The sequence below is a fragment of the Rhinolophus hipposideros genome (genome assembly GCF_964194185.1).
Source record: "Rhinolophus hipposideros genome assembly, chromosome: 16".
Taxonomy (NCBI): domain Eukaryota; kingdom Metazoa; phylum Chordata; class Mammalia; order Chiroptera; family Rhinolophidae; genus Rhinolophus; species Rhinolophus hipposideros.
In genome coordinates, this window is record NC_138062.1 from 28,334,931 (window position 1) to 28,611,614 (window position 276,684).

Genomic DNA, 276,684 nt, shown 5'->3' on the forward strand with positions numbered 1-276,684 from the left:
GAGCCATATCTCATGTATTATCTTTACTGGTCCCTGTATCATATCCTGTACAATGTTCAGAGTTTCTCTTGCCATTTCCTTGTGCTTTCCTCCTTTCTGTTTCTAACTGGATACATTTTGCTATTTCATATTTATGGTTTCCTTCTTCAACTCCCATAAAGGCAATGTGGTTTTCTCCTTGGAGTCCCCTCCTATAAATTTTTGTGTTCTAACACAACAGACCTTCTGATAGTTAAAGCTAAAATAACAATACAACAAAATAGCCCCATTTTCTAAATAGGCCCTCCGTGCGCCTTTCCCACGCCCTTGTTTGCCCTTCACTTCCTTTGCCTAATTTAGATTTGTAAGCTCAACGCATAGGCACATTGTCTTTGTTTGTGTACATAATGGTGCCTAGCACTAGTCTTGGATTTAACAAATATTAAATAATCATGATTTCAGAATGACTATTCGTCTGGGCATAAAAAAAAATCACAGCTGGCCAAGAATACTGCTCTTTTTGCTCAGATGATCTTGTCCGATTTTGATATTCCTATAGTAGACAGCTGTATTATAGCTCACTTGCATTTGCCCTTGAATACCAGTGATGGCAATAGTTGTAGCTGCTCTTCTTTTTTGGAACACATTTACAAATTCTGTACTGCATACTGGTTTGCTTGTGGATGTAATTTCAATTGTGTGTAATCAATCACCTTAACATAACTGGAGGAAGCCAGATACTATTTTATACAATGTTCCATTATGACAGAATTATCTCACTGGGTTAACTTCTCATGTTTGAAATGGAAGGCTTTTTTCTCTTTTAATTATTAACTTGAACATTCATGATATCCTGTATGGGCTTTCAAATCTATCCATTAAGTACTCCTTGACTGTGTAATGGCATTTACATTGTTAAGTTTTAAAGTGAAGTCCTTAATTTTACCTCTTTTCAGGTTTACAAAAAACTAAATCTGTGTATCGTACTTAAACCCCTTTAAATCAGTAGACTGATTTTGGACTACAATTCCATAAAGCAATTCATAAAAATAAGTGCCAAACACTAGGCAACAATAGAAGGAATTGCTGGTGGATCAAAAGTTTAACAATGCATTTCCTTTTAGAAATTTCAGCATCAGCTTTCTCACAATAAGGAAAGAAAGATGGCTGTTCTCTCCCACCGGTCCAACACTTCAGATGCAAACAAATCAGTGAAAGAAAGTAGTCAGTTATGTCATTGTAGGGGATATAAAAAATAGTGTAACTAGATAGAACAGTTTTGTTAGCTTACATGTTTTTTGACTTATATATTTATTTATGTCCAAGGCAGAACCAAGGTAGCAAGATTGATAAATTAGAGGGAAAGATGGGTCTTGTCTTAGAATCATTCTAAACTACCTAAGTATTTATATGACATCTACATTAGTATCCTTACTCACGTGGCAGCACCCTCCAAACTGAATTTATTATGATTCCTGTAAAATCAAACCTAAAATTCTAACTGTGCTTTTGATACCCTTCATCTAACTAGTCTATGAGCTCGAGCCTATGAACACGAGGGATGTCTGTAACTGTACTTGCCACCAGGGACTCCCTGGAATGCTATTTGCAGGTGAATACAATATTTCCTAGTGGAGTGTACTCACTGAGAATAATAGTGTCTAAACTACAACTTTCCACTCTCCTGCGATTCTTACTGACATGGCTACAAGGGTAGAGCTTACTGCAAAGCAATGGGGAAAAAATGTTTTTGAGGGGAGGGGGAAATATGTTAGGAATGTCTTTAATAGAATTCAACCTCTTTCTGCTCTAACCTTGCCTTCAGAGGGTTGTAACAACCTGAGAAAACGGTCACCAGAGGAAGCTCGTGTCTTAGCAGAGCAGGGCGGCTGTCTGGATCATTTCTATCACCCTTGCCATTCTCCTAGATGAGGCGAGTGAATTAAGCAAATGCCTGGCAGATGGCACAAGCTTCCACAGGCCAGGGAAGTGACCATATTTGTCTTATTCACCATTGGTATTCCAAGCATTAAGATCAGGACCTAAATATTTATTTGATTGATTGAATGGTAGACACTCAATGTGTGTGTGTGTTAACAAAATGGCTCTGTCTCTCTCTAGATAGATAGATAGATAGACATAGGTATAAATATAGATGGAGCTATATCAGCTCCTAACTTATGTCATAGTTGGACTCATAGGAATTAAAAATATGTTTTTAACTCATTTTTAAAGATGATTTTAAACACCTAACTTACACAATATAATGAGGGATGTATTAGATTTTACAGCTGGAAACATCAAGGCTTTTTAAGTCGCAAGTAGAATGGTATTAAGGCCAGAACTTAAAATGTATTTCTAGACTTAAAATCCTGAGCTCTGTCTATCTATCCTCTAATGATTTTTTAGATGATATAATGGTTGTAGAGACAGAACAAAGAAACTCTCGTGTTTTGAACTTGCCTTTCTGATATAGCCTAAGAGATGGCTTACTTTGATTATGGTTGGTCGATACAGTTTGGTTTAGACTCACTGGTAAATTGGCAGATCTGGGTCCAATTCTGTTTTCCATGTTATACCTAGCACACTACTGGTGCTCAGATATTAATAAAACAGCAAAGCATCCCAAGTGTCAGATGTCCTAGATGTTAACTGGTGATTAGCATCATTGGCTATGTAGATAAGTAGATTATAAACAGTGTCAAAATTAGTTTTAATTGAGGTTAAATGATAGCTTAGAAGTGAGATAGTCATTTTGTTGGTGGATAAGACGTACTATTATGCCTTACCTGAGGTCATTGGTGCGGTTCAGTATCACAGTAGAGCATTCAGAATAAAAGATCTGGATTTGCATATGGAATTCACAACTTTCTGGCTGTGAGATCTGGGTGAGGGGTTCCTGCCTACTGCCCATGCTTTGAAGGGCCCCGCTCTAGCTTCACTCCTCCCCACTGGACAAGGAGTTCCGTACTCTCGGAGTATCTGGGGCCCTGGAACTCACTATCCTGCCACTTCCAAGCCTGCTCTTCCAAAGCTGGACCATGGCTGGAGGAATCGCCAAGGGTTGGCTTTTGGGAAGGGTATGATGTAGTTTTGATGTGCAGGCTGGCGTGTACTCACTTGTAGGAGACTTTTTGTGGTCTGGGATGTAGCAGATGAGAGGAAAATGGGGTTCAAGTTTCAGGCCAGAAGCCAGTACTCCCTGCAGTACCATGTTCCGGTTAATTCATAACTTTAAGTATCTATGATAGGGTAGATGGGTCTCCATTCGTTAGCTTATCGTAGGCTCTTCCAAAGTTAAAGGCAGGCCTGGAACTAGGGCAAGTCAGGTAGCCTATTTTAGTCTTAGTTTCCTCATCTGTAAACAGGATAATAACTGTTCCACTAACCTCAAAAGCCTGGGATGATGAGATTCATCTTTAAAATAACTATATTTGTTAAGTACATACAATGCTGAAATACTATGCAAGGCACTTGCATTCATTATGTTGGATTCTTGCAAATCTTCAGAGCATGCAGTTTTTTATCCTCTTTTTATAGAACAGGAAACAGGCTCAGCCCCTCCCCTCCCCCATCAATGACATTAGTGAGATTATGTATGTAACAATCTCATACATATATAAGGTAACATTATAGTTACTAATTCATTTACATTGTGTCAAGGGAAATAGTGAACAAAAGGAACAAAAATCATTGACTTCAGAAGCATACATTATAGTGGAGGGAGACAAAAAATAAAAAGTAACATATATAGTATGTTAGATGGTGATAAGGAAGGAAGAGAACTAGGGCATGTGAAGTTACAGGGAAAATGACATTTGAATAAAGATACATATGGAAGAGGTGAGGGAACAATATTCTTGGTTTGGTTTTGTTTTGTTTTTGTTGGGCTGGGGGAATGGGGAGATCGGTGGCAGAGGGAAGAGCAAATGGAAAGGCCGTGAGATTGGAGCTTACTCATTATGTTCCAGAAACAGCATGGAAGCCAACAGGGCTGGGAAAATGAGTAAGGGATAGAGTAGTAGGAGATGAGATCAAAGAGATAAGGAGGAGTAGGGGGTACCAGGTCCATAGATCATACCAAGACCAGGTCCATGGTAAGGACTTTGGCTTTTACCTTAAATGAAATGGGGAGTTAATGGATTTTTATTTATTTATTAGCAGAGGGGTGACTTGAGCTGGAGTGAAAAAGACTCAAAGTACATTGCTGGAGGCAAGGGCAGAAAGAGGGATACCAGGTAGGGGGTTATTTGCGAAGCACAGGAAAAGAGGATGCTGGCTTGGACCAGCTTCGTGGCAGTAGAGGTGGTAGATAGGGGTTAGATTCCAGATTGAAGTTTGAGCTGACAGGTTGATTGACCCTACTGGAGTATAAGAGAAAGGAAGGTGTCAAGAAAGACTCCAAGGTTTTTCACCTGGGCATTTGGAAAGGTATCAACGGCATTAACTGGAATGGGGAAGGCTGTGGGTGGGGCACATTTGGGGCAGGAGAACTGGAGCCTGGTTTTCACGTGTTAATTCGGAGATGTCCACTAGACACCAGATGGAGATGTCAGGCATATTTTTTCACTTCATTGGATTTGACTTTTTTCCTTCTTTTCTCTTTATAGTGCTGTAATGGCACTTATTCATGTTCCTTGCTTTTAAGTTGGTGGTCTGTGGCATAGAGAACTTGATGCTGGTGCTCAGCTAACGGGTGAAAGAGAAATATGGGGAAGCATTTTCAGCAATAGTAACATAGAGGGTTTAGAGATACAATTTATAACTCAGATCCAGTTTCACAAGGTTGCGCAGTCCCTTCTCTAAGAAGCCATGAAATCTGTTTTATGTCACACAAGTGACTTAAGGACCCCAAAATGTTTGCTCACAAACCATTCCAAGTGTTTAAAATAAGGTAGATATTTAAAAGTCTGTTTGAAAATTTGAAAAAATTCAGTATACTAGGACATAAAAGTAACAATACTTCGCTAAGTATAGCCTCCACAGAGACATCAAAACATGAACTTGTTGGGAATGAGGAGGGTGGGGGTAGGGAAGGCAGATAAAAATAAAAGCCGCGGATGAGAACAGCAGAGCTGCTCCTGGTGCTTGGCTGACCTTACACACCTTGACCTGGCTCTGGATGGGAGAGGGAGGAAAGACACAAAGCAGCGGGAATGGTAACCTCTTAAAGGGCTATGTTTTAGTGTTCTCTGCACCAAGAGAGACTTGGAAGAGTATGTGGTCTGGATAAGAACGTTTGCTCTGCCTAACACAAAGCCAGATCTGTCAATGTCTCGGATTATGTCATAAAACGCCTCGTCTGGTCTCACTAACGACTGGTCACCTTTGAAATCTGGCTTGTTTTCACGTCTGGGGTGGTATTGGAGCTAATGTTGAAACTAGCACGCGTCCATCTCCTTAAATTCGCGGTCAATTTTGTGTCTGATGGTGCCAGAGGGATCAGGAAAGGAAGTAGAGGAACACGTTCCCTGCAGCAAGTTACACAGGAGCATAATCAATTCCTAGAGGATTTATCGCCTCCGAAGCAGCTAGGGGCCAACCCTTGGGTTCAAAATGATTTCCCAGGACGGAGCCGAGACACCTGGACTCGCGCCGCCTCCGCGGGCCAGGGGAGGCGGGGCTCTGGACAGCGCATCCAAGGGCGCCGCCACCCCCTCGCAGCCCGAGCCCCGGGCTCACCTGGCGACCACGAAAGGGGCGGCTCCCGCGCTAGGGCGCGGCCCACCGGCCAGCGCAGGGAGCGCCAGGGGGCGGGGCCCGCCGCCCGGGCCGCCCCGCCCCCCGATGACGCGGCGCCCGCCGACTCGCCCCCGCCCTGTCACTCACTCCTCACCATGGTTGCAGCACAAAGCAACAAGCCCCGGAGGCCGCTTCCTCCCTGAGGAGCGGCTGGGGCTGCGGGAGAAGGCGCAGGCGGAGGAAGAGGCGGAGGAAGAGGAGGGGAATCGCCGCTTCCCAAACACGCTCTCGGAGGGCGCTGTGCGCGGCGCGCGGCTCTCGGCCCTCGGACGCCCGCCGCCGGGAGCGCGGACCCGGGCCGCCCGAGGCCCCTTCCCCGTCCCCGCCCCACACAGACCTGGAACAAAGTTGCCGACAGCGACTGGGCCGGAGGTCTGCAGCCCCGGCCGGGAAAGCTCCGCTGCGGGCGCGCTGATGGGGGCAGGCAACGGCGGCGGAGCCCGCGGCGGCGACCGGAGCCACAGAGGCGGCGGCGGCGGCGGCGGGGCGGCCCGAGGGCATGCAGCAGCAGTCGGGGGGCACGGCCGAGCCCAGTAGGCGATCGGGAGCGGCGGGCACGGCGGCCGAGGCGATCGGGCTCCGCAGCGCCCGGACCTGAGCCCGGCTTGCCCGCGGCGCCCGGTGCCGGAGGACTGGGGACGCGCGAGCCCCGAGTGCTCCGGGCAGAGCCCCAGGCGGCGGCGCGAGCCCCCGCGCGGCGGGGAGAGGAGGCCCCGCCCGCCCGCAGCCCTCCCCCTCCTCACGGTCGCTCCGACCTCCCTAAAAATAACTCAGGCCGGCGGGGGCCAGGAGGAGCCGCCACTGTCCCCCGAGTGGAGCCGGAGGAGGCGTGCCGAGCCGGGGCCCGGAGGGAGCCGGGCGCGCCAGGAAGCCTCGTCCGGGCCGGCGGCGAGGAAGAGGAGGAGGAGGAGGAAGGGCTGTTCCCGGCCGCGGGTCTCGGAGCTGCGCGCCGCGGGCGCCCCTCGAGCGGCCTCGATCTCCCACCCGGTGTCCCGCGCGCCCGTCCTGCGCCCCGGGCCCCCGGGCCCAGCCGAGCCGCCCCCACCCCCCCGCGGGCGCCGCCGCCGCGGCGGTTTGGCTTATTAGCCTCGGGCGGGCGGGCGGGCGGAGCGCTCGGGGCAGAGGCGGCGGCTGCGCTGGGCCCGGAGGAGGCCGACGAGGGTGCGGAGCGGCCCCGGCCCGGCCGGCGGGGGGAGATGGCGTCCTACGTGGATAACAGCTTCCGCCAAGCGGTGATGAAGAACCCGGCGGAGAGGACCTCCCAGGTGAGACCCGTCGGGACGTGGCCCGGTTTGTGCCTCACAGGCTGTGCCCTCCCTTGTAGCCCCCTCCCAGCCCCTTCCTGATACAGTTCGCCCCTAGCACCCCACTTCTCCCATTAGGACCCCCAACTTGCAATGGCATCCCATCTCCGAGTCTTTCCCCCTGGCCATCCTGAGTTTATGTTTTCCTCTCCTGGACATTCGCCTTTTCGCTGCCCTTCCCGTTACTGACCTTCCCCCTGTGTTTGCTCAGCAGAGGAGTGAATTCTCTAATTAGCAACTCTTCTCCCTAGCCGCACCTCGAACCCTCTGAATCTCCGGGGGAGGTGTCACCTCCCCTCGGTCAGTGACTTTTGCCATCCTGGCTCCAGGCGCCGTTCCTCCCCAAGCCTGTGGCCCCTTCTACCTTTAGAGTTCGGTAGTGTTTGAAAAGGTATTGGAGGAAACTTGTATGGCTCTGGGAAAGACACTGGCCTCCTAAAGGAAAACGTCAAGATGTTTGTATGTTTACTATTTTGCACTTGTGAAAAACGATGCAGCTTTGCAATAAAAAGGGGGAAAGTTGAATAGCTAGGTTAGAGCTTTCAGTTCAAATTGCAGACGTAAGTGAAGAGCAGGCATATTCACATACATAACACCCCCGGAAAGGGTATCCTGCGGATTCCTGTGGTATTGCACAACCGTCTCAAAATTAGATAACTTTGGTAACCTTAATACATTCGTTTACCTTCAGGCTTATTTTTCTCTTACTTTAACTGGAGGAATTGCTGCTGGGCTTGGATTTGGTCATCCAAGTTGGACTAGAGAGGGGGAATTTTATAAAAGTGGTGGTTTGATTTTTTTGCTGTTAGTTGCTGATTGGATAATGACACATATTCCTAAGTGTTGGGATGGTGACTACAGGAGATCTTGCTGCCAACTCTCTTAAGACAAATAAGCCCTCCTGCTCCTTTGGACCATCAGACATTTAGGATCTAATGCTTGAAAGAGTTGCTGCACTTGTTAGGTGTTGGATGCCATCTGTTCAAATCCGAATGCTCTCGTCCGCCGCTGATGATTATTACTCAAGGTGGGGAGAACAGAATAAAATAGAATCTTCCACTGGCTGCCTTTGGACAAGGCCCAAGAATGGCACCTGGTACCGTTTTTTTATTTTTCATTTTTCTTGATGGAGCCGTCACATCTGGGGCATTATAGACAGACTGCACATATTTACTAAACGTGTGGAAGATGGGTGATAATTTTACAAGAAATTCATTTCACAGTGTCTCCAGAAAGTTCCTATTCTAAAGGATTAAGTTATCAAAAACAAGGAATGTCTTGCTTTGATTTTGTCCTTGGGCGTCATTGCTCTGCTTTTGTTGTGCCTTCCTTATATAGTGTTTGTTTTAAAATTGTGGGTGGAATCAGTCTTCTGCATCTGAAAATGCATGTTCCCAGTCCCAGTGTGATGGAAAAGCAAATTTCAGTGAAGTGTTTCAATGTTTGAAGTGTCCAGTGAAATCACACATGCTGAGAATATTCGAACCTAGTAAGGCGGGTCAGAAAATGATGTCAGAGGCCTTTAGTGGAAATTAGAGGGAGGCGAAGTGGTTGCTGCCTTTGGTTGATTAATTAGAATAGCAATGACGAGAAACATGATGGGGGAGGAGTTCACCAAACAGGACTGCTAGAGACAAAACCTTCACTGTGACAGCGTGTGGATTGTGCCAAATAAATGAACTGTTAAACTTTCCTGTTCCCGTGCCAGTTGTGTAGAATAAAAACTGACCCAGCATAGAACTTGGCCTTAGTCAGAAGTGGACCAGTTACTACTAACACCACATGATGAAAGTTTCATTGATGGTCTGAAAACAGCACATTTTCCCCCCACCAAACCGTCATAGAAAAAGTAAACAGAGAGAAAGCTACCAAACATTTTGTACATTCTTAAGTGTCAGCCTGATTAACTTTGATCTTCACTTGGCTATTACTAATGCAAAACCTCGTATTTATTTATTATTGTTTAAAGAGAAAGTAAGTTTAAATGTGAATGTTTTCCATCTTCACCTGGCTTGTCAAACACAATCTTCTGAAAGTTTGAAATTTACTTAAGTAAAACTAAAAAATATTTTGGCAGAAGGTGCTTTTTATATAAGAATGCATTGGTAACATAAGGGCTGGAAGTTGTTCTGTACTGTATTTTTCACGAATGCTTGAGAGTTAGAATTTTGTAATAGAAGAAAGCAAACATTCAATAAGCGTGATATCATGAACAGAAGGATATGAACATGGAAAGTTTTGCTGTCATGCTTCCTTCTGTTTCTCAGGATAGACACGGTAGAGGAATTTGTATGATTCTTATTGCAGGAAGACGCTTTAAAAAAAAATACTGGAAAATAGAGAAATACGTATTTTTTTAAAATTCAGTTTCTTTTTTTTTTCTTTTCTTTTCTTTTTAACTCCACCAGCCCAGTTTCTCTCCCAAACTCAGTGAAGACATAATTTTGTATTTAGGTCAATCATTTGCCTAGAAGTAATTGTGATGTTGCAAGTGTAACCTAAGACGTTAGCTAGAAGAGAATCTGGGTGTGGGGAGAACCCCAATGTAAACACAGGGACTTTGAAAAATAGGGAGTTTTCCATGCCCACCTGGAAAATGGGAACCCACTTTATTTAGGCATGTCATTAGAGAGGAGGAAAATAAGGCGAAATAAATTGTCACCTGAATTTTTAGCCAAATCCGCATATTCAGGTTTAAGGGGCTGTCGCTATTTCACCTGATATTCTGAGAGGAGGAAAACAGCCGTCTTTAATCCAATGTGTGTCCAGTATTAAGTGTCTGGAAACCTGGCTAACTTCTAGTCAATGGAGCACTGTGTTCTAAATAACAAACCCTCTTGAAAATAATGAACACTAAATGTTCTATTGATATTTTTCATTGTACCTCTGTTGAAAAACTGGACTCCTAAGTAATTGCTTTATTAAACTATTTGGGTTTATGTCTTTAATCACTTCAATGGGAAGCTTGGTCACCAAAGCAATTTTGTAGAGTAAAACACGTAAATAAATTACAAACAGCTTTATCCCCTAAGGCTTTAAACAATAAAATGCTTTTTCTAAACCGTTTTATTAACTTGTTGAGTTCAGACCCACTGAAATTGCTTCTGTAGAGTGTTTAAATGCATGTTTTTAGTTTTTCAGGTGGAACATCTATTGCAGAATTGTTTCCTCTCCTTTAAAGATCTCATTTAATGTGGTTTTAACTACTTATGAAAAGTTACTTTTTAAAATGTTAAGTGTAAAACGGCCCCACCATGTCCCCTTCTAGTTAATAACATTATGTTGTCCTTACCTGTTTTGGGGGGCCTATTGCACCTTTTGATTTAGTTGCACACTCATGAATTTGTCAGCTAAGAGTTCATAACAGTACAAGACTAAATTCTTTGCAAAGTCACTCAATAGAATGCATCTTGAGTCGTAATGAGAGGGCTGAAAAATACCTTTAGCCCAGAACACTTTAAATTATGAGAATCGGCCCAAAAGAGTATCTATGGTAAATATTTAACTTTCAAATCTAGTGGAAGAATTGTGTCTATTATAGTTAAATTTTCCATTTGAGTTTCTTTTTATCACTGTTTATGAGCAGTCTCATATTTTCATTTGACAACTTATACTTTGATTATATTTTAGCTCATTTTTGGGATCTAGTCATAAATATTTGCTTCTTAAGTAGTTTTTATTCATAAAATACAACTAAATGATCTGTGTGCAATTTTGAAAAGCGTGTCTCACAAAGTAATGCCTCTTTGGCCACAAGTATTTAGCTTTTATAAGAGTGATATTTGAATTTGTAGGTTAAAAAAACACACTTAAAACTGAAATAATAATTTCAAACTGTATTAGCATGTGACTTTGAACAAGTGAGGACTTAAATTTATGGTAAAAGAAATTAACATTCTTTTGCAATGTTGGTGGAAACTTAGTTGCCTTCAAATAACCTTTGAAACATTTAGTAATTAAGTTCCATAATTAGCTTTGCATATCTTGGCTGAGGTTCAAAATAAATCTCTCCAACTGCTGTGCTGTATGTAGAGATTGGATTAACATAGTGCTTCCCAGACCTTGGGCTTTCACAGAACAGTTAAAAAATAAAACAAAGAGAAAGAAGGGGATTACCTACTTGCCAATTTTTCCTCTCAAGGAAGGACATAAAAAAATAAGGAAATACACCAGCTGTGATCGCCGATCACTATCATTTTATTAATGATCTTGTCATTTAATAAGAAGAGTAGGGTTCACTATCACTTCAAAGCTCAGTTCCTCAAATCAGATTTTCTTTGCTTCCTAAGAAAACTCACCGACTTTTTCTTTTCAAAAAAAAAATTTTGCTGTTGGCCTGAGGAAAACTTTATTTGGATGGATTTTGTTGGGGGGAGTTTAGTGATTATAATAAGATCTGCTTTGGGTGATATTTGAAGTGTAAGTCACATAAAGTAATATTACATAAAGTAATAGTGATATATTTCTCAAATCTAAATTAAATCTGAAATAAAGATACAATAACCTTTTAAAAACAGGAAAACTGTGCTTCTTCTTGTTTCACTTGAAAACTTACTTTTATTGTAGTTTTGTTACTTATTTTATAAGTTTGATAGGCAATGAAAAGAAATTGTAATTACGTACCTGAAGTAACTAAGACTAAAGAGAGATGAAAATGTGGACACTGGTGATAGTTCCTTGATAACTGTATTTTATGGGCCATTCCTTCTTCTCACCCCATTTTTGGTAGCAATTTCCTCATCTGTGAAATAAGGATAATAGCTTCCTGAGGTTGTTTTGTGGATAAAGGGAAAGAAAGTACATTTGCTATTTAGTGCGATGTCTAATCATAGTTCCTATTGCAGCCCATCTTATTGAAATACCTATTATTTCCCAAGCCTTGGGAATTCCAAGATGAAATGAAACACAAGTCCCTCAAGGAATTCACTGATCCCTTGCTTCCTGTAAGTAGGATGTGGTTCTTTAGTGCCTTCACAGCTGTCCTCTGCCAACACTCAACTTCCTAGGTGAGTGTGTATGGGGTCTGGGGGAAGTAGGAGTTCACCCGCCCGTAGACTAGGAGACATGAAGGAAATTCCGGACCCACCCGCTGTCGTATAAGCAGCACACACGATTGTAAGAAAATATATGTGGACCTTTGTTCAGTGTGCTGGGAGCCAAGGGAGTGAGTCGGGGATCGGGAGCGACTCCACTGGAGTGTAGAAGCTTGTGGTTTGGAAGAGAGTGAGATGAGCTCGAGTTCTTTTAAAGGCTGATGTCTGTTTTTCAGGCTTGAGCTGGTTGGGAGCCTGAGTTACTCAATGGAAGTGGACTGGAAATATGAAGAAGTAGACTGCTGGGCCGGCAGGCTGAGTCTGTGCACTTTTATGTCAGCTACTCGTTGCACCAAAGTATGCTCACGTTATACCAATAGAGGTGAAGCATGGCAGGTGGCAGTGATGGACATTTCCTAGTTCGTAGGGGAAAAGCCCAAGTTGTTGAATAATAATTTTCTTGATTTTAAGATTTTTTTTACTTATACTATTCACCTACACTATTTTTTTTTATTTAGATTAATTAATGTTGTTAAATGAGAAAGGAGAAGCAATTTATGGTCCATATAATCGGTCTTTTGTAGCTTTGCCAGAGCTCGAATATATACAGTTCATAAAAATATGTTCAGTGGTTATAATGTCAGCCTTTTTGGAGAGAAAAATAAGCTGCTTGCTGTATTACTTTGGTTTAGGATTTTTATCTTTTCAGGAAAGAAAAACTGTTCTTACATGCTAATTGACCACTACTTACTAAACTACATGATTATGTGTTTCTTGCTATATTCAGGTGTTTTCCTTTTCTTCTTCAGTCTGTGAAAAGATGTATCTTTGGTGGTGGTAGTGGTGGTGGGTTTAGTTTTTGTGGAGTGGAAAGTTGAGTCGTTGCATTTTAAATTCTCTCTTGGCTCCACCATTTCTGTACTTTCGTATTCTTTAATCATAAAAAGTGTTTCGGAGAAGTTGACTGATGTCAGCGACTTGAAGGGGAACTTTGGTCATTGGAACGAACTAAATAAATTGAAATAAAAGTTTACATTTTGATCCTGTTAACTGTTGGTAGTTTAGTTGACAAACCAACACTCCCTGTAATATCTGGCCCTTAGCACCTTTCTGGCTTCCTCCAGCTCATCGTGTCTATTCCTACCCAACATAAAAGCTTGTAAGAAGAGAAGAGACCCTGAAGAAGAATTCTGATGAGGCCCAATAGTAATTTTCCTAGAAGCTAACCTGGCCATTAGTGGATTGGGGCACTGGGGTGTTCATCTGATTTCCCCTGGGTATTCACTCCAGAGTTAATATTCATTATCTTTTTAAAATAAACTCTTAGGTTGAGATACTTGTAGATTCAGATGAGGTTGTGAGAAAGAATGCAGAGAAATCCTGTGCACCCTTTACCCAGTTTTCCCATGACGAATATCTTACACCAGGATATTGACATTGATAGTCAAGACACATAACCATTCTACCTCCTCAGCAAGTCCTCTTGTTGCCCGTTTATGGCCACAGTCACTCCCCACCCCACCGCTGGCAACAGTTAATCTGTTCTTCGCTGCTATAATTTTGTCATCTCAAGAATGTCATATAAATGGAATCACACAGTGTTTGACCTTTAAGGATTAGCTTTTTGCACTCAGCATAAGTAAGGCTCATCACCTTTTGGCTAAAATGAATTTCTGCTGTTGTCACCGAGTGGTTTGGGCTTATGTTCCTGAAATGCTGGTGATATCTGGGGTTTGTGTGTGTGTGTGCACACGTGTGCGCTTTTGGAGGAGTGTGAGATGGATTTAGATAGTGACAATGATGAGAACATTCTATAATAATAATGTGTGTAAAATAAAGACCAAAGATCGTAAAGTCTTGGATAAACAAGAGGTATACTAGTGTAGTACATTTGGTATATTTCTATGTCCTATTTTTATGTACTGAAATGGGTGCTGGAAGATTGAATTAAAAAATATGGGACCTAATATTTGAGATAACTACAAATACACTATAAGCTGGGAAGTATTTGCTATTTTCCATTATAAAGATATAAACTGTTTTCTATATTTTAAGAAAAATTTTTTTTCTGTTTGATGTCTTCAGTAACAAATTGCATTTGAGGAAACAAGCGAAAAAGAAAAGAACTGGCCAGGCTTTGAAATAACTGAAATTTTATAAAATAAAAAAGTGTAGACTAAACCTATTTAGTATTTATTTGGTTCTATGTATAAGTAACTGTTTGAATTCTTCAAGACAATAAGTTTCTGAATTCTTCCTATGCATAACCCTTATATTATGCAGTCTTGAAAACTCCATTTTCTTTTAAGCACACTCAAATTTATTAGAAAATGCTTTGTCAAATTGTTAGAAATATTAGGCTAAGTTACATTTTTTAGCTGTTAAGAAACTGCTTGATCAAACATACATTTCCAAACAACTAGGGATGAGTTTTAAAAATTCATGAGTTTAAAAAATTGAAATGCAGTAGCATAAAATGCCAGGAATTGAGGGAAGGAAGAATTTGCCTGCGTTTCACTTTTGTTTCTAATCTTTATTCATGTATGATCCCCCTACTTTTGTAGAGCTGGCAGAAACAGAGGAGCAAGTTCTAGTGGCAGAACGTTATCTGCTCACCTGCTCTGCTCCTTGGATGTGGGATACCACGAACTTCTTATAGACACAGTGTATGCAGAGACCCAAAATTTCTGTATTCCCAAGTGTGAACCTTCAAACCTGATCACCTGAGACTTCAATTGGAATGGGTGGGAATTCCTGCCTTGATTCCCCTTTCTCTGGTATGGTTTAAATCTATATCACACAGGGAAAGTTCTGTGGGAGGCAATGTGGTGAAATCATTTTACTTTACAACTCCTTGTTCCCACTCTATATGTTCCTGGGATGGTGGTTTTCCTTTGTAGTCATACATTTATGTCTTTAATTGTATTCACAGAGTAGTTGTTTTGAGTTTATTTGGTGTATCCTTCATGTAACCTAAAGATCTTGGGCTTTGCTGTCAAACTGCTTTGTGGTCCTGGGCAGGTTCCTTAACGTTAGTGGGCCTCTGGCTTTTGGAGTTCGTGAACTGTTAAAATTTCATAAAACACTGGGCACAGATACTGATTTGTCACCAATTTGTTTCGCCAGGAAAGCATGTTGAAGTGAATGTAAACTTGCTGTCCACCCTTCTCATTTCATAAGAGAAAGGACATTTTAATATCATAAAAATGGAAAGGTCGTGATCTCAATAAATAAATTTAACTTTGTTTTTTTACCATATTAGTCTGTTTTTGTCAAGGATTGATGAAAATTTTAACACTGGTGGGTACGGTAACATTAATCAACCTCATGTGGCGATGATTAAATACGTTCATGTATATTCAAGTTCGTTAACAGTCTATTAAACATGGAATGTTTAATAAATATTTATTATTATTATGTTTTATATAGTATGTTCCTACTATCATTTGTTGTTAGCATTGCTGTTACTGTTAGTAGCTGCTATTCATTTGCTCTCTGATCTTTTTCCCTTAGGTATTTTTTCATCATTAGTATATCTTACGACTAATTCACCGAAGTTATCTCTGACATCGTTTGATTTGATAGACTTGATTCAGAGCATACATAGGATCAGGGTTGCATTCGTCTGCAGGTTACCAAAAGCTGCACACACCCAGGCTTAAACTGTGGGCTTACTTTTCTTGCCCAGTAAGACATTTAAAGGGAGACAGTGCAGGGTTGGGGTTAGATGCTCAAGGATGTCATTAAGGAAACTGGCTCAGTTTCCTTCTTAGCAAGTGATTTTAATTTTCAAAGTCACAAGATGGTGGCTGCACCACCCACCAGGACAGAAGGATGTTGAACATCCTTTTCTTGGTAAGAGCTTGATTTTATTTTGAAGGAAAGCCCTCCTTGGGTACCTGTCATTGGTCAGAGCTGTGTCACATAGTCGCAAAGGAGGCTGGGGATTTGAGTATTTTGCTTTTAAGCCTCTTTATTACAGAAAAGCAGGCAAGAATGGGATTAAGATTAATGAGCACTGTTAGCTGATAGTATTTGTCCAATTTACTTTGCATAGAAAATTGATGATTGTAATAAGTTTATGCCATGATTCTCAGGAGACCTCTTTGAAAGTCTTACTGGATTACAGCGCTATATTACTGTAGCTACAGTTATAGATATATTCAACTTCTTGGTTGAATATATACACTTATTAGGTGTATGATTATTGATTTTCTGAATTGCATTCTCTTATTTGAAAATAGAGATGAAAATACCAGTGGGTGAGCATTACATATAAATATAAATGAAACACTGAATTTAACTTTTACATATAATTATTTCTAAATGGTAACAATTGAAATATTGATTTAAAATAAAGTATAGGCTTATATTTTCTAAATTAATTCCTTTTGTTTCAAATTTACTCTTTTTTAAAATTCCAGAAATTTTATTTCATTATTTTAGTGTGTTCCATTTGTTTGTTCTCATATTTCTACTTGTGGGAATACTTTGTCATTTTTCTGGGATTTTTAAGTTCCAATTTGTCATTCCTCCCCAAAGCTGAATCATTACTTTTCATAAGTAAACATGCGTTTGTATATAAAATATTTATAAAAGTGTTTAAAATATTTAAAAACTGTTTAAATACAGTTTTCTGTAATTTGTTGAATTACTACTTATATCATAAACTTATGTCTTTAAGAAAAATGGTTTCATATTGAATATTATACAAGACTAGCTTTGATACTAAAACTTTCAGTATGTACTGTGTACTGCCTTAGAGCAATTGTGTTTAGTTATGGGCTTTTTATGATAGTATTCAAGATTTATATATACAAACTGCTCTTAATGTGTAGTGGGATCAGTTAAATAATTTGCTATCAGAAGCTAATGGCTAGAAATGTTATTGGAAAAAGTTACGGGTATTTGTCATTAAAAAAAAAATTTAGGTTTTCATAAGTTATTTGTTTTGGTTGGGAGGTAGTATAATATATGCCCGGGTTTGGAGTCTAAGTTAGGATACCCTTTAGCACAGAATCGGAGCTAAAAATACTGTTTAATGACTTGATCTTTCTTTCTTGGGAGTTTGAGATACAGAGAAAAAAGTAATTATATCCTTCTATATTAAGAGCAAATTGAATAAAAGCTGAAAAGGAGCAGTCATTTTTGGTTCAGTTTCTGTAGCACATAAGTCCTCCTGTATAAAAACATGTAACTTTATGGAACAAAGATTTTTATTGTGTATCACCCAGTTGTCACCTGTAAGTTTAATCACTTGGTGCTTACATTTTGAATGGTCATTTCCATGATGTTTTCACTGGCATTTAACAGAGTGTATAAATTCTTCCTCTGGGCTGCTGTGACACTTTTATTCTGTTATGCAGATTTTTTATTACTTTGAAATTTTTGGCTATCTGCAGGAACATCATTTAAATTAAACTAAATTATAAAATTAAATTCAATTCTAGAGTCGAGAACTAATTTGCTGATGAACTGTTACTAAGTAGAGGTCCTAGCCTTGACCCACTTTAATAGCTATGACTTTTTTAATTGTAAAATGATTTACATGCAAATATGTTAACTTTTTAAGGGGTCGCGTCAGAAATAGATTAAATATGCTCCATCGTAGTCTTACTTAACTGATTGATTACATATATTATTTAGAAAAAAGTGAGCTGTAATAAAACGTATTCAAGGTAACAATTTTTAACAGATTTTTAGGTTAATACATCTTAATTAAATACATATGTAAAGTAGCATGTAACTTTCACTTCCTTGTCCTCTACTTTTCACCGTTTAAAATTTTTTTACATTTTGACATATAACTGCTCTTCATGGAAAGGAGATAGTGTGTTTTCTGGAGTATCTGAAAGGCCCGAATCCACAGAATGTTTTCCTCACCTTCTGATGATGCCTGACGTGACACTGAGGAAAGCGGATGTGGCAGTATTGTTTCTTGGTATTGAGTGGAACCTTTGAGTTCAGCTGGCCAGTGGTTTTCATTGTCTCACAGGCCTGTCGTTGACCTGGGAGGCTTCTCAGCGGCCTTTCGGGACGCCTGGACGTCTAGCTTGGCCTCTACACTTTAGATAAAGGAGATCTACCACTGAAAAATGTTGAAAATCCCTGATGTAGTTTGGATTCATGAGTAGAGGAAATAAGTACCAAGAGTAGTTAAGTGAATTTCTCCATTTCACAGAGACAGAATCAGCAAACTGTGGAATGTTTAATCCCCTACCTAGGTAGAGGTGAGCATACCAAATTTGGCCCCCAGCCTGTTTTGGTATATAAGGTTTTATTGGAAGACAGCCAAGCTCATTCTTTACATATTGTCTGTGGCTGTTTTCACACTACAGAGGCTGAGTTGAGTATTGACAGAGAGACATGGCCCGCAAAGCCTAAAACATTTACTGTCTGGCTCTTTATTGAAAACGTTTGTTCTTTCCTCGGACTCTCATTTCTGTAAAAATGCAAATACCTTTGGAAGAGTATCAGGATGGGGAGATTATTTAGTTCTGTTATCAGTTACATCTCATAGAAGCGGTGAGTTCCTTTCTAATATTTGATAGGGTGTGGAGTGACCCAACTTTGCTGTGAAAGCATATTTTATAAATTTGAGGGGCTGGGTCTAGTAATAATATAGCAATATCATGAGCAAAAATTTCTCTTTATTTCTAATGATATTCCTTAAATTTAAGTGTGTGTGCTTTCTCAGTAATATAACTGCAGAGCCATTTTGGAACTGTTTTTAAAATAGTTCTGAAGAGATTTGATTAAATAGTTACCTTTCTTGAATGGTTTCCTCTATGGGTTAGAAAACTTCTAAGAAGATGGGGTGGGAACTGAATATCAAATTGATCAGAACATTAAATCACCTGACCATTATTTTTCTTTCTCACTTAGTATTATTCCAGCTCAGGTTTTATATGTGTATAAAGTCATTTTTAGTGAATGTCAGAAGTTGCTTGAACTCTTTGAGAGATTACAATTAGGAATGTTATAGCTGCTATTCCATAGTCTATTAGTAGAAAATTTACAAATGAAAACTTTTGGAGCTTTTTGGGGAAGAATCCCCCCTATTGTAAATTAATTTTTTTGGCACATGTAACCTGTTTTTAATCCTTGTTTATTTTGAGGCCAGATAACTTGATGGAAGTTTTGTTTTTTTGGTTCCACAGGAAACAGATTCATTACCTAAGAAATAAACTGCATTGTTAGTGAATTAAGTTGATGTATTCAGTAATATAGGAAATGAAAACACCAGTTTTCAGTTCTATTAATCCATGAACTTTGTGTTCTACTTCTTAAATACCTTTGTAAATAAATAAATAAATAAATAAATAGATAAATAAATAAATAATTCTAATCCTTAATTTTGCCAATCATAACATTAAAAGCTTGGGAAACTTTTCAAAATATTCAAAGTGAATATTTAGAAAAGTTACTTGATGGGGTAAATTTACTCACTGATCTTAGCAAGACAGTTTCAGCTTTTCTGATGGAATGTTTAACTAGGTATTTCTCTTCTATTAGACCGAAAGTGTGAATTCCTTCATATGTTGCGTATGTTCTATAAGAAATATATTGCTGAATGCCCCAGTGATGACACAACTGTGTGTTTCACTGCCTTATAGTTGGCGTACAAGCTTGAAAAGTTTAATCACACCAGGTTAAGAATTTCTAGTTTATTTGATGTGCAGTGGGGGCTTTTGAATCGAGGCAGTGAAAGTCAGGATAGTGCTTGAAGAGAAATAAGTGAGTAGTAGTATTAGGATCAATGGGCAGGTTCTGAAGGCTTTTGGAATGCTTGAGCCCTATCCTTCCATTAGGCTGGGTACAGTGGACTACCCGTCCCACAGAGACAGGTGGCGAAACAGATGTGCATCAGATGGATTTGAAACAGACAAACTTGGGAGGAAGAGGGACCAGCAATGGCTCAGTACTATACCTGAAATTAATGACTTTGTAGTATTTTCTTTTTTGAGACTATTTTGAGTACTCAGTTATGGTGTGAGAACAGGGTACGTGACCATTTTTGTATTTTATATTAGGAGAATTATGTTAAGAATGTCTTACAGTAAGTTTCCACTGGCTCTAGACTGGGAGGATAAAATAAATGAGGAAACTTGCTTTGTTAGGAAAACTGAAGGGGAGTTTGAAAGCGGATCCAGGATATGTGTTCTTATGATTTTACTCTCTTTTTTGGGAGGCATTAAACACAAAGTCTTCTTTTCTGGTTGTCTCTTGGGCTCTCTCAATGAGAACTTTCAACTGATTTTAGGGCTCAAAGATCTAATAAGTTTTCTGTAATTGCAAGCCTGTAGTGTTTTTGCTGAAGAGGTATCTTTAGGCAAAAGGAATGAACAGGAGGGGACTCACCCCTGCCTAGTCTCTCTGTTACTTAAAAAGAGCAAAACCAAAGCGCTTTTGTCAGTCTCAATTGTTTTTCTTCCTAGATATAGGCAAACAAGGACTGCTAATTAATCATTCTAATATAGTATCTCTTGGTGATCTTTACAAATACACTCTGAAAGGAGAAAATAAATTTTACTCTACACTAGCATTATTAACATAAATGTTTATAAAACATCTGAAAGGCACTGGGTATAATGTGTGTTACTTATCATGGTTGATGTGTTAATGTTCATATAATATGGTTTTTCTAAGTCATACAGTTTTGGTCCTAGGAAGGACTTTTTTTTTTTTTTTAAATCTAGGTTATTGTTTTCAATGTTCTAGTCTGACTTTCTTGAAACAGTTTCTGTGGTCTTTTTTGCATTTTCAAGAAATGTAGAGTTAGATGAGAAGTTTTAATAAATTTTTCTTCCTGAATTAGGCTTTCATTGTTACAAAACAAAACAAAACTATGAGTCTCTAAGCCTATCAGATATACTAAGCCCAATACCTGGCATGTTGCTGGGTGCTCTGCTCAATCAATCAGCCTGTGTTGTACTAAAAAACCCTCAATTTCCATTTAGTTTGCGATCAAGAATTGTTTACTGTCATTTGATGTGAAATGATTGTAGGCATATTATCTACACCTTGAAACTGGATTCAGAGATAAAACTGTTCACTTTTTAATTAGGTTATTTACCTTTCTCTGTCTTCCATCCAAACAGAAACTTGCAGGAGTTTATCTTTTCTCTTTTTAGTGTGTTATGGAATTGTCTTCAGTAGCTGTTACTTCCTGGCAACCACAAAGATAATTTAAATGATTACTTAACATATTGGAACTTGTACATCTATGGTAATTAATTATATCAATGTGTGTAAAGAAAACAGACTATTCCAATGGGATTTCGGGGGGTAGAAGTGAAATAACTTAAATGAGACCATTTGCCCTCACAGAGGTTTATTTTCTTTTTTAATTTTTTTTCTTTTTTAAGTTTAATGTATTTTAATAGCAAACTTTCAGGAACAGCACAGAAGACAAACAACATTAAAAACATCTACTTGCATGTAGGACAACTGAGTTAGAAAAGTATAGCGAATGGATGGAATCTACTGGATGATAAAAATGCTACAAACACCATTTAGTTGCTATCAATGAGAAATTTACTTGTTTTTTAAAAAAAATCCAAATTCTGGCATCGTCCAGAAAAATTTAACGGGTTTATTTATAATTGTTATAAAGTTGATCTGCTGAAACTTGTTCACTGAAACTTTTGACTTGCATTAATGCTTTGTCCCCGCATTTATATTAAAAATTCACACACAAATGAAAACGGAAAAACTGCCAATATCTGATTTCTGTCCCCTATTTTTCCACTTGTAATCATGTACTTAGGTACCTTTTAACCCCATAGAAAAAAAAATTAACATTCAGAACTATCAATAACAGGAACAAGATATATATATATTTTTAAGAATGAATTGTTTCCTATCATAGTGGATTCTTAAGCACGTTCTCACGTATGCGACGTGCTAGCTGTATGCCTTTTGGCATAATTGTTACACGTGTGGCATGGGTTGCCCATAGTTGGTATCTTCAAAAAGCCCAACCAGATAGGCCTCATTTGCCTCCTACAAAGCACCAATAGCTGCACTCTGGAAGCACAGATGTTTCGAAGTCCTGAGCAATTTCTCGCACCAGACTCTGGAAGGGAGGTTTGTGAATCAGAAGTTCAGTGGACTTTTGTTAACGTCTGATTTCGTAGAATGCCACGGTACCAGGCCTGTAACGATGAGGTTTCTTCACCCCTCCAGTAGAGGGTGCACTCTTGCGAGCGGCTTTTGCAGCCAGTTGCTTCCCGGGTTCTTTACCACCGGTAGATTTGCAGGCAGTCGCTTTGTAGGAGCCATGGTATAGAGACCTCCTTACTTATCCCTCTTTTCCTTTGGCTGGAGTTCAGCGAGCTAGAGGCTAGAGGCGGTGCTGAGCGATGGCAGCCCCTAATAGAGGTTTAGGAGAGAGACACTAATCACTCCAAATTTGCAACAGTGTCAAGTGAAACTTTGTAGAAAATGCTAATGAAGACCTTGTTACAATGTATGTAGTATCAGAACGCCTCACTCTCAAATAGAAATTTTTCGTGTTTACTCTCCTTCAGGTACTTATCTTTAGCAGATAATCAATTTTTATACTTTCAGATGTCATGTCAGTTATTTATGAATATAGTTAATAATGTAGTCTCCTGGAAATGGTCAAAAACTAATTTAAAACCTCAAGCATATTATACAGTATTTTGTACATTTCTGTTGTGATTCTTAAAATTTTTTTCAAGGAAGGGAGTAGATGTTAAACACTGAATCAATTTCTAGGAAAACAATATTTACCTTCAAATTGGTTGAAACAAAATAGCATGTAGGAAAGAAAGAAAAAACTACCATCTCCCATAAATCTATCAAAGTCTGGTGGAAAGCAATCCGTAATTGTCATCAAACTGGGTGAAAATTTTTTTTAAGGAGAAATAGGAAACATCTCACTCATAACTTAAAATATGGCCTTTTATATCTTAACAGGTTTTTAAAAAAAATATATTGAATAGGTTAAATGACCTTTACTGTAAAATGTCATTTACTCTCTCTCTTGTACACGGCTTAAAAATAAAAAAGCCTAATTCTTCTCTGTCATATCTTTCAGAAGATTATAAGAAATTCTCAGAATTTTCTTCTTAAAGTATTGGATAAACACTCCCCTCTGCTGATTATGAAAATGACTACATTAAAATGTTTACAGGAACCCATGCTTATCCTTACCCTCTGCTTTTAGGCTAGGTCCTAATTTCCATTTCCCTTCATTTTTACTTTTCTCAGTTGGTTATAAGACCAAAGGTACAAGAAGAGAAATACTGTTGTGGACCTTTTGCTTAGGATGGTATTTTAGAGGGAAAAAACCCAAGGCCTCATTCCTCATTGTCTAGTAGACCCCATTCTTTTGGATGATGATTGTCAAGAATGATACTTGTAACCACAAAGAACAATAATCTTGCATTATCTTCCTGGTACACTGCTCTTGTGTTTGAATTGATTTTTTTCAAAAGGCTAACTAACCTTGGAGTTCAGGAAAGAAAACAGTTCATTTTTCTTCTTAGTTCTTTCCATTCTAACTGAAGTCATTCTCAGGTCTTTATCAATGTCCCATAAATGAAGCTTTTGATGTCCTCCTGTTTACCCATGTTAGTAGTTCTTCATTTCATGCTGGCCTCTCTCCCTCATACCTATCTATCCTGGTCAGTTTCTAAGGACTAACTTAAATGGTTCCTCCTTCATGAAGCTTTTTCTGGTCACTTGGGCCAGAGGTCGAATATTTCTTTATGTGATTTTTGCTGTTTTTTTAGCTTGCGTATCTCTTTCAGGCATTTGTCCTTTGGCAGTTATTTCATAATTATTAGGTGTATACATCTTATCTCCTATTTTAAACTGCAGGAGTCGTTGAAGGTGAAACTATCTTATTGATATTTGTGTTGACAGTCCCCAAATGTCTTAATGTATGAAGTGTGTGTCAGGCATTTTCATAGTGATTCAATAAACAATACTGATGGAGTACAGCTGACTCTGGTACAGTTTTAAAATTTAACTCATCTTTAAAATTTTTATTTGAGTGTAACATAATTTAGCCTTGTGATTATTTTGAGACTGAGCCCAAACTGATTCTTGGAATTGCCTAGTTAGGCGATGCTGATTCAAATTTTACTTAGTCACCATGACTTGTGTCATTCACAGATGCAAGTTAAAAGTAAAAACCTGAATTCTAGGCAGGGCATTATAAATTCCTAAACAGTGGATTTCAGTTGGTTGCCTTGGATTATATTTGGGTATGTATACATTTGCTTTCACTGAATTCTGAACTTTGTGTTTTGTACATCTACCTTGTAACCTTTCTTAACATTTTCGCTTGAATGATATTTTCAAGCTGCTGACTGCGGCATTCAACTTCACCCCACGAGCTCAGTGTTCCAGAAAGGAAGTTTAGGAGAGCACATGTACATTTTTCTGTATTTTTGTGTTTTTCAAGAATAAGTAACAATAGGAAATTTTCATACTTTAATCATTTATTTCAATGAAACGTAGCACCTTAACTGTATTTACTTAGAAATATAAATACTGTAATTCTTTTCTGTGGATTTTTGACACATTTTGGAGGACCAACTTGAAATGAGTTACTGCAGTGAAAAGGTCAAGTTAGAGCAACGATATTTTAAACTCTATGTTCAATCTCTTGTACAGCCTAGTGAGGAAAAGTACCTGGAGGAGAGGGACTTGTGTTACAGCCGTTCCTGTCTCTCAGTGTGACCTTGGCACTTTTTTGGGCCTTATTGTTCTGGTCTGTAAAATAGGACACACTGCCTGCCTTACCTGTTTTTCAGAGTGGTTGTAAGGCTAAAATGAGCATAATATATGAGACAGTACTTCACAAATGGAAAACTCGACGCTAATATAAGGCATAGACTATCATTGACAAATCTAAAGTGTCTGTGCCAGTAGAAATTGTGAGTCATTTACAAAGATAATAAGTAGATTAACCTACTTTTAATATTTGGCTAGTAGCACTTACAGAAGTTTGTCTCCTTTTGGTGTGTGTAAGGCAGTAAAACCATGTTTTCAAATTAGTCCTTTATTTGGTTGTCCACGTTAATACTTATTTGTATCATTTTAGAAGCATAGGCTTCATGTTGAGTTTTGTAGAGCTTTTCCTCGTTAAAGCATTTTTAGACTTCAGAGAACCATTGTGTAAAAACTCATCTACACCAGTATATCTTAAATAGTTTTGATCACTTTAGTTTAAATAAAAAAGCCGAACCCCAAATTCTTCACTTTCAAAAGTGCTCAAAAGTGGCAGTCTTTCCATATGTGTCACATATATATATAATATATATGTGTATATATATACATATATATGTTCTATTCTGTTTATCTGAATCTGTGTTTTTAGAATAAAAACTTTGTAATTATACGCTATAGATGGATAGCCTTCTTTTTTTGATTATCAAAGTCTGTCATTATTCTGTATTTAATTTGGATGCTGGTGAACTTAGACATATAGCCAGAAACTTTCACAAGAGTGTTAATAGGAATAAGAATGTGGAATAGAACTCTCATAACTGTTTTTGAAGAATTTGAATTTCATGATAATGTTCCCCATTGCAAAGGGCAACAGTAAATGAATCTTTATTTTATGCCTCTAGTTATCCTTAAATAAGAGTTAACTTTTATTACGCAACCCTTTTGAAAGTGCCACATTAGCTGTTTTAGGTTGCCTGCCAGTAAAACATATAATGCCCCGAGTTGTGTTGTTTGTACATTTTATATTCAGGGAGAACATAACTCAGAAAGAACAGCTGAGGAAAGATACGAAAAAGTAATGAACCTTTATTGTGTCTATTATGTGCCAGAAAGTCAACTAGCTGTTTTCTCATTTTCTTTTTTTTTTTTTTTTAGTTTTTCCATCAGCCCAATTAAGCAGGAGGTTCTGTCTTCAATTCACATGTCATGAAACTGAGATACAGAGAAATTAAGTAATTTGCGTAAGGACACATAACTGTTTGTTTTAAAGTCCATATTTTTTCCCACTCTGCTGTACTCCCTGTACAATAAGATAGGCTATAAATAGATATCTGTGTTGTTAATGAGGACTTTTACAAAATGAAGTTCTGATTTGCTTGGGATGTTTTTCTTCATTCAAAATGTCTCACACTTTAGAGATAAGCTTCAGGTCTAAAGTCTAATTTTATTTAAAAATTGAAAACAATTAGAGTGAGTAGAGTGGGGCTGAGAGGTCTACTTTTAGATCCAGGTGCTTATTAAATAGATCACTGTCAATAAATGTTAGTTATTGTTATTTGAATTATACCTTTTATAATAGCCTGTCTTAATCTCCAGGTTTATCTGAAAGTAATGTAGAGTATCACATTATGGTTTTAATGGCATCTAATATTTATTAATTGCTAATTTTGTCACCATGCAGTGTGTTAAGGATGTAAATGTATTATCTTGGTATCTTCTGATATCTTCTGATTAGCTGCTATGGTTTTTGGTTCTTTGTTTTGTTTTGTGTTTTTTTGTTGGTTTTTGTTTTTTTTAATAATCAACTACACTAGTACAGATTTTTTGTCATTTGAGGAAGAACATAAGTGATAAGTTCAGTTAGAGTTTGTTTTTTTGGAGTGGGCTCGCTTTAAGCTTCATGCCTTTCAAGCTGTTTTGTTTTGGGGAAAGTAACCATTTTTTCTCAGTCGTAGCACGACCAGGCAGGCATCTGCCGGTTTGTCGGGAACACAAAATTGTCATACCTTTTATTTCCATTGCTTATGAAGCTTCAACATGGAGTTAGTTTAATACTTAGCCTTTCTGTGTAGGAACATAGCAGAGAACCTTCGTTTTCAATACTGACTGAAAAAGCCAGGGGAAAAGCTTGGGCGATTGCTACCAGGGACCAGATTTGAATGGGTTCTAGTCTTTGAAATGAGCAGGTTGGAGGGTAAAATATTCCTGACAACTCTGCTTTTGTAACTGTTGCCGTGATGATGTCTTAGTTTGTAAGTGAATTTTGTTGTTTGGCCACACTGTTCAGAAAGGGGCTATTTGGACTAGACTTTGACCAGAATTCAGAAACATTTATTCAGATATGCTAAGAGTTCAAATATGCCTATATCTTGCACAGAAATACTATTTAAGTTATCTGAACTTATCTAGCTCTGACACCATTTTATGATTGTATTTCATAGTCTCAATTACAGAATAAAAAGCAGATTGCTAGATTTTGGAACGTGAGATCTTAAGGAGTCTAAAGTACTTCTGAAATTCTAAAATAATGCATTCAGCTGCTCTGGTTGTGCCGAGTATATATCTGTGTTTAAATGATGTCTCTGAGTTGTTCAGTTGCAGAGGACTTATATCACTTTGTGTGTGTGACAAGAAGCCCTATTTATTTCTCTTGGCCCTTATAAGACATAGAAAATACTATCCTCACTTTAGTGACAGAAGAGCACAGCTCTCCAGGACAGAAAGATAGAGGTTTTTAAAGGTGTAGCAAGTTCTTGGCTTTTTTTTTTAATCTGAGCTTTCTCATTTATGCCTTATTTAAAAAAATTATACCTTTCCTTCCAAAACATTCTTTGTTTTCTATCTCTTATACTCCTTATTTTCTTCTATTTTTGTGGGGTACTGAGGTCAGAGAGAAAGGTTAAGTACATAGTCTCCTACGTGGATTGCTCATTTTCTTCTGGTAATTGAAAGTTAACTTGCATTGTAAGTACATAATAATGTTTTCTGTCTCTGGACTGTTTTCAGTGTTCCAAAAATGTTCATAATTTGTACTTAAACTCTATATTTTTTAAATTAGTGTTTTAAATATTATTTACTTAGTTTTTCTTTTTTGCATGGTTCACATATCAAAAAGTATAAAAAAGTATACAGTGGAGAGTCTTACTTGTTTGAATTCTGTTCCACATTTGCCTAATTCCCAATTCCCTAATGATAATGGGTGATTTTAGTTGCTTGTTTAGTCTTCCAAAAATTTTTTAGAAATCCATACATAGACCCATAGAAAATATCTCCACCCTCAAAATTATATCTATATACCTTCCCTTAACATAAAATATAATTTGGAGGTCTTTCTAGTAGATGAAGAGTTCCCTTGTGTGTGTGTGTGTGTGTGTGAGTGTGTGTGTGTGTGCGCGCGCGCGTGTTTAACCATGACAGGATATTCGTAGTGCTACAATGGCTATCCCTTACATATGTGATCTGGTAAATTTCTTTTGGGCTAAAGGGTGCTTGAATTTCTAAATTTAATAATTATTGTAGTAGAAGTCTGCACAACTACCAGTACTGTGTTAGGAATTACAGAAAAAATCCAATTGCAATTAAGATGGATGCAACTTATTCAGAAGTCATGTGTAATGTATGTATTGTAAGCTTTAACATTTTTAAGTGTAAAAATCTATGAGTTTTAACACACATACAGCCATGTAACCACTACCACAATCAAAATAAAGACATTTTCATCACTCTGGCAAGTTCCCTTGTCCCTTTTTGTAGTCAGTCCCCTCCTGTTAGCCCTGCCTCTGGCAACCATTGATATAATTTCTATTCCCATCATTTTGCCTTTTCCAGAATGTCATATACATAGAGTCATATAGTGCCCAATTTTTCTGTATACCTATCACTTACAGAACCATGGCAAATTTGTCAAAACTAAGAAATTAATATTGGAATAATACTGTTTACGAAACTAGAGGTTTTATTTTCATCTTACCAGTTATTCCACTAATGTGTTTTGTTCTTGTTTTTTGTTTTTTCTGTTCAAGACAGTATACAGGCTACCACATTGCATTCAGCATTTTGAAAAATTAGGTGTTTTTTCCTTGGGTACTGAGAGCTGTTTATATATTCTGGATACAAGTCCTTTATCAGATTGAATGCCACTTTGTCACTTGCAAAGTTCTACACAACATTTTTATTTGTAACAGAATCATAACTAATTCTAATATTTTGGCTAAATGCAAACATGTATATTTTTAATGCTGATTGAATTTACGTAACCTTAGAGATGTGTATTTTCCCGACATATAACAAATGGAGATGTTTGAAAAAATGTGGAAAAATTATATTTTCCCCAGATTCCACTATAATTTTGTCAGTACGTCCTCAGAAAAATATTTTGGTATTGCTGAAATATTCCCTGTGTGATACGAGTAATTTTTTTGGACAAACATAGGGAAAGGCCCATTGCAAACCTGAGAATGTGACTGCACAGAAAGGCTGTAAGGAGTAGGGGGGGGCTGGCCTAGGAACCTTTTGCATTGAAGCAGATGGTTTTTTATTTTTCTTTTTTCTTTTACAGTGAACTTCATTGCAGAAATTTTTGTACTTTAGCAGATATCAGTAAACATTCTCTTATAATAGAAATTAATTAATTCAACAAATGTTTACAAGGGTCTCCTGTGTGCCATTCACAATTTTAGGCATTGAGGATACAGCTGCAAACAATAAAGCCCTGGCTTACTGTAGTGCATCGAGTTTCCATTCTAGTGAGGGGAGGCACGCAAACATAGAGCGTGTTACATGTTGATGACTATTACAGAAACATGTTAAGTTGAGTAAGGCCACATTTGGAAGGCTTCACTGATAACGAAGTGGTATTTGAAGAAGGACAGAACGAAGCGATGGAGCAAGCTTTGTGGTGAACAGAGGAGAAAACATCACAGACATTCTAGGCAAATCTTGTCTTGGCATGGTGAGTAATGGAAGCTTCAGGGTTGGAGCAGTTACTAGGCAGTGGCAGATGGAAGGTGTTGACATGAGAGGGTTAGCAGGGGAGGTCTAATTAGGCAGGGACTTTGACATTTATTCTGAGTGTGCTGGGGAACCACTGGAAGGAACTGAGTAGAAGTGTGGTAAGATCACTATGAATGCGGTGTTGAGAATAGTTAGTAGAAGGGAGAGGGTAGAAACAGGGAGACCATCGTGGGGGCTAATGCGAAATCCGCTCATTGTGATAGCAGGTGGTGGAAGGGAAAATGGTCACATGTTGGATATATTATAAAAGTGGGACAGACAAGACAGATTTCAGTATGAAAGAAAGAGGACTCAAGGATGACATCAGGGTTTCTGAAGGATGGGGATGATATTTATTGGAGAAGAGGACTTTGGGAAGATCACAGTCCATTAGAGACGGATGGGATGGCGGTGCTGGTGGTGAGAGTGTTCAGTAGTTCAGTGTTAGAACAAGTCGAAGTTGGGATGCCTATTTGTCATCCAAAGAAGTCATCAAGTAAGTAGTTTGGAGTTCACGGGGATAGAGATTTAAGGCTATGGTGCTTATTATTATTAATTCACATCTGACATGTCTTTATCGTTAGGAATCTTTATTTATTTTTTAAAGAGGGCGCAGCTCACAGTGTCCCACGAGGGGATCAAACCGGCAACTTTGGTATTATTAGCACCACACTGACCAACTGAGCTAACCTGCCACCCATCTTCATCATTGCTTAGTGACTGGAGTGTGTAGTACAGTGCTTGACATGTGGGAGATGTTTAATATTTATTGAATGCACTTGAAGTGGAAATCTCAATATTGTTTTCTATAATGACATATTTTGCTCTGGTAGTTTCTGGTATTTGAAGTGTATGTGATTTTCTTTTAAATGAACTTTAGTAAAACATAACTTTATGACGTAGTAATGAGAAAGTTTTATCACCCTTCTTAAGCAACAATTTCGGGAAGTATGTAGACATTAAAAAGTAGAGTGTGCAGCTGAGGTGGAGCTTTTCACACTGTCCCCTCATAATCTCTGTTCCTGACCATCTTCAAAACTATCCTCGATCCTAGGCTTCTTGTCCTTGCTGGTCATTGACTTCTAATGCTTAGACGGTGGAAGAAGTTACATTTATGTGCATGTTAGGTTATTTTTAGTCAGAATAAGTGAGGGTGTTGGTAGTAACTGTATTTGGCTCTGTTCTGTGGGCCTAGAGTTCCATTTGAGTGTATTATTTAATGTGCTTTTGGAACTTACTTTGGCTTAACTTTCCTGGGGTTAAGTAAGAAACTTACTGTATTAGTCTGCTTGAGCTGCCATAACAAGGTAACAAAGATTGAATGGCTTAAATGATAGGAGTTTATTTTCTTAGAGTTCTGGAGGCTAGAAGTTCAAGATCAAGGTTTTGACTGATTCGGTTTCTGGTGAGGGCTATCTTCTTGGCTTGCCAAAGGCCACTTCTTGTTGTGTTGTCACATGGACTTTCCTGTGTACGAATGCAGAGAGAGAGGGAGAGAGCTCTGGTATCTCATCCTTATTTATAAGGACATCCTCATTTATAAGGACACCCCATTGGACCAAGGCCCCACCCTCATGACCTGATGTAACCCCAATTGCCTCCTAAAGGGCCCATCTTCAAATATCACAATGAGAGTTAGGGCTTCACCATATTCACACTTTCCCTGGCAGCATCTTTAAGTGCTACGGTTATTTTTCATTTCCATTGAGTGTGAATAAAATAAAGAACACATCTTTTTAGGTATTTATACCTGAGGAATCGTTCTAGGAAATGAGAGTGAGTTTGTGAAAAACAAATGGCAACAATTATACAGTGATTTAAGTTTACAGGGAAGGTAGTTTAAATTTCTGCAATGCTTACTTTGTAGAACATTTAAATACATATTACTCACTACCTATAAGCACAAAGAATAACAATAATACTTAAAAAATATTTCTTTATCCTGATGGAATTGATTCACTGAATTAAGAAATTATTCGTTTGTAATTAGCATTTAAATAATGAGCTAGGGTTCTTAAATTCTTTTCTTAAGTAGAATGAATGTGCCCACATACAGATTTAATTGCATTATTAATTTGCTTAGCATTTTCATGCTAAGCAATCAATCGACTTTTGTACAGACTGAATTACTACTTAGTGGATCTTTAATGAATATGCTTTAATTTTACCATATAATGTGGCCTGAAACATCATTTATAAGCTTTCCCTAGGGAGGCATTGGAATAAGAGGTATCTCCATAGAGATTTTACCTTAGTATCTGTTTCATCCTACTATGACACTGCTGAAAAGACCTGTGATTCAGGATAGATGGAGACGCACACACACACGAACACATAGAATGGGTCTATATACACAAAACATCTAAAAGGAATAGGTGTTTTGTGTAATAATATATACACCCATTTTCCTTCCTTTTTCATAAAAAAAGTAGGAAAGACTAGAGTTCATATTTTTGTGTCTGCTTGTTACCCAGCTGAAATTACAAAGACTATACAAATTGTTTATAGTTCTCACTGCCATATTGAGTACAATTTTATCTCTTTTCAGCTTTGGACATTTAGGCAGGTATGGGTAGATATAAGAGTTACGTGCAAACCTTAGGATGTAGGCCAGACATTGTCAAAATTTCACTTTGTTCAAAAAAATTAAGCTTCAGCACGCCAATGAGAGTAAAGTGGTCCTTCTTGTGGTGAGTTAACTTTATATTTGGGAAGTAGAAAGACTCATATGAAGGAATAGAATTTCTGTGTTGGGGGAATTTCACACACCCCTTCTGCCCCCAGCTTTATTGTTTTTCATGTGATGAAGACAAGCGAATTTTGAATTTATATTTTGAATCTGTCTGATTGAGAGGATCGGAAAATGCAGTGTAATAATTTTATACTATATCTTTGTTTGCTGCTTCACTATTTGGAACATAAAACTGATCTCTGAGACCATTTGAACACCGCCCCCCCCCCCACACACCCAAAAACAACCAGGGTTTCAATCATGTAGTCCTAGATTAGAGTTAGTCCATATGCACCAAGATGCCCCCCAATGTCACTACCACCTGAAGGGGATTTCCAGCTAGGAATGAATTGAAATAGGGCAGAAGAAGGAAATCTTCCATGAAAAAGAGCCTCAAGCAATTTGATGTACCTGGCTAAGTATTATTGTCAGTGAATGGGTGGATGCAGCATAAGCCATAACTGTAAAGTTCTAGGAGGTACACACTTGCACAGTGGAGGCACTCTGCACATGGCAAATACTTCTGAACACACCTACTCTGCGTGTGGCACTGTGCTGCTAGGTGCGTGGGATACACAGAAGAGTGAGGCACAGTGCAGGGGATTCACAGTCCGGCTGGGGCAATACTCACATAAGAAGAATTCATTCAATAGTATGGAAGTGTAGTGTTGAGGTGGTATGGAAAAGAGTGAAAGGAGCTTCAATGTGCAGGTATCAAATGATAGACTCCATTACTGTTTCTATGGAAAAGATTGTCGGTTCCCAGCAGCCTTTTCTATATACTTTCTTCAGTCTTATTTCAGATTATGATTCTGTAACACTTAGGGCTTTGAAAAAAGCATCCTACACAGGATAAAGCACACATTTAGAGCAGAGCATAACAAAAGGTTCTCAGGCATTTTAAGCAGTTTCCTGTACTGTTATATATACCCAAAATATACAGAACCCTTTTCATTTTTTTTCTTAAAGGCTATTTTGGTAATTTTAAATCTTGCAGACAATTATTGGAGGGATATGGACTTCAAAATTATTCTAAAGTTATCCTTTGTTAAATGAGATTTGTTAAAAGATTTCCCTTTGTTCGATATTAGCAAGTGGACAGTAAACAAAGCAGACAGATTTTTTTTTTTTTTTTTTGGTCAGGCACACACAACTTTGCATCCTGTTGATTAAATAGAAAATGCCTAAGTAAATGTCTTGCTAAAAATAGATTCCTTCAGGTTTTTTGGTTTTGTCACACCAGGGGTGGAGTCATTAAACAGGAAGAATGAAACCCAGTCAACAGGAATTGCGTGCCGAAAGACAGATATTTTGAAAGGGAAACGGAGATGCATGCTCTAAGACTGTCAGTGGAATATTTCACCATGGCAGTTACCTTTTTTAAGAAGGTTGGAATTGATGGAGTGCCAGGTGGTCTTTTCTGTCATCACTATATGGATGATCAGTGATCTTTGGCTTGCATGTCGTGATTAAAGGTTCGAAAGTCAATTCAGTTGAATTTTCACAAATTAATCCATTGTGTTTAGCCTCAATATTTTCAATGTTTTACACTGTAAGGATATTTTTTTCATTTTAGGAGGATAGTTTTAGTATAATTTAGAATATTTTAGCATAAGCCACATGTTTTTACATATATATTATATATGTAATACGTATATTATTTATATACATATTACACTATATATGTATATAATGTTATATATATATATAATATACATATGTATATATATTCAAGGAATTTGGGAAACTACCAGGCATTATATTTTTTAAATTTTTTAATGAATTTTTTAGTTATAGTTGACATACAATATTTTATTAGATTCAGGCATACAACATAGTGTTTGGCATTTATTCAGGTGTCATATTTTAAAAGCACAACCCCTCCTCTGGAAATCCAGCAGGTAAATAGGAAACAAACCTGAACTTACTTTTCTCTTTTAAAGCAGTTTTTTTTTCTTTGAAGCTATATATTAATTCTAGTGATATGATTATCTCTTAAAATATTTTTGGAATGTTTCTTTTGTAATTGCCAAATGTTAGGTTGTGCAATGACAGCTTTAAGTGTTAAAAATATCAGAGAATTCTGGATTTTCTGTGGGCTGAGAAATGGAGGACTGAAAAACCAAGATAGTGTTATCTAAGACCCTTCTAATTATGGGGTGATCTATGTGAGGGAAGAGCCTTGGTGGTAATTCTTTACAACACAAAGAAGTAGAAAACAAAATCAAGTCCAGAAAATTATTAAGTAGATGGGGGGCCTAGGAGGAGAGAATTTAATGCTGATAATACCAATTTAATGTCTAACGGAAAATCTTGCAAGCAGTGATGTTGAATCTGTTTTGTATTTCAATTTTCTTCTAAAAGTACATATTTTTTATTAAAAAATACAAACACTTGAACCGAACCTAAAACAATATAAGTAAAAGAAAGTCTCCCTCCTTGATACCACTATTCCAAAGCCTCTAATAAGTGTTTATATACTTGGAGAAAAAGTTTTCTGATCTTACCAGAATATTTAGATTTTTAAAAATTAATTTAAGCAAGTGTAGTTATTCCCTACACACAATTTTTTCCTTTTCTTTTAAATACTCTGTGAGCTGATCCAGAGGTCAGCCTCACTCTGGCAGAGAATGCACAGTATTCCCCTGGATGCGTCATCATTTATCTCAATTGTCCCCGAAGGGTGGACCTTTATGGTATTTTTGGATTCCATGTCCCCTTACAAATAGTGCTGTGGTGAATATCATTAAATATGTGTGTATATGTGTTTTTGGATGCTTTTTGGAACTAGATACATAGGTTAAATTACTGGTAGTGGAATTACCAAATCTAAGTGTGTGTGTGTTTGTGTGTGTGTGTGTGTGTGTGTGTTTAACATTTTAACAGATAATGCCAAATGGCTCATTGGAAAAGCTGTACCAATTTATATTTCCACCAACAGCGTATAAAAATCCATGCCAGTGATGGATTTCCGTTAAACTTTTATAATTTGCAAATCCAAGAAGTGAAAAATTATATCACAATGTTTAGATAACATTGCTTTGATTTTGAGTGAGGTTGAATGTATTTTCAGGTTTACTGGTTAGTATTGAAGGCAATTTTAACCAGTTTTACCTATATATCAGTAAGATGCTTAATATTAAGTGAAAACAGACCCAACAAACAGGATCCTGAAAGCCTAGCACCTTTATCACGTAAGTACTTATCTCATTGTATCAGTGTTGATTTGGACACGTGTACAGGACGGAAGACATAAAGAATTCCCTGTACCTTCTGAGTCTGTATGACTAAATATCCTTCCATATTGTGTACATCTAAGATTATAGGAATAGCAACTTTATTCTTTTATAGCAAAGAATATTAATCTAGAAAAATTTTGAAAAAGACTTAATTTGGATATTTAGTTTTCTTTTTTGACTTTGAAAGTCAAAAAGAGATTATCTTCCTTAGTGCCACTCACAACATTAAAACTCATGGTAATATCTTGTTTTATTTTTTCCTTTATTATAATCACAAGTTAATGGATTTATAGCTTTCATAAAATGAGGAACATTTTTCTCATCTATAATAAATCCAGATTGATTTCTGACAGAACCAATAAGGAATTTATTTGCAGTATTTGAAAATAAATTATAGGATGGAAAAATTCTGCTGGTACATTGGCAAGTGGTTGGGGACCAGATGATCAAATATTTCATCTCTATGTCTACATTTCATGAGTCAGTTTCACACAACAGCTGCTGTGGGGGAAGGGTTAATTTGCCAGAATACTTCATGGTTTATTAAAAAAAAAACCACACAAACATAGGAAATAATATGAAAGGCATTGAGATATGAAAGGGTAAACCAAATAAGTTTATTATTGCTAAAGAAAAAAGATCACTTCAAACATAGAGTCTAAAAAGAGCCTCTTTTTCGTGTTTCAGTGTCATAAATTATAGAAAGGAATGGTTAATTTAAAAAAAAAAGTCTTCTGGCTTGTAAGTACTAACAACTAATACCAAACATTTATTGACTATTTCCTGCGTAAAATACTTCACAAGAGGCTCTAGAAGTGCAGTGACGTGGTAGGCTGATACCGGAATCCAGGGACTGTGGCTCTAGAACTTGTACTCTTATGCGCTGTGATCCAAGTAATCAAGCGGAACAAATATATTATTTGTTCCTGTGTTATTAAAATAAATACATGTTTATTTTAAAATGTTAAAAATAATCCTCCCTGAGTACTTTTCCAGGATTAAGCAGAAATTGTTTCTTACTACAATAAATACCCATTTCTTCTAATTGTGTTGATGGAAAATATTGTATTTGTGCTGCTCTTGGTTCAGATCTTAATCATCCATTGTTTGAGTCTCAAACTTTGTGAGCATTCTCACACTCGGTGGAAAACCATAAAAGTTGGGAGACATGTGAAAATATATGTTTAGAATGTCGATTTTCTCCATCTTATGGTATTTTCACAGAATATATACTTTCTGGAACAAAATATTCCTCTGGGCCCATAACTAGTTGATTAATAAAACGAAGATTTGTAAAAACCATATGATATAATAGTTCATTTTGACTGAGGGCTTGAATTAAATTTTATAATTTTTTTTACAGCTGCAGGGATAGATATGCATATAATGCTCTGAGGAAGAGCTTTTATGAAATGTTGCATGGTTGCTTTAAAGTTGATTATTTGATGGACAGTGAGTTGTATGGAGTAGGTGTTTCTGGACTTTTAGATGGGCAGGGTGCTTTTTGGGAAAGTGTTTTTTTCTCTGACTGAACAAATACCTCTCTTTTCGACAGACCATGTTGTCACGGAGACCTTTAGATTCTGTAAATGTAGCCTCCAGTAATAGACAAGAATATGCCACTGGGTTGTGTGCGCGTGGGTGTGTGTGGGGGGAGTGGCACTGTGAGAGCAAAGTCTAGATGTGTGTAGTTAATTTGTTCATAGAAGTTATAATAGCCAGAAGGCCATTGGTCTTTTTGCAATCTCCTTTTTTTCATATTCCTTTTTTCCGTTGTATGCGTGTGTGTCTGACATAGAAACAATGGAATAGTGTAGGGAAAGACCCGTTTTCCCTCTTCTAGTCTCATACTCCTTTCTCTCACCTCCTGGAACCAGCCACTGTTGAGATTTGGTGGATGTCCTTGTAATCTTTTTTTATTCTTATATTGCACATGTCTCCATAAACCATAATTTTGTGTTTTTAAAGTTCATCCAAATACTATCATGTTTCTTATGTCGTCCCACAACTTGCCTTTTTCTCAGCCATGTGTTTTGAGCTTTCTTCATGTTGATGTACTTTGGATTCATTTATTTTAGCACGTATATAGTATTTCATAGTGTCACAGTTAATCTAGTCCCTTAGTAATGGATATTTAGAATATTCTCCCATGGTATTTCTGTGTAACTGCTCAATTCCATTTGTTCCCATCCTTTCCATGTTGTTGAGTATAAGAAATCAATAAATACAGGCTTGATTTAATTTTGATTTGGCTAAAGCTCAGTCATAAGTTATCATTACTCGGTTTTCCCGTTCTTTCCAATAGTCGCAGTTCATTTTACTACTAATAATAAGATTTTAGGTCTCCTTTAGTCATTCCTTCTCTTTACATATTTAATCTAATGAATTTGAACCGTGATACATATTATTACCCGGGTACTTGTAGCCTAGCCAGGTTCTAGGATGTTTTTGATTATCTTTCCAATTTATTCACATTTCAGATGATTATAAGTAACAATATTACTATTGCAAGAAACTGCTTGCAACATCTTCTAGGATTTATACAGAAAGCAAAGCTTATAATCTTTTAGATACTTTTTGATCAAGTTCCACTGATGGAACTTGCTTTCATATTTTTTATTATTACCATGATACTATTTAGCAAGTACTGCTGAAGACTCAGTATTTGCCCAATACAATTGTCAAAATATAGGCTGTATATAGATCAGCAGAATTTGTTTCTTACTACAAATAGATCAGTGCTGTCTGATAGAAATATAATGTGAACAAAATATATAATTTTAAATTTTCTATTAATATTAAGAAATGTAAAATGAAACATGCAATAAGTTTTATTTAACCAGTATATCGCACATATTTTCATTTCAACATATAAGCTATGTAAAAACCTATTGAGATATTTTATGTTCTTTTCATACCAAGTCTTCAAAATTCAGTGTGTTTTACACTTACAGCATATCTCCACTAGGACTAGCTACATTTCACACATTCTATACCCACATGTGGTTAGTGGCTACCATATTGGATAGTGCAGGTATAGAAAATACAAGTTTCAGAAGTATCAGTCACCAAAGAAGATATACAGGTGGCAGATAAGCATATGAAAAGATAATACTCCATATTAAATATTATCAAGGTCATAAAAAATTAAAACAACAGTAAGATACCACCACACACTTACTGGAATGGCCAAAATCCAGAATACTGACAACACCAAATGCTGGCGAGGATGTGGAACAGGAAGTCTCATTCATTACTGGTGGGAATGAAAATGGCACAGCCACTTTGGAAGACAGTGTGACGGTTTCTTAATTACAAAACTAAACATACTCACCATACAACCCAGCAATTACACTCCTTGGTATTTACCTTTTAAAGGAGTTGAAAAAATGCACATGGATGTTTATAGCAGCTTCTTCAAAACCTGATAAAACGATTCCAAACTAAAGTTTTTTAAAAAAACAGACTCACCATTTACAACATTAGTCTAAAAATTCTTTTTTCATTTTCTACATTACTCTGAATTAAATTTTTTTAAAAAAGTTAACAATGCTTAATTTACTTTTAGGTTAAAGAGAGAAAAACCAGAATAGATGCTAGATGAGCTCAATATCGTAAATTGTTATATTGCTTACTGAATTAGAAAGGTTAGAGAACCACTCATTTGATGTTGAAAAACAGCCTTTCAACCACATTTACATTTAATAGTATTTATAAAGATAGTGGATAGTATTGAATCTTAGAGCTAATTCTTTATCTTTAATATAGATTAGGTAAAGTTCAATAAAGAAAGAATAGATGTTGAAAATTATAAATGCCAGTTCTTTATGTTAATTTTGAGAAAAGTTTTTATTCCGAATCAGGAAGTGTTGTGTCCCCATAATAAAGAGAAAGTCAAAGTATCAGATAATTTACTAATTTGGAAGGTTGCATATAACACTGTTTCAATTATTTTTCCTGTTTTATTTCAGTTTGCCTCTAAATACTTTGCAGCATCAATAACACATATGGTGGTCCATGTTTAATAACTACCTACTGAATGCCTACTCTTTCCATTTAAAATGGAATTTGACTGCGATTTTTCATGGTTTTCTTGTAAACCACTGTTAGGTTTGATTGTACTTAGCCACTGGGTGCAGGAGTGAATCTGGATTTCATGTTATATTTTCTCAGTAGTAGAATGTACATGTTTCTGTTTATTGGTTGCATTCTGGTCAAGAGCAGATCAAGAAGAAACAAAAGTAAACCTAATTCTTAAGAACCCATTGTTTTATTTTATGCAAGTTCTTTATAGTCTATTTGTCAAATGTTGATATTTTACAAAATGTTAGTTACTGTATTTCTTGAAAAGAGAGTGTTGTGATCAAATTATTTTTTGGATCCAAATTAAACTTGGATTAAACAAATTTACTTACTAGAGCATTTTTTTGTTTTTGGAGCTCTTGATTTTCAAATCTACATCATGCCTGAAATAGCTACCCTCTGAATAAGAAGTAAAGTTGGCTATTGAACTGTCTTGTGGACACTAAAAAATAGCAAATTTAGTTAAAATTTCAGTCTTAATTTGTCTTCCTTCCTCCTCCTGCTCCTATCCATCCCTCCATTTTCTTTTTCAAAAATAAGAGACTATTTTATGTAAACGATGAAAAAGAACTAGAGAATTATTCTGAGTGTTTATTTCCTTAAATAAATAATTTATATGTGTATTGGTAATATGAGTGGTCAAAAATTAAGTATTGTGTTAGACTGTCTAGTTTTGTGTAAGCACCTCATAAAATAGAATTGTTTAGGATTAGTAGGTTTATTCTTTGTTCATGTTAGAACAGTAATAATCGGAAGTTCATAGGAGACAGATTGTTATCACAAATATGTGACTTGGAATATAATTTTAAAACTTTATCAAAATGTTGTGGGTTTCATTCTGAAAAGCAGCTGGGCACAGGTAGAGGTTGGATCTAGAAAATTACCACTGTAATTTTAGTTCTTTTTCTTAGAATATTTTGGGTGTTTTTTTTTTTTTTTTTTATTTGGCCATGGAATTTGCAAATCCTTAAGAAAAATTTCATCAAGTAGTATTAATTTATGTGGTTATTAAGTTATATTGTTACTGTTGTGAGTAGTATTAATTTATTTCATTATTCATGATATTTATATTCTGTGAAGTTGCGAGAACACTGAATTGCAAATAATGAGCCATTGCTCCTACGGGAAGTACAAGGTTAGCCTCCTGCGAACCTGTGGTCATCACCCTTTTCTACTGATGAATATATAACCTATAACCTTGTTTTATGTTAAAGACACTTTATTTAATGTTTATCGTTGCTCTGTTAACATTGAACTCACAGACAGCAACACTAGAACCCATACCCAATGGGAGCTTGTCTAACACCTGTATTTTCTCCCTGAGACACACTGCAGCTTTCTTGTGCTCAGGACCACGCTTCAGCATTGTGCTCAGGGACCACTGAAAGCATCAACAGGAGATACAAAAATGCAAAAAATGTGACACAAAATACACCTTGGAAAGGACTGTGGTTTACAGTAGGAGAGTGGAAACAAGAAGGCAGGGCATGCAGTGGGTACTGTGTACATAGGATAACACATTTTTTTACCACCCTGTGCACGTTCCTGAATGACCACAAAAGTGTCTGGAGTATCCAGTAGGCAAGCACACAAATGTGGAATCCACGTGTAATGAGGGTCAGCTGTATATGGATTGGTTTGGAATCAGGTGTTGACTCAGGAGCTCAGGTTTCAGGTAACTCAGGCTCCTCTTTAGTTGAGTGACTCTTGCTTTTTTCTTTTCCTTTGGTTACTGTGGTTTTTGGTCTAGTTTCAGTGTGAAGTATGTGTAGGTTGCTGCTGATCTAGATTGCAAGAAAAAGAAGATGTGACAAAGTAATGAAATCTGAGGGACGAGAACAAGGGCTTGGCCCTAGAGATTTTGCTCCTGATTTTGCCCCAAACTGTTGGATGAACCAGAGGTCTCTGTGGTTCTTGTGCTTTTCTACTCCCTGTACTTTGGGTGATAGTGTACTTTATGATGGAGATCATAAATGTTGGCTTCAAAGGGAGACCATAGCAGAGCCACACAAGTCTGTAACATACAGACTGTACTTTTTAAAAGTACTTTCAGTTCTACCATCCCGTTGAATTTCCCCCTCCCGCCTCCCCCCTGGGGTCTCACAGTGTCTCACAGCTGCAGTGAAAGAGAATGGCTTATCTAAGGAGTCTAGTTCAGTTTGGCCCTGATCATCTGAATGGATGCGAAATTTAAAAGATGACTTAAATGCTGTTAAATGACCAATTTTGAGCAGAGCTTGTTAACTGATTATTAAGGACAGTTTTATTGTTTTTCGATTTTTCAAATTGATTTTACGTGGAAACTTAGTTTTAAAGAAAATTCAAAGACATGTATTAAACACCGGTTATGCATAAAGGACAGTTTTATTGTTTTTCGATTTTCAAATTGATTTTATGTGGAAACTTAGTTTTTAAAAAAATTCAAACACATGTATTAAACACTGGTTATGCATAAAGTCCTGTGCTAGTCTGTGGAGAATGGCTCTGAATAAATAAGATGTGCTGTTCCCTGTCTTAGGAGCTCGCAATATAATACAGGATGAAAAATACTAAGAACAAAGAGTCTAAAAGCAGAAGTATTGTGGGCTTTTGGAAACAAATTGTTTTGGTTAGAGAATAGAGAAGAGATAGGTAAAGGCCAATTACTACTTTGTGGCTTTTAGTGTGTGTGTGTGTGTGTGTGTGTGTGTGTGTGTGTGTGTGTGTGTTGCCATCAAAGGTTTTTAAGTTTTGCATTTCAGAAATATAACAGTTGTGTGAAATTGAGAGGGTGGGGAAAGTCTGATGGTAGGGAGACAAATTACTGCCTCTACATGGATGAAAGCCCTAGCGTAGACGCTGGACAGTGGCAGTGGAAAGACAGCGTTGAGGAGAAAGAATCAGTAGGCTCTTGATCACAGGATATGGTTAAGAAGGAGAAAGTAGGTGGTGTAAGCTTTCAGTCCTTTGAAATGATGAATGTGCCTTCTCTCCAGTCGGTAAATCATTCCCAAGCTTGAACCCCAAATCAAAGCTTCAGAGGCAGCGATCTCATGGGCCGAACCTATAGAGTTCTTTTGAGTTGTTAGAGTTTTTAGCTGTGACACAAATTGTGTTTTTAGATTCATCTATCCGCATGCCTATAGCTTTTTCAAAAATAAAATGTTTATTCTGGAATAATTTTAGATTCCGAAAGAGCTGCAAAGGTAGTATACACACGCCAGGAACACCAGGTAGCACTTGGATGTCCTCCCCTGGGTTCTCCTGTTGTTAGCATCTTGGGGTCCCATGAGTCACTTGTGAAAACTAGGAAACCAACATCAGTACATGACTGTTAACTGAACGCTGGATTTTATTCATATTTTACTAGTTTTTCCACGAATACATTGTTCTGTTCCAGAATTTCATCCAGGATATCAAATTGCATTCAATCATTGGGTCTCCTCAGTCTCTTCTGACCTGTTTCCCAATCTTTCCTCGTTGTTTTCTTTTTTTATAACTTTGATAGTTTTGAGGACTAATGGTCAGTTACTTTGTAGACTGTCCCCCAGTTGGGTATTGTCTGATGTTTTTCTGATGATTAGATGGTGGGTATGAGGTCTGGGAGGAAGACCACAAAATGCTATTTTCATCACATAATATCAAGGGTACATAGATAGCATTAACATGATGATGTTGACCTTGAACACATGACTGAAGTAGTGTTTGTTAGGTTTTCCTATATCACCCCCATGCTCCCCTTCCGTGCTCTGTTCTTTGAAAGCATGTCTTTGAATCCAGTCCACACACAAGGGATGGGATGGGGGTATTTAAGCCACACCTCCTACATAAATTATTTGGAATTCTTCTCTAAGGAACGTTACCTATTCTCCCTCATTTATTTATTTAATCAATTATTTCTATCAATATGGATTCAGTTATATTTATTATTATTTTTTAAACTTAAAAAAATTTATTTTAAGTGTATTTTTCCAGGACCCATCAGCTCCAAGTCAAGTAGTTGTTTCAATCTAGTTGTGGAGGGCACAGCTCACAGTGGCCCATGTGGGGATCGAACCAGCAACCTTGTCGTTAAAAGCACTGCGCTCTAACCAACTGGGATAACTGGTCACCCCAGTTATATTTATTTTATACTTTGGCTTATGGTGCATTATTTTATTGCTCAGATTTTTCCATCTTTGGGCATTGGTGCTCTTTCAGCTTTGCTCCTGTATCCATTTGACATGCCCCATCTTTTTTGAGCACTTTCTTACTTTCTGGTACTATTAAATGCTACAGGGTCATCTTGTGTTTTCCCCACCCCAGTCCTAGAGTTAGCCATTTCTCTAAGGATCCCTTTTATTGGAGAATATTAGAAACCAAGATCTTGGTGTGGATGTGCTTATTATTACTGGAGTAGTATGTCTTGTAGGTCCTCTCACTGGACAGAGCTAGGATATAAGTGTATATATACACATACACATATATATTATATACAATATATATAGTATTACACACACACACTCACACACACAAAGATACACACATACATTACCAACACACATAGGTATAGTGTTGTGTTATAGCAAGGGATTTATTAATAAGAAAAAGTTAGGTAAACTGAGAAATTACAAGGTGGACTCATGTATTTATAGTTAAGTTTGTAAGTGTTACGTAGCTTTAATGTGTCCTTGGTGCAAATTGTCTTTTAGCCTTCTATTGTTAAGGTTTTTCTATGTTATATCTAGTTGGTCAGTGAATATTTGAATGTTTGCTACATGCCACTCTGATTATTCACAGTTTTATATTTGTGAATTACTATATCCTTTCAATAATCTGTCTTTAACAATTACATTGCTAGTCTTTATTAACATTAAAATTACCTGGTTCAGTGGACAAGACTTAACTTAGATGAGAATTTTGGAAATAGATTGGTCCTAGAGATCGTCTGGTTTAATGGGATTTTTTGACTGTACATTGGAAACATCTGGGCAGATTTAAAAAATACTCATGCTGAGTCGCCCCCCCCCCCCCAAGAGATTCTGATTTAATTGATTTGGAGTGTGGCCTGGGCACCAGACTTTTAAAATTTCCCCAGCTTATTCTATAGGGCAGTCAAATTTGAAAACCCCTGTTACAGTTTCGCATGCTGTGGATAAGATAAAATGAGACCCAACTTACCACGTAATTTTTGTTTTGAGGATCCAAAATCATTAGTAAAATTCGTAAATTCAGCCTGACTCTTAAAATGGTAGATAGATTCTTAAAGGCATACTGCTGGTTTTAATCATTTAGAAGCGTAACTAAAGATGGAAGTCTTTTTTTCTTCTTTCATCTCAACTCTCAATAGTTTTCTCAGGTGAGAACATTGAACATCAGCACAGCAGTGGCCAGTTTTTCCCTGGCATGTGTAGCATTTCCTTCTCTGCCTCTCGCACCCTTCCCCACCTTTTAAAACAACTTCCTGTAATTGGATCTTTGCTGTTTCTTTGAGAGAATGTTTACTCCTTGGAAGGTGTTTATATAATTCTTGTGGGCCATTTAAGGAAAGCAAATTTGTGAGTAATGGATTTGTGAGTTAAAATTATGAATCAGCTACCCATACATTAGAAGGAAGGACACCAATCTCAGTGCTTGGCGTGGCGTACGGCAGATGCTCAATTCATATTGGAGTGGGTAAATTAAAGGAGTATGTTTTAATTTTTAAACATGTTTCCACCTCTCAGTCCGTGAACACTGTAGCAAGCAAGGATCTTTGTGTCAATTAACTGACTGGTTAGATAAGGTATCTGACCTTGTTTAAATCGATTCATTTCTTTAGGCTCTAGTTTGCTTATCAAATGAAGATTTGGATAGATGCTTTCTAAGGACTTTTCTAGTGTAGCATTTTATGATTCTATAAACGTAAATAGGGCAGTATAATTTTAAGTAAATGATACTTTACCTCCTAGAAGTCCAGAAGAGAGGATGTTCTTAGCGGGCGAATTAGGAGGTTATTGATCTAGAGTTAGAACTAGACATGCAGGTGAGATTCAGTATGTTAGTGAGATGGCAAGGAAACTTACTAGGTAGATAGGATTTGGAAAGGACAGTAACAAAGGTGCCAACACAAGTTTTGAGTACTTCTAAGAAGTAAAGGAGACACATTATGTTATTGTCCAACTATTACTTTCTTATGTGTGTTTTTATCTTTTGAAATCCTTTCACTCATCAAGTTGTCTTTGTACATTGAAGAATGCGTACTTGTAGTATCGCTGAACTCAGATTACAATCACGTTCTTATGTAATCTCTCATTCCACTCATGTTACCTTTGTTTCTTGTTTTGTTTTGTTTTTAAATTCAGATTGCCTTAGAGATGGTCACTGCATTTAGTATTTAAGAAAGATCAAGTAATTAGTGATTCATGTTTGGCTATGCTAATGTACTTGAAGATTTGTATAATACACTGTTTCTGGAGATAGGAGGCCAAGTTAGTGATTGACTAAGGGGATTTTAGAATTTAGAGACCCTTGATTTAATAATTTTTAGAAAACATATTTGGAATCGAAGTCCCAGAAGCAATCAAGTGATTTGCCTAGAATCTTAGGATTTGATTCCAGATCTTAGATTCCTTTCCATGTCCCTTTCACTCCTTTGTAAGAATTCTACACTAGACGGAGTGGGTGAAGAAAGATGTTCTGTTTTGAAATTGGTATGAGGATAATCCATGTGTCATAGGTACGGTTCTATTTGCCTAGGAAGCCAATCATTTGTGTAACTGATTATAAGTATATAGTACTCATTGCTTTTTAATAGCTTGCATATTTATTTGAAGCAGTAATTTTCAGGGGTGAAACATGGGTATTATAAAAAAATTGATATTTGTAATTCAGAAAGTCCTATAACTTACATAACATAAACCACAGAAGTTAACAAGGGGAAATAGTTGGTGTGGCTACAGTGATTCTCAAATTGGTCATAGGGGACAACATCAAACTATGGTGGGAAGCAATGAGATTTTGAAGTTTCCCCAAAGTGTAGATGGGTGGGAAGAAGTTGAAAAACTTAGCACTTAAAACCAATATATGGAATGCCAGTTGAGCAGTTTTAATTTTCCATTTTGATAGTTTCTTGCACATTTCTTTTTATTTCCACTTCCTTGTTTTGACAAGATCTAAGAGGTTTAGAAAATGGAACATTTAGGCATTTCTTCTTCCCTTTGGCCTTGAGCAAAGGTGGGAGTGTTCAATAATATAATTCTATCTTGAGGAGAAACATATTTAATGGAAAGGAGATAATGGGCTTCTTTGTGAGAAAAGTTTCCATGTAGTAGAACTTACGTGATGTTATCTTTTCTCTAGTAGGGCCATTACTAGACATTATTTTATTGTTCTCCACCTGCATTGACTCTATTTAGAACAGGAGAAACTCCTAGAATTAGTCTGAGTAATCTGGTGGAAAATGTAACAATTCTCAAGTGTGTCTTTTGATTCCTTATCAAGGAATAACACAGCATTCTTTTGTCTCTTGGTGGACTGATGCCATTTAATTAGTAAATCCATACTTATGCTTCAAGGTGGACTCATTTTTAAAAGAGTAATATGATTGATTTGAAAAACAGTGTATTTCACTTGTCATGCATATTGTTGCAGTGTAGACAAGCTAAATAATTACTTCGAAAATGGTCACTTTCTATATCCTTGCTTTGAAATTTTTGAGAAAAGTATACTTAATTAAAATATAAAGAAAGGTTCATTGCCATTTGCGGCAACATGGATGGATCTTGAGAGTATTATTCTAAGTGAAATAAGTCAGAGAGGAAAGGACAAGAACCATAGGATTTCACTCGTGTGAGGACTATAAAATAAAAATAACAAACTAACAAAACAAGCAAAAACAAACTCATAGATACAGACAACAGAATGGTGGTTATCAGAGGGGAAGTGGGTTGGTAAAGGGTGAATTGGGTAAAGGGGGTCAAATACATGGTAAAGGAAGAAACTAAGCTGTGGATGGAGAGCACAAACTTTGGATGGAGAGTACACAGATGTCATATTATAATGTTGTATATCAGAAATTTATGTAATGTTATTAACCAATGTTATTGCAATAAATATAATTTTTAAAATTCAGATTTTTTAGTCAATCAAAAATTTATCTCACCAAGTTGACTTATTGTTTATAATTTCTCCTTTCCAGCTCTTGTCAACTTTTCTCAAGATTCTAGCCTAAAATGAAGCCATCATTCAAATTCAATGATTGGATTCTATGTCAAACTCATAAAAAGCACCTGCTTGAAATTGTTGTCTTCTAAAGCACTATAAAAATGCAAAAGTTGACAGAACAATTATACTTACTCTCTTTGTATAATGCTAGTGGAGTAGTAAGTCCAGCTGAAGTGGTGATTGTATATATCGTAAATATAAATTGCAATTATTAACAGTAAAGGGTAGGTAACAGCATTCTAAACCTGAAATTTGGGCTTACATAGAATTTAAAAAAAAAATGTACATTGGCAAGAAGCACCAGGATATCCTTGACCAACCAGATGGGGTGGATAAACTATTTAAAGAGACAATTCCATTTAATGTGCTGAGCAAGGAGTGCGTGCACACATAACTGGAAGCGTGAGATCTGTTTTTATCACCCAGGATCCTGAATTACTAGAGATCGGGAGCATAGGACTAAAATTTATTCTGGGTGTTGTATTCTGGAGGAATTTAGTTTGTCATAGTAGGTTAAGAATCCTAGATTATTGCTTTCATTTACAAGCTGTGTGAACTTGGTCAAGTTATTTAACCTGTCTGAACTTCCTCATCTATAAAATAGGGGATAATCAAGAACCTAAATCAAGACTTCCAAGGACTGAATTGATCCTTTTCAAATAGGTTGCTTTTATGAGTTTTACACTGACTCCAATAATTGAATTTAGACAATGGCTGCATTTTAGGTTAGAATCTTGGGAAGAGTTGGGTAGAGCTGGGAAGGAGAAATTATAAACAAAAAATAATTCAACTTAATATAAATTTTTGATATAAAAGAATAGAATAGCTTAGAATATTAGTCTAAGTATAAGGTAAGTGCTCAATTTTGTTAGTCTTTTTTATTATTTATTAACAGTATACCTATTCCTTATTTAATTGTAATGGTAAAACTATAAAATCATTATTACCCCTTTTTCTAAATGACACTCAGAAGCTTGGTAATTTGCTTCTTTGAAGGAAAACTGAAATTGAAATCCAGGCTTTCAAATTCCCAAGTCAGGCTACTGCTACCATGCCCCAATATGCCATGTGTCTATTTTCCTAAATGGACTAACAAAACACGTATATACACTTATTACAAAATTTTTAGGAGGAGCTTGTTGTAATCATTAAGATGTCTTCTGTTAACATTTTCAGTTTAACTGGTTTATGGCACCCTTCATTAGTTATGTTGCTATATGATAGCTACAAAGCTAACTTACCTGTAAACCATGATTTTTATACCCTACCTGTAAAATCAAAATTCTGGTATCACAATGTCATTTAACACCATAAGTACACTTGGTGTCTGTAATCTATTTGTTAAAAGGAATTCTTCACCAAGTCAGAGCTTTATGATGAAGGGAAATTTTAAGAGGTAACAACTTTAATTTTTGTATCGCAGTGGGTTTCCTTGTCCATTAAAATGTCAGTTTTCCCATTAGGAATTTTAAAAAGACTCCTAACATAGATCTACGGCTAAAGTTTCATTCTGTAAGAAAGGAATCACCTTTCTCCTTTGACAATCCTTGAAGTTATTGAAGCCATTCCCCTCTTTTCTCCTTTCCTCTGTGTCAATGGCAGTGGCGAGAAAGTTGAGGTAGAGACCAGGGGTTTGGAGAAGCTGGGGTATGAAATGATGTAGGTGGCAGTGACCACAAGGCATGATAAAGTATCTGTAGTACTACCAGCAAATAGTACCTGTGGCCGTACCATTAAAAAGGTTGATTTTCCCAATTGTTTGTTCCCCAATTTGTTTATCCAACATTTCAGAGTTATACTGAAAGTTGATAATATTTTCTTTTTAGAGGAGATAAATATGAACTGGAGTGTTTTAATAATTTTTATGTGTAAGTGTGTGCATTGCATTTATGCCAAAAGTGAGAAAAGGGGCAAGTTTCTGCAAATTTATCTCCCCTCCCCCCCAAATCAGTTCTAGGAATTACAGTTCAGTGGTCTAAAAGATAAAATCGTTCATTTTTCTTTTTCTCTGGGAAAACATTATTACTTAGGTGTAAATATAAATGCAAACATAGACTATATTTGACCAAAAACCAAAGGAAGGCGGTGTAACTGTCCTTTGGTTCTCTTTCTTGTTTCCTGGGTCTGGAAGGACTTTAAGTAATCACATTCATCTCCAGTCTTTCACGTGGGATAGTATCTAAACCATCTTTATTGAAATCACTTAAAAGATTATCAGAGGTCATTCAACAATTTCTTACGTAAATCTCTCTACTTTTAAGTTGCAGACACTTATCATTTACAGAGTGCTTTGTTGAACATTTTGTGCAAATGTTGTCTTCTTTGTGGGGAGAGGAAAGTAAGTAATTACCAGTGGCAACACTTGGTGGTTGGCAAGAAAAAAAAAGTAGAGTTTGCTAGTCATTCAGCAGAGCATCCAAAGTATCTTCAAAAGCACACAAACTCTTTTCAGTTTGCTCATTTTGTACAATTTAATTCAATCTTATCAAGAAGGATGAAATTTCACGAGCAATATGTGCTCAATTAGACCTGGAACTTAAAGGAACCAGAAATTGCCACTGACCTCCTTGCTGGAATCCCTTCCTCAGGTCTCAGTCTTACCTGGCGTTGTGGAATCTGGCTAATTCTCTTTTCCCTTACATTTGAAACCATAGCAATGATTATATACTAGCCAGTGTGTAAGTGTTGTACATACCTTATCTTACTTGGTCTTCACATTAACATTGTCAAGTATAGTAGGTATTGTCCTCGATTTATATGGTGAAATTTAAGCTTCGAGATGTTAAATGAGTCTCCCTCCCAGTGTTTCCCAGCAATAAATAGCAAAATCAGGATTACAGCTAGGTTCTGATGCCAAAATACTTCCTCTTAATTGTTATCCTCTGCCATCTCTGCCATTTGCAGTCACTATTTGCAGTATTTCTTGCAACCTTTGTCATTCGGGGTCAAGCCCCTGTTTATATTTTGCACCATCCTCCTTCCATTTTACAAACAAGAATGTATAAATTCTAATTCTGCTGTCAAAAATGGCAGGACATCATTATTATTCTCAGGAAAGATGCGTTGCCTGGATCTGTGTGGTCAAAATTATTTATTTGATTCTAGGACTCTTGATGGGGGTCAAACTATGGATTTTTCCAAGAAAACCGAACATAGTGCACTTGTTGTCCAGGATGTCAATTAAAAAAATGATTCAGAGTCAAGTCTTGGCCACTTCAAAATTATGTACGAGTATGTTATGGCAAATTAAATTTGAGGCATTCATTATATTTTCTAGTTTTCAAAATTTCAATATCTGTTATTTGAAAAGGTTTCGCACGTTGGCTAGGCTGTGGTGGAGCCACCTATTTATTTAGCAACCCATTTATCACTTTCTGTGGTTTATTTTGCTCCATTTTTTGTAGGTACTTTCTCATGACTTAAGCAAGTTTGCTCCTTTAAAAAAAGAATAGCAGAATATAAAAATTCTACAACCTGAACTCTTCATTAGAAGTGTGGAAGTAATTTTAATTGAGGGTGTGAACAATAACCTTCTCAGCTTGTGTAGCAGCACACTTTTTCTTAACGTAGGAGAAACGGACTCTGTTTTCCGATCCTCAGGGGAATGTTCCTGAGGGAAAATGCTTATAACATAGGTATTACTGACCTTCCTCTAACCAAGCTTTTATTAATCCGAAGGGAAGGAGAAGCCATTTTAATTAACTCTAATACCTAAGTATGAAATGTGGCATTGGATTCATATTAATTGGACACTTACATTATTTTTTAGTTTAACCGGATTTTTTTCATCAACAAACTGTCTTTGTTTAGCATTGTATTAGTATTCTAGTTGTGCAAAGACATTTAAAGTATCTTTTGTAAATGTCAAGTATACCACAGATGGACACATGTCTATCCTTATTTTAAAATGTTATTTATTTTATGAAATGTATCCTTCACCTACAGATACGTCTGTAATTTCCTGATGGTGGTCCTTCTGTATGAAATGTTAACAATAGCTAATATCTAGGCAAGTTTAATCCTCTCTCAAACCCAATGAAGGACATACTTTTATCCTCATTTTCCCGAAAAGGAAAGTTGAGGAGTTTGCCCAAAGTCGCATAGCTAGCAAAAGGTAAAACTAAGCCTCAAACCCATCGTTTTCTGATTTTAAAGCCCCACTCATAACACAAGAGTATCCTTGGTAGTGTTGGGACTATGGCTAGTAGGTATTTTTTCATTTATTTCAATAGCACACATGGAAGGAAGGTCTACTTCAAAGCTGACTGCATTGCGGCCCACACAGCTTAGACTAGAGTCAGATGTATAACCTTCATATGCTATGTAATTTATCTTTTTCTATATGTAAAAAGCTATATGGACGAACATCTGGTGCTTTGTGCTTTAAAGTAATGACTCCAAAAAAAGTGGACTTGATTTAAATGAATTTGTAATGCATTCTCTGTCTGTGTAACCCTGTAAATCATCATCCTTTTCTCTTTTGCAATGAAAGTTTTTGAACACAAAGCACGAATTCATATTTAAATGGTGTTTACTTATCCATGTTGAGTATTAAAAGGTAAAAATCCTGCAACAGTTTCTTCTATCATTTGCTGTATGCCACATTTATAGTCCTCTGCTAATTCCTTGGGTTCACATATTTGGAACCAATTAGAAAGTAAAGTTCTTTAAAGTTTTAGGTTTTGAATACATAATTGCTTTTGATCAAAAGATAAGTAATCACATTGGGGAAAAAAGAATAGCAACTTGAAAGGGCATTCTTTCATGTGTGTAGTTAAAACCTGGATATAATCATAAAAAAGTGGATTACTGGGGTGGCCAGTTAGCTCAGTTGGTTAGAGCGTGGTGCTGATAACACCAAGGTTGCTGGTTTGATCCCTGCATGGGCCACTGTGAGCTGCGCCCTCCTTATAAAAAAAAAAAAAAGTGGATTGCTGCGTAGCATTCTAAATATTTTGAGATAGATGTGTTCATTTGTTTTCAGGAATTGATTACTCAATATGAATTAAAAATTCTGTTAGTAAAATTGAGTTTTGTAATGAATTTCTTCTGTGATATTATGTTCAGAAAGCAGGTCATTAGAAGGAATCTGAACTGTATTTGGAGGTAGTTTTAAAATAGTTAAATTATATTTTCAGGAGTTTGCATCATATGTAATTTGTAGTTCACCCATAGTTTTTCTTTCTGTGAAAGTATTCTTTGAATTAAATAATTTAGATTGTGATGGCAATTGTGATAGTTTGTTGATCATAGCCATACATAGTTGCTTATCTTCATACATATTAAATTTGATCCCTGGTGTGTGGTCAGGTTTGATGAATAAATCAAGAATGGTGATACCTTTCAGGAATCTAATGATTGCTTAATCGGGGCAGTTAAGACTTGTTTTCTGAAAGCTATAGTAATTTAGATTATCTCCCAGATATGTTCTAAACTTTATAATCTTTTAAAGCATGCATTATAAAATTCTGGAGAGAAAAATCATCAGACCACAGCCAGCAAACAACAGTAAACCTTCCATACTGCTCATTTATATGCTATGTTTAACAAATTTTCAAGTGTTTATTAAAAATCGGGGAGGGGCGGCCAGATGTCTCAGTTGGTTGGAGCGTGAGCTCTCAACAAGGTTGCTGGTTCAATTCCCACATGGGATGGTGGGCTGCGCCCCCTGCAACTAAGATTGAAAATGGCTATTGGACTTGGAGCTGAGCTGCACCCTCCACAACTAGATTGAAGGACAACGACTTGGAGCTGATGGGCCTGGAGAAACACACTGTTCTCCAATATTCCCCAGTAAAACTAAAACAAACAAACAGACAAAAAAAAAATCGGGGAATCTTTATGTACATTGAAAAAAATTCATTTATAATTGTCATTAGAAAATAACTTTCAACCTGCAGGGAAGCATACTCTTAAATCTTCGCACTAAATATTCAGGTTTATTGTATACATTTATGACCTGTGTTAGAGAATTTACCTGTTCCACCCGCATCTGCCTTCCACCTATCAAAACAGCACCGAAGGGTTTTGCTGACATTACTCATTTAATCCTCACAACAATCTTATGGGCTGAGCGTTAGTTTTCTCACCTTTTGGCAAATGGAACTGATTCTCAGGTTAAGTAACTTTGTCCACAGTTAGAAATACACATGTGGCAGAGCTGTGGATTTTAACTCAGCGTGGCGGCAGAGCTCAGTCTCTTACCCACTGTGCTACCTGCAGGCTATGTTAAAATACACACTTCAAAACAAAAAAAATACACACTTCAGTAGTCTCTTCTGTTTTTCCTTGAATTATTATTTTCCCTTAAGATTACTCACGGAGGGAAGAAATAGGTGAAATGTCAGAGTGTAGGCAGTGGACTTATAACTATAATCTTTTTTTACCTGCTATCTTCTGACACCAAAACACCCAAATACCTCTTCAAATTACTAGATATTTGTCCTTACTAGAAGATGGGAGTGCTTGAAGTACAGTAAGTCCTCACTTAATGTCGTTGATAGGTTCTTAGAACTGTGGCAAAATGACGTATACTGAAACCGGTTTTACCATAGGCTAACTGACGTAAATAAGAGTTAAGCTCCTGTGGTAACCTGTCAATGTTATAACGAAACCACATTGAACAAAACGTTATTCAAGGACCTGCTGTAAATGGTATTTATAGTGAAAATGTGTTTTTCCTACTCAGATAATTTTGTGTATTATCATTGTACCTATTTTACAGATTTATAAAATTGTGGTGGGAATTTTTTCCCAAAAGGCCCCAAATAACATTCTGTTAATCCTTCATATAATGCGAATTAATCATGGAGACATTATCTTTTTGTGAGGTGTAAACATTTGCATGTTGAATAAGCACTCTCTCTCGATGGTGAATTAGCTGTGGTTACTTTATTTGGGGGGAGTAAAATTTGTTGTTTATATTGATAGAATGAAGCAAAGAAGAACGGTTGTGGAAATTCAGTGAAAATGCTGTGGAGTGTTCAAAATATAAGTCCATATATGTTGTTCGTTTGTTTCCAGATTTTTTTATTAAAAAAAATTGTTTTCCAGCTTTATGGAGGCACAATGGATGTATACAATCGTAAGATTTAAAATGTACACTGTGGTGATCTGATATACATGTACATTTTGGAAGGATCCCCCTTTGAGTTCATTAACACATCCATCCCTCACTTATCTCTTTTTGTCGTTGTTTAAAACATTTAAGTTCTTCTTTCTTAACACATTTCAAGTATGCAACAAACTGGTATCAAGTATAGTCACCTTGTTACACTCGTATATTAGATGCTGAGACCTTATGTGTCTTGCACGGTCTTACACGGTAACTGAAAATAACTGAAAGTTCTCCCTGTCCCACCGCTACAGCCCTCAGCCCCTAGCAATCACTTTTCTGCTCTCTGTTTCTATGTTTGAGGTTTTTGGTTTTTTTTTAAATGAGATTCCACATACAAGTGATATCACACCATGCAGTATTTATCTATCTCTTCTGGCTCATTTCGCTTAGCATAATGCCTTCCAGGTTTATCATATTGTTACAAGTGACAAGATTTCCTTCATTTTAAAGGCTGAATATTCCATCATATAAATATACCACATTTTCTTGATCCATTCAGCAATCCATGGACACTTAGGTTGTTTCCATACCTTAGTTGTTGCAAATAATGTTGCCTATGTCCATATTTCTTTCTACATTGCAGAAAAGCATTTGGTCTCACATGCAAAAATAAAGGATTGATTAAAAAATGATGTTCACGTTTCTTAAAAGGCATAAGTTAACTCAATCCAGTGGAACTGTCTAAGGCAACCCAAGAAAATTTGGCATTAAAAGTAATCTACTTAAATAGTTTGGTGGGCATAAAAATGGGAAGTACCTTTTTCAGTGCATTGGAAAAATATTCTATTTATGGACTCCACACATTTTAATTGAGGGCATACTAGAGGCTAGATGCTGTATAGTTTTAAAAGCAGCCAAGGATAAATATACTGAAAAGTCAAAGAGGATCAGAAAAACAAGTAGACATATCACAATGGTGGACATCACGCCACGTATCCAGATAATTGTGAAGAAACGCTAGTGCACAGATAAGATGACCCAAGGCAGACTCTTAGGCTCTGAATATTGCCAGCTGCTTTTAGTATGATTTATATTACATTGGTTTGTATCTAGATATATAGTAATTTATAAATCACTTTTTAAGTGATAGGTTCTGATTGGACTTATTTTGCACTTCTAAATTGCTGCTAATGAGCATGCACTTAATTTTAGCTTTCTGGACTATAATAGGTAGTTGTTATTTTTTATAAATAAGTTACCCTTCATATAACATAGGTAGTACCATATAGTAAAGTGGTTTACATGTCTTAAAATGAGGTTTGAAACCAGTATTTTTGTTTGATAGTTCGTATTACTAAGCTGTTGAGACATGACATCTTTACAAAAACAATAACTAGAGCCCAATATCAAAACAGTGAACTGAGTGAAAGATCATAAAAACACAGGTGTCCATTGTATTTTGTGACTTAGTTTAATCCAGTTTGCTATTTTTGTGTTAATCTTAAGGAAACAAAGCTCCAAGGTTCTGAAATATTGCAAGCACACAAACAACAACAACAACAAAAAACTTAAATATACTCTGATGAAAGTCTTTAATATTATGTACTCCTGCTGAAAATCTTTTATATTGAAATATATAGTCTGCCAACTTAAAAAAAAATCTAACACAAAGAGTCTTTTATGTTTCTTAAAGGAATTTTTTTTCCCGGGGAGGGAAGAGGGGAAAAGGTCTATGGAATGAGTTTATTTAATATGACATCAGTTGAATGAAGCCAGCTGCCAGTAATTATATTGGATATTTGATTTCCAGCTGTTTTGTTGAACTGTTATTGGCTTTCAGGGTATTTGGATATTAATTAAATGATGACTTATTATAAAGGAGTCTTGTTTAAAGTAATGTTGCCTCAAATAAGACATTTAAAATGGGCCACTTGGTACAAAATTTTAATTCTTTCTAGGGCAATTGTTATTTTAAAATCAGTACATTTTTAACTTAGAGGAAAACATGCAGTTCAGATATGTTTCGGCAATGTTTTCTCTATGTTACATTTGTACACACGAATAAATTAAATATACCCTTTCTTTGACTAAAGGTTTTCGAAGTCAAGTTATTATTAGTGAAGAATTCGTAGCAGATTGAGTACAGAAGCAGGTATTTTTATTTTACCACATTGGACATTGAACAGATTGTGTACACAATGGATATTGTGGAAGATTTGAAAAAAAAATCACAGAGGATAAAATAAATTTTTAAAAAAGAGGATTGAAGGAAGAAAAATAAGAAATTAGAAAGTAGGAACTAGCCAAATGTAGATTAGTGCTCTAATGATGTAAGGAAAAGAGCAGAGGCACAAATGAAAATCAAACAAGCTGTTTGGAGCTCTGGCAAGGAGGCTGGGTGTAGGTGGAGGAGGAGGGCTGCTCGGTGAGAGGGGCAAGTGCTTCTAGAGGAAAGATGTGCTTATTTTGCAGATACTAAATACTGACGGGACACGCACTTTCACTTAACTCGGCACTGGGATCTCAGCACCATCCCTCGCTTAACCTCTCTGGGCCTCAGGACCAGTCAGATGACATAGAGCTACTTGCTTTAGAGCCCTCTGCCACTCAAATCCACAAGTTCAGCAATTCTAGACATTTCCTATGATCAAGGGGGATAAAACGAAGTACAAAATGTGGTCCTCTCACGGAGCACATGGTCTGTATTGAGTCTTGCCTTTATCGACTTGTTCCCACAGATGTTTCACACATACATTAAAAATACCAACAATGAAAACAAACATATAATAAGTTCCTTATGAGTGATGCACTAATACGTGTTTAGGAGGTTAGGGAAGGGAAAGCATGGTAGAGTGGTCTGAAAAGACATTTCAGAGGGTGTGAGTTGAGATGCCCTTCAGGATGGATTGTGCGAGGCAGGAGGAAGCAGCTGGGAGCAGGCTGGGGGGGTACCTGGGGCAGGATGGAGAGAGCCTTGAAGGCTTGTGTGATGCACTTGAAATTTGGTGATTGATGGAAGTTTTTCACGTGCAGAGGGGGACAGCCTGAATAACTGTTTGGGGTCCCTGATTTTGTTTATGTTGTTTATGCATGACAGGATAGGAGAAAACCCTGAAACTGTCCAGGCCACTGAAAACAGAATGAGCACAAGAGTATGACAGGAGACTGAACAGGATTTTTTAAAAAATGAATTAAATGTGTGAGAAAGCGACGAGACCTGCTCTAAGCAGCTACAAGTTGAAGATAAGTCACAGGGTTTTTGTTTTTTTTTTTCTCACTGGAATAGCTGGGGAACCCATACCAGCAGCAGGAGAGAAATTGAAAGGTATACTTAGTCTTTGGGGGGAAATTTAGTGTGAATATTAGTTACTGTTTTAAGCGATGCTCTAGCAGCTTCAAATGGTAATTAAAGAGCTGGTGATTGATTGAGGGAGTTTGTAAGAAAAGTCAGGGTCTAGGTATCACTTGTAAGGACAGGCTGAGAGTAGGTGTTATTTCTTAGTGAAAGGGTCCTTACAAAGAAGCGTTCAAAGTGCAGCCTGGGGCTTCTCCCCTTGGAGAGACCTGGTGTAGCCTGCAGAGCCCTCAGAAGGGGCCTGAGGCCCCAGGGGAGGGACTGGCCAGCACTGGCCAGCTTTCTGGACATTTCATACTCTCCTTCCCTTATATTATTTTTTTTGCTTATCCCTATCTAACATTTTTTTTATACTTATTCAATCTCTCTGTTCCACTAGATGCATCATCCACTAGACTCTAATATCCAAAGGACAGGGATTTTTGTCTATTTTGTCCACTAGTGTGTCCTTAGTGTCAAGAATTAGTGCTTGGCACAGGGGAAGAGGCAATATTAATTTGTTTTAAAAAGATCCTCAGTGATTTTAGAGAAGGGGATTTCAGTAAATTTAAGGACAAAGATCAGATTCCAAAAGGTTGTACAATAACTGGATAGTTCAGAAAATGGACGAAAGGTGTGCACTTCTCTTTCCAAAATCTTGGCCAAGAAATAGAGCTGTTGCGATAGAGGATTTAGGAAGGAAGGGTCAGATGAACATTTTCCGAGGCAGGAAACTTGTTCAGTTCTAAGAAGAGAATTGAAAGTGATACAGAGAACACAATGTTAATAGTTTAAAAATCTGGGTGTGTGCTATTATTTCATGTGTAATTCTGTGTGCTTTGAATGACTTGCTAATTTCAGAAAAGATATGCAAAAAGGTGACAAAAAAGAAAAGGTACTCGTTCTGTTTTTTTCTGTTTTTTTTTTTTTTTTTTAAATTTGTAAACATCTTATCTTTGCTCAGGGTAATAAAACTCAAGGTAAAATCAACATGAATGCTGTGTTTTTTTTAATGGGGGAGGGGTGGAGGTGAGGAGTTTACTGGTCCACTAGGCTTTCTTCTGCATTTCAGACTTTTGCACTGAGTTTTCTACTCACAGGTTAATTGGTTCCTCTGGGCAATACCTGTATTATATTTGGTTGAATCCTCAGTGGCATGATGAAGCAAGGGTTTGTAAAAGTTGCATGTAGAACATTTCAGTGGCATCTAATATTTACTTTCATTAAATAAAAGCCTTGGTTCCAGAAGAATAGGAGGTTTAACAGGTAGTATTCGTCTGCCATATATTTGAGGGTTAAATGACACTCAGGCACAAGTAGTGTTGATGTAGTAGTAGATTTAGTTCCATAATTACCTATTGTTTCATTTTGACTTACTAACATTTTTCTACTAAAATTGAGGATGAGCTACAATGAAGTGAAGTTTAAAATGAGGCAGGGCTTATGTATATATCAAAGTATTATCCTTAAAATTTCTCACGTTTCCAAGTAATCCAGTTTTTATAAAAACTCTAGTACTGTTGCTCAAAGCACATTTTTACACTTTATTGTGTGAAAAATAATTATTTTGGTGTTATCAGAGTTGCTTAGTGAATATCGCGAGCAAGTTACCTCTTCATATAACTATATGTTATTTTTGAACCTCCTGGAGCTTAAATAACCAACTTGTTCACTAGGTTCAGTTCTAGTTCTGGGTGAAGGTTGGATGTCTGCAAAAGCCAAACCTCCCAGAATTACTACCGATGATAACATTCAAACGAATGTACTTTCGGATATTCTTACAGCACACAGAGCTCATGTGTGCATTCATGTGATGTGGGAACATGACTCTGAATAACGGTGAGCTGTCTGTGAATGCAGAGGAAGCGATATGTCCACTGCCTTCCCTTTTCCTTCCTCCTTTTTTTTCCCCCAGTTCACTGCAGAGATGGCTTTTGGTGTTGACAGCAGACTGTCTGCAAGGCGGCAGAAGGCCAGGCCCCACACATGTTCAGTGTAGCCAGTGGTTCTGCTAAGCTGGGTTTCATCCCCACAAGCATACCGTTTATTTGTACTTATTGTCAGAAGCCACTGCTGTATGTTTGAGTTGTAATACATTTAAATAACTCGATAAAAACACACCTTGGAAATGACAGCCCTTCTCTCATGGTAAAAAAGACCTGATGCTAAAGGTAGAATCCAATCACCTATCCTTATGCATGGTAGACACTGAGTAACAGTTTGTCATATGAACAAATGAGGTTATAAATACTTATTTCTGCTATAATTAATTTGCTTAAGATGTCGTTTGAGGGTCAGGGGCCTAGGGGAGAAGAATATATGTGATATGAGACAGAAGTTCTGATATAATCTGGCAGTGGTGGGGGAATGGCAGGAAGCATGTGTTGAATTTGGGAGTTAGAAGCCTTGTCCTCGAACACCCGTGACTTATCATTGAATTTCTGTCTTGTGAGGAGGTTTTCTCTCTTATCACAGACTAAGTTTCTTTGAGGACATGAGTCGTGTTGTATCAACATCCGTATCTCCCAGACAACATCCCAGCGCTGGGCTTTGCGCAGAGCTGGTATTCAGTACCTGGGCTTGACCTGTGAACTGTGCGTGCAGGGCAGGGGTGACCGCTGAGGAGATCCTGCACCCTCCTCCACCCAGCCTCTGCTGAATGAAACTAGGGGCTAAGTACAAGCCTTCGTTTGTATTAGGAAAAACATAGGGTGTATTTATGATTCTTTCAAATCCTGCCATTCTCTGCTTCTTACGCTACCTACGGTTAGAGCATTGCAGCACTGTATTTCACTTTAACACCAGAAATTAGTAAGAAGCAAAACCCAAAAGACTAAACTGCTGTTCCGAATATGTTTCCAGGAGGTCTCTGCTGCCTGGCACCTTTTGGCCAGGGAATAACTGAGGTCTCTTGCACCCTGCAGCACCCTGAGACTTTCATAATTGTCATTAAAAGTTGAGGAACATAACAGTAGCTGGTGCTCAAAAAAAAAAAAAAGTTCCTACTGTGTGCGAAGTTATTCTAAGAACTTTGGAAATCTGAACTTAGACACTATTACTATCTTCATTGTACAGGTGAACAAACAGCTGCAGAGAGGGTGAGTGGCTTGTTCAAGGCCGCAGAGCTAGTAAATGGCAGTCAGATTTTGGACTCCAGCAGTGTGGTTCATACGACTCCTGCTCTAAGCCCAGTGGCCTGGCAAACAGAATACAAGGGAGCGTTGCCTGGCGGGGCTCACACTCATTGTCTCCTGCCCAAAACGTCTTGCCACATGTTCTGCAAATTTTCCATTCTGTTCCAAGGCCCAGACTTCCACAAGAAGTTTCTAATGTTAGAGATTTCTTTAATAAAAAATAATTGAAAAAATCTCTTTTGGGGAGGGTCAAAATATCTAGAATGCTTTTCTCTGGAACGTTTTGAGGATAGAGCTGGAAGTAGAGGTGAAACTTTTGGAAACTTACAACCCCCGCCCCCCGTCCACTGCATTAGCAGGATTGCCTAAGTGGGTATCCCAAGTTTTGGGTTTCATCACGTAAGACCATCGATCAACATTCAGAAAGTATCAACCATCATAACATGGGCAGGTAGAAAATTTCTTCTGATCTGAGATAAAACCGTGAACTACTGTCATCTATCAATATAATTTCAAAGAATGCATTATAAAAGAAAAAAAATGGTTATATTCCCCAAATAAAGGAGAGCTCTTTAAATCGAATACACTAAGCCGATCAAGAGTCTCACCACGCTGCCCTTGTTTTTTCATTTGGCCGTACACTAGTGAACATTTTCCTCTGGATCTATATTCGGAACCCCTTCACTAAGTCTTCTTTGAAATTTGTCCTTTACGTGGAAAAGGAAATTTCACAACTTTCCTTTCCTTCTTCCTATGTGGCTCCTCTAGCTCTAGGATGCAGTAGCTGTGCACAAACCCATCTACCTACCCTTTATAACACTGGCTCTGAAAGTAACCCACGCTGTAAGTCATGCACACGTATCTTAGGAAGTGGCGGTGGGAATCATCTTCCCACTATTCCTCCTCGTCTCCCTTCCTGGTTGTGGAGGCTTCTCTGCGGCAGCTGGCTTCATAGGATGATCACGGTCGCGACATCAAGGGCCCTTTGCAGCCTTCTGATTTCTGGGGAGTCTTGGTAATGATGCTCCGAGGGCTTTGGGGTGTGTGTGTGTGTGTGTGTGTGTGTGTGTGTGTGTGAGAGAGAGAGAGAGAGAGAGAGAGAGAGAGAGAGAGACAGAGACAGAGACAGAGACAGAGAAAGAGAGAGATCAGACTATTGCTGTTACGAAGGGCAAAGGTCTTTATTTACGAATGTAATAGAGTCCCGCATATATTAGGTTGGTGCAAAAGTAATTGCGGTTTTTGCAATTATTTTCAGCCTTTTAAACCGCAGTTACTTTTGCACCAACCTAATAAATCTAATGTGTACATGCACAGATTTAAGCTGTCAAGCACACATGGTGCATCCTGTACACTTGGGGGAGGAAAAACAGTTATAGAAGGGTAAATAAAGATGTTTGATTTTATATATAAAGTCCCTAATTCTCCACAATCTAATGCACTTCTTCTTCTTTTTTTTTTTTACAACTGCCTCTCCCTTCCCCAAGTGTTTATCTGGTTGGGTGACTCAACTTCCTTCCTTGTCTTCCACCCCACCTTTTATGGACAGATGAGCAGTACCTAAAGTTTCTTTAGCATTCAGTTCATTTCTCACTAACAAAGTTGGAAGGCTTTAATTACATATGTAGAATAGTCTCTTTTGCTCCTCCTGTCCTCTGGAGAAATAGAAAAGTTTGAGAATGATACTTTTAGTGGTTGACTCCTCAGTAAAGCATTCAAGATGGGAAAAACAGATGTCACATTATTTTTGTCTTTTGTCCTAGAAAAATGGCACTAACGAAGTGTTCTATATTTAAAACCTACTTCTATTCAGAAGCGCTTCCTTTCTACTAAGAGGCAGTAAAGAACCTGTGTCCTCAGCGACCTGTTCTGCTTTGCTTTTATTCTGTGAGGACTGTCTAAACTCTACCACTGTGGGAATATTGACATTTGTACAGTGAATGGTTCTAAGTAAGTACTGTTAATTGAGCCTCTGGAATTAGGTCGGTATTTGAAACTTGAGGCATCCTGAGGGTGATTTTTGTAGATTCCGGGGCCCCTTATTACAGACATTTAGTTCAGTTGAGTGGTGTGTTGCAGCTCCCCTCTGCTCACCCCAACTGAGCAAGGTTCCTACGGCGTTTCAGCAGAGCCAGACTGGCTATGGGAAATGAGTTGAACACCAAGTCAAATATTTTAACCATTGTTAAAGGAGAATTGGGGAGAGGGACTTTGCTTGATATATGTATTTTTTGTTGAAATGGAAGATAGTCAAAGAATCATTTTATTAGAGTGGTGTGTGTGTGTGTGTGTCCGTCTGTGTGTGTGTGTCCCATGCACATGCACACATTTAGTCACGTGTTTAAGTGTTAACTTAGAATGTAGTCATTTACTGACCGCTAGCTTAATCTTGGAGAGCAAAAACAAGGCTAGTGTTAAATTTACTGCAAATAGTTTTCTAGTGTGTTAATCTGTACATGTGAAATTAAAATTTGACTACAGATTTTCCAATCTGAGAGATTACAATAAGTTAATTACTTTAAAACGAAGACATGTTTTGATAAGTTTGTGCTGCTTGCTGCTACGCGATGTGAATTCTGGGAAGCCATCCGTAGGCTTGGCGATAGTGCATTGTTCTGAAGGGGAAATACTTATACTGACTCTGGAAAACAGGAATTATGGATTGATTTAGGCGCTTGATGTTTTTCTTATTTGTGTACAAGATGAGTTTTTAGTCACAACTGAGTAGTTGGTTCTTCCAATGAGAAATTTTAATCTTCACCAATGAAGCTTCCTTTCTTAGATGGTTGTTTTCCCCAGGATATGGCAGTGAACACTGTGCATAGGGCAGAAGATGTATTCTCAGTTGCTGAACACAGCACTGCTCATTCAGGAATCATAAAAACTACCTTGTGATGTCTTTGTTGCTGTATCATTTAACTCTTGTATTTTCTTCAATAAGAGATGAAGTCTGAGAATGAGGATAGAATGTGACACTTCATCTGTCCTTTAGAATTATGTACTTTTCTAGTTTCATCAGCTCATCTCCCCTGAAACATGACAGCTCTCGATGCACTCTGACTCCAACTTGAAGTAAAAGAGGCATGGGCCAAGTGTGTGCTCTTGTAATTTTCATGTCCACTTGTGATTTTCATAGTTAATTCAAGAGATAATTACTTTGTAATTACTTTTGTCTCAAGTTTAGGAACTGTTCAGAACTTTTTAAAAAAAATAAATATGTAAAGAATGCCTTTTTCAGTGGAAACACCCAAGGAAATTTTAGACAAACAGCATAGCTGGAATCTCTACCTTTTACTTCTGGAATGCCTTATCCATGTGTCTTATAGAGATGCAATGCTTAGGAACCCGAGGCTGAAGAAATATATCCAGGCTGTGTCATAGATGACGAGTAATATAATCATCAGGATTTCCTGGGTTTGACGTGTGAATTTGAATGAAATCACAACTTTGGAGGCTTGTTTTCTTTTTGGTGTAAATTAGTAAGCTCAGAAACAGCCTTCATAATTAGGGTTGAGATCACATATTTAAGAATTTTACTGAAAATCATATACTGCACCATGGATGTTTTATATTTTCCTGAAGTATGCGATGATGTAATTCTCTGGGGCATGAGGGACCAGGATGACACAAAACATCTCAGCAGTGTAGTGATTTCACCTTTTTGTTTTAAATGCTCTGGTGCTTTACAAAGACATGTGGAGTGTGGAGGCTGGTTTACAGTAAGATTTTTCCCTACTGGGAATGATAGAAAGTCAGCTATTTTAATAGGAGTGCTGATGGACTTGTTTCCCCTCTCATTAGGGGCATGAGAAGAAAGGACTCATTTATATTCCCTGAGATGATCTTAAGGAATACTTGTAAAGATTCAAATCTCTTAAGTGTGTGTAATGGAATCCAACCACTGAGTTTTCTAGTCCCAGGAAAGGACTGTTGGTCTGGTCTGCCACCTTGTGGTCACTTACAGAATTGTCTCAGTCTCTAAAGGTAAGAGTTTCCCACAGCTCTGAACAACCAAGATTGAAAACACATTTCCTCCCTTCTTTCACTGTTATTCTCAGGAGCATTCCCTTTAACGTTGTGCATACCACCAGCCCTGCAGGAATGTTCCCATCTCTCGTTCTTTGCTTTCAGTACATCCACAGTCTGTTGCTAGACGGCAAAGATCAGAAAGGGGTGCAAAAGAAAAGAGTGACTTTCTTTGTTCAAGGTGTTTATTCTCTGACGGGATAAATTGTCAGCTCTTGAAGGTCAAGTGACCGCACAGAGCACATATGAAGGGCCAAATGTGAGTGGTCCAGGTGGGAAGAACTTCAGTGGCTTAGAAAGGAAGCTTTCACTACCAGTGGGAATTTGGAGGAGTATCTTTCTCCTGTGAGAGGAAGGGAAGTGTGTTCTGAGGGACTCCGTGTTAGCCTGGGTCCAAAGATTGCCAGTCATTTGTCTGAAAAGTGGGCAAGAGATTGCTGGTGTTTGGGCTTTATTTGGAAGCCAGCCCGAGAGCTTTGGGAGCAGGTGGTTTGATGTGATATGCTTGAAATGGTGCCCTGGAGGCAGTAGGCACACTCTGCCCACCAAGCCGGATATGAAAATCAGGATTTATAAAGAAGACAATATAGGGGCCCTTTCTATGTCCTATATAAATAATTCATTAACTTTCTTTTTTTTTTGGATAGAGATACTCACATATGAAAAGGAATATGTAAACATTCTGAAGTACATGAATTTCAGGAATATTTTTAATTTTATATTCTTGGCGTTCCTGGGTGCTTGTATTCAGATCTCATATGTAATAAGATCAGCTACCATCTATGTGTGCCTTGTGTTGCTGTGAAACGACATATCTTTTTAGCCACGCAGCCTAGGCAAGTGTATTATTCACCTTGATTTGCAAATATATCTCTGTAACACAGCCAGGATCACACGTCTCAGCAGTGATGGGGGGTGAGGATGTGAGCTCTGCTGCATTGGACACCAAAGCCCACATTCTTTCCATTATCCTTTTGAGGATAGTTGTTTTATGTGTCTTGGTGTGGAAAAAAATTGGATCTCCCAAATAAAACTTGTAAGTTTCACCACCATGTCTGTAGACACAGTGAAACATGCAGATTTCCCACCTTTGTGCCTCATTTTGTTGTAGGTGTGCATTTGCGCCGTGGCTACTCTAGCTTTTAATCTCCTTGTTAGTAACGTTGGAGACATCACTCTCTTAATTGCTTGCTAGTGATCTTTGGCCAAGAAACATAAATTGTTTTTTCGTCTTTGCAGAGGAGCCTAAGTTGGCCTCAGCACAGTTCCTCTCCTCAGACTGCTGTTACTTAAGGCAATCCTTTCTCTTCCTCTTTGTGTGTAAATCTATACGCATTTACCCCTTAGGGCTCCACAGACATGCTCTAACCATTGTAGCACATTCATGGCCTTACTGTCTTTGATGATTGAAATACAATCTTTTTAAAGAAATTGACTTTACTCTTTTTTAAAAAAACATTTCTCTTGTAACTGGAACTTTGTGCACTTTGACCACCTTACTTCTGATGATAATTTAAATACATAGCTTCATATACAAAACAAAACTCATTTGAAAGGAAAATGGTGTGTGTGTGTGTGTATTCTCTCTCTCTCTCACAGTCCAGTGCAAAAGACTCTTGTTTACAAAGAGTCTACAGAGGAAGGGAGAGGGTCATACACCAAGACTAGTTGTGGGAAAGGAGGCCGAGGATACTTACCTCCCCTCAGTTCTCCAAAGATCACATTAAAATATACTGTGTGTTGTTAGCGAATCCCTGGCGCTGTTAACAAGTGAAATTAAAAGCTAGTTTTAAATGAATTATAAGTTTGCTATGAGGCCGATTACATTCTGAATGAGTCTCTGAGGAGACATTAGAGAAAGAGCCCAAAATGCAGAGAACTTTCCCTTTGACTTCTTTCCAATTTTACATGTGTTGCATTTACAGACTCTGAGCAAGAGGGTTTGGCTAGGCTGTGTCAGTCACTCTCCTAAATAACATAGAGGACGTTTTTGGATTTTCATACATGGTTTACATTTGGGACAAAAAGACAAGTCTTTTTCATGGAAAACTGCATTCCAGTTGGCCTGTCCATATCTTTGTCCACTGGGCTACCGGTGATTTTATAACTTTAATCTGCTTTCAGATAGCATCTATTTTTGAAAAGAGGATGTCCTTCCTAGGGTGAAAGGAAAGGCTTATTGTTGTCAAAAAATGCTTCCTGGTTAGAGCAATGGGTTCCTGTTTGTATTCAAGACTGCAGAATATTTTTGGGAAAAATAGCTTATATTTTTAAAGGCTCTTTTAAATAGTAATAGCCATGTGTATTTTATTTGTTTTGGGAGGTGCCGTTGGGGAGGTAGAAAGTTCTCAGTTTGCATATCAGTTTCTTGACAGAAGTGGAAATTGGTCTTTCTGTACTATTTAATGGCTGCCAAGTAACACATATTATCTAAAATAGAATGTCAACTTTAGAATTATTCTAAAGGGCATTTTCATAAAAGTGTTAAAGAAAACTTCACATTGATTGGGATATTTTTAGAATTATTCTAAAGGGCATTTTCATAAAAGTGTTAAAAGAAAACTTCAAATTGATTGGGATATTTTTATCCCTAGATGCAAATAGAATATTATGATTGGTGTCTGATTGCTTTCAAAGAAGAGGTTATTAGCTTTAGGAATGCACACAGTTACTTTAGGTGGTGGTGAAGGTTTTTTTTTGTTTTTTTTTTTTGTTTTGTTTTTTCTTTTTACCCCTTCAGCTTGCTTATTTGTACTGAATTTATAGTGTCCAGTCTTAGGTTTCAATCTTTAAATAACTTTTGAAAGACTTGTGGGAAATAGCGAAGAGTACAGATGAATAAAATTAAAGACCATCCATCAGTTTATTTGAAAATTGACCACCAGAGGGAGACACTTTAAATGTTCAATATTGACAAATTTTAAATTCGGACAATTTAGAATTATAAATGAGGTATTCCTCCCCCCCCCACTAACACATCTTAATATTGTTTTAAGGACTACAAATATATTTTAGGTTGAAAACTCTATTAGTATCCTCTTAAAAAGTTTTTTAATTCCTTACCTAGTTAATCTATGATTCATTGTCCCTTACCCATGCCCTCAATATATGGAATTTAATTATACATATAGTTTGAATTGTTCTGAAAGGTATTCCAAAGACTACAGACATTTTTCTTAATTAAAAGAGAAGATTAAGTTGAACCAAAGTAGTATAAGGCTTGTGCACTGAAAAGTACAAAACATGGTTGGAAGAAATTAAAGAAGACCTAAATAATGGGGGAAAAAATCCCATGTCATGGATGGGGAGACTTAATATTGTTAAGATGACAGCACTACCTTAGTTGATACACAGATTGAATGCAATCCTTATTAAAATCACAGCTGGCTTTTTTGCAGTGATTGACAACCTTGATTTTAAAATTCATATGAAATTCAAGGCACTCAAAAGAGTCAAAACAATCTTAAAAAAGTAAAGATCAATTCGTATTCTTGATGTCACAAACTGTAATCCTAGTTATTAACTGGAGGTTTAAAATACCAATTCCTTGATGGCTTGTCATGTAAATGTATAAACAGGATTTTGAATTTTTACTGGTTCTGATCTTTCATTAATAACTTGGAATCTTTTTTCTATGTGTTACAATATGATCTAGAAAAACAAAGCATGTCTCTCTTTATTGCATGTGTCTTTTTAAAAAAAGAAAAAACTTTAAACTTAAATATTTCGATATATAAGAAATGTCATTGTAGTAAGAATTGAAAACAATTGAATTAATGCTCATTTTTAAGGGTAGTCATGAAATAACATGCATTAATTTTATATTGACTAAGAAATAAAATTATTTAATTGAATCATGGTATTGGCAAATATCTACACTTTAAAATATCATACTTTTAAAACTTTACTTTTGTTATTTTGATGTAAAAGGGAGAAAAATAGATGATAAACAGAGAACAACTTATGAGGAATTTATTTTCATATGTTTGAGCCCATTTATTTTACATTTTAATGGTTTTTGTATATATCCTAAAGGCAGTTGTAATGGATGACATTTGTGAATCCAGCTTGTTTCTTAATAATGCTTATTTTTAATGTCTAAGAAAACTTGAACTAATAAAAAAAGAATTTTGTTAGCTGGTTGTTAAGAAAAAAAGAAAACTTGCATTAAAGAAAAGCTATCTTTAATTTGGTCTGTAAATATAGTGACTTATTTTAGAAGTCTCTTTTGTTGACATGTCTAATATTTTCTGTTCCCTTTTTTAAAACAGGATCTGGAAATAGTGTATTCCTATTTACATGGTATGGAAGCCTTATCAAACCTGAGGGAACATCAACTTAGGTAAGTCATTTTAATAATAATAGGATGCTACAATTTTATGTGATCATTTATTATAGTTAAGAAGTAGAATAAAGATAAGTTACTTATGAAAATTCTGCCTCAGCGTGACTGGTTAGCTCAGTTAGTTAGAGCATGGTGCTGATAACACCAAGGATGTCAGTTTGATCCCCGCATGGGCCACTGTGAGCTGTGCCCTTTTTAAAATGAGAGGAGAGGAGGGAAGGGGATGGGAGGGGAATTCTGCCTCATTGAGCCCCTATTCTTGGCTTTATAAGTTTTACAAAATTGAATTAAATTTATGGATATAATAATTTTTTGACATTTCTGCTACAGTGATATCCTCTCCCTGCATAACCCCCCCACCCCCGCCACTTAAAGTAATAAACACCACTTGGGTGAATATACCAAAAGGAGCATTATTTACCATCCTGGCAAATAAAAATCTACTTCTTAGTACTCAGAAACATAAGAAACCAGAGTGTTTTTAACTATTCAAAGAATGATTAGGTCCATTGTTTTATATTTTTGAAGTCTTCATACTATATTTATTGTATTAGATTGACATGCCCCTTTCTAGGAAACATAATTTATACCAGAGCTGTGTTTGTGTGGTTCACTCATACAAAAATCTTATCACTTCTGTTGTACAGTGATACAGTAGTAACCTGATTTATGGTTATCTGACTTCATAATAAAAGATTAAACATGTACTCCACTGCATTTACTTAACTGGAACAGAAAAAAAAGGGCTTTGGCAAGCTAAATTACATACACACACCAACTAGGATGTACTGGAAAGGTTTTCTTTCCGCCAACTCCAGTTAGTTGTGAAACCAGCAGGTTTTAATTATGAAAGGAACACTTTTTCTATATATTTCCCCTTTAATCTTTAAACACTAATTAATTTGTGAGCATGTCAATTTCATATTTAGCTGTTAATTGAAAAAAGTGTCAAGAGGATTGGGTACTTCTAAAATTAAATTTTTAATGAAAATCATTTAAATTAAAGTAGATTGCAGGTTAAGTGTTTAAAAATTCAGTCAAGTTTTATTAGAAAGGGCAAAACCATGGGGAATTGAGAAGATGGCTCAAATTAAAGCAAGAATAATTTTTAAAATGTGTAACTTTGATTTTTATGTTTTTAATAACAGTTATCCTAAGGAAAATATTTAGCATCAATTGGCTATTTAATCAAATGCAGTTAATACTCACATGCAAATTAATATGCAAATACACATTTGTTTTCATTTGTATATGAAACCACACATATGGATAATATTTGGATACATTGATTGTATAATGTATTATGGTATATATAGTTATAAATTTATTTCGGTAATAGGAATTCTATGCAATAGAAAAAGAAAAATTGTATTACTTCTTATGGAAATTTTCAAAATTATTAGAGATAATAACAATGAAGTTACATACACTTATTAACCAACTTTACAAGACCAGTGCTCTAACCCCTGAGCTATAGGGTCCCAGTTATTAACCAACTTTAGAACTATCCATTTCCTCCCATTTCTAAGACAAATTTTGATTAGAAATAACTGATTAATTCAAGGGTATGGTTTAGTCTATTCATACATTAGAAAGTCTGTTTTGGTGACTATACAGTTTTGTTTGTTGGCATGAATTCACAAGGAGGGGCCTTTAAGATGTTTATCTTATTCTTGTGTTAAAGTCATTTATTTCTCATATTTAAGGAAAACATCGGCTGAAACTAACTTAAGTCCATTTTTTAGAACAAGAGCAGAATACCCAAATGAGTAATAAAAAAAGAGGTACATATAAACTTGACGATTTGGATAAACAGCTTTATGATACTGGCATTTCTGGGTAAAATATATCGTATTTAGATAAGTTGTTTTCTTTGACTTTTATAAATAAAAGTTTTACGGTAGGATTAATAGAGAACAGTTAAGATTTCTACATAATACTGTTTTCCAATTTTAGAAAAAGATTGCAGCTCTTAATGAAGATTTTTCAGTCTGTTTATTTGGTAATGGGCAACACTAGTATTCTGCTGTGAGGGAGGGGAGAGACTTTCATCTATTTGAAAGCTTCAGCTTTGTGCATTATTCATTGTGGCCCATTCCTTTGTAAGCAATATATTGATTCTGAGCAGTTAATTGGTTGTGTTGCTGTAAGATCACACACTCTATGTGAAGGTTTTCGGGTCTTTAGTTTTCTAATGTTTACTCCCTTCATCCATATGGATTAGAAGCATCATGTAGTGCAAACGGGAAGAGAATGCTAGAGTTAGGAACGGAGGCCAAAAATTATGAAAAGCAGAGTAACTCTCTGGGGCCATTCAGTGTTGGAAAAGAGAGCCTGCTCAACTATATGTGTATATTCTTCAGCACTGTACGGCTCCTTTTAGATAATCAAAAAACAACTTAAATTGTGGGTAGTATATTCTTTAGGAATTCAGTCAAGATCAATGTGCATTTGATAAAACATTCCCTAACAATGTTTAAGAATAAAAAAAACCCAAATTGTTACTTTTTTCATTCACTTAGAGCATTGTCATATAGAAGATTTTGCCATGATTTTTTAATAGCAGTGGTTAAATTTATTTTTCCAGTAAGCAGTTGTTGTGTGCCTACGACATTGATGTAGGCCGTGCAGATACAGCCTTAAAGTAGACCTAACCGGTGCCATCACGGAGCTTATGTTCCTAGTTGGGCAGACGAGAGTTAGGTAACGAGTTAGTGGTGTTCTGTTCAGATGTGAGTGTGTTGGGCCTGATAAGAATGGGTGCTGCTGGGCTGCTTTGACTTTGTAGTCAAAGGAGGTAACATTTGAGTAGGGCGGCTGTGCCAAGATCTCTGCAGTGTAGATGGGTCCCAGATGCTGTCATGGGAACAGGTTTGGTGAATGAGAAGGCACATGGCATAGTAAGGTAGAGTAAGTAAGTATACTAAATAGTGTAGGACTTCGTATTCAAGGGTAAGGAGTTTGTATTTTCTTCTAAATGTCGTGGAGATTAAGAGCAGAGGTATGAGGAGGTCTGATTTCACGTTTTGCAAAGATCAGTCTGGAAGCTGTGTGGAAAAGGCATGCAAAAGTAGAAGCAGAAGTTTACATGTGTAGTTCTGGTAAGAGATAATACTGGGATAATGGTAGCTCACAGCAGGTTTGCACAGGGGAAAGGGTGAACTCGGTCAGGTTGGGAGGATATATTTTGGAAACAGGTGCTGGCAGAAAGATGGGATGTGAAGAAAAGAGAGGAGTCAAGGATGAGGACTCAAAGGTTCTTGGCCTAAACAATTGGGTACCAGCTGAGAAAACAGATTTGGGGGAAAGAGATTCAAGATCTGTTTTGGACATTTTGAACGTGAAATGGTCATTACATAGCCAGTGGCTACATTGAGCAGGCATTTAGATGAGTCTATATCATGGTAAGAGATTAGGTCTGGGGCATTGCTGTGGAAATCATCAGAGTATGGATTAAAATTAATCACAGACTGGATGAGAGGAGAAGAATGCTGAAGGGCCCCTGGAGATGACAGATAGCCGTTAGAAGTCAGGTAGAGGCATGGAATGGGGGTAGAATCCAAAGGAGACAGAAAAAGTGACTAATACGTTACAAGGAAAACCTGGAGGCGGAGGACAGGAAGCCTAGAGAAAATAATGCTATGAGGAAAAAGGAGTCATCGGTTGCTGCTGAGAAGTGGAATTAAGATAAGGGCAGAAAGGACTTAGATAAACATAGAAGATGCTGATAACTTTTAGAGCCTTTTCTTTGGAGTTCAGGACCAAATGATGGGAGTGAGAAGAGGTTGAGAAAATGGAGATAGAGTATATAGACAACTCTAAAAAGAGAATTTCTGTCATGGGAAAAGCAAAATGTGGATCATAGCTGGAGGAAGATATGGGATTAGGAGAGGTGTCCCCCCCTCAAACAAAGTAGGTGATGCTAAGTAGTTTTTATATATTAAAGGAGAGAAGGAGAATTAGATGGAGGATGACGTAGGAGAAGGAGGTAAGCTTGCAGGAAGGCAGGGTCTTCATGTAGGAGAAGGAATGAAATCCATTGAAGAGGTTAGGGCAAGACCTCTTCTTTCATTCTAACAGGGAATAAGGTCTGTTACTTAATTTAAGACTGGGTATTTTTAGACCCATCACTGGGACTATTACCCATTTCTATAAAGAATAGATGTGATTCAATTTATGGAAGAAAACTATATGTTAATGATGTGTATTCAAGATTTGATACTACCTCTTGGAGTTAAGTGACATTCAGGATGAAAGTTTGGATTAAAGGACTGAGAGAATAATAAGGACCTTTGAAACAGGGCGGTGGTGGCACAAAAAAAAAAACAAGAAAAAAGTGTACCGAAGAGAGTTGTTTTCGAGGGAAAAATCAAGAGCATACAGTGTTTATTAGATTTAGCAAACAGGAAAGATGGGTGTGGATTGATCCCAGTGTTTCATAGACTGGAGACCAAAAGGGAGGGACTCTTGGAATATTCACTTCTGTAGCCAATTTTTTCTATGTCCCAGTTCCTTCATAAGAAGACACAGTCATTCCATTTTCTGTTTTGCATTTCTGTTTCTTTGGGCTTAATATAATTGTATGGTTCTTGAAAATGCTGTTCTTGAAGCAATTTTGAATATTTAGACATTTATTCATGTTCTCCATAATTTACATAATTTCTTCCTCAGGGATGAATCAGCTGAAACAACAATTCTTCAAGGTTGTAAAGCCTCCATTTGGTCATTAGTCATAAAAATACTGAATTAATAAAAGCCTACTTTTTGTCTAAAATTCCATACGGTTAAGTAACATTAATGTTGAGCTGTGAATGACGTTATCACTTTTTAAATTAATAGGTTTTTCTTTCTAAGGTGCCTTCTCATTTTCTGTTTACGTTGGAGAACACTAATTTGTCCCCGTATCACTTACAAAGTTTAAAAAAACACATACAGTTTTGTTGCCTATAAAATAAATGTGGTAAAATTGACAGTTAACAAAATGGTTTTTTTCCCTAGCATCTCTTCACCAGATTTTATGTTGTTAACCTAGGCACCTGTTTGATGAGCTATATAAAGTAATCTTAACTTTCTAGACTACATGGCTCATTTAACTTTTTGAACTATTAGTATGTTTTTTCATGACAAATGTTGAACTCATGTTTTTTATTTCTTCTACAGGTTAATGTGTGAAACTGTGAGATATGAGAGACATGAAGCAAATGAAGTTTTATACTAGTAGGTATTTCCTTTCTCTTTGCTCAATGTATAATGCAGCGACTAAATAATTTCCTTAAAGAATCAAAGAAGTATTAGTAATAGCTTGCTGAGTCAACGTTACCTTATTTTGGTGTTAAGTTATATTTTATAATTTAGAAATGTGAAACATTTCAGCTATTTCCTGTCATAAAGTAAACGTTTACAGTTTTTTGCTAAGTTCACATCTGTAGCTGTATATCTCTCGTGTGATTCAGAGATATTATTTCACATTATGGAGTATTTTGACATTTGTATCAGGAAATAAGACATGGTGTATATATAGCATTTCCAACAGAACCAAATATATATTCCCACAATCCCACAAGACGAGATGTAAATATAGAATAAATATCTTATATTAACTTCTAATTCTTTCAGAAACAGAAAAATAAGCTGCCCACCTCTCTTTAGGCATAGTTTCTTTTTAAAATAATATTGATATTCCTTTCAAGATGTGTAATATATTCCTTGAGAAAACGAGGACTGATTCTTTAAAAGAATGTGATATACATGCAGTGGATAAATACTGGAGTATTAGGATATGTAAACTATGATTTACTAGACGTATTATTTCATTAATAATGTTTGCCCTGACTGACGGTTGTTCTGTTGACTTTCCTTCCTGTTTTTCAAAGCACTTATTAAGTAACTACTACTTTCCGTGCATATTATAGTGAATATTTATTGAAATAAATAAATCACAGCTTCTACCCTTAAGGAGGCTATAATCTCTTGAGGGAGGTAGAAGTAGACTAAAAGGAAATCAACAACAATTAAAACTAATTAAGCAAAATAACTGAGACTATAGACATGTTCTAAGGGCAGAAGAAGTGCAAGGGAAAGCTTGAGGGAAATGGGGAGAGTCTCAGGGAAGGGGCCTTTTGAACTAGGTCCAAAAAGTGTGTCCAGTGGTCTATAGAGACTTCGTTGGCAGAAGAATCAGTACGCGCAGGGACATGGAGGTGAAGGGGCCTGACACGATGCTTTGACCACTGTGGCAAGTTTTGCCTGAGTGGCATGGGGTGTGGGTCAGGATGATGAGTCAAGAAAAGAGGCAGGCCAGTCCTTCCTACTTGCTTGTGAATGTGTTGTTAAAAAAAAAAAAAAATCAGTCTCAATTCTTTGGCAACAGGAAATGAGTTTTTTCCCCCTCCTAAATATATTTTATCTTGGAAAACTACAACTATTCACAATATTAGAGACAATAGTTTAATGGACCCTATAAACTCATCATCCAACATTGTCAGTTGATGGCCAATTTGTGTCATCACTTGCTCCCCCTCTCCCACCTCCAACTGGACTATTTTGAAGTAAATCCGGAAATATTAATTCATTCATAATTATTTTGATATGTATCTTTATCTTTAAAAGATAAAAACTTTAAAAAATTTAACCACAATAAACAAAAGTTTATCATTAAAACTTAAAAAATAATTCTTTATATCATGAAAATATTCAAATTTATTTGTCTCAAAAAATTGTTTTTACGGTTTATTTATTTGAATCAGATCTGAATAAGGTCCATCCATTGCGATATTTCTAAATTATCTTTTAATCTGTAGCTTGGTGACCAATTTTAAAGAAGCAAAATGACGTGACCAAATGGCTTCCAACTCTACTCATCCCCTCAAAGATAATATCTGTGCCTGTATGAAAAGGCAAAAGTTGGATGAGCTTGAGTGGATGGGCAGGGAGGTCCATATGGAGACAATTTCAGTAATCTGAGGCCACAAAGTTTGAACTGAGGCAAAGACAGAAAGAATGAGGAAGTCAGGGGTAGATTTTACAAGAAGATACAGGTGGCTGTGATCTAGGATGATTCCTGGATTGTAATTTATTAAACTTGAACATCTAGGGGCTGCTTTGCAGGAACTTGTAAATATCCATCTGGGGCTTAAAAGAACATATACCAAATATAGAAGAATGATAAATAACCAATTGATAATGAGATAACACTAGGGGCCGTTGCTTTTCACATATTTATTCTTAAAGAAATTAAGCTGTAAATAATTTAGAATATTTGTTTCCTTGAGGAACAATTAAAAGCTACCAATGGAATGGGAATACAAATGTCGGAGTTGGAAATCTCCGATGAATGTTACTGAAATTTTTTGAAGCAGCCTAGTGGTAGTGTCACCTTTCTATTATTTTGTCCTTCTATAAACAGTGCTGGTAGTATTGATGATGAGGTATAACACACATTTAACAAGGACTTCCTGTTTCCTACATACTCTAAGAAGTGCTGTATGTGCATTAATTTACTTACTCATTATAGCTGTCTTGTGAGTAGGTATTACCATCATCCCAGTTTTACACATGAAGGAACTGAGGCTTTGCGAGGATGAAGAACTTGCCCAAGGTCTCACTGCTCAAAGTGGGACCTGAATTTGAGCCCAGACATTGGGATTCTGTAGCCTTCCCCCACTCAACCAGTATTTCCCAGCTTTTTTCATACCACCATAAAAAATGGCACCATAAAAAGCATGATAATGCTTGTATACATGTTGGGATAAGCACATCATCTTTCCATGATGCTGGCTTCCCCAGGGGTGATGGTGGGAACTGAAACCCACTGGCAGTTCTGCCTACATTACCCTGACTCCCTAACAGTTTTTATTCATTATTCATTTAAATTGAAGGCAGATTACAGTGTCTTTAAATATACCTAGAGATTTTTGGGGGGGTCAATTTAGACAGTGAGTGAGCTATGCTGATAATGCAAAGCCATGTTTGAGATAATCCTAAATTGAATTCACTTAGGCTGGAGTTTGTAACAAGAGTTGATTTATAGCAATTGATCATTTTTGACTAGTTAGAATTAGGTGACATGTTAGTAAGCAGTGGAAAGCCTGTGGATAGTCAGTAGATCATGAATTCGTAAGATCAAAAATTCACACAGAGACTAGCTGTAGATTCCTAGTATTTGGCCAATCTTGTGATGGAGGGTAATAAAAGCATTTTCTTCTGTGGTCCTTGAACAAACATGTTTTTGCTTTTACCAGTTTGTGTAGGTGCAGTTTTGAAAATTAAAGAACCCTTGTATTTGTGGTATATATAAATCTGTGATAACTTTGTAATGCCACCCCTCTTGGGGACCTGTTGTTACTACTTCATGGAGGAAATGACCTGTCTGTTCGTGTTCTCCCTTGAGCTTAAGGAACAGAGGATAGTTAGAATATCAAAGACTTTCAGACTTTGGTTTTATGACCAAGAGATGAGCATCCACATTCCTTATTATGGCGACTTCTAGTCTATGGTTTTAATAATTTTACTAGCTAAATATAATACTCTTTTGATCCACCTCTGTACCTCATTTTTCTCATCTATAAATGGAAACAATGATAATACCATGTTTCCCCAAAAATAAGACCTAGCCGGACCATCAGCTCTAATGCGTCTTTTGGAGCAAAAATTAACATAAGACCTGGTCTTATGACATAAGACCGTGTATAATATAATATAATATAATGCCGGGCCTTATATTAATTTTTGCTCCAAAAGACGCATTAGAGCTCAGGGTCTGGCTAGGTCTTATTTTCGGGGAAACACGGTAGTTAGTACCTACTTTTTAGTCTTTGTGTGGATAAATGCAATACTACCTATGAAGTACTTAGAGCAGTTCATACATAGTAAGTGTACAAAAATGTTAGCTGCTAGCCTGTTCTGATAATTTACATTTTGGTCTTTCAATTTTTTAGCTGCTTTAAACTTTTGTTAGGAAGGAATTCTAGTAGTGATGCTGTAAATTTCACAGTGTTATAGTTTTAACATAAACCAACTAGATGGCAAAAGTGCCATTTTAAGTTGTGTTGAGATTTGGAGAGAGTTGCGAATCTGATAAAATTGATTTTTTAAAAAGTTAGAACTGCCCATTTCAAATCTAGTTGTATTTGCGCTAGAAAGTTAGATAAAATTAGTGGAACTTTACACAGTGGACAAGAATATCAGGTAATTTCTGTCTTCCTTTCATTTGTTATCTACTATATGCTAGCTATTTTTCTGGATCGGGAATACTAAGGTGGCAGTATAAATTCCTTACCTGAGAGCTTTAATTTAGAGATATCTTTCTTTAAGAATTTAATGTGAAGTGAGAAAAACAAGTGTGTCCTTTTAGCTTGAGTTTTTCTCCCTATTTCAGTCTAATATATGGTTACATTTAAAGTGCTAAAAACTTTTGGATCAGAAATTGACCCATTAAAAAAGTATTTTAAGTGCACACACAAACACACATACCCACACTACAAATATAGGTAACTCTCTACCTCAATGCCCATTTTCTACATACATGTCTGACTGAATGGTTTTGGATTTTAAAGAGTTTTCATAGCAGTTTGTTAAGGGATTTATCTTTCTTTATTGCAGGAGAGGAAATTGTTCCTCCATAAAAAGCTGCGTGGAAGCCTATTGAGTCTTTTAAAGCATTTTCATTTAAATCTGTAAATGTGCAATTTAGAACTTCAGGCCTCAGCTGCAACGTCATTGCTTTAGCAGTCTTTTCACTTGCTGGCTTGGTTTCCGGTTTTCACAGCAGCTTTTCCAAATCACTTCTCTGCAAGGCCACCCACCCACTGTTCTCCCGCTCCCCCTCCAGCTGACTCTGTCCCAAGCTTTACTTTCTGTTCACAATCCCTAATTTATCTGCAGCTGCCTTTGCTGCATGTCTCTCTGGTCCCTCCAGGAGGAAGATGTCCTTTGTCCTGCACGGTGTGGTTATTGCTGTTCTCACCTGTATTGTCACCCTCTTCTCCTACTCTCTTTCCTATAGGCTGTAAGTGTGCCAGTGTCTTCTATCCTAAGGAAGTTCTCCTTTAAGTCTTTGACCCACATCCAGTTATTGCCCTGCTCCATCCGTCCTGATGTGACTGAGCTTTTTTTTTCTTTTACGTGCAGTCTTATTTTTAAGTGATTGCAAACACACATTTGCTTTAGGGTTTGTTGTTGTTGTTGTTTTTAAGAAACAAAATACTTCAAATCTCCTTTCTCCTTTCTTCCCCAGCAAGATGCATCCATTTTTTTGAAGTATCCTTCTTGTCCATGTTTCCATAATAATTTTACTATACTTGCTATGTGTGTGTAAAGAAAATGGTGAAACCATTGTGTGCCATTGGTCTTACAAAAACAAATAATACATGTTTTGTCTTTGAGCTTATCACGGAGAGCCCCAGCAGAGAAGGAAAACAATTATTAAACGTTCTGATACATCTAGTCACAGAAGTAATGCATTTGTGAAAAAGATGAAAACTGTTCTGTGACTGAAAAGCCATCTGCAAACTGGAAGGTGGCCATCGCTAGAATTTCCTTTTCTAAGCGGTGGAACACGTCGTCCATAGGAAATCCTATTCGACTCAGTCGACTCAGTTGCAGTTGCTGTTAAGGTGAAAGGAGGGTGGGATAGCGGGACATCCGAGAGGGCTCAAGAAGTGCATATTAAAACCTCTGATCTGAACTAATGGCTGGACTCCATGAAAGGACAGAAGATAATTTGTTGTAAATAAGTCACGTTATTTTCACTTTGGTTTTAGGCATAACCATATATTTGAGAGCACAAGTTTAAGCCCATCCAGAGAGTATAACATGTTTTAATAACAGTATAGGTGAGCAGAAACGAGGCCCTGAACTTCAGCGGAGGCTTCAGTTAAGAGAGGCTTCAGGAGAACGAGCAGAAGTGATGGTAGATTGTGGAGAGGGAGAAACTTAGGAAGACTTTTCTGTCCTCTGTTTTATTCTTTGATTAGATAACATTACTGTAACTGGATGCAAGACAAGAAACAGGTATTTTTCTAGTTTTGTCACTGGCTGGCTCTCTGGAAGTCCTTGAGAGTTGTCTCTACTTAGTTTTGGGAACTTTTGTTAGTCTTCATTTTATTTCTTTTCTGGTTTTTTAGCTCAAGATGTGAGACCAGTAGCCCTAGAGTGATAAGAATTCTGTCTCTATTTCTCCCAGAAGCCAACAGCTTTGCTTTGAATATGGCATAACATCCTGGGTAGCATAATGCACCTTTTCTTTCTAAAATATCCCAAAGGTCAGTGTTTGATGTTACATGTGGTCTCAGTGGTACATAACCCACCTGTGACTGCGGCATCACCCCCTCTATCTAAATGGTCTTTGTAACCACTATTTCTGGACATTTCACGGGTGCTCTTATCACTGGTTCTTATTTACCATGGGACGGCCATCTTTTTGCATCTCTGTGTGTATGTTGTGAATGTTGCCCACAGAAAGCATCATAAAGGTGCTTCTTCACTCTTCTGAGCCCCTTCTGGCTTGTGCTCATGCCACATTGCACTTGGTCTGCTGAAGTGGGAGGAATCCCTTGTACTCCCAATGCCCTCCTTATGCCAGGGCAAAGTTTTGTCAGGACAGCCTCGGAAAGCACTAACTTCTGGTCCCCAATTGTTTGGATTTTGCACACGCATGTTTCTTTTAGTTTCTATGTGTTGTCTTCCCCCGCCCGCACCCCCAACACACACAAAGATGTAGATGTCCCTGCTTGTGGTGGGCAGGAGGCCCATTTTGAGCGAATGTCATGCAGGCTCAGTATGCTTTGCCCACAGCCACCCACCCCCACCACTCCTGACTCTCCCATTTTGTTGCAAGTCCTTTCTTCATAGTCCCCCTTGCCTTCATCTGCATAAACAACCTTTTTGGCTGATTGGACTCTGCTTAAGTTATCTCATTGTATTAATAGCTGAATAAAGTAGCTTTTTCACATTACTTGTTTGTCCTCCCATAATTGTCTTTGCTGATTTAATCAGTTTTCTTTTGATTTAGTAGCTTATTCTTTCAACCCCCTTGTCAACTTCAACTTGATCACTTTTATTAGCTTCCGGCGTTATAAATACTGACTATGGAGCAGCACACACAGCATTTTTATGTGGCAACATCGCCACCTTGTGGACTTGTAGGATATGGCTGTGGAAGGTTAAGCCTGGCTTCTTTTTTCCAGTTATTGGTAAATGGAAACTCACAATTTTGACTTTCAGGCTCTTGAATACCATATCTGGGTTGGCGTCTATTCAGTTACTAATTCATCCATTAAGAAAATACCTAAGTACCAATCAGGCGTTATATAGTGTATATATTGGGGCTACTGATGAGTTAAAGGAGTTTAGAAGCTAATGGGGAAAACTCTAAAAGTAATTTTGAGACTCTGGCAACTGCTGCCTGTGAGCACGTCCCAAGTGCTCTGAGAACCCAGGAGGAAGGTGACTCACTTTATTTGGAAGATACCAAAACACTTCTCAGAGGAAGTGGTAGTTAACCTGGGATTCAAAGGATGAGTAATAAGTGTACTACACAAAAGGTACTATTTAGAAGCTGGAACAGCAGGTTTATTTAAAGGCCCTGAGGCATAGGTGGGGAAGAAAAGTGTAGCCTAGCTGAACAGGACGAAGTTTGCAGCGTAGAATATGTGGAAGATTGGAGCAGAAAGGGAAGTTGTGGGTTGGCCCTTTCAGGGATGGTCGTTAGAGAGGAAAGGAGATGAGAACTAGTATTTTGTAAGTACCTGTTATGCAAGGTACTCCATGTATATACTGCCTCATTAAATCAGGGTAACGTTGTGAAGAAGGTACTGATATCCCCATTTCATGGTTGAGGCGCTAGAATCTCAGAATTTAACTTCACCAGGATCACATGGCTAGTATAAAAGAATATATGTTCTAAAACCTTTGCTCTTTGAGTGGCAACATGTTGCTTCCCTCATATGCTAAACAAAGGTGTTTGAACTTTCTCCTGTTCAGGATCCAGGGGTAACAGCAGAGGCATGTCATGATCTGATTTACCTGAGCAAATGCTAACTGAAATAGTGTCGGGTTTTTACCAGGTGCAGCACACAGTTCCTGCCTAAAAGGAGGTTGTAAAATAGAATGAAATTAGATGTGGTAAGTATTTTGGAGTTTGGAAAACAGTAAGTGAGAAGACTTTATAAAAGAAGTAGGGCTTGAGCCGTTCCCGTAAGGTGCGGTGTGATTTAGAAGGTGGAGGGAGACAACACACCTTGGGCAGATAGGCAGTGTGGGAAAGCAACAACCAGTCGGCAGTGGGGGTGTGCGTTGAGGAATAGAAGGAAATAAGGTGGGAAAAGAGTGGGAGGAGATTATATATTTGCCTGCTCCCCATTATTCCAAGTCTAAACTTGCCATTCCATTTTGGACTTGGAATAATGGGCAGTAGGAGCCATTCCTTGCTGACTGCTTCGGAGTCCTTCTATCTGGTTATACTGGAAGGTGAATGGATCATTTTGTGATGGTCTGTTTATGGTTTCGTCTGCTGTTTTGGTTTTGTTTGACTTTATTCATTTCCTCCCTGTTGATGAAAACTAAAAACAAAACAAAACAAAAACAGGAGCCTTTCAGAGTGCCTTGCCATAACATCTAGGCTTTTGTGGCTTTCATTTATGTCACTTATAGGATGGCATGTATAGGAATTAAATCAATCGTCCATTATAGTCCTTAGCTCAGTCTAAAAATTGTCCATTTGGCTGAACAGAGAGACTTACAAAATATTACTTTGCTATATGTACTTCTTTAATTTTTAGGTTTCTCTTTTCTACCTGTTAATTGGTGGTTTAAGACTAAGGTTATTTGGAAATGCTCAGTCAGGTTTATTCCAGGATTCAGCTTTTACCATTTTAACAACCCTTAAAGGGATTCCTTAGTTCATAATTTTAAAACAATAAAACAATTATTTGAGAAAAATTAAAGTAACACTGGTAAATAAAACATATGCAACTAATTGCATAGATAGTAATAGAATTGTAGGTTTTTTTTCTCCCCTTGTCATTTGTTTTTGTTGGTGCTTGATATTGAAACAGTTTTTCTCAAGGTTTTTCAAACTTTGTAAAAGCCCATGCGTAAGAATCGCCTGGGATATGTGTTTAAAAGGTATTGTGATGGATCTCCCACCTAATGATCAGAAATTAGGGGACAGGGTGAGATGGGTAGATCCTGGGAACATGCATTTTTAATTAGCGCCCCAGGTAATTCACATGCGCACGAAAGCTTGAGAACCACTGGACAGAGTAAAATCTCAGTATTAGTCCTAGATGATGGTGATGATGATGATGACGATGATGTCAACCTTTCATTAGCCAATCCATTGCCAGCGTGCCCGTCTGCAAGCAAGATCTCAGATGAATTTTGCTTACCCTTTAAGTCTAGAAAAGTTTGATGCTGCTGCTGCTAAGCACTGTTCTTAGAAACACTTTTTCATCTTTTCTTAAAAAAAGAATAATCATCATCACTTCGCACATATAAAAGTGCTATAAAACCCATCAGGTAACAGCCGCACTGTGGGAAGGGAGTTTTTGTGGACCTGGAAGGAATGGTAGTTGTACCCCATGCTGAAACACTGCCTGCCTGAGGCATAATTGAAAGGGAAGAAAGTGAGCATGGTTGGTAGAGTGATTTCTAATAAAGCTGGCAGAATTTTCTGGACGATTAAGACCAAATAAAACAGTTTTTTCTGGTGGCATCTCACAGCAAGGGATGTTCAGAACAGGAACCAAACCTGAGTTCTATGGGGGTTGGGTGGGAAGAGAGGAGGAAAGAAGCAGAATTTTTCTAGTTTACAGCTATTTCCAGAACATCTTTAAAAAAAGATTCATTGCTTTTGTATTCTTAGTTCTAATTAGCTTACTTTTGTAAAACTTGAATCTTTAAAAGAGATGACTCAATAGTATAGAAATTACAATGATCTTACTTGGCTTGGCATGTAGGAAATGCAATAAATGCAATAAATTTTTGTTGATTGATCATTTTCCGTGTAAGCAATGCCTGTGTAAGCAGGTATAACTCTTTGTAAGTGAACATTTGAATTTTTTGGAAAAGATAGAGAAATAGTCATCTATCAGGCAAACAAAATTATAATAAATGGGAAATGTTGAGAGGACCGGGATCTTATCTTTACTTCCATTAATCTTTCCCAAGATTTTCCTGATACGAAGAGCCAACACTAACGATAGGGTAATCAACAAGTATTCAGGGTGCCAGAATATTCGCTGTCACAGTATTTTATCCATTGTAGACACTGGCTGCCTTTTACTTCATGGGTATTTTATGGTCAGTGCCAGGAAAGCTGAGTGTACGACCCTTGCGTTTATAATGTCCATAGTAATTTTGCCTTCAAAATGGACAGACATGGAATAACTAAAAAGCCAGTGAATGTTTGTTATATGCTCTGTCACAGTTAATCAGGCCAGAGTGACATTTATTGTACTTTTTCACATGATGCAAAAGCTATAGAATAATTATTTGCATTTAGTGAGCATTGTTCATTTAATTCTTGCTACAGTTGTAGTAACTTGCCCAAGGCCACATAGTAAGTGATAATCTGCCTTAGTTTCCTAGTTCTCTAGATTTCATTTCCCTTGACCAACCTTTGGTGATAGAGGGACCATTGTAAGAACAGATTAAAACAAGTTTACAAAATAATTCCTTTTTTCTTTCTTTATATTTCAGTGTTTTCTTGTTTGTTATATTTGAAAATTTAAAGTATTCTTGCATCTGGCAGAACACCTTTTTACTTGACATAAAACAGAATTAATAATAATGTTTTCACCTTATGTTAAGAAAGTTTTGTTTTTTTGTTTTCCCCCCCCCCACCCAAACTAGGTAAATGGTTGTTGTTTGCAAAAGCTAATGATTAAAAACTGGGGAGAAAAGAGTATAAATTATTTTTTTGAAGTACTTCGCATTTTCACTTGAGAAATCATTTTACTTTTCTGGTTTTGTTGGAACTAAACTCTATTTGACAATATTTTCCTTTATGTTTTATGTCTGTGTTGCTATGGAGGACTAAGTAATTGTGAAATTGGTTAGGAATGGATTTGGGAAGAGCAGAGATCAACTGATGATTTGTTTTAGAAGCAAACAGTGAAATGAAAATGATTAGGTGATAGTGATTGGTGTTTTAAATAAATAATGTAGTTATTTAGTATTGTAAATAGAATTTAGTGTTCTTTAAAAAAAAAAGAGCTGGCAGAGATCGTTGAAGACTCCTTTGAAGCACTTGCATGTGATTGAGTCCCTGGGATCTGAGGGGTGTGTAGTGTGCCACCTCCTGTTGTCCTCTTAAAAGCAGCTGGCTTGCTCTCTACTTCCTTCCCACCCCTCCCACTAGCTAGAAAGTATGGCGGTGAAGTTTGGAGCGGCCACCTTATGCTATGAGATGTGAGCCACATGTTGAGGGCGACAGCCACACAATGGGCCTGAGTCTCCATACCCTGTGGACACCTTATCAGCCCTGGGATCCATGTGCTCAGGCTGTTTCGTGTGTGAGAGAGAAATGAACTTCCTCCTTGGTTAAGCCGTTGCTCTGTTTAGCTTTTTGTTGTGTTTTGTTTTAATAGTAACTGAGCTTATATCCTAATAAATTTGCTAAACTTGAGTCTATAAAATAAACAACTTACATATGGCAAAAAGCACCATTAACAAAGTCAAAGCATAAGCAACAAATGGGGTGAAAAGATACTCACTGCTCAGGTTTCAAAAGGCTCATTTTTATTAAGTGCCTCTAGATAAGAAAATAAAATCCCCCAACTTAGAAAATCAGCAAAAACTTTTATGAATTGATTTCACAGAAAAATACATAGATATGACTCATGTAAATAAGAAAAAAAAGATGCTCTTATAACAATAAGAAAAAGAAATGAAAAAGAAAACGACACCAAGCAGATTGGTAAAAACCCGGAAGGTTGATTAAAAGCCCCAGTAACAGAAAGCCTTGTCTCCCCAGTGGCTTGTCCCTCCCCGCTCTACTTCAGAATTGTTTTCTGCCACACCACGCTGGCCTTGTTGGGTAGTGTCAGCCTGTGGCCTTTGCATGCACACTTGAGATCCTCCCTGCCCTTTGCCTGGGACACTGGTCCCTTCAGGATCCACTTGGCCAACTCATTTTGCTCAGCTGTGCTCTTCTCAGTGAGACTTGTCTTGGGCACCCATTTAAACCTGTAACACCCCACCCTTGTTTTCCTTACCCTACGCTATTTTTTTTTCTTTAGAGTTCTGATTTATAATTTTCCAATTTAGTATTTTTGTTGTTTATTATCTGTATTGTCTCACCAGAATATAAGCTCCATGAGGACAGGGACATTTTTATTGTTGTTATTGTTCTCTGAAGTATTCTAAGCACCTAGAACAGCCCCCACCATCGATTGTTAGTTAAATGTTTGTTCAATAAATGTAACAAACTGTAGTAGTAAGGATGTGTTGAAGCAGGTAGACAGATAAGTTGCTAACCACCTGGGGAGGACAATTTGACAGTATTTATCAGAAAGAACAGTGTATGTACCCTTTGGTCCTCTTGTTACTGGTGACAGTTACTATTGTATATGCAAAATTAATCACTGCAGTTTTCATTTACTTTTTTAAATAATTGCCTACAATTAAAAACAAGTGAAATGACTTGTTGCTTAAGTTAAATATAGCACATCCACAAGATACCGATCAGATGAAAAGATCTCTAGAATTTAGCACAAAGGTGGAACACTGTAGAGTGTACTGTCTTTTCTGTAAAAAAAAGAAAAGAAAAAAAGAAGATGGTGGAGGAAATAAGAATATGTGTCCATAATTTGTGTGAATATAAGTAAAGAAATTCTGAAAGAATATCTGACAAGTGTGATAGAAAAATGTGGGAGCTTGGTAGACATGGGGAAGGGTTGGGACGACTGTTTCACTGTTTTCCTCCATATTGTTTGTTTTATGAAGCAATGGAGAGTATTCTGAGTTCAAAAAATTAAACTAAAAAAGTGAAACTTGGAATGGTAGGTGATTTACACCTAAGGAACATTTAAAATATTTAAATATACTGACAAATATTTTTAGCTTATTTGGGAGATAAAAAATAATTTAAAGAAATTATTCCAAGAGTCAAGTAATGGCATTTTTATGAACATGCTTTATGCTATTTCATTGTTCTTCATGATTCTGAAAGTAACATGGGCAACACTTTGTATTGTATGTATTTTGATTTTGTTGTTGTTTTTGTTATAACCATCTGATTCTATTTTCTTTTCAGTCCTGATGATATTGGGACCTGCTGGTATATCCTCCTGTCTGGTTCCGTGTTCATTAAGGAGTCCATGTTTCTTCCAAGAAGCAGGTATCTTATAGACATTCTGTAATAGATTATCTGTGAAGCTGGAAATCCTTTTGCAGAATTGAGTTCTTTTGCAGAATTGTTTTCTCTTCCTATTTCCTCTTTCATGACACAAAGCAGGGCAGTAGCTTGGGGTGTTAACACGTAAATCTTTAAGAAAGGACTGTTTTATGTTGTAAACACTGTTGCAAGCTCTTTAACAAAGGGCAAGAACAAAAGACATGCTGGTGACATGTCCATTTGTTACATGAACATGTCAGGCTAATTTAGTACACATTTGTTCATCGGGAATAAAATATGCCTCTGTAACAGGCAATCTCATAAACATCTAACGAGAGGAAAAGAAAGTTCATTGAGACCACATGGGACTAGAAATGGAAAGCCAGGAACTGTCGTTGACTTTCCTGACTCTCAGGACCATATGTTCTCTCATTTTTGCATCTGTCTGTGGACTGGCTTCCCGCTCTCCAAGGCTATTAATGTCTCTTTTCCTGTGACTTTGGCTTGTATGTGCCAACTGTTGATTTATGACCTTGTGTCCCTAATGTTTACAACAGTTGACTGTAGTGCCTGTGTCTTTTCTTTGGATTCTTTAGGCTCCAGTCTGATTGGCTGGGCTTGGGGCTGGTGTGTACCTAGTTCCAATCAGCTATAGCCAAAGAGGGTTGGGACCCATCTGTTATACATGTGGCTGCATGTGTGCAGGTTCCCTGACTGAGGGTATCTTAGTTGTTTTTCCCCCAATTGTGTATTTTTCACAAATATTTTTATTTTGACTAAAGATTTTGAAAACTTTTTTTGAAAACCGATTAAATATCTGTATTTAAATTTACTAAATAAATATTTAAATTGACTAAATTTATTAAAGAGCAGTGCTCTCCCTTCCCCACTTCTCACCTTCTGTAACTTAACGCTCTTATGAACATATTAAAATATATTCTTGATAAATCATTCTGAATGGGTCAGGGCATGTTAAGAATCTATTGTAAAGATGTGAACACATTTTTATGAAAAGTCAGAGTCAGTGAGACAGGGAGAAGCAATTTATATCATTATGTCAAATGGCAGGTACTAGAAGGCACTGAGATGGGCCTTTAGCGGCCAGAATGGTAGTGAAAGAGTGCCAGGGGCACGTGACATCTCATGAAAAACAACCTCTGGTGCAATTGCCATGCCTGTTTGCCCTTCTACTTCTCCGAGTTCAGTTTGGCAGACATTATTCTCTTTGGAAAAAGGTCCCATGAGGGAGGGAAGATCTATTGCCTATTTGTTTATTGTTCTTATAGTAGCAATAGTCACGGTAATAGTGGTGGTGTTGGTGGTGGCAGTAGTAGTAATAGAACTAGTAATAGTTGTAATAATAAAATGATGAGGGAAAAATAGCTAAGTCTTTGACAGTGCTTTCTGTTTGCCAGGCACCATTTTAAAAGCTTTACATATATTGAATCATTTAATTTCACACTATCCTTTGAGGTAGGTGCCATTGTTACCTATATTTTATGACTGAGGGAACTCCGGCAATTTCGGATGGTGGGGGGATGTGCTTCCTAGAATTCTGCCTAGGAAGCTGGGAGTGACCCTGACACCTAGCTCCTGTAATTCTAGAATCCTGTTTCCCCGAGGGATGGAGAATTGAGTAACAACACTCTTCTGCTCCTTCAAACACAGGACTTACTATTTGGTTCCTTTTTTGGAGACTCTATCGAACTCTATTTCTGAACTTAGAAGAAGGTGTAGGCAAAAACATTCAAGCACTGGCATATTTAAAAAATTACATATAATTTTAATGTAAAAAGTAATAATAATTACTACATAAATTATCACAGATAAAGAAGGAAAAACATCACAACTCTCATCCAAGATAATTATTCTTTAATATTTCAGTGTTTTTCCATCTAGTCTTACATGTATGTGTTCCACATACTTAAGAGCGTACTTTATAAACAATTTAATATCTTATTTCAATGAAAGAATCTGTATATGTATACGCATTGCCTCATAATATTAAAAACTATAAAGGATTACTCTTTATACATCTTAATGTCTGTTTAATGTTCAGTTATTTGAACTTCCACAATTTAGTTAACGATTGTAAAGAGTAAATTTTCAATACTTTTTATTGTAAATAATGCTGTGATGAATGCGATTTGGAATTTACACACGTTAAAGAGAACCGAGGTTAGTGACGTCATCATCTTGCTGCAAGGTCTGTTGTACCAACTCAGTCCATAGACTGCGCTCCTACAGCTCTGAAGGAGCCTGTGAGGTCCGTCTTGACTACCGGCCATCAACAACTAGTCAAGTAACAGCTTGTTCTCACTTGTGGAAAGGGAACCTAACATTAAGAAAACACTGCTGTTCTAGAAGAAAGAGGACTTGCAGTTCAGCCCTATTTCATGAACACATTGGACTCTATGTCTAATTATTTTAAAAGATGACATAAGTTCCTTTTTCTCTGGCTGGATGGCAAATGCTCTCATGTCAGTACTTTAATGGGATGAAGGAAGGAGTGGTATTCAGACTGAATGACGAGCTAGTCCTATATATAGGTTATTCCTTCACGTTGCACCCGGTGACATTTGCTCTGTCCAAGTTGTTTGTTTCCTTTGGAGATGTTGCCTTAGGAATAGTACTGAGATTGTTTTAACATGAGAGAGGCTCTACTGGTACTACACTAGAGGTTGGCATGAGTGAGTCATATGTATTGACCTCTCCAGAAAATATTGAGGTTTGATTAAAGAATAATACAGCTTAGGTATTAATAATAGTCTTCTGGATTTATAGAATAGCCAGTTCAAAGACGATTTTCCACGTTGACCATGTTTTTATCATATTAGCCTAGAAATTGGTTATCAGTATAGATGAGAAGTCACTTGATTATGCTCTTGAAATTTTCCACTCCTGTTGACAGGTAGATTAGTTAGTTTTGAATCAAAGTACTTTGAATAACAGTTCATATTTTAAACTAATTCTCATGTAATTGCTTTGACACTTGATATCAAGTGAGAAGGGTGATATACATTGCAGAAAATCTGTCATTTGCTTCCAGATTTCATTAGCTTTACTGAATTCCTCAGTTGACATTTAGGTCAGCATTTTGTGTTTTTATTATTTTTTTAAAATTTTTGTTTTCTTTTTAGACAGATAAAAGTTGTTTTGGTTGCATATCTTTACTTTGGTTATTCAAACATGAATATTGTTCCTTGATAAGATTTATAACATTTATGCAGCCTATGAATTCCTTTGTGACTTTCAGTGCCAGCTTACTCACTCTTCCCACTGTGAGCAATTTCAGTGATAGAAATGTGGTTTTTATGAGTTTTATTGTAAATCTATTAGATTTATCAAATTTTGAAACATTGGTAGTTGGACAAGTGGCTGAAATCTCACTTACAATGTTTTTGCATATAATATTGCCCTAAGATAGAGCTAAACTCTTATTTGGAGTACAGTTTGTATTCTTGAAGCAATGTATGATTTATAGTTATGTTTTTCTTAAAGCCTTATTTAAAATACAGTTTTTTGGATGATCAGAAAGATGGTGAGCAAAGTATTTTAGGAATGTAGCAAAGGTTATTCTCACTATCATTTAGGAAAATGCCAATGGGGACATTGGCCAGAGATGAATATAGAAATGGCAGAAACTGTATGTGTTTTTCCAAACCTACGGGCAAAGCAGTTGTGGTCACCAAGTTATGCAGTTGTGTGTTTCACAACTAACTCTGTGACACACTATTTAAATCCATAGTCATGGTAGGTTGATCTTTTAAGACAGTGACAGGCAGAGTATAGTGAAGTATCGTGAAAAAGTCTTCTCCCTCCCCCCACCACTAGTTTTTTCAAAAGCATCATTTGCAACAGCAGTGGGACTGGAAAGCACTAAATGAAAATTATCTTAAATAAAGTTGCAGGTGTAGAAATGCCTTTCTTCATGTATTTTTGTGTTTTTTTTCTATATAAGGACAGGGAAATGCTGATAACGTGTATTGCCCTACTGTGCTCTAAATTGGTGTATTTAATGAACTAATAGAAATTGTTATAGACTTTAAATTTTCTCACTTCCAGAATTGCCCGATTCTATAAATGCTGAAGCCTATTTTATCGGAAAGTCACAGTATAATGACTGGGATTAATGTTCGTTTTTGGCGGCTGGCTTCTTTGAAAGGTTGAGAATTCTAATTTAGATACTAAAGATATGCTTAGACTGTGTTTCTAACTTTCAACTTGCTGTTTGGATTGTTTGTTGGAGAAGGAAATAGTTTACCTAGGTTGTATGTTAACTTTTAAAGTTGGAATTTTTTCTACTATTGACAATATATCAATCATTTTTACATCTATTTGTAAAAAAAATACGGTATACTAGATATTTAAGACATGAAGCATTATTATTATACAGGCTCTTCTTTGAATTTACCTTGGTCACAATCCTGGGAAATAATCACTCCTATTAAAACATTGAATCTGGTTTCCTCAATGGAATTAATTTTATCATAGAGGCCTATAAGGAAGTGTCTTTTAATAGAAATGATCACACAGACCATATTTAATCATAAATACTATCTTTATTGCTCTGATAATAAAAAACATTTTATTTTTTTTTTACAAACAGAGCAAATGATAAACAATCTTTTCACCTCATATCAATGTGGTGGCAAGGTAGGGGCTGTAAGGTTGGAGGAAAAGATAATCCCAGGCTGTCCATAACTCTAGGAAGTTGGAAGATGCCAAGACAAGGGTTGTGATTAAACCTGGAAGCCAGAGGGGTTAAGGACAAAGACCTGTACAGAGGGATGGGGTTTCCAATGAATTAAGGTCTAAGACGATACGGTCTAGCTACCAGGGTATTTTAGGCGGCAGACCTAGTAAGCAAACTCGTCTGTACACTACAAGTGTCATAAAAAATTCTGCCTGTAACTGGCAAAGCACGGTTACTGGAAACTGCTGAAATGCCATCAAAAGTTAGAATTGGTTCATGGGTCCTTTTCATATTTATGGGTTATTCTTTCTCATTCTAAAATAGATTTAGTAGAATTCAAGTTTTGAGGCCTATTTCCATGTTATCTGCAATGTTAATTGAAACTTATATTACGTCCTATTGAATGGTTGCTGGAGTATAGAAAGGAAGCAAGATGCTCTACTCCTTGCTGTCATGTAACTTAATATCTGGTTGGGGAGATGAGGCCGTCATATGTGAAACATGAAAAAAATTGCCTAAGTGTCATGTAACAGTATAGTTTAAATAGATACAGCAAAGAGCACACAGAATGCAAAAAATCCCTTTAAAGACAGGAGTATTTTAATGTATGTGGATGGTAATCAAGGCTGGCTCTTAAGGAAGTGGATTTTCAATGGGATTTGTGAGTGAGATTCTCGGGCAGTGGTTGGAAAGGAAATCCAGACATAGTGAAGAGAATGAGTGATGGCGCAGATACAGGATTAAGGGAGGGCAGTCCAAGCATAAGTAATAGCTTGAGTAAAGGTGTAAGAATAGCATCAAGTTATCCAGAATAGAAGTGCAGTTTAGGGCATCCAATGGTAGGGAAAGCACTGGTGATGGTGGCATTCATGAGAGAGAGGTCTGGTTTGCAAAGCTGCATAACTTGGTCGGACTGTTGGTAAATTAGGTCTCAGGTATCATTGGCTGGAGGTAGGGAGAAAGGCACACATTATTTATTTGTACCACATTGGCTTTGTCCATTTACGATTCGTGCTTCTCCTTCATTGATACCAAATATATCCACAATTTGAAAATTAAAATTATGCTGTGTTACTCTCAATAATCACATTTTAAATTAGAGCTGGCAGCTTTAATGAGGATAAGTGGGGAACAAGGCATTTAACTAATCAGTTCTGAGAGGCTGAAATACTATTCTCCTTATGGTTCACATGACAAACAATGAGCTACTTAAGTTTAAAAAGCACAGGCCTACTTTATGTTTTTCAGTGCTACATGATAAGTTAATTGATAGCCCTGAGAACTTGGTAGTTTTCACAGAATGAAAGAGGGTGAAACAATGGAAGAATGGAAGAATGATTCTGTATGTAATAGAGACTGAGACATTTAAATATTCCTTATTTCATGTAAAGAGCTGCATACGATTAGAAAATCATACTCTTGAAAGAGTATAAATTAGTTACAAGTTATGTGATAACTTATTGGAGAAGGGAGTATGGCATTTTAAAAATAATTCACTAATGAATTATGTTATGGAAGGGTGGGTAACTTGATTAGACATTAAATTTATCCAAAAGGTATAAAGAGAAATGAGGGTCAGAGTTCTAGAAATTGTACATTACAGGTAAGATTTACCTTCAGGTATTGACAAAATCACAATAGGAGCGCAGATTAAGCATGGAAGGGAAAGAGTAGTTATTGAAGAAGGAATGGGGCGGGGGGGTGAAGAAAAACTATACTTAAATCTGTCCTCATTGAGTTCTAAAAATAATATGGTGTTCAAACATACCTTCCTTCCCACCATGGGAAAATACAGGAATAAATAAGTGATACATAAGCTTTTCAGAAGTTGTCTTTATTAGCCAGCATGATTAGAAGTTGTTTGTTTATTTAAAAGATAAAATTGATTTAAAAAATAAAATCCCTCCCTCCCTCCTTCCTTTCAAGATAAAACGTAAGACTTCGTTTAATCCACATTCGGAATGATCTAAAGTTAGTGGACGATGGCAGAATTTGTAAGCGCTGATAAGTTGCATAAGAACTACTTATCTCAGGCATAGTCTTATACTCCTCGTGGTCACTTTGTTTTCCAGAAGCGTGTGTTTGGGGCCTGTAGTTGCTCAGCTAATGAAAATAGGTTAGGTAGGGATTCATAGAAACGTGCGTCTATTTTAATTTAAAAATGTTCTATTTGCTCTATACATGTAAGCGTACATGTATAACTGAATATATAACTAGATTATAATATACACATATATGCATAAATGTGTGTGTGTGTGTGTGTGTCAATCAGTCCTCTTGGACTTTACTGTTTTCTTCCCAGTCTTTACAGTTATTTCCCCCCACACCTAATCCAGCAGCAGTTTTACAAAACTGACACATCCGTATCGAGATTGCCCAAACATTCTATTTCATAGGTTATGTAATTATTAAGTCAAATGGATAGTTATCAAGAATGAATGATTAATGTATTGTTTTCTGAAAATATTAATGTGTACAAAACCTAATCACTACAAGGGATTAGGTCCTAAAAAACTCCGTATCTTAGGAGAATCATTTACCAAAAGGATTATCAAAAATCAAAAAAATCAAAAATCAAAAATAACGACCAAAATGGCCACAACTGATTTCTAGTCAAACATTACCCTAGGCTATTAGTTGTATCTTTTCAAGAGAGTCCTCAACTTGATGCTTAATTAGTATTAATGAATACTTCTATCTTGACCTCTCTTCTAAATTGCTCACCTGTAAATCATTGTATGCGTATCCTTCTTACTCATTCATCTGACAGATGTTTTTGAGTGCCTCTTATGTGCCTGCCTAGAATGTGCTGCTGAAACATACAAAGATCCTGCTTGTGTGACAGATATCAAAGCCAAGAAATTACAAAGTCATTCTGTGCAGGAGTGCAGAAAGTGGGAAAAGGAAAATGATATAGTGTTGGTTATTGTTTTGCTTACTGTATTCATAACAATTAGTTTTGGTTGCATAAAACAATTGTATAAACACAGCAGGAGCTAATTCCCCCCCCCCCCACCATGTATAAAAACCCTGAAAGCAGATGGTCCAGGATGGTGTGGGGGCTCCACAGTGTGAAAAGGTGACTCTCAGCCATCTTTTTTTTCTGCTTTTACTAGCACATAGCTTCCATTTTCAGGGTTGTCAGTTCATAGTGCGGAGTGGTTTCCGAACTCCAGCTATCAAGTCTGCTGTGGAAGTGAGAAGCAGGAGGAAAGGCAGAAGAGCAGAAAAGTTAACTTCCATCCAAATCAGATTCCTTGAAACAACATTTCTTTTTATATCTAATTGTCCAGAATGTAGTCATATGGCCCCTTCAGGCCACCCAGGAGCCTGAGACATGTAGTGTTTCATTGTGAGATGCAATGTGCCCCCACTAAAAATAGTAATATAAAAATATCCTTCTAAGGAGAAAGAGGAGAATGGGTGTTGCAGTAGGCAGCCAGCAGCCTCTGTTTATGCTTGCTCTTTAGTTTTCCCTCACATTCTCAGTTTGTTAATGATCTTTCTTCGCTAGATCATTCTTCTCCTCAGCCCTGGGCTCACACGCTTCATCAGCTTAGCCATACTCCTTCAGGTCTTACATCATCTGTAATTCCTACTTGTCCTACCTAACGTTGACTCAAGTCCAGGTATTCCCATGACATATATGAGGTAAAGGTGTATATTAAAGACTTTAAAGAAATGCTGGGAAAGAGTTCTAAATGAAGGCAAATAAAATTATGAAAGGGATGTGAGTTTGAGTTGACTAGAGTTGATGTATTGAAGGGAAAGTTAAGTTGCGCTTGATGTAAATATATCCTATGTTAAATTTGAGAAAAGATAAGCGTCTAAATGAAAGGAGTAGAGTAAAATATGTAAATGATACAATAGCATCTACTACAACGTTCCCCCTCGGGGATTGGTTGTACCTCTGCTTCAATATGAAACCTCTTCATCCTGGAAAGCGAACATGATTTTTAGCATTTTTTAGATCACCCCCTGCCCCTTTTAAATCATATTCTGATGTGATGCCTGATGCACAGAGCAAAGCTGTTCTCTGGAGAGGGAGTTCAATTGCTGGATCAAGTTGGGAATTTGGTTGCTATAACTACAACTTTACAGATGTGCTGTACATATAAACGCAAGCTTTCGTTGTCCTTGGCATCCTGGCTTTGGTAGTGTCTTAGCAAAGTAAGTAGCCTTACTGAGAAGTACTCTGATATTTGTGTGTGTGTGGTTGATGTGATTTCACAGGTCATCTGATGTTTGAGGTCTTCAGTCAGGGAATTTGTCATTTATGATCCTTGGTATAAATGAGTGTGTGAGAGTTCACCCTAGAGGTCCTTATTTGCAGTGATGTTTGGGTTTCTCTTGCAGAAGTAAATATTATTATACTTCATAAAGGTTTTAAAGTCTGACATGTGTGTGTCAATGAAATACAGTATTGTTTTTCTCTGTTAAATGTTTGAATTGTTTAATCTCCCGCTAGGTGTAAAGGAATTCACTACCCTTGTTTATGCCACAGTTATATTTGCGGGGTTGGGGTTGGTTCATACCTTATGAATTCAAAGTCTCTTAAAATACATAGCAGCTAAATTTGTTTTTGTTTGAAGAACGATACTTTCAGCATTGGGAACACTAACAAAATAACAAGAGTAAGGATATTAAGAGAGCAATTGATGTATGAAGCAAAATATACATGGTGAGATCAGAATGTCTCAGAGATCAGAATTTATTAAACTGAAATTTCCTGCTCATGGTTCAGGGACCCTCTATTTTATTTTTACCATGAATTAAATTACATATGCATATATAATATAAACATATATAATTAAATATATATTAAAGCCAACAGAATATATATTTGAATGTTAAAGAAAATGACTTTATTCTATATTATGTATCCAACTTTATTGTACGTACTGAAAATTGTTTAAAAGTACTTTAAGAATTAAGAAATAGTTGAACTGTATAAAGTGAAGGTATAGTTTAGACATGTATATCAATGTCTTTTTTGTGTTAGAATTTAAATATAATGTAGATTTTAAAACTATCTGTTTAATGTTTATTACTGATTAGAAAATGAACTATAAGTTCAAAATATTAAAAATTATTGGTTTCCTTAGATACTTCTTACTTTTGCCATACATTTATGGCTTCATAGGGGTTATATGTTTTTGCAATTAAATATATATGATTTCTGGTATGTAATATTCATGTATTTTAGATCTACGTAAGCATTAAGTAACTATATGTTTTCTTAGCCATACCTTTGTCTAAAGTTTTGAGTCAGATATTTTTTACTTTATCATTTATTGATATGGTTTGCTTTATGTTTTATAGCTATAAACTGCTTAGTGTATTAATGTCATTAAGATACCTTTGCCATTTCTTCATTAAACATTTTTGTATAATTTAAAAAATTAGGGCAATGGACAAAATCTGTCAGTTTCTTGTTTTATAAAAAAATATTTGGGGTTCATTAAGGTGAATTTAAAAAACCATTATTAAGTATTCATACTTAATTCGGTTTTACAAGTAGGAAAACTTTAAATTGAGAGTTTTCCGTTTCATTAGTCTAAATCATATAGCTCCCAGGACAGAGGTCTTCTGCTGCCAGATGGATTAAGTAGTTTAAAATAATAATTAGTTAATTGTTATTAAGAATCTTGAGACTATTTCAGTTTATGAGTCTGTCACTTGATCTTGAATTTTAACTTATTATATAATTTTGGAAGCGTAGAAAGAGGAGTCTCTGTGAATATGGTCTTCCAGGCTTTGTAATCATTCTCCCATTTAAGTGAACTTTAAAAAAACCTTTATATAATTTGTGTTTAGAAACGTCATTGTGGCTAAAGAGGAGATTCTTTTCATTGATTATGAAAACACTATGACATTTACAGTATATCAGTGTATAATGTAATTATAGTCCTTCAAATACCATAGAGAAGAGCTGCCTGATAACTATTCAAGCCCAAGAAGTATGAGTTTTAATTTCTCTAAGAATGTGCTTATGGAACAATAAGTATTAGGTTAGTGCAAAAGTAATTGCAGTTTAAAGGTTAAAAATAATTGCAAAAACCGCCATTACTTTTGTACCAACCCAATAGATAACAAGACATTGAATTAGAGTCCTAGTGTTTGGCAATAATTGTAGTTAGAAGATAACGTGGGGTTAGTCTATGAAAGGTAATTAACCAAGGCAAAGTTTTCCAAACCGAGCTAGTTACTAGAGTCATCTGGCCTTAGGATGGGGAAAATTAGTATTGAGTCCCTGGCTATAGAGATTTAATTTCTGTTCGCTATAGTCTGGGTTGCACCTCACAGTCTCAGTTTCAAAGCTTAAAAACAGGTGATCATTTAGATTTGAACCAAGAGGTTGGGCTGATGCCTGTGAAACCAGTGCGTAACCAGTGAAGTTTTAAGATCAGTAGAATGAGGAGATCCTGAACGATTTGGTGAAGCTGAGACCAGAAACAGGAACCCTATGACAGTGGCCTTGCTGTGTCAAGGCGAAGGGTTTGACTAGTATTTTCACAGAAAGAGAAGTTGATGGGTTACCTGGGAGGGTAATTTTGAAGAGCTGGTTTATGGAAGTTCTAGACAAAGGAGAAGATAGGAGTGAAAGGTGGTTCCAATGCTTTAAACCTGGATGTCTGGCTGAGTGGTGACTTTGGCAGCTATCACCAAAACCTGTAGAAGATCAGGTGGGTGGATATCTGAACTGAAACGAATATATTTGATTTTAGGCATGTTGTGGCACATGCTTTGACAGATGGGGAGAACTACAGGGGGTATGAAGAGCTAATGTGGGCATTGGGTCACCTGAAGAATGTTGGAGATAGGGTAGGGTAAGGTAGGTTAGACAAGTAGGTAAATAGGGGGAATGCAGAAGCAAAAAAGAGATACTTATAGGGACAAATTTTGACAAAACTAAAATTTTACTTCACTGACCATCCCCATGCAGAATTATCTCATGACCTATTTTAAGCAAGCGATGCAATATGTTGCCAATTCTTATATATAAAATAAGGTGACAGATTTCATAAGTTCTATTAAATTTTGTAAGTGAGGTAGTTATTAGTCTTTTACAAAAAAAAAGATTAATTTGAAAATGATGGCTTGCGTTGGCTTCCAATTTTTGGATTCTGTGATCATTCATGAAAATCTATCTGTGTGGATTCATGTTTTCGTTACTTCTGAATAAATACCTAGGAGTGGCATTGCTAGGTTATGTGGTAAATGTATGTTTAACTTTATCAGGAACGGTCACACTGATGTCCACAGTGGCTATAACATTTTGCATTCTCACTAGTAGTCTCTGAGAATTCTGATATTGCTCCACATCTTCTCCAGTACTTGGTATTGTCACCTTTTCAATTTTCGTCATTCTAGTGGATATGTGGCAGTAATCTCACTGTGGTTTTATTACATATTTCTCTGAAAACCAATGTTGTGGGAATTTTTTTATGTGCTTATTGGCCATGCATTTATCTTCTTTTGGTGAAATGTTAGTTCACTCATTTAAAACAACTATTTAAAAAAATTGGATTATGACCATTAAGAAAATTTGGATGGACTGTTTATTTTTGAGTTGCAAGTGTTCTTTATGTATTCTGGATACACTTTCTTTGCTGTATATATTTTGCACAAATTTTCCGCCAGTCTGTGGCTTGCCTTTTTCTTAACTATATCTTTAAGAGAAAACTTTCAATCTTAATGAAGTCTGTTATGTAAATGTTTTATTTTATGTGAGATGTGATCAACAAATACGGTGAATATTTAAATACAAAATTTATTACAATAAAAGACACATTGCTGTTAATCCCCCTCAGAATACTCCCCCTCACTTGGAACACCATTCCCATCATTCTTGCCACTTTCTGAAGCAGTACTGGAAGTCTTCTTTCATGAGTGTCTTTACTTCATCCTCCATCATGACAACGCTTCATGTCACACATTGCTTCTGGTACAGAAATTTCTGTCAATAATATTCTGGTGTGTCCTCATCCACCGTATTCACCAGATCTAGCACTGTGTGATTTCTGGTTCTTCTCCAAAGTCAAAATGATTCCATACATTGAGGCAGCCACAACAGCGCAACTAAAGACATTCACGAAAGAGGACTTCCAGAACCGCTTCAGAAAGTGGCAAGAATGATGGGATAAGTGTGTTTGAAGCGAGGGGGAGTTTTTTGAGGGGGATTAATGCAATGTGTCTTTTAGTGTAATAAATTTTTTAAAATTTAAACATTCACTATATCTTTTGATCACACTTCATAGTTTGTATGTTTAGTGTCCTGTTTAAGAAATCTTTTCTTAATCTGTTGTCATAAAGTTTTTCTCATATTTTTCTTCCAGAAACTTAATAGTTTTAGCTCATCCATTTAGATATGAGATCCATTTTCATTTAATTTTTGTGTATGGTATAAGTTAAGGGTTCAGATTTATATTTTTCCACACAGATATTCAGTTGTTCTAGGGCCATTTATTGAAAAGAATATTTTTTTAATCCATTAAAGTGCCTTGGCACATTGGTTAAAGGTCAATTGACCATATTTGTTCAGGCCTATTTCTAGACTCTCTCTTCTGTTCTAAATTGATCTACATGTCATACCAATACCACATTGTCTTCACTTGTGTAGTTTTATAGTAACTTTGGAAATTATGTAGTTAAATCCCCATCTTTGTACTTTATCAAAATTGTTTTAGCTTTTCTATGTTTTTGCCTTTTCATATAAATTCTAAAATCAGCTTGTCAGTGTCAATGCTTGTTAGGATTTGATTGGAATTGCATTGAATCTGTAGATCAATTTGGGAAGGTTTACTATCTTAAAAATATTGAGCCTTACAAACCATGAACATGGTATACCTCATATATTTCATTTGCAAGGTTAGTACTCATTTGTAGTTTTTAGTGTACAAGTCATGCACATCCTTTATTTAATTTATTCCTAAGTATTTTATTTTTGATGATATGTAGTAGGTTTTTACCACCTCAGTCTATATATAAGGAAAGATCTGAAACAGAGGTTAAACAGTATTGCTAGTGTTACTTATTGGTAGAATTAGAAGGTATTACCTATTAAACACCCACAAAACAAGATAAAACAAGATAAGTATGGCTTATGAGAAATGTCCATATTTCATTCAGTTGCATTAAATAAATTGATATTTTATTAATATCTTTGTAAGAAATTACATATATGTGTGAATTTATGCTTTTCCTTTTTTGGAAATGTGTTTTTTTTAACTTTCAAAAATTATGACTGCAGTATTATTCAAGTGTCCTGTATTACTGTTCAGGTTCTTTCTTACAAAGACATGCCCCTTATTTCAACTTCTTTTAAAGCCTGTACCAGATTTTGGGAGGTTTGTCCCATTCATATAAGACTAAAGAATATCAGATATTTGGTTGCCATTCTAGAGATCTTGTTTGATTCTTGAGATCAGTTCACCATCTTTTCCTGTTCAGGGCCATTGTCAACCATTCATTTGAATTCATCTACCATTTTTCTCATCAACAAGCTACATAGATATGTTTGGGAATTTCTTAATGTCATTGTTTATTTTAGCTCTTTAATAATTTGATAAAATTAGGTCATTTTTAGGTATGATATTAGAGCTATACTTCCTTGTCTCTTCAACTCATGCGTGGTGAGCTGTACATGATGAAATGGTGAACACATAACAAAGGCATTTTAGACAAGGCATGTGTCTACATGCTGAAGCGGAAAGCTGTTACGTGGATCATAACTTTTATACAAACTGATCAGCCTCCATCTGTGTACAAAGCACGGTGATCAGCAGAGACCTGTTTGTGCCACTGTGTAGACCGATAGCAGCGGATGCGTTCAGCTGAGCTGTTCTCTGGCAATTTGGTCACAAGGACATAGACACTAACTACCCCAGTGTAGTCCTCATCACACCACTGTCCTTTGCTGGTGTAGATTGTGGCAAGAGGGAAAAACTGCTTGCTCTCTTCACCCCAGTACTGCTGAGGTAAGATCCACCTTTTTTCTCTTGAAGGGAAAACAAGAGCAGACACAGCCTCTTTCAACTTTTCACATGTTGTTTCGATTTAAATTTATGCTAGTCTTTTCCATGGTAATCCCTCAAGCCAGGTATACAATTCAGCATTCCTTTGGTGGAGAGCAACGTGTATAATACAGCTTGGGTCAATTTTAATAACAAAATTGCATTGCTGAGCACATGTAAGCATTTGACCTTGAGGACTCACAGGAGAGCAGACATTGCAGATTTTCCTACTTGCCCTTGACTTACAAGAGAGTAGATAATGAATTAATAGAAATTGATAAAGAGAGTCTGTCAGGCAGCCGGTGAGGTCATGAGGCTGGTATGCGGAAACAGTGCCCATACAACATGCGTAACACAGAACTGCAGCCAGGAGGGGTGGGTGGGTCATCCAAGCAGGAAATTAGCCGTCAGAAGGAATGTTGGCTCTGCACGAGCTGAAGCCGCATGGACTCCCTGAGAGAAAGCACACAGGGAAATGGGGAGTGCAGACTGCTGCAGAGAAAAGAGCTCCTATAGGAAGAAGGTGGCAGCTCTATTGCTGTTACTGGTGCTTCAAAGATACTATTGAAGACAGTGCAGGTTAGATTTTTTTTTTAAGGAATTAAAACGTTGATAGCATAAATCTCAACTATTTAGTACTTCTCCTGTAGTAGACAACAGGCTACTGAAAAAGGAACAGAGCGAAAGACACAGCCATGAGGCCCTTGCTTGAATTTTTTTTTCTTGTGCTCTGTTTTTATAAGCAAAGGTTAAATGTTGAGATTCACTGTGTAGAGCAACAAACTTCTATTAATTTGTGCATGGTAATGATTGTTAAAATATTTCTTCTAAATGAGCCTTGAAAGAAATTTAGAGATGCTTCATTGTATGTTTGATTTTCCCAAGTAGTTACTTCTGAAATACGAGCCTTTTAAAGGTCATGCTTTATATAAACAGTTTGTAATTTGCACACATGTGCAATTTATATGTGTGCTTGATGTGTGTATGTTTTTGTTTTAAATAGCTGTTACTTTTTGGGTTATTGTTACACTTATGAGTGAGGACAGATATTTAAAAAGATTAAGTGCATTTTTATGGTAAATCTTTCCTCTTACACTTCTATTAAAACGTGTGATTCCTGTATATCCTACTGATTTTGGGGAATGGAATTGATGGCATCAGCAGTTTCTTGTTAGATTATTTTTTCTTAAAGCGATTTGCTATCCTGCTATCGAAAGACGATATCACGTGAATATGTTTTTTTGTAAGTCCTAAATAAATACATTGATTTTGGTTTAAGAGCATCGTTCCAGTCATTTAATTAGATTTTAAAGGAGGAAAGTAAAATTTAGTAACTGCTTATCCTTTTCTAGAAATGAAGGTATAAAAAAATTGGTATCTTGGAGTATAACATTTTTAATCATTTTGTCAAATTAGAATTACCTATCAGTCTCATCTCGGTTTGACTGCGTGTATTTCCTCACAGGGTATAGCCCGACATGAGTAAGTTTACATTCCAGTACGGAGGCACTGCATTCCACAGGGCATTTCTGACGTACCACAAGAATGTAGAGGCCCATACAAAGGGCGAGCTTAGGGACCCTGAGAGTAGAGGCGTCTGTGCTCAGTGACTGCCTTTCGTGGAAATTCACACTAGCAGAAAGTGCTCTCTTGAGTCAACTTTGGTGGGGAAGATGTGGCCACAGACACTTAGTAGAGGATGGCCTTACCAGAGTAAGAGCCTGCCACACCCTGTCCAGTATAGCGTTACCGATGGGTATTTATGAAAACTAGGTAAGACTTGATATTCTCAAGCACTTGTGCTTTCTTCTTGTGAGTCTTGAACTTGAAACAAATTGTATCAGGCTATTAATTTTTTTCTCTATTTTACATTATGTACAAGAGTACTTACTTTTAGTACTTTTGGTCTGTACATTGTGGGTACTATAAAGTCATTCGATTTTGTATCTGTAAACATTTTGAACTTAGTTTATTTCAATTTTAGGAATAGTTTGTAATTCTTAATTTTCTGTACAAAACGTTTAGCAAACATTTAATTTAATGGGAATGAAAATCTGGATTGTTAAACTATTTCTGGAGCAACCATCCCTAAATGAATTGTACTAAGGGAGTATGAGCATTTAAGAATAATCTGCTTGTTGTGCTGCAAGTGGTCTTTTCATAATCATTTGTTCTGAGTTTAATTTTTGTTGTTTTTTTAAAAATATCTCAGAAAACCAATAGACTGACTTAAAGGGAACTTGCATCGCTTAGTTGTCATCTTTGGTTGTTAAATGCAACATTATAAGGACATTCTGAAATACATTGAGGTCAAATGGTTGAAAGCCAGGCTGTATAGTGTATTTACACAGAACAATTTAGAAGGATTTAAAATGGACCATAATAATTAAATTTTCATACTATGTAGAACCAGAAGGCTATCAGCATTCTTAAAGCAAATACTTTCTCTGTTTCTCCCTATGTCTTTCTCTGTGACTTTATAGCCACTGATGAAAGGCTGCTATCTGGTATAGAAAGAGCTAACAGGTTTTCAAATATTCAGGCCAAGTCTCATTAATAACTCTTCTTGTTTTTGAAAGGCAATTATTCATATATTTATGTCTTAACACACACATACGAGTATAGGCATATACACATACAGAGGCTGAAACTACTGGAGACTATGATTAATTTTTTTTAATTTAAAGTTAAAAATACGCTATATCACTTTAAAAATCAAGGAGTTTAAACTTGAAAAACATCTCTGTTTATCTCAGTATGTGATATTATGAGTGCCATTTCAAAGAAGCAGATGTTCTACTTGTTGAAGTTCTGGCAGCAGCTGCCTGAAGAGACTAGGTTTTTATGGATTTGACATTCAAATCTTTGACTGTTTCAGGATAACCCTCAGGCTCTTCTTGATGGTCATGTGTAATTTTGCTGAATTTGAATTGACTTCGGAATTACAAAACTTGATTTGTACTTTTCACTCAACTAGCTAGTGAGTGAGCCTATCCAACCTAGGGAACAAGTTCTGTTCCCGACTTGTCATTGGCTTGGTGCTTTTTCTGGGTAAATGCGACGTACTGTAGCAACATCCCTGAGGAGTCCTGGGAATGATTCCTCATAGACGTCAAGCTTACCAAACACCAGAGTTCATGTTATTGAATGTGGAAAGGGCTACAGAAGAAAGCAAGAGAAGGGTAAGGTCAGTGGAGTACAACAGGACCCTGCAGTACAGAGACAGGTTTGTCATTCCCGGCATCTCCTTTAACCGACCTTTAGGTAACAGCGTAATTTCTCCAGTTGTGAAATGAGAATTGAACTGGAAAGGCACTTCTCATGGGGAGAGTGGGATGGCACGGTTACCCATATTATAATCACTTGGAGGCCTTTTTGTAAACCCAGATGTTTGGGGACTTTTGATGTCACACGTTGGATATGGCACACTTTCAGATGTGAAACTAAAAGGGGAAAAAGGCCAAGATATCCATTATTGTGTAATTTTTAAAGTTTTTTTCTCAACTCTGAAATTCTGGAGATTCATTTTGGTTTATGCAATTGTCGGAGAAAAATATGACATTTTTATTAAACTCATGCTGTTCACTGTTCTGCTTGTTGTCACAGCTTCTTGTGTACTCATCTTCCACAGAACACAAACTACTTAGGAATAGAGGCTATATTTAGTGAGTTTCTTGTAAGATCTGTAATGATTACACAATTTATATTGATTATAATATGTGTCCAATGATTATTTGGAAGAGGAAGAGGAAGCAGAATTCTCTCTCTCCCACATATATGTGGAGATACAGTGGTGGGGGGTGGCCCCTAATTTATGGCCAGGCATAAAATAAAAATGGGATTAATGCTGGATGAAAGAAAACGGTAGGTATAATTGACTGTCTTCAGAACTCTAAAATATTTCAGTAATATTTGTTTCCTTTTTCTCATCTCATCCTAGTTTTCCTTTCACCCACAACTTCTACCACTTCATTGTTAAATTAATATAGAAAAGAGATTGGTTTCAGGTTTATCAATAGTACAGTTCAGCCATCAAACTTAGCTCTTCCTCTTTCCCTAAGATTTGTTGTTGTTTGGTCAAAGTAGAGTTCCTACTTTTTCTTGTTCAGGTCCTGAAATTTTGTTAAGAAACTCAAAGCTATTAAAGTAAACAAATCCTCTTGATAGATTTATTTTATAAGACTTTTTAAACTTGTGGATATATACATATGTATATGTAAATTTGTGTACATACATATGTGATGTGTGTGTATCATACATATACAACAAAATACGCCGTTTTAACTATTTTAAGTGTATGATTCAACGAATTAATTACAATCACACTGTTCTACAACCATCACAACTACCCGTTTTCAGAACTTATGTTTCATAACTCCAAACAGAAACTATGCAATCATTAGGCATTCTCCCAATCTCTGGTAACCTCTAACCTGCCGTCTTTATGAATTCACATATTGGAGATTTTTTTTATACAATATTTGTCCTTTTGTGACTGGTGTATCGCACTTAGCATGATGCTTCCAAGGCTTATCCATGTTGTAGAACTTATCCATGGGTCAGAATTTCAGTCCTGTGTATGGCTGAATAATATTCCATTGTAGGTATACATCACACTTTGTTCATACATTCGTCTGTTAATGGTCCATTGCGTTATTTCCACCTTTTTACTATTTTAAATAATGTTGCAGTGAAATTGGTGTACAAATACCTGTTTGATTTTCTCTTTTCGGTATTTTGAGTATTTATCTGGCAGTGGAATTGCTGGGTTATAGGATCATATGGTAATTCTGTTTAACTTTTAGAGAAAGTGCCAAACTTTTTTCCACAGTTACTGCACCATTTTATGGTCCCACCAGCAAAGTACAAGGGTTCCAAGTTCTCTATATTCTCTTCAACACTTGTTATTATTTTTTAAATTATAGCCACCCTACTATCTCATTCACATCTAGTATCAGCTAATGACTAAGGATGTTGAACAACTTTTCATGTTTTTATTGGCTAGTTATATATCGTCTGTGGAGAAAGATCTAAGTCGTTTGCACATTTTTTAACTGGGTTGTTTGTCTTTTTGTTGTTGAGTTCCAGGAATTCTTATATATCCTGGACATTAAAGCCTGATCAGATACATGATTTGCAAATATTCTCTCACATTCTGTAGATTGTCTTTTCAGTTTCTTGATAATATTCTTTAATGCACAGAAGTTTTTAATTTTGATAAAGTACAATTTATCTACTTTTCCTTTCGCTGCTTGTGCTTTGAATCCATTTCCAAATCCAAGGTTATAAGGATTTATCTCCCCACCCACCCTTTTTTTGTAATGGTTTTATAGTTTTGGCCCTTTTGTTTTGATCAGTGATCCATTTTGAGTTGATGTTTGTATATGGTGAAAGGTAGGAGTTCATTCTTTTTCATGTGTGATTACAGTTGTCCCACTCATTTCTTGAAGAAACTTTTCTTTCCCCGTTGAATGAACTTGACACCGTATCAAAATTCAATTGGCCATAGATATATGGGTTTATTTGTAGATTTTCAATTTCATTTCAGTATGTCTGTACTGAACCACACTTATACTTATACTAGTACCACACTGTTTTGATTACCGCAGCTTTGTAGTAAGCTTCCAAATCAAGAAGTATGAGTCCTTTGACTTTGTTCTTTTTCAAAATTGTTTGGCTAATTAGGACCTCTTGGAATTCCATGTTAATTTAAAGATCAGTTTTTTTATTCTGCAAAAAAAGGCTGTTGGGATTTTAATAGGCATTGCATTGAATCATTACTCATGAAAAAATAATTTTACTTATAGAGTCATTAGGGGTCCTTTAGACTATTTTATTTGAAATTTTTGTGTACTTTCATTGTTTGTCTTTTTGCAAATAAAAAGAATTATAATTTATTTTATTTATTCTGTTAAGTCAAAATTGAAAAGAACCCAGAAGTTTCACTCCTAGGTTTTCATCCAAAAGAAATTAAAAATATATATATAATTTTTATTCCTTCCTAATATATCCATCATTTTGAAATATGTCTTTGTTTATTATTTGTTGTTTATTAAGTTAGCAGCTTACTGTACTAATGCCTTTAAAGACTTCTAGTTTTTATTTCTTTTAACTAAAACATAGAACCATTATTTTTTAATATTTTAATATGTTAAATGCTGTGTGCATTTCATCACTTTTTATATAGAATATTGGATCACATTATATAGAATATAGTACATTGGATCTATAATACAACTTTGTTAAATGTCTTGACCTTTTTATTAGTGGCTTTATTTTGTGCTTTACTATCTAAAAGTCTGTGTGTCATTTGAAAACCTAAAGATTTCTCTCCATTTCTTTCTACTAAATCATCTAGAATATTTAAAACAATTGATCTTAAGATCATCTGTTGGGGAAATCTTACTTTCTATACGCTTCCATCCGGTTGCCTTTTTTTCAATATCTGTACTTATTTTCCAGAATTGAATATTTGAGAGTTTATTTGTATAGAACCTGGTCAAGGATTTTGAAAACTTATTAACTAGTGATATTTACTTTTGCTTACATATTTTTTGTTTCAAAGAAAAAGGTAGTACAAGCAAAAGTATTTGGTGAACTTACTTTCTTGCTGACATGTTTCATCACTCTCCCTATCCTTCCTACCTTACAGTGTCTGGTTTGTAAGCTAAGAGTCAGTCATCCCTGCAAAGACCAAGAGGCCTTGTCACCACTGAGCAGGCCTACTGTGTGCATTCGTAACCGGTGCTTTGGCTCTTTTGAGGCCACTCTTTCCTGTGGGTTCTTGGCTGTGTTTGAAAAATAGACTTTTGAATAAATCATTTATTCTGTCTTGCTACAACGTGTTCTATGTGCATTTGCCTTCTCCGCTCAGCATATTCAAGAAATTAATCTGATGGAGGTTCTACTATTTATCTTATTGTTCGCATCTTTGTAATGGTCAGTAGAACTTGAGTCTTTTGTGGCTTCAGAACAGTTTTGTCAGATTCTAGTGACGCTCACTTTCTAGAAGACTTTCATGAAGATATTTTTTATCGCACATTTTAGGGGGTGGAAACTTCTCATTCCTAAAGCAATAGTGTTAATGTAAATAAAAATGTGAATATCTACCGAGCCACAAAGTCCTGTTGAACTGGTGGCTAATTGTTCAGAGGATTTACAGCCTTAATTCTGAGGTAATGAGTTGTTGGTGCAAGAATTAGGCATAAAATAAATAAATGGAATTTATTTGTGTGTACATTACCCCTTTTGTTGCTAAAATTTGTAAAGCAACTCAATTTTAGCGTGTTATTTTTTATTAAGTGTTGCATGAACATTTTATGCATTATAAACACATAATTTTTTTACTATATAATATTTTAAACAAGGAAAGACCATTTGATCATTGTTTATAAAAAGCTTGTCCACTTCTATAATTTAATAAAATAAAACTTAGAATCACAGTCATGATTTTCTTTAGATTTTAATGTTAGCTTATTACTAATAAACCTTAAGCATACACTGTATATTTTTATCTAGTCAAATAGCAGGATTAAATGGACAGTGATGGTATGAAACCTACCACATATTTTACTAATGTATTGAGATTATTCCTTAATTTCTAGTGTGTAATTAAATTATAAGCTTTACTAAAAATTAAATTGACTGGTAATTTCAGACACCAGAAACCAATTTTTGTGTGTACTGAAGATTTTATGTAATTTTAGTGGTATTTAGTTGTAAACCAAAAAAATGAAATTGAAAAGTTCAGATCATTTTAATTGCATGTACAATAAGTAGCATGACAAAGAAAATGGGTTTATTATATATTTCTTCGCATTTTTTAACTTTTAAATGCACTGTAATGTGTATGTTTGTGTGAGTATGTATGTATTAATGTATATATATGAATATTTTAAAAATAATTTTTCACATGAGCAAAGTATGATTCTGTTTTTGATTTTCATAGAAACAACTTTGGAGCAAGAAAGGATTTAAGTAATGGCCTAGGCTAATCTGATAATTTTACAAATGAGTAAAATTTAGATTATGAGAATGGTCAAGTTGGTTTGCTAGAGATCACAATGATAGTGAAATGTTGACTTTCCTGTTCTCTTTGTCTTACATGACTTTCACTATAGTTTGATTCGTGTGCACTGCCATCTATAAAGAGGATTATACATGGAACAAGAATTTTCATAGACATTCACTCAAAATGTCTAATTAACCTGGAAAAAATGCTTGATAACAGTTCTTTGAAAGAATTTTTTCTCATTTTTCTCAAAGATAGGTTATTAAAAATGGTTACTAAAAATTGACTGGAGGGAAGGGAAGATTTTTGGAGTAGTGAATGGGCAGGGACAGACGAACATTACTAGAGCAAGTCAGGATTATCTAGCTTGGCCAGGATTTTCTCTTCATGGTTCTAGTTGGCATGTAGCTCTATGTCAGAGGGAATAAATCTGCTCTAGTGTTAAGATGGGAGTTCTCACAGACAGGGCAAAGTTGCTATATCTGGGTTCTTTAGTGCAAAGTTTTCAAGAGGAAGAGACTTTTAGTATGTATATCCACTTAAATCATTTTATAGCTAAAGACAAAGTCTTAAGTTAAATACCCATTTCTTAAAAATTTTAGTATAAGTTGATTTGAAAATTTAGAAAAATGTACTTTGTAGGTGAAAGAAATGTTTAATCTAAGTGGCTTAAGTTATAGAAGAGAACCACATACACTTTCTACTTTCTTTTGATATTTTTGTAGTTTGCCATTAATTCAGTTCCCATCCTTATTTAGAATACTCTAAATCTTCATCTAACTGGGAATGATTTAAAACAACCTAATGCAAAACATATTCATATTGATTCTCCTTTGCTTACATTATTCATTTGAAAACATTGTGTTGGGATTTTCTAGAAAACCATGTCTGAAATTTAACAATTTGAATAATTCCTTGTTGTTCTGTGTGAATAATGATTAAAGATAGTTTCTCTTCCTCCAGAGTGTATTTCTTGTAATTGTTTTTCATTTTTATTTATCTTGAGTGTTGGCTTAAATTCACAATTTCTGTTTCTTAAATCTCTTTTTTTTTTCTTTTCTAGTTTTGGCAAGCGTTCTGCAGGAAGTTTTAGGCGTGGCTGTGAATGCATTGTTTTAGAGCCTTCGGAAATGATCGTGGTAAGAATACCCCTCTGAGACTTTTTTCCCCAAAAGAAAGTTATGAAATAAAAGCACTTTCACAAACTACTTATAAAGTGTATTATATAACTTTGGACATATTTATTTTACAGCTTTTTATTAGAATTTGACTTCATAATCATATTGTAATTACTTACAGGATTCAATTAAATGTAAAAGAAAGTTTAAAAGGAACAAGTACATAAATGTTTGATGCTTGAATTTCCTAAATCAGTCTGTGATAATACCATTTAATTGAAATTTGAGGAAAATCTTTGAATTGCAGGATATTTGCTCTCCAAATATCAATTGGAATGAATGAGATACTTAAAATGAGTCACTGTGATACGTATTCAGGCAACAATTAGCATAAGTAAATCACTTCAGTTCTTTTAATTAATGAAAAAAATTGGGAAACTAGTTTGCTGGTTAAATACTGTTGATATTTTCATCTGTTTTTAATTGAATTGTGTGATTTAAAAACTATTGTCATAAGACATATAAATAAAGCATAATGTCAAAATAGATAAGAGCACCATTTTTTTATGCATTAAAAAAGACCTTCACATTCTTTCTTATTATAAAAAAGTGATTTTAAGATAGGATAACATGTACCCTTTTTTAAAATTCAGCAACAAAAATAAGATGAGATGTAAGGAATTCCAGCATAGACATTCAGTTCATATTGATATTCATATTATTCCCCATCCAGCATCCTATCTGAGAAGGAAAACCTTGTAAAATAAATGATGGCTTAACATAGATGATGATGGAAACTTTTACTACACATTTAATAGTATTTGGTTGGCTACAAGTCTATTTTTAGAGAAGATACAGGTTTTCCCCCTATGGTGTCAGAAAGAAATTTCATCAGAAAAGAGAACATCATCCCTGTCAAAACCAGTGAAAACTTTTGGTAAAATTTCATAAAATTTACTCTTAAGTGAGAAAGTGGCATGGTGGTGAGTAAAGATTTAGGACTGGAAAAATGTAGGCAGATACATAAGACTTTGTTGCAATAGGTCTTGAAATGATTTTAGATATTTCCTTGAGATTTTGGCCTCCTTTAGTGCTATTTTTGGGTTTCTTTAGAAGCCTTTTGATCTTCAGCATTCCATGAGAATGTTATACTTGCCAGTATTGTACAAACTACCAGGTTTGCTGGTGTGAGAATAGTTGTAATATCTAATGCCTCTATTGTGAGCAATCGCATTTTTATTATATAAATATGATGAGGATTAACCTAATGTAACTTTTATTCTCTGTTAGTCCATTCATCAGTTTCTAAAATGTTTAAAATGAGGAATTTTTTTTTAAACCATACTATTTATAAAAAAAAGAAACAATCCACAGAATGAAAATAGGAAGAGAAATCCTTAGGTAATCTACCAAAGCCCTTCTGCTAGCAGTCTTGTTTAAGTCTTTTGGGGTTTGGGGATTTTCACAGATTTAGTCATATACATTGGAGTTTTTTGCTTTAGTAACAATAGGATAGTTGCTTTCATAATGTGTAGTAATGTATCCTGTGAGTTCTTTCACTAATAAATGAGTACAAAGACTACTGAAAATATCCTTCCCAATGAAACTGCAAGAAATACAAGAGTTACTCATATTGTCCTAAGTGGAACTGAAAATGCTTCTTCATGAAAGAAAAGTTACTCTAAACCAGTTAGTTCCAGAGAATTCCAAAAACAGTTAGAGACTGTTGAGTTTGTCTACAAATGTCTTTGCAAAATGAATGAATATGGACTATCAGTAAGTTTTATTCTGCAGCTGATCTTAATTTTGTAATGTTGTGTTTGAAGAAATGAAATTTTGGGGGGATTTTATTTCAGGTGGACTATATGGATGAAAATGAAGAATATTTTCAGCGTCAAGCCTCTCATCGACAGTCTCGAAGGAGATTTAGAAAAATCAACCAGAAAGGTGAAAGACAAACAATTATTGACACTGTGGATCCTTATCCTGTGGGCAAACCACCTTTGCCTAGAGGCTATCATACGGTGAGTTACAAAAGAATATTTTTATATATCTTCAGTTTTTTGTTGAGAGTTTTGTGAAAAGATTTAAATTTTCTATTTTTGATGAATAATTCCTTTCTATGATATACTTACCCAAAGTACAGGTTTTACTGCAAACACATACTATGGATAGTTTTAAAGAACTGAAATAAAATGTCAAAATACGTTGTTTAGCCTGTACAGTTGTAACTGGGATACTTTAAGTTCTTACCTTAATCTACAATTTTAGCCTACCCCCACCCCAATGATTGGTATCATACCTGTTTTTTAATTCAAAAAGCATATATATATATATATATATATATATATGTATATATATATATAATTTTTATAGTTTTTTCATACCATTCTGATAATGTAATATGAGAATTTTTTTTGTTTTTAATCTGATGAAGTGAGATAAGTATAGTTTGAAATGATGCTTTTATTAAAGTTCCAGTATAAAGATGATCTGAAGTATTTCTAATATGTTCAAAGGTCGTCTTAATGCTATCGCCTGCTTAATTGTCATTTGAATTTATGAATTTTTATTCATAAATATTTGATAAGTAAACTGTTTTTTGTTTGAGGAAACCAAGGCACAGATGAGTAGTGATTTGTACAAGACCCCAATATAAGCAGCTTTAGAGCCTTATTTTTCTTATGTTTTCTTTCTGCTTAGTTGCACTGTGCATATTTCCCGTGATGGCCAATCCCAAATAGTTGCAAATATACTTGAGGATATCTATTTTCAAAAAGGAAGTCGCTTGAATTCTTACACGTGTCATAATAAAGCGAAAGATGTTTTATCTATACATATGATACCATTAAATGAGGACTCATTAGATGTGAAATTGATTTTAAAACAAAAATAAGAAAAAATAAAAATAATTGACAACTACTTTACATTTCTCATTTGTTTCTCTTACCTGTTTCTCTCTTTCTTCTTACACATAAGTATACATGCAAAAGGCATGGGAAAATATATATAGATTTAAAATTATGTACTCAAATTTTAGTAACTTTAAGTGATATATTTTATACCCACACTTCATATGTTCTATGTGTGAGAGCTTTTTGTATTTGAATATTTAAGCAGTTTTGACCACCAGTTACCCGCCTACTCCTCTCACTCTACCCATGCAGTATTTTAATTGAACATGAATTTCATAGTTGAATCCTTTCATTGAGCTCACTTTGGAAGGATTGCTTTATGCTCATCATAAAGGCAGCTTTGTCGGTCTGTTGGAGAGGCTTGGTATTTAAAAAAAAAAAATCTATGAAAGGTTTTTTTGTTACCATTGTCTATAAAAGAAGGTAGTATTTTTAGTGTTGATGTAGCATCATGGAAGAAGGAAATAGAGATTTAAAATAGTTGTACATCTTAATAGTACAACATATTATAATATTTTATCCCAATACTAAATTGTTAATATTCTTTCTGCTTTAGAATTATTTCTCCAAATCAGATTCCATACTAAAATAGTTAGCAGGAGTGTCAATTACTTAAAATTTAGTGTTAAAGTTGACTTGTTTAATTTTATATAGTCATATTTGTCACACTTAATTTTTGGGGGGAGGTCATTTTTAACTGTTTATCTCTCCCATCCCTATGTTTTCCAATCCTTTATGGAATATGTCCCTCATCATCCCTATATCACTCTCTTTTCATCTAATTTTTAAACAATGTGTATCGTGTTTCTCTGAAAATAAGACCTAGCCAGACCATCAACTCTAATGCGCCTTTTGGAGCAAAAATTAATGTAAGACCTGGTCTTATTTTAATATAATATAAGACTGGGTCTTTAATATAATATATATAATATAGTATAATATAATACCGATATAATATAATACCATTATAATATAATTATAATATAACATAATGTAATGTAATGTAATGTAATATAATACCAGGTCTTACATAATATAATATAAGACCGGGTCTTATGTTAATTTTTGCTCCAAAAGATGCCGTTAGAGCTGATGGTCTGAGTAGGTCTTATTTTTGGGGAAACACGGTAGTTTTTTGTTTTTGTTTTTTAATTACAAGCTTACTGTTTTTAAAAGTGGTTTTTAAAAAATGTCTTACCTGGTCAACAGGTACTTTTGTTAGGGAAAATTCAGTACTAGGATGAAAAATTTAACTTGACTGTTAGCGGATCATGTGCTAGTTTACTAATTTGTGACATGTTGGTATTAATTTTACTAAATGAGTTCAGATTGGCAACAACATGGTTTTAATTGAAAATATTGGATTCTGTTTTTTTGTGCAAATTATGTTTTAATTACATTTACATAATACTGTTTTATTTAAATATATGATTTTAACTTTGGTAAACAATTTTGTATATATGATACCACAGAATAAAACTGATTAAATAAAAATTATTATTTTTCTTTAGCTCTAAATCATACTTATTCTTAACAGAAATATTTCACTTTCGTTTGAAAGAACCCTACTGGCGTGAGGCTGAGGGTAAAACGTTTATTTGAAAGATGCATGATCATATTTCACAGGTGATTTTTAAATAATTGCAAGTGCATGGCTAGAGACATAGAGAACATTATACATATAGCCAATCCTATATGGTCATTCTTAACCTAATTTTAACATTATCTTCATTTTGGCAGATGTACTATAGCATGTCTGATAATGTTCATCTTTTCCTTTCCTCCTTTATGGCACTCATTTCATTTTGGCTCAAAGGAATGCACTAAATCTCAGGTATTGTAATTTGTGTGTGGTCTCCTAATACTAACCTAAGGTTATTTGTGAATTTGCATTGTAACTAATGAGTTTACAATATTGATGTGTTTTGCTTGTTCTTGTTCTTTTGTATTCTCTCAGTGGCTTAGGTGTGGCACAGGTGGCTTTATTTGTGCAGATATAGGGATGAATTGCCCACCTTTGAAGAAAGAATAAAAGTGCTACCTACTTATTTTTAAGAATGAGTGAAGCACTGTTCTTCACTAATCTGATTTACAGACAAAGAAATGAAGAGAGAAAGGCAGACAGATAGACCTAATGGAAGTTTAATTGCTTTTTGTGTGAAAAATTACTGGAAATCCATTAGAAATTTAGATTTTTAAATGCTATAGGTTAAAACTTTAAATTTCAGAAATCCCAATGTGAGAGCATTTTGGGAGACCACTGGTAAAATTACAGTAAGATAGAATAAAGGCTTAGTCAAAAAGGAAACAAGAATTTTAAATCGCTTTTTCTTATTTGTGCTTTATTTTTAACCAGATTTCATACTTTTCATTCTATATTTTAATCGAGACCTATAATAATATCTTTCCTCATTTCTTTCATACCAATATGTGACTAATTTATGATTTTCAGTGATATTCTTTTGAAATTGTGGTTCAAAATTTGGGTTATCAGGGAATTTGGAGTCACACAATTAAAAATGATTTATCTCTGGAAAGTAATTGGTTAACTAATTAGTAAAATTTTGTGGTTGTGTTTTTTTTATTGCACATGAATAATTTAATTCACATTAGAAGTCTATAATCAATATAGTATCTTTGGCTATTATAATAGCTCTTGCCTGAAAGCATGAAATATTTGTATAATTTTTCAAATTAAAATGAGGCAGTTACTTTATCATAAGAGAGAATACATATTAAAATGCCACAGGTAGCATGAAGGCTATATTGTATTTTAGAAGCACTGCTAATTTTTAAATGATGCTGTAAATCTAAAAATGTTTTATACAATTAAATTTGATAAAATTTATCAAAACATTTTTATTTGCACCAACGTTTTGAGCTTTTACCTGCTAAAGATATACTTTAAAAATATGTAACTTAATATTTTAAAAGCTACATCCATGTGTAATTAATCCTCTTCTTTTTTAATGTGGAAAATTAGCAGTCTGTCTAATTACCATTTAGAACTAGGAATTATACTTAAAATGGGCAATGAGTTATGATGTATACCTTACGTACGCTTTTAAAAATTAGGTGTATTACATTAGTTTAAAACAAATTATAATAACATTCTTCAGAAGCATAAATACTCATAGTCCATGTAGTGTGTTCTTAGAACATTTTTTAAGGCAAGTTTGTGAGGCTTGCAGAGAGAATAAGCATTTTAAAATGCTGTGAGAAGGGAAGATTGGAGATGGCTTTCATTAGCATTTTCTTACATTTTGATTACATTCTTAACCTAATTTTGGCAACAACATGGTCATAATTGAAAATATTGACCATCATAATTTGAAAATATTGAAAATATCTTCAAAAAATCCTGTTTTTTTGAAGATGTGCTTGAGCCAGAAAATAGGATGTGGCATGAATTTTTAGCCTGTGGTGGGTAAAGATTATAGCGGCAGATAGTAGGTAGGTTCCTGGAAGATTGGGAGACAGGCTTGGACTTTGGACAGGTGTACCTTGTTTCCAGGTTCAGAATAAGGTTGTGGGATGAGGGGAGTTTGTTTATTTTACCCATAATTACACGTCCTCTCTGCATCTGTGGGTAATGTATTCTAGAAGTCTTTGTGGGTAGGGAAATCTGAATTCCATAATAAAAATGGAGAGGAGAAGTAGTAGGGCTTAAGGGAAGAAAGAAACTTTTTAAGTTGTACTTGACTGGAGTGGTGGGGAAAGTGTTCTGTCATCTTTTTAAGTTTGTCTTTAGTTTTAATGCAAAACAAAACAAAACAAAACAAAACAAAAACAGCTCTGTTACCTTCCCATTTTCGGAAGAGCAAAGATTGTATGGAGACATTAGGCTAAAGGCTGAAGAAACCTTGTCCTGGTTATGCCATGGAGGTTATGTGTACCAATGGATATTTCAAAAATTTTCCAGCCTTTCTAGGCTGGTCACATAATTAAAATGTTCTTTACACTTTGAAAATTCTGATTGTCTTTCCACTACCACTCCTACTTGCCCGAAAAAGTATGGCTCTGAATTAAGAGGATTTGAACACAGTATAACATAAAACATATTCATAAAGTTTCAATCAGTACAATATTTTTGAAATAATGAGAACCCATTAGTTGGTCATATAAAAAGGTATCTCCCACACATTTCATTAGTAGTGCTTTCCTACAAGTGGGTATATACTTCAGAGCACAGTTTAATAATTATGTATTGAATTTTTCAGTAGATTAGGCTTAGTTTAAAGTTCTTGGTACAGATGTATAAAATAATAAATTATTGCATAAAATTAAGTTAATATAATGTAAGTCAAATTAACTAATATTACATTTTGGGAATGATTTTTTTAATTACAGTCAGTGATGATACAATGTCTATAAAATGTGGCACCCATGTAATAAGATTGAGTCATGTTAGGAGGCTTATGAAACTAAGTCCCATTTTTTTATAAGATTATCCTTTATAATAATACAAGACAAGTCCTGTTTCTTATAATGGTTATATAATCATTCCTAGGTTATGTCTCTGAAATAGGGTTTTTTAAATTAGAGATAGATTTGATTTAAGTTGGTTTTATCTTTAGTTGAGGACTCCTTGATAGATTTGGTTGTTTCAAAAATTTAGATATTGAAACAAATGAAAAAAATTACAGTGTTTGTGTAATTATACACTTTTATTTGACGTTAGACTTTTTGACTTGAGCCATTCTTAAGTTAGAAATAGGTAATATTTTTATTCATGTCATGGTTTTGCTTTGTCACTTATTATTTATTTCTTTTTCTGAGGTCTTAGTTTAATATTTGCTACTTAACAGAAGGAGAATGCGTTTTGAGTACTATATCAATGACTTGTGTATCTACTAAATTTCTTGAATATTAAGGTCATAAGATTTTAACTTAAAACAATCCGTTCATATCGTATCCCACCTGATTGTAATTTATTCATGATATTTTAAAATCTGTTTATATGCCTATCCAGAATTATTCAAGTATAGGGAAAAATTTCTTAATTTTTAGTATTTTCATTCCTTAATGTAAATTAATCAAGCATTTGTTTGCTTAATTGAACCTAAAGCCTTTGTCTTAAATATTGTCATTGATGCCTATTTGTGAATTATAGTAGGATGGCGATAAATAAAATCTGTATATTCTATTTCTTGTATTGTAGCAAGGAAATTTCAATATTTTCATTTATATATTTTTATTCATTTAACAAATATTTATTGAGTACCCATCTTGTTTCAGATCTGTGCCAGACTCTAGGGCTATAGAGATCTTTGGAACAGAGTCTTGCTCTCAGTGACCTTACAGTTTCACAGGGAAAACAGATAAATAAATGGGGAACTAAAATAGAGAAATTTCCAGGCGCTAAGGAGGCAGAGCACCTTGAGAAATCAGGCATGGATTCCTGAATGGCTTTAATATCTTGGCTCAAAGAAAAGTATTCTTAAATCCAGGAAAGCCCAACAGAAATGTGAAAACTGAATTGGGGAATAAAGACTAGAAAAGGGGGAGTGTGCAGAGAGTGTTTGGAGAGGAGTGATATATACCAAAATACCCCACAAATTTTGCTAGGTACTGTTTATTGTCTTTATGCCTGGTGTTTTATATTTGCACCAGAGAGTCTTAAAGAGAAGTGTGAAGTATCCTTTGCTTTTTCACGCTCATTATCAGCAGGTTTACTGGTTCCTCTTCACCTAGAGTATGTTGCATTTTAAAATCCTGCAGAAAGCTCCCTGTGGAAAGGTCTTTGAACAATAGGTGGACATAACAATACTGTGCCACATGTGCTGCATTTTCTGGCAAAATGCAGCATGCTGAAACTGCTGCGGTTGTCTCAATCTCCTTGCTTTAGGGACTGTTTCTCTTTGTTGCAGTTATAACCAGGTATTTATGTTGATTTAATTTATACAGATTGGGAAATAACAATATAGAAGATGTATAGAGATTGAAATTGTACCTCAGGAAATAGTTTAAAACATAAAATGATTTCTCTCGTGCTATTAACAGCATGCATTGCAAATTAATGCAAGGCAGTTGAGAATAGTATGCAGTGTGCTGTTTACCCAAGTTTCAGCTTCTGTTAGAGGATGTCTATTTTTATATATTACATCATCTCTGCTGCAGAACTACCGTGTCCACTGGGATTTACTGTTCTTTCATTCCATTTTGAAAGAAAGCTTGTATTGATGTCATAATTGGACCCATCTTTTGGTTGCACTTGGAAATGGAAAGTAATAAGGGTGTTGTGTAGCAAGTCATGCAATATTTCAAGCAATTTATTTGTCAAAAAAGACCACCACCACTTTGTCCTGCCTCTAATTGTGAACACTGGTGGCTCTCTGTGCCTGTACATGTTTTAAATATACTTGGCTAAAATTTAGCTTTTAGTCTCAACAGCAAAGATCCTTTTCATCTTTGACTGTTTCATTTCTTATCCTGTGATTTTTTTTTCTTTTTTTCGGTCATGAGATTTTGCAGTGCTACATGCTGATTTGAAAAATGTCTCTTTTCTTTGGAAAAATCTTTTGATATTTAGACCTACTTTCTACCAGTGCTGAATTAATTTTTTTACAATTATCAGTCGTAAGTTGTTTATAGTCACTATTTGAAATATTGGGTGACTAGAAATGTTCTTTGATTTTGAATCCAGTGTGAAAACATTAACGCGCAATGCCTTTCTGTTAGCTAGAAGATATTGTTGACCTCTGGAAGAAACTCAGCATTTTATTCTGTGTATAGGACTTAGGTTTAAATCACTTGTGAAAAGAAATATTTTAATTATTTTTATTAAAATAATTTCAAAATGTCTACTACGTTATACAGATTTATGTATATAAATTTCCCCCTTATTATCACAAAAAATTAGTCATTATCCATATCTCAATAGTAAACCTTTTCCTTTTTTAAAAAAAATTGATTAGTGGAAAACCTACACTTCAAAAAAACAACAGCTTTGTTGAGTTCTAATTCACATACCATATAATTCAGCTATTTAAAGTGCATAACTCAATTATTTTTCATTTTTTGGAAAAAACATATAACATTAAATTTACCATCTTAACCATTTTTAAGTGTACAGTTTAGTGTTGTTAAAAATATCAGTAGGAATCTTATGACTGACTTGAATACAACCAATTCACAGACGTACCTAGCATATTTTGTGATTGTTTTAAGTTACACATAGGCTGAAAAATAACTTTAAGATATTTTTTTTTAATTGTAGAATATATTGGAAAAAAGAAGGCTTACTGCATAATTGTTTGTATTAGAGGAATTTCTTATGGACTTAGTTTGGGATCAGGTGGCTTTTTTTTTTTTTTTGAAGTATTCCTTTTTTTTCTTTCTAGTGGACCATAGGACGAGGTGTATATAATATGGAATTTGGAATTGCTAGTCTAGAGGAGAAATGATGTGACAGCAGAATAGGCCAAATATGAAATATGAATTACTGATTGGGATAAATAGTGGAGTAAGTCAAAAGGGGAAAATTTGAGGAGGAAAAAGAAAATGTTCAGGTTGTCTTAATTTTTACTCAGATGTCTATGAGGATAGCAATGCTATTTGGTCACCTGTCGTTTTGGTATAATCTAGAAGGCATTTGGGAGTGTTAATTAGCAAATAAAGTTTAAAATCTCAAAATAAGTTGTAACATTTTCCTTTCACTAACTATTAGCATACTTTTACTTCAGATCTGTTTCTTTATACCTGTTTTTAAACGGAGCCGAAACAATGCTGTTTGAATCATCAGGAATTTTGGAATACTCAGGAAAGATTTTAGGACAAAGATCATTTTGCCGTTTGTTAATTTGTGAAATAAGTATATCCTCATCCAACTGGAATGTAGAGACTTCCTGGGCATCGTTGATATTCTTGACAATATTAATGCCTTGACAATGGGCATTGTTGATGAGTACTTGATAGCTTCAGTTTTATTCTCCTCAGTACAAACGTTTGCCTGACTTTTTAGTTAAACTGGAAGAGTAAAACAGCTAACCGCTCTGCAAGTGGATTAAGTTGTTAGACACTTCAGCTGAAGTAGTATTTTACGTACACACAGGGTTTTGTCTTAATGGACTCTAAAGACAATTGATAGCTATGGATTCTTTAAAAGAGCTAAGAGGCTGATTATTTTCTAGTTCATCTCTTAGAGCAGCTGTTGTCAAACTTTTTCATCTCAGAACTCCTTAAAACTTTTTGAGAAACTCCAACAAGCTTCTGTTTATGTGAATTATCTATAGCACTATTTGCCGTATTAGAAATTGGACCTGAGAAGCTTAAAAAAATTATTCATTAACTACTTGAAAAATAATAAACCCATTACACATTAATATAAGGATTTTTGAGTGAAAAATTACTGTATTTTACGAAACAAAACATTTATAAGAAGAGTGGTATTGTTTTATACTTTTGTAAATATTTTTAATATTTGGCTTAATAGAGGACAGCTGGAGTCTCATATCGACTTCTGTATTCAGTCTGTCGCAACGTATTCTTCCGGTTGAAGTATATAAAGTATATGAAGAGAATCTGGCCTCACACAGATAGGTAGTTAGAAATGGGAGGGGTATTTTAACAGCTTTTTCAAATAATTTTATTGACATACTACTGCAGAACTTGAAAAGTGGTAGTTTCTTAAAAGTCTCCTTGCAATGAAGAATATAAAACTATGTCAATGAACTTTTCTTATTCTCTTTTATTAAAACCCATTGGTCTTACTTACGCATTGAATGAATGGATCTTTTTACTTATGTATGATTTAGAAAGATCATGCATCGGTCATGAGTAAAGCAGTCTTCCAAATTTTGGCACATTATACAATATTTAAAAAAATCACATTTGTTAAATCGTTACCAGTCTCATTTAAAGAGGCCTCAATTATTGGGAAGCTGTCAAGCTTATGATGCTGGATATAGATTTTCCAGAAGTCTGAGTTTTACTTGAAAGCTGAAATTGTATCACGGACAGAGTACTATCAGCTGTTTATCTTGAAGTGACACGCTCAGTTTGTTCATTTTCAAGAAAATATCTGCCAAATACCCAAAACTGAATGACCATAGTTTGTCCATTATTTGTTTTGTTTCAAATAAAAGTATTTCATGAAAAAACCAAGTGCAGGGGCCCTGAGCACACAGCCCTGCGTGCTGCATATGAAGAGTTCTCAGGCTATGAAGCTGACTCTGACCTTGTTTCCTGTTTGGCATTTCTCCTTACTCCCTTTTCCTTCTTGCTGCTTAATTCCTTTATGGATAACTAGAAGGAAGTGGAAAGATCCCACGCGAACTTTGGATGGAATGGAAAGAATTTTTAAATGCTTTCCATTCAATAACTGTGTTTTACATGTATGAGTTGCATTGGGTGGTTACAGCAATATTTTTTTGTAGTAGTTACTGTAGTGATCTTTAAAGATTAGATATTTTTACTTAATTTATTTAGCATTTGTCATTGAGAGCATTTTTCTCTTCAGGAATTTTATTTTTGAAGTCCCTACCCCCAGCAAAGTTCTCTGACTCCCCTTCCCTATTAAGATAATGATGAGCTATTATATGTAATTATAAAATATTTAAACATTTTAAGGCAAAAGTTTGTGTGGTATGAAAGTGTGATATAAAGTATCTTTAAAAATTGGTTTTGGTCTTATGCCAATACAAGTAAGACTAGTTTTAGGTCCCTTCTCACTATACCCTCTAAAAAGATTATCACCGTGGGTAAATTTAACAATATCCTGTGGGTGGTTAATAGTTAATGTTCACGGTAATCTAATCTATTACAGATTGTTTCAGTTTGCTAGTGTATAAACAAACAAACAACCTAGCAATGTGTTTACAACTTCTTTATTCTCAAAACTTAACTGTTTTCCTAGAATTCTTTTCTATGTTTATGCTCCTCAAGTTTGAGTATGTATTTTCACTTTTACTGGCTCCTTTATTTTGTGTCCAAAAAAAAGATACTGCTTTCAATCTTTTCCATCCACTTCTGCTTAATTTTAAGACATTAGTGGCTAGTTTCCTTTGCCATAACAAAGTGGATTTACTGCTCATGTCGTGCTCTGAGGAGTTCACTGTGATTCAACAATCAACTACTAAAGCAAAATAATCTGAAAAGATAAAGCACCCTTTGGAAAGTGACTGGAAATATTGTCCCCACTCCTCAAATTTGAAATGGTGGGTTTCTCTTGGTGAAAGCTGAAAGGTCCACACGAATAATCTGCGGGGTTAGCGATCATTATAGCTTCATGCATTATTTCTCACTGAGAGAAATTTCTCCCTTAAATCATTGTCTCATTTTCTTCCCTAGTATATTTTACCTTTGTTATAAACACCATGCTTTGTAGTAGTTTGAGTATAATATTAATGTCTTATTAATTTTGGTTTTTGTTTTAAATCTTGAAATCTGCTGGATTGAGTAACATGTTTTTAAATTTTGGTCCCACAGATTTGTATTTCGCTTTATGGCCTTCAAAAAAATTATTTCTTACAAAATGCAAGCCTTCAAGAAAAATAAGTTTTGATGCAGATTTGCACTAAGGCAATCTTTTAGTAATCATTTTATGATGAACAATATATTTTGCTTAATGTCTATCACATTGTGGAACTCACCAGGATGATTTCTGAAGTTCATTCCTGCTTTCCTGTTTCCTGTCCTATTGCACCTAGTCTTGGGGGTCAAGTGTGGAATGAATGAGTGAATGTCTTATTCTGTTTAGTGTTTCATTATAGATTTATGGTTGTGTGTTAATCCTGTGAATGACTACTTTATGGCACAACCAGGAGATATAATCTTCCATAATCTGACCCACCTGGCCAGTTGTGAGCAATTGTAACAACTGTAATTGTCTGGTATATAAAATTAATATTCTAGTATTATACTCTTAAAATAGCATGTAGTAATTAAAAATTTCACATTGCAAATAAAATATGAATAGGTAAAATATTCTGCCTTTTGGAGCTTTTACAGAGAGGGAGAGATTATATGTGTGGTTTGGGTTTTGTTTACTCATTTATTTATGAGGAAAAAAATTGGATGTTGTCATTGTAAGCTCATGGTCATTTCAGTAGGCTGACTTCTTTTGCAAGAGAACATTTAAAGAATTTCTATGGCATCTGAAATATTTTCTATATTGAGACAATCTTCTATTTCCAGGCAAATTTACTTGGAAGCATTTCCTGTCTGGAAAATATTTAATTACACCAGGGGGGCAGTCACAATTCTATTTCTGGTAGTGAAGTCCATCGATTAATGCTTCCATTTATAAATACTGTCATTTTGTTTAAGAATGAGCATTATCAAACCATTATGAAAACTTATGTTTTTATATTTATTTGAAGACATTAGGTTTAAAAATGAAAATATGTTTGTTAAAAATTAAATTCCTAGAGTCAGTAGAGTCTTTGAAAGCAGGTAGCATCTTGCATGCGAATGTGTATACCTTTTGCACAGCATATAATAGGTGCTCAGAAGTATCTTGGTTATGTGTTGATATCTTTGAATCAAACTCCCAGAATTAGCATTAGTCAATATTTCTAGGAGTAACATTATAGATCCACCTGCGTTAGCAATTCTAGACAAGAAAATCTACCCAATCCGAGCCACCTATCCAACATTAATGGGTTGCCCAAATCTTGAGTGCAACTGACTTTTTTGAATATCTTGCAGGAATATCGAATACTTCTAATGTATACCAGTCAGCTGGGTTTTTCATACGTTTTGCCTATTAAACCTCCCTGTAGTTCTAATTTTAGGTTTTGGTGTCTCTATTGTTAGGAGATAAGCATGTTAAGGTCAACGAGGTTAACTAACATGTTCAGTGATCATGGGTCACTCAGATGAGTCAAACGTAGACATAGGTCTTTTCCATTCTCAATACATAAAATTATTTATTTTTAAAAGGGAATTTAACATATATTACTTTTGTGTCACTTAAACTTTTAATTTGATCTAAATATATGCATATATATCAAATAATTCAAGTACTTTAGGTGTTTACCCTTTAAGAACCTTTAAAAGAAATAGACTACTAAATACAATGTCCCATGTGAAGAATAATTACTGAGTTATACTTGAAATGATGATAGGCTTTGTTTGATTCATCAGTCTTTTTTGTTGCAATTGAGTGTTTTCTCTTTTCAAACCACATTTCTCTCATCAACAAAATACAGCATTTTGTTTTCTCTTTAACCTTTCTAGTTTTAGTCCAATACAGAAATGGGTTTTCCCTGGTACGTAGTACCATTTCATAACAATGGATGACTATATAATTAATTAGTGTATTTTAAAAGTTAGATCTACTAATGTTATAAATAACGAAAGCCAAATCTTGCTGAAAGATCTTTTGTAAGTCTGACTTCTTAATGAACCCAAACAACTTGCTATTATCGAAAAGTAGTCATAGTTTTTAGAAGCGAGAAACCACCGTCATAAGATTGCTTGCTTCTGCATCAGAAAATATTGGAAGTGTTTTTGGTAATATTTAAGAATATTAAAAACATATATTAAGTAATTTCAAGGGATTTTTTAAAACCTTCTATAAAACTGATTATCTAATTGTGTATAATTTTGAATAATTCAAATTATTGCTAACATTAAAAAAATTACTTTTTACTTACCTTAAGTTTGGCAATTTTTAATTTAGAAAGTAAGGATGTTAAAAAGAAAACCTCTAAACTATTGTCTAATTATCGCTGTCATTTTTAAAAAGCAAGAACATTTTAATATTCCTTCTCCTATGTAGGGAGACAGAAATCTCAAAATAAAGTAATCACCGGGAAATCTTATCCCAAGATAGATTAATTTCCATTCATGTGGTCTGCCTTTTTCTATCATTCTGTATCATGTTACCCCATCTACCCCTATTTTGCTACCCACTAATGTTCGGTAACAGCCATGTTAGATAATATAACCTTAGGAACTTGAAAGGACTTTAGGACTTTAGGAATCTCCCAGCCAAGCTGTTTAATACAATTTATTTTTTCCTATATAATCACTGACTTCAGCTTCTGCTTTAAGATTTTAAATTACACTTGGCACTGATATTTGTGAAACAGTCCTTACATAATGTGTGTCAAAATTGTATCCTACTGCCTGGTACAAAGTAAGGATTTAGTAAATCTTAGTTATTATTTTTTTGTAGAAAAGGGCTAATTATTAAGAAACTTTTCCTTATGGTTAGCTGAAATCTGCCTCCCTGTGATTTTAGTTCATGGTTCTCGTATCTTCTAAAGCAACGCAAATGAAGGTTCATATTCCATTTCATATAACTGTGTTTCAGATATTTAAAGAGAATCCTACTCCATTAAGCCTTTTCTCTGTGTTAAACATTCCTAACTTCTTGTAGCTTTCCTAACTACCTTATCATTTTCTGCTGTTAGAACACTACGGTTACCTTCTCTCCCCTAAGTCTTGATGTCTAGAACTGGCTGCTACAACTTCTGTAAGGCCTTGTAATATCCGACAGTACAGATTATAGCAAGACTTCCTATCTTCCTTGCTCTGAATAGTATATGTCTGATAATGTGACCTGAGATTATATTAGGCTCATATGTGCATTGGCTCATATGAAACTTTTGACTGCTCAAATTTACGGATAACCTTCCCACACGCCCTCCCGCCATGACTGTCCCTCTAGCCTGAGCTCCCCTATCCTGTGCTTTTACAAGTGACATTTTGATGGTACTCATGTAGGTCTTTATATTTATCCCTCTTCAATTTAAATATGCTGGTTTTAGTCTACTTTTTTCACCTGTCAAGTTATTTAAAATAAATACATTGGACATCTTTTATGGTTGCACAACTGTCCTGTCTGTTTTCTCATCTTGAAGCTGGTATAATAATACTTCACAGGTTAGTTTTGAAAAAGTGTAAGTGGAATCACTTACGCATTCATTCTTTGACCAATTACTGTGTTTTAAGTACAGAGATACACCATAATTTATCGTTGATAGTTTCAGCTCAATAAAATGTTGACTAATCCCTGCCTTTACCTGACTTACATTCCACTTTATGATCAATATTCCTCTTTTTGTTAAATAAAAATAGAGGGATAATTAACAATTCATTGTGTTTGTGCAAACGTCTTAATCATAAGGGAATATGTTACATGCCAAATTAGTAATAAAGATAATTGCTGTTTGCATTTGGAGTGTTGCTTTGTGAAATACTATAGTTGCAAGCTCACTTTGAGGCCTTCACCCCCAGAAAAATCAGTAAAATGATTTGCAACCAGTGTACAAGGACTATTCACCCCTGTAACCTTGAGCATTTCAAGATGAAATCTGATCTTTTCTTAAAATAGGTTGTAGGAAATGAAGTAAGCTTTGTTAAATCAGCTTTTAAAGTTTGTTCATTTTTCAAATAAGTGTATTTTTAAAAGCCCTATTTTTTATGTTGGAATTTCTCACCGCCTTACAGCCTTTTTTATTTTGTTAGTTTTTCTGCATTTCTCCATCACATACCTTTTTAAAATTTTCCTCTATGTTTAATATGTTATATGTAAATATTAGTATATTTATCATGGATAGGTTACTACCTTATTTTTTCCATTATGAATCAGATGCAATATAAACAGTTTGTTAGAAACTTTTTTATTAAAGAAAGAAATAGCTTAAAGAATACTTTGGAACATATCTTTGGAGTATATCTGGGTGATCTTTTTTGGACTCTCAATTAGATTTTTCTGTTACTAAGTGCTGATTCAAGTAACAGGTTCTCTGTATTTCTAAAGTCTGTATTCAAATTCAGCTCAGGTATTTATTCAACAGTTATTATGGATCAGGCATTGTGTTGGTATCTCTCATTTTATTTCATAATTAAATTATTTTTAATGATGAAACTGAAGTGTCATTTTATTTGGTCAAAGTAGAAAAAAATAAAATTTTAGCACAGATTTCTTCTATAATTGCTTCGAGAAGGTCTGTGTGGAAGACCTATCTGAGGTATACACAAGGATGGAATAGATTATGTGAAATAATAGGATTGAATTACAGTTATAAAGAATTTTTCAGATAATCAGCTTTTCTTTTGGAAAAAAAAAGTAGTACTAATGTTGGGGGATGTACTGGGAAAAGAAAAATAAACCTTCTGACCATACCTAGTACAATAATTGTATTTTGCTTTTGCTTAGTATCTAATTGGTTTGGTGTATTCATACAGAAAAGAGCATTTTTAAGTGTCATTTCTTTGGTGAACAGTAAAACATTAGGAATCAAGTTTGTAAAATTTCTTGTTTCTAGATCAAAGAATAAATTTTTCTGGCCTCTCCCACAGATTTTCTCCAACCTCTGTAATTTTTTCTCTGGGGTATGGGGAAGAGGGAAGAAATCAATATATAGTGGATAAGTGAAGTAAATTATATTAGCAACCTGGAGCTCTATTTTGTATTCTTCCAAACTGCTAACTCTATAATTTTACACACTTTATTTCTCTAGGAAAGAACTATTAGGCTGGTGCAAAAGTAATTGCGGTATAAAAAGTTAAAAATAAACGCAAAAACCGCAATTACTTTTGCACCAACCTAATACATTATTTTATTGCTTCCCTTGGGTTTTGACCAAGTGTAATTAAATGTTTGTAAAGTACACTGAAATCTATGGATGAACACTACAGGTATTATAAATGAATGAACACATTAATCCTAAAGGTGATTAATAATTACTGAGAACAGACCATTTTTCTCAACTTCACAGTAACTAAAAAGCATATATTTTAGGTGTGAAAATATAAGTGAATATAATGCTTATCAAATTTAGCATGGAAAGGCTTTACAAATAGTTTCCATACAAACTATGGATGTAACCTCTATCTTATGGATCATTGTGGCTGACAATTAGAAGTCATTAGATGTTTTTGACACAGGGCAGAAATTAGTCACAATGTCCTATTTCTGGCTGGATATATTTAAAGCTACTTGTTGAATCTAGATTAAGGAATGGGGTAAATATAACCCAGATTAAGGCTTCTTTAAGGTAACTGTGATTTACTATTTTTTGTGTGTAAAATCCATAATGAGGGCTTCTCTTCAATCTTCAGTTTATATTTTTTTTCTTAAGCAGTGTTTCAATGTGCAAGGTAATATGGATAGTAAAACTTCTGTATTACAATCATGAGTTTTAAGATATGTAGGTTGTAGGCATGGTGCCAGGTTGTAAGAGAAATCACACCTAGTATCTGCAGAAAAGCATCAGTGCCTGAGGATGTGTGATTTTCTGATTTCATCAGGTTCTCCAATTGGGTTAGTTTCCTTCTTGAGAGAAGTGATACATTTTTCTAGAGAAAGGCAAACAATGAGAAACCTTCACATACAAGATCAGGCACCATCAGCACCGGGCTAATTTGACTAAAACTTGGAGAAGAGTTTTTGTCACATGGATGTGTGGGACATGGATGAAAATTATAGAACTTGATTATTCTTGAGTTGCCATTTACTGTGTGTGTGTGTGTGTAACATTTAGATTTATCATTTTAACCATTTTTAAGTGTACAGTTCAGTGGCATTAAGTACATTCACATTATCATGCAACTGTTACCATCCATCTTCAGAAATTTTTTCATCCTCCCAAACTGAAACCGCATACCTTAAATAATGACTCCTCATTACTCTCTGCCCCCAACCCCTGGCAACCGCCATTCTACTTTCTGTGTATGAATCTGACGACACTAGATACTTCACTTAAGTGGATTCATACAATATTTGACTTGACTGTTTCCCTTAGCATAGTGTCTTCAAGGCTGATCCTTGTTGTAGCTTGTAACAGAACTTGACTACTTTTTAAGACTGAGTAATATCCCATTGTATGTCTAAACCACATTTTGTTTGTACATTCATTCATAGATGGACATTTGGGTTGCTTCTACTTTTTGACACCATGTACTTTATTTTTAAAAGACGTTATTTTTTAGAACAGCTTTATGTTTACAACAAAATTGAGAGAAAGATACCGAGATTTCCCATGCCTCTTCCCCCCTACACATGTATTGCCTCCTCTGTTACCAACGTCATTCACCAGAATGGTACTTTTTTTTTTTTTAAACCAAGGATGCACCTCCTTGGACACATCATAATCACCCAAAGTCCCTAGTTTAGAGCTCCTCTTGGTGTTGTACATTCTATGGGTTTGGACAAATGTATAATGGCCCATATCGATCATTATAATATCATATACAGTATTTTCTCTTTCCTAAAAATCTTTTGTGTTCCACCTATATTTCTCCCTTTACCTCTAGCAACTACTGATCTTTTTATTGTCTCCGTAATATTGCCTCTTCCAGAATGTCATATAGTTGGACTCATACAGTATGTAACCTTTTCAGATTGGCTTCTTTCCCTTAGAATTATGAAATTAAGTTTCCTCCATGTCTTTTCATGGCTTGATAGGTTTTTATTTTTAGCACTGAATAATATTCCATCGTCATGGTGGACCATAATTTATCCATTCACCTACTGAAAGACGTCTTGGTAGCCCCCAAGTTTTGGCAGTTATGAATAAAGTTTATGAAATTATGAATGTAAAATGAATTATGAATATAAATCACAGATATAAAATTATAAATATAAATATCCATGTGCAGGTTTTGTGTGGATGTAAGTTTTTAACTCCTTTGACCAAATACCAAGGAGTGTAATTGCTGGATTGTATGATGAGTATGTTTAGTTTTGTAAGAAACCATCACACTGTCTTCCAGGGTGGTTGTGCCATTTTTGTCCCCACCAGTAATGAATGAGAGTTCCTGTTGTTCCACATCCTCACCAGCATTTGGTGTTGCCAGTGTTTTGGATTTGGACTATTCTGATGGGCATGTAGTGGTAGCTCATTGTTGTTTCAGTTTGCATTTCCATGATGACGTATGATGTGGAGCATCTTTTCATATGCTCAATTGCCATCTGTATATCTTCTTTGGTGATGTGTTTATTAAGGTCTTTGGACCATTTTTTAAATGAAGTTTTATCTTATTGTTGAGTTTTAAGCATTCTTTGTATATTTTGGGTGAGTCCTTTATCAGACGTATCTTCTACAAATATTTTCTATCAGTCTGTGGCTTGTCTTCTAATTCTCTTCATACTTTCTTTCACAGAGTAGAATTCTTTAATTTTAGTGAGATCCAGCGTATCAGTTATTTTTTTGATGGATTGTGTCTTTGGTGTTGTATTTAGAAGTGTATCACCTTACTCAAGTTCATCTAGGTTTTCTGTGTTATCCTGTTATTTGTAGGACTTTGATAGCTTTGCATTTTACATTTAGGTCTGTAATCCATTTTGAGTTAATTTTTTTGAAGGGGATAAGGTCTGTGTCTAGATTCTTTTGTTTTGCTGTGTTTTGTCTTGTCTTGTTTTGTGTACCATTTGTTGAAGAGACTATCTTTGCTCTGTCTCATTGCCTTTTTTCCTTTGTCAAAGATCGGTGCTATTTACTTTTATTTTATTTTTTTTATTTTTATTTTTTATTTTTTATTATTTTTTTAAATTTTATTTTATTTTATTTTTACATCCCTCACACCGTGAACCCCCCTCCCCCCATCCACCACTACCCCGACCTCACACCGAGCCATCACATTATACACATAAAATTATAGTCGGCATTCATTAATGTCACTCACTTGTCTATTAAAGAAAAGTGTTCGGAATTTTGATAGGATACAAGATCAGATATGGTCATGCTAGTGTCCATTTCCAGTCAGTGGAGATTTCATTCATTCAAAAAAATGTGCGTGCCTACGATATATCCCATGCTACGGGCTGCAAGTACTGTGGCTCATAAACACGGTGCCACCCATCATAGCAATTAGAGTGTAGCGGGAGAAGCAAAGACTAACCGCTTACATGATTTCACGATTAAATGTAAAATCACAACTGTAATAAGTGCTACAGGGAAGTGATACATGGTATCATGGTAATTTTGAGGCCATTTCACCAATATGTTTTTGGGGGTAGAGTGGTAGTCATTCAGGAAATGGGGGGGGTGAAGGAGAGTTCCAGGCAGATGATTTAACAGGTGAAAAGGCCCTCTTGCTCATTCAAGGAGGCAAGAACAGCCTAGGTGACCTGGAGGGCATGAGTGTGACATAAGTCTTGAAAACATACAGATCTTGCAGACTTATTATAATAAGAGTTTTAGTCTATATTCTGTGAGCAATGGGAAGCCATTGATATATTTTAATTTAAAAAATGGGGCTCAACGAATTAAGGTGAAATTACCAGATTTGGGTTTTTAAAAGATCCCAGGAGGTAGTATATTAAATGGGTTAGGTGGATGGGATTATATTTGAATCCAGACAGTTCAATAAGGAGACTTTTGCAATTTTCAAGGCAAAAAATAATGATTAGAGTGGGATGATGGCAAAGATGAAGAGAAATCTTCACCTTTTGAGAAAAATGAATTTGAGAAAAAGTTAAATGTAATTAATAGATATTGTGATGGATTGGACAAGGAGAAAGGTGGTAAGGATAACGTGTAGATATGTAAATGGTATAACAGGACCATGATGCGGAGTGCATGGGGTGAAGGAATGGTAGAAGTCAAAGTAGGTAATTCTTGAGAGGTTTGGTTGTGAAACGGGGAAGAAGTTAGGCGGTAGCCATATGAGAGTGGGAAGGTTTCTGGATTTTGTTTCATTTTGAGTTGAGAGAGACCTGAACATATTTAAAAGCCAGAGCGGAGAATCTCCAGTTGTGGGGGAAAGGTTGAATATACGTGGAGAAAAAGGATAACGGATAGTATTAAAAGTCTTTGAAAAGGGTATGTTGTGGATAGGTTGGGGGAAGGATCCAAAATAGTGATGTAGAGGGAATGGTTGCCTATAGATAGGAGGGGAAATATGCAGAAACTAGAATGCATTCAGTGTTAGATAGACAGACAAGAAATACAAATTAGTAAGCACTGACAACTCCAAAATCAATTATTAGACTTGCTGGATTCTATTTTCTGTAATGTATACCACATACAGATTTTTTTCTTTAAATTAAAGTTTATTGGGGCGACAATTGTTAGTAAAGTTATATAGATTTCAGGTGTACAATTCTGTAATACGTTATCTATATCTCACATTGTGTGTTCACCACCGAGTCAGTTCTCTTTCCATCACCATATATTGGACCCCATTTACCTTCTTCTAGAGCCCCAGTCCCGCTTCCCCCCTTACCCTCTGATAACCACTGAACTATTGTCTGTGTCTATGAGTTTTTGTTCTTTCAGTTGTTTGTCTTGTTCTTTTGTTGTTTTTGGTTTATATACCACGTATCAGTGAAATCATATGGTTCTCTACTTTTTCTGTCTGACTTATTTCGCTTAGAATTATAATCTCAAGATCCATCCATGTTTCACAAATGGTCCTATTTCATCTTTTCTTACCACTGAATAGTATTCCCCACATATAGATTTGACTATGAGAAACTGACCAGTGCTTCAGAGTTAAAATGTCCTTGTCAACTATAATGTCTTTCAAATAACCAACCTAGGTGAAATTAAAAGTTTATGGTAGAATAACATATACTCATTAAATTTCACTCTACTTTTGAAAGAAGTTTGATTTTTCTTTTTTCAATGGAGTGGGTTTATTTTGATATTATTTGCAAGGTGCTGTGTGTATGTGTGTGTATGGATGTTTGTGAAAATCACATCTTCTAAATTTATACAAGCCTTGTTGAATGTGCATTTTGTAAATTTTTGATAGATGCTTGTTTCTTATAGCACAATGATATCTGAGGGTGGGGAAGAGGTCACATTCATTCCTTTATTCATTCCTTGGTGAAAAATCATGTTTTAGTTCAAAGCTGTTGAAGTAAGTCCTTGCTCCGTTTTCCCACCCTGTCTTCAGTGATATTATTTGGAGTCAGCAATCAATGGATTCCATCCCTCTGAGACTTGCTTAACCTACAGCTGCTGATATAATACAGGCAAGAGCTTGTTACTTTATCTGAATTGTCCATCGCTACCTTAATGAGTGAAATGGTTAAGTAGAGGAGGGGGTGAGCCTTAAGGAATGTGTGTACCATTTGAGCTGAATATTTCAGTGTATATAGGGAGAGGGAGGGTGAGAGAGAAATCCACTTACATCACTAGAACTGCATTGAGTGTGAGCCTTGCAGGTTAAGAGACAGACTACAGTGTCTTGCTTTCTGCAGGAAGCAGCAATGCCGTTTGTTTCCTAAGAGGAATTTTTTTATTTAGAAAAGGAAGCTTTCTCTCTACCCAGGAAATGGCTTTCCTTGTGCGTTGCTATGCCAACTGCCTGCAGCCATGGTCCTCCAAAGTAAGCACAATAATGTAATTATATTGGTGTATTGCATTCAGACTCATGATTCTCGAGATTGTGTGTGCATGTGCTGTGTCTCGGTTAGTGACTCTTGCTAGCAGTCATGCTTGTGTCGAGTGTGAGGGACAGACATCATTAAATTAAATGTCCATCAGTGTCATGCTGCTAAGATTAATTGTGCAAACTTGGTTAGTGGAGTGGGACAGAGATCACTGGTCACCACTCTGTCAGCATCATTAGCAGCTAGGGAGGAGGTCCCGATTCACACGCTCTGCCCTGATTTTTCTTTCTTTTTCTTTTTTTTCTTGGTTGAAGGGGTTTGTATGTGTGCTTGCAAATGAAACAAGAGTATTAACAATGCTTGGCTGAATGCTAGAGACTGGTTCTCATACCACCCTGACTAATATAATTCTGTATTAAGCCTTTTTGAGGGGAGTCTGTGTGCAGTCAGCCATTTTAGTTTTTTTTTTTTTTTTTTTTTTTTCCTCCTTTTCTTTTGCCTCTTGTTCTTCGGTCTCCGAAATGATCTTGTTCTCTTGGAGGACTGAGAGCTGTCTAAGGTTTCCTCAGTCTTGTCATAGCCTAAGATGGTTAGAGTTTCAATGTTATAAAAATGGAGACGGACACTGTTCGGATTCCTTTTCTGGGCTTACAAGTGTGAGGGTTTTTTTAAGCTTGGCAGTAGTGACACTTTAAGCTGCAGCATGGTTTCCTCCTCCCTCTTTTTTTTTTTTCTTTTTTCTTTTAATTTAATGCTGTAGAGGGTGACTTGACATCCATGAGAGATTGGTACATGATGTGTAAATTCAGTTCAGCATATGTTTCTTCATTATGAAACCACTAGCAATCCCAGCTAACCATGGAGTTATGGGCCAGCAGGAGAAACATTCAGTAAGTATCTCAAATGCTGCTTGTGCTTCGATAGCACGTCATAGAGAACTGCTTTAAAATGGGCATTATTGCTATTGCTCTTCAGGCAAAAGAGGGTTTTTAGAGGATATAATAGTCTGTTTGGAGGAGGGAGGGTAGGTTACAACTGACTTGTTCTTCCAATTTTGTTGTGATTTTTTAAAAAAAATATTTAAACAAAACCGACTGTTTAAAGCAAAATCACAAACATTGAGAAATATTGGATAGCTGATTTTTATAATCAGATATTAAAGCTTGACAATTCATCCTTAACTTAATACTCGAATAATATTTTTTAAATGTCTTTATAGTTGAATTTAATGAGAGAGCATGAGAATGGTTATTGGGAACCGGCATCTATAGTAAGGAATTCACACGGAGGTTTGAAGTGAAGGAGGGAGCTTTGATTATGGATTTGGCAATAAAATAATTGGTGGGACTCATCTGACTGCTTAACATGTATTAATAGGAGATGAAAACACAGAATATTTTTTGAATGCCACAAGTATTACTTCTTTATAATTGATCCCATGAGTCAGCTATGCATTTGTCATGCTGAAATCCCACAGGCAGCTACTGCTGTTTGCGAGAAACACTTTTCTATGGCGAACATTAAGTCTGAGCCTCCTGTTACAGGAATGTGAGTTCTCACAGTGCTACTTTTATATCACCATGTTGGAAGTTTCTGCCATCGCACTAATTGATATGATATGATATGATATGACATGACATGACATGATATATATATATATATGTATATATATATGGTTTTTTTAAAATCCCCAAAATGAAAATACATAAATTTAGGCAGCTTATATAGTGATCTAAGTATTTTTGAAATGTCTGTTTTTACATCCTAGCATCTAGGAGGTATTATGTTAGGGTATAGGAATTATCTTTTATGTATTCTAAAAAGGATGAGATGTTAAACTTCCAAAAATGGAGCTATATCGCCGAGGCTTTGAAAATTTATAGACAGAAGGCCATGAGTTTAGAATGTGAGATACTTAGGTTTATGGCTATAATTTGGTTTTGTTCATCATTGCGAACAAAATTATAAACTAAATCCAAGAGATTTTCTCTGATGAAGTGACTCTGAAGGTATCATTTCACTCTTCCAATGAACCACAGATGTCCTTAAGGCCGTGGCCGTGTTAGAAGCGTGTTCCGATGCTGTGCTTAGAGCCCAGCCCCCTCATAAGGAGATTCTCGTAGAATCTCACTAATTAAATCTCTTCGAATCAGATCCAAAAAAAAGATCAGCCTGATACTTCATTTCACTAATAGGAAAGGTTGTTGCAGAGAAGTTCCACTGTAGTTCTGTTTTATTAATGTTTTATTAACGGGGCTTTGAAGTGAAGCTCCTCTGTAGTCATGATTTTTCCAGGTAAAAGTGAGAGAGCATTAGTTAAACTATACTTGAGGAACCATAGAAGCAAAGTTTAAACCACAGTTTCCTTGTTTACCTTTTTCATGTATCCTTTCTCAAAATGGAGAGAGGAGGGGGTATTTACATTAATAATACCATTTTCATGAAGAAAAGGAATTGTTAAAACTATTTACTAGTGGGGGAAGAAAAAGTATTAGTAGAGTAGTTGGGACAAGGATACTAACTGCTATGTAAACTTGAGTGCCTAGTGTCCTATTTTGTAAGCATATTTGTTTCCCGAGGGGTGCTTTGTATTTTACTGAAATTTAGGGTAATGCTGTGACTAAAGTGATACTAGCCATAAAATAGCTTTGAATCAAGCAATTTCTAGAACACATATGAGTGGTGTTTCCCATGATACTTTTATTGCAACTTGAAGTACTGTAATAGAATTTGCCATCCCAGACCATCATATGTGGCAGAGCTGGCAGCTAATGAAATCAGGATCTTGATATATACTTGTTGATGAGTCCTTTGGTTCTCTAGACTTTGCTGTTTCATGAGCAGATCTTTAAGATTTTAATTATGTGAAAGGAGCTGAATAGGAGAATAATTACTCTGAGTCTCACAGAATAGGTGACTCAGAAAACAGTTGTAGAGCAAAAATCAGTGAGAACGCCCCTCTTTTGACTGATGAGGGTTTATGAGTATAATGTCACAGCTAATTTTAAATGACTAAAATTTAGTAAATTCACAAGTACTTCCATTTTTGCTTCTTCAAAAAGTTTGTGGCTTTTTAAGTGGCTTTGTTTCTTTGTAGAAGAGAGTGAGATGCAAAAAAAGCAAAAATGGGGGCTTTTAAAGCTATAATTGAGCACAAATAGTAAACTCAGTTTTTCTATTTTGTCAGAATCCTTAGAGCTTATGGGATTTTATTTATTCATTTTCTGTGTAGCTCAATGCATAGCTCAATTGCTAGCACATGACCAATGTATAATAAGTACTGTTGAATTTCTCATTTAATTGAATTTTTGGATTCATGAAGTCTCATTTAATTCTTTAGACTAGTAAGTTTTATATATTTTTATCCTATCTTCTCCCCCTCCTCATTCCATCTGGTGAGTTGATAACACTGAGATAAATACCTGGGTGTCACCCAGAATGCGTCCCGAACGGGGCCATGTTCTTACAGTCACCTAGTGCTTTCACCTTGTGATTTTGTGAATGTTGAAAATAAAAACAGGTTATTACCATTTAAAAAATGTATTATAAAACTGCATTTCCCAAAAGACTACTGTGGAACATTAGTTGTACAGGCTATTCATAGATGTTACGTGAAAAAAGGTTTACAGGCTCAGTAACTTGGGGAAAATCTTGGGATAACATTAAAGACGCCATTCCTCTGTTTACCAACTGTTTTGCTTTTTACCCCCCTCTCCTCTTTTTTGCCCGCCTCACGTTATCTAATGGGAATAGTATTCCTGAAGCATGCTTTTGAAAATTCTGCAATAGAGGATGACTTTGAAACTTTTGTAAATTTTTAAAATGAATCACTTGAAATAAATCAACTTGATACTATCAAACTGATAACCTAGTTGTACGTTTTAATAGATATCAGAGCTATATGTAGTGTGCTGTATGTATAATAAATAAAACCTCAGTGATGATTAAAGACTTTAAAACAGTGGTGTATATAATAAAATGCCTTCCTTAAATGTAGGGCATAAATAGCAACAGCTGTCACTTATTGAGCCATTATTGTATAACAGGTAGTATATTGTATGTTCTCTGACTGAATTATTAAAATGACCCTCTAAAAAAAGATGTTTTGTCACCTTTTTAGAGATGATGAAACTGAGGCTTAGCAAGATTAAAACATACTTTTTTCCAAGGACTAGTAAATGGTGGAGCCATTATCATTGGAATCCAGGTTTGTCTGATTTCACAGCCCTTCTTTTACCACAGACCTGTACCACCACCTCTCCTTATGTGGCCAGAGTTCGTCTAAATTAGGTGTGTAGATTGTAGTGTTCTAAGAGCTGATGTTAACTGGTGGAATACATGGCTTGCAAAAAATACTTGCTTTTCTCCCACTACTCTGTTTTTTTCTGATATGTGTGACGTTCTAAGCACCGTGTGACTACAAAAGAGCAGCAATGTCATCATCCAAATTATGTTATCAATCTTTATAAATCTTTATAAATAGTTTTATCAAGCTACTTTTTGACAATGCAGTCTATCCGTTTTGATATTATCTTGAGATTTGAGTTGAGATGATGATCAGGAATAGATGTCATTCAGACCAGTTCTTTCCTCCTCCCGCTTTTCTGTGTTTGGCCCTATCTTGTACCTTCTCATTTTTACTTCTTAACTCTTTAAACATACATTTGATGTCTCAGCTTTCTCTGTTCCCGTTGTTACTTCTGACAGCCTGACCTTGGCCAGTGCAATGCTGTTTGAAGCATGGAGTCGTGCTATTTTGTCTCCCCTGTTTCTGCATCTTGGTGAAGTCAGCGTCTACCATGGAGCCCATCTTCAATTCATGTACACCTCTCTGAAGTTCATGCTGGCCGTGGCTCATTTGTAGCCATAAATATCGATTTTGTCATTTCAATCTCTCATCCAAGAGGGACGTGCTATAACTTAACCATATGTCAAAATTCCTGTTGATTGCAAAGGCCTTCGATAATCTACATTTTCTCCCTTAGGAACATATGTCCCCCCCAACTTTGCTTTTTCAATTTAGGACAAGATGATCTAATTATAAACACTTCAGGCTCATTTCCTTTTCTTATTTTCCAGCTTGCAGTACTCTTTGCTTTTGCTTGTTCCTTGTCTCTTCTTGTTAATCTCTGCTTTCTCTGAATTATGATTTAATGGCACTTAATACATGATGCTCAATTTTATTAATTCTTCTCATTGGTGCTTGTAAGTTGGTTTATCTTTACAATTAAATGAGAAAGCATATTTTGAGGGAATTCCCCCACACACACACATTCCTCGTATCATGTATTAAAGATATGGTTGGAATTCAAAACTATTTGTCAGCTGTTAAGAATACAAACTATACAAGGCATTTCTAGAATGGAAGAATAATATGTGAGGGTCCACGGCAGGACGGTGTAGGACGTGAGGAATCAGAAGGTTATGCGGAAAAATAATGAGATCCTTACTATTGGAATGAATTATGTTAGAGAGAGTAGGTCAATGCAGGTGATGGAGATGAAGGTTATTAGGATACCTGACAAATGAATAATTATAATTTGAGGATCCAGCAAGAGTGTAACCTCCTCTTCTCTCCACCCCCTTACTTTCTCCTCTTTCTATCTTTAACTAGGACAGATTTAAGAAAACTCAGTTTTTAAAAAAATGCTTTTATCTTACTGTGACAATTTGACCTTGGCTGTAAACATTGGGTGTAGTACTTCTTTAATATAATTTGATTGATTCATTTTCCTTAGCGATGTAGAAAATAGCACCAAGATTAATTATAGATGTTGGGCTATTCCTCTTTTGGGTTAAGGCTTTACCTTTTTTTAAATCTGATCTTTATATTGTTTATAATGACAAATACATTTCCTGAGATGAAATAAACATATCTCTTGGGGAGGTTTTCCACCGTGCCAGCTAGCAGAGAGGCCAGAGAGGATGCAATATCCTATTGTTTTATTCAAGGACAAGGTCATCTTGCCTTGGCTTTGGGCCAAGAAGCCCTGGCAAAAAATAATAGATTTTCTTACCCTGTTAGAAGTAAAGAAATATGCTTTAGAAACTTTCTAGTGCATTGTGTACATTATTTATATGTACAAGATTGCGAAAAGCTCTGTCTCAACGTAGGACATATTGAAGAAATATTTTTTAGTCAAAAGAAGAAGTATGCTTCCCATTTTTTAAAATATTATTTAGTAATAATTATGTTAAAATAGAACTATATAAAAATAAAATCAATTTAGATTAGTGGAAAAAGAATGATCAACTTTAAAGAAAGAAGAGTGCTCAAAATACCTCAGTAGAAGCTCAATTATTTCTTCTCCTTTAGCTATTTAACCATAGTAAGAACACTAATCATAGTTTTTCTCTCATTTAAAATATAATATTTTGTATGTTTGAAATACTGACATTTACTTTGCACCAAAATACGTGCTCTGTAAAGTTGGTCATATAGATATAATTATCCCTGAAATATAACCTGAAACAACGTTAAGTTTCTTTAGTCCTTTTGCTTGGTTTTAGTACTGAACACACTCTTAAATATTTTCTTTCTTTTTTTAAAAAATTTTTATTGGGGAATATTGGGGAACAGTGTATTTATCCAGGACCCATCAGCTCCAAGTCATTGTCTTTCAGTCTAGTTGTGGAGGGCGCAGCTCAGCGCCAAGTCCAGTTGCCGGTCCTAATCTTTTTTTGCTGGGAGCAGAGCCCACCCTCCCATGCAGGAATTGAACCGGCAACCTTGTGGTTAAGAGCTTGCGCTCTAACCAACAGAACCATCCGCTGCCGCTCCTGAAGCTCAGCAGCAGCTGGTTGTCTTCAATCTAGTTGTGGAGGGTGATGCATCTCACTGGCCCATATGAGAACTGAACAGGCAACCGTGTTGTTCAGGGCTCTAACCGATTGAGCCATCTGGCTGCCCCTTAAATATTTTTTGTAGGTACTCTGTTTTACAGTCCTTCCAGAGTGATGGTCATTTCTCTTTATTTTTCTGTGCCTAATAATAATCATGTAACAATTATTTTTATTTAAATCCTTAATGAAGTACTTTTTATACATTACTTTATACGCTTAGTTTGCAAAAGGAATAACTTATTACTGTCATGTCTGTAGCACTCTCTTGTAAATTTTTGAAAGCTTTTCCTATTTGGATCAAATAACCATTTTATCATTATCCATATATTGTATTTGTGTTATGATTTATTTATGAGCTTTTAAAAAAAGATTTTAAAAACAGAAGAAAAACGAGTGTCTGGATGTGCGTAGAGATATACTCATGGGGAGAGAGAGAGAGAGAAATTCAAAATGTAAGTTTGTAAATGTGTCCCCAAGGTCTTATTTTCTTCATCATTAAGAAGTAGTCTTTATTTCTGAAGACCTGACACATGCTTGTGATTACTGCCATTTACAGAATCAAGATGCCAGTGCTATTAGGACTGCCTTAGGTGTTATGCAGAATGGACTAAATAGAATAGTGCCTATTTTTTTGGAACATCGATAAGGGGCTTGCACAAATTATAAGAGAACATAAATACACATTTACACTCTAAAGCACATTAAGGAATGATACATGTATAACAGAGCACACTCAAAAAGCAACAGATCCCTTTACTGGTATATAGTGCATTACACAGATGGTCCTCATAAACTCTTGGTCTCTCCTCTGCCTTTCCTGTTGGTATATACTCTGGGTGGTGAATGCACAATGTGATATATAGATGAAGTATTACAGAATTGTACTCCTGAAACCTATCTAATTATGCTAACTATTGTCACCCCAATAAACTTTAATTAGAAAAGAAACATCCTTGCCACATAGAACTAACTAGTCAGTTGTCAACCTCAGCCATTTTCTTATTAATTGAACCTCCAACATAGGCCTTGTATGTTAGTTAGATTGTATTCTCTCTCACATACAAAGGGTGCCAAAAAAATGTATACACAGTTTAAGAAAGGAAAAAATGTGTTGATTGTAATACTCAATACATACCAATAACAAAAGATGAATACAAGTCACATTTGACTTATGCAATTACAAGAGGTGCTCAAAGTGGTTACCATCAGCATCCAGACACTCCTGATTACGGTGAACTACTACTTTAACATTTATAACAGCTCTTAAAATGTGTATGCATTTTTTTTGGCATCCCCAGTATATGTATATATGTACAGACATATACATGTATAGTCTGTATATAATATGTAATGATCTTATTTAATTGCTCAATCTGTGATATATGATATCTGCATAATTTATCAGTCAACACCTAATTTGGGTTTTTTTGTGTACATTAAGTCACTATATAAATATTCCCAATATCCTTCAATTCTCCATTCCTTATCCATACACCAGATTTCCTTTTATGATATATCGCATGTTCATTATAAAGGCTGTTCTTAGAGACATCTTAGACATGGATTAACCTTACATTTGTTGGTTGATAAAGTGACAGTCTGAAAAACACCTTTAAATTATTAAGATACATATTCTTCTTAAGTGAATTCTAGAGAAATACATTATTGGTTTATAATATTGACTTAGCTTGATTATAAAATGAAACATACTTCTCTCTCCCCCCATGTATGCATGTGGTTTGTGCATATTGTGTGTGTTTGTGTAAATATTATTAATCTATAATATTTCTAATGTAGGACAAGCTAGAACTTAACATTCTGCCTAGCTTACTTTATTGGTAAAGGCTGATTTTCAGGAATAAATACCCAATCTTTTGTGATAAATTGTGTTTTATTTTCTTACTGCTCTTTATTAGAGATATTAAAAATACAGATTATAATGGGGGCACCTCATTATGAGTTATTTCCAAAAGGTCAACATTTCACTAATTTTAAGTGCTACTACGTAATTTCACACCTTTCATAATAAAAGAAAACAATGAAACCTGGCTGTAAAAAGAATGTAGAACTGTAATCTTTTGATTGCCTCCATTCTCCGAGAACAAAAGAATGGGTTCAACCAGACATTTTTGCTCTTTGGAGTATTTGAAAGTACTTTTAAAAAAATTTGTTTTCTCAGTAATCAAGAAATGTATTGCGGCGTATAGTTTTTCTGGGTTTTGTGGAACTGAGAAGTTTATAGTACCTTTAATATTAATGAAAAAGAAGATTGCTTAAAGTTGTCAATAAGGATTTAGGATTCTTTACTCACTGGGCCTGTAATGGCTGGGTTGACTGGGGGGAAAGTTGGCAGAAGTTGAGTGATGAGAGCAACTTACACCCCAGAATTCTAATGATTGAGAATATGAAGGATGAAATTAACTTTTTCTTTATGGCTAATTCATCTTACAGTTATTTGTTTCCTATTAAAAGTATACTTTTCTTCACTTTACGTAGCAATTAGAAATATGAATGTGTTTTATAATACATTTATATTATATTAATGTATGAGGCTTCCTAGTTCTTGTTGAAATTAATTCCATTTGCAGAAACAGTAGAATGTCAAAAACAGACTTCTTTAAGGATAACGTTTACCTAAATATAAAAATAATTTAAGACTATTTTATTTAGGAGAGATACTTTTTGAATAGTTAAACTAATTTTCAATGCTTGCTTTGTTTTGAGTTATAGTTATTCAGGTGGCAGTTTGGTCTGTGGCTTGTTGGTGTTACTAGTTTTGTGCACAGTTTATTATTTAAAAATGCTTAATTGTATGTTCATTGAACAAAAAAATAGAAAAACAGATGAAGACAAGGACAGAAAAAGAATCATAATTTTACCACCTCGATAAAACTGTTGGTACATGGCTTTTTACTGTATAAATTTGCTTATATCTTAGTGTAAAATCTGGTAATGATATTTGTTCTAGATTTTGCTCCCCAAAATAAATGTAGATGATACATTTAAGAACACTGGCTTGAGACACATTGTAGCTATTATGAAGCTTCTATCATAAGCTGCTTACTTTATATTAATAAAGTATGCCATATATTATAATATATATTAATATATAACAACATATATAATGTTTTACATTTTTAGACAAAAGTTATTTACTTAAGAGCTTCTTCAGCTAGTGTTGGAATTCCATCCTCAATGTGGGAGAGTAAAAATGAAGCGTGATTTTAGTAATAAAGCTTGCAGTAGTCATACCTTTGTGCTTTTCTTGAAGTTGATGCAAATCTGCGAAGTCACCATTAACGTGGCAAAAGAACAAGAGGTGAACTTTCAAATAGCTTAGCTCAAGAAAATATAAACACCTGTGACAACATTCTTATCCTCTTGCCTTTCTATCATATATCATATATTTTATCACTGAAATCTTTTAATTATGTTCCTTTTAGTTCGGCTTATTCCCAGATTTCTTTACCCTTCATCATCCTATTTTCTTATTGCCCCCCTGAAAAAAATTAACAACCTGATAGAAATAAGATTTAAAGAATGTCTGTTGATGAACAAGCATCACAAAAACTGACACAGTAATGATATTAAATGAAAAAGTTCAGTTTGCATTAGAAAAAGAGATATGGATAACTCAAATGTCTCAGTTTTTTTTCTCAGAGCAAGCCTACTTAAGTTGTATTTTAGAATAGAAGAGACTATAGACTGTCGTTCTTATTTAATAAAAGTGGATTCATAAGGGGGCAGGTGAGGGGATTAGAAAACAGTCGGTAACCACAAGATAGCCACGGGGTTTTGAAAATTAATTTGGGGAACGTAATCAATAATGTTGTAAAGATTTTGTAGGGTATTCGATGGACACTCGTCCCATTTGGGAGACCACCTCAGGGATGATGTAGATTCCTGATCACTGCACTGTACACCTGAAGCTGAATAATAATGAATGCCAACTATAATTTTACATATATATGTATGTATATATATATATATATATATGTATGCATATACTACAAGAAGCGGAGTACAGCATTAGGAATAGAGACAGTGGAAATGTAATGGTTCTGTGCGATGTCAGAGGGATAGTGGATGGGGGGAGAGGGAGTTCACACAGTGTGAGGGATATAAATGATAAACATCTAAGTATTACTTTGTCTTGTGCACCTGAAACTAATAAAAAAATTTTAAAAAAGTGGATTCAGTGTTAACTGAATAAAATATGAAAATAAATTGAGTACTTATTAAATTTGTGGCTAGTTAGAAAAGAAGTGAATCTATATTGATATTGAAAGCATACTGATTAAAAGTACATTTTTACATAAGAACACTATTGACGAATGCAGCAGTGTTCTCAAATCATTGTAAAAAAAGAACCATACATGGGGATTAAAAAAATACAAAACGTTATTTACGTAACTGTTGTGTTTTTTCATCTGAGAAGTTACATTTTATTTTGTTTTGAAATTTTGTGTTCTGCTTGTTTGCCTTCTGAGAAGAGAAAATTAATAATGAAACACTATATCCTGAATGTTTTCTTGTGGGTTTTATTCAGATTTCTATAAAAGAGATTTTAAAATATGGTTTGAAAATATTGCATCTGGTTGGAGTAGCATATATCTACATGCTAGGTGAACAGTATGGAAAAAAAATACATTGGTATACATAGGCAGGAATGTCATTTGTAGTTTGAGTAGTTCACAAAGAAGGAAATAAGATTTGAACTGTGCCACAAATAAGGGTAAGAGATAAGTAAGATGTGAAGAAAAAAGGAAATGGGAGCAAGTTTCACAGAACAGAATGAGCTAAAGCATTGAATCAAAAGTGTTCATGTAAATCAAGGAATCATGAGTAGATCAGCTGGGGAGAGGTGGAGAGGCAGCTGGAGGAATGCAGGTTGATGAGAGAGAAGCCTTTGAATGTCAGGTCAAAGAGTTTTGGCCTAATGCTGTGGATTTGTATAATAATTAGGAAGTTATTAATGGTAGACTATAGTGAAAAAGAAGTGTGATTGGCCAGGTTACTACTGTGGGATTATAATGTTCATGAGTTAGATTTCTGAAGTACAGGCTCCATTTTAGGTCTTCATTGAGGGTGGCTAAAAGTCACACCATCTCTATTGATCTGGACATAGCTGACTGAATCACTTCTCACTGCTAAGTTTATTATGTGAGCAGGTAGGAAGGATCAAGAATTCTCTGGGGTTATTTTCCTTAACATTTTGATTGTATGGATTTTAATGAAAATGTCAGTGCGGCTTCAGGCTGAGGGCTGCCCTGACACCACCAACATGGAGACTTTGTACCAAGTCCCATTCTTGGTATTTGACTGCTCCAACCTCATGCTGAAGAAGCCACCCTGGGTGCACACGCCCTCGGCTGTGATGGTGTATGCTCTCCTGGTGGTGTCTTACTTCCTCATCACCGGAGGAATAATTTATGATGTCATTGGTGAACCTCTAAGTGTTGGTGCTATGACTGATGAACATGGGCTTCCTTTGCCTACAGAGTAAATGGACAGTATATTATGGAAGGACTCGCATCCAGCTTCCTGTTTACAATGGGAGGTTCAGGTTTCATAATCCTAGACCGATTCCATGCACCAAGCATTCCAAAACTCAATCAATTTCTTCTTCTATTCATTGGATTCATCTGTGTGCTATTAAATTTTTTCATGGCTAGAGTATTCATGAGAGTGAAACTGTTGGGCTGGCTCTCTGATGGGTTAGACTGCCTTTTGAGAAGAAATCCATGGATGCTGGATTTGTTCCTGTTGGCTGTACCAACCCTCTGATATGAAATACGGAATACAATGAAAAGCAGCAGAAATAAGCATCGAGTAGAAAACATGGGAAACATATTCAAGCTCAGCTAGAATATCTTCTTGGTATCAAAGAGACAAGTTTATCACAGTATGTTTTCCTGCTGACCTACACGGACGTACCATTGATGATAAGGGGCATTTTCTTCTCCATTTTTCATTTCTTAAAGAAAATATACTCCATTTCTACAACAATAATATCAAATAGAATGATTCGTGGTTTTACAACCCCCTGAACGTTTTGGGGAGATGACATTTCAGACTTTCAGAAATGAATGTAAAATCAGGAAGCAAGACCCCATCAGCTGAGAACTCTGGACAACTGATCAGCTTTACCTACAGTGCTCTACCCTCAACAGTGTGTGATGGTATTGTTTCTTGAACAATAAGGTGTAAGGAGCAAAAATAAATAATTTTCTAATTTAAAATATACCATGTTTTCACTGAATCTAAGACACGATTGATTGATTCATCTTACTTTAAATGATCCCGTATTTTCTGTTTTCATTGATTGTAAGATGGATCCTAATTTCAAAAATGTTAAAATAAAAAAGAAATTGTGGATCTTAGAAGCAATGAAATGTCGTATTAGCCACATTAGTGTAATTGTGTGTTTAATACAACAACATTTGTATATTACAATAATAGTAGTGTGCAAATAGTTATGGAAGTAGATACACTATTAATCTTGCCAGTTTTCCTTAGCACAGAATCACTTGTTTGAGGAAAATGTGTTTTGTATTTGATCTTGGTTATTTGAATGTGAATGAGACTGTACCTCTGTCTTAGAGTTGCTCACAGAACAGTAGCAGGAGAGAGACATGCTCACAGGTACACTAAGTGTTACATGTGGGCCTAATAGAGGAATGTTCAAAGGGCAGGTGGGGCCCACCAGATGGATATGGGTGACATAGAAAATAAGGGCATTTCAGAGATGGATTTGGGAGGTTTTAAACAACATATCGAAGTCATCCTGAAGAACTAGAAGACAGGGTTTGAAAATGCCCGGGGTTGAATAGGGTTGAAGATGTCCTGCTCCCATATTGGTTTCAATACTGTACTGCTGTAATTTATGTGATGCTATTTTCCTACCCCCAAAGGAACTGCAAACTGAAACACATTGAAATAACTACCTAGGTATCCACAGAAACTCTTAGAACTTAAAAGTGTGGGGAGGGCGGTGGAGGAGGGGGGTAGAGCTCACTAGGAAACTACTCCTAGTAACCTATCTGTAAAAATAAGCCGATTTAGACAGCTGTCAACCCTAGACTCTGCCACGGCAATTCCTGTGCCAATGTTTCTCTTTCCAAATAAACTAACTTCTAAAAAAAAAAAAAAAGATAATAATAATAACCTGATTTAAGGAAATAGTTTATACATGTGATAATAAAAACTAATCTGACCAGGTGTAACCTTTTTGAAGAAAGTTACTTAAATAGAAGGGATTAGTAAAAGTGATAGCCTAGTGGTCAGAGCATGGAGGGCTCCAGAACAGGAACTTGGATTTGTACACTGCCTTCCTATGTTGTAGGCACTGTTCTAAACTCTTTTCAGATATTATCTCATTTAATTCTCACAATATAAATATGTTGTCCTCTTTTTATACATAAAGAAATCAAGACAGAGAGAAGTAAAGTAACTTTCCCAAAGTCACACAACTAATACATGGTAGAGCCAGGGGCAGTCTTTTTGTGTACATGCAAACACACACACATGCACACATGCACATCTGTTTTTGCTCCTAGTACATCTGTTTTTGCTCCTAGTACATTGTTGCAAGAATGGACAAATTCCTTGTTTTCTATGTGTCCCGTGGATTGTAATTCTCATCAGAAAGACTGAGAACAGGTCATTCCTCCTCCTACATTCAGAAGTGATTTTCTTTAGTATAAGTTTCAAAGGGATTTCATATGTGTGATATAGCAACTGCCATCTCTATCCTAAAATGTAGAGCATCTTTACCTTGATCTTGAATGAAATAAAAATAATATATTTTATTGCCTTTTAAGCTCAACCAGAATTGCAAGAATACAATTTTGTATTGCATAATTACTCCCTAGACAGTGGCCGGTTAGCTCAGTTGGTTGGTTAGAGTGCAGTGCTCTTAACAACAAGCTTGCAGGTTCGATACCCACATGGGCCACTGTGAGCTGCACCCTTCACCACTGGATCCAAACAACTACTTGACTTGGAGCTGATAGGTCTTGGCAAAACACACTTAAATAAAAGTGTTTTTTAAAAAAAAAATAGTCTTTAATCCTTTGCATGAAAGTTTTCTCTTGTTAACCTTTTATGGGAAAGTTGCTGTGTTTATCTGAGCTTTCCCATCTGTGTGGTTCTCCAGAGGTCTTTCACGTTACCCTGTTTTTAGACTTGACTATAGAAAAGAATCTTGTTTTTGACTTATTGTTTGGGTGCTATGATTGCTCTCTTAATTTGTTTCCAGTCAGATAACTAATTTAGAAGGAGTTAATTTTAGCATATAGCCAGATGAAAGAGTTTTCTCAGCCCAGCAGACTTAGCAACGTTGTCTTAGCCATTTAAATACAGCAAAATGAATAATAATTAGGCCCATCTTACTTACAGTGTCTTTAACTTTCATTGTTATAATACATATTCTTGGGACTGTGGAATATAATTATACCTTTTAGAAAGCTGTGTTAAAATATACTTTAACCTGAACACAACAGAGTGACCTGAAATTCAGTGATTATGGTCCCCTTTGCATTAAGAACAAGCTTTTCTTGGCAGTGCTAACGGCCCTAGGTTCTGTCTCTGTTCTCTGGAAGGAGGATGATTGGCAAGGCCTTGTAGTAGAGAGGATTAGAGAACATCCGTCAAGGCATGTGTATCAAGTACTGGCTTTGTTAGCCGTGGGAGTATACATTACTTCTTTTCTCTATTTTGTTTCCTCCTTTAAGTGTTAGCCACAGATGCTGTGGTAAAAGATATTGCTTTCCATTGGTTGTAATCAAGTTCATGAGTGGCTTTGAAGTGTTACCCTGAGCCTGAGAGCAAACGGAATGCGTACTGAAATGTCATGGTGTAGCAAAACTCACTTATTAACAGTGCTCATTGCATATCGTCTTCAGGCGTGCTAATAGGGCTACTTAAAGCAAAATCTTCTTTATTTCATCTGTGAACCTTTCCCCACAGTAATAAAAGGAACTATTCCAACTAGGTTTTTTGTAGAGTAAACCATGAAACACTTCATGTACAAAGACCTTGCTTTGAATCCTCGTTCTGATGTTGACTAGCTGTGCAACTGTTAGGCGAGTCATTTAACTTCTTGACGTTTCTGTTTTTTCACTTCAAGATGGAGATTATGATTACAATATTGATCTCCCTCACAACATTCTTTTGATCATTATTAGTGATTACAGTAATAGTTACAATTATTTTAAGTGCTATCAGTCTGTCTATCTGCCATGTTTCCCTGAAAATAAGCCCTAGCCGGACAATCAGTCTCATCTTTTGGAGCAAAAATTAATATAAGACCTGGTCTTATTTTAATATAAGACTGGGTATAACATAATATAATACAATACAATACAATACTGGGTATAATATAATACCGGATCTTATGTTAATTTTTGCTCCAAAAGATGCATGAGAGCTGATGGTCTGGCTAGGTCTTATTTTTGGGGATACGCGGTATCTATCATCTATCATCTACCTATCTATCATCTATCTATTATCTATCTTTCTATCATCTATCTTTTTATGTATCACCTATCTATCTCTCTATCTCTATCTATCATCTATCTATCTATCTATCTATCTATCTATCTATCTATCTATCTATCGATCTAATTTTCTTTAATCATCAAAGCAGCACTAAGAGTGAAGTGAGATTCTCCCAGCTTTACAGATTAAAAACTTAAGGTTTAAATAAGGAAAATATAAAAAGAGTTAATGTTTTCAGAATCTTTTTGCAAGCTCTAAAGCCTATGAGAATGTCAGTCATCAATGTTAGATTATAGTGCTCTAGAGTCTCTATGTGCGGATTGGAATCCTAGATCTTCTTTCTAGCCATGTGACATTAAGCATATTACTTAAATATTCATTTTTCCTAGTCTATACACTGCTGTACACAATGCATGCTTCATAGGTTGTTCGTAAGGATTACATACGTGACACATTGCCTGGTACACTGTGGCATCCATGATTTCGGTTTCCACTTTTCCAGCTAGAAAAACTTCTCTTTTCTTGGTTTTTAAATAGACTATTGACAATGGCTCAGAGATTTATTTTTCTGTACCTAATTTTGAGTTCATAGAACATGATTCTCTGTTGGACATCTTAGGTCAATTATGATTTTCTTTAAGATCCTTCATTAAGAACTTTTTACAAATTGGTACTGGTTTCCAAAATAGCTCATAAAAAATCATTTTGCTATGAGAAATCCTGTTAAATTTTCCCTAAGTAATTTAAAAATTTCCCCCAATTATTAAGTGATTTTATGCAAGTAGAGCTGCTTAGTAAGACCTGTCTTTGTAGTCATTTCGTGTGTGTGTGTGTGTGTGTGTGTGTGTGTGTGTCTGTGTGTTTGCAAGGAGGTATTTTTAGATAGTTTAGCTGAACAGCAATCTGACGTCTTTAGAGGAGACATCAGTTCATTATGTGGATACAAATTCTATGCTTTCAGCTTTTATACACCAAGTCTTAATTTAAATCTGTTCTTCTTGCCTTTTCTAACGAAAGAGACTATCATGGTATGTATTCTATTTTTTCCTAAGGCTGGCCTTTCTGGTTAACCTTTGCTTTGAGAAATGATCAAGGTAGAATGCCTTTATTTGCTCACAACTTTAAATATAGATTATAGAAGCATGGAATTTTGGGTCATATTTAAATATGCCATTATGCATTATGCTACACAGTGTTTTTCTATTGCAGTGTGATTCAGGGGATTTAAAATAGTCATGGGGTTCATAAATGCTGCTTTCTTTTAGGTAGAACAATTTAAAGGCCAGGATGTAGGAGCTCTATAGCTTTTAACTGTACATATTGCTTTATCGGTCAAAAAATGCCTTTTGCTTTGTGAAAGGTAATGTAATGCTGAGCGTGTAAGAGGGACATGGTTACTTGCTTTCCTGTTGCTTGAAACACGGTGCTGTATACTAAGTTACAATAATATTTTCATTTATCTGGTTTTTTTTTACCTCTTAAAAATCTGGGGAAAGAAGCTCTTACAGCTTAAGCAAATTAATGTTAGTTGTTTGTGACACTTGTTCTCACAAAAGGGTGCCTTTGGTTAATAATAAACAGACCATATATGTGTTGTTCTAATTTCACTAGAGCTCATTTTGGGAAACTATATAGAAGTTCAAATGATTTTAAAATTTAATTTCAAACATTTGTTCTTTATTCATTTTCTAGAATTCAAAATATCTACTTCATATCAAAATGTCAAAGTTTGAGTGAAAACTTTTGTTATTCATTCACATGTGTTATAATATCTGCATGGGTGCAGCATCCAGGATTTAAAGCTTGGTTTTTAATTTTTAATTCAGTTATTTGATAATATGTGAACCAGTGGGATTTTAGTCATATTTTAATTATTGCAGTGGAAATCCTCATATGTTACCTTATTTTGTAAACATAGGACATTATCATAGAGAGATGAGTTACTTAACCTAAAGAAGAGTCAGATTAATGATAGGCATCTCTCTGAAGATACGGAGATCTTTCATTCTTCGAAAAAAAAAGCAATCAGTAGTGTGTGTGTGTGTGTGTGTGTGTGTGTGTGTGTGTGTAAGGGTGAGACAAAACATTTTGTAGCGTGAAAAACAAAGAAGAAATCCTAAAGGTTTGTTTAAAAAAAACCCTTTCTTGTTCTTAAAAATTAGCGGTGTTATGTAACCATTTAAGAATTTAGCTAAAGCCTGATATTAAGTGACTCAGATTCCTAGCTTCTTAATGATGCTTCTTTACAGTGAAATTCAAGCAGTTGCCAGATTCTTAAGCCATGAATTCATTCTCTCCCTGCAAAATTTGCATGCAATAAAAATTGAGAATCTGTGCCAAAAGAGGTGTTAGCACTGAAATTCTTATATGCTAAGTGTAACATATTTTATGTTAGGCTGTTCCTCAGTGAAATCATCTATAGTTCTTTTGAAGAAAAGTGACCAACTTCAGGCTGAAGTTTCTTTACCAAAAAGTGGCATAAGTGCTCCTCAGTCTGGCTTTCTTAGCGGCTCCTTACCTCCTATAGTGCCTCCACCTGAATAGACATTGTTCTTTCACAATTGTTTTCCCCAAATCAACTGAGAAAGACACTTACCTTCTTCTAACACAGTGATGTACTAATCATATCAACTAACTAAACATGCTGCCACATAGGCCAAGTGTTTTCTTGTCTCACCACTGACTTAAAGGGAGACATATACAAGCTTCTTCTTGCACACATAACACAGAGGAACCCTTCAGGAATTGTGAAATTGAACACTTCAAGAATTTTTCCAAAGGTACCTGGTAATTCTAACCACCTCTGGGAGAATACAGTTGGAAATGTTAAGGATGTAGTTAATCTTTGCTTCCCATCTCTCTCTCTCTCTCTCTCTCTCTCTCTCTCTCTCTCTCTCTCTCTCTCTCTCTCTCACACACACACACACACACACACACACACACACAGCCAATCATTTGCACTGAAATAAGTGAAGCAGTGTCCTCATAGGGATATGTAGTGCTGGCTTCTCAGGTGTTTATTTGAATTGACATCCCCTTTCCTGATTTAAAGCTAATTACATCTGGTTTTTTGGTTCCATTCACTTCAAAATATCTCATAGATTAGAACCATCATTAACTGAGATATATGGAATATATAAATCTTGGCAATTATGTAATTTATCACCTTTCCCCTTCTTTTACTTTGTAAATCCATTATTCACTTTGGAATTAAAGATGTCTTAATTTATTGTCTCTGCATTGACCAGAGATTATTTTCTACCTCCAATACTTTTTATTTTTTATTCTCCAGTTTTCCATAATTGGAATATATCTCTTATTCCCTAATTTTCCACAGTTGGGAGAATACATTAGAACAAGGCCTTGTTCAGTCATATATGAAGATATGCCATAAATAGTTTAATATGAAGATATTTAGTTTGTCAGCACCAGAGAATAACAGATGTCAGACTATGACTTTCAAGGAAAGAAGACACACAGAAGAAATCAGAGGTTATGTCTGATTTTCTTGATGTGTTTTGTTATTGGTGTCTTGGTTACTATTTAGTTTTTCTTGAGTCTAGTCTTTAAGTAACTTCTATGAATTAAGATGTATGTGTACAAGGAAGGAGAATTTTATCTCAGGATTGTAAAAGGGAGGAGATTTTATCTCAGGTGGTTTCTTAATCCTATAAAATTGAAAGCGTTGAAGAACAGGCTTTATTTACCAAAGACACATTAAGTCAAATGACAACTATCTAGCCAAGTTCATATCTTACCTGAACTGTTGTTAGATTTATATGTTTGGAGGAGGCACTGCCTACTTCTCACATTCTTTAAGAGTCTATGAGCAAAATTCTAGATGTTTAAGCAACTTTATTTTAAACTTTACTGTAAAATATAAATGAATTCCTATTTTACATTTCTGTGGGCCTAGGTTGTTTATTTTTTCTTTCTTTCTTGTATGTACCTAACATTTTTAAGGGCTTAGCTTAAAAAGGAGAGAAAACTTGAGACCTTGTGTCTCTTGTTATCCCATCCGTTTATTGATTACAAGAATCCCTACACCATCACAGTATGGTTAAAAATATCCTCTTCCTTATAATTATTTTGATCATCATTTGTTATTATCTTTGTTCATATTAACATGTAAGCACTTAATGAGCAGGTGAAAAGTTTTACAAAGTTTGCCCCTCACACCAAACATTCATTGGTTAATTATAATAAAATTCAAGACTGTATATTTAACTGCCCACTAAATATCTTGATGTGGGTGTTGTCACCTCAGATTTGACATGGCCAACATATAACTCCTGAATGTTCTCCCAACCACCAAAAACATAAACCTGACCAACCATCCAGCTTGGCAGGCAACAAACTCTTATGATTCTCCTATTTTCCTTGTCTCACCATCATTGGCATTACCATCTATTTCAATCTTGAAGCCCAAAACCTACAAGTCCTCTTCAAGTTGCCCAAAATACCGTATTCTTCAGAAAGTCTTATTTGTTCTACGCTACTCATCATGAATTCATGCTCTTCTCCCATCTCCGTTGTAATTACCCTTGCCCAGCCTGCCATCATCTACTCACTTGGACTGTTCCAGTTGATTCCTAGAGTTCCCTTTATCTCCATTCGTGCCCTTCTCTACAACATTCTTCACACAGCAGCCTGACTTGTCTTACAAAATGTGACTAGGACCTTGTCATTTCTGTACTTTTACAACTCTTCCGTAACTCTCTCTATTCCACTCTCTATTGCCTGTGAAATAAAATCTACACTCCCCACAAAGCCCGTGGAATAAAATCTACACTCCTCACAAAGCTATGCGTGAACTAGCTCAGGCCTGTTCTTCTTACCTCACTTACTACTCTTCTTTTAATCCACTCCACCTCAGCTGCCTTTTGTTCATGTAACAAACTAAGCTACGGAGTCTTTCTTCTAGTTGTTTCTTTTGCTGGCATTCAGTCTCCTGTGATCTTAATCTGGCTCCTTGACTCTCAGATCTCAGGTACAGGAAGGTCTCCTGGCTAGCCAGTACAAAGTAGCCACTCAGACATTTCAGTTGCACCAGATTATTTTAATTATCTGCCAAGCATTTATTATTGTTTTTGTTTTTGTTCATGCTTTTACTGCCGATTTATTATGTCTCCCCCACACTGAAACGTAAGCCTCACTGGAGTAGGGTCCTCATTTGTTAGATTCAGCACTCTACCTGGAATGTCTAGGGTATATTAAACATGGCAAAGCCATTTAATAAGTATTTATTGAACGGATGAGAGATGAAGCAATAGAAAGTTTAAAAAATAAAGACGTAGGCTAACATCATTAAGTTCCAATGAAATCCAAGTTTCCTTTTTAATATTTTTGTTTTTTCAGAGTACTTGTTTTAAATAGTAATGCTACGATTTACACTGCAGAAAGTTTGGAAACTATTCAAATTAAGTTTTTTCTATTACATAAGATAAAATCTGGATTTTAGTTTTAGCAGTACCATAGCTAGTTCACCTTTCTAGACATATGTGTAAGTTCCCACAACTGCGAAATGAGGAGATTATGCTAAATGAATTCCTAAAAATCCTTGTAGGTTCTCATTGTACTTTTATGTTAAAACTTGCATTTGCATATGCTTTCTATTACTAGCTTTCTTGAACATTTGTCTTCCATTCTCACCATTATTATCTATGAGGTGGGTAGGATGGACCTTGTTATGCTATTCTACACTGGTGAGGAAATTGAGCTACAAGATATTCAAATGATTTTCTTGAGCACACAACTTGGACCTAGCCATGTACTCTTTCTATAATTTCATCTTATAGTCTGTAACCTAATAATAATCTCTAGTTAGGAACTTGGTCAAAACAAGTATTCATTTTGTTAGGATATTTAATAAATTACCACTCTGTAATAATATATTTTTATAATCTGACTCCTTGTTCCCCAGAATTTTGTTAGGTACCCACAAAACTTATAGGAGGCCAAAACTAAGTTACTAAAGTATTGTAGCAATCAGTAACAGATAACTAATCACCTTTATGGTACTTTATGTAGACAGAATTTTTATCTTTTGAAAAAGTTAAGCAGTTGATTACAGAGGCCCCTCTAAGTATCATCAGGTTGGGTTTTGAAAATCTATTTTGAAGTTTGTTTGCTGTAATGAGGTATGTGTAAATGACATACCTCATTCCATCCTAACTTGTTTTCCCACTTCCATTCTAACCCCTTACAATCCATTCTTCCTCCCTATTGCCTCTGACAGAATGATCTTACAAGAAGTAACTGGATATTAAAAAAAATAAAAGTAACTGGATATTGTTAATTGCCTGCTTAAAAAGCCCAGTGGCTTCCCATTGCACTTAAAAGCCTACTTTTTAGTAGAATTAGTTCCTACTACTCTGACTTCATTTGTATAACTCTTCCCGTCTCACTCTCTACCTTCCAGTCACCTTGAACTTTCTGTTTCTTGAGCATTTCTATGGTTCTTCCCACTTTAGGCCCTTTGCCCTTGATATGGGCATCCTTCCATCTGTAAAGCTCTTCCCCAGGTCTTTGGCTGTATCCTTTGTGTTTATTCAGCTCTCATATCATATGTCATTTTCTCCGAGCACCCTTTACAGGTCACCCAATCTATAGCCTCCCCGTTCCCAGCTATCACTGTCCATTACATTAGCTCCCCCATTTTAGTATTGGTTAGAGTACTTAATGAACCTGAAAGTATTTTATTTGTTTATTGCTACTTACCTCTTCTTTTCCCTTCCACCCTCATGTCTCTCCTGCCTCCAGATTGTAAATTCCAGGAAGCCAGGGTTTTGCCAATCCCAATCATTGCCATATAACTCGCTCCTATAAAAATGCCTGGCTCGTTGCAGTAAGTCAGTAAATACTTGTTAAATAATTAAGTAGGTGAATGAATCTTACAATTCTGAGAAGTCAAACACTCTTCTTCTTCCAGGCTCCTCTGTTGGAATCTATACAGATAGGAAATAGAACATTTTGGAGTCCAGAAGTTTTTTCCTTAACTTTTTGTCCTGATTTCTAGGAAATCGAAAGTAAATACATTGCTTCACTATAGTTACTGTTAGCCTAGGTTTAGTATATTTTTACCCCTTTTCTTCTATTCATTGTCTTTTCATTTTATTCTGGTGATCCTACCTGTAATATTGCTGGTAGAAAGGGTCGACTGTAGAATTGGGAAAGGAGAGAACATAGGGATCAGACAGTCCTTGTTCAATTTCTCTCAGACTTAGTATCCTCAACTCTAAACTAAGGTTAATAGTTCAATGATTTGTGTATTTGTTAAGTACTGACTGTATTTTCGGGACTTTGCTTGAAGCAAGGGAAAAATGATGAAAAAGGCTGTGACAAGAAGTATTCTAGGTATCACAGGAGCAGCTTACAAGAACTAACCTCCTGGAGGAGAGTTCAGAGAATTAGCCATCCCAGGGGTGAGAGTGTTCTTCTAGGAGGAGGGATCAATGAAGACCCAAGAGAGAGATACAGAGTGTGACATTTTAAATAACCATAAATAGCTCTATGTATCTAGTACAGAGAATGAGGGGCAGAGAGAGGTGTGAAAAGATTAAAAGGAGTAGATAGTGGGTGCGTTGGTTAGGAGTGTGTAAACGTTTTCTTGAGGGTAGAGAGTCCGCTAAAAAGATTTTTTGCAAGGAATTGACATGATCAGGTGTGCACTGTTCTATCATCTTATAAAAGTTTACTCTGGCTGCAACATGGAGAAGAGATTGAAAGGGAAATAAAAGATTCTTGCAGAAGCAAGACAATGGTAGTGCAGTAGCATACGAATGAAGTGGGATAATAGTTGCAAATCCCCTATCAAAGTGTTCTCACACATAGTGGGAGCTTGGTTAGTTTTAAAAATCTTTGTTTTTGCTAAAGATGAATTGAGCAATTTCTAGGTTATGAAAGTTAAAATGTTTATCTAAAGACTCAAGTTATTACTGTGTGTGTGTATGTATGTGAGTGTGTGGTGTGTATGCACGCACGCACACACACACTATGTGACACTACAGATTATATTAAACCAGTCATAAGATTCCCTAGGTGTCTCCTCATTAATGCTATTCTATTTCCCTGATTTAAACTTATGATAATAAATTAATGTGCGTACACATATACTCTTAACAGAAATGTTCAGAGAAACTAGTTGACGTCTGAGGAAAGTGAAAGGTTAATAGAGTAATAGAATAGTAAATGTTGGTGTTAATTGAGGAAGAGTGTGCTTTCTAAGAGAGTGGCTCAATTGATTATGTAAATACATCTTTTCAGATGACTGAGAAAGTCATGAAAAATGCAGGAGCACTGACAGAAGTGAGGGTATTAGGAAGGAGTCTCCTTATGAGGTAATGTGTATTTGACTGTGTCTTAGTAATTCAAACTATTCATTTGATGATACAGTGTCCAAGGTTCACCAGTCTAACCCTCCACCCCCAAAAAAGAAAAGATGAAGGAAAAAGTAAAATTCATGAGACCTCTTGCAATTTATGCAGTTTATTTTTTCTTATGGCCCCGGACAGTAAGTAATGCACAGCAAATGTTCAGTTAGTTCTTCCACAGTGCGCTCCAGACAGAGCAAAAGTGAGGAAGTTATCTGATGTGCCAGGGCTGACACATAAAGCCCTTGAAAGGAAGTAAATGTTACTTTAAGTGTCTTATTATATTGAAGTCCTTGGAAATAAATGCTAAAATGAATATCTTTATCATTGAACTAAAAGGAAAAACTGGTAAACTAGATACATAAAATTAACACCTATTATTTTTGTTAGTAACTTAAGAGGACTAACGTATAATTATATTTAATTTGAAGATTATTGTGTAGCTAAATTGCAATACTCATCACGAGAAAAGTAGTTGTGGTAGTGTTTTAATGAAATCTAGAAATGAACCTTTAGAGGTAGGATCAGAGATGTCATTTAAAATCCAGGTAGTCTCTTGTGTGTGTGTGTGTGTTTGAGAGATATGTGAGGAATGGGGTGGGATTTTCAGTAAATAAAGTCATGTGTGCCCATGAATAATAACTTCGAATAGACACATCTCCCCAGTTGAGTCACTACCTGTGGACATCCATCAAGACAAAGTACGATGTCCTTGTTAGTTTGACAGTCTCTTGGAACATGTCATAATAAGCATCTTTTTCTATTTAAGTTATGGGGAATGACTCGTAAATATTTATTTTTAAAAAACGTAATATGTATTCACGTTTTAAAAATTTAGAAAAATGTTTTAAATTCATGATGCATGCATTATGAATGCTCAAAACCCTCCAGAGGGTTCCCGTCTCACTCAGAATAAAACCCCAAATCGTGACCACAGCTTTCCTATATGATTTCACCATAGCATAGCTCTATTCTAATTCTCTCTCGTCTTCTCAGAGCCTGTTTCCCCTGTGTGATCTGCAGGGTTCAGCCATTCACTCCATTAAGGTCTTTACGCAGATGTTACCATAGCAGTGAAACCGTCCACCCTCTATATCCCGTGTCCTACTTTATTCATTTCCCAACTACTTAGCTCTATGTGACATATTATTATTTGTTTGATACCCTCCCCTTTTTTCTACAACCACACACAATTCTAGGGTAGAAAGTCTATAGAATCACGGATTTTTGAGTATATCCAAGCTTCTTCCTAGAGAAATAAAGTTTCATTAATTCCTATTTTTTAAATAGCATGAATTTCAATAGAAGTATTTTTTCTCGAGCAATGAGTCTATTCAATGAATTTTTGAGTACTCAAAATCAATTGATTAAGTTAGGTGACTTCTAGACTTAATTTTCCATTTAACTTATTAAGCAGTACTTTTCAAGAACAAATAATTATTTGGAAGCCTCATATTCCCATCATATAATATTTGTGTCTTCAAATTTGAGTATATATTACTGTTGTCAACTCATAGGGCACTGAACAACTCCAAATATATTTTATACTGGTCTTTGGTTTGTGCAGTATTATGATACTTAGTTGGTTTTGTTTTTAAGTTGTGTAAATAGCGCAAGAATTTTTCATAAAATGTTTAGTAGTTACATTCCTTTGGCTTAGTGATATACTAGACTTACCTCAATTTTACACAAAGATAAATGTAAATATAACACACTTTACAAATATATAAAATGTAATATATATTTATATATAAAATGTGTATTATATGTATAAGATGTGAGTGTGTGTATCTAGTTAAAATCACTATCCCTTTAGGAAATAAGTGGGAGTATAGAAAATAATTTTCTCATCTCAATATCAGTGTCACATCTTAGATCTTCCCTGGCTATCCAATCACTCTCTACCATATGTCTCTTTTAATCTTTGCTGAATGCAGTTCTTACAACGATTTGACAGTTTTCTTCCTTACCCTTTTATTATTATTTGTCTCTACTCACAAGTTGTAACATCCGTGAGAGCAGGGAGTTTATCGTACTGCTATGTTTAGAAAACCTGGAGAAGTGCCTGGCATACTGGCATCGAGTGGGTTTTCAATCAATGTGTCTGACTGAATAAGCAGAGGAACTCGAATGCTTCTTGTATTCAAATTGCATGCAATACCATGAGGTCAGGATGTTATCAGAGCCCTCCCTACTTCTCCCTAAGGAATTCAGAATTTCATTGTGGAAGATATTTCACAAATAGGTCACAAAGATTATTATAATATTTGTATGAATTAAGATAGCGCGACCTGTTGTACCAAGCCAAACAAAACTGCACATAATCTTCAAACATAATAGAAGTTCATTTCTCTTTTGCAGAAAATCCAAAGCAAGAACTCTTGATCACTTTTTAGTGGACAGTTCCTGTCTGAGCAGTGATTCGGGAATTTAGGCCCCTCCACTTTGTGGCTCCGTTGTCTAACTTTTAATGCAAAGCTTCTGTTGTCTTCGCACAGAGACTCTCTTGATGCAAGGAGAAAGATAATGGTGGGTCTTGTGGAAGATTTTTATAACGTGTAGAAATAGCATACATCACTTCTGTGTGTTCATACTCCAAAGACTTAATTATATTGGCACGTATGTAACTGTAAGGGAAGTTGGGAAACGTAGTCCAGCTGTGTTCCCTGGAAGAAGAAGACATTGGTTAATAGTTAGCCAGTCTTGGCCATTTTATGGTATTTTATTGTATAGACACCTAAGTACATTTGTATTTGGATGTAAGGTAGCTTTTATAATTTTTAGAGTTAAAATTTACTTGTGGATTAATGTTTTTAATTCTGTGTGAGGCTTTCTCCCAAACCAACTGTTTATTTTTGTTCAAAAAGAAGGCAGCTTATGGTCCTCCATGGATACCATAGCAATCATTTTTCCTTGACTTTTAAACACTTATTTCCCTAACTCCATATTCCCTTGAGCATTTGTATGGCTGGGATAACTAAGCACAGTCCCTTTGGAGCTCATCAAAGTTGTTGTCTAGTGGGTCATAGAAGCTGTCTTCTGGTATACCAGCAACTCCCCTCCCCCTCCAGGGAGAAACTAGCATCCATAGCACATCCATAGCACCAATCCATAGCACCAATCCATAGCACCAATCATACTTGGTCTTGGAAAACAAGAGACAGAGAACTCAATTTTTATTAGCTGTAGAAGATTATTTGTATTACTATATAGATAATGACAAATCTTGCTAAAATATATATTTATTGGATTGGTTTTTCCATTAGAAAATACAGCTATGGTTATATTAGTGTAAAGTTTCTTTAAGATGTGTACTGTTTAAATAAGAGAGAAGACGAGTACAGAGATTGGGTTAGAATATAGCCCATATATGTTTATGCATAGATGTTTACAAGTGTTAATCATATCTTCTTGTTGGATCGATCCCTTTATCATTACGTCGTACTCTTGTCTCTTGTTGCATTCTTTGTTTTAAAGCCTATTTTGTCTAAGTATTGCTACCCCAACTTTCTTTTGATTTCTGTTTGCATGGAATATCTTTCTCCATCCCCAGAAGAGAATTTTTAAATTACCTGACTCAGTGCCAACAGTTGCCATGTATTTTATTGAAAATTTCTTGGACTGAATGATCTAGAAATTCTTTGGAATCCCTTGGAGAAATGTGTGCTTTTCAGATCAGTGGTTATTGATGGTTGAAAAAAAATTGAAAAAGGAAAAGGGGATTATATGTTGTGTATGTGTTTGGGGTAAGATGGAATGGCTGTCATTTGAAAAACATCATAAAACTGTGTTTCTTAACAGGCAACAAGACATTGCATTTGGCCATATGTACATGAAAATTAACAAACTACCTCAGTATTTCTGTGGAAAACTATACAAACAATTTGTTTTCTTTTAGGTCCTAAATAAACATTTTCATTTTGAAAAATACAACTATCTTTCAGATGACAAAATTTCAATGGTCTGATACTAATTATAGAACATCTCGCACTATGCCAGCTGTCTTCTTTAAGGTGATAAAATTAGTTGGTTAGCTTATATTATAACTAACCGTATATATGTGTGCATAATTTTTTTCTGCTTGTCAAATGTTAGAGAAATTATATATCAGGCAAGGTTTTGTTTCTGCCAAAATTAACTAGCAGAAAAGGAGTTGATTCCATCCTTTATATTTTGAGGTTCTCTCAATGTATTTTATCTTTAAAAAAAATACACACACACACAAGAAAGTACTCTTCATTAAGGAACACAAAGCAGCAATGACCTCAAGCAATGCTAGCTTGGAATGTTTATTGGGTCATCTGGTGAAACTGGTATAAAGAGGTTAAAGAAGTTTTATGGTTCGCACAGATTTAATAATGATTTTGAGACCTGGACATGTGGTCTCAAAATTTCAAGTACAGGATATTACCATAACTTTTTAAAGATTAATTTATAAAGTAAATAGTAAATGATTTTGTATGTAAAGAACCTGCAAGACAAGTGAAAAATCAACTTTATTAATGTAGTGCAATATCACATATAATTCAAAACAGTGAATTATAATTTAAATTAATATTTTTATATGATTTTGAAATTTTATAAGCAACTATATTAATAAATTGACATAAGCAACCATTTGACCATTTCGTCAATATCCATGAGAGTTTTTAAGTCACCTAATAAATTAATAAATAAATTACAGATTAATGCTCACGTGTGTGTGCTTCAGAGCCAGACGTCCAGGACTGGAATCTGTCTCTGCCACTTTTCCACTATACGGTCTTGGTGCAAATCTCTTAAATTTTCTGTGTCTTAGTTTCCTCCTGTCCAAAATGTTCATAATAATACCTACTTCATAAGATTATTGTAAGAATTAAATGAGCTAATATGTCTCCAAGTGCTTAGAATAGGGCCTGGCACATAGTTACTCGTATACGGATGATCTTATTGCCTTCTCTTTGAGAAAAATGGGGCATAGCTTTACATTTTGGAATATGTGGTGTTTAAATCAGATCATACGCTTTCTCATCAAACTAAAGGATTCCACTTTTGTCTTTTGCAGTGAAGGTCATGTGGTTTTCCCTTTATTCAGTGCTTTCTTTCAACATCCAATAGAAGGCTTTCTAAAAGTTTTTTCTTGAAAACATCAATCAGATGACTGGCAGCCTTTCAGTCAATTGACTGGTTTTGATAGTTCATTTTCCTCGACAGGCGTCTTAGGTACCTAATTGCATTTGTATTCATATTTCTCTAATTCAAAAAATTTCCCTAATTCAAAAATGTAGGAATTTTTAAATAGATGATAATTTGCCCAACTATATATAGCCAATGAAGCCTATGCTTTATTTATGTGTTACTGAGTCTAAAAAAAACCATGAAGGTGACCTTTCTGCCCTGGGGAGAAGGCTAGATCACTGCCACATTTCAGTGGCTAACTCTAACACATAAAATTTTATATTTGGACAGAAAGCCATGTGTAATATTCATTCATCTATATAGGCTCTATCAATATCAAGTTCTCTCTGTTACAGATCTCTGTAAAACATTATTTTAATGTTAAGAAGTAGCAAGGAATGTTTGAAAGAAAGCGTAACCACATTTGTACTTGCCCCGCTGCACAGTGGTGTTTCTGTTCAGACTGTCCTTAGAAGCTGTGAGCCCAGGGTGGCGAGAATAAAGTTTTGTTGTTAAACCACACCTAGTTGGCAGCATGTGTCTGGGCCAAATACATGACTGTTTTGGAGGTTTTTGCAGTCAAATATAAGACTGCACACACAGAAGCACAGACTCTCATTTTGAGAGAATTCTTAGCTATGGAAATTTAGAAGTTTACAAGAGAGTAATTGCACTACAAGCATATCATGACAATGCGGCTATTACTTTGCAAAATTTAGTATAGTATTCTAAGCAGTGAGCCCCTCCATATGAATGTATGATTTATTTAAAATGTAAAATATAAACTTTCGGGGGGAGGTATATATAAATGAACTGCTATATTTGTAGTATTAGGTATGATAGTGTCAAAATTAAGTTAGTTTCTTTTTCGTTGAACTTGAAAAATATCTGACCTAAAATGATAGAGGACCTTGAGTAGAAAAATGACAGAAGGAATGAAACAGAAGAGAGAGGCATCTGTAAGGTAGATTCTGTAGGTCACATGATTATTTCATTTAATCATTATATTACATTCATTTTACAGAAGAAACTAAGGTACTAAGGAATTAATTAACTTGCTCAAGTTTGCTTGACTAAGGAAGAAGTTGACCTGAAGATAACTCCATGTGTGTCTAAAATGAGCCTGGTAGAAAGCTGGGGGAATGTTAAATTCTTACAAATTATTAGTTTTTGGCAGATTTCTCTAGTAGATATATGTGTAAAGCAAACTTTTGTGGAACCATTCCTGTAAAGCTTAGTCATGTCAACATTTAAAAATGTCTACATGAATTTTAATGAGAAATGTTATTAGATTTATAGTTTATTAAATTACCTCAAAACACTTTTGGGAAAACTGTTTCTTGCCTTCATACGTATTTATGAACAAAAGAAATTGTATACTGTGCAAAAATCTTTCTCTTTGTGGAATACTGATGGATGAAGTACTTAAGGACAAGTATTGGATCTAAAGCATATTCTAAGGGGGCATAAGGGAAACATAAATTCTGATGAATAATATTTAGGACTCCAAATGTTTATATTTTTCTGGTGTTCTTAAAGAAATATGATTTAAAGAAACAGAAGTTGACCATATTATAAAGTGGTCTTTAAAATGAGATACTAAATAATAAAATAATATTCCTACCTTTTCAAACTTTAGGTCGAAACAGCTCAGAGTGTCAAAGCTGGAACTAGTAGTATCTGCAAAGATCAATAGTAAAATTAAAACGGTATATGTGTGTATGTGTATGTGTACACTCAGAGAGAAAGGAAATATGAATTTTCTTTTAAAACGCAACTTAAGTTCTAAAGTGGGTAAGGGAATAATTATCTGTAGCTGGATGACTTTGGCCACTAAAGCCCTTTCTGGAAGTAACTCAGTCACCCTCTGGTATCCAGTCCTACGAGTAGATTCCAGCTACAGCAATTCTAGAGCTGGAAAGGACCCGTGTCTTACACAGAGTCTGGCATGTGATAATTTATAGTTAACACTTCTATAGTGATTTCTGTGTGTCAGGCCCTACTCTAAGTGCTTTAGACTCAGTCATTCATTTATTCCTCACAACACAAGTTTCAATAAATGATGAATGAATGGAAAATATAAGAGACTGTATTTTCACTAACACTTCAGAGAAAAATAGGAAATGTGTCCTGTAATACACCAACTTTTTCTTGCAGAGCTTTATAACATGAGCATAAAGATTACTCACTTAACTCCAGTGATAGTATGGGGAAAACAGTATTAATTTGGGTAAATTCTTAGTTTGTAGTCACTAAGTGTGATATTTAATTTACCTTAAGGTAGTGTGAATCAAAATAAACTGCCAGGAACGATTGGATGGATTCCAACAATCACCCCAAACCTTGTGTGTTCTGTTGTAACTATTTATGGAAATAAAGTGATTAAAAGATAAATTGGGGAAGTTTTCAGTTAAATAAATTTCAACTGATGGTGGCAGCATTTTTTTGTGTTTTTTGTTTGTTTTCTTTAACTATTGCATTTCTCAGAGCTATGATAGTAATGCACTGTGAAACATGAAACTATTACATTTCCATTACGTGTCCAGTAATATACTGACTCTTCCTCATAGAGCTTGAAAACATGAACATAACGAAGTCTTTTGGGGGGAAGTCTCTATTACATAATTACCACTTTCAGGAATTTTACCAGTACAACAAAGTATTCACTCAGTGTCAGAAACTTCAAGGCATTCCCACTCATTGCATTTATGTTCAAAATAGAGTTCATTTATTAGCTAGCAATTTTATAAATGCCAATCATTAGATTAACTAATAAATAAAAGATTATCAAATGCCTGTTTATATGAGACTTGTCTTTTGTGTAGTACTTCATGTTTAAAGCTGATTGTTGTAGAATCCCTGTTTCTCCCAAAAACGAAAACAAAACCTCATGCAATTAATACCTAGATTTAACAAAATTATGATTGATTTTAAGTGTATGCTTGCTTTATGCCTTTAAGAATCTGATTTAAATATTATCCTTATTGTTATGTAGTTAGTAGTGTTTATGGTTAAACTGTGATTCAGTCATTTGCCTAACTGTAGTTTATTACAATTATGATTCACAAGTACTGTATTTTTAGGAATATAGGTTGCTTTATCAGGAAAAATCTGAGAAGTAACATTCATATAATCAAATATTAAAATTAAAAATGTGTAAATGATAAGAAAAATATAAGTGATTTTTTTTTGCTGTGAAATATTGGTGTTCAAGATCAAAATGAATAAACTGTTAATTTCCCCTTTAATTATTATTTAATTGTATTTAGGTAATTGCTAGATATAGTACCAGTTTCAAAAAACTATTTTTTAAACAGAATTTTTGTTATAAATGGTGTCTAGCGTCAAAAGATAATTCACAGCGCTGTTGTAATCTGAAATTTGATAGCATACTGATAGTAATTTAAATATTCTAAAATTTAAAAAGTTTGGATTAAGTGAATCTCCTTGTTTTTGGCATGCTGTGCCCCTTTTTTGTGTATTTTCCTCAGACCATGAGTTACTGTCTCCCTAGGGATACTATGTTCCCCTGTTGCCCTCAGGTTTAAATATGGGTGCCTGCGCCAGTGTTTGTCCCCTGGCCTCCAATCCCTAAATAGTTCATTTGCCTCTTAACGACCCATTTCCCTGAGGCGTGGCTCAGTCTCTGTTCTACTAGGCCAAATCAGTGCATTTCACACTCTTTTCCTTTGTGGGAACAACTTCCACACTGTCTCCCATTCCATACCCTTGGCTGAGGTGGCCTCTCAATAAAATCTAATCATGGGAATGTTATCCCAATCAATGAAAGAAAATTTTAAGCTTTCTTAAACATGGCATCTATTTTAATAGAACGTTATTTCATGCTCTTCTGCAAAGAACATGGAGGATGTTGGAGAGATAAAAATCCGTGTTTGTAAAACTATGATTTGTTTTTCCCTTGTGCATAGCACCTATTTCAATGACTTTTTTGGGTAATAGAAGTTAGATTTGGAATTGGGAATGTTTTATTCACCTTGACATTGATATTCCCTGTTCCTAACTGAGTGTCTGATACTGCAGATACTCAATAAATATTTATAAAATGGAATTGAATTCTTAAGAGTGAACGTATTTCTTCTTTTTTCTTTAGACAGTTGTTATGGTTCTTAGCTTAACATCACCACGTAATTCTGGTATTTGTGGCTGCTAGGAGACATAGATTAATAGAGTGTGGTCCACATAAAGGCTGAATCCATGTCTCTTCTATTAGATTTAGAGCTCTTAGAGCCCCTATTGCTTTCCACACAGTGAATTAAATTCTTAGTCAGGAAAGATGTCCAGCTGATGGATACTGAAGACAAGAGAGTCCTATGAGACTTGAATAAATAATTGTTTAGTGAGTAACAATTCATTAGATAGTTATATCTTCATTTGACATATTTATAACTTAATTTGTAAAAATCATACTGTATGACACATATCAACCTGAGTCATGTCTATAAAAGATAATCAATAGAAATCAGTTTGTTGTTCTGTAATTACAAGTATCGATTGATGCCTTTTAAAATCTCTGAACCATTGAGTAATGTTTTCCCAGTTGCCTTCTGTGTTAAGTGACTGAATTACATGGGAATGTAGATAGGATGATGGAGGCTGTTTATCATGGCTCATATTATTTTAATATCTGCTGTTTATCACTGAACTACATGTAAAATCATAGTCATTAATGCGTCTTCTGCCTTCAAATGTTCCTGAAGAAATCCTGCAAATATTTCACTATCCCACATTGTGAATAAAACATATAAATTCTTAATTTAGAGGTATTTACCTATCTATTCTAATAATCTATAAATTATTAGTCTCCTAAATATTTCACATCTTCGATGATTATTTTAAAAAACACTCTTAGTGAGATACATCATGTTTGTAATGATTTTGCACATTCGAATAAACATCTCACTTTTCTGAACCCCTCCAACATATGTTTATTCACTTATTTGGCATCTCATGCCTCCTAATAAATTCATGTTTAAATCTTTCCTTTGATACCTGTCTCCCATGAAGTTAAAAAAATATTTCTGTATGGACTATACTAAATATCACTAAATATCATAATCTATTTATTAAGCTAGGACTGAATGATTGTGGGATGTAAATACATTTTGCCTCTTTGTTTGGTACTTTGACATTTCAAAACCCGTTGGTCATTGTCATAAACATGAATCATCTCCCTTATGAGGCTTATTCTAATGTTTGGAATGGCGTCTTAATTTTGGAGGGAGAGAAGTGATATGGTCAAAGGGAAAAAGGGAAAGGTTGCTAAGGTAAACTCTTATTTAAGTTTTCTTTTAACAGTCAGTCTATATTTATTATTGTTCAACAGCTAAAAAGGACCAATATGCAGACAGAAAAGAGAATGCTATCAGTGTTGCATGATGTCAATTAGCATATATTTTGTAATGTCGTGTGTACTATTGGCCAACGTTATAATAGACGTGATATTATAGATAGCGTCTTTTTTTAATGCAAAAGAATTGGTAATGACTTATAAGAGTGCAAGATTGTTAAGTGCAGTATTTTCTTAATGTCTTATTCACTGACTAGTACATAGTAAAAGGGCTCAGTAAATACTTGTTGAGTGGTGGGCAAATGTATGATTGTTTCCATTTTCAATGCATTTTCTTGGCCATATGGGGGAGTGGAGGAAGCATGTGAGGGAGACTTAGTGAATCTGTTCAATAGAGGCTATATTTATTTAGGATTTCAGCATGGACAAGTAGAAAAATAATATTTATGTGCATGTGTATAGGTAGGTAAGTGTTGTCAATCAGTTTCTCACTTTAAGTTCTTTGAGAGCATTCTTTCCTTTGTTTCTCCGCAGAGCCTAGCATAGTTACTTCATTGATTCTAAGACGCTCGTTCTTTAAAAAAATAATCTTTAAACATCATTTGGGCACATAAAAACCTCAAATCTATTTTCTTATTTAGGTGTTTCTTGTCACAAAGTTGCATTTGTGATGGCTAACAAGTAATAGATTAACTTTCTCATTGGTGTGTGATTTGAAAATTTTAGCTCATTGAATTAAATGCTTACCCAAGTTAATCTTAACCACCACACCCACCTATTTAAGCATTGAATTTAGTATTATTTGAGGTTCATTGAATGCCCATAACCTTCAAAAATTTGTTTCGTGATTTTTTTGGTAAACAGTACAATATTTAGTAATTTCTGAATTTAAAAAAATAACATTAGTTTTGGCTAAATGATGTAGAGCATAATATAACTTTTAAATGTCTTCTTGGAGTTCATGATTCAAATAGTAATCCTAGTTTTTCTTGCTCCTTCCATAGCTTCCTGCAGATTTCACAAAACTACACCTTACTGATAGTCTCCACCCACAGGTGACCCACGTGTCTTCTAGCCATTCAGGATGTAGTATCACTAGTGATTCTGGGAGCAGCAGTCTTTCTGATATCTACCAGGTAAGAAAAGGTTTTTCTTGTCCTTTGCTTCATTTGCATGTATTCCAAGGAGTTTTATGATTATTGATAGAATCTATAGAGTAAATATATGTGTGTATATTATATGTACATCTGTGAACATAAAATATTAATGTTTATACTTCACGCAGACGTATTGTGTTGCATGTTTGTTGTAGGAAGTACTATCTAATTGTGTTTGTCTCTGCTATTAACAGTTACCAGAATAATTAAATAGAGTGGTTACAGTGGAAATAGTTCTCTTGACTTTATCAATATTTTGTTAATTTGACTATAGATGTATTAGGTCTATGACTCTTTATTGACTAACACTGTAAGGAAAACTTCAGAATTATGCTTTTATAGTAATTTTTTCTTGTTAAAGTCTTGAGTATGACAAAAGGAAGAGATGTTAAGATTGCATCATTGAATTGTCTTTCTTGCATTTTTTTTATTACCTATACATGTTACGTGTTTAAAATAAATTTTTATGATGTCAGTGAATATGTAGAAAAGAACCTAGAAATATGGATTCAAAACATATTTTTAAAGCAAAATAATTTTAATTGTTAAAGAATAATTCATTGGCTTGGAAAGTGCAAATTTAGGAAAAGTGCCTAAAATATGCAAAGAAGGTCCTTTGGGGTGAATCTTTAAATACATACTACTAATAAGGGATTTGGGATGGTATCAAACAAAAGGAACATAATACTTTACAAAGTGTAATTGTTGGCTTCTGAGGAATTGTGATATAAGATGATAAAAATACTTTTCTTTAGAAACATTATGGTGTTTCAGGATCATTAACGTATTTAGGCAGTGCTAAGTTTCTATTTAAATAAAAAAATACTAAAAGTAACTGAACAGTTAGAATGCCATCAGACCAAAACATATTTAAGTCCTAAATTTAGTAGATCTTAGAAAATTAATTTTGTTTTACGGAGGTATTGGATTAGTTACACACTTTTCTATAATTCAAGGGTATTATAGAGAGCATACTGATTAATAATTGACAGTCACAAATAAAATTATTTACAGATTCTTGGGTGATTAATTTCTCTATTATTTTGCAAAAATAAATATAATTAATCTGGCCTTTAAAGTAACTCTTCAAATTTCCACTTTGATGAGTTATTAACTTGTATTAAGTTGGTGCAAAAATAATTGCAGTTTTCGCAATTTTTTTTTAAACTTTTTAAACCACAATTACTTTTGCACCAGCCTAATAATTAAATCTTTAGGAAGCAATCTCATTTTCAAATGTTAGAGGAGAGGGTGGTACATCAGGGTAAATTTACTCTCTGCCTCCTACCCCCAAGCTGCCTATTTTTAGAATTTGATTTCTTTGAACATTTATTCAAAACTAACCCTTATAATAGAATAATGAACAGTATAAATAAAATCTGTGCTTTAACTTATATACATTGAAGCATGATGATAGAGCCCTTGTCTTCTAAACTTTGAGATAACTATACGTTTTAAAGGTCAGTAGTGGGAACACAGCTTGAGGTTGTAGCAGTTACCACTGCTTTCTTCAAGTATATGCAGACCTGAATGGAACTCCTGGAAGGTAAATGTATAAGAATGAAGTCAATTGTTTCTAGAATTTATGGAGCCATATTCTGAGGGGAATTCTAGCTTCATGTGTTATTCCCTTGAGTAGACTGAGGTAAGTTCATGAGGAAAATCTTGATGGTACTTCTGCTGTCCCCAGCTACCATGAAAATGTCTGAAAATCCGGGCTGTGGGTGTGAACTCCAAATTGCTCTGACATGGTTGGAGCCTGCAGCCTGCAGTCTGGCTTTTAATTGGGGTATAGATGGAAGAGAGGATCCCTGTGTATTATTTTGATTCATTTTAGTTGAGTTTCAAGGCTATTCATTTCAAACTTGATGACAGGCATGTGGTCTGTAAGTTTATATCCTTCATACAGAGAAATCCATAGGTGTATCCAAGGATTTAGTTATTGGCTATTCAGACTTAGCATTCTTTTTTTTATTAGTTTTAGGTGTTCAAAACAACTTAATGATTAGACATTTATACCCCTCGCAAAGTAATAACTCCCTGAGTCTACTTCAAAACTTGACATTTAATAGAGATTCCCGGTAGACCATATCTATTATCTTTAAATCAGAAATTCTTAAGGTGAGAAGAAGCCTCACATGTGCACTTGGTTCAGTGACCAACCTCATATTTGAATTCTCTACTGTTTTCCTATCAATCAAGCATCCAATTTATTCTTGAACAATTCCAGGGATGGGCAGTTATCTCCCACGGTGGCCCATTTAATCTTTGTACAATTCTGATTTAGGAAAAAGCTGTCACATTCAAGTGATGGCTGGAGATGGACACAGACAGAGAGGTTGAAATTAAATGCTGTGTACACGAAAGAAAAGGGTCAAATAATTTTTCTGAGAGTGGGAGGAGAGGGATTCAGGAGCAAAGTGGAATAACTAGCTTTAAGGAAAATACCCTCCTTTGTTTTAACAGGGACATTCCATGGTGGGTTTGCAGTGGGGAGCTGGGGCATTGAGGGAGTTTCTATCTGATGGTTTCTATTTTTTTCTTTGAAGAGTTAAGCTGAGAGTAAAAAGATTGGCGGGTAAAGGGTTTTAAGGAGAGAGAAGCTTTGAAATAGTGGTTTCAGAGAGTAGGAGAGCAAATTGACCAAAGCAATGGAGGCGCAATTGAGTTGGTGCTCTCAAATGCACTGTGAAGTAATTTTCGCCACATAAAGAAAGCCAAGATTTGGCTTCCCCCAGGACTGAAGTTTTCTTAAAGGAGTGTAATACAAAGATGGATAGAGTGATAAGCCAGGCTCTTTCTGACTGCACAGCTTTGTTTTTGCATGCCTTCTGCCTGGAATGTGTTCTCCTAGCACGATCTTTTTTTTTTTTTTTTTTCTGCTTTCATTTTCAAGTATCATCTTCTCAGATAGGTTCCCCCGCCCCCTTTTTTTTTACTCCTACAAAAAGTAGGTCCTATATTTTGGTTCCTTTACTGGCTTGTCCTTTTATTTAGATTTTAATTGAAACAATTATTACTTTCTATGTTGTTCTGTCTGCCTACTAGATTGACAGCCTCAAGAGGCAGGGAACTTCTCTGTCTTGGCTCTGTTTTCTCTGGTGTCGCGCCAGAAGACCACAAGCGTTCAGTAAAGATGTGTTTAACGTATGTAATTGAAATATTAGACTAGGGAAGATGAGAGGTGGAAGAGCTAGGAAGATATAGGTAGGAGATATAGGAAGTAGTAGAGTGTTAAAGACTGAAGATGAAAATCAAGCTTGAATTGAAAAGGGGTTACCTTGAAAACATATGGAGCATCGAAGCAAGCGAGAAAGTAGGAGGTGGTTGGTGATAGAAAGCAGAATGCCTAAGTTGGTGATATGGGACAATACAATTTCCAGCCATAATTGGGTCCTGGCTAAATGGTGTGGTTATCAGAGCAGGGGCTTAGGTGGACTGGAATTAGTTGTGCAAAAATAGATCAATAGAACAGAGAGTTCAAGGAAAACAGAATTCACGTGTAAGGATGGCTGTTGTACGAAATAGAGGAAGCCCGTCAAATCAATGAAGAAAGTGATGGATTATTCGATAAGTTGTCTTTGGTGTGGGGGAGTCCTTTTATAGTCTCACATTGTATCATAATTAAGATCAAATTCTAAGAGTTAGCAAACTCTTAATAGTATAATGTATGATGAAAAAAATTTAATAATTAAAAGATCAATTGAGACAAAGATTTAAAGTTAGACTATAACTCAGTTATGCAAATTAATAAGAAAAATACTCAGCTCATAATATAACAACATTCAAAGGGCAAGAGTAGGTAATTTGCAGAAGAGAACATGCAGATGTCTGTAACTTAAATAAAATATTTAAAACATAGTACAATTGAATATCTGAGGCTTTAATTTTGAAACTATTTTTTCTATCAAATTACCACAGACTTTCTTATAGTAAATATTTATAGATAGACATTTTACACCTATTAAGATCATAGTTTTTGGAAAGAAAATCCAACAATTTATATTAAGAGCTTTAATGAATCGTTCATGTCTTTTAGGCGTACACATATTTTTAAAGCCTATTTTAAAATAAAAAAATTGATACTGTAAAATTAGGAACCACATAAATTATGATACACAAACTAGATTAATGCAAGCATTAAACTTATTTCCTAATATATTTTCGTACTTTCTTCATAATCATGGTTTTGTCTGCAGTTCCTACTCACTGTTAGTCTCAGTTAAATTACTATCAGCATTAACATTCAGTATAACTTTCTAGCCAATCTATATCGGGGTCTGACTTAGGTACTATTTGCGTTAAATATGTATGGTTGAAATTCTGCACAAAACTTATTTATATCAAGAATACTTACTAAACAACCCTCTTAAACATGGAGGTGTGTGGGGGATATTTAATACGCAAAAGTTTTATCATAAATGATTTCTAGTAGTTAATGATCAAAACGTGTGTAGTAGTTATTTTTATTTTAGTTAAGTGAACACTTCTCTAGAGCTTTAGTGAAGCTTTTAGCAATATTGTAGTTTGGAGGAAGCTAGAAAATGGCAAGTGTTTTGTTTGTTTATACACAAATACATATTTTAAACATTTCATGTTTTATGACTTAGGAAAGCAGAAAACATTTTATCACGTTATTATATTTTAGCTATTTTCTTTATGAAGACAGTCTTGAGAAAACTGGCAAAGTATTGTAATGCAAAATACTTAGTAATTTGTGTTGATCAAAACAGATTTTGAGTTCTGGCACAGTTAGTGGGTTTTATTTTGTTTCGTTTACATTGAACAGTTTATTTAATTTTCCTTAGTATTTTCTCATCTGAAAAATAGGGGTAATAATCCTAATTTGTTGAGTTGATATGAAGATTAATTAATGTTATTAAAAACATCAAATGTGTTAGATACATTATAGTCATTCAATGTAGGATTACTGTTTTTATAATTATTGTATGAACCATTTAGCCAGAATTCAATGGGTGCAGTTAGCCTGAGAGAAATTTGTTTCACAGTATGAAGGGGTTGGGGTATTTGGGTTTTGTTTTTTTTGGACAAGTTCTGCCAATATACATTGTGTGCAAAGCTCATTGCTGGGCTGGGGAGAGGCAAAGGTATGCAAGTACTGAGATGAAAAAATGTGCCCCCTTGTGGAAGGGACTTTAGATGTAGCCTGTAATGGGCTTTCGTTTCCCTGATTCCATCCAAGAATAGTTCTATGAATGGCAAGATATAACTCCAGTTCACTAATGATAAAACTAGTTTCGTAGAGGTTAAATGACTTTCTTAAGTTTAGTACTCTTCTCCTTAGACCAGTTAGCGTTCCTTAAACTTTTAACTTTCAGTCTCCAAAAATCTCATTGTTCATGAGACAGTGATACCATGTAATTAATAGATTTGTTTATAGAGTTCTATTTAAAATGTATTGTTAAAAGGAATTCTGTAGTATTTTTAAATAAAGTAGATATTTATTTTAAATAAAAATAATCTTCCAAGTTATTGGTTTAGTGAATGTTATTTTGTTAATAATTTCTTAAAGAACAGAATACACATAACACAGATAGAAAACAACGAATAATTGTTTACACAAATGGGGAGGAGTGTTCAGTTTTGGAGAGATTAAGCCAATTCATGTTGGAAAGTATTTTTGTTCTATTTAAGACTTAAATATAATTCATTTAAGTGATAGTAATGATTTCATTGGTATGACATAAAATACATTTTTAATCTCTTATCATAAACATTTAAAAATTAAATAAAAACCTTAAGTTATATAACTATATTGTTTAAAAGAGGTTTTTGTTTTTATTTCTGTCTTCAGTAGTGTCCCTTCTTCAATCGAGGCTAATATTAAAGAATGTGTATATGGAGGACTGATTGTAAATTTGAAAATATAAGGTGATGAATAATAATCTTCAATGTTACGATGAGACTGGGGTGAAATATAATCAGAACAAGCATTAGCAAATTGTCACACTTGTAGACTTCAGAAATAAGGTGTGACACCAACGCTGTTAGCCTCGTTTCTCTGATCACGGCTCTAGCATACCACACCGCATCAAGTTCTACTTTCAATGTAGAAGTGAGAGACAATTCTGGGGATTCTGAATTTAAATTAGATGTGTTTCTGAGCGTGCCACAATTGGTACTTTCTGCCTCAGGCACAAGGCCTTATTGCTATGTCACCTGAAGTACCTCTGCTCATAATTGTCGTACCTATTTATTTAAGGCCATTGTTTAGAGAGCTTTTTTTTTTTTGTAGGCATTAGGTTTTCCTTTTTCAATTATTCTGTCTTCATGAGGTATTTTGTCTTCAATTATTTTCACCTTAGGTTTTTCTTATAATGTATGTATTTTAGTTCAGGAAATTGTACCTAACAAACTGAAAAGGTGATTAAAAACATTTTTTTTTGTTGTTAAACTTTAGAAAATATTAACATGAGCTTGCATTCCTTCAAAATGTAAGACTAAATCTTAAGTTCTATAATATAAACCAAGATTTTAGGAAGATGTGCTGAGAAGAAAATAATACAGCTTATTCTTTAAATATTAACTTAAACTAAATTATGAGGAGTATAGATTATTTTAACTCTGGATTTGCCTATACTTAAAAATAAGATGTCTTTATTGTCTTTGAAAATCAAGCAGGCTGTGAATTACTTGAAGTTCATAAACTATAATATATGTTTTCTACAAAGTTAATAATTTTACAATAAAGTGTTTTCAATATTTTAATATTTTATCTGGAAAAACACATTTGTGATGTTCAAGATTGATGTAGTTAATATTTACTTGAATTCCTTTTTACTGTGCTTAAACAGTGTGTGAATTCTGGGTATATAATGTCAACTAAGGCCAATATGTCACATCACACATATTGTTGCGATGATGATGACAAAAGGCTATAGGATACCCTAAAAGGATGACTGTCCTAAGCTTGAGAGAGCCCAACAAAAGAGACCATTTTGAAATTTGTGATGCTAGTCACTAAGGAAATACTCAAGGACTAGAGTATATCTTGATTACTTGAAACTTGATTGGAGCTGGAGTCAACTGTGCTGAGGAATGGGAAGAAATAATGTGTCACCTATAAGCGTGTGGTCTTCTTTTTTTTAATTCATTGGGCTGACAATTGTTAGTAAAATTACATAGATTTCAGGTGTACAATTCTGTATTACATCATCTATAAATCCCATGGTGTGTTCACCACCCAGAGTCAGTTCTTCTTCCATCACCATATATTTGATGGCGTGTGGTCTTTTATACATTCTGTTGATTTACAGTTGGAGAGTAGACATGGGGGTACTAAAACTAATTGTTCATGTTTTGTTTGCGTATTTATCAAGTTACTTTTGATTTGTGATTCACTTTTCCATAAAGACCATCTAATAGGAGAAAAGTGGTTCAGTCTTCTTGGCATTGATACATCCATACCGATTCTTTTGTGGAGGGAATTTCTCAGACTTAATTTGTTACCCTTAAGCTCTTAGCTTAAGTGTTATCTTTGAAAAATGGAGTGAAAACAAATACTATCTTTTTCTTTTTTATTCTACTGTGTTTCAAATGCCATATGACAGCTCCGATAAGAAGTCAAAAGTACTGAGATAAAATCATCAATCCTAACTAAACTTTTAATGGGAGGTAAAAATCACTTATTTTGTTGAAGTCATTGTTTTATTTTACATAGTGTCTGGTGTATAAATATTTGTTGATACTGACTACATACAACTTAGTGACAGAAAAATTGATGTAATAGAAAATTGAATATTTTTAACTAGACTTACTCTTCTTTTGGTTACAAAAGATTTACTTAAAACAGTTTTTTAAATGTTTGGGGGGTTTGTTTTAAGGCCACAGAAAGCGAGGCTGGTGATATGGACCTGAGTGGGCTGCCAGAAACAGCAGTGGATTCTGAAGATGATGACGATGAAGAAGACATCGAGAGAGCATCGGATCCTCTGATGAGCAGGGACATCGTTCGAGACTGCCTGGAGAAGGACCCAATCGACAGGACAGACGATGACATTGGTAAGTTTGGATGAGAAAATGAATCTGAAAACAATTTAAAATCTTTAGAAGCAAAATTGTCTGATATATTAGAGCCCAAGGAGGATTTTAAAAGTCATTGATTTACAAATTTCTCTTGTATGAACAATTGTTGAAAAAAAATTATGTTGGAAAAAAAATGTTTTGTGATCAGTTTTACTTAGTACCTTTGAGAGTCTACAAATAATAAAACTTCCTAATGAAACTCTTCCATAGCTCACTTTGCTCACTTTGTGACAAAAAAAATTAAAAGTAGACAGACTTCCCAACAATATGACTATTAATTTTCTTGTGACCACTACCACTATTCCTATTAAGCTCCTGTTTTCTGTGTGTAAACATTAGTCAAGTGGCAGTTGGTAAAATTGTCATGGAAACGACTTTGCTTCTGCTGAGTCCATATGAAGATGAGACTGACTGGAAGAAAACAGCAGGGTGTCAATTTAGCAGCATATGAGCTGTGGGGGGGTTGAGACTTTTCTGAAGTGCACCCTAAGACATCTAAGTGGCTTTATATCTACTTTCCCTTTCGTTGAGGTTCCCTTTACCCACCTTTGCCATCAGAGCAAGAGGTGAGTTTGTTATAGTGGTTTCATGTTTGAAAATGCCTTCTGCTCTCTGCCTTCTTCCTTAAAATACTGGGAGTGAGAGCAACTTCTGTTAAAGTTATCTTTCTACCACAGGTCTAGAATCTGTAACCACCCTTGCCCGAGCCCAGAATATATCTGTTCTGCCATTCCCCCAACTCTTTTCGGGCCAATATATATTTGAAGAGAAATTCAAGGAACTCAATCCATTGGGATTAGATGTATGACAGATGTGCATAATTATGAGTGGATGATAGCATGTGTTTTAAGGGAGACAAATATGTATAAAGAAAAATTTTTATCATTTAAGCTACATGCGTATCTAGGAAATGAAAGATAAAAAGGCAAAACCTTGGATTAAATATGAAAATATGATTGAAGTCATTTATGGGAATTGTTAACTATTCATAGATGAATGTCATGTGGTGATAACCATTCATTCATTCGGCTAATGGGACTGAGCTTCTTCTGTGCATGCACTGAACTCTTCTCTAGGCCCTGGCACCTCAGTGGGAACAAGGCAGGATGGGGTCGATGCTCTATTGCAGTCTGAAGAATCAAGTGGGGGTTAGGGGGTAATGGAGGTTTGGAAGTGAAGTGAACAGGAGCCTGCTTTCGGAAGGAAGGGCTGCTAAGTTCCCTTTACAGGGCTCAGAACCGAATGAACTGAGAAAGGGGAGCTAACTGCACCTGTGGATCCCAGGACAGAAATGTGTTCGGCGTTAACCTTTCTGGATAACTATCCTCTAGATTTCTCCTGGAATAAATGATGGAACTGCTTTTCAAGTACCCATCCTTAATTCCTCTTTATTTTGCCTATTTCCTTGTCCACCACCTCCACTCCCTGTTCCCAAGGTACTGGTAGTTCATAAGACTTTTGAGGGTTCTGCAGCATAAATTGAAGTGGTTCTGTTTTACCGTCTGAAAAGATAGGGTTTCACTTTTTATGTTTGATAGCACATGTTCATCTAATTTTCAACATCCAAAATTTTATTTTGTGCTCCTATTCTCTTTGTCTTTGCTGATTTCTTTTTTAAAATCTCTTATTGCAGTTTTAAAGAATGAAATTGGAAGTGTGTTCAATTTACCATCTTAATCCAGAATCCTTGATCATATAGGATTTTTTTAATTAGATTGAACACTGCTTATGAACAGATAGATGTGGAAGTTATCTTTTTGTGAGCTAATATATCTTCTCTTTTGAATATGTGTGTTTATATAGTTATGAAAGAGAATGGTGATTATTAAAATATGTGTAGCATCTCATTCCTGGAAATTTAAAACTTTCACTTCTTCATATCTGAGAAAGTTTCTTTCCTTGAATTTCTGGAAAACAAGAACTATGCTGATTCCCATAAAATAATACAAAACTATCTTATTTTTAATGTGCTTATTGATAGAATCTCTACAGTGAATAACATTTCCTTGAATACCAATTCACTAGCAAGCAGCAATGATTTTGATGCTTACTCTTATCAAATATGCTAAAATAATAAACCACTATCATTAAAGATAAGGTCTAATGAGTGTTGTTTGGTCTATACAAGATCTTGTATTCTATCTCCTCAAAATAAACCACACATGAGAACTCTTTAGCCATTACTTTTGCTGTTACTCTCGTTAAATCTAACTCATTCTCTAGAATTTAGTTAAATCAGACACCTTTCATTTGAATTACAAACATCCGTATAATCGATGCTTTCTCTAGATGCCTCCCTCTCTTCCTAACCACTTTCCTCTCCCCTGATATGCAAAAAAAGAAGAGACGGGGTGTGTGTGTGTGTGTGTGTGTGTGTGTGTGTGTGTGTGTGTGGTTTAAGTTGAATCAAATGAAATTGCTAATATTCGATCATATTTTAAAAACTGCAGGAATTTAAAAATTTCCCTTTGGGTTCCCAGAGATTCTTTTGTGTCCCTTTGTTTCATTCCTTTGAAGAAAGGGACTTTATTCATTTTTGCTCTCCACTCATAACTGTGTGGGTAGCCGATTATTCAATGGTTGTGAATTTAATTTTTTGTTTTGAGGCCTTGACACATTAGGTAGAGAACTACTTGGATCCCTTTCAAAGAATTCTTCCTGCCCCCCCGCCCGCCCTTTATTTACAACCAAAAAATCCTACAGATTTTTTTAAACATATTACTATTAATTATTTCTTACACAAAATTAAACCAAAGCTAATAAGATAAGCCAATTTTCTGAATAGACTTCTGTTTCTGGTGTCTGTAAGTTGATTATTTGATTTTTCTTTGTGTCACATTTACTAGAAAAAAGTTTTTTAAAATGGCTAATATTTTTCATAAATAATAATATCCCTTTCCTAACAAGATAGGTCACATTAATGTATTATTCTAATTGATTCTTCCAAGCAATATAGAAGAAAGTAGGTCTGCTTCTCCCTTTCATGGCTTGTTCTTCCCATGTCCCAGGAACTACTGTATTTCCCATTCCTAGCTCTGTATGCCCTAATCCCTTTAACTCTGTTAAGATCCCTGTGGCATTATCAGAGTTTATACTGAGCTTCAATAGCCAAATGCTTCCATTTTATATTTACTATTTTTTCAGTATTGGTAATAGAAAGTCTTTATTTTTTTAATTGCTCTAAACCTCCAGTATAATACATAGTAGAATAGAAGTTATCACAAAACCAGTGATACCATTAATGAATCTCTGAGAGTCTTCAAAACTCTTAGATATGATCTGGCTAAGCATTTATTTATTTTTAGTTTTTCAGCTGAGCCTGGAGAATTATGGACATTTATTAGATATTTTCTTTCTCCTTTATTATTTATCCTTTTTATATGTGATGCACTGATATTCTCTATCCTGTTGTAATTTTTTAATGTTCGTCACTACACATGTCACAAATTGATTTCATGACTCACTTAATATAGTAGGAATCTGCCAAAAAGCAAGAAAAATGTCTATGCAAGGTACTTCAGATCTTTACAGCAAGTATTAGTGAATATATTTCATATTCATATATTTAAAATTCCTTAACTATATATATGTGGTGATAATTTGGCTTTTATTGTTGTCTAAACATGTTTTGTTATATTGAAAACATTTCTGACAATTAATTTCCAGTCTCATATTTTTCTTAAGAACATGAATCTTTGCTTGCCCAAGGAAATTTGGCTATAGCTAGCGGGGGAAAAAAGAGTAAAATGAATGGTCTATAGGTAATATTTTCACACCTTATGGTGAGGGTTGGGGAGTAATAGTGGAAGAAAACAGGCTAGAAACAGCAGAACTAAGATGTGCCAGTCAGAGGAACACAACTTGTTCATTTGCCTTTATGTTTCAAAGCAAAAGGTCAGTGCCTCTGTAAAATGCTGATTCCTACCTCCCACATGTAGTAATAGATATGGGTCATCTCTTGCAGTGGTTTCAAAATTGCTTCATTGCTGTTCCCAGGAATAAATATATTTTATGGCATAACACAAACACACCTACTCATTCTTTCTGTAAGTGATGGGCTTTGCTACTTTCTTGTTCTTCTTCCTTCTTTCTTCTTCCTTCTTCTTCTTCTTCTTTTTTTTTTTTCTTAATTGGGGAACAGTGTTTTTCCAAGACCCATCAGCTCCAAGTCAAGTCATTGTTTTCACTCTTAGTTGTGGAGGGTGCAGCTCACTGGCCCATGTGGGAATGGAACCGGTGACATTGGTGCCATGAGCACTGCGCTCTAACCAACTGAGCCAACCAGCCGCCCCTTCTTCTTTTTTAAATTCCTAGTTGCAACAATAAATTGATTCCTGACACATCAGTCTAGATCAGGTTGAAGAACAATGTCCTGTTGGACAGAGTCCCTGGGTACCACCTATCATTGTTATGCTCCTGATGACTGAAGCCACCTTAAGTAATGAAAAGTCTTACACAGGAAGGATGACGTAGGGTCTACTCAGAACAGACATTACCCAGCTGGAGCAGAGAAAATCACTCAGTCTGACCTTCTTGCAATGTAATATACATTTATATGTACATGTAATATACATTCACATACAGACTGTATCTTGCTTTTCTACATTGTTTTTGCAGTTAACAAACTATATCCAATAACGTAAAATTGGTCATAAATCCTAATAGAAGGAATGTGCATAAGGAGAGTTTCATTGTGTGGGGACAAGAAAAATATAGTGGAATTTTTACTTAGCCCAAAGTTTGAATGACGTGAATTTAATAAAGACAATAGTATCAGTTCTCGTTTATTAAGCATTGACTCTGTGCTAAGGACTTTATCATCTTTATTGCATTTGATCCTCACCACTGTCCAATAAAGGTAGGTATGTTATTCTTTTACAAATGAGAAAACCATGCCTTAAGGAAATTAATCAACTTTCCCAAAGTTGTATAACTAGTAAGTATTCAAATGATGTCTGACACACACCCTGTGCTCTGTTACCACTTCCTATAATGTCCGGCATGAGCTTTGGAGGCAGACAGTCCGAATCATGTCGCTGCCCTCTCCCAATTATATGACATTGAGCCTCTGTTTCCTCCTTGTGAAATGAAAAAGAAACATGTACCTCCTAGAGCCATGGTGAAGAGTAAGGAAAGAACTTAGTACGTAATTAATAAAACTACCTAATAATAGAGAAAATTAAAAATAGACCGCAGGACTTGGAAAGGCTGTGAAGTCATCCATCTTGTCATCAGCTAGAACTACACCAAAGTATGTGTTTCTTCACAGCATTGCCAGTGGAGTGATCAAACTTTTCTTCCTCTTTTGCTAATCTGTGGGCTAAGAAACCATATATTAATTTTCATTTGCATCTGTCATATAATGTATTTTTTTAATTGACTGATTTTAATAGATTTGTCTGATTCATAGAAAATATCTCTTGGCTTCTCCATCCAGGAATATATTTAGATTGAAGGTGGTTTTTTCTGCTTCCACTTGCCCTAAAGGCATTGGAATAGACCTACTGGGTTTTTGGAGAATTCTCAGAGCTATGTTTCGTTTCAGCTTACCATGATACCCCTTAATACGTCTTAATAAGGTCACAACTCATTTTTAATAGAAATTCCCTATTTGAAGTTTATTAATTTATTTATTCCCTTTAGATTTTGTATTACAGTGTATATTGTAGCTCCTGAATCAACAAGGAAATGTCACCATTTCCACAATGACATCATTTGTAGACCCACAAGAAATTCAACTTGTGCTAAAGTACTTAAAAGTAATTGTGTTTTTCAGTGGGCAGAATTGTAGGACATTAAAAAAAAAAGAACCTTTGAACATTCTCTTTGATTGTTTTTATTTAAAAAAAAAGTGGTACTTTTTACACTGAGTATTTTTGCTTTTCAGAACAACTATTGGAATTTATGCACCAGTTGCCTGCTTTTGCCAATATGACAATGTCGGTGAGACGAGAACTCTGTGCTGTAATGGTATTTGCAGTGGTAGAAAGAGCTGGGACCATAGTGTTAAATGATGGTGAAGAGGTTAGTAAATATTTCTTCCACTTAAAAAGTTTCTGTCTGAGGGTCTTTCAATATAGCAGCAAATGAACCAAAAAAAGCAATTTTTATTTTTCCGCTTAAAAAACAATAGGCAGCAATATGTTTGAATATTTCAAGAATTAGGATACGTTCATTATTAAGTCTAAGTATTCCAAATCCTTTATTTTATTTTCTGTTATTTATATTTCAACTGACATAATAGAAATATTTTTATGTATTAACTTTTCAGATTTTGTAACTTAAATGTTCATAATAGAATACCTTTTGTCAGGACAAAATAATATTCTTATTGAGGCAGTGGTGATTATTTTATCTTGTTTATATATGTTTTGGGGGACAGAGAAATTTTTTCTCTTATGTCATTTTAAAGAACATTTAAAGTCAAATTAAAAGAGCGGAATGATGTGTATACTGTGCTAGGCATATGAAAATATGTAGATATATTGTTATGCTTTATTCCTTGATCTATGAATTTGGTGAACAGTTAACTTTAGTTGAGTTATTTGTTCCATCTGTAAAATGAAAGATCTGCTAAATCATTTGTAGAGACTATTCTGGTGTTTACTAGTGCATGATCATGATGTTCTTTTCTGCTTTGTCTTCTTCTTTTTTACTTAGCTGGACTCCTGGTCAGTGATTTTGAATGGTTCTGTAGAAGTGACTTATCCAGATGGAAAAGCAGAAATATTATGTATGGGAAATAGTTTTGGTGTCTCTCCAACTATGGACAAAGAATACATGAAAGGAATAATGAGAACAAAGGTGGATGACTGCCAGGTATTAAATATCATTAAAATGTATATTTTATTAATGAAGAACACAAATATGCAGTTGTGGTGAGATTTTTCTATCTATATAAATAGGCCACCTTTTTAGATTTATAAGTAAGATTTTAAATTAGAACTATTACTTTTAATGTTTTAGTGTTTTCATACCCCAGAAAATTAAAAATAAATCTCCCTTGAAGTTATTTGAACTCCACAGAACTAAGTGTTCTATAAATATGTTCTGTTAAAAAATAGTGTTTATAAATATGGTATTTTAAAATTTCCATCAATAGTTAATAATTATTCATTTAAAAATGGATGTAAAACTCTCATTATGAAGAAAAATTATAAGTAGATTAATAAAGATAATGTGATATAGTTAGGCAATGTTTTTATTTAAATACATACAAGATAAGGAATTGATTTTAGAAGTCATGAAAATTAATCTTAGTATAAATCAGTAGAAAGACTTAGTAGTAAAACAATTGCTAATGTTTATAATGTATGTCTTGTCTTCTTAAAAAAAATTATCTTTGAAAGATAAAATATTTTAATATAAATAAACCAGAAGATTTAAAAAAATAAATAAATAAAAAATAAACCAGAAGATTTGACTTAGACTATTTAATATTAAGTGCTAATTATATTTATTAGTCTACAGTCTGAAATACATCTGAATATACTTTATTCTAAAAGAACATCATTGACTTTTTATAATGTCTGTTAAGTGTTACATAGTATTCATTTAAATTTGCATTTTAAGCATTTTACTTACTAAAAGGAAAAATAACCATGGCTGTAAATAAAATCATCTTGCCAAGAGAATCAAAATAATGTTGGCAAATAATTCCTTCAGTGAGCACTGTAGAGGAAAAAAAAAATGGCTGCAAATTAAGTGTTTTGAATATGTAATGCCAGAAGAGCATTTTAAATTCAGTCAACTCTTAATTATTTGACATAGTAGAGGAAAACAAAATGGTAGGCAAATCTTGAAGTCTTTATTTGGCCTTGAAATGTGCTTTTAGAATAAATCATATGTGATATTTCAGTTCTGGAATTGTGTTCCAAAAATAGTAAAGCCAAGCTAAAAAATTGTTAAAGATTTCTCTATCCTATTATCTCTTATTAGTTCCTCCCTGAACCTTTCTACATATTGGCATTACTAGAGCATTTGAGTTGGAGTCTCTGCCCTTGTTATTTTATTTCTGAGAATTCAACTATTACGTTAAAAGTTCTTAACTGGCCAACATTTTTTGTTAGAAATTTTGTAATCATGGGAATGAAATGATATAGGTGTCATAGAAATGTTTCAGAATAATTGATAACAATGTTACATGCCTGAATATTACAGTGCTTAAATAATGTCAAATGTACCAGGTAACATTAAATATTTATCTGGGAGTCTGGGAAAGGAAGAGGAGGTAGATATTAGGGAAGAAAGTCTTAATTTATTTACCAAATGAAGAAATGGTTAGGAAACCCAGAGTGAGAGTAGGCAAGGTAGGCTCCGAAAGAAAACTCTGAGTAGGACACCTAGATTCCTATAACTCCTGATATAGGAGTTCCCAGAAATCCAAAGAGGGTCAAGGGTGAGTTACCTACTAGAAAAAGTCTGTCTCTTCCTCTTCACTCCATACCAAGCCAACGTAAAGGGCACATGTTCAAACAGGGGTTTCAAGAATCGCTCGTGTACTTGCACCAACCCATCTTTCAGCCCTGACATTCATTCCCTCAGTAGTAGAACAAGGATGGAGGATAAAATTGACCATTTAATGTAAATACTTGTTTGGGGTAATATGTTAAAATGTCATATGTTTGTCAAAAAGTACAAAAGTCAGATCATCCTCTTGTTAGGGAAAGTAAAGGAAATGGTGAGAATCATATTTTCATTCATCCATGAAATGGCCTCCATAAGATGCAGACATTCTACTGAGCATACTGTAAGCCATCAACAGGCACTGAATGACATGAACAAAAATGGGGTTTCATTCTCTTTACCAAGAAGAAGCAACTTTGCTTAGGGTTGGCCCTAATTTTCTTACATTCCATTGTGTTCTGGAAATAAATATTGGGTAATGTGATACCTAGTTGAGCTCATGTTAAGCCTAAGGACACAATAGTGCATAGATTAAATGTAGCACTTATTTCTATTTATTTGGATCCCACGATAAGTTCAAGGTTGTATTTTGCCCTGGATCCCTTCTCTGTTAGCTCCTCTTTTTCAGTGCTCTTCTTTCGGTGTCTATTCTCGTTCCCATTTGGTTCGAAGGATGAAGGCAGGGCTAGGTATAGACATCTTATGGCACCAGGCGATTGGTAATAGTTTTCCATTCCCCACATGCCTCATTCTTTTCTTTTTCCCCTCTTCCTGTTCCTTTTCCTTTCTTCCTCTTCTCCTCTCCTTGTCCCTTTTTCCTTCTCCACTGTCTATGACTTAGGCTTACCACTGTCACCCCAGACATTGCTTAGCCCAGTCATACACCCTCCCATGTGTGAACAGTTAGGTATGAATTCCCCTTAAAGACCACAAAGTACCAGTTTATACAGATCTAACCTCTTACGGTAAATCTGTTAGACTCACCTTTTCCCTGAGGGCATGGGAGCTAATGACACTTTGAATTTATAAAGTAGTTTTGGAAGAGAAAGTGGTTGCATGGATAAATTGAAAGTTGACTATTCTGTATTACAATCAAAGTTTAATTTTACTTCAGTTTTGTATCATACATAAGTTTTCTACTAAGTATAAATTGTGATGTCGTGTGCCCAAAAGAAAATAATTCTGTGACATAAACTGCCATTGACCTTTTATAATATGAGCGGAATCTTGTTTGGATTTTTATTTTATATCAGAGTGCCAAGATCATACAGTACTTCATTTCATGTGTTAACAATTATCTGAAAGTATAAAACCTCACCAAAACAAATATGTATTTAATTCACAAATTTTCAACTGACTCCATCATACCAGTGAAAATTGTAATTTCTCACTAGATCTACAAACTTCTTAAAGCAAAAAATAAATCTGCTACTAAAAATACAGATAAATGTTTTTATCTAAAATTAATTTTGTTTTATATATCAGCTCTGTATGGCCACATTAGAAATTCAGTTTGGGATTTTTTTTTTTTTGAATAGTATTTCAGTTTGATACAGAAGAAATGCCCAAGCTGTCTGTCTACACATCAAGAATTTCAAATCAAACTTATTCTCATTTCCTTAAATCCTTAGTCAAGAAGATTAATTTTAGTACATTTCTCTTCAGAAATCATTTTCTTTTCTCTATCTACTTATGCATTTTAACTCAGGGATGTATTTCCTTTTTGGGAGATCAATGAGAAAATGATAGAATTATGTACTCTAAAACTGAGTACAAGAAAGAACATCTGAGATTATTTGGAGCTATGGGGAACAATTTTGTTGCTCTGTAACAAGAAAAAAGGAAAAATATTTTGGAGACAGGAAACTAAGGGCCACATATTTTACACACACACACAAACATACCTGTAGTCAGTGATGTAGAAATAATTTTTTAAAGGAATTTTTCAAAATTAAACTACGCACAATTACTTAAAAGAAAAGCTTGTATCTTTTGAATTTTAACTTTTAGATTCTAAACTCTTAATAGACAAATTAGTGATATAATATCAACCAAGTCAGTAGAAGAAACAATATTGGAACATGCTATTTCCCGAGTGTGAACTGCTCCTGCTACTGTTTCAGGAGAACACAAAGGAATAGTTCTGATAGTTAGAACAACAGTTGTCCCTTGAACAATGGTTTTGAACTGTGCAGGTCCACTTATACGTGGATCTTTTTTTCAATAAATACAGTACTGTAAATATGTTTTCTCTTATAATTTTTAATAACATTTTTCTTTTCTCTAGCTTACTTTATTGTAAGAATAAAGTATGTAATACATAAAACATAAAAACACTTTATTGATTATACAGAAAGCAGGGAAAATATAGAAAAGTATATTAAAAAAGGAAAGTCACTTGTGATTTGCATTGCTAGGAGATAATTACTAACATTTTTTTATATTCATTTCTAAGATTTTGATATGAGCACACAATTTTTTTTAAATTAGCAAGCGTGTAATTATGAGACATTGGGCAAATTAGCATGCCGTTGCTACAGCTGTGTCCTCATCTGTACAGTGGGGATAATAATAGTACCTTCCTTATGGGACGATTTGGAGAATAAATTGAGAAAGTTCTGTAAGGCTACTGCAGTATGATGGTGATGATGATGATGATGTCATCATTACAAATATTACAATGTTTGGTTTTGCATCTTTGAAAGAATTTAATGGAATGTCATGAACATTAAGCCAGAACTCTAAATGTCCTATGAAAATATGGTTTTGGATGGCTATTACATATTTTATCTTTTATATGCTATATTTTAATCATCTCCCTTTTTCATCTTTTTACATTAGAGAAAAAGAAATGTTCGGGATTTTTTATTCTCAAAGGATTTCTAAAATAAGAATAAATCGTTCAAAATTCAGAGATGACAGTGTTTTTTATTTACCTAAGAACTGACTCTTGTCTTCTCACTGGCCTTCTCCCTGGCCTTTGGTTAATTTGTGTAATAAGTGATTTCTGTATTTCATTCTTAACTTTCTTTAAAACTAGTAAGAAATGTAATTAAGTGGTTTGCCCTAAGCCCTGAAATTTTTTATATTTGGAGTCATGGAGGAGTAATGGCTTGATGTGCATATTATTGTTAACTTCTCTTTAAGAGCAAGAATTACCGTTAATACCAGTTGTAAGGAATAATGATTGGAACTTAACAAGTATGTGGCTTTTTTTGTGGACCTCTTTTGAACAGACTTTCTAAAACGATTTCTTATGAACATAGTTAGCAAATTTATAATATCTACCCCAAGTATCCATGGATTTTCTATGTGTTTTATTCAAACCATCTTTATTTTAAAATCTTGCTTTTGAAATCTTTTAAACCTGCTAAGTGGTCATTATGTTTTTATATCTATCCTCCTAAGAGTCCACTCCCCTTCTATAATGTTTTTAATTGTCAAAGAGGCATGAAAAAGGGACTCTCCTGATTTTATCATCTAATTTTTAAAATTAAGATTTTTAATATAAACTACATATAAATATTCTAAAAAAGGAAACTTTTCTTGACCAAGGAAGAAATACATTAAAAAGTGAAGTAGTGATTAAGGTTCATCACTGCACTCATTAGAAAGTATGGGCAGGACATAGAGAAATGTCAGTGTTCAATAATTAAAACACTGAATTATTAGTACTGCTGGGTCTCTTGGAAGCACTTTATCATTAACACGTGCCTTTTATTTTATGCCAGTTTGTCTGCATAGCCCAGCAAGATTATTGCCGTATTCTCAACCAAGTAGAAAAGAATATGCAAAAAGTGGAGGAGGAAGGAGAAATTGTTATGGTGAAAGAACATCGAGAACTTGACCGAACTGGAACAAGAAAGGGACACATTGTCATTAAGGTAAAACAAACATGACTATTTTTTTGTATCAGTTATGACAACTTAAGATTCCCCGACCTCATTTTTATGCATAAGTTCTCTTAAAAGTTACCAGTGATTAAAAAAAATCTTTAAATTTCCTGATGAAGAGCAGTTTTATTTGTTATTATATCGGTTACTCCCCGGTTCATCTTACGTGGATGATTTGAAATCAAGGTACCATATAGATAGACGATACTTATGCAAAGCAGTGATTAAACCTCTTATTTGTTACAGGGCACCTCAGAAAGACTCACAATGCATTTGGTGGAAGAGCATTCGGTAGTGGATCCAACGTTCATAGAAGACTTCCTGTTAACCTACAGGACTTTTCTTTCTAGCCCCATGGAAGTGGGCAAGAAGTTATTGGAGTGGTTTAATGACCCGAGCCTCAGGGATAAGGTTGGAAAATATATTCTAGTTTGACTTTTAAATATGACTACTCATATATTAACTTAAGGATATTTTTATATTTATTATATTTGTTACACTAGTTCTGTTCAAATTATTTTAATAGAATAAGAGGATGTACTTTTTAAGCAAAAATGATACAAGTGTTATTTTTTGTTATAGGTTTCTAGGGTTCAGCCCTAGAAATGTCTTTTCTTTCTTTCTTTCTTTCTTTCTTTCTTTCTTTCTTTCTTTCTTTCTTTCTTTCTTTCTTTCTTTCTTTCTTTCTTTCTTTCTTTCTTTCTTTCTTTCTTTCTTTCTGTCTTTCTCTCTCTCTCTCTCTCTTTCTTCTCCTTCCTTCCTTCCTTCCTTCCTTCCTTCCTTCCTTCCTTCCTTCCTTCCTTCCTTCCTTCTTTTTTTGTTTCTTTTCTTTGTTAATGCAAAAGCTAATAAATTGACCAACAAATGGTTAAACTGTAGTTCTGTTGAGAATGTTTTAAAACACAAAACCCAGACATCTGGATTCCATAGGAACCTGCATGCTCTAATTTGGTAGATGGTCAGTGTACACCAGACAAAAGTTGCACTTTTTAAATTGGCACCAGAGCAGCATTTCATTGAAACCGTTTCTAATTGGTGGGTCCCAGTAATATAATTCTAAACAGACCCTGTTTAGCAGCTCTCAAGAGCTCCGTCAAGGCTAGATGGATGATAAACTACATAGCCGGATGAGGTTTGCGAGTTAATCATTGTCTGTACTCATTTCTCCTATCCCTGTGCAGTCTGATTTACATGAGACAGACTTGGGAGAGGCGGGGTAAGAAAATCCGGAACAGGAGGCTGGCACTGAAAACCCCAAGCGCTAGTGCTGCTCCAGCCACTGACGTAGAGAAATCATTTGGACAGTAATGCTTTTCCTTTCATGTCCTGAAAGTCACAGGCCAGATCTCAACTGAGCTCTTCAACCGTAAAAACTTGGTTTGAGTATTGCTGCTGCCATTGACCACATGTGTCATCTGACCCTCCTGACTCTCATTTATTTACTTGTATAATGAATAACCAACATCCTTTGGGGTTGTGGAGAAGATGAATAATAGAAATAAAGTTCTTTATGTTGTGCCTGGCTTTATACATCTTAAAGGATTTTTATTGGTAGTGGTAGTTGGTGGTTTCCAATTTATGATTTATGAGCCTCGTTTTTCTAATGTGCAGTATGGCTGGAAGATTTTTAAGTTGGCGTCTCAGCTGCAAAATTTTAATTTTATGAATAGGTCAGGTGTTGGGTATAGTTTTAAAGGAGCTACTCTTCTGGGTTTCCTAAATTTGAAAAATTCGGCAATAGTGGTAGTAAATGACAAAAAAATTAATATAAATACCAAGATTTGACTCCTGAGTGATTAGTCATGTTATATACTGTAATTTGTCACAATATATTAACTATAAACAGAATTTTAACAATAGTTAAAAATGAACTATATACCATTATCTCTGTTTCTTGACTGCAAGAATAGAGTTCTTAATTTCCTCACTTTAAGAGGTTAATGTTTGAAAACAATTCTATGGAAAATTATTTTCTCGGTTATTAAAAATTTAGAAAATTAAACTTATATAAAAGAAAACTAGTACTTTTATATTTAAAGTTGCAATTATGCTCAATTCATTTAGTAAAATTTTATTGAGAATTTATGTCAGGCAGACATTGTTATAAGTCTTAGGATACCCTTAGAATGTAATAGATAAAGTTGTACTCATGGAACTTCCAGTCTAATGGACATCAGTCACACAGTTCTTGCTGAGTACGAAACAAATATTTTATAAGTGTGAGTATGTGTATTGGCTGTATAAAAGTGTAGGGTTCTGAGAAAAGGCATGTAGGGTAAGAAAAGGTTATTCATTTTTCTTGACAAATTAAAGGTGTTAAAAGCCTGCTAGTTCTTAATGTTTTCAAATAGCATGTAACTCCTAGCTAGCACTTTGCTTTTACAGCTTGTTCCTTTCTAGATCTTTCTAGGATTAATACTATTCATCCCACTTACCTATTCTGCCCTCTACCTTTATTTTTTAGTTTCTGTCTTCTTTTGTCTTATATTCATTTATTTTGGTTTTAATATAGTTTTGTGTTTATTGTGAACTGTTTCAAATGAAGCTTGAGAGTAAGTAAGATGTAAGTTAATTACCATCCTTCACAAACTCAAAGCCTTTCTTGGCAAAACAATGTAAAGTCTATATTCAGATATAAATTATATTTTTTTCAGAAGGTTATTTTCTTATGACTAAAATACTTTCTGGGGGTTTTTGCTATTATTAGTTTATTTTCTTGTTCGTTGTTATTCGTTGAATTGCTAGATTGTTTTGTTTGTTTTTTAATGGAGATTTTATTAAATGCTTAATGATGGGGTGTGGGCTCCTTCTGGCCACACATCCCCTTTCCACACCCCCATTCCCTTCTCGTTAGATTGTTTTTGAAATCACTGTAATTGCAATTTTTTCACACTAAATTTTTAGAAAAACTATTGAAAATAATTGATTTTTCAGGTTACACGGGTAGTATTATTGTGGGTGAATAATCACTTCAATGACTTTGAAGGAGATCCTGCCATGACTCGATTTCTAGAAGAATTTGAAAATAATCTGGAAAGAGAGGTAATAGTTGTGATTTTTTTAAAAACATCAGCTTTAAGTTCATTTTATGCAGCGTATCTTTGAAACCCCTCTTTCTGAACTCTTATAGAAAATGGGTGGACATCTAAGGCTGTTAAATATTGCATGTGCAGCTAAAGCCAAGAGAAGACTGATGACATTAACAAAACCATCCCGAGAAGCTCCTCTGCCTTTTCTCTTGCTTGGAGGCTCAGAGAAGGGATTTGGAATTTTTGTGGACAGTGTCGATTCAGGTAGCAAAGCAACTGAAGCAGGCTTGAAACGAGGGGATCAGGTATGGTATTTCTAAACCAAACTTTAAGGGTCCATATTGTGGGGGTTTTTTTCTTCCTTCAGTTGGGATACTGAAATTAATTTTCTAATTTTATTTTTAGATATTAGAAGTAAATGGTCAAAACTTTGAAAATATTCAGCTATCAAAAGCCATGGAAATTCTTAGAAATAACACACACTTGTCTATCACTGTGAAAACCAATTTATTTGGTAAGTTTTTTGCACACTTTCGTTTTCTTTTTTTTTTTACATTTAGGTCTTAATCATGAAAAAGTCATTTTTTATAAGTAATATTTCAAACATTATAAGAATAAAAATATTTATAGTAAAACGCATAGATATAGAATTAATTATGTAAGTATGTAATTTGATCTAAATCAGAATCTTCTGACATGAGGACCATAAAAATTATGTTTCATCAATGTTTTTATTCATGAATGTTTTAAATACCTATGCATTCAAAGAATATATTACTTTAACTTATTCAGAGTGGAAATGATAGAGCAATGTTATGAAGCAGATTCTTGGTATCATCCATTCGGTGGAGTAGTGATTTTCTACAGGATTACAGTTTTGATAGCTGAAATCTATGCTTCTCATCTGTTTCCAAGCTCTGCAATTTCCTTGGAATTGTTCAGATTTTTAATAATGGGTATTTTGTGGTGTTTATTTCCATTTTAGTATTTAAAGAACTTCTAACAAGATTGTCAGAAGAGAAAAGAAATGGTGCCCCTCACCTTCCTAAAATTGGTGACATCAAAAAGGCCAGTCGCTACTCCATTCCAGATCTTGCTGTAGATGTAGAACAGGTGATAGGACTTGAAAAAGTAAATAAAAAAAGTAAAGCCAACACTGTTGGAGGAAGGAACAAGCTGAAAAAGATACTTGACAAGACGCGGATCAGTATCTTGCCACAGAAACCATATAAGTAAGTGTCCATGTAAATTCTCTGTGCACTGTTTTATGTGTTATAATGATATGCAACGGTGATGACATAATTAGTGTTTGCATGTGAGTCTAAAAAAATATTTTAAGCTTTCACAGCTGAGCTATCTTAGAAGCAATATTAAACAGTCACATTTGTTTTAACCCCATTTTGGGAAATTTTTTGCCCATTCCATTCTTCATGAGAAATAGGTTAGCACTTCCTCATTTGAACTGTTTGTTTTTCATATTTGGACTTTTAAAAACTAATGCGTTTGACCCTGTCTTCCCCATGATTTGGAGTTGTTTTTACTGCTGTTTCTGGTTATCTTCTTTAACATTAGCTCCTGCTGTTTGCCAACCAAATCCTTGCTTCTTCCTGTTGCTCCTATTCATCCTGCCATTCTCTTTTTTCTATTCTCTTCTGTTTTCAATTCTTTAACTGTTGCCAAGGTATCACCAACCAAGCACAGAACTCCTTTCCTTCCTCCCGACATGCTCAACAGTCAGAATGTCAGGTGTATTCCTGATTACTTCTTGGCTATTTATTCAGGCCAGCAGCTCAAACGAGACAAAGTTGTAGGTGTCACACTTTTAGCTTGGTTTGTTTGTTTGGTTATTTATTTATTTTAGCTCCTTTTGAATCTAGAGGTATTTTATAGACTTCAATTACCATCAGCCAGTTTTTTAAAATAACATGGGTATACCAAATTCATTTATTGTGTTCTTCAAACTACGATGGTATGGGAGATAACTTGAAAACATATAGATTATTTTCTTTCCTTGATAACATAACCAAGGGATCTGTAGACAGAGACATTGAGGGCTATGTCAAACATTTCTTTTTATAAATATTTTTTCATATACAATTTTCACCCACAAATTAAAGAGAGATGTGGTCTAGAATATACTATCGATGGGTTTCATGTCAAACTTATGTTGTCCCCACTATAATGATTGGTGGTTTTGTATCACCTAAAAAAGATGTCTACAGCAAAGTCCCTAAGGATAAGCAATGAGTATGATGGTTTTATTTACACGTTTGAATGTTTATATTGAGCAAGTCTAAGGGACCATGAATTAGATTGGCTGGTATTATAGAAAATTGGAATTGATTTTTAAAACAATTCTTCTTGATAAAAAACAAAACAAAGTCTTATTTTTAAGTAGATTTTAAAAATCACTTAAATGTAGAATTAGTATCAGCATAATAACAACAACAAAAATTTTAGAGTTATATTTGACCATGAGTTAAATATGAACCTTAAATAAAAAAATTCAAACGAAAGTCAGCATGGCCCTGGCAAGTACTAATAGAACAGGAACACGTAAGAACTGTGACATAATCCATCCATAGTACAGTATGTTGGCAAGGAATATAACATGAGAATACTACATACGATTTTGTTCTGTGTGTATTTAGAAAGATATTTAAAAGCTAGAGAAGGGAAATGAAAGATAATAGATGTGTTGATTTTAAAACACTGAATTTAAAACATCTTGTTTATAATGAAAATGTGTGACATTTATGTACTTTATGAAAATTGTTTGAAATAATTCATATATGCAGTGCAATTCAAATGAAAAAAATAATTATATTTAAAAGTGGGCTCAGTAAACTGTAGAATCTATTCTTTGGTATGATAGATTTGATTTAATAAATTTACTAAGACTTCTCAGAAATCAGCACGTGTTTATGAAGATTTTTTTTTTGACAAAGTCACTAAACTATTCAATCAGAGAAATCTTCTAAAATACTCTCGAACATTATCAGTTTTACAGAAGCTAAGATGCTGAATGATGGGAAATTGACAAGGGTAGGCATGATAGAGTGACGTGAATAGAGGAGGGAGAAAATGGGTGAGGCAAAAGGATTGTAGAATTCAGATCTGGTTGTCTGGTAAGTAGAGAGAGACTGATGACCCAGAGAAAAGAGGGATTAAGTCAACAGACTATAAAATCAACAAAGGCGAAAAAACAATTTTAGTAACAATGAGAGAGTTGGAGAGGTCAAATAGTAAGAGGATGTATTCAGAGACGGAAATTTCTGAATTAAGTCTTCATTATAAAGTAATTTCAATCCAAGAGTGTCTCCATGTCTGTGGATAACAGAGATATTGGCCAGAGGAGAGAATTAGATCATGTTAGGTGTTAAAATGTTGTAGAGAAACATTTCTTAAGAAGGCAGCTCTTTTTGGGTGTGCCTGGAGTATACTAGTATTTATGGTCATTTGTGCCAGGAGTGGCCCGAGCAGTTACTGTTTCCCCAAAAATAAGACCTAGCTGGACAATAAGCTCTAATGCATCTTTTGGAGCAAAAATTACTCTAAGACCCGGTATTATATTACATTATATTATATTATATTATATTATATTATATTATTATATTATACCTGGTCTTATTTTATTATAAGACCGGGTCTTGTATTAATTTTTGCTCCAGAACAAACATTAGAGCTGATTGTCCGGCTAGGTCTTATTTTCGGGGAAACACGGTACATCTTTGACCTGAGCCCATAGTAGTCGCATGTCATGTACTACATCTAATATTTTGGGCAGTAAAGACTGGTTTATATGGTTGAAAAATAAAATTCTAATAATGTGAAGGTTTTAATGTTTCACAGGACATTAATACTTTTAGTATTTATATGCATGCCTGTGCGAGTGTATGCTTAAATGGAATTTTTTTTTTTTTTGTCGTGGACTTACCTGTAAATTTGGAAGCATTTATAGTAAAATCTTTAATTTTTGCTTTGACTTTAAAAGAAAACTCTTGTCCTTGCTGTTTTTCTTTTATAATTTCCATTTCCCCAAAAAATAAAGAGAAAGGATGCTGCTAGATCTCTTTTTACCATAGCCATTAAAAATAGTTGGAATTATCATCAAACTCTAATGTCTGAAAAACTGACGCTAAATGCCTTAATTTTATTTATGACACCTTGGTTTACATTCCAACCTGAGTATAATTTTCTTTCCTCTTGTTTCAAGGTATTTATAGAAACTAGACAGAATTCTAACCATTTGCTTATGATCTAGTTGTTTTGTAGGTGTGCATGCATATTGTTTTAATTTGATGTTTTGTTTTGCAAACCGTTGACCCTTCAAATCTGGAAATAAGTTTTAATGTATTATTCAATCTTGTTTCAAGAGTTGTCCACAGTAACAGGCTTTTTATAAATGGAAATGAGTTTGTAGCTACCCATAATATGCAGTATTTCTCTGGGAACTTAAATGTATAACTAGAAATTTTGAGTAGAGAATTAAAAGTGAAAGTGAGTCATTGGATTTCCATTGCCTCTTCTTTGATGCTAAGAAGTGTCACTGTGCATCACTGATTTTTATGCTCTGTATAATTAAGAAATAATGTCTGTGTCAGGGTTTATTTGCATTTGACTCTGTAGTGATCTCATTTATTTTTCTGAAATATTGGAGAATGAAATTGGGAGTTTGGATTTTTTTCCCCTCTATTCGTTTTTCTCAATTTCTTCAGTTCTCAAAGATCAGATTATAAAAGAATTTATCATTGTGATGCAGAAGCCATCCATTCAATTCAACAAAATGCACTTTTTTTAAAATGTGCTTTTTCTTAAATCTATTTCCATCAGTAACTAGAGCTTATCCTTTCTTGGATATATTTCTGTATGGAGATACTACTAATATTTGTTATGGTTTGTCTTGTTAAAAAGACAGAGGTTTCAGAGAAACATACTATACACTTACAAAACAGCAAAATAAATTGAGTTGGATACACTTAAGCAATAATTGCTTTTGCAATTTTTAACCAAATTTATTAAAGATATTTTTGCGTTAACTGGGAGTTTGATGAAATCGGGTTTCTTTATGGTCTGTGTCTATTATAGTTGGATGAGTTGTAACATTTTAACTTGCTGATTATTTTCTAATTTTCCTCTTTGTTCAGTGATATTGGGATTGGTCAGTCTCAAGATGACAGCATAGTAGGACTAAGGCAGACAAAGCACATCCCGACTGCATTGCCCGTCAGTGGAACCTTGTCATCCAGTAATCCTGATTTATTGCAGTCTCATCATCGCATTTTAGACTTCAGCACTACCCCTGGTGAGCATTACCCATCCTCCTTTTGTTTTATCCTCGTAATCCTTCTCCTGTGACACAATGGTAATGCTGTAACGTATCTCTCTTGGTTTGGCATGGATTAATCAGATGCTCAGAGTCAGGGTGGACCTTCCATTTCAAGCAGTTGGAACTCGTCCTTTTTTATTCTTGGGAATATTTTGAACAACTATAGGCAAGTTAATCTCCTGAATTTACATTCTCTTTTACAGAATGAAGATAACATACCAGGCAGGCCTTACTAGGTCATATTAAATAAACAGAGTAAAAGGCATATTTTAGGTCAGCTTAATGGGCTTTTCAATATAATAAAGATGAAATTGGGATTTAAATTTTTCAGTTTTTGCTACTAACCCGATGGATCTTGTGGGCCACTGGTGTGTGTTGATGTGTTTGCCTTTGTCTGTAGCTCATTCAGTGATCTTTAGGGGAACAAATGTTCTTGTAACTCGTCAGTATGTTGACTGACTGAATCTCTGGAGAAGAGCTGTAGTAAGGGAGAGGTGAGAGTTTAGTATTATCTTTTCTACAGAGGTTTTTTCCGATGACTGCACTTAACTTTATTCCCATATATTAAACTCCTTTTTGCTTAACGTATAGCTTTTCTTTCCTGCAGACTTGCCAGATCAAGTGCTAAGGGTTTTTAAGGCTGATCAGCAAAGCCGATATATCATGATCAGCAAGGACACCACAGCGAAGGAAGTGGTCATTCAGGCCATCAGGGAGTTTGCTGTGACTGCCACGCCCGATCAGTACTCACTCTGTGAGGTCTCTGTCACACCTGAGGGCGTGATCAAACAAAGAAGACTTCCAGATCAGCTTTCCAAACTTGCTGATAGGATACAACTCAGTGGAAGGTATACAAAACCTATCTTTTTGGATTTGTTTACCACCCCCCGCCCCCACTTCCTGTTTCAAGCCCACATCAAAATCTGAGAGATGAACATTTTCAATGGGTTTTTTAAATGAGTGAGTAACCCTTCAGGTTCAGGTTTTTCTCTCCTTCACCAAGAATTGCTTTCTCACAGTAAATGCACACCAGAAATTTCGACCTTCATAAGGACCCTCTTAACTCTTTCGCTGCAACGCTCAGATGTGTTTTCCTGTGGTTTGCACTGTCCACAACAAAGATGTTTTGTATGCCATAGTTTGTAACGTTTTGCAATAATTTTTTTTCTGTCATCAATCCCATTGGATTCTAATTTATCTATATTTAAATCTAATCGATGTCACTTAGTATGGTTTGAGTATTTTTTGCTAAAATTCAACATAGTGGTGAATTTATTACCATACGACAAAGATTTAAAATATATATATAATGTCATTTATGTACAAAGCAACTCAAAATGTTATTAAATGCATAAAATAGTCAAAATATCAACTTTTTATTTTTTGTGGATTTTTGACACGTTTTGGGAAAAAAAAACAAAAACTTGAAATCATTGCAGCAAAAGAGTTAAGAACTTGTTCAAAACAAGGGTACTGTGACCTGAATGTTTTTAGTGCCCCCTCAATGTGCAAGCATTCACTTCTCAGACTCGCCTGTTAGGACACCAGGCAGGCAGAATGGGAGAGAAAGCCTCATGTAAAGTCACGTTGGATTGCTCCAACTTGAACCCATCAATAGTCACAGATTCTCTCTGGGAAAAATAGAATGATGACCTGTGTCTGATCTCTCCTGCTTCCTTCTCAGAGCCTCGTTCCTTATTTAAACTGAAAATTGTAACGTAGCTATTTTCTGTCATTTTTAACAACAAAAAAGTAAAATATCAAGGAAGCAGGGAAGGACAGCAGAAAAAGGAATTACCACTGGTAGACATAAAATTCCACGTGATTTGTTAGTTTCCATCAGTGACTTCTGGACAGGTGGTTCTGTGATCTGGTGTGGAGGTTAGCAGCTGCGTTCCTGGAGTCAAAAAGAATTCTTCCAGCCTTGGATTCACTGTTCTCTCCAACATTCTATAAAAAGTAGCCTTCTTCTTTCTAGGAATATCATGAGACTCTCTTAGGCTTTGAATTCTGTGGGTTTTTTTTAGATATTACTTGAAAAACAACATGGAAACAGAAACCCTGTGTTCAGATGAAGATGCTCAGGAGTTGCTGAGAGAGAGTCAGATCTCTCTCCTGCAGCTCAGCACCGTGGAAGTCGCCACTCAGCTCTCAATGCGGAATTTTGAGCTCTTCCGCAACATCGAACCTACTGAATATATAGATGACTTATTTAAACTCAAATCGAAAACCAGCTGTGCCAACCTGAAGAAATTTGAGGAAGTCATTAACCAGGAAACGTTTTGGGTAGCATCTGAAATTCTGAGAGAGACGAACCAGCTGAAGAGGATGAAGATCATTAAGCATTTCATCAAGATAGCACTACACTGCAGGGAGTGCAAGAATTTTAACTCCATGTTTGCAATCATCAGGTAAGAGCACATTTGTTCATTTTACAGGGTAAAAAATATGTTTCAATCCAGGAACACTGTATAATTTGTGTAAGTGTGTATCGTAGTTTTTAATTGAATCCTATTAAACAATTCTTCTCTGAATCCCAATCTAATGTTTAACTTAAAAATCTCTTGTATGCTGATTTGAAGCCCAGAAAACTCTGTATTCAGCCACTTTTTTTTTTAAGCTCTATTACCTTGGACAAATTATTTGAACTTCTCTGACCATCAGTTTATTACTCTTTAAAATAACAATATGCCAGAGTTATACTGTTAAAACTCTGTGGATTAAAGTAGATTAAATGATATATAGTAGTCCCCCTTATCCATGGGGTATACGTTCCAAGACTCCCAGTGAATGCCTGAAACCACACATGGTACCGAACCCTAATATATACTATGCTTTTTCTGATACATACATAGCTATGATAAAGTTTAATTTAAAATTAGTCACAGTAAGAGATTGACAACAACTAATAATAAAATAGAACAATTATAACAATATACTGTAATAAAAGTTAATGAATGGCTTTGGGCCATTTTTAAGTAAAGTAAGGGTTACTTGAACACAAACACTGCGACACTGTGACAAACCTACATGGCTACTAAGTGACCAATGGGTGAGGAGCGCATACAGCACAGACACACTGGAAAAGGGGGTAATTCACTTCCCAGAGCGATGGTGTGGGAAGACGTGAGATTTTATCATTCTACTCAGAATGGCACACTATGAATTGTTTATTTTCTGGAATTTTCCATTGGCTATTTTCGTACTGGAGTTGACTGCAAGTAACTGAAATCACGGAAAGTGAAACCGTGGATAAGGGGGACCACTGTAATGAATGTGGAGTTCCATCAGCCAGCCCAAAGAAGATGCCCAGTAAATGTTAATTTTCTTCCCTTGTAAGTGCTTAGATTATGGCTGGAAGGAAATATAAGCTGAAACAATTAGCTAACTTGATGTTGATGGTAATTATTAAATTGGTCATTTCCTCTGGCTAGGAGTTTGATCATATTCTCATTACTATTATGGCTTTTGTTTTATTTTATTACTATAAAATATTTGGCCAGGCTGCTATGTGCCAAGCACCATTCTATGTATGGAGACAAAGCAATGAAACCCTCATGATACTTACATTCTAGTGGTTTTGGTCATAGTAAACAAATTGGGAGACTATAACGGGAGGAAGAGTAAAACTAAAACCTCTTGATCCTGACCCTACTTCCATCTTCCATTGTTATTCCCTAGAATTATTAATATAATAGTTTCTTCTGACTCTTTCTGTAAATTTCTTTTGACTCTTTCTATACAGCATACACACAGGTGTTAATATGTTAATCAATCTACAATGCACTGTTTTACTTCCCTCATTTCATAAGGTTGAGTCTTTTCATTTTATATCATTTTTCCATTTTTTTCTTTCAGTGGCCTAAACCTGGCACCAGTAGCAAGATTGCGAACCACCTGGGAAAAACTTCCCAATAAATACGAAAAGCTATTTCAAGATCTCCAAGACCTGTTTGATCCTTCCAGAAACATGGCAAAATATCGCAATGTCCTCAATAGTCAAAATTTACAACCTCCCATAATCCCTTTATTCCCAGTTATCAAGAAGGATCTCACATTCCTTCATGAAGGTAAATATAAAGGAGAGGATTTCTACCTTCACTTGTGGAAGCATAAAATAAATGCCACATGATTCCCTTTTTCTTCTTTGCCAATTACAGGAAATGACTCAAAAGTTGATGGGCTAGTCAATTTTGAGAAGCTAAGGATGATCGCAAAAGAAATTCGTCATGTTGGCCGAATGGCTTCAGTTAACATGGACCCTGCCCTCATGTTCAGGACTCGGTGAGTGTGTCCTCTTAAGTAGCACCTATGGGTTTAGAGAAGGTTGAGTTTAAAGCTTCCTAATAAATTAGAGAATTGTGTATGTTTATATATGTAGCATGGCAGAGATTGTATTAGGTCATACAGAGAATCTCCATTGAGCTCTAATTTGGAATAAATGTCTTATTCTGCATCAAGAGCACCTTTAACTGTCACCGAAAACAGTTTGTCCTTCAGACGTTTATCCTTCACTTAACAAGAGGCACAATTATTTGTTCCTTATTTTTCAGAACACTGACTTGTAGAGCTAAAACCCATAATTAGTAGTATGAACTAAAATATATAAATAACCCAAACGGTATTTTTTCAATATGCACACAATGGATTTAGCTGTCAGTATAGTAAAAAATGGTTAGTCCAGTGAAGGAGAGAATAGGAGTCAGTCTTTTAGAACAGAATAAAGTAAATGTATGTGTCTTTTGAGCCACATAAATATTTCTGATTAAGTTGTGTGTGTGAGGTGATTATGCAGTTTAATGTTTGTGGGCTTCTTGTACTGCTTATCCAAAAGTCTAGTCCTTTCTTTCTGAGCTTGTGATCTTTCTGTCTCTCTTTCTACACCCATGCTTCAATCTCCATGGCTCTCACTTACAGGAAGAAGAAATGGAGGAGTTTAGGGTAAGTGCTGGAGACGTTGCAGACCCACACACAGTTCTTATTCTGCTCATTGCATTGTTTTCTTACCTGCTATATTTTCTGAAGCTTTGCATTTTTGCATTTTTTTCTTAACCCTCTTGCTCTAGCAGAATTTCAGTTGACAAACTGACTTCAAGTTTAATCTGTTGGGGCTTTTGCTTTTGACGTCATGATCCATGAGAGCTGTGAAATGATTGATGATTGGTCTGGGGACCTGTAGGTCAGGCATGCTTCTCAGCTTTCAGAAAGATTTTATTTTAATAATATTTCTGTGTTTTAAAATGAGAAAAGCCTAAAGTGGGGTGAGGGGAGGAAGGAAAATTGTGCAATTTAAATACGATTGCACAGATATTTGAGAAGTCAATATATGTAATGTAAAAGGTGTGCCCCTAGGTGTTAAAATGAAATTTTTTACAGCTCAACTAACTACTGTTTTCATTCTATAAACCAATTCTTTTTGAAAATAATTCTTAACAATTCATGTGCTAGTTTCTATACATAAATGTTTACATTTGCATGTCCATTTTATTAACAGTTTGACCATATTACTTAAGAAACTCACTACATTTAACCCAAGGAATAAGAAAACAATTGTAAACATTGTAGCTATTTGTTTTAAATCTGTGTAAAACATCCTCTTTTGGAGAAGTAAATTTAATATAAGTCCTAATTGTAACTATATTCTTGCATGAGCTTTTATGTATAATTACTATTATTTGCTGGCTTCTGTGAGAGGGGACTGCCTTGAATGCTCTATAGATGTGAAAAGTAAAATTTCCTAGTTAGAGCAGAACAGGTGCCAGACATATATAGGTATGTATGTAGGATTCTTTTTTAACTTTAAGAAAATTGCATTATTCTATATTACTTTGTGTAGCAGTTTACTTACCAGAATGAAGCATGTGACGTTTTGAACATAGAATATTTATATAAGTCTTGGCACGTTTCAAATGCAGTAATCCCATGCTAGAGTGAGCTGCATATCTATCTACCTTTCCATCTTCCAGGTCTCTCAGCCAGGGTAGTACAAATGCAACAGTGCTAGATGTTGCTCAGACAGGTGGTCATAAAAAGCGGGTACGCCGTAGTTCCTTTCTCAATGCCAAAAAGCTTTATGAAGATGCCCAAATGGCTCGGAAAGTGAAGCAGTACCTGTCCAATTTGGAGCTAGAAATGGATGAGGAGAGTCTTCAGACGTTATCACTGCAGTGTGAGCCGGCAACCAACACATGTGAGTCTTTCCTTACGGCGGCTGCAGAATCCGATGGGATTGCAGACCTGTTTCCTGGACAGTGGTGCGGGCGGTGACAAAATACGGCTTAGCACAGAGGGGGAATAGCATCTTGAGACCTACCAGCTTTCCCCTTGAAGAGGGCTGTTGAAGACCATGCAGCACTGTCCGAGGCTAGGCCTCATGTGCAGCTGGGCGAGTGTGGGGAGGATGGCACTGCAGACTTATTTAGGATGACTGTTGTGCTGGTTTCATCCCAACACAGCCCACAGGCAGGCAGAGGACACCCGGGTGGATGCATCTCCCATTCGTATCCCTACTTGTTTCACACAGATACTCCCAAGCGATAGGCCAGCTGAGAGGGGGGAGGCGTCCACCAGGTCAGAGCAACACAGAACTAGGTATACTGACTGCCTTTCACTCCCTCAGCCCAGACAGCACCCAGTATGCAGTGCATCGCCACGTAAAGCAGTACTTCTGCTACACGGGGAACCACAGCTCAGCCTAATATGTAGCTTCCCGGACTTGAAACATTTGGCCAGGCTAGAAATGGGGGCAGTTTTCTCTTTATTGCATCTGAGTCTGTAAGACAGAGGTATTTTCCATTTAGGACACAATTGGGTCTTTTATGGGCAGGTTGGACAATAACTAATGTAGAATGTAATGTTAGATAGATAACTAGAAGGAAATTCAGGTTATTCAGAGTTATCCAGGACACTGTAAAGGCTCTTGTGTCATGATGAAGAAGAGCTTGTCCTCCGAAGTCAGATTGGTCTGATTTCCAGTCCTGTTTGTTTGTCGTCCTGGCCGTGTCACCTTTGGCAAGTTACCTGAGCTCCCAAATCCTTAGCTTCTTTATGTGTAAAATAGAGGAAGTATACATATGTCACTGAGTTGTTTTTTAACACTGGTATGCTATATATACAGCACTTAATTGTCCTAGTCAATTGGTTTGCCTTCTCTCTGCCATGGAATTACACACTCAGTATAATACTCAAGCAGTATTGGCTGCATTAGGTAGTATTAGAGCTAAATTAGATAATTCTACCTCATACGAGAGAGAATTTCATACTAAAAAGATGGCAGTTAATACCATTTATTAAATAAAAACTAACCTCATATATGTCAAGGAATTTTGGACACTATTTTAGAAAAATGGTGTATTATGTGTAAAATATATGTATGCACATATCGTACTATGCACATTTTTCTGTTTTTATTTGTGGTATTTAATAGTATAATCATCCTCTGAGACAGCTAGTTTGATGAAGTAAATATCTGTGTCCTGTCACGCCCTTAATATTTTCGGTCACAAGGTTTCACTTCCTGCCCCCATCCCTGTCTTTTGTGTAGGCAACAGGAACAGGGAGACATGTAGTATTCTTAGTGCAGAAAACGCGCGTGGGGTGCTAAAAGGATCTGGTATGTAGCTACTAACATCTTACATTTCTTGTTCTATTTTCAAACCAAATCATGATCAGTACCTAAGAATCCTGGTGACAAAAAGCCTGTCAAAACTGAGACCTCCCCGGTGGCTCCAAGGGCAGGGTCACAGCAGAAAGCGCAGCCACAGCCACAGCTCCAACAACCGCAGCCACCCCATAAAGTCAGCCAAGGACTGCAGGTTCCTGCCGTGTCCCTTTATCCTTCACGAAAGAAAGTGCCGGTGAAGGATCTCCCACCCTTTGGTAGGTGATTAAATTCACAACCTCTCTTGGTGCTATTTCCTGGTCATGCTTTTCAGATTAGGAAAAAATGCTTCGCTTGGATAACTTCATCTAATGTTCCCGAGTCTCCCCCCTGATTTGCTACCTCTTGACAAAGCATTAATGTTCAACAAGCTAAAGTTGACTTTTGCCCATGGAAAGGACTGAACGTATAAAGCATCTCATTTAATCGTGCTCATTTTTCATGGTGGGGGCTCAGGGGCATGAAATGGTGGGGATGATGCTTTTATGTATTTAATTTTAAATGAGTACAGAAATTTAAAGTAGTTTTACCTTATGATCAATGAATTACTGGGATTTAGGCAGACGATTTCTAAGTGAAATGATTTGTCTGGAGGTGAATTCTTATTTATTGACTCCCTGACACTGTAACTTGGGGTGGGGTGTGGTGAGGGTCATACAATTAATTCCTGGATGTCAAGGAGCCAAACCATGCTTCATCTTTTCTGTTAAAAGTAATAGATCTCCTAGTTTAGTTTCTTTGTGTAAATGATAAAACAAAATTATTTTTCATAAAAGGTACTGGTGTTTTTCTACATATATGTGAAAGGAAACACTGTTACTAAAAGGAAAGGAATTTTTAAAAAAACTGGTAGCAAACAGTTTATTTAGATAAAATAGTATATTGATAACTAAGGTAGTTCCTGCCCAGTTACAACCGGTCCTTATGATTTGAGCAAGAGTTTTTTATAGTACATCCTTCATATACTCTATCTTTGCTGGTTCCTACTGATCAGCAAGTGTCCCATTTGTTGGGCTTAAAGGAAGAGAGAAAAAAATACCTTTACTTGACTTCCCCTTTCAAATATTTGTATTGCTCCCCCTATCAAAAACAAACTGAATAGCATGTTTCTTGACCACTATTTCCCGAGTAGTCTGACTTCTGTTTCCTCTTCTACACTGAACATCTTATATCAAAGTTACTTAGTCTTTCTTTTAGCAAAATATAGCCTATTAGCCCAAATGTAGGTACTATATAAAACTATCTCCCACTTTCCCAGAGAGAATATCTCTCAAAATATTTTTAGGCCTCTTTGAATCTATGAACTTTACAAATGAGGATGTAATACTCATCATCATGTGCCTTCTTATGATAATTAAAAACAAACATTTAAAGTTACTTAATATAAAATATTAATTCAGAGATGCTGCGTACTCTGGCAGATATCAGTCAGAAACAAATTGCAGGTATCTTGTGTCTTCTATAAGCTTACTGTCTATACCAGGGGTGTCCAAACTGTGGCCTACGGGCCAACTGCGGCCCGCAATCCATTTTTTATTGGCCCGCAGCAAATTCCAAAAATATATTTAGTTTACTTAAATAAACCAGGTGAGGCAATATGTACTTCACCTCAAGTGAGTGGCCCGGCTGTTTGTGTATTTTACCGAATATGGCCCTTGGTGAAAAACGTTGAAAAAAGTTTGGATACCCCTGGTCTATACTGTGAAGAGTACAAATTGTAAATGCATTGAAACTAAATGTAATATTAAATCTTAATACAAAAAAAAGTTTTTTAGTTATTAATGCTATTTCTTTTCAGTCTTGAAAATACACATTTAAGTTATTTTCTTTCTGTTGTAGGCATAAACTCTCCACAAGCTTTAAAGAAAATTCTTTCTTTGTCTGAAGAAGGAAGTCTGGAACGTCATAAAAAACAAGCAGAAGATACGATATCAAATGCGTCTTCGCAGCTTTCTTCTCCTCCCACTTCTCCACAAAGTTCTCCAAGGAAAGGTAAAGCTAAATTACTTACTGTTTCCCTTTATAGCAATCTATATATTTCAGCTATAATAAATTGCAGATTTACCTAGTATATCATTTTTGATGTTACAGAGTCATTTAAAATGATCTAATATATAACAATCGATGGGTTTTTTTCCCTCTCAGTTTAAAAATTTGGAAGAATTTTGGCATTTTTAAAATATTATACTTGTAGTAAATAGTGTTAAACTTATAAATATAAATACCTTTAAGTTTTTTATTTATTGTAAGTGTGGAAATAATTCTTTTTACGCTGAAAGCTGTTCTAACTAAATATGATAATACAACATCAGTTACAGAGTAGGGAGCTTTAGAAACATAAGAAAAACTAATACCTTCCTGATTTATTTTTTCATTGTATTAACATGGGTCTTGATTTACCTTTTTTGTTGCTACCTTGTTTTATTTTGAAAGAGATTAAATTTTAAGCAGTCAAACTTTCCTCCCTATGTTGATATCTTCTTATAGTAAAATAGTAGATAATTTTCTGCCACGTAACCCTCCAGGTTACTTTCTTTTCGTGCCCTTTAATTGAATGGGTGTAAGCCAATGATGAATGCTAAGACAGTTTTCCCTAGAGGAAGGCCAAAAAGATTAATAAATTGTGAGATTTCACTGAAGCAACATATACCTCTTCTGTTTTACTTTTTAGATATTTCAGTCACCTGCATTTTGTGTGGGTGTCGGTCTCTACTGTCCTTGTAAATGGATATATCTAAATTCTTCTCTCATCCTGTTGTCAGGTGGCAGTGGCAATCAACTGAGATCTTTTGGCTCCGGGCAATTGGACTTAACCAGTTCCTCCTCTTCTCTTGGAAGTGAGAACAGTAACAAGAATAACAATGCACCACGGACCTGTGGGATAGGTGGGGTTTATAGAACCAAAAACAGGGTGGGAAAGAGAGGAATCATCTCATTAGTTAAGGAAAATGGGAAAATTCCTCTAAATGTCAAGGGCTCCATCTGAGTGATTCTTTTCTCTAGAGATATTTTCTTGAGCAGACTGTTCAGGGAAGGCTTTAAATCTTGTCGGTCAGAACTTGTGGTATGGTTTATAAAAAGACATTTCATAGGTGAAGACATTAAATCTTATCAAGACCTGTGCAACCTTTAAAAAATAAATCAGGAATTAACAATTTACTAAAAGGATGGGGAAGTACTCTTTAGAGAGTAAATTAGCAACATTTAGTTGCTCCACATTTAACATTTATATTAGGTAAGGTGCATTGAAAAATTTGCATTGCATATATATAATCATATAAAATCAATACTCTAAGTATCATGAGATCCTTAGTAATGTAAAAAAATGAGTACTGAGAAAGAAGATTTGGATTTTTTTTCATTAAAAATATCAAAATAAGCCTTTGCCTTTGTGATTTTCAAAATTATTTTTAACAACAAAGGGAGTTAAGGGTCCTTCAGGTCAAAAAATGGATATCCGTTTAGACATTTTTAAATGATGGTCTAAGGAGAAAATAGAGATTTTGTTACATTACATCCTTCAAAACAAATGGAGTTTATACAGTTTGTCCACTATATTATTAATGTTAGAAAAACCAAATGGCAGAAATCCAAAGATATTTTCTTCAGCTTTTATTTCTTATTCTTATATGTCCACTTAAATTACAGGTATAATACATATTTCCAGTTGAATTAGTCTGTGCCATAAAAACAGTTGGAAATGAGATTACTGACTTGGTTTGCAGTTTGAAAGAAAATATACTTTTAAATCTGATCGTAGTTACTCTTCATCGTTCCTTTTCTATAAACTAATAATAGCACAATTTGTATTAAATGTAGCTAAGAATAGTGGAGCAGTGCCATGATTTCTGCATCATTTCCTGGCTCGCCTAACAGTGTTTCCTTTTTTCCTCTCTAAACTTTCATTAAGCAAGTTAAGCTTCATTTGAGTAACTGATCTTTATCTCAGTTACCTGCTCTCCACAAGTAAAAGGATTCCCCCCCCCCCCACTTCAATGGTGATACCTTTGGCCTTCATTTTGTTTTTGCTTCTATTTGGTAGACTTCGGTTATATGTGATAAACATATAGCATCTAATTGACATACTTGTATTTCCCATGCAGGCTATACTTTGGCTCCCAGTGGTACTGTGGATAATTTTTCAGATTCTGGTCACAGTGAAATTTCTTCACGATCCAGTATCGTCAGCAATTCTTCCTTCGACTCAGTGCCAGTCTCGCTGCATGACGAGAGGCGTCAGCGGCATTCTGTCAGCATCGTGGAAACAAACCTGGGTGTGGGCAGGACGGAAAGGCGGCCCATGATTGAACCTGACCAGTACAGCTTAGGGTAGGCGCCTTTTCGTTAGTGTTCTTTTTCATTCTTTCTTCCATCTTTTAAGAATAAGTCCTTTTTTCTAGATGTATATTTCTATTTATTTTACACAGCGCCTAAGAACTTTTCTCCCATCCAAGTTACTAATTTTCACAGTTTCTAGATGATTAAATCCCATGCTATTTTTGTTGTGCTTGTTGAGTACGATGTATTCTTGTTGATGGGAGTATAGTGAGTTGTTCTGTGCTGAAGGCAGAGGGTGACTTTAGGATGTACCTCAGTTCTTTTGTATGAACTGTCTTTGTAAAATAATCAGATTACATCGAGCCTCGTAAGGAACATGATCCTTTAGTATAAGTAAGTAATTGGGGTTTTTCCCCCCCTCTTTATTTTATGGTAACGACAAGGTGAGAAAATTGGAAGTGGCAGAATTGGCCACTAGAATGCAGTTCGGTGGTACTTTCATCCTATCCCTGGGATGAAGGAAAGCCACCTTTCTAGGAAGAAGTGTTTTGGTTTTATCATAGGTTTGTTAGTTAACAGTCTCGCTTTTTCCTTTTCATTTCTTTTGACCACTTAGGTCCTACGCACCAACGTCTGAGAGTCGGGGTTTATATGCCACAGCTACAGTAATCTCTTCTCCAAGCACAGAGGAGCTTTCCCAAGACCAGGGGGATCGGGCTTCACTCGATGCTGCTGACAGTGGCCGTGGGAGCTGGACCTCATGCTCAAGTGGTTCCCATGATAATATACAGACCATCCAGCACCAGAGAAGCTGGGAAACGCTTCCATTCGGGCACACTCACTTTGATTATTCAGGGGATCCTGCAAGTGGATGGGCCTCAAGCAGCCATATGGACCAAATTATGTTTTCTGATCATAGCACAAAATATAACAGGCAAAATCAAAGTGGAGAGAGTCTTGAACAAGCCCAATCCCGGGCAAGCTGGGCCTCTTCCACAGGCTACTGGGGAGAAGACTCAGAAGGTGACACAGGCACAATAAAGCGAAGGGGTGGGAAAGATGTTTCCATTGAAGCTGAAAGCAGCAGCATACCATCTGTGACCACAGAAGAAACCAAACCTGTTCCCATGCCTGCCCACATAGCTGTGACATCGACTACTGCAAAGGGACTTATCGGTAAGCTGATTGGAGACTTTGGCATGTCTGGCTCATGGCTTTCATCTAATTTATTTCAAAAGTAAAAATCATGTGTTTGTGGTTTTTTTCCTCATTTTGTCCTCTTCCCTCCTCCCCCCCATTGCTGTATAGGGCTTGAAATGAATAGTGGTTAAGAGCCCAGTTCTCTTGTCAGGTACATATACATGCTTTCCAACATACTATACATTCAATACATCTTAGCTATCAGGATCAGTAGCTTGTCATTATGGATATTTTCTGGTCTCGTATTGATCTTTTTAGCTGAAAATTATCAGGAAGGATGGACATTGTAGAGGAAGAATTTGCTTAGTTGAAACTTTGAAATATTTTATTATTCTATTTTGTTCCCTTGAATTGTATTTAAAACTTTATACTTTTCATATTTAACCATCTTCTATTGATTTTTGTTACACAGAGAAATTGTTTCTGCGCTAAACGGATTTTCTCTGTACGTTATGGAACAAGGCAAAGAGTGCTCAGAGAAAACGTAAAGCTTACATAGTAGTCAGGCAGATTGGAGTTGCAATCACTGTTTTGCCACTTTCCTAGCTTTGTGGCCTTGAGCAAGGAACAGAACTATGTCTGTTTCCTCATCTGTAAAATGAGTTTAACAATTTCTACTAATACCCCTCAGCTGGTGTGAGGATTAAAGGAGTTCTCTGAGAAGCATTTAGAACCGCACCCAGATAGTAACTGCTAAGTGCCTGATAGATGCTGTTGCTTTGCTATGCTTTCTGTTGCTTCTCATGTTCCCTTAGTCCTACCGGGGTGTGTTTTCTATGGCGTATTTAACGTCTGTATAATTGAAGTGTGGGAACAAATTCTAGGAGATAGAGTGAGAAGTTCTGGAGTATAATCATTACAGACATCGCTTTGATTAGTAGGGAAATTGTAGTTATTTTACTATAAATAGTCATGGATGGGTGTCCAATTTAATATCCTTTCAACATGAACAAGGAGATGACAGTTAATACCTATTCTTAGGTTGCAAATTTTAAAGCACTTTCTTTTAACCAACTAATACTCAGACTTTTTTATTGCAAAGGATAGAAGAATTATTTTCCGTTCCGAATGGTTCAGTCTAGAAAGTTCAAGAAAATAAAACATTGATTTTACTTACATTTACAAATTGCATGTTCTAGGTCATGAACATTAATAAAAGGATTTTTTAAGAAAAATACATACACGGAGTTTTGGAGTTTTTAAATTTGCATTTTTTTAAAACTACTTTTTCAAATTTATTTTGATTCACTGTTTTCTGAAGTGAGGCCCAAGACCGGAAGTAACATGGAATTGATTCCTGCCTGATTGATTTCTGATAAGGGTAAATGCCCAGCAAAGAGGGAATAGCCTGGCTTGTTCATGGGGCTGGCGAGTATGCCACTTTTACCAGGCTAACTGCTAGCATGTCACGGGCATACTACTGGGTACCTTTTACGTTTTCCCTTTGCTTAATCTTTCCAGTAAACCCGAGGATTCTATGTTAACCTTATTACTGTTTTATTAAGACAAGTAAGACAAGTTTTGAACGTTTGTTTAAAATAAGTTTCGCCACACAGAGAGAACTGTTGAGAATACTCGCTTCGGTTAGCATGTCACCCCCCACCTCTATCCCATACCACACACAATCACATTTGCTTATTACACGGTATGTGCTGTCGTAATGATTATTCGACAGGTTTTCATGCACATGCGTGGCATGAAATACTCTTCGACGACATTTTTAATGGCTCGTTCATTTGTCTTCACTGTAGCGCGAAAGGAGGGCAGGTATCGAGAGCCCCCACCCACCCCTCCAGGCTACATCGGAATCCCCATCGCTGACTTCCCAGAAGGGGCTGCCCATCCAACAAGGAAACCTCCGGACTACAACGTGGCGCTTCAGCGGTCTCGGATGGTCGCCCGCCCGGCTGACACGGCCGGGCCTTCCCCCGCGCAGCATCCTGCGAGCGGCAGGCCGGTCAACAAGCCGCAGTGGCATAAGCCCAACGAGTGCGACCCGCGCCTCACCCCCTATCAGTCTCAAGGGTTTTCCGCCGAGGAGGACGGTACATACGCCTTCTTAAAACCCTAACGTTAGATGTGTTCGCTCATGCTACTTGTTTCTGTTTTTTGTGGGTTTTTTTTTTTTATGGAGATTTTTTATTTTTCACTTTAGATATATGAATATGATGAATTATATTAATACATTTTTTTTTAAATTTATTGGGGTGACATTTGTTAGTGTTTCTGTTTTCTTAACACGGCGATCACCTGTGTCTTTAGCCATGTACTACACACAAAGAACATTTTCCTATGCAGAGTTCCAAATTTAGGGTTCAAGCTTTTGACCACTTTCTCTGTGTGAGTTGTTTGTGTTTTGTGTGTTTGTTTTCTAAATGGCTTAAGAAATACCAGAGATTGCAGAAGTGGTCACTTGTCCAGGTGTGTACGTGGCTGGATTTCTTTCCTAATTCTTAGCGCTCTGTGGTAATATTATAGTTGGACTTCTAATGAGGTCCAAGTGAAAGCCTGATAAGAAATACATTTCTCTATTTTTTGGCCTGCCTTTTATAAACCTACCTGGCTATGCTAGATTGAGGATGAAGAGGGAGATATGCCCCCCCACCCCTTTTCTTTTTTTAAGTTTCGATTTTTAACATGTTTTAGTACACAAATAATCATTACAGAAAAAAGAAAACACAAAAATGAAAATTACTTATAATCCTGCCACTGGGCAGATAACCGCTATGAACATTTTGTACATATCCCAGACTTCTTCATGTGTATGTAACTCTATTATAAAAAATAAAAATCACATGCTGTTTTATATCTTTTTTCAATGAATTAACTTTCCAATCAATAAATACACAGTGTATCTATTTTTGTAGTGTATATATATTCAAAGATATGTATCAGATATACTTTAGTTTTAAATTTCTTTTTTATTATTAACCGTTACCTAGGAAAGGACACAAGGATTTTAAGTGAAGAATACTAAAAAGAATAGCCATGGTCTGTTTTTATTTAGCACATCAGTGAACATATTCTCTCTCAGCACATGAAACAAATTCTTGCTCATTGATTTTCTTTTTTGCTTTCCTGGTTTGTGTTTGCAGACGATGAACAAGTATCTGCTGTTTGAGGCACAGGCGTTTCTGGATCCAGCGTGAGCCACCTCCAAGGACAACACAGCATTGGAGCCTTGGAACTCACCTTCTGAGGATGGTGGACCAGTTTGCCTCCTTCCCTGCCTTAAAAGCAGCATGGGGCTTCTTCTCCCCTTCTTCCTTTCCCCTTTGCATGTGAAATACTGTGAAGAAATCGCCCTGGCACTTTTCAGACTTTGTTGCTTGAAATGCACAGCGCAGCCATCTTCACGTTCCCGCTGTTGCTGCCTGCCACGTCACAGTATCATTCCAAATTCCAAGATCATCACGACAAGATGATTCACTCTGGCTGCACTTCTCAAAGCCTGGAAGGATTTTTTTTAAATCTTCCTTTTCGATTTCCATCCAGTCCTAGCACTTGGTCTCATTGGGATGATGAGAAACGCTAGCCATTGAACTTCATGGGGCCTTTAACCCACCAAGGAGGATGAAGAAAAACAATGAAATCCTTTGAGTACAGTGCTTGTCCACTTGTTTACAATGTTCTCCCCCCCCCCTTTTTTTTTAAATGAGTTTAAAGATTGTGTTCCGAGAGTAAATGTTATATCCATTTAATGATTACAGTATTATTTTGAACCTTTAAGTAGGGTTGCCAGCCTGGGTTTCTAAAAAAAACCAAATATGCCGGACAGGGTGTGGTCACACCAAGAAGAGGGGAAGACCTGGCTTGCGACCCTGTCTTCCCATGTCCTTCTGGCCTCACCCGTGAAGTGCCCTATCTTGGAGAAGTATAAAATGTTAGCCAATTACTTAGATACCAAGACACCCCATCCACGCCTTCCCCAGTGGGTGGGGTTCTTCTATAAAACTGTTTGCACATGGCCAGGGGAGGGAACTAGGACTTTTGTGTCCTTTGTCTGAGCCTTATGGAGTGTAGGACAGTGTCATTTGAGGGCATGTCCTGCTCCATTGAGATGGATGGCAAACCCCATTTTTTTTAAGTTATGTTTCTTTGATTTTATTTTGTTAATTTAGTTTTAGAGATTTTTTTTTTTGTGTTTGTTTTTAAAGAGAAACATTTATAACTGGATAGCATTGCAGTGAAAGCAGCTTGGGATGTTGAAGCTAATGCCAGCTGTTAATACTGCTCTTTCAAGACAGCCTCCCTTTATTGAATTGGCATTAGGGACTAAACAAGCCATTGCCATGATAAAAGATCAAAAACCTGGTTAGGTATGCCAGCCTTTGCAAGGTGGGTTAGTCACCAAAGACTAACCGCTAAGTGGCTGCGCTAAGTGGCTCTATGACAGAGAAGGCCTAAGTGTAGCAACCACCTGCTCACAGCTGCTATTAACCCTATAATGACTGAAATGACCCCTCCACTCTATTTTTGTGTTGTTTTTGCACAGACTCCGGAAAAGTGAAGGCTGCCAATCCGAGTAGTACTCAAATGTGAGGAACTGCTGGTCTTGGATTTTTTTTCCATTAAATTCAGCTGATCATATTGATCAGTAGATAAACGTAAATAGCTTCAAATTTTAAAAGTCGAATTGCAGTGTTTTTTTCACTGTATCAAACAATGTCAGTGCTTTATTTAATAATTCTCTTCTGTATCATGGCATTTGTCTACTTGCTTATATATTACATTGTCAATTATGCATTTGTAATTTTACATGTAATATGCATTATTTGCCAGTTTTATTATATAGGCTATGGACCTCATGTGCATATAGAAAGACAGAAACCTAGCTCTACCACAAGTTGCACAAATGTTATCTAAGCATTAAGTAATTGTAGAACATAGGACTGCTAATCTCAGTTCGCTCTGTGATGTCAAGTGCAGAATGTACAATTAACTGGTGATTTCCTCATACTTTTGATACTACTTGTACCTGTATGTCTTTTAGAAAGACATTGGTGGAGTCTGTATCCCTTTTGTATTTTTAATACAATAATTGTACATATTGGTTATATTTTTGTTGAAGATGGTAGAAATGTACTATGTTTATGCTTCTACATCCAGTTTGTACAAGCTGGAAAATAAATAAATATAACATAAAGCCTTGTCTATATTCTTAATGAATCGTGCATGATTTTCATTATCAAAGTGTAAGAAAGCCCTTGGGTCTCACAAAAAGATTAAGTCCTCAGGAGGCTGAGGAGACAGCCTATTTAGCCTACAAACGGCCCAGTAGCCCAGTCTTTTCTGTAGCTTTCTGTTGATTCAGAAGAAAGAAATCAATATCATTGATGTTAGACCAAACCATGTTCAAAACTCACGGTGTTTCTTGAAACTCAGTGAAAAACGAAGATCAAATCACTGTATATTTACATAGCTTTTGTCTCTTCTCAACCCTTTTCCAATAAAAATCTCTGTGGGACACACTATTTTAATTCCCGGTGTACATACTGAGAAACAGGACTCCAGAGAACTTAAACTGACCTTCAAGACCATGGCCACTAAGTTAAGAGTGCAATTTAGCTAATGATTTGAGCCTTCTGATGCGTACATAAAATGTCATTTTGATGTCTATATGTCCTAATCTGTTGTAAGTCCGAATAATATTTCAGTCAATCAGAAGGTCGCTTATATTGAAAAAAGGTAAAAATCAATTAAGCAGCAACCTATTTAAGGACATTTTGAAATCAAGGATTCATTTCTTATTCTCAAGCAGGCATAAATGGAAGTACCATCCGTCAGTCACTGAGGAGCCTCAGAAGTCAGAGTGAAAGCACAGGCACCAAACGTGAGGAAATGTGAGGAAGTCTGAAAAGGAGTCAGGAGTTGGCCCAACTTAAAACTCTTGCTGAGGCATTTGTGCTAGCTGTCTTGGTGAGTAAATTTTGGAATTCTGGCCATCAAAACAATTGGAGATTAAGAACAGTAGCTTCCACCATACATTTTAAAAAATGAAGGTACTGTGTGTATATATGTGTTACCATGTGCTCACCTCTATGCTCTATTCATTATAAAACCCATTACCCAGGGACACACCTATCAAAACGGCAACCCATGCCCTATTTAATGCAATGCTCTATTTAAGTTTCGGTCATTCAATAGGTTCTGTCATCCAAAGTCTGTTTTGAAAAATATGAAGAATCTGATGTTTTGAAGAATATCCTCTTCATCGTCACATTTTGTATTCTGCAAAAACGTAGGACAATGATAAATCAGCCATGATACCTATTATTCCCATTTGGTTTGAGGTGATCTGTAAACAGCAAAAGACTTGTCTCTGCTTCAGGGTTTCAAGAAATACATGTTCATCAGGTGTAGTAATAACAGTGACAGAGTTTAATCTATGTCATGTTAAGAATAGAATTTTGTCAAGTTCTAGGAATGTTGTAGAGAGTGTTGGCGAAGGTCTGATGCTTCCTCCCTAATCAGAAAGGCCAAACGGACCAAGTTCTGTTTTCATACAGGTTACAGCCCTCCAAATAGTTCCTCAGCTTTAATCTATTTCCCTCTATTGTGGGATATAGAGTTTGTGCTCATCAGTGCTTTAATATATTTTGTCTCCAGTTCGCTGATAATATCTCTAAAATGTTCTTTAGTGATGCAAGCTGCTGAGAATGTGTGTATTAACACACCTGTTAGGTCTGTGTACTAATGTATTTCTTAGTGCATTATTACATTTGTATTTGTGCTGAAGAAAAATAGGAAGCTCTCTGAGTCCTTGAGGCCATGATGTTGTTCTCCTTTTAAAATAGCTTACTCAAAGAATAAAGGAAGTGCAACAACTGGAGGGTCAAATTGTTGACTGGAGAGGCAAATGATTTTCTGGATATTCACTACTAATGTCAAGCAGAGGTTGAAAAAGGAAATAATGTAATGGAAATGAGTAAGGCAGACAGCAACAGAGTCGACATGACACTTTTAAGAAAGACCTTAAAATGAATGAGAATTTACCCAGTTGAAAATGAGACAAAACCATTCACTTGGAACTGAAAAATAATATGTAATTGCACTTTTTTCCAACATTTCACATTTTAGTCAAATACAAGACAAGCACAATAAAATTCCTGCCTATGTTTGAAATTATACTTATTGCCCAGTTAGTTTTTACAGTGGCATGCCTACATAATAGGAAAATTTATAGAGGAGATCAAAACATTGCATGCAAGGTTAAAGAATCTTAGAAAAGGCTTTATTTCATGGGCAATCAGGTCATAACAATTTTGATTATGAGAAAAACCATTTAAGCCTCGAATAGAATATCTGAAGCAAATTTAGAATCAAATGACCAATTTTATAGAGGAGAAAAAATAGTGAAATGCATTTAGTGCAGAGTATTCAACACCTCAAAAATAAAAAGCTAGTTCCTTTTTTTTTTTTTTTTTTGGTAGACAGTTTAATAAAATTTAAGGAACTTGTAATAATATTAACTATTTGACCTAAATCTGAGTAGTTGAAATGCAGTGTGGTCTGCTGGGAACCAATGACGTAACAATATTTGAAGTTTTTCTTATGTTGGTTGGGACATTTCAAGTAAGACTACAAAATTGATTTAGGATCAAAATGTGTCACATGTAGCATAAAGTTGAAAGTGTGTACAATGCTTCTAAATTGGGTTTAGTAAGGTAATTTCATTCGTATTGTGCACTTACTATGGTCCAGGCCCTTTTCTAGGTGCTGAATATTTGCAGATTTCACTAAAGTGATCCAAGGCGCGTTCAAATTTGGCAGTGTCTCCCATGTCTCAGGCCGCAGAGGGGAAACCTCACTGAGAGATCCTAAGCTAATAAACCAATACCTTTTGAAGCAGGCTTCATCATAGCTGGATCAGAGGAGATGCCTGGCCCATCAGTGGCCAATGAAAGTGGCCAGCAATCTTTAAGAGGCTCCTAGAATGAGCACTGTCACCAGCAGTGAAAGTTCAACCAATTTGGACTCATCACTTTTTTTTTTTTTGAAATTTCTGTGCAAATACAAAAAAAAAAAGAAAGAACAAAAGTTCTACTCAATGAAGTTAGTGTGCAGAAGCCATGAGACAAGTGATGAGTATAAAGAAATACAAATAAGAAGGGGGTTTATGAGGTCAGGAAAATGATTAATCAAAGATGAGTAGTGTTGAAAGCTTAGTATAACAGACACCTGTTTCTCAGGAAGCAACCAAATGATACGGTGTCATATCTGAATAGATTTCTAGTTTCAGAACAACTTCCCGCATCTTGGCTCTGTGGAAGGTTCTTGTTCTTCCTGAAACCGGGATGTAGAACCATTCCTATTCTTTGTGTAGCCTCTCTTGATAATCACTTTGTTCTCAGCACCTAGAACAGTGCGTGGAATATGGAAACGGCTTTAAATACATGAATATCTTAATCAAGCACCATAGAGGACCCAAATTACACAGATAAATTGGACAATCAAAATCAGGCAACATGTGTTTATTGAGGATGTATTTATAACTGCCTGGTACTGGTGAATGTTCAGAAGTAAAATATGTAACTTCTTAAAAAAATTATTTTTTTCTTTATTGAGGAATAATTGACAAATAAAGGACTCTAAAAAAGGACAGTAAGGATTGAAGATTAACCAGAAGGAGCAAAGAATAAAACACAATTTAAGAGTTAAATTTTGTATGGCTACAAAAGTTGAGGTGGATCAAAGGTCAAGTAAGACTGAAGTATCCATGAGAAGAGTCTTCACTCACTTTGAGAATACAGTTATAACCATAATAATGCGGGGGGGAAATAAAAGAAACAGATATTTCTGTTGGTTGCATTTTCTAGCATCTAATAGGACTCTTTTATATTCAGAAGCAATTATGTTGTTTCTTTGCTAAAACAATAACTGGCTATTCAGATTTGAGTATTTGGCAAGCTTTTTTTTCCCCCAAAATTAAAGTGATGATGAACATGGTGTTTAGCAGAGCCCTTGTGAAACAGGAAAGCCCCACACATTTGAAACTGTAGTATTGGCATTGAGATTTTCCCATGAATAATAGTTAATGTGGCTCGTATATTGGATACTTCTGATAACAGCAAAAGATTGTGTCTTTTAATTCTCAGATTTTGGTAGTTACCAGATAAGCTTATTGAATTAGTTGAAAATTAAAGTAGATAATTTTGCACATGATAGCTGAATCTAGAGTTTATTTGGTTTGTGCTTAACGTGGTTTACCTCTTTGATTTCAGATGTCCCTTAAGGTCAGTCAAGTATGATTGTACCCAAGAAATTTAAATAGCCATGTTTTCTTTTATTCCTTCAGAGTTCCTCCAAATGAGAGGGTTTTTATTGGGGATGTGGAGTAGGGTAAACATACTCATTGCATTTGCTCAGGAGGAAGCAAATTATCTGTGGATTTATATAAATATCTCTATTAAGAGACAAAATATGAATAATTGCTTTACTTTGTTTTTCTCTGTCTCCAGACCCAGAAATGAATGCAGAATTTATCAGCCTTACACATTATAAGCCTTGAACTTCTGAGTTAATCTGACCAGTGACTCTGAGACTTTCCTTCTTTCCTAGCGACTCTCCCCAGGAAGCCGCCCCAATGCACTCTTTACATGGATCAAGGATTCCCCGCTGGAGGTCACATTAGGGCAGCAGATTCTTGAGGAACTAATTCTCCTGACTGTGGAATGCCACTGCCCTCCTGCCTCTACATGCCCTGTCTCTAAATCAAGCTTTTTCCACCCAGACAGGAAGACTCCACCCAGTGGTGACATCCCACGGAGGGACTTGGGTGAGCTTAAAGCTTAGGGGAGCTTTAAGTGATTTTCAAACCAGTACTTTAAATGTGTTTTTGGAACAAAGTGGGATAGAAATAAAGACTATCTATTAATCATTGTGGTGCTTTGTTTTCTCCTTTGAATATTTTAATTTATTTCTACCACAAAATGGTTCCTTCTTCTCACCCTCTCCATTCCCTCCTTCATTCCCTGTCCATCCCCCTCCTTCACTACCACCACCCACCATGCCCTAGGAAAATAGTGTTCTGTTATGACCTACACCATACTGAAGAGTGGTTTTCATAAGATACATTCCTTCCCATCCTCAGGCTCAGTATGAACCCTTGATTGCCAAATCTTTGGGATCTTTGGAACCAACCTTTACAACTTATGTTGTAAGGCTCATGGGTGTCCTTTCTTACTCAAGTACTCCTCTCAAGACATCCTCTGGACAAAAGCCTGGAGAATTTTCATTTCCATCACAACAAGGAAATAAGCTTTTGTCCCACCTTTAACAAAGTACTCAAAGGCAGTGGGCATCTCCATTTCACGAAGCTGATTAATTTCCTAGAACAGGCTGCCGTTTGTCTTCTGAGAAGCCCCTGGCAGTGCAAAAAGAGCAGTACAACGGTTTGATATCAGAAGTGTGAAAGGAGATGAGGAGGTGTGTGTTTCTGTGTGTGAGCGCATGTGAGGAAGTACGGGTGTAAATACAGTGGAAAGGAGGATAAAAAGATAGATTAAAAGGAGTGAGTAAATGCACACAGTGAATACAGTTTTACAGCTTAAAAATTTTTTTAATGCAGATCATAAGGTAATAAATTACTCATAAATGGTAATAGTGCCTTATAATATAGAGTCACAGGAGAGCTTACTCTTTCTCTGCTATCTTCCAGGTGAGGATACAAGGAGAAGTTGGCAGTCTGCCACCTGCAAGAGGGCCGTCTCCAAAACCCCACCATGCAGTTACCCTGCTCTCAGACTTCCAGCCTCCAGAACTGTGAGAAATCAGTTTCTGTTGTTTATATGTTCCCAGTCTATGGTAATTGGTTATAGGAGTTTGAACTGACTATGACATTTGGTAAACATTTTTTTTTTCAAAAATGAAAGACATGAGCTCACCACTTCAAAGAAAACAATGGACACTATTTGTTACCAATGATAAAAATTCAAGTTTTCAAGTGAAAATGAGAATTTTGGAATATTTGTATCCATCATTTTAAACTTGGCAGATTCCCAAGACTTAAAGACTTTTCTGATGAGATTGGTAGGGATAGCTTAAAGAGATTTTTTGATATTATGTAATGAAATGTATCAACAAAAAAAGTTGAGAACCACTACCTTAAATTTTCGGTTGGGGTTCTGCTTTCCAGACCATTTTGATCCTTCCTTACTAAAAACAAATAGGCATAAATCACATACATGAAAATTATGAGTTTCTCTACTTGAAAATGATGGGCAGCTAAGCTGTCAAGCTGAAATTTGAAGGTGTTTGTGGATCTCATGGTCACTTGAAAACAAAGTAAGAGTCATTTATCTGTTAAAAGTATAGACATAGGACTCTTGGAAAATTGGTTTTATTTTTTTTACAGTTTAATTATAAGAGAAAGATCTAGAACATTCATAATCCACATTCCATCTTGGTTTGAATATATCACAGTTTCTGTAGTCATGTAGATATTAGCTTGAAACTCGATCTTTCTCCTTCCAATTATGTGACTTTGAGAAATTTACATCTCTGAGCCTCTGAAGTTGCCCTCAATGATCTCTGTTACTTGGCTTTTTATACCCTGTGTCTCCTCCCCCGATGGATGTTGGTTGTCTGACCAATAGAATATGGCGGATGTGATGGCATATAACTTTCAAGATTAGATTATAAAACACTGCAACTTTCATCTTGAGTTCTTTGATTTTTTTTTTCTTTTTTCTTTCTTTTTTTAAAAATTTATTGGGGTGACAATTGTTAGTGAAATTACATAGATTTCAGGTGTACAATTCTGTATTACATCATCTATAAATCCCATTGTGTGTTCACCACCCAGAGTCAGTTCTCCTTCTATCACCATATATTTGAAGATTTTTTTTTTTTTTGAGACATTTTGGATCACAGCTCTGGACAAAAGCAGCTGCCATGCCAGGTGTCCACACAGGCAGCCTGCAGAGAGGCCAGTGTGGAGAAGAACTGAGGCCTGCCCACTGTGAGTGAGCTTGGGAATGTGTCTCAGCTTCAGTCACGCCTTGAGCTGCCTGGTACCCTGACTGGCAAATCATGAGAGACCCTGAGCTAGCACCACCTAACTAAGCTGCTCCCAGATTCCTGACCCCAGAAACTATGATGTTTTAAGTTACGGTGTTTTGGGGATAACTTATCAGACAGTAATAGATTTTAATTATCTACAGGCTTTCATTCCTTGAAATGTGTCTCAAATCTTCCAGGAATGTTTTTCCCCAGAAATAGGGTAAAAATTGGCTCAGTTGTCTGCATCTCAACTAGAAATGTCAAGTCCACTAAAGCAAACCATGCTTTGGTTGAAATAGACTGAAGTTTGTGGTCTGGGGCGAAATTCTATTTTCCTGGAATGTATGGCCCAGGCTCACAATCTTTATTGTATTTCACCATCCAGGATACTGTTTCTCTGGGTTATTTTGATTGTTTGATGTTAGTTCTCTAGTAGATTCATTAGGGAAGACTTGTGGGGAAATTCTTGCTCTTGAAATTCACTTTGGCTGAATATGACATCCTTAGCTCACATTTTCTTTTTCACGAGCATCTTAAAAATGGTATGTATAAAGTAGTGCTAGCTCAAAATCTGATGACTATCCAATTTCTTTTCCTTTTAAGTTCTGTGATCTTTTTGCATTGATGCTTAAGGGAATTCTCCCCCAACCCCACCCCTGAAAAGCTATAGTTTTGTTAGACTACATATTGCACTATGAGTTGTTGGCTACTATTTTACGAAATCAGGGTACATTCAATAAGTAGTTTCACATCCTCTCTAAAGAAAATTCTATTGAATTTTAGATTTCATCATTTATGTGTTTCGATTATTTAGGTTTTCTTCTTTAGAAACCCTCTATAATACATGTTAGATCTTCTTTTAATGTCTTCTAGAACTACCACTTTCTGTCAAATCTTTTTTTATGTCTTTCTGCATTTCCTTTTGACATTTATATCTTCTCTTTTGCCATCTTCCACTGCCCTTAAAGCATTTTGTGTTGCTTGTTACTGTGTTTCACTTGGTTTATCTTTGTTTCTCAAATGATTTTTTTCCCCTAATTTTTTTCTGAGTACTGTGCTTTCTCCTTCAACATTTTCTTTTCTGTACTCATTTTATTTAAGAACTTTTTAAAATTCTAATTTTTGATGTTTTTTCAAAGCCTATAATAATTTTCCTTACATTATTTTAACATATTTTGAAATATTAGGTTACAGTATTCATCCATTTTGTGAACTTGAATTCCTATTTCATAGCACGCAAGGATTTAATATACTTCCAATTCTCTGTTTTTCTAATAATGACAACTTGGTTTGAGGTTTGATAAATCCTTTGCTGCAGCTCATTATTAAATAAAATGAGTCTTTCTGTCTTCCTAAGAGTGATGAATGAGTCGGGATAGCTTTTCTACCTTCATGACTCTTGATCTCTCTCTTTCATTGTTTTCACAAAATGATTTAAAAAAAAGATATGGCAGTGAACTTTTTCAGAGTTTCCTCTTCTGTTCTCCTCCCCTAAGTTTACCTGGACCTTCTCTTTCCTTTGCCTCTATTATGTCTGTCTTACTCAATTAGGATTCTACTCTCAGCATTTTCTCCTTAGTACAGGGCTTTATCATGGTAAGTTGGTTTGGTTCATTACTTTCAGGAATTCATAGGCACAAACCTCTGGACATCCAGCATCCTCACCCTTCCTGCAACCCCACTGAAGTTATCTGAACGCTGAGCCCTGCAATGCACCCTGCCAGTTTCAACAGCTATTCTCAGAATAGTCCACCATGCTTTCCAGTGAGTCACTGATACTAATTTTATATGAAATTCAGAGAGATTCAAAAACTGTACTGCCCTTACTACCTAATTCCCAGAATGGGAATTCTGCCTTTTCTTTTGAACAAAATGTCCTTAGAAATGTTTTCTTATTTGAGAAACTTTGGCATCTATTTAATTTGCTTTTTAGTTAGTTTTTTTTTAAAAATAAGCCTTTATTATGTAAAATGTAAAATATACATAGAGGCAGAGAGGAGAGTATACTGCCACCCCTTCATGCACCCATTTTCAATAATTATTACCATACAGCCTATTTTATTTCATTTTAGCTTTATGTACTTCTGCTTCCTGAGTGGATTATTTAGAAGAAAATTCAAGACCTCGTGTCATTTTAACATAAAATGCTTTCATTTTTCAATTATTTTTTAGAATTTTAAATATTATAAATATTATATATATATATGTATATATAAAACATCAAGCTGGGATGATTTACAACTTTACACAAGGCACAGTACATAACTGAACCTTGGTTTTATACATCTTAGGAAAATTGTGTCTATGGATGGACCACAGAAATCAAAATTAGGAAGAGGTCTCTTTTTAGAGATTTATGAAAAGACAATACTAAAAAAGCAACAACACTCTAAACCATCTCTCCAGTTTTCTGTCAGAAAATCTGAGAGCGTCCTTAATTCTCCTTTCTCCCCCTTTCAATAGCCACAGGCTTGTAACTCAACTCTCCATCTCCAGTCTCAGCCCTTCAGTAGTTCCTCCAAGAACCATTAGCAAGATCTCTCTTAAATGTAAACAGATTCTGTTGGCTCTTCTGCTTAAGCACTTAGTGTCCCCCCCATCACAAAGGATAACGAAAGGGCATCACAAAGGATAACGAAAACCCTCCTTTTGAAATAAACTAGGCTGTTCCAGATCTGGATTCTGTCTCTATTTCTTCAATGTCTTCTCTTAACTCTGTCTGTACAAACACCACTTGTGTTTTTTTCAGTGCTCTCAATTGTTTTAGACTACTGTGATTTCTCATATGTTGTTCATTTTTCCCTTCCAAACCCTTCTGCTTGTGCTGCCAGCAAATTGTCAAGCTTCAGCAATGTCTCTTCCATCTTTGGAAAAACAAAAACAAAAAAGCTTATAGAGTAAGATGACTAAAGTTTTTTCTCCAAAGATAACTTAAATATTATTTTGGACTTTCGACATTCTGCTCACATTTCTTACCTCATTTGTTCCTCAAAAACCCTCCATGAATTATATAAGACAGGTATTAGTTTCTATGGATGAGTAAACTGAGTACAGGCAACGGTCAGTGGATGGTAGAGGTAGGAGAAGACACTGGAAAACTCCGGCAGGCACTATTCATGTTGTATTCTATAGAAATGATGCCCCGAGGTATGGCAGAAAGAGAATTTGCCTTTGTTTCACGCATATCACTTTCAGTGTGCATAGCAGGGGATGTCTTTCTTTAGGCAGATTTTTGACCTTCTTACTTTCTTTTTGTTTTAAGCTGTCATGACCACTAATTCTGAATAATAGGCAACTAAAAAGCTTTCTATTGGAAGAAAGTTAGTTTTTCCCTCTCACTTTCTTTACTCACAAACACACACAGGTCAAAAGTTTAAGGACACTTGGTTTTAAATGGCATCATGGTAATTTTTGATTTCTAAATACAGAAGTGATTTAATAGTAAACTCCTGTTGGTCCCATTAGAGGTCGTGGGAATAACTCTATCTGAATGGAAACAATTGGTTTTAAATGATTAGATAGCCAAAGGCTTATAGAGAGCAGGGTTAGAGAAGCAGTTTATGATCTTTACCTACACATGAACTAGAAAGGTAATCTACATTTCCAAAGGCAGTAAGAGTTCCAATTTGAATTTCTGAGGTGACACTTGAAAGATTGATCACTCTATTCTGAAAGAATGTGGTGAGAGGTTATGAGCAGACAACACTTCCAGTAGAAGCGGACAATCAACTAGAATAGCTACAAGTATTCCCAACTTTCCCACATTCAGTATTTAATTTTTTTGTTCACATTTAGTAAACAAAGATTTAAAAATTCAAGTTTAGTAACATCTGCCATCCCACTCCAACTACCAAGATTGGTGAAAATGGGAAAGATTTTTATCGTAAATTGCTTCAGGTTGTGGGAACAATTTAGGTTTTCAATGAATGCCTTTTGATGAAAGATACATAAATAATAAAATGGATTTTGAAATTCTGAAATGTTATTTTAAGTTTTACTTTGTAGTTTCACATTGTAATGTCTCTGAAAACACTGATGTGCTTCCTTCAAAGACTTTAATGAATATAATATGTGAAAAATAAGTTGATTGATGTGGATGAATAATAATAACACCAATTTAGCAAGGCCTATGGCTTCTCCTATTGAATAACATAATCTTAGAAAAAAATTAGATAAAGCTGATATTTTTCAAGGTAAAATTTACGGAAATGTGGAAAATTAAGAACTGAAAATAAATTAAAGCAGCAATTTAATCCCTCAGAATTATGTTTGAGAATGCTTCCAAATTAGCCTTTCTTCAGATTAAAAAAAAAAAGTAAAAAGTATGTTAAAGGGCCCTCTAGTGTTTATAGTATCTTACTGCAGTTTCATATTAAAAAAATCTGCCTCAGGGAAGATAGAATAAGTGTGCTTTTCCCTACTCCTTCCACTAAGTACAACTAAAAACCCTGACATTATGTATCGAAAGAAAACAAAACAAACAAACAGAAAAAACAAAGACATAAGATGACTCTAAAAGGTGGAGAGGAGGAGGCAGGCTGGCTAGAGACCTCAGGACCAGAGGTGATGTGTTCCCTGGGTTTTCTTGTTGTCTCAGATATCCCAGACTTGGAGCTAACGAAGCTGGCAACCCAGAAACACCAGTGAAGGCAGACCAAACAAAACAAACCTGCTCTCTAACCAAAGAACCAAGAAATGGGCAGCTAGCAAGACAGAAAACTGTGTCAGTACCCACAAAAAGTTGTAGCGCCACATGGCCCATGCCAGCAAAAGCTGCGTTGGGAAGCTGAGATTTCCACTATCCCCAGGCTATAATGGCAGTGGCACCAGCTTCCCCTTAAAATCCTCCACTGGGCTAGAGAAACCTGAGGAGGGTGCGAGGACTTGCATCCTTCCCAGGCAGGATCAGCAGAGACCATGTAGATTTCCACATCGACCTGGCAGTAATGAGTAGTAAGGAGGTCCTCCTGCTCTCTCTGGTGGGGTGGTTTCAGAAGAGGTCTGCTGGAGAGTCGGGATTTTTATGTCCATCCAGCTCTAAGGATGCCAATCGTCCCTCATAATGTCAGTGGAGACCATGAGGGGAGTGGTGGTAAGGCCCCTGGGCCTCTCCCAGTCAGGGAAGTAACGTGGAGGCTGAGTCTGGAGCAGGAACTCCCACTCTAATAGTAATGAGTAGCCCCTCCACTCTCCTTTTGTTATTCCCACAATTATTCTCACTAAGCAGAGTGGATTCCCCACTAAAAGTTGCACTATTTTGTCCCTCAAATAAAATCAAGTAAACAGCACCCCCTTCAGACTGTTTTCTTAATTCAGCATATACTTGCCTGATTCTACTACCTGTTACCATCATTTAACAAAGAAACTGTGGGAAATGAAGATTATCATTTTATAACCGAACTATACAGAAATTTTAAAAAAGCAATACGAAAGTGTGTAATTTGTGATTCTGCAGGTTCCTTTAGCCATGTGCTCATTTTTTATTTCTCTAGGTTATCTTTTCCAAGTAAGAAAATATTAAAATCATAGTAAGACCATGTATGTACTCTTGGATGAAGAGAGAATGCCCTATCTAAAAATAGATTTCTGTCTTCAAGAATCCAAGGACTAGTTTGTGAAAGTAAACTTTAAAAGTCTTTGAAGGTCGTGAAATTGAAAGCTTTATTGGTCCCCTTTTTACTTCATTTAGTCAAGAGAGTTTTGAAAATCAAGAAATCTTTGGTTCAGTTACTCTTATCATTGTGTCTTGCTAGAAATGAGAGTACAGTGCTCTAAACATCATGCTTTCATTGTCATTTAATCTTCTGGACAACTAAATTAATACTTATTTTTATTTTTAACTTCCCCAGGGTTAAGAGACTTGACTGTGGATTCAGATTTTTGTGATGTGGTTTTACAATTCCAGAGTATTTGGTCATTTTAGTAAGAAAATAATCCTTTCCTGATTCAGCCCTAGGCATGAGAAAAGATCCTTTCGCCCCTGACTCCAGTCTTATCTGAGACTCCACAAACAACTGATGAACACTGTAGCTCAAGGACAGGGGTAAAGATCTGGCTTTAAGAAAACAATGGCAATTTTGTCTTCAGAGACTTTGTCTGGATATGCTGTTAGATGCTCTGTGCAAAAGGCGCCACTTGGGTCCGACACGTGTAATGGACATGTTTGGCCATTATCCATTTCTCCTTCTATTCATTGCACCTTTCTTTAGGTGAGGAAGCCTATCCCTCTCTGTTATGTCGCCTGCATCATAGGCGTTAAGGAGAGCACATGACTCAGGCCTGGCCATTTGGAGCACCGTGGCCCATTTGTGACAGGAATGGATCAGGGACGTGCTCATGGCCTCAGCTGAGTCAAGGAGAATCCTCTGTGGGACTCTTGCTGAAACTTTTGGGAAAGAGGCAGTGTCTTCTTCTGCTAGGGTTGCCAAGTTGATAGATTTGAAATCTGGCACTTCTGATAGCCATATTTTGCAAATACTCAGAAGCATTAACCTTTACCTGAGAAAAAGCCAATGCAGAAGAAAGCAAATCATAGAAATAGAGCAAGTAAGCAATGCCTGAAGATCGAATTGAGTACTTGCCCCCTCTGTGCCTGAGCCCATCCATACCCCTGTGCTTGTCAGTTTTGTGACCCAACATATTTTTATTATTATTATTATTGTAATTTAAGCCAGTTTCAGCTGAGTTGCACTGGCAACCGAAAGAGTTCTGATTAACACAATTAGTTTTCTGTGAGTTGGAACTATCGGCCATGAGTGAAATATTGTTAGGAGGTCTAGTGGTCCTAGAGGAGAGTGACTGAGAACAGGATTTCAAGTTGGCTGTTAAAATAGTGCAGGCTGCCAGCCAGAGAAGGCTTGGTTTTGTCAATTGAGCCACATTATGATGCATAAACAAGACATTGTTTTTTAATAAAATAGTGCAGGTTGGTCCACAGTGTTCAAAATGCATAAAACCGTATGTATTAGGTTGAATAATAGCACCCAAAGATACCTTAATCCCCAGAATCTGTGAATGTTACTTTTTATGGCAAAAGAGACTTTATAGAGGGATTAAAATCTTGAGACGGTGTGGGGACAGAGCCGGGAGTGCAGTTTCCAGGCGCTCGGCCTCACGTGGAAAGGTGCTCACTCGGATAGTAAATGGCCGTCAACTGTGATTGGATGGCCATCAGCTGTGGCTAGTTGGCCGTCAGCTATAACCAGTGAGCCATTGGCCACTAAGATAACTGCTGTGGCTACGTTAGCAGAAAATGGGGGCTAGCAAGAAGATGGTGGCTGAGCCAGCAAATGGTGGAGTGTGGCAGAGTGTGGATTGCGGATTCTGTGGCTCCTGCTTCCTGTGTCTCCAACCCAGCTCCAGCGAGACTATAGTGGTATGGCTCCCCTACCTATGGCTCCGTGGGTGTTCCTTTTTGGCCTCGCCATATCCTGCGGTCTTATGTGGGAAGCGGGACAGGAGGCCCCACAGGCTGCCCTGCATGACAAATGGCACAGCGAGCAGGGTCTCCCGTACAACAGACGGGGAGATTATACTGGATTCTCTGGGTGAACTCAAAATGTGATCACAGGGTACTGACAAGAGGGATGCAAGAAGGGTAAAGGAGGAAAAAGACGCAGAGTTTGGAGTGACGTGGCTAGGAGCCGAGGAACGCCAAGGCAGCCTGTACAAGCAGGAAAAGGCGAGGAAAGAATTCTCCCCTGGACCCTCCAGAAGGAACCAGCCCTATCAACGTAACAGAGGTTTTAGACTTCCGATCTCCAGAACTGTAATAGAATAAATTTGCGTTGTTTAAGCCACTAAATGTTTGGTGCTGGTTACAGCAGCAACAGGTAACTCATGTTAAGTTAACTTGTTAGGTGTTAACTCACTTGTTAAGTTAACCGGATCTTTTTGAAATGGACCACTTCGTACTGGAAAATATCTTGTCTCTTGAACTACTAGCAGCTATAAGATGGAAAAAGATATCCAAATATACCTGGGCCTCATTCCCTGAGCTAATTAAAAGAACATTTTTAATTAGGGATAAAGATGGGGATTTCCCAGTAAGTTGGATTGCTTACAAGGATCATCAGGATCACATTATATCATGGCACTCGTGACTTGCACACCTAATTACCCAAGACAGCATGTTAGAAGGCCTTCAAAGGAAGGTAAGAGGAGTGTCTGGATGACTTGAAACTTGGAGAGACAAGAAGTTAAACTTCCTCTCAGGAGACAGTGTGTCAGTTAGGAAAGTATTTCCTGTCTGTTAAAATATCTTTTTATAGCTGGGAAAAACTTGAGAAAATCAACTTGCGAGCCATGGAGAACAGTTTCTTTTGTTTATTTACTTTGGCTTTTTGAAATGTTCTTGGCCTTGAGCAGATGTTTGACTCGGGGGGGAACCGACCTAAAGACAGTTAAAGATGTACCGAACTGACTCTGCAAGGAGCTAGTATCGCTGAGTTGCTGCCCTTGAGATGAGCTCCACGAGGGAGCAAAAAGGAGTACAGACTGATGAGCGCCTCAGGCCTATATTCCCACAAAGACAGGTCCGTGTTTCTGTCGCACCTTTGTGTAGGGAGGGAGTTCACCTGAAACTTCCCCAAAAGAGGACCAAGTATGCTTTCTCCTCAACTCTATCTTAGATATCATGTCCTTTCTTGGTTCACTGCCATTTTGTTTGAAGAAACATATCCTGAATCTATATAGTTGGAGACCCAAAAGAGGCCCACCATGAGAATTTAAACCTGTCAGGACCTTTGTGCAGTCTTCTCTTTGCTTTAAGCTCATGGAGAGACAAGGACTGGCTGAATGGGTACCTAGAATTAGCGTAATCACTCTTGATCAAATTTAAGGATGTGATTCTCTCCTTAAATTCCCAGTGATGAATCACCAGGAGCAGCCAATACTTACCCTGAGGTGAAACGTCCAGGTGAACCAACTTTATCCATGGATTAAATATTGGTGGAGAGAAATGATGGTTTTAGGTATTTAACTTTCTGGTGTCACTGGAGGATTTTCTTTTTTCTTTCTGTCTCAGATCCTTCAAGGGGCGATCGTGATAGGTGTAGGAGTGAGGAATGTGTTTATGCGTAGGGTACGGGGAGGTGGAGAGTGGGTCAGGGAGGATCACCTTACACGGAAAGATGAACTTAGATTAAAAACTAGCAGCTGCAAATCATAGACCAGGAATACACTGAGCCTAGACTCAGACCCTCAAAGAACAGCAACTAACAAAGCTTTCTCCATAAAAATAGCTAATATTTCCTGGGTGCTTATTCTGAAGGAGAGACAGTCTTTTACATGGTTTACACACTTTAACCCACACAGCAACCTACGATGAAAATTCAGTTGCTATTTCCATTTAAACAGATGGAAATGTGGAGGCAGGTGGAGCCCAAACACACTCAGCCAGTAAGTGGGCGAGCCAGGATTGCATTCAGGCCATTAGACCTGGATCCACGGGAGAAAAACAGAAAAGGAATAAAAGGTGCCACTCAAAACCAGATTACGATGCCTCCAAGCAGAAGGGAGTCTGCTTGCTGAGATATTTTCACGTCTCTGGGCATGTGCTTCCCTGAATGGAAGGTGGAAGCGGGCCAGGGTTACTCAGCCTCTGCCTGGACAGCCCACTCCCTGGATGCAGAATGGGGCCTGTCCTGCCAGCACAGGTGTAGGTGTGAGTTTGCAGGCGTGGGGGTGGGGGGGAATTGAGGGGGCAGGTGATGGAGACGGACACGGCCCTGAGGCTAACGCTCAGAATAGACTGGTCCCTTTCTGCCTGAGGTGGGGTTGTTTCTCTTCCTGGGGGGTATTTGATTCTGTTTGCAGTCAAACCAACTTGAATTAATTTAGCAAGAGTCGGTGTTTCCCTTTGAACTGTGTCAAATGCTATTTTAAAATTAGACTAACTAGTGAAACCCCTCACAGGCTTTTTTTTTTCCTAAGATTGAGATAATGCTTCATGCAGAGATGCGACTGATGAGGCAGCGCTTTTTAATCACAGGGAGATTTTCCGTGAGGATTTGATGTCTCTCGCACGGTGTGGGGACCTGCCCTTGGGACGTGTGCCCTCGTAGAAGTTGGCTGTCTGGCTGCTCACCCTCTCGGCCTCACAGTCTTCAGAACTGGTGCTGGACACTGGTTTCACCATCTTTTTGGGGGAACAGCTGCTGGATCCTTCCTCACTTCTAAACTTTTGAGAAATAGCTTGGAGTACAACGACACTCTGGAGGTGTCATTGTTGTTATCGTTACTTTTATGAGCCTTGGATGTTCACGAGGCAGGAAAGTCATCACTTAGAAGACAATTTAGCTTAGTCCTTAGCCAGTGCTGTCCGGGGCCTGGGAGCAGCCCCAGTCTTTTGAAAGAACACGGATGAGAAAAGAGATGCTGAGCAGGGATTTATTTCCAGGACATATGAGAGAAGTGACTTATACACGTGATTCTGTGGGGTAAGCAAAGGGGACCCGAATCGGAGACCAATGACCTGACGTGTCAACCTGAGAAAAGGTCTTTCGGTCAGATGGGTGTGTACAGAGCCGGGTACTTCACTGGAGATAGCAGAGTCCTTGGGGAGAATTCAACGCTCGGGCATTGTCACTGTGATAGGGGCTGTGGGACAGGGGCCTCCAGTCATTTTAGGGTCTCTGAAAACAAGGGGGTACAGTGAGTGTCAGGACCTTCTTGTCCCTTACCCAGCTCCTCTGATTTACCTATTTCTTTCCTACTCCACCCTCTCTCTTCCTGTCCTACCCTCTTCCTTTTCTTGCCTTCTTCCCACTCCTTCTTTGATCTGCTATGTTGATGTTTTTAAAATTCTGTCAGTATCCTTTAGCTAAGGGGCATTGATTGTACTGCTCTGTGTTATTTCTCTCAATATTGTTTCATTCAAAGTAAATCCTGCTCAGTCGTCTGCCACCTGCCATGTTTCCTCTGTTTTCACTCTTCACAGTTGGCGACAGGCTAGGGCACAGATGTGGAGGGGCTCTGATCCCTCTCCCAGCCTGAACCCCAGCCCCAAAAGGACTGAAGGGAACGCCACAATGATCCGAGGACTCTGATAACCCACCACTCCCCAGCCCTACCTTCCCTTTGTCTTCACTACAAATTGCCTAGGAGACCGGTTCCCGGAAGGAGGCTATACTGAGAACTGATTATCCGCAGGGACAAATTTGTCTAGCACTCTGTCCCTGCTTGCCTCCCTCAGTCACCTCCCAAAGTACAAGTCTTCAAGGTCATCCTTTAATACTCTGACTCAAATTCTCATAAAATTCAGGACATTCTTTCATCTGACTCATGCTCCCATCCCCTCCTGACCCCAAGCCATTCCACAGTGCTCTGGAACTCAGTCTGTCATCTGTCCATTCCCTGTCTTCAGTGTCATCTGTGGACATTTCCTTCACCTCTTTGCTCTAACACTGAGCTGTTCAATACAGTAGCTTTTCCTCACATAAGGCTACTGAGTACTTGAAATGTGGCTAATCCAAACTGAGATATGTTGTCCGTGTAAAATATACACTGGATTTTGAAGACTTTGCATGAAAAAAGGAATTAAAAATATCTTGAAGGATGTTTAGGTAGGTACGGGATTTTGTGTTGACAGTTCTTTTCACTGAGCGCTTCAAAAATGTATCACTTCTAGATTCCATGGTTTCTCCTGCTAACATTTTGACTGTAGTGGGCTACGTAAGATAGCTCATTACAATTAAATTCACTCATTTCTTTTGACCTTTTAAAATATATGACTAGTAGAAAATGTAAATGACATATGTGGCTCCCATTACGCTGCTCTAAAGCAGTGCTGCTCTGACTGAGACCGGGCTGTCCTCTGAAGGCCCAGCTTTTTCTCAGCCTTCTCGAATAGTGGCTGGTCCTTTCCTCATGCCCTCTGCTCAGACTAGGCCTAGAGGTGACGCAGGTAGTCCCTGGTGCCCCGGTGCTCTTTCCAAACAAGTGTTCATCCCATTTCCTAAAACATTCCATATCGTTTGAAGCACATGCCATTGTATTAGATCTGCACCTACCCCACATTGCAATTATCTACCATTCTCCTGGTTACCGCTTGTCCCTTATTGAAAATCTTAGCATCTGGGTCACTGTCATTCTCCCCATCATGATTCTCGTCATTGGTATCCTCATAGATAACCCATCCATATCCTAACTTACCTGTTTCTTGACTCCTCTCTTACAATGATTTGCCCTCACCTTTGTCATTGCCCTTAATTTTGCAATCTCCAAAACCTTAACTTCAAGCACCTCATTTTCTGACTGCTATCTCTTATAATTACAGTTTATTTCTATTAAGCTCCCCATTTCAATAATTCTTTGACTCCACTAGCACTCCAATTAATTGACTGTCACCTTTTCACTTAACCTAGCTTAGAGTCTGTGATTCATCACAATTGCTCCCTTGCATATACCTTTAAATCCCTTATATCTCTACATCATTCTTCTACTTTTTGACAAACCTCTGAACCTCTTAGTATCACCATACCCTGTGATTAATTCACTGGAAAGCTATAACAATCCAATCCAGGCAGAAGCACTAAAATAAGCACTAATTTATTTTATCTAGATAGATAAATAGGGAGATATGTAGCTAGATAGATGATAAATAAAATAACAAAATATATATGTAAGTATGTATATTTATACATCTGTATCTTTATCTACATCTATCTATATTGATTATATTGATTTCCTATTGGTTCTATTTCTCTGGAGAACCTTGACTAACACACTGAAAGTGAAATAAAATTCCACTCCTGGACTAAAAGACTCTCCATGATCAAGCTTCTGCATACTTCTTCAACTTCTATCTTCTTGCTCACTCTGCTCCCACCACACCAGCCTTTTTATTTCTTGGAACACGCCAAAGACTTTCCCACTTCAGGGCCTTTGTACTTGCTCTTCCCTCAACTTAGAATGCACTTCCCCTATATATTTTTAGTGCTTTGCTTTTCAATTTTCTTGTGGTCTCTATTGAACAATCCCCTCTTCAGAGGCATTCCTAACCACCCTCTCAGAAATAGCACCCCGTATCATCCTGTCTCTGCACTCTGCTTTTTTTCTTCTTCCTTGCACTCCCTTACATGATATTATTTTGTATATTTGTTTATTTTCTACTAGCATGTAGTTCCCACAGAAGAATAACTTTGTCTTCCTGTTTTCCTTGACAAAAAAGACCCCTTTCAGGGGAGCTTAGAGCTACTTATCGACTCCTTATTTCTTGGCAACAGACATTGCTCATGAAAGTTACAGAAGGAACAGATCACTTTTATTCATTTCAAGTGATAACTTTTACAGTAAATCCAAGCATTCAAGCATTTTAAAGACAATCATTGCTTCCCAGGAACACATTCTTAAAAGGCTAATTAAACACTGTTAGATATTATGTAATTTCCTGGCACTTTCTGACCCTATCTTAGCTCCCTTTTAATTTACTAAATTGATTATATTCAATTTTTGAACAATTTCCCTAATACAGACTTAATTGATTACCCCAAAGAAAATTCTTTATAATCTCCAGGCTAATTGCCAAAGAAGAATGTGAAAAGTTACAATGACAACGTATTCATTTCTTTTTACTTTGAATCCTGGGTCACCCATTTTGTGCTGTGGAAAAGCCATGGGCTCAGCTAATAGTGACTGTGGACCTGAGTCTTGGATCTGCTGCTCAAATACCACGGGACCTTGACCAGCTACTAAACATTTCTGAGGTTGAATTTACTCACCTCTAAAAATGGAATAAGAACAACAATATCTATTTTACAAGGATATTAGAATGATTGCCTGGCATTACCTGTAGGGAGAATTGTTTGAGAAAGTTTAAAGCTGTACAGAAATGTTTGCTTTTCCTAATACCTGTCTGGGACGTAGGGGGAGCTCAGTATATTTTCTTAACGATGAATGAAGATATATGCGTTTTGTTCCCCTTGAGGACCTATAGGTGATGGTTGTGCTTCTTTCAGATGGGATTAATCAAGGATAGATATTGGGCTATTTTATTGAAGGACTTTTATCCTTTGTCGATTTTCACTGCTGTTCAATCTCACAGTGCCATTTTAAATTATCCAGAGCTAAACTTCAGGTAAGCGGAAATACTGATTTTGCAGAAGACCTGTAAGTTATCTAGGTAACAAACAAAGAATTAATATAAAATACATAATACATAATATCGTGTTTTCCCGAAAATAAGACCTAGCTGGACAATCAGCTCTAATGTGTCTTTTGGAGCAAAAATTAATATAAGACCCGGTTTTATATTGTATATTATATTATATTACATTACATTACATTATAATATTATATTAAAGACCTGGTCTTATATTACAGTAAAATAAGACCAGGTCTTATATTAATTTTTGCTCCAAAAGATGTATTAGAGCTGATTGTCCGACTAGGTCTTATTTTCTGGGGAAAAAGGTATGTATATACTATATATATAATATCTATATATTATATAATATATATACATACATACACACACGCGTATATTTATATATATAGACACACACATTTACACATACCTGTTTGCATGTTACTCAATTTTTATTTTGATTTTCACTGATTTAAAATACATGTACATTAAATCAATCTGCCTATCTACTCACCTACCTACATATCTATCTATCTATCTATCATCTATTTATCGATCTTTGTTTCTATTCATCCATCCATCTTAAACCCATTGATAGTTTAATGGAGACAATAACTGAAAAACAGAATAGAAAAAAGAACAAAAGTTCAGCTGACCAAAATGGACAGTACTTAATGTGTTTGTGCTGGAATTTCAGTTTTACCACAGGCGCTAAAAAAATGGACTATATCATTGTATTCAGTTTGCTTTTACTGTTAGTAAAGGTCTTGTGGTCCATGCTGCCTTGTCTCCACCCTTCGTTGTTTATTTTATGAATCTTTTCTTTGATTTGCCCTTGTTTTGTGACTTTGCTGTAGTCTATCACTCTGACAGAGAGCATAAGCCATCATTTGTTAAGAATCTATTCCAGTTATTTCGAAAACTGTAAATCCCGTCCCCTGAACTTCCTTAAACACATATACTTACTCTCCAAAAGAACCTCAAATATACAAAGGGTGCCAAAAAAATGTATACACATTTTAAGAAAGGGAAAAACTGTATTAAAGTTGTGACACTCAATATATACCAATAACAGAAGATGAATACAAGTCATGCGTATACATTATTTTGGCACTCCCGGTACCTTGGATTCAAAGTAGCTGGAATTCCAAATCACTACATCATAGATAGTCCTTTGTGACTCACTCTGAGCAGATATAAAACTGCTATTCAGTTTTAACTGCAAGTCATCCCAGTTTCCCGCATTGCTGAAAAAACCCCAAGTTGCTGAAGGTAGACCACCACAAGGTAGAGAGATACAAACTATCTAAAGCCTTGAGGGTTCTTCACAACCTCCACACAAAAAACACTGAGGCCGAACAGAGCCTGTCTGGCAGTGCAAACTAATGATCGGGTCAGACAATGAAATACCGAAATCCCATTCTGTCTCCAGTCTTGAAATTGACCTGAAATATGATGCAATTCTTTGTAAGAAGGTGGGGATTCTGAACTGGCCAGTAATCAGTCAGGTTTGAATTGCCTCTTCCAAAATAGCATTTCCACGTTCATGGATGAGATACCCTGTTACTGAGGGAGCTGAGTAGGTGATGCATGCACTGAAAACCCTTGGCTTCGTTTCACTCATTTCCTTTTGCAGCTGGGCATATGTATACTGTTTGTCATGTGGGGAAAATACAGACTACCTCTGTATTCTAGTCTTCGATTAAGGCAGGATCTAAAGCTTCCCACCTTGGTGGGCATGAGGTGCCTTAGAGTACAGAAATGGATACTTAACTGTGTGTTCACACTGATAGCCCTCAGGGAATATCTTAAAACACCACTAGGAAACTTGGGGCATTTTCTCTGCCTGAAAAGTCTTCCGATTATATAAATGTTCATCTTATGGGCCATATTTAGAGTACACATGCTCCAAAAAATATAAAATGAGCGGAAGGTCTTCAGTGCAGAATTATGAAGAACTCATATCACATGCTGCCAGTTTCACATTCTGTCATGCTGTCCTCCTTGGGACGCAAATGTTATAGAGGAAGTAGCCATCTGGTCCCTATGATCATGACAGATGAAAACTGAGCACTATGCAAACAGATACATTGTATTTCTAAACCACAAAGGAAAGGAATTTGGTCTTGATTAAAAAGATCTGAGCCGAGATTGGATTGATGGCAAAAGCTCTGAATATACAAGGGCTGATATTTTAAGACATTATTTATTCATCAAATCCACAAATGCTCACTGAGTGTTTACCTTGTGTCAAGGTACTAGAATTGGGGGGACAAGCAGACAAGTTTCTTGCTCTCGTAAAGCTTACAAAATATTACTTTGAATCAGATATATCAAAGGTGATATTCTTGCTTCCTTATTATTATTAGTCTTTCAAACATAATACAAATTTAGAGATCATAGTGATAGGCTGACTGTTAATTATATTTTTAAATCTTGAGAATGTCTAGTTGACTATTGGAACTTAGATATAAAATGTTAATTTATAAGCAACTGCTGATCAATTCACTAATTTCCTGGGATTTCTAATGGGTTGGAAGTCTATGATTGTTGATGATTTAAAAAAAAAAACATAATTTTAGTGAAACAATGTTAGGGAGTATATAGTCGTTAATATAATTTATCAATTATCCTTAGTTAAATCAAAGCTTATAATGTTTAATTTCTTTGCAGAAAGTTCATGTTTCATTTAAAATCTTTTTTAAAAATGATATGAAGTACAACTTAATAGACAAGAAAAACATGAATACATCTGCCCCTTCTCTTCCATTTCTCCTACTTTTTAGTCTGCTGATTCTCAAGATTTCTAATGTGATTTCTGTCTCATTCATTCTCTACAACAAAATTTTGTAATTGCTGTGCCAATTCCATATTCATATCCTATCTTCTAAGCTAATGCTAGACCTCTTTCATTTACTCAGTTTCCAGAACTGAATTTGTACAGATGGTCTAGATTAAGTGGCTCAGGTGGCTCACAGAATTTGCTGCTAAAGGGATTATGGGTGTCTGATGTCTGCATTGGCCAGAAAGCTTTGCAAAGGGACATAATAAGTAATCACTGGTTTGGCAGAAATTAAGAAAATGGATTCGGAATTTTAAATAAGACTTTGTCATTTACTAAAAATTGCACTGCATGCAGGAAAGAAAGGACTGTTCACTAGCCAGTAAGTGGGCGAATATCACATCCCAGTTCCTTCACACATCAAAACGACAGGCTTTCCTTTAGGTAGAGTTACAGTCCAAGAACCTTTCTGAGAATTGCCTTGTCACCAATAGGAGAGAAAGGGCCTCATAATGCATAGGCAGAAAAGGAGTAAACTTGTGAAACTCAGCACAGCAGGGGAAAGTGAACTTACAAACCTAAGTTAGCAGATTTCAAAAAGTATTTGAGAAGGGTATTGATAATGTGTATTTGAAAGAGATTACAACTTTTTGTACACAGCAGGACTGTAATGATATATCACTGTGCTGAGATTTCAACTTTCTCTAACAACTGTGTGTAGTGTCTTATTATCATGAAGAGCTTCATTCCTTTATCACTAAGCTTTTGGAAAAAGAATCATCTCATTATGCTTGATATTTGGATAACAAGTATCAGCCTCCTATGTGTCTCTGGTCCACCAAGCTTCTGTGAATTACCTTTTGCTGTAGTACTTCAATAAAAAGATCTTGAGCCTTTCTCTAGAGACTAAGTCCACATCTGAGCTCAACAAGGGACACATAGCCAAGAGGACCCACTTCAGCTGGTGGAGCAGTATGCATTGGGTAAGACCCAGGTGACAGGGGCCATAGCAGGTCTGCATGTCCATCATCACACACTGAATTCTAGGGCAGTATAAGGAGAGCAAACAAGACAGAATGGGAGAGGGGCCTCAACATTTGGACTCCTTAAGCTGCTTGATTAAGGAAGCACCAGCCCCTCTCCTGTTGTGACCAAGGCATTCATACAATAGCAATATAATGAGGCAGAATCTTGGGTGCAGCCTTATTCTGAGACTTTAGTGTTTATGACTAGGGAGGCACTAGCCTCTCCTCTGGTATGGCCAGGGGCCTTGTGTTCAAGACTTGTAATTATAGCTACATGATGTGACCAGATAGCGGCAGGATTTGCCACATTGGCTTTTATGGTTGGAGAAACACTGCTCTCCGGGGGCGTGGTTGAAAGGCTGGGGTCCAAGTGTGTCATTGGTGGAAATTGATTGCCTTCATCCCAGGGCCATAGATGGATTCCCTGGAGCTTTGCAGAAAGCCAACTCTCTCTCTGAGAGGCCAGCTGCAGGAATCAGTTTGAACAAACCTTATCTCATAAATAGAAGAGGTCTGATCTGTAATTTAGGGAAAAGTAATATGCAGTGACTGAGAATTTTGCATTTGATCAGTGCCTTTTGCTCCATCCATCCACATATGACCAAAAACCCTTATAATATGACTAAGATATCTGTCAATGGAATATGAGTGGAAGTGGTGTTTAACACTTGCTAGTATGGCGCTTAGGACATTGAGCTTATTTTTTCTGTTTCCCACCAGGTTATGGAACCAAGTTATGGCCGTGCCTCAGCTTTGATCAAACAGATTAACAAATAAAGCCCTAGGTGGAACAACAAGATTAAAGGGACTTGGGTCCATGAATAGCCATCTAGAGGACTGTACCCTGCTTAACTTGCACTATTACCTGACAGGGAAATAATCTTCATTGTTCTTAAACTCACTGTATTTTGGGATCGCTATTAAAGCAGCATAGCTTTCATGCCAATTAGTTATAAATCAACAACAGTAAGACAGAGAGACATCAGAGAGTGTGGGCTAAAAATGTAATATTTGTTAACATCTTGGCAAAATATTTGTTAAAACTTCAACCTGGAAGACACACTATCTGCTCTAAGGGAAGTGTTTGCAAAGAACAGAATATGAGTATGTTCTGGGTTCTCTTGGAAATGCTTAACAAGAAATTCAATAAGGAGTTCAAGCAAGAATTAGGTAGTTTGTAATTAAAGATGTAAGGGAATGGAAAGAGTCCATATTTGAAGCCTCAGAAAGTTAAAAATTCCAACTGCTTTTGAACCTCTCCAAGTTTTTCTCAAAGACCCTTAATATTTTTTCTGCAAAATGGAGAGAGAGAGGCCTGTGGCAAAGACTCGATTAAAGTGTGGCTTTCCTACCCAAACCTATTGTTTCACGTGGTCTCAAAGTAACCGTCATTAAAATGAAGAAGAGAGGCCAGGGTTGAGCTCAAAGGATAAGAAATAAAGTAGGTTAAAGAAATATGGCTGGAAAAGAATGTTGGATGTCAATACTGGAACATGGAACAGACTATAAAAAATATACCAGAAGCCTACTAAGATTGAGGGAAGTATATTGCCAAAGAAATGACAAGCCTAGCCTATAAAATCTCGTTATTATTTAACACCAAACCAGTTCCTAAGTAGGGCATACTTTGTGACACTACTTTCGATTTGATGGTAATGATAGGGAAGAACCTCCTATAATGCAAAGTTGGGTCCATAGAGAGCGTGAGGGTTATTTCTAGAGAGCATACATACTAGACTAACCAGACAACTCATTTCACTACCAGGGTAAAGTTCTATGATTTTCTGCCCAAGAAGATTTGATAATTCCTATGTACTATAATCTTTGTGTGTTTCCTATTCTTCCCTTTTCCAAGTGGGAGTTTCAACAAGTCTATCTTGCTTCTGTTCTATCATTGCGTATTGGATATAGGAGTAGGTAGGTCAGGGAGATTGAGCAAAGTGAAAAAACTCTTTTTGTGCATGGGTACCTGAACTACAAAGTTCCTGGAAGAACATTACCTATAGTTTCTGGACTTTGAATTGGACTAGATGGGACTTTGGGTTTCTTCTTTGAGGAACACTTGTTCTACTTGTGGAAAGTAAGATGCACATGGATATGTAGATATCCAGAGAGTTGGGCTCTGGTAGAGACTACTAGCTCTCTGCTCATATGCATTATACAGTTCTCCATAGTAATACAGTGTGAAAAGTTGATGTAAGTGGAGCCATTTTAAAATAGAGCCAGAGCAGCCATTCCAGAGAAACTGCTTACAAGTCTTACTCCTTAAAACTTCAGAATGTTTGAAATGGGCAAAATAAACTTTGGACTGGGTAAAACCAACATTGTCTTACACACAACTGTTCAGAAAGCTAACAGAAAAACAGGTATTCTGACCACAAGGATGGATGATTGTGGACATTCCTTAGAATCAATAACAAGCCGTGGATAGCTAAAGAGTAACTTAGCTTGCTTGTTAGCACCAATAGCAATTCCTTTCTTCTATGAATGTAATTATTTCCCTTCCTTTTCTCATAAGAACTGCTCGCCTTCACCCCATAATCGGGACATAATTTGGATTTCTGCTGGAATCTATACCCCCAGATTGCATTTTTTTTTTTTTTTTTTTTGGATCTCAAATAAATGCATGTTGCCTCTTACTTTGGCTTTTTATTTTTAGGTTAACAACAGGTCTGATAGAGCTAAAAACTGGCCTGTTGGATCATATTTCCTAGCCTTTCTTACAGTGAACAAAGAACAGGTAACGGTTCTAGCAAAGGAATGTGAGCTATTTTTTATCAGGGCCTCTATGCTCTGTTTCGCCTTCACAACCCTGGAATCCAGCTGAAGGTTGATTCAGCTTTGAGTGTGTAGGTGATGACAAGGCCTAAGGAATGATGGAGCAATACGACTGAAGAAACCCAAGTCACTAAATGAATTCTCCCTGAATTGGATCCTCACACCGGGGCTATTACTTGACAGACAATTGAATTTAGTTGCTCTTTAAGCCAATATGCTGTTGGGTTCTTTGTTATCGCAGCTTAGTTCTCACCCTAACAAATATTTATTTTATTTCCCCTGAAGCTGAAGGGTAGCGGAATATGCCACCCCAACACATGCCCCTTTCATATGAGGATTCTTTTGAGATGAAGGCAATTGGAAAACAGATATAAGAAAAGCTCTCTGTCTTCCCCCAATTTGCCTAAAAGCAGGAAATAAATTTGTAAAGTTGTCCCCTGACATGGGAAGAACAGAAGTTAATCACTGGAGACAATTCTAGACCCTCCTCAGCTCAGAGATGGCACCTTGAGGAATCTATATAACAAACTTGGCTAAAACTAGCCCTTATTTTTCATAGTTTCCTTCAGATACTGTTCCATAATTTGTCACTCTAGAAACCCAAAGTCCTTTTCCTTTGTCTTGTCACTTCTCTAAAAACGTGTTGTTCTTTTGTTAAGATGCTATATATGCCCAAGTTCTATCCACCCGTTTTTTTAATGCTCCCATGTGTATGCATGATACACATGTTAATAAATTTGTTTCTTTTCACTCTTGTTAATCTGTCTTTTGTCAAGCTAATTTATTGGGCCTCAGCTGGAGGACCTAAAACAATAGAGAGACAAATATTTTTTTCCACCCCCAGGCCCTCATATGCCACGCATGCAAGGAACTTGTTTTCATTAGCATTTTGCTGAAGAGGATATGGGAACAATGGCGAAGTTTAATTTTATACTAAAGGATTAGCAAAGCAGATAGCTTTAAACAGAATGTTTTTTCCTTACTGTCCCTTGCTCAGGACTCTCACGCGGGACTTCTCCTTGGCATTCTTTACTTCGGCCCAGCCAACCGACCACAATAATTGGTGCTTCTTTGTAGTTTTTCACCGACCTGACTGCCCTTTCCTTCCTGAAACTTTTCTCTCTCCTCCTGTGTTATTTTTGCCTTTGTGACAAAACTACATAGCAGTCCTTTTGCTAGCCTTTCTGCAGCCCTTCAATGAAAATTGAACATTTTTTTCAGTTGCAATCCTGGATAATCACTAAATAATTGGATTATGATCTCAATGCAGTGGTTATAAATAGTAGGTTTTATATAGGACAATAGTTGACGATCCTGCTGAGTATGTGTGTTATAGGTAGGAAGCAGTTATCATACCGCACACCTGTCTAACGTGGCTGACTATGTAGCCACAGTCCTTCCCCCTGTCCTCTCTTCCCCCTTTTAAGGCTTTGTTTGCAGCTCCTTTAAATGCCAGGCACTTGTGTTAAAAATAGCTGTTCCGTTTTCTTGTGATTCCACCCAGGTTAGTCTGCCTGCTAGCCTGCTTCCCAGGAGGCCACACACACATTAAGGTTTTGTTAGCAAGTCTTTGTATTATTTCTTCTCCCCTCCAACTACAGATGACCCACATGGCACTTCCTCCACAGGGCTGCTTGCTGCGTCCTGAATAGCACTGGGTGGAGAGGATGCTGGAAGCAGCATCCAGCTGTAGTAGTGAGGACTCTGAAGGAGTGGGTGCCAGAAGAAACACTGCAAGTGGAAAAGGTCACTGCCCAGGGAAGTAGTCTTATTCAATCTTTTAAAAAGATGAAGAGACCTTTTGAGAGATCCGTGTGCAACTCCAGGTGAAAGGGAAGCCGAAACAATGGGAGGTTACCAGACAAAGAAATTGGAAGAAGCTTGGAAAGAGTTTATGGTCCTGTCTCTAAGATGGACTTTTTTTTTTTTTTTGTATTTCAAATTACAGTTGTTGATGTTTAATATGATGGTGGTGGTTCTTCTCTTTCTTCCCTGATTGTCCTCCCAGCCACCTTCCACCCCATGAAACAAAGCCATTATTAAAGAGAAAGCGTGAATCTTGCAATGAATGGTGTCTGGAATTGAGGAAATAATATATTCACCAAGGTAAATTCACCGCAGTCCAGGGTTTACCTCTAGCCTTGCAAACTGAAAGTACTAATATGCAAGCACACGGAAGGATATTTTCTAAAGAAAAATCTAATATTTACTTGGCTTACAAAAACTGAAGGATAAATTTAGACTGTCTATTGAACAAACATAGCAGACAAAAGGAGAAATGGAGGAATATTCATGTCAGTGGGACTAACCAGTTCTTCTATAAATTCTGATTCTTAGTTAGAATTCTCATTTTAATCTAAAGAGTGCTAGGGGGGGTGCTCTCCAAGAGCTTGATAAGTCCATCTCAACAATAGAGTCTTTTCAACAGGCCCATAACTTTCATTGGTTTTTGTGATTTTCCTTCTTATAATCTTCCTTTGCAGGCACCTCGACTATTTCTTTCTGATGACTGCTTTTTTTCTCTCTATTTTATCTTGGGAATCCATGCAGGTAGTATTGAAAAAAAAAAAAACATTTTAAAGGGAGAGTTAAAAAATCTCTGGGTTGAATTATTCTACCTTTAAATGTTAATCGTCTTAAAGCTCTCATTCAAAAAAAAAAAAAAAAATGAAAGCCGCAGCTGATATATACCCATATAAGATCTGTGTCTATATGTCTATGTCTATTTCTATACAGGAAAATATTTTTGCTTTAGTTACGCATAGAATTACAGACTTGAGAGGTAATTCTCTGTCTGTTTATGGAATCCATTATCCTATATCATTAATTCTCAACTTTGTCTTCAAATGACTTGTCTGCCACACCAACCCTCCACCCTCTTTTTCAGGTGAACAGTTATTTTTGTATATTGTATGACAGGGATAATATAGTATTACTCTTTTATGCCCATTTTCCTTCATTCAACATGTTTGTAAGATTCACCAATGTTGTCACATGTGGTTTTAGATGGTCTGACATTGTGCTGTGTAGGATTTCATTATATGAATATACCACAATTTATTTATCCATTCTACTGTTGGTGAGCGTTTGAGTAATTTCTAGGTTTTGGATATTTTGAATGCTAATATGAGCATTCTAGTACATGCATTCTGGAGATCCTAGGTATACATTTCTGTTAGGTATGTACCTAAGAGTGAAACTGATGGGTTACAAGGTATACCTATATCCAGGCTAAATGTATATAGAGTATTTTCTTTACATGAACACCAGACCATGTGACTCACCTGTTGAGACTCTCACTGGCTTTCTTTTATAGTTTGAATAAACTGTGCTCCAAATTGTAAGGCCTGGTAAGACCAGCCTGTGTCAAATTATCTAGCTTTATTTCATGCCAGTCTTTCGACTCAGTCATATTTGCTCCCATTCATTTATTTTTCTGGAAAATAGTCTCCTGCTTTTCTCTCTGCTTTGAATATTCTTATTGTCCAACCCCCCCACCTCATCCCCCCACCATCCACAGAGCTCACCTCCTAAAAGGGGGCTCCTTCTTATTCTTCAAATGTCATCTTGGAGAAACTTTCTTCGATTGTGGTTATATAAGTAAGTACCTCCATTTTATCTAGTAAGTATTTCCATTTTATTTTCTCTAATGCTATCAAATTTCCTCATAACATTTTTGACAAATTTGAAACTATATACTAATTTTATTTCTTGTTCGTCGTGTTGTCTTCTAGCCTCAGGTACTTTAAAAAATATCTGTGTGTATGCCCTAGTCCCAGATGCAATTAGTTTGGTGAATATCCTGGTCTTGGTAGTTTTTCAAAAGCCTCTCAAGCTAATTATTGTTTTATAGGGTATATAATATGTCACATGAATATCATTATAAATAAATATCAGAGGTGTGATATAACAAATTTTACTGATGGATGTATGTGATCCAAAATATTTGGAGACCATTGGACAAGCCCATGCAACACCTCATTAATATGGTAGGAAACTATGTTACAGAGAATCTCTGAATAGCGTTCACTATTGTGCAACTGGTTACTGTTATAGCTGGGACCACTCCAATTTCCAATGCCGTTGCCCTTCCACCGCATTGCCAACTCTGGGTGTTGCACATTCTTTCTAATTATTTGTGTACATCTGTCTCCCTCACTGAACTGTAACAACTGGGACTGTGTGCTCTTCATTTCATTCTCCATAGTACCTGTTACATATAATTCTTTGCTGATAGCGGACCATCAATAACTGTGTTGAGAGCAAATAATATAACCATTTAGATCATTTATTTGAAGCATAAAATAAGCTTCACTGAGCAGTTTCTGACATTTTCTACCTTGAGCACTGACATTTCATTATTTTAGATTCTTTATTTTTCTTTCACAATAAAGAGTTGAATCAATCTTAAAGCTCTTGAAGCCCAAAGAGGTTTGAGGATCCTTGAAAATACAGTACCCCTTCAGGAATATTAAATATAAGTAACAACAGGGATTATCTTGGTCTATAGCTGGACACATTTTTGGCCTGTATCAGAAAATAGTCTCCTCAGTCAGGAAGAATTTCTGGTTATTTCCATCACTACACATTCCTACGTACATAGAAGCATCACTGACTCACAGTATTTGACTCAAACTGAAATGAAAAAGAATTCATTATACAATGAAGTGGTTTCCTATGATTTGTATTTAAAAAAACAAAAAAAAGTACATTCTAACACCCAAAATGCTGTCTTAAATTAGTGAGGAAGTTCTGGCAATAGGAATATTTGGTCTGGGCTCTTTATAAAGACAGTGAAAGTATAATTGCCAATAAAATTCAAAAATTTTGTGGTTGGGAGTATACAGTAAGCTACCTTTTCTTATCAGGTATGGAAATTGTGTTTCTCAGCAGAGTACCTGGTAATTTTTATTTGGCAAGATTAAGGTCTATTAGAAAATAGGGGGTTGGGGAAAACAATTAAAATAGCATTAAAATAGTTTCTTAATGTCAATTATATCTCAATACAAAAGGTTTTTTGATAAAAGTCACCATAAATAAAAAAATTAAAGAGGAAACCCATTTCATCAGCCCAATAGTCTACTCCAGAAGCATCCTCTTTACTTGATCAGAAAACATTGCTGCTGACTTGATGATAAGCTGAGGCTATAGGTTTTGTTTTATATGTAATGCACTTTCTTTAATATTTTCCAAGCCAGTCCTCACTGGCTTGAAATGTAACGTCTTGTGCTCTTGCATTCTTGTTTCATTCTTGCAAGTCTTGGCAAAATGCTAAACTCTTCACAAATTATTGTGGCACTCAAGGGCATGCTTTCCTGGCTTGATCTTCTGGCCATATATTGAGAGAGTTAAGTATAAACAAATCTCCCCACACTACTACTCAGATTTGCCCCCTTGAGAACCAGGGATGGGGGTAGGGAAACAGTATGCACTGATGAGAAACTTTAAATTTGTGGAATGACACTATAAAACCAACTGCCTCCAAACCACTGCTGGAAAGGGACTATGATATTTACATGTCTCCCTTTCTACATCTAAGGTCCTTGAGGGCAGTATTTTTTTCATCTTTATGTTCCTAGCACTTGTCAGAGTGTTAAGTAACTATTCGATGCTTATTATGCAATTTTTGTATGAATTATGAATGTGACATTGTGATGTTTATTATGTAGCAATCATCCCTTACTTGCCTCTTGCCCCTCTGCAAATCACCTTTTCTCTGTAATTTTTACAACCTTCTTGGGGATAAAATCAGAAAGCAAATTTATTTTTGTTTCTCATTGTCAGTTGGAATTTACTCAGTAAAGTTGCTTATTCACTGAATAAAATTGAAGGCAAGTCCCACAACTTCTGGGCTCACACTCAGGTAATAAAATTTTTTTTGGTCAGCAGTTACAATGCCCTGTTGTATTAATTGTCAAAACTTCAATTTTAATTACATTTACAAAGTTCTTTCTGTTGAGGGGAGAGGGTATAGTCGGAGAGAGGGAAAGAGGAGAGGTCTAGATTCTGATCGAGTGTAAGTTTCCTCTAGGGGCCCAAGTTTAAAGCTGGTTGTTTTTCTCATACTCCCTTTCCTGGAATCTTCAGAGGCCCGCCTTGAGTCTGTCTCTCCGGATTTCTCATGAACAAGTCCTTTAACCTGGACTAGTGCCTCTTTGCTCCTGCCAATCACTTCATGGTAAATCATTTCAAGTCCTTTGTCCCAGTGTCTTTTTGCAGAGCATGCCATGCAATGCAGCCACTCTTCTACCATTCTATTGATGTCTACTCTATTTTCCAAGGCAGGTACTGAGTCACCAAGTATCCTAAATGACATCATCTTCTTTTAAATCCCTCTTGGCTTGAGGTGAAAGGGGAGTACTGAGGGTGACCGTCCATCCCAGTTTACTTGAGATGGTTATGCTTATAGCACAGAAACTCCTCATTCCCCGGAAGCCCTTCCCTGGAATGCAAAAAGTCCCAGTTTTCTGCTGTGGGTGTGGAAGGCTGGGAGAAAGCACAAAGCCATATGGACCTTGCAGGACACTTGGTCCTGTCCAAAACATCCACAGAGACATTTGGTCCACGCTGACCCATCTATGTAATTCCACGTGCCATTAGCAGCTCAGCTACTAAGGCAAGAAGGGTTCTTATTGGCAATGCAGTCATAACACAATTACTGAACCAATGAAACATGATAGTTTTTTGTTTGTTTGTTTTATGTAAACAACCTGTAAACCCAAAATAGAAATAAACGTTATGACCTATTTGAACCCAGGGACCTCTTCTAAGCATGAATGTTTTGGACAGAACCAAATATCAAGGACCATTTGGCATGGATGCTGTAATTGTGAGTGTTAACAGTCTATCTATGACCTTGGATTAACCGTGCTTTGTACTGAGATAGAACTAGTTCATTTTTTTTTTTAATTGTGAATGCTGTGACCATGTTTTCTAAGGGCTCAGATAATGAAAATGAGAATGATTATAATACCAATGCCTGCACTGAAAAATAATAACTATCTTATTTTGATGACAGCTAGAAAGACCCTTACAACAGGATTAAAGAGGTAAATAACCAAAACAGAGCATATTGCATAATATGCAGAAAACAATTTGGAATGTGATGGTGGAGTAGGGGATGTCAAAACACACATGGAGACCAAAGTCCGGAATAAGCTGTGCAAGTACTTCTAAACCAATGAAAAGATTTTCCATTTCAAAAAAGACACTACTGCTTAATGGAAAATAGCCGCCCTTGAATTAGCTCAGGCATACCACAGGGATGAACACTTGTAGTGTTGTTCCTGTCATTATTCTGTGAAACTGAGCAAAGCCACATTTCCTAAACATCTTACAGTTGAACAGACAGGGAAGTTTTGATAACAGCTGTTTTGTCCCCTTACAGTGTAGAGCTGACGCGGTCAGATCTTACCAACAGTCATGCTTTCTCCAGTATATCAAGTGATATGTTGAATCATGGCAACCAGAACGTTCCTGCTACCTCTTAGGTAGTTTGATTTGAAAAATAAAGTTTCGAGTCACCTTCTCAGTCTCTTTAGGGATTTTAATGAAACCACAGACAATGTAAAATAGAAGATTGTTGACACCTTGCCCAAATACAAACTAGACTTTCCTCGTTTATCTACATATTCCACAGTGTAAATGTAAATTTTGGCAACTTCTGTTCAGTCTATAAACTTCTTACCAAATAAAATGAGAAGGTCTTACCTGCTAACTGTCCAGCACGCCTTGTGTACAAGACTGATAAGAAAGGGTGTGCTTTGCTTTCCTGTGATATTGAGGCCTTTGTCATGAACATTTTCGGGTCACTTTTCAGTTTCCTCAAAATGTGCAGAAGAAATTGATGAGGTTTCTGACTGTCTGGAAATGGAAGGGGAGAGCCCACTTAGACAGACAGGCGCCTTCACGTAGCTATCACATAGAAAATGTAGAGGTGTAGGCCTGTTGTGAAGATCACGTATTTTACACTTTGTTTTTGCAAGTATGGGTCAAGAAGAATGTCTTCCTCTAATGTGTAAGTGCACTGAGAATAAGAACGGAGAAGATCGCAAGCAGAAATGAATATGCTGTCTTTCTGAAACTGTTTGGTGATCTTTGAGGTGACATCATAAATTTCAAAAAGGGTAAACTGACGGACTACACCTGAGTTCTTCAGTGCAATGTGCAAGTGGCAGCAAAAACAAAGCTGTTATTTAAAAATAATATTGCTTTAAAAGTCAAAATAAAGTCACCAGAAGAAGATAGCAACATTAAGCTAAACAGGACTTCCTTGATTTTTTTTTTAGTAAAACCGTAACTTATTTGGAATTCAGCTTTAATAAGTTCAAGTTACCTCTGGGCTTTAGAACTATTTTCTCTGAGGAACAGAGATTTAACTTACGATGACATCCTATGTGCTTAGACATGGATGGCCTGTATGATAAGTTTATAGATGGAAAAGACCCGATTGACAAACTGGCTACTGACACAAATCTGTAGATACAAAGTGGATGGACAGAGTTGGAGAGTTGGAAGCTCAGTCACAAAAGCCTAAAATCCTACCGTTGCTAGTAAAGGACATCTAAGTATTCCATGCTCAAATGCTTTTGTCAAGGGGATATTTAGCTTCATGTTAGACAGACGCCAGGAATGAGTGGGACGCGGCCTTGATAAGAGGAGAGCTGCAAGTCAAAGTGAATTTTACATTGGACACTACTTATCACTACATAAGAGAAAGAAGAATGTCCTAAAAGCCACATGTAGCTCAGAAAAGTATTACTGGAAAAGGAAACAGAAAGAGTGAAAAAATCCTATGGTATCACGGGAAAGAACGAAACATGGCATTGTTTTTTTGATTAAATACTGGTAATTCCTGTTGAAATAGCTCTTTTAAAAAGTCTTGCATAAAGTAATTTAGCATACAAAATATAAACATCCAAAACGAGTTTAAAAATACAGTTAAAATACATTGCAGTGTCAGAGAACAGAAAGATAAAATTATGATGGTTTCTTAGGCACACTGTTTTTTTAATTTGTCCCACTATTAATTTCTATTCATTGTCACTATTAATTAGTCCTATTGTTATTTTCTTTTAATAATTTATAATTTAACATTTATTTACAGAAAAGCAAATAATGCAGAATAATAATTAATTTCAAAAAAATCAATTTTAAAAATTTATGTTACAGTAGTAACACACATTTAATTATCCTATATTATGTATTTAGGTGGGGTTTTTAGGTCTAGTATCGCTATGTCTTAAAGAGTTTGTTATGCTAAGTACTATCAATCTTATTCTATTGGGATAGTTTACCAACATACCTGTTTCTAAAAACATTTCTTTTTCACAGAACAAAACTCTCCAGCTTCCCAGGCCTGTCATGTTATACTCTAGATTTGTGTGAGCCCTTCCATGGAAAATACTGCATTGAGGTCTTGTAATTAACCTTGGACTGTGGCACCTTGGTACCGCAGGTCCATGTTCTGCATTTAACAAATAAATTTTGATTTATTTTTTTAATTTCTGATGAGCTTTCTCTCACTTGGTGCTGCTCTACGGATGGTGTTTTCTGTGAAAACCAAGTCAGTAAAGCTGTATGCATTCTGTTTTGTATTTTCAGAAATCAGCACACGTGGACTTCACCTTAAAACGTAGACTATCAGCACTGTGGGTCCTACTGTTTATCAGGAGGTTAGTGCTTCAGATGATGAAAAAATTCAGGTCCAGTATGTGTCCATCTACGTCAGCAGATCTAGTGGAGTTTCAGTTATTCGCTATTTGAAAAGCTGCCCATTTCCTTAACCATTTTAATGCAGAACTTGCTGACAGTTTTTAAATATTTAATGTTTAGAAGAAAAAACACATTGGATTCATTAATAGAGGCTTTTCGGTTGGTTGACTATTTGTAGATTGCATTCCTGAGGATATCTTGCCTCTCTGGATATGTGGTATTCTTCTCCAAGGGACTAGTCAACAATTACTGCGAGAGAAGGAGCCTGCATATTGCTTTTTAAAGTTTATTTGTACTTTCATAGATAATACATTCACATGGTACACAATCTAAAGTGTACCAAAAAATATATATGGTAAAAATTCATTTTACTCCTGCAGTGATGACACCCTTTTTCTCCCCTAATTTCCTTCCTTGGAGACAACCAATGTTATCAGTTTCTTGTAAGCCCTCCAGAAATTAGTTTACATATAGGCAAACAAATATATTCTCCCACTACAAAAAAATGGTAGCTTTTATATATCCTGTACTAAACATGGCTTTTTTTTTCTCTTTCAAAATACCTCTTGTGTATCTTCAATGTCAGTATTTAAAGGACTTTCTCATTCTTTTTAATGGCTCCAAAGTATTCCATTTTATGATGTACCCTAAATTATCTAACCTGGTAACTATTGATGAATACATAGGGTGATTCTAATCTTTTCTGATTACAGAGAGTGATACAGTCAAGAAGCTTGTATCTTGACCTTTCCCCATGTTTGTGAATATAATCTATGAAAAAGTACAAGTAGACTTGATGGATGAGAGGGATGTGTTTTTAAATCATGCCAGATATTTAAAAATCACCCTCCACAAAAATTATTAGGGTTGGTGCAAAAGTAATTGCGGTTTAAAAGGTTAAAAATAATTGCAAAAACTGCAATTACTTTTGAACCAACCTAATATACTAAATTAACTGCTACTAGTAATTTATGAGAATGCCTATTTCCTATATTCTTGCCACATAGGATATTGTCAATTTTTTCTCTTTGCTAAGATGACAGGTGAGTAAGTAATATCTTGAAAGAGCTCTGAGTGAGGTTGAACATTTTATTAGCTTCTATTGTTGGTATAACAGATCACCGCAAATCTGGTGGTTCTAACAACATACATGCATTTATTATCTCTATTTCCATGGATCATAAGTCCAGGCATAGGTTAACTGTGTCCTCTGGTCAGTCTCACCAGGCTGAATTAAGGTGTCTACTGGGCTGTGTTCTCATCTGGAAATTCACCTGGGAAGGGTTTGCTTCCAAGCACACTTAGGTTGCAAAAGTTGGTTCCTTGAGGTCACCATTTTCTTCTTGTCTATCAACTGGGAACCTCTCTCAGGTCACAGAATCCACTGCCATTCGATGCCGCATGGCCCACAACCTAGCAGCTTACATCTTCAAAGTCAGCAAGAGGACCTCTCACTTCAGTCTGCTAAAATAGAGTCCTGCGTAACATAAATGCAATCGAGGGAGTGATCTTCACGTTATAATGTAACCTACTTAAGGGAGGGGGCTATGCCATCAAATTCACAGTTTCCACTCACACGCAGTGGGACGGGATGCTTAAGATTGTGTGTACCAGAGGGCAGGAATTCAGGCTATCACAAGCAGTTTTTCATAAGTTTAAATGGTATTTATATTTCCTTTCTATGAACTATCTTTTGATATTCTTTGTGTGTTTTTTCACATATTCTGAAAATGAAAACATTGCATAAATGAGTGTATGAGAGATCAAGTATAAAGGGGGAAATCCACTGGACAAGCTTTCCCCTTCAGAGGAAGGCAAGGTGGGTGGTAAAAGATATACTTCTTTGAGAACCCACTTTGGAGGGGCCCTGTCATATCAAACGGAGACCAACTCTCTGTCTCTGAAGCCCTCTTCTCCCTGAAGATGGGCTCTTGGATTCCTGATTCCTGCTTCTCCCAGTCAAGATATGAATGGGGTTGAGGGGTATTTAGTAGATCCATTAAGACACTAATTTAATATCAGAACTCTTATTGCTCATCTGGATGGAACCTTACATCCGAGTTCTGTAACCTTGTGACTACTTTAGGCCTACCTTGATAAGCCAGGATAATCTTTTTATTTTTAGGTCAGCTGATTACCAAACTTAATTCTAGATGCTGCCTTCATTTTCCTTTACCATGCAGTATAACATATTCTTAGGTTCTCAGGATTAGGACATAGACATCTTTTGGGGACCATTACTCTCCCAACCACCAAGTCCTACAATTAGCGTAGTTTGGTTAACACGGCTCCCACAATGACGAGTGACAGTAGGTATGTGACTAGCAGCCCCCACCAGTATTCCTGTAATTTAATTAAGCCACTTGTTGAATATATTTCTTTCGGGAAGTTAATAAATTGACACCCTGGTTTACACATGAAGATCTTGATGGTTTTGTTACTGTCAGTTGGTGAAGACAAAATGAGAAGTCGACAGTCGGTAACCTGGAAGAGGGCTCTCACCAGAACCGTATCATGCTGGCACCCTGATCTTGAACTTCCAGCCTCCAGAACTGTGAGAAATAAATGTTCGTTGTTTATAAGCCAGCCAGTTTGTGGAGTTTGTTTTAGCAGCCCGAGTGGACTAAGACAGCCACTCTATACAAAATATTGAGACGGACACTTTATGTTATCTCCTAACAATTTAGAGTTAGTTCTAGAAGGTTCATAATTGAACCAAACCTCTGATGATGATACTACCACTACTACTACCATTACTAAAGATTATGATAATATCAAGAAAATAGCAAAAATAATGATGATAAAAAAATAGTAGCTAATATTTATTGAGAACTTTCTACATGCCAAGTATTATGTTAAAACTTTTTATACATTATCTCATTACATCCTCCCAACAACCTGAGGTCAGGACTATTTGTTAGGACTGTTGCCTTTTCCGTTTTTTGTTTTTGTTTTTGTTTTTTTAATTTAAGCCACAGGGTAGTTAAGTAATTTGCTCTGGTTGAAAGCGAAGAAAAATATAAGGATAGGAAATCAGAATGGTTTCTGAAGTTGTGGAGGTTAAAGGTATAAATATTTGGACAAGTGGTTTGTATTATAAACTGCCTAGCAAATGCAAGACTGTAAGTATTATCTAACCTGATTTTGTTCTATACTGAAGGTACTCAGAGACCACAGCAGGCAGGGAGCAAAGTCTGCCCCATCCCACTGGATGATGCTGGCAGCAAATGCCTCAGCCATCTGGCCTGGCAGTGTCAGGCTGAGACATAGCCCAAGACCTGTGCTGATGAGAGGGTGGGAGGGAAAGCAGAAGTCCCTGAGGGAGACCCCAATGTTATTCTTCTGCTTTTTTCCTGGATACAGTAATGCACACCCTCTACCCCTAGAAAGGAGAATTATCTCAATTTGAATGACACTTCCCAGTTGTCTCATGCATGGGTCACGTCTACATTCTGCTACTCCAATCTTACTGTCTCCCGTGGGTCCTGCTTGATGCTGCCTCTTCTGCCCAGAGGCTGATGAAGTCGTGGATAGGCATGCACTTCGGCAGCTAAAGCACAGTGCTTATGAGATGTGGATTGCACAGCTCCTCCTTACTATGTGTCAAGGGCTGCCTTGGGAACTTCCACAAATACTTCACTTAAGCAGATGGTGACGATTTGATAAGGAAACCCTACAACGAGGAAAAGCCCCCTCTGACTATGCCACTTTCCTTTTTAAAATATCCCTGTCGTTCTCCAGTGTTTACAGAAGCAAGCCCCCAATCCATGAGCCACCCATTCAAGGCCCATTAAAAACCAATCTGACCATTCTTGCCAGTCACAGCAGTCCCCTAGAGATGCGCGTGCAACTGGGAAGTGGTGGTGGAACTTAACATTCTTTTGATCAGTGGGGACCCTGAACCTTTTTTCCAATTCCACAGGATAACTACTGACCTATGATGCATTTTGTTCCACAGATCCAGCGCTGAGGTGCATTTAGCAGTGACCAGCTCCAAAGCATTCTTGTGCTGGCTTTCCTTTCTTCTCTGCTTTCTCTTCTTGCCCCTCACTTCTGCTCCCTAACAAAGTAGTAAATAGTGTACCAGGATGTTTCTGCTTTCTGGAGAACCCAGTCAAGACATCCTTATTTCCACCTATCAAAAAAACACACCTCATCATGAATTCAGTTGCCTTATATAACAGCATGCACCCAAGATTATTGAGTAAGAGAGGGGCTCAGAACCCATGCTGAGTAGGTTGTTAGGGTTAATGTTATGGAGCAACTTGTCCTCGGGTCATCCTCCCCTCCTTCCGGTTGGATATTGGAAGGCTGAAACCTATATTCTCCAAACAGTGATGCAGCGAGCATTTTAGATGTGAGTGAGAGGCACTTGTGCGCAATTCGAAAGGCAGAACTGAAGCAGAGGCCATCTTCCTCCTCCTTTTTGGTTCCCTTAACTGGTGACCAAGGCTGCAGCAGAGTTCCCATGAATGTATTCCCTTATCCTGGGCGCTGTGAGGCAGCTGCAGCGGCAGAATGGTCTGAGGCTTTGCTCTCCATATCCTTTGTCAGAATTAAAGGAACGAGGAGCTGGTGAAAGACTAGTGAATTTGAAGGTGGAACTTTCAGAACAACAGCTTTCAAGGAACAGCCGAGTTGGCCCTAAGGTGAAGGAATTGCAAAAACAAACATGAGAGCAACTTATTTATTTATTTATTTATTTATTTATTTATTTATTTATTTGAAAGAGGGCACAGCTCACAGTGGCCCATGTGGGGATCAAACCGGCAACCTTGGTGTAATTAGCACCATGCTCTAACCAACTGAGCTAACCGGCCTCCCCAACTTATCTCTTTTTGACATAATACTTCTCCTTACTTAGGAGGACTCACTTAGAACCTAATCTTAACTCTACTGTCTGTCACTATGTGACCGTGGGTAAAACACGTGGTCTCTCAGCCTCTGCTCCCCGTCTGTAACATGTAAACATGATCCCAACCCAGTGTGAGGTCATGGCTGTGAAAGTATTTATAAGCTGTCTTTCCTGCATGTCTTTGGCTATATGTATGTCTGTCCATCTCTGTGTTTGTATGTAAATGGATCTGTGGGGGTCTGTAAGTATGCATGTATCTGAATGTATCTTTCCTGTCTGTAGATATGTTCATTTGTGTCTGTACGAGTTTTTATGGGTGCATGACTGTGTTCATGAGTATGTTTGTGTGCACAGGTGCTGGTGGGCACATGCATATCTATCTAAGTGGTGTGTGTTATGTATGTGATGATGAATGGGTGCTTGTCCATGTACTGAACACATGTATGTGTCTGTGCAGACATATGTCTTTGCCTGTGTTTCTGTACGCGCGAGTGATTTCAGGTGAGTGCACGCACGTCTGGGCTGAGCACTTCCTATACACGTGTACACAGCACCCTCTAGTGCTCAACAGGAGAAAGTGCCTCATCCACTGCAACCCCAGGGCCGGAATTGTCCAGTGAAGCTGTTTTGCGGTGTGGTCCCATATCTACATGGCCAAATTTCCAGAACTGCCCTTGAGAAGCAGAGGAGGATGTGGGAATCCATATAAGAGAACTCTGCAGCGGCTCTACCGCAAAGGAAGTTGCTTAGTGGTGTGAGGTGAAAATATGCATCCAATGGTGGTGGGAACAGGGTCACCAGGGAGGGGGTAGGACCCCCCAGGTGATCCATGGGGGTGAGAGCTTATTGCACCGCATTTCTCTTTGGTGAGTCAGCAGGGCAAGAGGACAGTTGCTGGCACAGAATCAGATTACAGTGGGAAGGAACCTTCCTTCTGGACCCTACATTTGAGGGTCTCTGCCCCTGAGAAGCTGATTCCTTTACAACTCTACATAAGGAAGTGTTGGGGCTGACCACATCCAGAGTATGTAAGTGCTGTTTATGGTTTGTTTACTCTGTGCCAGGCACTGCACTAAACTCTTTATGCATTATCTCATTTGATTCTCTAAACAATTCTTTGAGTTGGGTACTTTTACTATACCCATTTTAAAGATGAGAAACCTGAGGCCTATAAAGCTAAAGAACTTGCCAAAGGTCACACAGTTGACAAGCAGTATAGTCAGATTTTGAATTGAATGCAAACTGTCCAAATTCAAAATACTACTCATAATCATTGTAGGGCATACCATGGTCCAAACGCCCATTTTATAGAAGACATCCTGAAAATAAGAGGCAGGGCACATGCTAATTATTTGACATAAGATAAATGGAAGAAAAATACTGATACTTTAAGCAATTACATTAAATTTTCAGCAAGGACGCCAGGACCATTCAGTGGGGAAAAGAATACTCTCTTCACCACGTGAAACTGGTACAATTGCAAAATGATTTCCAACCCAGGAGTCCTAATCCTGACAAACTACTCATCGAGTGTGAGGGTGGAATACAAACATTTCCAGACATGCAAGATCTCAAAAGTTTCACTTCCTGTGGACTCTTTCTCAGGAAACCACTGGAGGATGTGTTCCCATCAAAACTGCGTGGGAAAAAAATAAGATAAAGGACAGCACATCACCCAGGAAATGGGGTTTCACTTCAGGACAGCAGCGAACAAATGATTCTGGGTGACAGCTGTACAAGTCTGAAAACAACCAATCCATATTAGAATACAAAGACTGAAATTTTAGGAGGGAGGGCTTCAGGGCGAAATGAAAAAATGCAAATGATAATTTGATGATTTGGACCATGTAATGAACAGTTCTAAGAGAAAATATTTATAGGAAATTAAGTAAATGGAAAAAAAAGTGAGGAAGTATTTGACTCCAGGAAAAAAAAATGTTTACACAAAGTAAACATTGTTGGGATACACTACTTCACACAACAGTGAATATATTTATAAACTAAAGTAGATACTAACCACGGATTTAATAAAAACAAATGATCATACAATTATATAGGTGAATATAGGAAGCAAACCTCATTTTACATTGTAAGTAGTCAATATGTAATGTGCAAAATGAATGAATCAAGGAATATTGATTTAAAAAGTTTTTTAAAGGAATTAGATAGTACAAGAAGTAATTTTAACGACTTTTAAAATTTTTAAATGGTTGCTTCTGCGAGGCAGGAGTTGAGATAAAGAAGGAGAAATCTTTTTTTGTTATATGACTTTTAGTACGGTGCAAGTGCCTTAGTCTAATGAAAAATTAATAATTTAAATATGAGTCAAGAAAAAAAAACACAAACATTTGGGAGAGGATTATTTGTAAATCTGCAAGTAATCCTGACATAGAATGTTTAAATTAAAATGTGCTCTTGACATTTCCATTTCCAGCAGTTTAACAAGAATGGATATTCTAAAATGCACTCCCATATCAAAACCCACAAAGGCTAGATAAATGAGAATACACTTACTTTTAAATGCGTTGCTGAGCTTACAAGAAAGTAAGGGGAAAAAGAAATTTTAAAAAATATAAAATAAGGGAAGTCTTTAAATGAACAAATAAGCAGGCAAATAACAATAACAAAAATCATCATCCTTTATAAACAAAACAAAATGTAGAGCTGAAACCCGTGTGGTACCCAGCACGGGAGCCTAGGTTGACCTCAGCTGTGTCACTAACTCAGAGACCCAGAGCTTTGTTGGTGAAAAACTCCAGAGCAATAGAATTTCAACCTGGCGAAGTGGGTGAGCTGAATCTGAGACCACCCCACATTAAACCAAGTCTTTCATTAAAAAGATAAATTCAGAAAAGTCTGCATGCTGGTGAATTGAACCAAGAAGGAAGAAAATCAGTCTGTCTCTGCTGATACTGGGTTTAAAAAAAATTAATATTAATAGTCTTCCCTAGTGTTTTGCAGTGCAGTGTTTCTCTCATGTAGTCCTAGGATTTGAATTTCAGCGTACTCCCAGGCTGAGAAAGCCCATCGCAAGAAAGTACGTTGGAATGTTTTGAGATTGTCAGGGCCGTCTAACACGCAGGAGAAAGCAAAGCAAAGCACTTCAATTAGGCAATTCAGAATCCCCCAATTTAAAGTTCAAACAAATGTGAGCTCATGATAAAGTCTAGCAAATGTTAGGATGTGTGAACAAAGAAGCCTACTTGAGCAAGAGTCAACAGAAACTACAACCTTAGACTAAGACACATGCAAAGACTACAGATATTGAAATTATAAGAATGTATACAAATCAGGTATGTTAAAATATTTTAAATTAAATTAACACAAAAGTTTATAGCTAAGAATAGACAAACCAAAGTTAAAGTAGAAGAACAAAGTGTGGCGATTTGGTATAAATCTGTACTGAATGAGACATTGTGGTATTGGAGTAAGACTAGACACAGACTAGCAAAACAGAAGAGAATCCATAAACAGACCCATACATTCGATGGGCCTCTGATACATGACATGGTTGGATTGATATATGATACAGTTGAATTGCATATTTATGAATAATTCAAAAATGGTCCTCAGGTAATTGTTTATCTGTATGGAAAACAATTAACTCTCTATTTCACACCATAAGCAAATATAATTTTCATGTGGATTAAAAATAAATATGAAAAACAAAACTCTAACCATTAAAAAAGGAAATGAAGGAGACTATGTCCTCAGGATATGGAGGAATTAAAAAATCAATATAATAAAGGAACAAACCATAAAGAAAAGATTGATAAACATAATACATTAAAATAAAAACTTTATTCATCAGAAATCATCATCAAAAGTACAAAAAAAGACATGAAATGAGAAATTCCAAATTTGGTGTTTATCTCTGGGGTGGAGGAAGGTTGATGATGATTACCCAGGGGCTTTATACCATGCTATATTAGCTTATGTCTTATTCCTTTTTAAAAAGTTTTTCCTTAAAATATAGCTAACATACAATATTATATTAGTTTCAGGTAGACACCATAGTTATTCAACATATGTATACCTAAAGAAGTGATCACCATAAGTCCAATAACCATCTGACACTGTACAATCCTATCACAATATTATTGACAATATTCCTTATGCTGTACATTACATCCCCCATGACTTATTTGTTTTATACCTGGAAATTAGTCCCCTTCACATTTTTCCCCTCTTTTTTAATTTTTCAATTACAGTTGACATTTAATATTATTTTATATTAATTTCAGGTGTACAGCATAGTGGTTAGATATTAATAAAATGTAAGAAGTGACCCCCTGACTAGTCTAGCACTCACCTGGCACTATACATAGTGATTACCATGTCATTGACTATATTCCCTATGCTGTACTTTACATCCCCATGACCATTTTGTCACTACCAATTTGTATTAATGCCTTTACCTTTTTCACCCTGTCCCCAACCCCCCCATCTATCACCCCAATAAATCTAGTAGCCGTCTGACACCACACACAGTGATTACAATCCTATTGACTATGGTCCTTATGCTATACCTTACACCCCCATGACTACTGTATAACAACCAAGTTGTACTTCTTAATCCTTTCCCTTTTTCACCCATTCCCAACCTCCCTCCGGTCTGGTTACCATCAACATGTTCCCTTTATCTATGAGTTTGTTTCTGTTTTGTTTGTTTGGTTTGGTTTGTTCTTTAGATTCACATATAAGCGAAACCACATTGCATCTGTCTTTGTCTGACATACTCCAGTCAGCACAACACCCTCCAGGATGATTCATCCTACTGCAGATGGCGAGAACCCATTCCCTTCCCCGGCCGAGCAATATTCCACTGTATATATGTACCACCTCCTCTTGATCCATTCATCTATCGTGGACACCCAGGCTGCCTCCACACCTTGGCCATTGTAAACAGTGCTGCAGTGACCTTGTGGATGCGCATGTCCCCTCCAAGTAGTGTTTGAGTTTCTTTGGATAATTACCCAGAAGTGGGATTACTGGGTCCTTCTTTGTCACTTGTTATAGCCTTTGTTTAAAAGTCTATTTTGTCTGGTATAAGTATTGCTTCCCTAGCTTTAAATTGTCTTTTTCATTTTTTTCTTTTTTTTTTTTTTTAAAGATTTTATTGGGGAAGAGGAACAGGACTTTATTGGGGAACAGTGTGTACTTCCAGGCCTTTTTTCCAAGTCAAGTTGTTGTCCTTTCAGTCTTAGTTGTAGAGGGTGCCGTTCAGCTCCAGTTCCAGTTGCCGTTTCTAGGTGCCGTTTCTAGGTGCCGTTTCTAGGTGCCGTTTCTAGGTGCCGTTTCTAGGTGCCGTTTCTAGGTGCCGTTTCTAGTTGCAGGGGACACAGCCCACCATCCCTTGCGGGACTCGAGGAATCAAACCGGCAACCTTGTGGTTGAGAGCCCACTTGTGGTTGAGATTCCCATGTGGGAATCGAACTGGCAGCCTTCGGAGTTAGGAGCATGGAGCTCCAACCGCCTGAGCCACCGGGCCGGCCCCTCTTTTCTTTCTTTTTGAAATAACTTTTCCCAACCCTTTACTTTCGGTCTCTGTGTGTTTGTGGATCTGAAGGAACTCTCTTATAAGCAGCATATGTAAGAGTCCTGTTTTCTTGTTCATTTAGCACCCTATGTCTTTTGATTGGAGCACTTACTCTATTTACATTGTAAGTAACTGTCGATAGATACATAGTTAATGCCATCTTATTATTTATAATTTTTAGTTTTTGTTTTAAAGAAGTCCCTCTAAGATTCCTTGTAATACTGCTTTGGTGGTGATGAGCTCCTTTAGCTTTTTCTTGTCTGGGAAGCTCTTTATCTGTCCTTTGATTCCAAATGATAGCCTTGCTGGATAGAGTACCCGCTGTTGTAGGTTCTTGCTTTTCATCACATTGAATATTTTGTAAAACCCCTCTGGCCTGCAAAGTTCCTGTTGAGAAATCAGCTGACGGTCTTATTGAGCTCTTTTGTAGGGAACTAACTTTTTATTTTGCTCCTTTTAAGAGTCTTTCTTTGTCTTTAACCTTTGGCATTTTAATTATGATGTGTCTTACTGTGGGCCTCTTTGGGTTCATCTTGTTTGGAACTCTCTGCACTTTCTGGGCTTGAATATCCATTTTCTTTACCAGGTTAGGGGACTTTTCAGTCATTATTTCTTCAAATAGGTTTTCAATTCCTGGCTCTCTCTTCTCCTTCTGGTGCGACTATGATGCGACTGTGTGTATGCTTCATGTTGTCCCAGAGGCCCCTGAAACTCTCCTCATTTTTTTTTTATTCCTTTTTCTTTTTGCTGTTGTGATTGGATGTTTTTTGCTACCTTATCTTGTTGCTGATTTGATCCTCTGCTTCACTTCATCTACTGTTGATTCCCTGTAATGTATTCTTCATTTCAGTTGTTGTAGTCTTTATTTCTGAATGGTTCTTTTTTATGTTTTCTATCTCCATTTTTATGTGTCTCACCTCTTTTTTTTTTTTAAAAGCAGAATATAAAGGTTAACAATAAACTAGTAAGTTTCTCCAGGCTTTCTGGAAATCCTGAAAGGACTTGGTTTTATTCCAAGCTCCATCACTAGCTAGAGGCATGACCTGAGCATAGTATTTCACTTTTCTGACTTCGTTTTCCTCAACTATAAAAGGAAATATTGAACTAAATGCTCCAAGTTCTTACCAGCTCAGACACTCTGAACTTTTTTTATTCTCTGCAGAGTTTCGGTAAAGAGGGTGACTGAGACTTACCCAGAGACCAGAAGGAGAAATCTTGGTGACTATAGCCAATCTGTCATCAATTTCTGCTTATTCTTTCAGTAGAAAGGACTTTCATCAGAGGACCCTGCAATTCAGGTCCTCTGTATACCAGCTAAACTACTGGAAAAGTCTAGTGGCAGTTCTCGCCGTCTCTAATTTGCCCCATCTTATACCCCAGGTATCCTTGCTGGGCACTGCCACATTTCCAAACCCACTGCTGTCACCATGTAAATTTGGGTAAGGAATGACAACTATTTTTTAAATGTGTTAGGGAAAAAAAAATCCCTACGTGCAGAAAGGACTGCTCTTTTTTTTCTTTTTAAAGCATTGGACTAAAAAGTACCTATTGTAAATAAAACAGATAGTTAGATTAGACTTAAAAAAAATAAGACCCAACTGTATGCTGCACAAAAGGAACCCACTATAAATATAACCATCCGAGTAAGTTAAAAGTAAAAGATACACCATGCTAACACAAATCAAAGAAAGCTGGAGTGGCTATATTAATATCAGACAAAGCAGGCTTTATATCACAGAATCTTGTAGGGGTAAAGAGGACCACTGCTGAATACAAACAGTTGCAGAATTGGCGGTAGCAAAACCATTTTTAGAAATAGGGAACCAGAGTTGCAGACATAATTGAGCTTGTTCAGCAAAGTTACCAAGAATATCTTTAAGGAAATCACGGTAGTCTAATGCTTAATGTGGGACACAGTGATGGCTTGGGCCTTCTCTGAGGCCTAAACCATGGACAATAGGAGGGTGAGGGCTCGGAGTTGGTTTGAATAATGCAGGGAGAACTTTCAGGAAACAGTGCGAATGCAAGAGAATAGGGAAACAACTAGAGGAGTGAATAGTCTGCCTCTGGTTGCTTATTTCTAGAAATGGTTCTTGGTATCGCCAGCTCTGTAACTGTGGCATTCAGCAGTGGTCCTCCTTTTCCCTACAGGATTCTTTGATACAGAGTATGCTTTGTCTGATGTTAGTAATAGTGTTATTTGCCAGTAGACTTATTTGATCCACATGCTTGCCCCCCATATCATTTATGATCTTCTAAGCTGCAATTTTAAAAATGTAATGCAAAATGATTAATCGATAAGGGGATGGATTGTCTCACATAACAGAGTCTAGAGGCAAGAAGGCCATGTCCAACCCAACGACATTTAGACCCCAGATTCTTTTCATGGTTTTGGTGTGCTTATGGCTCCCATTTGGTTGGAAAAGTACTGCAGCAGCTCCAGACATCTTACCCTGATATGAATCAACATCCAGAAATGGAGTAGGGTCATTTCTCCCTCGTATGTCTCATTTTTGGAGCCAAGAAACCTTGCCTAAAACCCTCCAGAAGACTTCCCCTCACACCTTATTGGTCAGAACTGGCTCACATGCTTACCTCTAAATTCATCAGAAGGGAGAGAAATGAGACCACTGTGATTGACTTTAGCCAAATTGGGATTTCCCCGAATTGTGTGGTGGCAGGATGGTCACTAAGATACACTTGGGGCTTGGCTATTATGAAAGGGGGAAATCGCCATTAGGTAGGCAAATACAGGTTCAGGACAATTGCCAACATTTGCAAATTGGGAGATTTCACATAAAAACTCAAATTTCTACCTTTGCTTTTTTCATTTTTACAAATTTTCAATTGTGTTAAACATAACATAAAATTTAGCACCCTACACATTTTTACATGTACCGTTCAGTAGTGTTAATTGTATTCCCATTGTCATGCAATGAATCCCCAGAACATTTCATCTTGCAAAACTGAAACTCTGTACTCATTAAACAAAGCCCCTCTCCCTCCTTTCCCCAGCGCCTGTCAACGATTAGTCTACTTTCTGTCTCTATGAATTTGACTACTTTAGGTCCCTCATATAAGTGGAATCATACAGTATTTGTCTCTTTTATGACTGGCTTATTTCACTTAACAGAATGTCTTCAAAGTTCATCCATGTTGTGTTGGAGTTTTCTTCCCTTTTTAAAACTGAATAATAAACAATTGTATGTGTATACCACATTTTTGTTTATCCATTCATCCATCAGTGGACACTTGGATTGCTCCCAACTCTTGGCTACTGCAAATAATGCTGCTATGAACATGGGTATACAACTATCTCTTGGAAACCCTGGTTTCAATTCTTTTGCATTCTTTTGAGGTGTGATAAAAAAAAAATACTACAAATGCTGCTGCCGAGTGCCATCCAACGGAAAGGCAGGGATCTTCAATATGGAAAGCGGGATGTTACACCTTAGCAACAAGTTTCAACTTGTTCAGTTCAGTCATTTGGGTGTGAGCTACAGTTGAGAGAAGGTGTGTTTTAAAGTGTGCCTCAGATCATGGATCACAAACAATGCATTAACATGAAAGGGGCAAATGGTTTCATCCTCCATCATGACAACGTTCTGTCACACATGGTTTCTGGGATGGCAATTTCTGTCAAATAAAAACATTATGGAGTGTCCTCATCCACCTTATTCACTGGATTTGGCACCATGTGACTTCTGGCTCTTACCCAAAGTCAAAATGATTCAGGACATCGAAGCAGCCACAACAGCGCAACTAAAGATACTCACGAAAGAAAACTTCCAGAACTGCTTCAGAAAGTGGCAAGAACGATGGGATAAGTCTGTTTGAAGTGAGGGGGAGTATTTTGAGGGGGATTAATGGCAATGTGTCGTTTACTGTAATTTTTTTATTTAAACGTTCACTGTATTTTTTATTACACTTTGTATATACCCAGAAGGAATCTCTGGATCACATGGTAATTCTATTTTTATTTTCTTGAGGACCTGCCATAGTGTTTTTGCACAGTAGTTGCACCGTCTTACATTCCCACACACAGCACAAAGGTTCTAATTTCTCCACAGTCTGGCCAGTACTTGTTATTTTCTATTTCTTTTTATAGAAAGCATCCTAATGGGTGTGAGGAAATAGCTCCTTGTGGTTTTGATTTGCATTTTCCTGATGATTAATGATGTTGAACATCTTTTCATATGTTTGTTGGCTATTTGGATTTCATTTTTGGAGAAATGTCTATTCACATCCTTTGCCCAGTGTTGATCAGGTTATTTTGTTGTTGTTGAGTTGTATGCATTCTTTATATTTTCTGGATATTAGCCCCTTATCAGGTATATGACTTGCAAATTTTTTCTCCCATTCTGTAGGTTGCCTTTTCACTTTTTTTATTTTGATGCACAGAAATTTTTTATTTTGATGTGTTCCAATTTATCTATTTTCACTTTTGTTCCTTGTGTTTTTAATGTCATATCCAAGAAACCATTGCCAAATCCAATATCATAAAGATTTCCTCATATTTATTCTAAAGATCTTATAGTTTTAGGTCTCATATGTAGGTCTTCAATTCATTTTTTAAAGATTTGTATTAAAATATAGCTAACGTAAAATATTATATTAGTTTCACGTGTACACAATAGTTATTCAACATTTATATACCTAAGGAAGTGATCACTGTAAGCCCAGCCACCATCCGACAGCATACAAAGCTATCACAATATTCAATAGTCAATATTATTGACTATATTCCCCATGCTGTGCATTACATGCCCATGACTTACTTGTTTTATACCTGGAGATTTGAACTTCTTATTCCCCATCACCTCCCCCCGCTTTTTAAATGTTTCAATTACAGTTGACATTCAATATTATTTTATATTAATTTCAGGTGTACAGTATAGTGGTTAGACATTAATATAATTTAAGAAGTGATCTCCCGATTAGTACCCACCTAGCCACTATACATAGTTATTACCATATTATTGACTATGTTACCTATGCTTTACTTTACATCCTCATGACTATTTTGTAACCACCAATTTGTACTTCTTAATACCTTCACCTTTTTCACCCATTCCCAACCCCCTCCCCGCTGGTAAGCATCTCTGTATCTATGAGTTTGTTTCTGTTTGTTTGTTTATTTTGTTCTTTAGATTCCACATATAAGCAACATCACATTGTATCTGTCTGATATACTCCAGTCAGCACAATACCCTCCAGGTCCATCCATGCTGACTCAGATGGCAAGAACCCATTCCCTTCCATGGCCAAGAAGTATTCCACTGTATATATGGACCACCTACTCTTTATCCACTCATCCATCGACAGACACCCAGGCTGCCTCCACATCTTGGCCATTGTAAACAATGCTGTAACGAACACATTACATGCACACATCCCCTCGAAGTAGCATTTTGGGTTTCTTCGGATAATTACTCAGAAGTGGGATTACAGGGACCTTTGTCACTTGTTATAGCCTTTGTTTTAAAGTCTATATTATCTGGTATACATATTGCTACCACAGCTTTTTCTCATTTCTTTTCCCCATTCCTTTACTGTCAGTCTGTGGCTATCAACTTGAAGTGAGTCTCTTGTAGGCAGCATATGTAAGGGTCTTGTTTTCTTGTCCATTCAGCCTCCCTATCTTTTGATTGGAGCATTTAATACATTTACATTTAAAATAATTGTTGATAGATATGTAGTTACTGCCATTTTATTATTTATATTTTTGATTTTTTGATTTTTATTTTTTGTCTTAAAGAAGTCCTTGTAATATTGGTTTGGTGGTGAGGAATTCCTTTAGCTTTTTCTTGTCTGGGAAGCTTTTTATCTGTCCTTTGATTCTAAATAATAGTTTTGCGGGGTAGAGTAATTTTGTTTTTTACCACTTTGAATATTTCCTGCTGGTCCCTTCTGGCCTGCCAAGTTTCTGTTGAGAAATCAGCTGACAGTATTATAGAAGCTCCCTTATAGGTAACTAGCTGCTTTTCACTTGCTGCTTTTAAGATTCTTTCTTTGTCTTTAACCTTTGGCATTTTAATTATGATGTGTCTTAATGTGGGCCTCTTTTGGTTCATTTTGTTTGGGACTCTGCACCTGCTGGGCTTGTATGTCTATTTCCTTCTCCAGGTTAGAGAAGTTTTCACTCATTATTTCTTCAAATAGGTTTTCTATTCCTCGCTCTCTCTTTTCTTCTGGTTTATTTGCTATGATGCGAATATTGGTACCCTTGATGTTGTCCCAGAGCCCCTTAAACTCTCCTCATTTTTTTGGATTCTTTTTGCTGTTCTGTTTGGGTGTTAAATGCTAACTTACCTTCTAAATCGTTGATTTGATCCTCTGCTTCATCTAATCTACTATTGATTCCATCTAATGTATTCTTCATTTCAGTTATTGTAATCTTTATTTCTGTCTGGTTCTTTTTTTATATTTTCCATCTCCATTTTTATGTTTCCTAGCTCTCTGTTGAAGTTCTCCCTGAGATCACTGAGCATCCTTATAACCAGTGTTTGGAACTCTGCATCTGGTAGATTGTTTGTCCCCATTTTGCTTAGTTCTTTTTCTGGAGCTTTGTTCTATTCTTTTATTTGGCACATGTTTTTTTGTCTCCCCATTTTGGCTGCCTCCCTGTGTTTGTTTCTATGTAGGGCTGTTATGTCTCCAAGTCTTAGTAGAGTGGCATTATGTAGTCCTGTGGGGCCCAGTGGTGCAATCTCCCTGATCACCAGAACCAGGTACTCCAGGTGTGTCCCTTGTGTGGGTTGTGCCTTCCTGTTGTAGTTGAGAATTGATTGTTGTTTGCACATCAAGGAGAGGGATTGAACCACACGCTGATTGGTTGTGAGGACTGGCTGAGACTACAGTGGGGGAGTATTGTGCAGGGGCTGACCCTACAGAGCAAGGTTCACTTTAGCAGGGCTCTGGTGCCTGCCCACTCTGCCTTTTGGATGTGTCATCCTTGGAGGTGGCTAGGTGATGCTCCAGCCCAGTCCAAAGCTGTCTACTGGGCCTGCCAGTCCCGGGGCCTCCTGGATCGTGACCTGCCGCAGGCCAAGTTCAGCCACAGTCTGTGTCCAGCCCAGGGCCACCTGGCATGAGTCACAAAACCATCCAGAGGTGGCCACTGCCTACACTATGCTTGGAGGTACCTTGAGAGGCCAAGCTGCAAACCAAGGCTTGTTGTCGCTTGTGCTGGGCTTAGGGCTCCTTAGCCAGAGGTACGGGACATACTGAAGCCAGATGCTGCTTGTTTGGGTTTTGAGAACCTTTGAGAGACCTTAGGAATATCTATAGCATGAGCCAAGGCAGGCCGTTTATATGGAAGAACCACTGGAAGTGGCTTGGGTGTGCTCGACATTTGGGTGGGGCTTGGTCTTAGGGAATCACTAGGGCTAGATGAACGTATTAGCCATTTTGATAGAGCCTGCAATAAGGTGTCTGCTTGCGTCAGCACGCATGCACGGAGGGGGAGGGCTCAACTAAGAAATGGTGACTTCCGCCAGCTCTTCCATCTGGGAAAAACTGTCCCTCCAACCCTTGCCGTGAACCAGACTATTCAGTTACTCCCTGTATGATCCTGGGACCTTTTGAGCTGCTGGTGCAGCGCTGGAGCTCAGAGCGGGTGAGTCTGTGCATGGTCGACCCTTTAAGAGGAGCACCTGGGAGTGCAGCTGCCCTCCGTTCCACTCAGCCACCATCTTTGCTGGTTTTCACAGCCAGAAGTTATGGGGACTTCTCTCCCCGGCACTGAACCCCTGGTCTGGGGAGGGGCTGAGACCCCTCACCCCTCATGGTGGGGACCTCTGCAGCTCAGAGATCCCTCCCAAGTTTTAATGGTCACACACAGGTGTGGGACCAGCCCGTTCCGTGTGTCTGCCCCGCCTACCAGTCTCAGGTGGCTTCTTCTGTATTTCTGTGTTGGAGGGCTTCAGTTCAACTAGACTTCAGGTGATTCTCAACAATTGTTGTTCTGTGTTTTAGTTGTAATTGATGTGGTCTTGAGCGGAGGTGAGCGCAGCATTTACCTACTCTGCCATCTTGACCAGAAATCTTTTTGATCCATTTTTAATTAATTTTTATATATTGTGTAAGGAAAGGGTCTAACTTTATTCTTTTGCATGTGAATATCCAGTTTTCCCTGCACCATTTGTTGACGAGACTGTCCTTTCCCCATTGAGTGGTCTTGGCAGCTTTTGAAGATTCTCTCACTATACACAAGGGTTTATTTCTGGGCTTTCTATTCCATTCCATCAGTCTATATGTCTGTCTTTATGCCAGAACCACACACTTTTGATAACGGTAGCTTTATGATAAGTTTTGAAATCTGGAAGTGTGAGATCTCCAACTTTGTTCTTTTTAAATTTATTTTGACCATTGGGGTCTCTTGAAATTCCATATGAATTTTAGGATGGATTTTTTTTTCTATTTCTGTATTAAATTCTGCTGGAATTTTCATAGGAATTGTATTACACCTGTGGATCCCTTTGGACAGTATTACCATCTTAACAATATTTTTTTTCAATCCATGAACACAGGATATCTTTCCATTTATTTGTGTCCTATAATTTATTTCAGCAATGTTTTATAGTTTTCAGTGTACAAGTGTTCCTTCTCCTTGGTTAAGTTCATTTCTAAGTATTCTTTTTGAAACTACTATGAATTAAATTATTTTCTTAATTTCCTTTTCGGATACTGCATTGTCCGCCTTAGCTTTTAAAAAAGAAAGACCTAGCTACATTGCTATATTAAGCTTCCTCTCTCCTGCATGGCAGTAGACTTTTGACCTGAATTGCAGCTATTCACTGTAGGAGGGATATTTGTTCTCCAGTTTGCCCCAGCCCCTATCCAGCCAGCTTCTTTCACCTTCCCTGTCTTGCCTCTGGAGGCATTTGTGTGTTTGACCCCTTGTTTGGGTCCCCAGTGAAGGTTACCCACTGCTGCTCTTCATTATGAAGGAGCTAGGATGGTAAAATAAATACTGTGGTACAGCGAGGCAACTTAGCAACTGGACAACATGAAATCTAAGCTGACTTTCCATGTTTCTGAAATTTATCTTTAAGCACCCATTTTTTGATTGCAAACATTTTGAATACATTTTTTCCTGAAATATAGTGTATGCTTTATTTTTTTCTAAAATACAGGATGCAGAAGATAATCTAAACTTTCCTTCATGAATTCCAAAATAGACAGGTGTGCTGCATACTAAAGGGGTGCCCTCAGGAGGTGATGCAGCATGCAGGATTGTTTGTCTCCGTGCTGTTTGTCTCTGGCCACAGAGACCTGTGGTTGGAGGGTTCCTGCATTTGCCGGCATTTTTTGTTTCTTTCTTTGTTTCTAAGAGGTTCTTCTTGCCACTAACAACAAATCTGCCTGTAAAGCCTACCCTCACTTTCTAGTGGGTGCCTGCAGCACCGTGTGGGCTGGGAGCAGACAGCCAGAGTGGTTAGAAGTTTCATGCTGTTGATCCATTGCTTCAGAGTTTAGACATAGGCTGTGGGGCACCCAGTGAGCTCACTCACAGGTGGG

The 276,684-nt window shown here is 36.2% G+C and overlaps 1 protein-coding gene and 1 pseudogene across 11 annotated transcripts; both read left to right on the top strand.

Annotated features, from left to right (window-relative positions):
• Window positions 1-5,866: 5,866 nt before the first annotated feature.
• On the top strand, window positions 5,867-219,544 carry RAPGEF2 (Rap guanine nucleotide exchange factor 2). Of its 10 annotated transcripts, none has more exons than XM_081077835.1 (31): window positions 5,867-6,986; window positions 69,797-69,867; window positions 75,031-75,087; window positions 88,127-88,210; window positions 111,994-112,069; window positions 113,905-114,072; window positions 116,780-116,797; window positions 172,387-172,518; window positions 180,384-180,561; window positions 186,473-186,609; window positions 187,246-187,404; window positions 192,723-192,875; window positions 193,131-193,295; window positions 195,819-195,926; window positions 196,015-196,218; window positions 196,319-196,427; window positions 196,899-197,145; window positions 201,061-201,218; window positions 201,850-202,090; window positions 203,270-203,653; window positions 205,101-205,312; window positions 205,403-205,526; window positions 206,160-206,183; window positions 207,209-207,432; window positions 208,914-209,120; window positions 210,742-210,894; window positions 211,665-211,787; window positions 213,006-213,231; window positions 213,797-214,356; window positions 216,132-216,425; window positions 217,476-219,544. In XM_081077835.1, exons 1-31 carry the CDS (start codon window positions 6,918-6,920, stop codon window positions 217,499-217,501), a joined length of 5,091 nt encoding a protein of 1,696 aa, XP_080933961.1. In that variant the 5' UTR covers window positions 5,867-6,917; the 3' UTR covers window positions 217,502-219,544. The 10 variants fall into 10 exon arrangements, with proteins under 10 accessions (XP_080933961.1, XP_080933964.1, XP_080933966.1 ...); XM_081077838.1 differs by having other exon boundaries at window positions 211,665-211,739; XM_081077840.1 differs by lacking the exon at window positions 211,665-211,787.
• LOC308508954 (oligosaccharyltransferase complex subunit OSTC-like) lies at window positions 148,329-148,831 on the top strand (annotated as a pseudogene). The gene has a single exon. The product of its transcript is annotated as an oligosaccharyltransferase complex subunit OSTC-like (transcript).
• Window positions 219,545-276,684: the final 57,140 nt, after the last annotated feature.

What these genes read in the sequence shown, in the direction of transcription:
- RAPGEF2 (XM_081077835.1), top strand. Translation starts at nt 6,918, where the DNA reads ATGGCGTCCTACGTGGATAACAGCTTCCGCCAAGCGGTGATGAAGAAC. An exon ending in TGTTAAATGATGGTGAAGAG is followed by an intron (nt 186,610 to 187,245) that starts GTTAGTAAATAT and finishes TTTTTTACTTAG; the next exon opens with CTGGACTCCTGGTCAGTGAT. An exon ending in TTGCCACAGAAACCATATAA is followed by an intron (nt 197,146 to 201,060) that starts GTAAGTGTCCAT and finishes CTCTTTGTTCAG; the next exon opens with TGATATTGGGATTGGTCAGT.